The 288,358-nt window shown below is 43.2% G+C and overlaps 1 protein-coding gene across 1 annotated transcript; it reads left to right on the top strand.

The window, feature by feature from the left end:
- The first annotated feature begins 88,873 nt into the window (after positions 1–88,873).
- On the top strand, positions 88,874–221,580 carry LOC124788184 (proton channel OtopLc-like). The gene is made up of 10 exons (XM_047255344.1): positions 88,874–88,949; positions 96,812–96,943; positions 108,951–109,065; positions 129,521–129,719; positions 134,468–134,628; positions 139,156–139,294; positions 164,177–164,300; positions 187,692–187,917; positions 196,949–197,202; positions 216,557–221,580. The coding sequence occupies exons 2-10, from the start codon at positions 96,861–96,863 to the stop codon at positions 217,041–217,043; spliced, it is 1,788 nt and encodes a 595-aa protein (XP_047111300.1). The 5' UTR covers positions 88,874–88,949; positions 96,812–96,860; the 3' UTR covers positions 217,044–221,580.
- Positions 221,581–288,358: the final 66,778 nt, after the last annotated feature.

The following is a 288,358-nucleotide window of genomic DNA, read 5'->3' as shown; positions in this document are numbered from 1 at the left end:
AAGCAGAGCTTGGATGGCGTCTACAGGTACAGCTGCCCATGCAGCTTCAACACGATACGACAGTTCATCAAGAGTAGTGACTGGCGTATTGTGACGAGCCAGTTGCTCGGCCATCACTGACCTGACGTTTTCAGTTGGTGAGGGATCTGGAGAATGTACTGGCCAGGGCAGCAGTCGAACATTTTCTGTATCCAGAAAGGCCGGTGCAGGACCTGCAACATGCGGTCGTGCATTATCCTGCTGAAATGTAGGGTTTCGCAGGAATCGAATGAATGGTAGAGCCACGGGTCGTAACACATTTGAGATGTAACGTCCACTGCGAACAAGATGTGACCGAGACCTGTAACCAATGGCACCCCATACCATCACGCCGGGTGATACGCCAGTATGGCGATGACGAATACACATTTCCAATGTGCGTTCACTGCGATGTCACCAAACACGGATGCGACCATCATGATGCTGTAAACAGAACCTGAATTGATCCGAAAAAATGATGTTTAGCCATTCGTGCACCTAGGTTCGTCGTTGAGTACACCATCGCAGGCGCTCCTGTCTGTGATGCAGCGTCAAGGGTAACCGCAGCCATGGTCTCCGGGCTCATAGTACATGCTGCTGCAAACGTCGTCGAACCGTTCATGCAGATGGTTGTTGTCTTGAAAACGTCCCCATCTGTTGACTCAGGGATTGAGATGTGACTGCACGATCCGTTAGAGCCATTCGGATAAGATGCCTGTCATCTCGACTGCTAGTGATACGAGGCCGTTCGGATCCAGCACGGCGTTCCGTATTACCCTCCTGAACCCACCGATTCCATATTCTGCTAACAGTCATTGGATGTCGACTAATGCGACAGCAATATCGCGATATGATAAACCGCAGTCGCTATAGGCTACAATCCGACCTTTGTCAAAGTCGGAAACATGATGGTACGCGTTTTCCTCCTTACACGAGGCATCACAACAACGTTTCACCAGGCAACGCCGGTCAACTGCTGTTTGTGTATGAGAAATCGGTTGGAAACTTTCCTCATGTCATCACGTTGTAGGTGTCGCCACCGGCGCCAACCTTGTGTGAATCCTCTGAAAAGCTAATCATTTGCAAATCACATAATCTTCTTCCTGTCGGTTAAATTTCGCGTCTGTAGCACGTGACCTTCGTGGTGTAGCAATGTTAATGGGCAGTAGTGTACACTATGTACGAAGAATTCCGTTGAGTACTGTTTTGGAATAACGATTCATAGTGATTAGACGCTTGTGTTGAACGTACAGTAAAAAAACAATTGTTTTGAATGGAATAGTATGTACGAGTAAAATATTCCTAATATTAAATGCGAAAATACTAAACGACAGTCTTTGCAAACATTAATCCATATGTGATTTATGTACTGTAATGTTTTACTGTTTAATGCAGGCTGATAAAATGTGAGAGGACCGGTTATTAGCGTTGGGCCTACGGGCACGCTCACGTCTAGCCCACCACAGCATCGAGATGGACAATTTGAAGATGGAATGGCGGGCAGAAATCTTGCGCTATGAAAGCAGATTCTACCTGCACGCAAGTGAGGTTCGTTGGCGTGTTCAACGTACCATGGTGAACGCTGTCCCGTAGAATGCATTCGTTCAAGACACATTGGCCCCACCCAGGCCTTATGGTCTAGGGTACGATAAGCGACACGCTCGTTCACGTTTGGTATTTCTGGAGGAGACGCTACCCAGCGATCGATACGTGTCGAATCTTGTTAGAGCGTTGTTTTGCCGTTTTTGCAACAGGGAGGTGATGTGTTGTTGGAGCAGGACGTCACTCACCCTCACGCTGCCCGTGAAATCCGTGCAAGACGTGCAACATAGCCCCTAGATATCACGACCTCCGGAAATTTTTCCATTAGAGGACGTATGAGATATGATGGGCACAAGAAGTGACTCGTGCGACTCGTCAGCCACCATCGCTCACAGAACTACTTGAACAGGTCAAGCAGGCATGATGTAGTGTATACCAGAACAATATTCACCATTGTACGATCAACTGGATGCCAGAGTCTGCGCCTGCATTGCTGACTGTAGAGGCTACACCACGTACTAATGCGGGTGTTTCAGCATGGGTCGATACCTGCTACTTCAGAAACGCTCGTGCTTTTGATAAGTACACTACCGGCCATTAAAATTGCTACACCACGAAGATGAGCTACAGATGTGAAATTTAACCGACAGGAAGAAGATGTTGTGATATGCAAATGATTAGCTTTTCAGAGCATTCACACAAAGTTGGCGCCGGTGGTGACACATACAACGTGCTGACATGAGGAAAATTTCCAACCGATTTCTCATACACAAACAGCAGTTGACCGGCGTTGCCTGGTAAACTGTTCTTGTGATGCCTCGTGTAAGGAGGAGAAATGGGTACCATCACGTTTCCGACTTTGATAAAGGTCGCATTGTAGCCTATCGCGATTGCGGTTTATCGTATCGCGACATTGCTGCTCGCATTGGTCGAGATCCACTGACTGTTAGCAGAATATGGAATCGGTGGGTTCAGTTGGTTAATACGGAACGCCATACTGGATCCCAACGGCCTCCTATCACTAGCAGTCGAGATGACAGGCATCTTATCCGCATGGCTGTAACGGATGGATCACTGAGCCATCACATGGAGACGTTTGCAAGACAACAACCATCTGCACGAATAGTTCGGCGACGTTTGCAGCAGCATGGACTGTCAGCTCGGAGACCATGGCTGCGGTTACCCTTGACGCTGCATCACAGACAGGAGCGCCTGCGATGGTGTACTCAACGACGAACCTGGAAGCACGAATGGCAAAGCGTCATTTTTTCGGATGAATCCAAGTTCTGTTTACTGCATCATGATGGTCACATCTGTCTTTGGCGACATCGCGGTGAACGCACATTGGAAGGGTGTATTCGTCAACATACCGGAGTAATGGTATGGGGTGCCATTGGTTACACGTCTCGGTCACCTCTTGTTCGCATTGACGGAACTTTGAGCAGTGGACGTTACACTTCAGATGTGTTACGACCCGTGGCTCTACCCTTCATTCGATCCCCGCGAAACCGTACATTTCAGCAGGATAATGCACGACCCCATGTTACAGGTCCTGTAAGGGCCTTTCTGGATACAGAAAATGTTCGACTGCTGCCCTGGCCAGTACATTCTCCATATCTCTCACGAACTGAAAACGTCTGGTCAATGGTGGCCGAGCAACTGGGTCGTCACAATACGCCAGTCACTACTCTTGATGAACTGTGGTATCATGTTGAAGCTGCATGGGCAGCTTTACCTATACACGCCATCCAAGCTCTGTTTGACCTAATGCCCATGCGTGTCAAGGCCGTTATTACGGCCAGAGGTGGGTGTTCTGCGAACTGATTTGTCAGGATGTATGCACCCGAATTGCGTGAAAATGTAATCACATGTCAGTTCTAGTATAATGTATTTGTCCAATGAATACCCGTTTATCTTCTGCATTTGTTCTTGGTGTTGCAATTTTAATGGCCAGTAGTGACAACATAATCATTTCGCCTATTCCATATACACTCCTGGAAATGGAAAAAAGAACACATTGACACCGGTGTGTCAGACCCACCATACTTGCTCCGGACACTGCGAGAGGGCTGTACAAGCAATGATCACACGCACGGCACAGCGGACACACCACGAACCGCGGTGTTGGCCGTCGAATGGCGCTAGCTGCGCAGCATTTGTGCACCGCCGCCGTCAGTGTCAGCTAGTTTGCCGTGGCATACGGAGCTCCATCGCAGTCTTTAACACTGGTAGCATGCCGCGACAGCGTGGACGTGAACCGTATGTGCAGTTGACGGACTTTGAGCGAGGGCGTATAGTGGGCATGCGGGAGGCCGGGTGGACGTACCGCCGAATTGCTCAACACGTGGGGCGTGAGGTCTCCACAGTACATCGATGTTGTCGCCAGTGGTCGGCGGAAGGTGCACGTGCCCATCGACCTGGGACCGGACCGCAGCAACGCACGGATGCACGCCAAGACCGTAGGATCCTACGCAGTGCCGTAGGGGATCGCACCGCCACTTCCCAGCAAATTAGGGACACTGTTGCTCCTGGGGTATCGGCGAGGACCATTCGCAACCGTCTCCATGAAGCTGGGCTACGGTCCCGCACACCGTTAGGCCGTCTTCCGCTCACGCCCCAACATCGTGCAGCCCGCCTCCAGTGGTGTCGCGACAGGCGTGAATGGAGGGACGAATGGAGACGTGTCGTCTTCAGCGATGAGAGTCGCTTCTGCCTTGGTGCCAATGATGGTCGTATGCGTGTTTGGCGCCGTGCAGGTGAGCTCCACAATCAGGACTGCATACGACCGAGGCACACAGGGCCAACACCCGGCATCATGGTGTGGGGAGCGATCTCCTACACTGGCCGTACACCACTGGTGATCGTCGAGGGGACACTGAATAGTGCACGGCACATCCAAACCGTCATCGAACCCATCGTTCTACCATTCCTAGACCGGAAAGGGAACTTGCTGTTCCAACAGGACAATGCACGTCCGCATGTGTCCCGTGCCACCCAACGTGCTCTAGAAGGTGTAAGTCAACTACCCTGGCCAGCAAGATCTCCGGATCTGTCCCCCATTGAGCATGTTTGGGACTGGATGAAGCGTCGTCTCACGCGGTCTGCACGTCCAGCACAAACGCTGGTCCAACTGAGGCGCCAGGTGGAAATGGCATGGCAAGCCGTTCCACAGGACTACATCCAGCATGTCTAGGATCGTCTCCATGGGAGAATAGCATCCTGCATTGCTGCGAAAGGTGGATATACACTGTACTAGTGCCGACATTGTGCATGCTCTGTTGCCTGTGTCTATGTGCCTGTGGTTCTGTCAGTGTGATCATGTGATGTATCTGACCCCAGGAATGTGTCAATAAAGTTTCCCCTTCCTGGGACAATGAATTCACGGTGTTCTTATTTCAATTTCCAGGAGTGTATGATGTGGCAACAATAAATATTGAATCACCTGGAAACCATGTAATGGTGTACTAATTTTCCCGGTAGTATATTTTTTCTGGATAGGTGGTAAAGTAATCTTCATTCGGGCTACCCAGTTCTACTCTAGTCTGACTACCTACTTTTAGCCCATTCTGAAGTCATTTTTCTGCCCGTGCGGGTGCCTAATGATTTATTGCACGTTATTTTGTTAGATTTAATACATTCAAAACATCAAATTCAACATCTCCTGCGTCGATATTTCGTATTCGCCTTCGTCGAGAACGTCAGATGTAGAATAGTACTGATGGTGAAGTGTTTTCTTCATTGAGAATTACCCTGTAATATTTAAAGTTTACTTGTGTCTCTTTCTGTTGCTTAACATAAAATAATACAACAACGTAGTCGCGGATATTGTATTTGACGGGGAGCTGCGAAGTGAACCTCTAAGGACTGTTGAGTAACGTTCCTCGCTTTGAAGCCTTTCGCCTTCATTTCAGCCAATACTTATGGAGCCACTACCTAAGACATTCCCGGGAAAGTGCAGCTGCCCCCTGATGACATTTTGGTCGGCGTATACGTTTATGATTTGGACAGCTGACATTCTCCTCTCCGTTTCAAGGAGGGCCCAATCACGACAATGAAGTTAACACTCCATTTGGCAGGTGTACTTCTTAATGCTTTCAAAACACATATTAAGAAAAGTCACTAATAATGCTAAGGGAATTTAGCCAGCAAAAATTAGCAGCAGTAATCCTCGAAGATAAAGTCAGGCACAGCAGAATACAGCATTAATCTCAAAATACATCCTGGAGGGTAGAAATGCACAATGGATAATTTTTCGTAGATTTTCCCAGAAAATCCTTGTCATTTGGATAGCTTGTTACCTAGCTAAACGCTTGGAGATTTATATTACGAGTAAAGCCATACCATGATTGAGACGATTTGGTTTCCTGTATCAGCAGTTATTGTAATAGTTAACACAGGATGTGCTAAATACCACGCCCAGGAGGTATTTCATGCACCTTAACATAGGAAACCCAAACTACCTCATCTGCATAAGGTGCACATGATGCTAGCTGGGTTGCCTCTCTTTCGTACAAACAGACCTGGGAAGGACAACGGTACCGACCGACTGTCGTGTCGTCCTCAGCCGAAAGCATCCCTGGACGGTCTTGTCAGTGTTCGTGATCGGAGCCACTTCCCAACGAAGAAGCTCCTTAACTGGCCTGAATGCACTTCGCCCACGAAAAGCGCTTTGCAGACACAGACTGGTAACTCTCTAAGTGCTAGGCGAACCCAGCAGCGTTCAACTTCGGTGATCTGACTGAAACCGGTGTCACCACTGTGGCAAGGCCATTTGCTTGCATCTCCTGAGATGCTTGAAATATTTTCTGGGTGTGTTATTTTTCCCACGTTGAGGAACTTCCATAGTTGTGGGGAAAACTAATGTAACGATGTTGCTGGATGATGGTGGAATGATGAAAGAAGACGTTCTGTAATGAATCAATGAGGAAAAAATGCCTATTTCATATGAATGATTCGAAGACACGGAATGGTTAGGCGCATAATATGGCACGCACCGTTTTTTTAAACTTACGTGAAGGGTAGAGGAAGGAAAGAATTGCAGGGTCAGGTCTAGATATGAATGTGTAAGACAGCTAGACGATTATGTGGATAGTTGCGGAGGTACGTTTGGTATTGAGATTTTTTGAAATTAGCTGAGGAATGACGAGAAATATTGTAACTAGCTCTATGGTTTACTTTTTGAGCTACGATAAAATGAGGGACACTTAGTGTGACAAAACTCATGGGATAGCGCTATGCACATACACTGCTAGTGATAGTATCGCGTACACAAGGTGCAGTATAAAAGAGCAGCGTATTTTATCTGATTCACTAGAAAAAGTTTCCAAAGAGATTAGTCACACGACGGGAATTAATGGACTTTGAACGTGGAATGGTAGTTGGAGCTAGATGCATGGGACATTCCATTTCGGAGATCGTTAAGGAATTCAGTGCTCCAAGATCCGTAGTGTCAAGTGTGTGCCGAAAGTATAACATTGGCATTACCTCTCACCATGGAGAACGCAGTGGCAGACAAACTTCACTTAATGACCGAGAGCAGAGGCGTTTGCCTAGAGTTGTCAGTGTTAACAGCAAGCTACACTGTGTGAAATGATTGCAGAAATCAATGTGAGACGAACGCCAAACGTATCCATGAGGACAGTACGGCGAAATATGGCGTTAATGGGCTACGGCAGCAGGCGATCGACGCGAGTGCCTTTGCTGACAGCACGGTATAGCCTTCGGCGCATCTCCTGGGATCGTGACCATATCAGTTGGACCCTAGACGAGAGGGAAACATTGGCCTGGCCTGGTGAGTCCCGAGTAATTTCTGGAGTGACACTGCGGTATGCATAACCCGGCGGAAAGAAGAGCAGTGGCCATGGATGTCAAATTACCTGCAAAGACTGGATTTCATTCCTAGACTTGCTGCAGGGACAGTCTTGTTTAATCATAATGGCGCTTCGTTATGTGATGAAATTTCAACAAGTTTCAAGTGGTCACTGATCGGAAATCGGATGACAGAACGCCGTTTGTCCCTGATGCATGCGACTAGTGGAGAAGTCATCCTTTCATTGTTGTTGTAGCAGTTCAAAATGGCTCTGAGCACTATGGGACTTAACTGCTGAGGTCATCAGTCCCCTAGAACTTAGAACTACTTAAACCTAACTAGGACATCAGACACATCAATGCCCAAGGCAGGATTAGAACCTGCGTCCGTAGCGGGCGCGCGGTGCCACACTGAAGCGCCTAGAAACGCTCGGCCACACCGGACGGCTGTTGCGCCGGTGTTTGTGCCGCTGCCCGATATTACCTCCTCATGAACATCTGGCACAATGTTAGAAATTTGATTACCAAGTTACTGGAGACACTTTTCGATTTTTGTTTCACATTTACGGTTATCTGTAAACTAGCCCTTTAAAAGATTTCTGGACCAAAAGCGTTCAGTGATTGTCGACAACTGCAGGAGCATTTTTAAGTGATGTATCAAGCGTGAGGAATTTTATTCTTTCCTTCTGCCTTTTATTTCAGAGACCATCACATTTTACGACGCAGTCATAACCGGTTGACGGCGTACTATGGTCAACATTAGATGATCGAAACGTTCATGACATATATTGACACGAATCTGAAGATGGTCGTTCGAACCCGATTCCTCTCCTTCCACAGGAAGGGCGCAACCAATTATGCCACTTCAAAAATTATTCATCTTAATTTTATTTTATTTTATTTCTTTAATGGCCTCCATTCTCCCCTTTCAGCTCTCTCCTCCCTCAGCTATATTTCTTTCACTATATATTACTAACATCTTCTTCCCTCTTTCTGTTCTCCTCATCAGCTTCTTTTGAGAATCTTGGCTCTGTCTCTGAGGTAATTAGACCCATTTAGGCCTCACCGATACTTCACAACAGGCTATCTGCTCTTACAATGTACTGCATAAGTAATTCAATAGTTAAATGCGCAAAAATTATAAAACAAATAACGAACGATTTTCTGCTTCGCTGGTATCAGAAACCTGCTTTTGTCAATTTACATATATTATAAACTAGCTATACGACCGTGTTTCGCAACGGAAGTTAGAGAACGGTCTTTGCATACCGTCATTCGGTGAAAACGGAAACCATATAGGATAACTCTGTCACTAAATTCGTTTTTCATAGCCAAATGACAAATGTAAATGAAACTTGTAAAGAAAACTAAGCCATTTCGTTAAATTTTTAATACAAAAAGCGAAAACAGTAAATAGCTATATCCTAGCTAAGTAAATTCAGTATTTATTTGTATTCGTGAAAATAAGGTTTTGGAGCTTGATTCTGTCACTAACATAAACTTCTGGGATTACTTTTCACCTTTAAAAAAAACTTACAGATCCATCTACTGATTCTTTGACGAAGTACGAAACCGAGAGCGCCACATACTTTTATTTACGCCGTCACAGAGGTAAACATCCGTGCTACTAAACTCAGGAGACTTCCAGAACTTTAAATAACGACACTTTTTTTCTATGGTCTTCTTTTGACGAATGAAGCCTGTATGTTGCCAGTTACCTGTGAAAACCCGTAAAAATTCGTGTAGAAGTATTGAAGATAAATTTGTTCAAACAGACGAACAGACAGACATGACGGTTTTAGATAAAAGTCTAAACCACAATATCTTTTTCTTCGTGATCCGATTTTTATGGAATAAAGCTCTTACGTTGCCCCATGCAACGCTGAAGTTACCTCCGAAAACCGCATGAAGATTTACATAGCAGTTTTGAGCATTAACTGTTCGTCAGACACTTCGAGTTTTTTCCGATGGTTCAATTCCTTTTCACTAGATTTTACTCTATTCTCTCCTTTTATTATTCAGCTTCTGTGTAATATTTCCATATGTTTCTTTGTGGTTGGCGTATCTTTCAATTTTAGGATAGTTATTCGTTAATCATATAGATAATAAAATCGTTTCACTCGTTGTTTATTAGTAATACAGAATACAAGTTCCCTCTGATTACCTTGAAAGAAAGCTACTACACCGATGCTGCTGTATTTCCATACATTTGGAATACATTGATTAAAATTATATCGAAAATCCAACTTACCTAAGGTATTTTAAGTACACACTTCTTTCTATGGTCTTCTTTTGACGAATGAAGCCTGTATGTTGCCAGTTACCTGTGAAAACCCGTAAAAATTCATGTAGAAGTATTGAAGATAAATTTGTTCAAACAGACGAACAGACAGACATGACGGCTTTAGATAAAAGTCTAAACCACAATATCTTTTTCTTCGTGATTCGATTTTTATGGAATAAAGCTCTTACGTTGCCCCATGCAACGCTGAAGTTACCTCCGAAAACCGCATGAAGATTTACATAGCAGTTTTGAGTATTAACTGTTCGTCAGACACTGCAAGTTTTTTCCGATGGTTCAATTCCTTTTCACTAGATTTTACTCTATTCTCTCCCTTTATTATTCAGCTTCTGTGTAATATTTCCATATGTTTCTTTGTGGTTGGCGTATCTTTCAATTTTAGGATAGTTATCCGTTAATCATATAGATAATAAAATCGTTTCACTCGTTGTTTATTAGTAATACAGAATACAAATTCCCTCTGATTACCTTGAAAGAAAGCTACTACACCGATGCTGCAGTATTTCCATACATTTGGAATACGTTGATTAAAATTATATCGAAAATCCAACTTACCTAAGGTATTTTAAGTACACCAAAAAAAATTCCTACACGTAGAGATCGGTACGAAAAGATCATGGATATTACGTGTGTCTATCTTAGAGGAACTTCTCACGTGAATATCAAAACACTTTCCACTTGGAAGACGTGCAGGAGCATCTCTTCGCCATTTTTGGACTCTGAGAAAGTCGAATCATTGGAATGAGAGACAGGGAAGTGTCATACCGACAGGTCGCACAGGGAGCTGCTATAGCACAATGACTGTATAATTACGAGTGACGAGATGGAGTCAGGACAACAGTATGGCAAGATCAGGCACAAGTAATTTCAAAAAGACTGCATCACGAGGCTCTTGACGAATAGACTGTAGACAATAGCTGACATTTGGGTAGAGGTTACAGGTAAAGTTCCACTACGAAATGCCGGAGACAGCTAACTGAAAGCTGGGTTTAGACCACGTTTACCACTGACACCATTTCGCACAGAACACAGACTCGCGTAGCATAGAGTCAGATGGGACACTGGATGGCATTCCTTGGTGTTCAGGGGCGTATCTCCACTTCTGTTCGTGGGGTCAGTACTGCAATGTGTCCATGGACGATTCCGAGAAACTTCACAGGAAGCTACGTTTCACGAGAGCCATACCTCTTCAACTCTGGAAATCATGCTACGAGGAGCTATTGGATTTGTCAACAGCGCTAAATCGGAAACATCTGAAAGTTGGCTCATCCTTTATATGTGTCAAGAACGATAAAACCTCTTGCTATCACGTTATCACCAGGCTAGGTAAGGAATGTTCCAACAGGATAACGCAATGTCCTACGCATAAGTTCACACCAAAAATACATTGAGGAATGAATCGATGGACATTTGACTCACCTGCCCGGTCTCCTGGTTTGTCACCCGAGGGGACATGTCTGGTTTGCGATGAGAAGGTGTATTATTTCTTACACGCATTCAGCCACTAATTTTCATGAATTGACACACTATATGTTTCATGTCAGACAATAAGATCCTTAGAATGGCATTTTGATCCTGTTTGCTTCGATACCAGAACTGGTATAAAGTGTATTTGTTCCACGCGCCACACGTCACACTGCTGGTGATGATGGAAGTTTGATTATTTAATACTCGTTGTGTGAGAAACATTTCCGCAAAGTTTGATAAATATCAGGATAATGATTCATGCTTTAACGCTTCCGGCTTTCGTCAGTGTACGGAGCTGAGATACGATCAACTATAGAAGCAGTATGTGCTCTCATATGGCTGGAAAGTGACATTACGAATCAGCAGTATTTGTATCAAGTGAACTGAAAATCAAATTGGGGGAAAGACATTCAGTTAGTTGATTTTTTCAGAACCTGAACCCCATCAAGAGCGCGCCCCAGTAAAGATGATGTCACCGTAGGATGTAGATTCATCAGTTATCCGGGTCCCAGGCGGAGAGTTGGTACGGTGGTGTGGGGCGAGGTGGCTGTCACGTAGGTAAGGGGGTCACCGTGGGCCGTCCATTAGGCAACGCGGGCCAATTGGGCGGCTAGGAAAGGCGCGCAGCGCGGCACAGGATAGAGACAATTGAACGGCGGCCAAGTAGCGAACCCACGCCGGCCGCGGGGCGCGGGGGCGCCGGTAAACACGGCCTCCCACCCGTCGTAATCGCCGCACTGCGTGATCACTCATTGCAGCACCGTCACCGACCGCGTGATTCACTGCATCTCTTCTTAAAAATTAGCAGCTGTGTCATTCTACTGCTGACATGAATCATGGCAGGCTGTATACACGATCGGATCAGAAGTATCCGGACACCTCCACATAATGAGGAATTAATCATTATATATCACAACAGGTGGACCCGACAGTATAAAAGGAGGCGGGGAGTGTTGTGCTGTCAGTGACATGATCTTGCATTCGATGTCACATGAGTAACTTATCCATGAGGGGCATTTCACCCTTTCTAAAGCTGCCAAAGACTACTGTTGGTGATGTAAGTTAGCTAGTTAGTTGGTTGCGTGTTCCATTGATCAATCGCGTGTTATCTAACATTCTGCGTGGTTTCTGTTTGTTCTGAGTCGTGTCTCCCTACCACTTTCCCGCAAAGACGCTCTGAGCGTGTTTTTTAGGGAATTACTAGTTTGAACCTGGGACCTGTTGCTGGTAAGAAGACGCCAGACCACACATGACATGTAGAGTTCAGAAGAGTTCAGTGAGACTAGCGATGATATAATCAAATACTTAATGATTTCAGCATCAGCTCCACTGCACTCCCTGTAAAAGAATCTTAATACTAACTAAATTTAGTGGAAGGGGTTCAAGGCTTTCCTATTTTTAGTTAGCTGGTAAAATAACGTCGAAAAAGTAGTTAAGTTTACCATTGGAATTTTTACTCTACTCACAAAACATTGTTTACAAATTGCACTATTGATAAAAGGAAATATTTTAATACAGGATGATAAAAACCGACTGCGTTCAACAAAAATGTGAACGAATATTCCCTGAATGGGTTTCCAAGTTCTCCAATGGATCGAAGGATGACCTATGCCATATCACATCTATAATCTAGGTTTAAATTAAGTTTCATAAAAGAGAAAACTATCAAAAATGGTCTACAGTGACCCTCAATTATCTTTAATTACTTATTTAACTTGTCGTAAATAACAGTGGCTGATGTGGCTTCTCAATAATTATATAACAGAAAATCATCGCGTTTCAGATTTTAACTTCAAGTAGCATATGTGAATACGATGAGCTTTAATTGACAATCGACACTAGAATTACGCAAAAAGGGGATGTAACAGATGAGACTTCTGCAGTTCTGAGTGAAGCCTTATGCACTCTTATGCGGCATCGTGTGCGTTCATTACCTTGTCGGTGGTTAGTCAGCATCGGGGGGGGCGGCGGGCGACGCAGCTCCACACGCCTCGCCGTCTCGGAAGCAACCCTCTCTCTAACTTCTGTTTACCACAATTTACCGAAGTTGGTTTAAGAAAAGCTATCTGGCTGTGTTTTCAGCTGACCAATGAGGGTCTCAATGTTAACCTTAAGCTCCGCCTACAAAAATTCTGTCTATCCAATGAGAAACGTTATACTTTTCGTGGTGGGGCAATGTTTTTAATGTTTGATATGTAACAGAGACGTATATACTCTCACGCTAAAACTCGCAGCTGTTGTGGCCCTTTTAGTGTTATAGTAAGATCTATACTGTTCTTCTGCAGGGCTCTATCTTTTAACATGGGCTGGGGGGCGGTCTTGGCGGTCGGCGGGCGATGTGAGTGTGTCTCATCGTAGGGCCTTCTAGCTTACACGACTCTGCTCTCGGCTTCTGTTCTCGTTTCTCCCCTCGGAACTGGGTCTGTTTCACGGTGGGAAGGTATGACATGCATTTAGGCGTTCTTGTGTTAGTCTGTGGTATTCCATTTGCTCACTCGTTGATCGTATTACCTTAGTTAATTTAATGTCAGGATTTATTCGGAGCTATGTGACATACTGCCGGATTTGCTATCATGTCAGGGTTTTCATGGAAGGTGTTGGATTTGCCTGACACCTTACAGGTACAGTAGCCGTTATGATGTGGAATGTGGCAAGTGCACAATATATGCACATATGAAACAACATTTTTAAATATATATATTACAATACAGAGTAATAGATTAATATTTCTATTATTTACCCCATTCCCTTAAATGGCACAGAATGCATATACTATATTTATAGATTCATTTATTCCTATTCAAGAATTCATCTATGTTATAGAAGGAGTTGTCAAGGAGACATGATTTCAATTTATTTTTGAAGCTATTACTGCTGACTGTCGAACGTTTTATTTCATCTGGTAATTTGTCGAAAATTTTTATAGTAGCATATTTTACCCCTTTCTGTGCCAAAGATAGGTTGAGTAAAGAATGGTGTAAGTCTTTCTTTTTTCTGCTATTATAATCATGAATGTCACTGTAGTTTTTAAACTAATCTAAATTGTTGAGAAGAAATTCCAATAGTGAGTAAATGTACTGTGAGGCTGTTGTAAGAATTCCCAATCTTATAAAAAGATGCCAACAAGAAGTGTGATTATGAACCCCACACATTATTCTAACCATTTTCTTTTGAGCGGTGAATACTTTTAGCCTAAATGCTGAGTTACCCCAAAATATTATTCCATATGACATCACAGAGTGAAAGTACACAAATAATGTTAGCCTACTAATTTTTATATCCTCAAAATTGGTAATTATTCTGATTGCAAAAGTTGCTGAACCTATTCGCTTTAGAAGATTCATAATATGAATTTTCCAATTAAGGTTCTCATCTATATATACACCCACAAACTTAGTATACTCTAGCCTGTCTACTGACTTCTGTCGATGTATTATATTTATTGACGGAACTGTACTTTTTGCTGCAGAAAATTGGATGTACTGTGTTTTTTCAAAGTTTAGAGCAAGCCCATATGCAGAAAACCGATTAATGAATTTTCCAAAGACCTTATTTGTATCATTTTCAATTGAAGTTTCTTTTACTGGATGAATAATGATGCTTGTATCATCAGCAGACACTTTCAGTCAACTTCCTGTTTTAGACAGGAAGGGAGGACGTTCACATATATCAAGAATAGATAGGGACCCATGATTGAACCTTGTGGAACACCTAATGCAATTTCACCCCAGATAAATGAAGTGTCACACTTATTTAAACCACTTGACCCATATAAGGAAACTTTTTGCTTCCTGTTCTGTAGATACGACTTAAACCACTCACATGCTGTTCCATTTATACCATAGAATTGTAATTTCTGTAACATAATGTCATGGTTCACACAATCAAATGCTTTGAACAAGTCGCAGAAAATTCCTATTGGTGACGTTTTACTATTTAAAGGCTCTATTACGTGGACAGTGAAATTGTATATGCTGTCTCAGTGGAACAGCATTTTTGAAATCTGAACTGTGATTTACTAAGTATCCCATTACTGTTGAGATTGCTAACCACTCTTGACTACATTACTTTCTCGAAGATTTTTGAAAACGCTGTAAGCAAGGATACTGGGCAATAATTATTGACATCTGTGGTGTCCCCCTATTTGTAGAGAGGCCTGACAATGGCGCATTTTAACCTGTCTGGGAAAATACCTTGAGTTAGTGATACATTACATATGTGACTCAGAACATCAGCTGTAATTGCTCCACATTGTTTTAATATCTTATTAGAGATGTCATCTACTCCAACAGAACATTTATTTTTCAAAGATTTACTAATTTTACTTATTTCACAAGAGGTTGTTAGGTGAAACGAAATCGGACTACATTTTTTAAAAACGGACTCTTCGATGTACCGTCTGGGTTTTTCTTTTGAACTGTTCTCACCAATTTTTTCTCCTACACTTAAGAAATGGTTGTTAAACACATTAGCTACTTTTGTACTGTTGGTTAGGATGGTCTCGTTCTCTTTAATCGTAATACTACCTACCCTAGTGGTTACTTTCACTGTCTCCCTTCTAACAACATTCCATATTGATTTTATTTTATTTCCAGAGTTGTTAATTTCTTATCTAACATACACAGTTACATGGTGTGGAAACGCGAAGGACAGTCACAGCTAAACTAAGAACAGGCGGACTCTATTTGCTTACGTACAGGGACCGTCGAGCATTACGAAGGGGGTTGTGAAAAACGCTTGAAATCATCGGAAGGATTCAATCGCGAGGAGTTCTAAAGTGATCCTGGCGGCCCAGACAGCCCGATGACTGTGCGCAGGAAATTTAAAAGAAAATGGGATACAGTGGTAAACTGCTCCTCATAAGCTACACGTTACCGCAGTCAGTGCTAAGTTGCATTTGACATGATGTAAAGAGCGAATCCAATGGACAGTGGATGACCGGAAACGAGTGGTGTTGTTGAACCACTATTTACCATACCTTGTGGTAATATTAGGGAATGGTTTGGGTTTGGTGAACCCATGGAGAACGTGTCAAGACATTATACAGCATTGTGTATTGCGTACAATAGAGGAACAGTCTGGAATCTATGATTGTATGAGGATGACAGTTCACTGTGTCATAAAGCAGTATCTTTAAAGCAATGTATGTGGAGAGCAGCAGTCCTAAAATGGGCTGGCCTGTACAGAGTTCCCAACTCAACTCAATAGAACACGTTTTGTATGAGCCAGAACGTCAATTTTGCTAGAGACCAGAGTGTTTAACATCACAACCTTCTTCGGTTCCTGAGGCGGAATAGGCTACCATTCAGCCACAGACATTGAGACACCTGATTGAAGGTTTCAGTCTGATGGCGAGGAATGGTGTATGTACTATTTGGCTTCATGGAATCTGTGCAGTAAGACAGATCAACGTGAAGTTGTGACAGAATGGAAGGAAGGAAGTATCTTGTTGGTTGTGCTAGTGAACATACCGTGACAGAAGTTACCTGACTTGTTTGTGTATCGATGCGAGATCTCCAACGTATCTACAGTGAATGCTGTACAGCTCCCAGCCGTGTAATGTGCGGTAAGAACACTCCTCGTAAAAACATCCTAACCGACAGGAGCTGTAGACGAGGTGTCATGGCTTGTCAATGACAATTGGTTCCAAACCAGACAGAAACTGCTGCTGCGTTGAATGCAGGCCCGCCTCAAGCAGTTTTGGAGCAAACGATGTGAAGGGAACTGCACGCAATGGAGATTCCCAGTCAGGTACGTTGTGTAAGGTTCTGTCTCACAGTCGCACATACAGCTTGAAAGGATGCCACTTTCCCCTTTCACTTTCATCCCCTGCAGATAGGGCAGCAAATTGTGATTTTTGCACATAATTTCATTGTATTTCGGAGCAGTGGTACCAGATAGCTATGGAGAAGCGATGGACAAACAGTGTCACTTTATTTTTCAATCCACGTCCCTCGCTAATACTCAAGTGTCCTCATTGACACAATGATTACATTTACTCATTTTTGTTTCCTTCTGGGGACTGGTTTGCGTGACGAGTGGCATGAAGTGCGTCGTCTGTTTAAATGTCAGAGGAAGCTTTCATAGATACTACCTGTGCAGTACCATGCTGTTGCCAACCTGGATTTTCTTCCAAGGATAGCAAAGCAGCAATGAGGGGCCAAAGATGTGTACGGTTCTGCAGGAGTGGCAGACCATAGTTGACAGAAAGCTCATTACTCCGTCAGTTACTGGAAGCGGGAATAGTCTCTGGTGCTACCACGTTAGGCACTCGGACGCTGACGCTGGAGATAGACAGTTGACTTTAGATGTGCTCCGCTAATTTTGCAGCTAAAAAAGTTAGGTGGTAGCAAAATTTTGCCTGGATGAAAAAGATCACATAAATAATATGAGACAATCTTTCTCTTCAGTGACCCAAATAACTCAGAATATGGGCAGTAACTGACTGTGAGCTTGAAGTGTGGTCCAAGAATTCGAAATTTTGTCTTTGTTCAAATGATCCAATGCCTCGAGAACACCGGCGGTCCGACGAGGCGTTTAACCAGGATTGTGTGTAGCGTGTAATTCAGGTCACAGGCAGTTCTGTGTGGTCGTTCTCGTACCACGATTTGGAACCACACGCTCAGGGTGCCGTGAAAATGAATCGGTATATTTATTTCCACGTTTTCGGTGGTCAAATGTTGCATCTTCCTTCACATCTTTATCGACACTCCCGTCCTCCAACAAGACTCGGCTGTGTTCACAGCTTCCTCGTATGACGTAGACTCAGGCCTGTTATGGGATCATGATGAGTCCGCTAAATCAACCAATCCTAAGTCCAAAGAATATGTTTGAGACTATTTGAAATAGCTGGTGAAAAGTAGCAATCTACATTCCTGCAATTTGGTAGCTCTAGAGGGTGACTTATTTTCTGCCCACTATGATTTTAATCAGTTATTCGAGCAACCATATACACCGTAAATCCATCGTATATCTGAGGTAATTTCCACCTATCCACCTATCATTTGTCAAAAGCGCAGATATCACATTTTTTATGACGTTCACTTTTTCGCTGATTATGAAACCCTAAAGACAGGCCTATCATTCTTTGTTAATGAGGTAGCAGTATTTTAATTGCAAATAATCTTAAAATGCTGCTGTTCCCTTCGTATTTTCGTAAAAGGTGAAATCGCCTGGATATCTGCCCTTTTACAAAATACCTCATTCTACCTTAAATTGGAAGGAATACATAGAAAATGTTCTGGGGAAGGCTAACCAAAGATTGCGTTTTATTGGCAGGATACTTAGAAAATGTTACAGATCTGCTGAAGTGACTGCCTACACTGTGCTTGTCCGTCCTCTTTCAGAATACTGCTGCGTAGTGTGCGATCCTTCCCAGATAGGATTGACGGAGTACATCGATAAAGTTCAAAGAAGGGCAGCACGTTTTGTATTATCGCGAAATACGGGAGAAGGTGTCACTAAAATGATACAAGAATTGGGGTGGACATCATTAAAACTAAGGCGGAATCTTCTTACAAAATTTCAGTCACCAACTATCTCCTCTAAACGCGAAAATATTTTATTGACGTCGACTTACTTAGGGAGTAACAATACCATAGTAAAATAAAGGAAATCAGAGCTCGTACGGAAACATAAAGGTGTTCGTTTTTTTCCGCGGGCTATACGAGATTGGACTAACAGAGAATTGTGAAGGTAGTTCGATGAACCCTCTGCCAGGCACTTAAATGTGATTTGTAGAGTATCCATGTAGACATAGATCTAGATGTAGATGTAGATGTTATTGAAGGTATTGGGTTTTGGTGCCTGTTACTGGTGCGCACAAGAATGGATTAAATCTCGTAGTTGACAATAATTGACCGACTTAGTTCCGAGCACTAAAATACATTGTAAAATCAGCATTATTGTGCATAAATTTTACTGTTTTAAAGCACATTCAGCACCATCCAGGCGATAATGAATGTATTCTTGGAGCGAAAAAGAAATCAAACCCACAAAGCTATAAGAGAAAAATAATAAAGCAAGCTACACTGAGAGGAGTATCCTATAAGAAAAATTCTGGAAAGAGTATAGATACCAAAGTAATTGGTACAGAATTCAGGTAATTTCATATAGTTAGTATTTTTGTCTCTCCATTTAAATCAGCTCGACAACAGGACAGCTGCGTCCCTAGAAAAGTCATTCAAACAGAGGAATGAGAGAATTAATTTTAGCGTAAGTTCGCTATATCATTTCATTTATGATTCCAACAACACCGCCTACATTGTGCGATTGCGATTCATCAGTGATCTGATCAAACATGTCTTTAATGTTGGGCTTAGCTAGCATGTTGAACTACCTAGAAATGTAATCTGTTCTATTGGTAAAATACCCATAAAAAAGCAAAAGCTGGAGAACCTTCTCGAAATTATTCGTTACTTGGAAAACAAAAAAAATGGCTCTGAGCACTATGGGACTTAACATCTATGGTCATCAGTCCCCTTGAACTTAGAACTACTTAAACCTAACTAACCTAAGGACAGCACACAACACCCAGTCATCACGAGGCAGAGAAAATTCCTGACCCCGCCAGGAATCGAACCCGGGAACCCGGGCGTGGGAAGCGAGAACGCTACCGCACGACTTGGAAAACAGCTGCAGTGAATTTTTTTTGTGGGCCCTTTGGTGGAAGAAAATACCGAATTAAAGGACTAATATGAAATTATACCACGGTTTTCCTTTTTAATTTCATTTTCAAGCATAATAAAAAGGGGGATCATGTACAAGTATTAAAAAGCCAGTTAAATAGTTAATTTCTTTAATTTACCATATATGTTTCTTAGTTGTTCAAACTTTATTGAAAGGGCACAATTCCGGCGTTTTTGAGGTGTAATAAAATTATCATTCTTCTTAATGTAAGAGATTTCAGATCATCCTCATTAAGATCTGGAATGAAAATTCGGAGAAAACTCATGCTATATGATAATAAATACTGTAAGTCCCTTCCTCATACACGAAAATTTATTATGATGGACATCTTCCCTTTTAACAAATGACTATTCACAAATATTCCATACGTACAGTTCATTTCTAAAGTCTTGCCGTAGTATCCATCTACAGTAGGCGTAGCTTCTTCATCGTACACAAAATATTTTCCAGCCAGAAATTCCTTCACGTGTTGAAACAGATGGAAGTCATTGGATTCCAAATCTGGAGAATAGGGCGAATTGTACTCCGTACGAGGTGAGCTTGATACGAATGTCATGTGACAGGAAACATGATGAGTAACAACGTTTCTTGAACCCAGCTATAGGTAAACGGTTCAAGATGGTCCTAGCTGGTACTCTGGGAGCAACATTTGTGCCGGCCGGTGTGGCCGAGCGGTTCTAGGCTCTTCAGTCTGGAACCGCGCGACCGCTACGGTCGCAGGTTCGAATCCTCCCTCGGGCATGGATGTGTGTGATGTCCTTAGGTTAGTTAGGTTTAAGTAGTTCTAAGTTCTAGGGGACTGATGACCTCAGATGTTAAGTCCCATAGTGCTCAAAGCCATTTGAACCATTAGCAACATTTGTCTTAATTTGTGCTGCGCTCGCCGTGCTATTAGCAACGGACGCTCATGACGACGAACGTGTGCGCCTTCCTGGGACCACCGGCACTACAGTAAGTACACAGATGATTTCACTTTCCGTCTCTTAAGACGTCTTCAGGAGGGCTTTACAGCTCTGTGCGGGTCCACAGTACGCCCCACTGTAGTTCAGATAGTTCCACGAATTGTGATGGTCGATGCCGTGTCATCATGTTTACGATTTTTACTTCTCCCATACAATACACGAAACAAGATTGCTACTGGCTCAGCGATTTCATGTTCAGTACGTAATACCTATTCTTTTCACTGCGCAGTGGTATGAATCGTTGTCTTTCTGTCCTCTGCCCTTTTCACATGTCAATAATGTGTTGTTACATCACGTATTTGCATCATCTGTCGTTTACCATTTGTACATTTCAGTCGCCGGCCGGTGTGACCGAGAGGTTCTAGGCGCTTCAGTCTGGAACCGCGTTGCCGCTACGGTCGCAGGTTCGAATCCTGCCTCGGGCATGGATGTGTGTGATGTCTCCTTAGGTTAGTTAGGTTTAAGTAGTTTCTAAGTCTACGGGACTGATAACCTCAGATGTTAAGTCCCATAGTGCTTAGAGCCATTTGAACCATTTGAACATTTCAGTCTTCTAGGTGATCAGTTTAAACCGCTGTCCCCCCCCCCCCCCCTCCCCCTGCCCCATACCTTTGGAAATGCTTCTTGGTACCTGTAGAACGGAGGCAAAGAAGTTAAGATTATTACGGTATTTCTGTCACATTAATGCAATGGCGACAATCTATTTCTGTAAGTTTCTGCCGCGTTTATCGAATATTAAGCTTTGTGAAATTTGTTATGTCCTTCTCTTCACGTCTGCTTCGTCGTCACAGAATATATTGACTCCTCTCCCCACTCAGACTTCGTGAAGTCGAGCTACTACGTCTACTACCTCATGCGTAAACGTATTTATCACTTCACGCCACTACGTACCTTGTCGATAACTGACACCCCCCCGCCCGCCCCCATCCTCCATCCCAGAAGGACAATGACTGGTACATCGGTCGTCATGCACGGTAGCAGTATGTTCCAAAACGCCGCACGCGGAAATAAGGCTTCCAGGCCGTCATATCTTGGGTTCTATCGATCAGAGATAAGGGGTCAAGTGTTCTGGATAGCTATTGACCTAGAAACCATTCGCATACTTATTGGAAGAGCGGGAATATTGTAGCTATCCCACAGCACAGGGTCAAAATTTAAACTTTACACGTTTCCTCCACCACAGGAAAATTGAGCAAATAGGTTGGTTCTTCTGTATTAGGCAGCTTATAAAAGCAGCATTTATCCCTCGAGGATTCCTGAGAAAACTTCAAAATCCACAATTTTTTGGGTACCAAAAGTACCAGTTGTGTGTTTTCTATTCGTAACAAATCGTTGAAATTTTTGTCATATGTTGTAAAGATGAACTTCTCGGAGGAACATCGGAACTTTGTTCGATACCATCGTCAGTTACGAAGATGCATGGGTTTAAAGTTACTGTAATTACGCAGAGAACAGCAAAAAAGAGTTTTTAGTTGTTTTTGTGCCGTAGCCCATACTTAACTGTACGTTCTTTACACATTTATCAAGAAACGCCGTTTTTCCGATTTCCGAAAATCTTTATCCGCTATCGATCAAGATACGCCTGAAAAACGACGATTTTCGGCTACCAAAGTAACAATTGTGGGAATGGCCACCTCTATAATTTCAGTTCAAGGCAAATAATCGATATTTTTACCATATGTTGTTAAGTTGATGTACTCGGGGAAGCCTGAACTTTTTTTCACTGCCATCATCCGTTGCCGAAATCCAGAGATTCGAAGTTAGAGTACGCATGTATGTAAAAACTGCACGCAATATTCGGTCTGAGGGGTAAATGTAGTGCTAACTAACGCAGTGAACACATGACAAGGGTACCAGGATGACAGCAAGGGGTATGGAACCACCAAACTATGTTTTAATCGAAATTTTTCACCAACAAAGTTTTATAACGAGCTGTCTCTGTATAATCATGTCTATACAGGCTATCTTGACCTGTAAATTATTCCATGATGCCACTTAGTGGCATAAGGACCTTACAAAAAATTAATTTGTCGTACTAGATCTCTGGACTTGCAAATCAAATACCTCATTTTTTGGTACGTTGTGCAAAGTGATTGCGTTGGATGGGAGACGATTTTGTGGTAACCTCATACAGGGTGAGTCACCTAACGTTACCGCTGGATATATTTCGTAAACCACATCAAATACTGACGAATCGATTCCACAGACCGAACGTGAGGAGAAGGGCTAGTGTAATTGTTTAATACAAACCATACAAAAATGCACGGAAGTATGTTTTTTAACACAAACCTACGTTTTTTAAATAGAACCACGTTAGTTTTGCTAGCACATCTGAACATATAAACAAATACATAATCAGTGCCGTTTGTTGCATTGTAAAATGTTAATTACATCCGGAGATATTGTAGCCTAAAGGTGACGCTTGAAACCTCCGACGTTCAGTTGCGTGTTGAAACAAACACGGCCCACGGTCGGCGAGCAGCATCTGCAGGGACATGTTTACGATGACGACCGTGTTTACGAGTGTGGCTGTAGTGCACTGTTGTGGTTTGGTCTAGCTGTCGCAGTGTCCGCATGTAGCGCTTGCTGGTATTGTTATTCTGCATTCGTCTCCGCACGCAGACCAACTGTAGTGCACCGTGTTACCAGACGTCTGTGATAGTGTAGTGTTGCAGGAACTGTGACCATGGTGTATACGAAATCTGAAAAGGCGGAAATGATACTCATCTATGGCGAGTGTCGACGAAATGCAGCTGAAGCTTGCGGGGTGTATGCAGAACGGTACCCGGACAGAGAGCATCCAACGTACCGCACATTGCAAAACATCTACCGCCAACTGTATGCAACAGGTATGGTCGTAGCACGCAAACGGGTCCGTAACAGGCCCGTCACAGGAGAAGCGGGTGCAGTTGATGTGTTAGCTGCTGTTGCCATGAACCCACACATGAGTACACGGGACATTGCGAGAGCCGGTGGACTGAGTCAAAGTAGTGTCATGCGCATACTGCATCGTCGCCGCTCTCACCCGTTTCATGTGTCGCTACATCAGCAATTACATGGTGCTGACTTTAATCATCGAGTGCAATTCTGTCAATGGGCATTAACAGAGAATGCGTTGCAGTTCTACCTGTTTACCGATGAAGCGGGTTTCACAAACCACGGGGCAGTGAATCTACGGAACATGCATTACTGGTCCGTGGACAATCCTCGCTGGCTCAGACAGGTAGAGCGACAGCGACCGTGGACTGTAAATGTATGGTGCGGAATCATTGGCGACCATCTCATTGGTTCTCACTTCATTGCAGGGGCCCAAACAGCTGTAACATACATCGCGTTTCTACAGAATGATCTGCCAACGTTGCTCGAAAATGACCCACTGGAAACGCGTCGACGTATGTGGTATCAGCATGATGGTGCACCTGCACATTCCGCAATTAACACTAGGCTGACCCTTGACAGGATGTTCGACGGGCGTTTCATAGGACGTGGAGGACGCATAAATTGGCCAGCCCGTTCTCCTGATCTTACACCTCTGGACTTCTTTCTGTAGGGTGCGTTAAAGGAGAATGTGTACCGTGATGGGCGTACAACCCCAGAGGATATGAAACAACGTATTGTGGCAGCCTGCGGCGACATTACACCAGATGTACTGCGGCGTGTACGACATTCATTACGCCAGAGATTGCAATTGTGTGCAGCAAATGATGGCCACCACATTGAACATCTATTGGCCTGACATGTCGGGACACACTCTGTTCCACTCCGTTATTGAAAACGGAAACCACGTGTGTACGTGTACCTCACCCCTCATGGTAATGTACATGTGCGTCAGTGAAAAAGACCAATAAAAAGGTGTTAGCATGTGGACGTAATGTGCTGATCCAGTCTCTTCTGTAACTAAGATCCATCACCGTTCCCTTTGGATCCCTACGTAATTCGGTGCTCTCCGACACACACAATCGAACAGCGGAAGAGTGGTACTCAAGTGTCAACTTTGGGTTACAATATCTCCGGATGTAATTAACATTTTACAATACAACAAACGGCACTGATTACGTATTTGTTTATATGGTCAGCTGTGCTAACAAAACTAACGGGGTTCCATTTAAAAAAACGTAGGTTTGTGTTAAAAAACATACTTCCGTGCATTTTTTATGGTTCGTATTAACCAATTACACTAGCCGCTCTCCTCACGTTCGGTCTGTGGAATCGATTCGTCAGTATTTGATGTGGTTTACGAAATACATCCAGCGGTAATGTTAGGTGACTCACCCTGTATTATGCGTACTTACTTGTTATCTATGTGTGTCAAAGAAGTAAATGTGTCGAAGTATATAAATAAACTGTCAAGACTGACATACAAAATTCATTTTTTATAAGCTGTACACCCTATTGTGACGGGGAAGACAAGAGACCTAGCTAAAAAAGGTTCCTGTCGAAACACAGAAAAGGCGAATATGCTCCTCTTTAAAAGACTCTGACAGGCAAGTTCATAACCGGTTGTTTCAACCCTCATTCCGCCTTGATCATCAAAAATAATGGCGTGAGAATATACACGCACTACCTTGTACTGAAAGAGAGTCGCAGACAGATCACTGTCGATGGAAGAGAGACGAGACAGTATGAATGGGAGAAAAAGAGAGAGGCTTGATGGTGGGTGAGAGAAAGCGCCAGCAATAGAGAAAAAGGGATGGACGAAGCAAACAGCAGTTGGAGCCAAAAAGAGAGAAGAACTGACGGTCAGTGAGAGACAGTGGCAGTAAAAGAGAAGGAAAGTGCATGTAGTAACAGTGGGAACGAAAGAGAGAGGAAACAGTGGAAATGAAATAGAGAGATAAGTGAAGACCATACGTAGTTTTTGGAGGTATATAGATCCCCACCCCAACTACCCTACACATCTTCCCCAGTATGGGGTTAAAACTATAGGGGTCAAAACCCCGAGCGAACCACCACCGAGGCAATGTGGGGAGAGCAGACAGTGGTGGTTGAAAAGGAGAATAGTAGACGAGATAGGCCGGAGAAATTGCCAGTAGGAGAAGAAGGAGATAGTGGGAGAGAGACATACAGTGATGGAAAAAAAATCCCGACACCAACAAGGAGTTGCGCGACATAAAAGAAACTTGGTAGGGGTTTTTCTACATCTGAAAGATGATGTCTCTTCAAATTTCGCGCTATGAGGATGTAAAGCAGTTTTGTTTTAAATAGACTCTGTAACAGTCCCGAACGTTTGTTACTTTTGAGATTGGAAGTACTGATGTTACTCAAGAATGCCTTCAGGGCGAAAAAGGCGCCATTATCAACATCTCACTGAGTCTGAAGGAGGTCGAGTAATAGAGGTACGAGAAGCTGGATGTTCATTCTGCGATATTTCAGAAGGACTTGAAAGGGCTGTAGCCACTGTACGTGATTGCTGGCAGCGGTGTTCCCGAGAATGAACGGTCGCAAGAAGTCCGGGATCTACACGGCCAGGTGGCTCTACCGAGAGGGACGACTATCAGATTCGGTGTATGGCTGTGGCGCATCGTACTGCATCTACAGCAGGAATTTTAGCAGAAACTGACGTCACAGTGACACGAAGAACTGTTGCAAATCGGTTACTGCAAGGACAGCTCGGAGCCAATCGCCCCGTAGCGCGTACTCCACTGACCCCAAACCATCTCCATTTGCGACTTCAGTGGCGTCAAGCGAGAGCTCATTGGACGGCACAGTGGAGGTCTGTTGTGTTTTCTGATGTACGCTGATTCTACCTCGATGTCGATGATGACCTTGTGTTGGTTAGAAAGAGGCCAGTTGAGACCCTGCAATCAATGTCTCTACGTGCTAGACACACTGGACCTGCTCCTTGAGCTATGGTCTGGAGTGCGATTTCGTATAACATCAGGAACCCTCTCGTGGTTACCCCACGCACTCTGACAGCAAATTTGTACGTCAGTCTGGTGATTCGACATGTTGTCCTGTCATTCATGACTAGCATTTCAGGGGGTGTTTTCCAACAGGATAATGCTCGCACACATACTGCTTTTGTAACCTAACGTGATCTATAGAGTGATGAAGTGTTGCCTTGGCCTGCTTGATCATCAGATTTGGGTCCAGTCGAGCACATACGGGACATCATCCACAAACAACATTAAGCGTCTCAATATTGACCGACCAAATGCAGCAGGCGAGGAACTCCAACCCACGAAATGCCATCCGGCACCTGTACAACATGATACGTGCACCTTATTACGCTTGCATTCGACATTCTGGCGGTTGCGCCGGTTATTAATCTACTGGTATATCACATTTGCAGTGCCTTATCTCGTGCTTACATTAACGTGTCATCCTGCAGTGTTAATGACTTAAGTAAGTTACCTAGACAAATGTAGTTCCGTAATTCCATTATTCTACACTAATTATTTTTTGCTGCTGCAATTTCTTCGATCAGTTGATATAGACAGTGGCAATGAGAGGGGGATGATCAGTACGAAGGCTTTGCTACGAAGAGAGACTGGGTAAAACGATTTAGAATAATCTGCGTTAAAAGAGCGTGAATATGTTCCCAAGCCAAATTTTTCGGTGAGGAAGGCGAAAGGACTAAGATAGCTGGCTCCTCACTTTTCTATCATTCATTTTTAAGAGGAGCATATTCGCCTTTTCTGTTCTCCTATAGGAGATATTTCAGCTGGTATGAGGACATAAATGTAAAACTAAACAATGCTAGTGAGGAACTCTGTGGGTCCAAGTACTAAATAAATATCCCTGTCGATTTTATTTGTGGAAAAACTGTATCTACATTTGTAATGTGCACGTTACTATGCACGCAATACCAGGGGCTATCTGTTGCTCGTATATTTTAGGGTGTCTTTCCATTCTGTTCATGGTTGAACATATGACTGCTTATATTGCCTTTGTGTATGTTGTCATTACACTAATTTGATCTTCGCATCGTGAAGGAGACTGAAGAATAGTTATAAATTCCATGTCGAAAATCATTTCTTGGAATTTTGGAAATAGGTTTCTATGAGATTCTAAGGGTTATGAGTAAATAGTTACACACTGCCTGGCTCACTTTGCGCTCAAAAGTGGTACTGAACTTTGTGATATTAATGACGTCACAATCCAAGAGAACAATTGAATGTGAAATTTATTTTGATCCGAAATGTATAAATTTCGATGCAGGGCAATAGAACTCTTATTTTGATCGGAAATGTGTAAATTTCGGTGCAGGCAATAGAACTATGAGAAAATTTAATTTTCAACGGAAATACGTGGAGCTCGCGGTAGTCGATACGACAGCCAACTAGCCAGTATATCAAACAAACCGCCTGCGAGAAAGCAATCCGTTTTCAATGAAATTTACAAATGTTATCTGACTGCAAAACAAATAACTCAGATTAAAATGTTCTCTCTGAATATCGCTGATCTTTATCTTTAGCCTTGCAAACAATCACTGTATCAGAACAGTTATTGTAATTAAATGGCAGGTCAGCTTCCACCCTTTTCAAACCAAGTACATAGCGACTGTCCAATACATACTACCACTGTCTTCAAAAGAAGTAACATCTCTGACCAAAGTATACAGGGTGTTACAAAAAGGTATGGCCAAACTTTCAGGAAACATTCCTCACACACAAAGAAAGAAAATATGTTATGTGGACATGTGTCCGGAAACGCTTACTTTCCATGTTAGAGCTCATTTTATTACTTCTCTTCAAATCACTTTAATCATGGAATGGAAACACACAGCAACAGAACGTACCAGCGTGACTTCAAACACTTTGTTACAGGAAATGTTCAAAATGTCCTCCGTTACCGAGGATACATGCATCCACCGTCGCATGGAATCCCTGATGCGCTGCTGCAGCCCTGGAGAGTGGCGTATCGTATCACAGCCGTCCACAATACGAGCACGAAGAGTCTCTACATTTGGTACCGGGCATCCGTAGACTAGAGCTTTCAAATTCCCCCATAAATGAAAGTCAAGAGGGTTGAGGTCAGGAGAGCGTGGAGGCCATGGAATTGGTCCGCCTCTATCAATCCATCGGTCACCGAATCTGTTGTTGAGAATCGTACGAACACTTCGATTGAAATGTGCAGGAGCTCCATCGTGCATGAACCACATGTTGTATCGTACTTGTAAAGGCACATGTTCTAACAGCATAGGTAGAGCATCCCGTATCAAATCATGATAACGTGCTCCATTGAGCTTAGGTGGAAGAACATGGGACCCAATCAAGACATCACCACCAATGCCTGCCCAAACGTTCACAGAAAATCTGTGTTGATGACGTGATTGCAGAATTGCGTGCGGATTCTCGTCATCCCACACGTGTAGATTGTGAAAATTTAGAATTTGATCACGTTGGAATGAAGCCTCATCCGTAAAGAGAACATTTGCACTGAAATGAGAATTGACACATTGTTGGATGAACTATTCGCAGAAGTGTACCCGTGGAGGCCAATCAGCTGCTGATAGTGCCTGCACACGCTGTACATGGTACGGAAACAACTGGTTCTCCCGTAGCACTCTCCATACAGTGACGTGGTCAACGTTACCTTGTACAGCAGCAACTTCTCTGACGCTGACATTAGGGTTATCGTCAACTGCACGAAGAATTGCCTCGTCCATTGCAGAGTCCTCGTCGTTCTAGGTCTTCCCCAGCCGCGAGTCATAGGCTGGAATGTTCCGTGCTCCCTAAGACGCCGATCAATTGCTTCGAATGTCTTCCTGTCGGAACACCTTAGTTCTGGAAATCTGTCTCGATACAAACGCACAGCGCCACGGCTATTGCCCCGTGCCAATCCATACATCAAATGGGCATCTGCCAACTCCGCATTTGTAAACATTGCACTGACTGCAAAACCACGTTCGTGATGAACACTAACCTGTTGATGCTACGTGCTGATGTGCTTGATGCTAGTACTGTAGAGCAATTAGTCGCGTGTCAACACAAGCACCGAAGTCAACATTACCTTCCTTCAATTGGGCCAACTGGCGGTGAATCGAGGAAGTACAGTACATACTGACGAAACTAAAATGAGCTCTAACATGGCAATTAAGCGTTTCCGGACACATGTCCACGTAACATCTTTTCTTTATTTGTGTGTGAGGAATGTTTCCTGAAAGTTTGGCCGTACCTTTTTGTAACACCCTGTATAATATTATAGAGGTTGAGTATCTATATCAAATTCGCAACTTCAGTCACATTTATGGCCAGAGCTTCCTTAAATTCATCAGGGTAAATATGACAGCACCAATTCACAACCACTTTGCAGTCTAAACAATCTTGAACACGTGACATTACAAACAACGACCTCTCAATGAAGTCATAGTCTTCAACATCACAAGCCACGTCCCTTTTTCTATGCGTCAAGTTGGCGGGAAATTCAAAGAGTAATAGCGAAACAGCAATCGGTATACGAGGGTTGTTTGAACAGTGCTCGTAACGGAATAGAAAAAAAGTTCTTACATCAGTGAAAGTTTTTTTATTATTTTTCAATTTAGTTTCCTTGTAGATTAATGCACTTGGTCCAACGATGTTCCAGTGTCTTGATCCCATCTCGAAAATGAGTTTGCTTCAGGCCTGCAAAATAGTAGCCAACGCCGGCTATGAATCGTCGTTTGAAGTGAATCTTCGTCCACCAAGAAAAATTTTCAGTTCTAGGAAGAGATAGAAGTCTGACGGAGCAATATCAGATGAATATGGGGGGGGGGGGGGGGGGGAGGCAACAACTCATACCTTAGTTCGTGTAATTTTGCCATGGCGACGGTACATGTGTGCAGGCGCGCATTGCCTTGATGGAAGATGACTTTCTTCCTTGCTAAACATGGCCCGTTTTCGTGCATCTTTTGTTGTAATTTGTCCAGGAGGCCATCATAGTATTCTCCAGTAATTGTTTGCCCAGTGGGGAGATAATTTTCAAACAGTATCCCCTTCGCATCCCTGTACACTGATGCCATGACCTATCCCGCAGAAGAAATTGTCTTTGCTTTTTTTGGTGCCGAGAATGAGCATGTTTCCACTGCTTTGACAGTTGTTTTGTATGGAAGTGCAGCCAAGTTTCATCTGTGGTCACAAAACAGCGCAAAAAATCACGTTCGTTTCTTCTAAAACGGGCCAAACTTTGTTCCGATATGTCCATTCTCATGCGTTTTTGATCCAAACTGAAGAGTCGCGGCACCCATCTTGCAGAAAATTTTTTTTATTTCTAATTCTTCAATTAAAATGTGATATATCCTTTTAGATGACATTTGGCAAGCTTAAGCAATTTCACGTACTTTTAATCGGCGATCCTCCATGACCATTTTGTGCACTTTTGCAATGATTTCTGGAGTAGTGACACATCTTGGCCGACCACTGAGCGGATCGTCATCTAAGCTCTCCCTACCAAATTTAAATTCATTCACTTGGCAACAGTTGAATATGAAGGAGCAGAGTCCCCCAGTGTACTATGGAAATCGGCATAAATGTCCTTTGCTTTCATACATTTCTTTACACTGCTCGAATCTCGATTTTCTCCATCTTCAAAAATCACTACGCGGGAACAACAACAGAACCACGTCACCGTCGCAGCTCTCTTCCAAGAACACTGACGTGGCACGTGTTTACAGACAGCAGTCTATGAATATCACGTGAACAACTCGTTGCGCTAGCGCTGACCTCTCGTGGTGATGCCGAGAACTTTTCAAAACTCGTGTATCTGCCATGACCAGTCCGAACAGTTAGCATTGGTTTCTAAAAAATATCTAACCTTAACGAGAATTATATAAAACTGTGCCACGTTAAAAGAATATTACCAATACTACAGCATTTCAACTTAAAAAAGTACGCAAGCTTCATCTGAATTATCTAAATTCGCAGAAATGATGGCCAATATTCAGGGTTAGGACAGGAATGGTGATTCGAAACAAAAAAGTCAAGCAAACATGGGGTCTAAAACGTTTACCTGAAGAGATATGAGCAATTCTTTATCTCTGATACTGTGAAACAAATCTCTTCTACTGCAAGTTCTTCGCTTTCCACATTTTGGTATGTGGTAGTATGGACAAAAACAAGAAAAAAATGTCCAGTGTACATGTGGTCCAGAATGCATACCCTAAAAGCTATGAGCGCTTGTTCATCAGAAGAGTTGTGTTTCAAACTAGCGAAGATGAACAAGTGCTCATAGATCTTAAGGTATGCATTTTAGACCACATCTTTACTGGACCTTTTTTGTTGTTTTGGTCCATATTACCACTTTCTAAATTATGAAAAGGATAGAGCTCGCAGTACAAGAGATCAGTTTCACAATATAATATTGCCCATAGCTCTTAAGGAATGCGTTTCAGAGCCCATGTTGACTTGACTTTTTTGTTTTGAATGATCATTCCTATCATAACCCTGAATATTGACCATCGCTCCTCAAACACACTGTATAATACTCTTACGTGCAGTTGGAATGCTGGAAAGAGAGAGAGAGAGAGAGAGAGAGAGAGAGAGAGAGAGAGAGAGAAGTAGCTCTTGTGCAATACCTTGGTTACTGTGAAAAACCCCATCAACTCAGCGGTGGAGTTTTTGGTTTCGTGGCCTAGCTGCTGGCTGCGAGTGATAAGTCGTGTCTCTCACTGGAGAGATTGCTGCACCCTCAGAGAGAGAAATCAGCACAATAATGTTGACAAATGAGTTCTGCTTATTTTTCACTGGTTATTCGTGTCCACAATGTGAAAATATCCAAAAAGACAAAATTCTATGTTCTTGTAAGCAATAGTTCAGAGTTATAAGAAATTCATTGATGTTTAAAACTAAGTTGAGGTCCAATATACGATTAAAGTTACGAGTGTTTAATTATACATTATATTCATGGAGTTATTCATGATGTTAATTGTGATTCCAGTATTACCAGAGAGGATGTAGCTGCATCTGTCGATGTTGAAATGTGCGTTCAATCTGCGTCCCCCACTTCACCCGTCGACGTGACGGTTCCCGTGGGTTCCGTCGTTCCCGCAGAGACGTCGCCTGCTGGCCAGTCTTTTCAGTGTTCTAGTGCAATACCACCAACCCTCCACGCTGAGACGGTCGAGCAACAGGTTTCTACGGGTTCTCTTCCTAATGTTCAGAAGATGTCACCCGACGCCTGTTTCTTCTGTACCTGACGTTGCTGTTGGTCGTTCTGAGTTGTGCTCCCCGATTTCCGATAAGTGCGGTGACGATGCCTCCTCTATCAAATAGGAGCTTGACGTGCCCCCAACGGAGTGGAGCGTTTTCAACCTGCACGCGCGTCGTAAAATGAAAAACGAGGATTCCCCGGCGTCAGGTGGGTAGGACTAGCTTTATACTTTCTTTTCCCCGCCTTCGGACGTTGGGGAGAGACGGACGTGATAGTGCTTATCCTTAATGTTGTTTTATTGACCTTACCTGTGTTAACGGATGCAGGTGTATACATTTCTAACATTAATGTTAATAGGATACGTTCCCAATTACGGCTTGCTGCGTTACGCCAGTTTATTTACGATTCCCAAGCTGATATCGTGTGTTTACTTGACATGTTTTGTCTTCCTGGATATTCTGTTTTTCAATGTCGCACCGAAAAATTCTATAGGTATGGCTTTGCTTTACCGAGATGGAACCCCGCTGATGGACTTCGAATCGCTAGATGATGGTCGCGGTATAGGCTGTAGTTTTTATTACCTCACCTTCATTTTTCTTTACGCTCCGTCTGGATCCGGTCGTTCATCCGATCGCGCGCGGTTTTATAAGTAAGAAGTTGTTTATTTACTCCGACGGAACCCGCGCAAGCCGGCCGGGGTAGCCGAGCGGTACTAGGCGCTACAGTCTGGAACCGCGCGACCGCAACGGTCGCAGGTTCGAATCCTGCCTCGGGCATGGGTGTGTGTGATGTCCTTAGGTTAGTTAGGGAACTGATGACCTCAGAGTTTAAGTCCCATAGTGCTCAGAGCCATTTGAATGCTTTTTTTTTTTTTAACCCGCGCAAGGTTTTGTTAGGGGGCGATTTTAACTGCGTCTGACGCCGTGTAGATCAGACCCCCAATTATTAATTTTGTCGTGAACTTAATGATGTGGTGACGTCCTTGCATCTCCAGGATGCTTGGGCTTGTTGGCATCCTACATTGGTGCGGTTTACGTTTTTTCCAGCTACTTCAAGTAGCCGACTGGACCGCTTTTATTTATCTGCCTCCATATGTGGTCAGCTTCTATCGATTGATGTAATTCCTGCCAGTTTTACTTATCACTGTGCTGTTTCAATGACTTTTAACCATGTCCCGCTGCGGGTCCATCTTTCACGCCCTTTTTGGAAGCTACAGGGTTATTACAAATGATTGAAGCGATTTCACAACTCTACAATAACTTTATTATTTGAGATATTTTCACAATGCTTTACACACACATACAAAAACTCAAAAAGTTTTTTAGGCATTCACAAATGTTCGATATGTGCCCCTTTAGTGATTCGGCAGACATCAAGCCGATAATCAAGTTCCTCCCACACTGGGCGCAGCATGTCCCCATCAATGAGTTCGAAAGCATCGTTGATGCGAGCTCGCAGTTCTGGCACGTTTCTTGGTAGAGGAGGTATAAACACTGAATCTTTCACATAACCCCACAGAAAGAAATCGCATGGGGTTAAGTCGGGAGAGCGTGGAGGTCATGACATGAATTGCTGATCATGATCTCCACCACGACCGATCCATCGGTTTTCCAATCTCCTGTTTAAGAAATGCCGAACATCATGATGGAAGTGCGGTGGAGCACCATCCTGTTGAAAGATGAAGTCGGCGCTGTCGGTCTCCAGTTGTAGCATGAGCCAATTTTCCAGCATGTCCAGATACACGTGTCCTGTAACGTTTTTTTTTTCGCAGAAGAAAAAGGGGCCGTCAACTTTAAACCGTGAGATTGCACAAAACACGTTAACTTTTGCTGAATTGCGAATTTGCTGCACGAATGCGTGAGGATTCTCTATCGCCCAGATTCGCACATTGTGTCTGTTCACTTCACAATTAAGAAAAAATGTTGCTTCATCACTGAAAACAAGTTTCGCACTGAACGCATCCTCTTCCATGAGCTGTTGCAACCGCGCCGAAAATTCAAAGCGTTTGACTTTGTCATCAGGTGTCAAGGCTTGTAGCAATTGTAAACGGTAAGGTTTCTGCTTTAGCCTTTTCCGTAAGATTTTCCAAACCGTCGGCTGTGGTACGTTTAGCTCCCTGCTTGCTTTATTCGTCGACTTCTGCGGGCTACGCGTGAAACTTGCCCGCGCGCGTTCAACCGTTTCTTCCCTCACTGCAGGCCGACCCGTTGATTTCCCCTTACAGAGGCATCCAGAAGCTTTAAACTGCGCATACCATCGCCGAATGGAGTTAGCAGTTGGTGGATCTTTGTTGAACTTCGACCTGAAGTGTCGTTGCACTGTTATGACTGACTGATATGAGTGCATTTCAAGCACGACATACGCTTACTCGGCTCCTGTCGCCATTTTGTCTCACTGCGCTCTCGACCGCTCTGGCGGCAGAAACCTGAAGTGCGGCTTCAGCCGAACAAAACTTTATGAGTTTTTCTACGTATCTGTAGTGTGTCGTGAGCATATGTCAATGAATGGAGCTACAGTGAATTTATGAAATTGCTTCAATCATTTGTAATAGCCCTGTAAATACTCTACATCTCACGGACCCCTCTCTGGAAGGCATCATCGCAGACGTATGGTGGCGGACAACCCAGTCCCAGACGCGTTTTTCCTCACTTCTAGAATAGTGGGTTACCTTTGCTAAACCTCGGATTCGAAATACACTCAAGCTTTTTAGCGCTGAAAAACCGGCTGAAATAAGGCGCACTAGGCAATTTTATTATGCAGTCCTTCGCGATCTTTACGATAACGCTCGTGATGCCCCCTTGAGGGTCGTCGAAGTCCACCATGTGATGGTAAAACTTCTCCAACTCAAACGTAGGCAAATGGATGGTGTCCGACTGCGTTCCCAGCCTCGTTCAATCGTACAGGATGAGTTGATCTCTCTCTATCATCTTCTCCGGATTCACAAGCGATCTCAACGGACGTGTCTTTCTACCATTCGTTCTCCAGATGGGCGTGAGTGGTCCTCCCAATCTGATATCACGCTTGAACTTTACCAGATTCAGACGGTCCACCGTCTGTTGATTTCAACTCCCTCCTTGATCGTGTTGTTACGCCAGCTCTCCAGGAAGAGTTTGCCTTCCATCGCGATGATATGCTTGATATTGTGGCTCGTTCTCCCTCCCACAAATCACCTGGCCACGATGGCCTTCCCAAAGAATTTTATATTCGATTTTGGCCCCTAATAGGAGATACGATAACTTCCATGGTGAATGAAGTGTTCCACGGAGGCCTTTTACCACCCAACTTTAAGGTTGCTAAAATTGTCCTGGTTCCCAAAAAGCCGGGACGTATGCGTGTGTATCACGTCCGCCCAATAACACTCTTCAACTATGATTATAAAATAGTGGCGCGAGCTGTCAATAGCTGACTATCGGTATTGCTGACTGACACCATCGCGAGCCATCAAAGTTGTATTCCGGGTCGTACTCTCCTGACTCCCGTTGCTGAATTGGCAAAAGATTCCGGAATAGTCCCCCATTCGGATCTCCGGGAGGGGACTGCCAAGGGGGAGGATACCGTGAGAAAAAGACTGAATAATCTACGAAAGGATAACGTTCTACGAGTCCGGGCGTGGAATGTCAGAAGCTTCAACTTGGTAGGGAAACTAGAAAATCTGAAAAGGGAAATGCAAAGGCTCAATCTAGATATAGTAGGGGTCAGCGAAGTGAAGTGGAAAGCAAACAAGGATTTCTGGTCAGATGAGTATCGGGTAATATCAACAGCAGCAGAAAATAGTATAACAGGTGCAGGATTCATTATGAATAGGAAGGTAGGGCAGAGGGTGTGTTACTGTGAACTGTTCAGTGACCGGGTTGTTCTAATCAGAATCGACAGCAGACCAACGCCGACAACGACAGTTCAGGTATACATGCCGACGTCGCAAGCGGAAGATGAACAGATAGAGAAAGTGTACGAGGATATTGAAAGGGTAATAGTCATGGGCAATGCAGTTGTAGGGGAAGGAGTAGAAGAAAAGGTTACAGGAGAATATGGGCTTGGGACAAGGAATGAAAAAGGAGAAAGACTAATTGAGTTATGTAACAAGTTTCAGCTAGTAATAGCGAATACCCTGTTCAAGAATCACAAGAGGAGGAGGTATACTTGGAAAAGGCCGGAAGATACGGGAAGATTTCAATTAGATTACATCATGGTCAGACAGAGATTCCGAAACCAGATACTGGACTGTAAGGCGTACCCAGGAGCAGATATAGACTCAGACCACAATATAGTAGTGATGAAGAGTAGGCTGAAGTTCAAGACATTAGTCAGGAAGAATCAATACGCAAAGAAGTGGGATACGGAAATACTAAGGAATGACGAGATACGTTTGAAGTTCTCTAACGCTATAGATACAGCAATAAGGAATAGCGCAGTAGGCAGTACAGTTGAAGAGGAATGGACATCTCTAAAAAGGGCCATCACAGAAGTTGGGAAGGAAAACAAAGGCACAAAGAAAGTAGCTGTGAAGAAACCATGGGTAACAGAAGAAATACTTCAGTTGATTGATGAAAGGAGGAAGTCAGAGGAATACAGAAATACAAGTCGCTGAGGAATGAAATAAATAGGAAGTGCAGGGAAGCTAAGACGAAATGGCTGCAGGAAAAATATGAAGACATCGAAAAAGATATGATTGTCGGAAGGACAGACTCAGCATACAGGAAAGTCAAAACAACCTTTGGTGACATTAAAAGCAACGGTGGTAACATTAAGAGTGCAACGGGAATTCCACTGTTAAATGCAGAGGAGAGAGCAGATAGGTGGAAGATTTGTCTGATGTGATAGAAGAAGAAACAGGAGTCGATTTAGAAGAGATAGAGAATCCAGTATTAGAATCGGAATTTAAAAGAGCTTTGGAGGGCTTACCGTCAAATAAGGCAGAAGGGATTGATAACATTCCATCAGAATTTCTAAAATCATTGGGGGAAATGGCAACAAAACGACTATTCACGTTGGTGTGTAGAATATATGAGTCTGGCGACATGCCATCTGACTTTCGGAAAAGCATCATCCACACAATTCCGAAGAAGGCAAGAGCTGACTAGTGCGAGAATTATCGCACAATCAGCTTAACAGCTCATGCATCGAAGCTGCTTACAAGAATAATATACAGAAGAATGGAAAAGAAAATTGAGAATGCGCTAGGTGACGATCAGTTTGGCTTTAGGAAAAGTAAAGGGACGAGAGAGGCAATTCTGACGTTACGGCTAATAATGGAAGCAAGTCTAAAGAAAAATCAAGACACTTTCATAGGATTTGATGACCTGGAAAAAGCGTTCGACAATATAAAATGGTGCAAGCTGTTCGAGATTCTGAAAAAAGTAGGGGTAAGCTATAGGGAGAGACGGGTCATATACAATATGTTCAACAACCAAGAGGGAATAATAAGAGTGGACGATCAAGAACGAAGTGCTCGTATTAAGAAGGGTGTAAGACAAGGCTGTAGCCTTTCGCCCCTACTCTTCAATCTGTACATCGAGGAAGCAATGATGGAAATAAAAGAAAGGTTCAGGTGTGGAATAAAAATACAAGGTGAAAGGATATCAATGATACGATTCGCTGATGACATTGCTATCCCGAGTGAAAGTGAAGAAGAATTAAATGATCTGCTGAACGGAATGAACAGTCTAATGAATACACAGTATGGTTTGAGAGTAAATCGGAGAAAGACGAAGGTGATGAGAAGTAGTAGAAATGAGAACAGAGGGAAACTTAACATCAGGATTGATGGTCACGAAGTCAATCAAGTTAAGGAATTCTGCTACCTAGGCAGTAAAATAACCAATGACGGACGGAGCATGGGGGACATCAAAAGCAGACTTGCTATGGCAAAAAAGGCATTTCTGACCAAGAGAAGTCTACTAATATCAAATACCGGCCTTAATTTGAGGATGAAATTTCTGAGGATGTACGTCTGGAGTACAGCATTGTATGGTAGTGAAACATGAACTGTGGGAAAACCGGAACAGAAGAGAATCGAAGCATTTGAGATGTGGTGCTATAGACGAATGTTGAAAATTAGGTGGACTGATAAGGTAAGGAATGAAGAGGTTCTACGCAGAATCGGAGAGGAAAGAAATATGTGGAAAACACTGATAAGGAGAAGGGACAGGATGATAGGACATCTGCTAAGACATGAGGGAATGACTTCCATGGTACTAGAGGGAGCTGTAGAGGGCAAAAACTGTAGAGGAAGACAGAGATTGGAATACGTCAAGCAAATAATTGAGGACGTAGGTTGCAAGTGCTACTCTGAGATGAAGAGGTTAGCACAAGAAAGGAATTCGTGGCGGGCCGCATCAAACCAGTCAGTAGACTGATGACAAAAAAAAAAAATGAATTTTTTCTTGAGGTCAGTTATATAGGAGTAAATATCCTTTCCCAAGCGAATCGCTCCCTAAAAATGCTCTTGAGCCGCTGGCGAGTTCCTCATAGTATTACCTCTGTGGAAGCCCTGTCGCCTCAAACGAACTGGAAGATTGTTTGGTCTAACATCAGCCTCCCGATTTTCCCAAATGAAGTGGCGTCCTCGTGGTACCAAGTTGTTCATGATATTGTACCTACCAATGTGCGACTTTTTCGTATTGGTCTCAGTGTAACGGATCACTGCAATCGTTGCCATGAAACTGATACATTATCTCATCGGTTGATTTCCTGTGGCCATGACTATTGGAGATGGCTTCACCGACAAGTGGCTTTTCTCCTCAAGATGTCGGAGGCGGCTATCTCGGGGGAGATTCTCGTGCGTCCCGATTCAACTTTATTTCCTCGATCGAAGAATAATACCATCATGTGGCTTATTGGTCATTATGTCCACTACGTGATGGTGAGTGGATATGATGCAGATCCGGTTGCCTTTTCCCAATATATGGCCACCGCACATTGGACGTGGCTCAGGATGCCCTGTTATCGTGAATTTTTTTTTCTAATATGTTGTATCTTGTTTTTCATCTCCAAAGCGTTGGATGAGTTGCCATGCCCCCCCCCCTTTTTTTTAATTTTTTTTCCTTTCGCGGACACTTCTATGGATTTAGATAATTTACCATGTAGAAGTGAAGGAAGAAAGAATGGGTGGGCACCTTAAAATTGCACCCCATTTCTTCCTATACGTTTTTCTGATTTCACCCTTTTGTTTTTGTCGAAGTGACTTCTTTGGTTCTATTTTAATTGATTGCCTTCAATAAGTACTTTTTTAAAAAGTGAATATTTTCAGTTTTTGAAGGAATACACTGCCATTTGAGTGTATATTTCGGTGTGTTTCCTGTGTCGGAAAAAGAAAATTAAAATTGGTATTGTACTGTGGGGTGAGCAGCGAGCAGTGTAAGGAAAAAAAAGATCGGAATGCCAATGGTTCGCGTCTAGCCACATCTAATTTTTTTTCCTATCATTCGCGTTATAGGTTTTGACGCGGTATTATTAGTTTGATATAAGTAAAATAAGAAAAAAATAGAGAGTCTGCCATATAAAAAAAAAACAAATGAAAAGTTGGTGCAGTGGATAGAGTTTAGAGTTAGCATGGTTAGATCCTGCTTTGAGGCATATGTTTTTTTAAGTGGTAATCGTCCATTCTAATCTTATAGTCGCCTGTTCGCGTCCAACTGTATTTTTGTACCACATTTCGGCCCTCGTCTAAAGTTATGAAAAAGGAAAAAAGTTGTCAGCACTACGGATTGACATACCTAGCGGCTCGCGTTCGATTCCCGGCTGGGACAGATTTTCTCCACTCAGGGACTGGCTGTTGTGTTGTCCTTATCATCATCCTTTGATTCCCATCGACATGCAAGTCGCCGAAGTGGCGTCAACTCAAAAGACTTGCACCAGGCGAACTGATACCCGACGGGAGGCCTTAGCCACACGGCATTTCCATTTCCAATACAAAAATGTGTGCATTTTCACTCCATGTTCGCTTATGCGTTTCGGGAACACATTAAAAGTCATTTCAGGGTTAATACAATCGTTAAATACATGTTTCAACTGACGGTCGTATTGTTTGAGAAAATAATGAAATAGGTGAAATCTGTTTACATCATAATTACGACTCATGCCATCACTGCAGTAAAAGATGAAAATAGTGTTGTTGTACCGTTCTCCCTCGTCATTCAGTGAACCCATACGCGAGATACATATCGGTCAGCTCTTCATTAGTAAACCTGTCTACGTTGCTTTGTATCACTGTTAATGTACGTGGGGTGAAATGTACGTCGGGAAAAAAGCAAACTTAAAGGTAAAGAGTAACGTAACGTATACGTTACACAGTACATATCTTCTTCATTTGCAGATATTTTCACTGTAAGAAATCAAACGAAATGCAAAAGGCTACTGAAATGCATAGGTTTCTTACAAAAACGCATGAAATAACACAAAAATTTTGTTGCGTTTCTTAGATGTAGAGAAATTATAGTGGCTGCAAGAAAAAGTAGTTTTCCACATCAATGAAAACAGCATGATCTTGAAGAGACGAATTAGACGTTTGACCTACTGTTGATGAACTGTGGTATCGTGTTGAAGCTGCATGGGCAGCTGTACCTGTACACGCCCTCCAAGCATTGTTTGACTTAAAGCCCGGGCGTATCAAGGCCATTATTACAGCCAGAGGTGGTTATTCTGGGTACTGATTTCTCAGATTCAATGCACCCAAATTGCGTCAGTTCTAGTATAATATATTTGTCCGATGAATACCTGTTTATCGTCTCCATTTCTTTTTGGTGTAGCAATTTTAATGGCCAGCAGTGTAAAATAGAAAAAAAAATGTGTGCAGCATGCAAAACGGGATTTTCTTGCAAGCTACTGCAATTTACACAATATTTTGTTCTGTTGACATTTAATTTCAAACCAGTTCATCTGAGAGATTCGATTAATTGTGATATGAGAGTTGTAATTTTTAGAACCACGTCATCAGAAGAGAACACCTTCTAATCTGACCATCATTACCCCAAGGGTAATGGCCATCACCCTGCAAACTGACCATAATTGCAACATCCCAGTGGTGACCGGCGGTAATGGTGATGATCCTGTAAACTGATCATCATTGCCCCACCATACAGTATCTTGGGTAATGGAACAGACGGTAGCGACAAAAAATTCCACAACATTTTTCAGATAGTGGCACTCACAGATAGACCATTAAAACGGAACGGAACAGAATGTATTGGAACGGCTTGTTGCACCCACTCGTGCTGTAGTAAAGAAAGCATTTTGTTGTTCCTTTGTCATTTTTACACACTGCAAACCATCCAGGAGGACTAGCATATTTTTGCTACGTATTTTCTTTAACAAAAGAGCTCGAATATCCACATGTGAAAAATGGATTAGGTTTTACAACATCTGGACAAAGAAGAGGCTGCAAATAAAAAAAATAAAATGATAGAAAATTTAGTTCCATTTGGTGAAAAAAATACTGTTGTTTTTGATGTTATTTGGTACTTAGAATGAAAATAACTCAATGGATAAGGTAAAACTGACAGCTGTGTCATTCTTTTCATCTCGGCCGGTATTTATGGTTTTACAAAAACAAAGTACTTTATTCCTTCTCAAAATATCCTCCTTTAAAAGTTATACACTTTTGTGAGCATTAGCACGAGCTCTACAAACTGCTTTAACCTTTTATTTGAAGTTACAGCCATTTTCATGATATGAAATTGAATGCACACATCGCCAGTTCCCTGAAGGCAATGAGCGCTCTTCTGCTGGAAACAGGTAACTGGGCCTGTGGCCGGCGAATGGCATGCGATACCAGTTTCTTGTCAGAATTTGTAAGACCTGGTTATCACATGTGTTGTCATACTCTACCAGGTGGCAATGTTCACTGCAAACGTGTAGTTATACACCAGTTAATGTAACCATGCAGCCTAAAGGTGAGGAGGTGACACATGCTTTTTTCTTCGCTCTCCAACTTCCATGTACTTAATTTTATTTATCTGACAAATCCTACTCTTAGGGCTATATTTGATTTTGACTAATGGAGCTATGGAGATCTTTGTAAAAATGGCAGCGACGTATCACTCCATGTTAATGTAATACTGCTTACTTCTGAAGAAGATAGGTTTATACTTATCGAAACCTAGGTAAAGATTACTTTATCCTTTGCAACGGGTCGGCTGTTTTTAATCTAATCATGTTAATAAGTTAGCTTGAGGTTACTACTGCCTGAAAGCCGTAAAAACCTTGTATGTGATTCGTAGCTGGCTTAACTGAGCTTGTGTGAACAATTGTACAGAATGTGGAGCAGGATGGCTGAAAGTTGAAGAGAGATGGCGAAATAAAAGTGTTAAATAAAGAAAACCTGGTCTATGTTCTTTGTGCTCGGAATACACAAAGGGCTCATCCTGGGGTCAGAGGTAAACGCTGACTGCCAGACTGGGAGTCTGTACAGAGGGTTGAGTGGAATGTGAGTCAGCGGATGTGATGGTTCACATTCGTGTGGGTGATGGCTGGTCCTGGTTAGCAAGGGACAGGACGCACGGTGCGTGCCATCCACTTCGACTGAAGTATGGATCATAAAGAGAGAGACGCAGCTGTGCACAGCACCTCAAGAACTCCCAGCAACCACACACGTCACCCAATTCCCGCATTCCCTATTCCTAAACACGCCTGTGTGGGTAAACAATTTTACTCAGCAGAGACTACTGGCATCTCCTCTCAGTAGGTTTTACTGGAATGAACTGCTTCTGCCCCGATGGGCAGGATGAAAAGGCGTGTAGGCACCGCAAGAACTTACACTGCGAGAAAAAATTTCAAAATAAAGTTTTGTTATGAACTATGAGACAGTCCTTAACTGGCTGGTCGTTGTGTACATCCTTCCCACTTCCGAAAAAAGTAGTGGCGTCAGAGATTCCCTCGGAAAGACGTGTCGGCCAGAAAGGAGCCTAGAAACTCATTTCTACATTTTTAATTGGTATCCTGATAGTATCCAAAGTCATAATATCGGCACATTCCTCCACAGATATCATAATATTCTACCAACATTCGCCTGCTTTCTGAGGTGACTACAGAAACAAATCATCTTTAAAATATTCAATATAAGAGCACTTAGCTCTCTCGTTATTAATCATTTGCATCATTAATCGTGGTACCTCCCATTAAATCATTTAATAATTTGCAACCATATACACCAGGACATCTTTTCCTTACGGGTGTTAAGATAATCAGTTTTACACAGACAGCCATCTCTTGTGAAGCAAACACATAGACAGAAACAAAGTACTCCAGACATAGAAACTGGAAGGGGAGAATGTGATCCTTTAGCAATCTAGTAGGTCAGACGGCATCCTAGAGGTTTCGGCGGCTGCAGATACTAATCGTATTTAACGACTGTGTAGGCACTTGCAGGCCCAAAGTCACCTATTCCCACAAGCAATCTGAGAAACACAATCCAGACCGGGATCCGTAGCCCATATTACTTATCTGTGGAGGTCGAAGGATTGGCTTCTTCCAAAGCAGCAGAATTTGGGCATCAAGGACACAGTTGTTTACCAACAAGATGGAGCTTCCCCTCATTTTACACTTTCTGTTTGTGAGCGCCTGCATGAAATGTTCCCTCGCCGGTGGACACGACGTGATTTTCCAAATTTACCAGCCCTTTATCCTTGCCCATCTCGACTTCCGGACTTTACGACAACAGACAATGTCCTGCGGAGAATCATCGTATCGTCTCTCAAGAAAAAATCGCTATGTTTACAATGCCGCTCTGTGAGCAGGTGCGCATGAAGGCTTCCAGCATGTGTCGCTGCAGCTACTAAACTGGACGATTAAGAGGACGTGGAGATCTATCAAGCTGTACAGGGATAACGGCGGCGCTCATAAGGATGTTTGGGACGCAGAACTGTGTTATTAAAGTTGTGATGAAGTTATTGCATGTGTAAAGGGACTTTCTGGCCACCCTGTAACATACTGCATAGTGAGAAGGTAACAAGTCACCAATTTTCTATTTGTCACGATAAAACGACTTGTTAGTGGTTTGGGTAGAGCAGCATTGCTGCGGGAGTGAGGAGGTAAAACCGTGGTAGCACGAGGTGCTGGAGCTGGAAGAAGTCCAAACAACATGCAGATCGGTAGAACAACCAAAAACTAGAAACGAGACAAATTCATCGTCGGTCATGTCCGTAGTACCAAGAGAGTATTCAGGATGCGTAGTACAAGATAAACAGACAAGGTCCTCGCACGAGATCAGGGGCTTCACGAACAGACGACAACTGACGGTTAGGCGAGCTACACAGTTCTTTAAATCGGCATAGTAGGATACTGTGTTACATACATTAAATTGTAAGACATTTCCAGGGCCAGATGTGGACTATGACCACAATCTATTGGTTATGACCTGTAGATTAAAACTGAAGAAACTGCAAAAAGGTGGGAATTTAAGGAGATGGAACCTGGATAAACTAAAAGAACCAGAGGTTGTACAGAGATTCAGCGAGAGCGTAAGGGAGCAATTGACAGGAATGGGGGAAATAAATACAGTAGAAGAAGAATGGGTAGCTTTGAGGGATGAAGTAGTGAAGGCAGCAGAGGATCAAGTAGGTAAAAAGACGAGGGCTAGTAGAAATCCTTGGGTAACAGAAGAAATATTGAATTTAATTGATGAAAGGAGAAAATATAAAAATGCAGTAAGCGAAGCAGGCAAAAAGGAATACAAACGTCTCAAAAATGAGATAGACAGGAAGTGCAAAATGGCTAAGCAGGGATGGCTAGAGGACAAATGTAAGGATGTAGAGGCCTATCTCACTAGGGGTAAGATAGATACCGCCTACAGGAAAATTAAAGAGACCTTTGGAGATAAGAGAACGACTTGTATGAATATCAAGAGCTCAGATGGAAACCCAGTTCTAAGCAAAGAAGGAAAAGCAGAAAGGTGGAAGGAGTATATAGAGGGTCTATACAAGGGCGATGTACTTGAGGACAATATTATGGAAATGGAAGAGGATGTAGATGAAGATGAAATGGGAGATAAGATACTGTGTGAAGAGTTTGACAGAGCACTGAAAGACCTGAGTCGAAACAAGGCCCCCGGAGTAGACAATATTCCATTGGAACTACTGACGGCTGTGGGAGAGCCAGTCCTGACAAAACTCTGCCATCTGGTGAGCAAGATGTATGAAACAGGCGAAATACCCTCAGACTTCAAGAAGAATATAATAATTCCAATCCCAAAGAAAGCAGGTGTTGACAGATGTGAAAATTACCGAACTATCAGTTTAATAAGTCACAGCTGCAAAATACTAACACGAATTCTTTACAGACGAATGGAAAAACTAGTAGAAGCCAACCTCGGGGAAGATCAGTTTGGATTCCGTAGAAACACTGGAACATGTGAGGCGATACTGACCTTACGACTTATCTTAGAAGAAAGATTAAGGAAAGGCAAACCTACGTTTCTAGCATTTGTAGACTTAGAGAAAGCTTTGGCAACGTTAACTGGAATACTCTCTTTCAAATTCTAAAGGTGGCAGGGGTAAAATACAGGGAGCGAAAGGCTATTTACAATTTGTACAGAAACCAGATGGCAGTTATAAGAGTCGAGGGACATCAAAGGGAAGCAGTGGTTGGGAAGGGAGTAAGACAGGGTTGTAGCCTCTCCCCGATGTTGTTCAATCTGTATATTGAGCAAGCAGTAAAGGAAACAAAAGAAAAATTCGGAGTAGGTATTAAAATTCATGGAGAAGAAATAAAAACTTTGAGGTTCGCCGATGACATTGTAATTCTGTCAGAGACAGCAAAGGACTTGGAAGAGCAGTTGAATGGAATGGACAGTGTCTTCAAAGGAGGATATAAGATGCACATCAACAAAAACAAAACAAGGATAATGGAATGTAGTCTAATTAAGTCGGGTGATGCTGAGGGAATTAAATTAGGAAATGAGGCACTTAAAGTAGTAAAGGAGTTTTGCTATTTGGGGAGCAAAATAACTGATGATGGTCGAAGTAGAGAGGATATAAAATGTAGGCTAGCAATGGCAAGGAAAGCGTTTCTGAAGAAGAGAAATTTGTTAACATCCAGTATTGATTTAAGTGTCAGGAAGTCATTTCTGAAAGTATTCGAATGGAGTGTAGCCATGTATGGAAGTGAAACGTGGACGATAAACAGTTTAGACAAGAAGAGAATAGAAGCTTTCGAAATGTGGTGCTACAGAAGAATGCTGAAGATTAGATGGGTAGATCACACAACTAATGAGGAAGTATTGAATAGGATTGGGGAGAAGAGAAGTTTGTGGCACAACTTGACCAGAAGAAGGGATCGGTTGGTAGGCCATGTTCTGAGGCATCAAGGGATCACCAATTTAGTATTGGAGGGCAGCGTGGAGGGTAAAAATCATAGAGGGAGACCAAGAGATGAATACACTAAGCAGATTCAGAAGGATGTAGGTTGTAGTAGGTACTGGGAGATGAAAAAGCTTGCACAGGATAGAGTAGCATGGAGAGCTGCATCAAACCAGTCTCAGGACTGAAGACCACAACAACAACAACAGGATACTACATAGTACAAGGAGGTGTCAAATGAAATGAGTCAAACGAAAAAAAAGCAAGCTGTTTATTGTTTCAAAAGTAATCGCCGTAACTGTTAATACAGTTATACTACTGTGAGACAAGACGGTTAATGACTTCATGGAAAAGTGTCAGAGGTTGTCAACGGAACCATGATCATACTCAGGAGTGCACCTCTTCATCCGAAGTTTATCGACGGCCACGGATGTCTTTCTTCACCGCTCCTAAAATTGCTTCCCAGCGAAACCTCTGTGACAAAATGACATACTCAAAAGATGCGGGTGGGCCCATGTATAATGTTGATTTTAATACACTGCACAATTTTTGCCATGAAGCCCTTACACATCCTTCACACAGACCCGATCTCTACCCAAGCGATTTCCATATTTTTCGAGCCTTGAAGAAACACATTCGCAGCCGGTGATTTGTTTCAAACGAAGAGGTACGCGCATGGGTACGATCACGGTTCCGCAACTGTAAACCTTTTTCCATGAAGGAAGTGACCGTCTTGACTCACAGCGGGATAAATGTATTTACTGTTATGGCGAATACTTTTAGATTAATGAATAGTTTACTTACTTTTTCCACGTATCTCGTTTGCATTTGACTGCCCCTTGTACTTTAAAGCCGGCCGCGGTGGCCGTGCGGTTCTAGGCACTTCAGTCCGGAACCGCGTGACTGCTACGGTCGCAGGTTCGAATCCTGCCTCGGGCATGGATGTGTATGATGTCCTTAGGTTAGTTAGGTTTAAGTAGTTCTAAGTTCTAGGGGACTGATGACCTCAGATGTTGAGTCCCATAGTGCTCAGAGCCATTTTGTACATTAAAGCTCAGTTTGGAAACGATAAATTCTGGTCGTTAAGTATTTCTTCGCCACTGTCTGCAAAAGAAGCCCAGTGTGTAAGTTGCGAAAATTATTTACTGAGTGTAAGTTTCTTATTAATGAACTTAAGTTCGCTCATGGTGGGGGACAGCATCACTTGAAAGTTCCTTTTGTGGTAAATACCATGTTTTCCTGCAAAACAGTGCTGGATGTGTAAAGGTCACGTTCGGTAATTGTTTCTCCTTGAGATTATTAAATCATACTGCCAACAGCTTGCTATAATTATAATGAAACATATGCAAGAGAAATCACGGTATAAAGAGTTTGAAAAACCATTTGAGATTATTTTACAGTATGAACTAGGAACATTACATATAACTAAAGAATCTTCAGAGGACGGTAACCATAGACAAAACAGACCATAAAAATTCAGCAGTGATTGGGGAGTATACACCTGAAGATCAAAGTATTTATATAACAAAAAATTGTTTCATGAGCATCAGTGGAAAATATATGGATTCCCAGGAATAAAAATAAATAAATAAAAGTCACTGATCCAACATATTACTACGAAGGGTTGTCTTTTAACTAATAGAACTGTTTTTCCAACTGTTATTCAGGAAACATATGTTGTCATTACTGTATATTTTCGAAGGGGTGGACCATAAAAACAACGATGTTTACGTCTCAGGCTTCTAGAAAATTCAGAGCTTTCGCCATTTTTTAAAGGCGTTCCCCACACTTACAATGTTGCGTTTTTGTTCCTCCAGGTGGCCCAAGCTAGAGCACGATGGTTCCAGAACTTGAAAGACTGTGATCACCTTAGCCTGAAATCCACTGCAGTTAGTCGTAATCTTAGTCGTCTCATGAAGACCAAAATCTTCTGCTACAATTATTAATACAATTTTCGACTCAGTGAACGAGGATTCCCTTTACGTCACTTGTGTGTCCTGTGTTCGAAGTTTCTGTCTATCGGGACCAGTTTCATGTGACGCGTTACCCTCTTTTTGCCGCAGTCCTTCAAAACATTAGGCATTAGATATTCTTCTAGGGCTTAATTTCATTATTCTGCTTACGCGACCATTGGAAACCAATTTTAGTGTATGATATGGATTTTCATACATAGTCTGCAGGTCGGAAATCCATTTGCTGAAAATTATGGAGGTGGAGCAGTATTGCTGATCAGTAACTTTTAATTGTCTTGTACCTGTGTTAACAATAGAAATTCTCTTTTATAAGTGTGGATAATTCACTCTTAAATCATAACCTAATCCTCCCATAAAGTATGCTGTTTGACAATTTACACACCTGGCTAGTTGGTTAAAACGATCATGTCACACTTTCCTCGCTATGTCTATGGTTTGGAGAGACCCCGTGGAAAATGCAAATATCGTATTTTTCCATTTTATAAAAACAGATCAAATTACCTCAAAATAGAAAATTGCAATATCTCAATTTCTCATATGCTACAGTACGTGACAAGTGAATCCTATTCACACCAGTGAGTCCAGGGAACATAAGAATGAGAGACGATGAGTACAGTGACGAAGACGTAGAAGACAGAAAAGAATAATATACTCCTGCTGACCCAATATTTTAAGACTCCTACTGTCCATAGAGATAGATAACCACGATTTTCGGCCAAAAGTGTCATGATATGAATGAAATACTGCCTGAGCACAATTATACTAACTGTAACACACGATAAAGAAAGCAAGGGAGTGTGATCATTTATATAAAATATGTTTTAGACTCATTTCAGGAACTGTAGTACATCTTAATACATTATGATAAATGTTTACGACTTTTTCAGAAATAGAAGTTGATGAGTGCATAGTAGAAATTTAGAAAAATACTTGTACTCAAAAATATATGTTCACACCGCAGATACAAGTAGATTTTAAACGATTTTAGATTAACTCCAGTGTGGTCTGTGATTATTTTGCTTCAGTTTATCGCCTCGATAACCACATTGAAATATATAATATGAATTATCCAGAAAACCGCTACTCGTTATCTTACCAATCCTTAATTTCTATTCCATTACACAGTCACAGGTTGAACTCATCCCTCGTTAACGACGTCAGCAAAAGAAACAAACTGTCATACAAGTTCGTGTCTTTTAACATCACTTTTCACTTTCAGATTCGACATTATCAACTCGTCGATGCTTGTTCTTTCTGCAAACTGCTGTTAATTTACAGTGTGATATTAATTAAATTTTCGCCACTTGAGAGAGCTCCCATGAAAAAGAGTGGTCGTTGGACAATGAAACTTTGTGCAAACATTTGTAAGGAAATGCGACAGAGAAATAACGGATAAACTACAGAAAGAAAACATATTTTAATTTCCAAAAGAGAGGGTAACATGTGTTGACAGCACTCCATGTTTACGTTTCAGATTACAAACGGTGCTCAATGTGACGACAGTCTCTATCCACGATAACCTGGAATCGCATTAGAGATACCATTCCGCAGCACTGTTCGTACGGCAAACCATGGAACGTTCAGCTATCGCGATACACCTCGTGCAGTGCTTGAAGATAGCGCATTGCATCCAGCGTTTTCGGCCACGGCAACAGTAACTTCTTCAACAATTTGTGGCGCCATTGTCCGTCGGCCACTCTCAGGAGCATTTCCCAAATCGCCATTTAATTCGAACTTCCGAAACATGTTCCTCAACCCTGGTGTGGAAAGAGGACCTATCCATATTCCTTTAATGCGTTGTTACCAAGCGCAGCAGCACTATCGCTGCGAGTAAAGCCCTGCTCACCTTGTCCAGACCCACTTTGAGTACCTGCGATTGTAATGCACACTGGTGCCTGTGTTTCAACCCTACGTCGCTGGCTGCCCCTGACGACAAGTTATGACACTAATGCTACTAAAAACACAAATACTACAGCCACAGTCTGAACATCATTCCTATGAGGGCTGGTACCCATACTGTAAATACTTTTCCATTTACACTGGTCCAAGTAGCAAATGTTTAATTACAACTAACGTGTATCTCTACCAGTAACGGGGGAGGCGGTGGCGGAGCGGTTCTAGGTGCTTCAGACCGGAACCGCGCAACTGCTACGGTCGCAGGTTCCCATCCTGCCTTGGGCATGAATGTGTGTGATGTCCTTAGGTTAGCTAGGTTTAAGTAGTTCTAAGTTCTAGGGGACTGATGACCTAAGATGTTAAGTCCCATAGTGCTCAGAGCCATTTGAACCATTTGAATACAGTAAGCATACTCAGAAAGATGTATGTTACAGTAGTTATTCGGAGATGAAGAGGCTCGTACGGAATACAGTAACATGGAGAGCTGTATCAACCCAATCAACCCAACCAACAACAGACACTTTGGTTTCTTTCTAAGTGTCAAAATAACATAGATAATGATTTTTATTGTTAAATAGGTCTGAGTTTTCCTGTTCAAATTATTTTCACTAAAGAAGATATATCCATTTACGTTCTCTTTTATTTGTTATGTAGACTATTTCTTTGTCCAGTTGTTATAAAACATAAATAACTTTTTACTTGCAATTATTTTGGCTCTCTTGTGAGGGGACACTAGTAGGAAAAATACCAGGTCCTCGTACAACCTTTTTAATATGCCATGAAAACAAAACGAACAACAAAATGAAGATTCCACTCAATCCATCACTATAATACGAGTGAGTTCGGCGAGATTTCATTGTCTTTCGATGTTAGCAGACAACGCCACAGTCTGTAGCTTACTCAGGATTTTAGAACTACACACTCGTAATCACTGACGTCACTGCTCCAGCCGCGACGTGGTCGCCGGATGATTTACTTGCAAGCAAATGTTACGCACCTGTATCAAGTAGTCGATTTTCGCCACAAACTTGTTTATGTAGAACACTCTCAAGATTCCATCTGTCACAAGAATCAGGTCCCAATTTAAACGTGGCAACGCTGTTTCTGCCACGTCAGCGTCGGGAACGCCGAGTACGAATGTTCCTTCCCGCTCCGACCATATCCTTCGGCCCCCTGCAGAAGATACGGTCGGTCGGTATTCTCGAAGAGTGCTCCTCGGTTAGCAGCGACCCAGACCAAAGCTACGGCACTGCGAAGACGTGCTGCTGTTTGGCTGTGGCGCCAATTGCCGTGTGTTAGCGGCCTCCGGGTAAGCGCTCTAATGAATGAGGCGGGCACGAGTGGCCACGCCATTGTCACCGCAAGCCCGCGCAAATAGCGTGCGCAAACTGCAGCGCGGGGGCCCGCTCCTGGGTGGACGGATAAAGCGACTGCCTTTGTGAGATACACTGAAGAGCCAAAGAAACTGGTACACTTGCCTAATATTGTGTAGGACCCCCACGAGCTCGCAGAAGTGCCGCAACACGACGTGGCATCGACTCGACTAATGTCTGAAGCATTGCTGGAAGGAACTGACACCATCAATCCTGCAGGGCTGTCCATTAATCGGTAATAGTACGAGAGGGTGGTGACTCCTTCTGAAAATCACGTTGCAAGGCATCCCAGATATGCTCAATAATGCTCATGTTTGGAGTGTCTGGTGGCCAGCGAAAGTGTTTAAACTCAGAAGAGTATTCTGGAGTCACTCCAAAGCAATTCTGGACGTGTGGGGTGTCCTATTGTCCTGCTGGAATTACCCGTCGGAATGCACAATTGGCATGAATGGATGCAGGTGATCAGACAGGATGCATACGTACGTGTCAAGTATCAGGGTCGTATCGAGACGTATCAAGGGTCCCATACCATTCCAACTGCACATGGCCCACACCATTACAGAGCCTCCACCAGCTTGAGCATTCCACTGCTCACATGCAGGGTCCATGTATTCATGAGGTTGTCTCCATACTCGTACACGTCCATCCGCTCGATACAATTTGAAATGAGACTCGTCCGACCTCGCAACATATTTCCAATCGTCAACAGTCCAATGTCGGTGCTGACGGGCTCAGGTGAGGCGTAAAGCTTTGTGTCGTCCTGTCATCTGCTGATGGTCTTTTGAACGATCTTTGCGCTGACCCTTGTTGATGGCAGAGCACTGACAACTGCAACAATTTGCGGGAAGTTTTCACTTCTGTCACGCTGAACGATTCTCTTCAGTCGTCGTTGGTCCGTTCTCGCAGGATCTTTTTCCGACCGCAGCGGGGATCTGATGTTTCACCGGATTCCTAATATTCACGGTACACTCGTGAAATGATCGTACAGGAAAATCCCCACTTCATCGCTTCCTCGGAGATGCTGTGTCCCACCGCTCGTGTGCCGACTATAACACCACGTTCAAACTCACTTAAATCTTGATAACCTGTCATTATAGCAGCAGTAACCAATCTGATAACCGCACCAGACATTTGTTGTCTTATATAGGCATTGCCGACCGCACCACGTATTCTGAAGTGTTGTATATCTCCGTACTTGCCTATACAAGTTTCTTTGGCGCTTCAGTGTAAGGCCATCCATGCCTTCAACCAAGACGTTGAAAAATTTGTGTTTTTCAATAGAACTTGATGAAAACGTTGGTGGACACCCAAGAAATAATTTACACAACAGTAGATCTTTTTACATACAAGTCCCGTGTACCTAAGGGCAGCGATACTGTTATTACCAAAAGTGTAACCATGGCCAAACCCGGAAACGGTACGGGTGGGCAGCAGCCCGACCGTCTCTCACATCACTCCATTGCCTCCTTTTCCCCACCACAGAGCACCACCCCCTCATACATATAATGTGAATATCACATTAATGAAACCGACAAACTGGAGGGACTGATTCCTGCCTAGAAATGGAGGGAAAGCGTCCTGTGAACATGTGCCCGCAAATGGATTGTTTGCATGCAACGACAATAAGTCTTCATGGTACACTAAAGAGGGGAATTTCTGCTTGTTTCTGACAGCTTAGTTTAATAATTATGCCCACTTTATTAAGCTACATTGTATGCTGAATAAAAAACACAAATTTACAGTAAAACTAAATATTTCAAGAAAAATGTTTCCACCCTAGCAGCTCTTATCTGAACACTGTACCCCTATTTAGAGCAGACACGATATCGCGAACTCGCCACGCAGATTTGCTAACAGAACGATGAGTGCGGTAAGAGACAACGCGAACATGTGAGGCTATGAATGAATACGTAATAGCATTTGTCATAGATTGAAGATGGCTGTTTGTAAAAATCATGCCAAACCTGTCGGGGAAAACGTAGAAGTTGAAAGACGTCGACTGTCCTAGCCGACTTGTCTCACAAGGTCGCAATTGCATCGCTCCCCAGTCTCTTGGTTTTTGCAAAATATAGATTTTCCAAAATTCTGCACTCCCCATCTGCTGCCGCAGTTATCTCCGTGTATCCGCACACTGGTATGTCCCGCAGAGCTCAAGGACTTGGACTTGCAAGAGTCAATCAGAGGCTTGGCGCGAATTTAATTTAGCGAGAGCACGGTGTGCTGGAACTGACATCACTCTGGGTTACGTTCTGGTACAGTACAGACGCTGACCTGCCGTTTCATCATGCTGCAGCACATAAACGGGTGAGATCTCTTTATGCTCTTGGCTAAAGTACGTTTCTACACTTGTCTCGCTTACCGTTTCCTGTGGCGGGTGTTATTTTAGATTCGTGTTTCTCTCATAGCACGTTTATTTAATATGTTATGGAACACAGTATTCCTTCGTGTTAGTGACGCTCCTTAGCAAGAGGATTCTGTTGATCATCTTATTTCTTTAATTGTGTCGTTAAATTAGGAATTTAAAGGCTTTTGTGTAGAATTCGAGACGGAGTGCAGTCGTTCATTTAGGGCTGCCTCTTGCGTAACCAAATTATTTGGATATTAGATGGTCGTTGCAAAAAGTACCAGCATTCGTCTACGCACTATGTTAGAATTTCTCTTTGGGTGAGCATGAAACCACGTGACTTTGATAATTCACGACTAGTCCCATTTAAGGGCTCTTTTGCTACATTACTTGTAGTTGTACTTTATAGTTACGAAGTATGCTTCATCTTACGTAACTTTTCAGCTCCGCAGTATGAACTGTTGTTGCGGTTTCACACTGAATACAGTTCCGCCACCAACAGCAACTCACATCAGTACTCTACATAATTTCGTCGATAATTTTTAGGGTTGAATATTTCATTTTCTTGTACATTTACGAGGGTAGTTCAATAAGTAATGCAACACATTTTTTTCTCAGCCAATTTTGGTTGAAAAAACCGGAAATTTCTTGTGGAATATTTTCAAACATTCCCGCTTCGTCTCGTATAGTTTCATTGACTTCCGACAGGTGGCAGCGCTGTACGGAGCTGTTAAAATGGCGTCTGTAACGGATGTGCGTTGCAAACAATGGGCAGTGATCGAGTTTCTTTTGGCGGAAAACCAGGGCATCTCAGATATTCATAGGCGCTTGCAGAATGTCTACGGTGATCTGGCAGTGGACAAAAGCACGGTGAGTCGTTGGGCAAAGCGTGTGTCATCATCGCCGCAAGGTCAAGCAAGACTGTCTGATCTCCCGCGTGCGGGCCGGCCGTGCACAGCTGTGACTCCTGCAATGGCGGAGCGTGCGAACACACTCGTTCGAGATGATCGACGGATCACAATCAAACAACTCAGTGCTCAACTTGACATCTCTGTTGGTAGTGCTGTCACAATTGTTCACCAGTTGGGATATTCAAAGGTTTGTTCCCGCTGGGTCCCTCGTTGTCTAACCGAACACCATAAAGAGCAAAGGAGAACCATCTGTGCGGAATTGCTTGCTCGTCATGTGGCTGAGGGTGACAATTTCTTGTCAAAGATTGTTACAGGCGATGAAACATTGGTTCATCACTTCGAACCTGAAACAAAACGGCAATCAATGGAGTGGCGCCACACCCACTCCCCTACCAAGAAAAAGTTTAAAGCCATACCCTCAGCCGGTAAAGTCATGGTTACAGTCTTCTGGGACGCTGAAGGGGTTATTCTGTTCGATGTCCTTCCCCATGGTCAAACGATCAACTCTGAAGTGTATTGTGCTACTCTTCAGAAATTGAAGTAACGACTTCAACGTGTTCGTAGGCACAAAAATCTGAACGAACTTCTCCTTCTTCATGACAACGCAAGACCTCACACAAGTCTTCGCACCCGAGAGGAGCTCACAAAACTTTAGTGGACTGTTCTTCCTCATGCACCCTACAGCCCCAATCTCGCACAGTCGGATTTCCATATGTTTGGCCCAATGAAGGACGCAATCCGTGGGAGGCACTACGCGGATGATGAAGAAGTTATTGATGCAGTACGACGTTGGCTCCGACATCGACCAGTGGAATGGTACCGTGCAGGCATACAGGCCCTCATTTCAAGGTGGCGTAAGGCCGTAGCATTGAATGTAGATTACGTTGAAAAATAGTGTTGTGTAGCTAAAAGATTGGGGAATAACCTGGTGTATTTCAATGCTGAATAAAACAACCCCTGTTTGAGAAAAAAAATGTGTTGCATTACTTATTGAACTGCCCTCATAGATATAGAGATTTGCACTGCACGAGTGTTTTTTTATAAGGTGGAATTCATTACACGAAGCAGCCATTGTCCTTGTAGAATTCCATGCTATGTCTAACTAATCAGTTTCGTTCAGAAACACATCTATGAAACCTCTATTGTGCTTTAGGAAAATTTAACTTTATGTGGCTAAATTGTGTCGCGTCAGGTAGCCATATCACAGGCTTGAGGCTCAAACTTGTTACTTGTTGTTTCAATATTTCAGTTAGCCATTTAAGTAAATTTATACGAGGTGCGACAATAAAGTAATGAGGTTAATGTGACAGAAAATGTTATTTATCGTTTTAGTCAAGTTTAGTGTTGTCTCCTTCAAAGTAGTTCCCTTCTGTGATTTCGTATTAGTTCCCTTCTGATTGCACACATTTTTCCAGCGCTTCTGCCATTGACAGTAACATTTCTGGAACTCATCGTTTGTAATATCCTCCAAGACCCTCGTCACAGCTTTTCGAACATCTTGTGTTGTTTGAAAATGGTGTCCCTTGACAGCGGTTTTGACTCTTTGCTGTGCTGACAGAGCAGTATGGGATGGCGCATTATCGTAATGCAGAATCCAATTACCATCAATGTTGGCACCGACGCGAAGAACTTTTTTACGAAGTCTTTCTAAAATTGCTTTGCAGTAATATTGGTTAACTGTTTGTCCAGGAGGCACCCGCTCTTTATGAAGAATTCCCTTAGAATCAAAGATGCACGCAAGCATGCATTTCACTTCTGATTTTGACATGCGAGCTGTTTTTGGTCTGGGTGATCCCTTTGAGCACCACTGCGAACTTTGGCGTTTTGTCTCTGGATCGTACTGAAAAAAAAAAACTTTCATCACCAGTGATAACACGGCTCAACAATTCTGAATTGATTTCCGTTTGTTCTAACAGATCGGCTGCCACATTTTTCCGTGTTTGTCACTGTTGTGGTGTGAGATTTTTAGGGACCATTTTTGCACAAATCTTTCTAATACCAAGATCTTCAGTTATTATTAGACGAACCGTTTCTCGATTGATGTTCAGTTCTTCTTCAATCATTTTCATGGATAATCTTCAATCAGATCGTACGAGTTCACGCACCCTGGCCAAGTTGACATCCATCCGTGAGGTTGATGGTCGTCCACTGTGGTCTTCATCTTCAACATTCGTTCTGCCTTCACTAAACATTTTATGCCAAGGAAAAACTTGAGCTCTTGACATAACCTTCTCTCCAAAAGCCTTCTGAAGCTTACCATAAGTTGTCGTCGCGTTTTCACCCAATTTAACGCAAAAAGAAATGGCATACCGTTACGCAATATTATGCGGTTCCATTTCCGTGACGAGAGACACAAACACGTGTTAACTCATTACAGCAATACTCACGACTGAGCAGTTGCATCGATGTGCCGCTTGGACTAGAAGCAGCTTATAGACCAAGGCCAAAGATATTGTGCCTACGCAAGCCTGCAGGGTTGTCAAATCTTGCAAAGAATGTCAGTCTCATTACTTTATTGTGGCACCTCATAAGACGATGGCTATCTTTCAACGTTTCGTCGGATATGAACGGACTTTTATTTTACTATCGTCGCAAATAGTAAATGAAGGTACATTCAAAGTGGGTAAATGGTCTTGTTCTATAAATGCAATATTGTGACCTGGAACTATCAGAGCTGGCATATAATTTTACGACAGCAACAGATGAGTCACGTAATATCATCACTAGGTTTAACATATTACAGTGACCGAAAGTCGTAACTATCCTATCTTTACCAACTAATGTCAATATGTTTTGCTACAACCTGCAAAAAGTAATGACTGTCGTTTACTGTAAACTATAAAATCAATATTAGGATACAACTACTCTTAAATGCTCGAGAACAATAAAAATGGCAAGTTTCGTGAATTTTTGATAAAACATTCAGCTTACAAGTAAACTGTCACATTTTCACCTACGTAAAATTTTCGTAACCCCAGTTATAGCCAAATCATTACCAGAGTGTGCAGTGTTTCAAGGAAGTACATAATGCCAGATGGCAGGAGTGTTATGACATGATAACTTCCGTTATAATATTGATGTCAGAGATTCTGTTTACTGATTAATCGACGTTCTCCCACAAAAGAAATTTCGTGTCTACGATCACTAATAGACGAGGCTGTGGACACTAAATTTCAAAGTGACATGTGGTGCCGTATCAGTGATAAAAAAGTTAGTCATTTAATTCTTGTGAAGAATGTAAAACTGACCTTTTCCCATTAGTGTTTTGCTTGTGGGGTTCATCAAAGTTAGTGGTCTATAGTCAAAAATTTAATCTCTCACATTGTGGATATTTGTGCACTTGTTAAAGCAGGAAGAATGCAAAAGCTCGAATTAGCGTGTAAGTGGGTTTCTTCTGTGTTGGCAGGGCCATGTAACGCTTTGCATTGGTTCTCTGACTGCGCTTTCTTTGTAAGAGACTCTGTGACTGGTTGGACGCGTTATTGGAAGTTAATCACCAGTAGTGTTGGGCAGTTGGAAGTTAGACTCCAGCAGTGATGGAAGTACTGTTGGGCAGTTGGAGGTGAACAGCCAGCAGTGATGGATGTTAGATGTGAGAAGTTAGCATTGATGGAGGGTACAGGTCTGAAGTGTTAGCGTAGGCTAACGATGTGTACATGTTCGACTTGGAGACTGAATGTTATTGATGATTATATACCTTTTAATAGGTGTCAATGACGATTTGTATTCGTGTCCGAACTGGATGTCACATTATTAAGGGGAAAAAATACATCATGTGGTTTGCAACAAAATCTTTACTTTGCTAACCATTAGTAGTTAGTGGCTTTAGTAGTTAGAATCTTTTATTTAGCTGGCAGTATTGATGCTCGCTGTATTGCAGTAGTTCACATAATGAAGATTTTTGTGAGGTAAATGTATAGGTTATTGTTAGTATTTCCTTTTAATCACAGCCATTCTTTTGTATTAATTATTTGAAGTCAGGTTATCTTTTTTTTGAACGGTCAGATTGCGTTGTGCTAGGATATTGTCCGTCTAGTCATTCAGCAATTTAAGTACAGCCACACTCATTTAAATAAAGAAGTTTCAAGTGATACATTAATCTAAATGAGCTGTAAACTTGTATTTAGTCAGTTTTTGCACGTTTATACGTTTGTTGTAAAGGATGAATTTGGTATGAAGGGTCAACATTAATAAACTGTCGAATGGAGGGAAAGAAAAGTCTTATGAACATGAGTCCTGAAATGTAAGGTGCACTTGCAAAGACAACAAATCGTCCCAGACCACAGTACGTAGTTGCATTGCGTCCACGTCACAACAGATTTTCAGAGTCGCCTCCATGAGATGCAATGATCAGATAAACGCCCATAAAGGGCTTGAAATGTTGAGTGTGGTACAGCCGTCCTGCCTCCCAACTATATCCATATGATTGGCCATACACAAACACCATCTCGGCTTGTTAACGATGTGAATACAGGACCATTCCCTTGCTTGCAGTATGTTGCGTCAGTCACACAGCCTGAAACACACAAGGAACACATTGCATGTGGTCAAAGAAACTTTCATTCGTCAGCGCCATCTACCGTCGCAACGGTGCATTTCGGGACTCACGTTCATAGGACCTTCTTTCCTCCTTTTCCAATAAAGAATCCGTTCCTGCATTTGGTCGGTTTTATTAATATTCACCCTGTCTATTACTTATCAACACCTTTGATGTTTCCATTTCTTATAATTTCATATATCTGTGTTAAACCAGTAACAGTATGGTATATGTTCAAAAGGTTGAGAGGAGTCCTTAAATGTCTTGAAAGACACTAACATAGGCAAGTCGCTGCCGCGGATCACAGAGTTTGTGGGAAACCGAAATCGGCGCTAAGTTAGTAGCTGAAAATACAATAAAGCGGGAACTTTTTGTTAATAAATAACGTGTCCCAAAATCATTACTGATGAGACAACGCCACAATAGTCCTACACAGAACAACATATCCCAACAGAGCGCCAGATCAAAGGTCAGTACCAGAAAGTGAGGTAACAGTTATTTTCGGGAATCTGCCTGAGTATCATTTCCGTAACGAAATACGAAAAGCTCTTCATCTCACTCACTCTTTCTGCCGACTTTCGTAACGATTGATTTGTCCATAGTATCAGCACTTGGGCTTTAGCTACCACTGACAGGTTCGATGTTGTTATTAGTGTTTGTGGTTGACTTGAGTTTTGGGATTGCTTCCTGGATTTTCATCGGACATGTTCGATTGTCTTGTAAGTGCGGCATGTTGAACAACCGAACGTTTTCGAACGTGGGCGCGGACGAATAAAAGAGCGCCTGCGCAGTTCACCTGCTACTTCCACTTCTTCTGGTAGAGGACAGCTATTAGGTGAAGGGTTTACCGTTAGGCATTTCCTTCCTCTTAAGATTGGGGGGAAATTTGTTATTCTTTATTTTTGTGTGTAATATGGGGCAGTGTGTGGGGCGTTTTTAGGGACTTAATTTATTTGGGTTTCTTGTTTCCTCAGTGCATTATCTTCTTAAGGTTGCGTGCTTTAACGGTCAAGCAGCGCAACGGGTCATTGGTGATGTTCTCGAGGGTGATGTGATGCTCCCAGGTTCCGGATGAAGGGGTTGGTGGCCACACGTGTCTTCTCGTAGAAGCGTCGTGCTATCTTCTGGTGTCGTTGTACAACTTCCAGTTCTTCAGCCGCGGCATGGAGGTATTCATGCGGGAACTGGCAGTGGACATGATATACCCCGCGTAGAAGTATATTTTGGAGCGACTTCAGGCGCTGAATATGCCTCTTCGTGGCTACTCCCCATACTTCGCAAGTTTAATCGAATAGTGGGCGAAGGTACATACGACAGATAAGTAGGCCGTTTGCAATGGACTGTTCTGAGCGCTCGTTGAGGATCGAGAACTATGTTGTGAAGTACTCACTCCCACAATCTGCGTCTTCGTAATGCTGCAGGAGGTCCAGCCATCCATTCCCGCAACACCAGTGTAGTCCGTGGCCCAACGTGTGAATGTTTCCGTTGGTAGATCACGTGCACTGGTCGCAAAAACGCCGCACCATCGCTGCAAGCCAGGGCGGGTCACAGCGCGCCGAACTTCACGTCGACCAACTGTACGGGCCCTGTGCGTGCTATGGCTCTGCCTATCTCGGCTTTGTTCGGTCCTTTCCGGAAGTATTGGGCACAGTGCGGCCATTTCACTTCGTATTACGGTGTAACTATTTTTGGTCAGCACAACTCGCTTGAGTTCGGAATAATCGTGGGGTCAGCGCTGTTTAGCCTTAGCTATTTGTTTGGAGTATGAATAACGTTCACATGTCCAGTGGATGTTTGCAACAGAAAAGAGGCAGTCTCGTGACCTATCCTCACAAACCTTTAAAAGGTAACGGGAATGACAGAAGAGAGGGATGAGGCTTCTCAGTATCTATTATGCAGTGTCATAAACGTTGGGTAATACAAACTTGCTATGAATATACGCTCATGCTCATAAATGAAGGATAATTGCGGAATGTGGTGCCACAGAACGTGGCACCACACCAAACTGGCGCTAATATCATAAGCACATAGGGAACACACACGACACAGATCTGTAAGTCCACGGTATTGGTGATAAGTGTCGTAGGGGTTTGAAGACGTGCACCGTTACGTCGACCGAGAGCATCCCTGACGTGCTCGATGGGGTTTAGGTCTGGAGAACAGGCAGACCACTCCACACTGATATCTTCTGTTTCAAGGTACTCCTCACGAGGGCAGCTCGGTGGGGCCGTGCTTTGTCATCCATCAGGGTGAAGGTGGGACACACTGCGCCCCTGAAAAGGCAGACATACTGGTGCAAAATGATGTCCCAATACACCTGACCTGTTACAGTTCCTCTGCCAAAGACATGCAGGGGTGTACGTGCACCAATCATGATCCCATCCCACACCATCAAACCACGACCTCCATACAGATCCCCTTCATGCACATTAAGGAGTTGGTATCTGGTTCCTGGTTCACGCCAGATGAAAACCCGGCGATAATCACTGTTTAGAATATACCTGGACTCGTCCGTGAACATAACCTGGGAGCACTGCTCCGATGACCATGTACTGTGTTCTTGCAGGCTTTACGGGCTCTCCTGTAACCAGAAGTCAGTGGAATGCACGTTGCAGGTCTCCGGGCGGATAAACCATGTCTTGAGCAGTCGTCTGTAGACTGTGTGTCTGGAGACAACTGTTCCAGTGGCTGCGGTAAGGTCCCAAGCAATGCTACTTGCAGTACTCCGTGACCGTCTGCGGGCACTGATGGTGAGATATCGGTCTTCTTGTGGGTTGTACACTGGGGACGTCCCGTACTGTAGCGCCTGGACACGTTTCCTGTCTGCTGGAATCGTTGCCATAATCTTGAGATAACACTTTGTGGCACACGGAGGGCGCGTGCTACGACCTACTGTGTTTGACCAGCCTCCAGTCGCCCTGGTATTCTACCCCTCATAACGTCATCAATATGTGTTCTTTGAGCCATTTTCAACACAAACTCACCATTAGCACGTCTGAAAACGTCTGCACACTTACTCTCTGCGCCGTACTCTAACATACACCAACACACCTCTGAATATGTGGCCTGCTGCCAGCGGCACCGTGCGACGACCGCAGGTCAAATGCACCGCATGGTCATACCCCGAGGTGATTTAAACCCGCAAACCGCCCACCAGAGCGTTGTTTCACCCTGTATCAGCATTATCATTATTTTATAAGCATGAGTGTATATTACGATGCCATACAGGAAGAATATAATGAATTATTTGATACTGAAAGAGCAAAATATTACGACAATCGAAGACGAGATTCATTTTTCAGTAGATCAAGAATCTGCAGGCATGCAGAACATAGAGAAACTGGTGGTATGAATAGTAAAATTTCTGAAGTCACACACATAGTTCCACTGTCAGTTGTAATAGTTTTCGATGGAGTGGAACGAAGAGTATGTGGGCTTTATATATTACGGCAAAGTACTTTAGTTAAGTCAGGAAGCATGCCTGGAACGCTCTTTCGATTTAATATCCGCTTATGTTGAATTTGTGGAGGAAAATTATATTATCGAGAATGGGTTGAAGACGTCGTATTTTAAGTGAGATTAACGGCACACTGCCCACAGTAAGACATTGCAGGGTGAGAAACAAATTCTTTCTGGTTTGATGTATTGTAGGAGGGACTCACTTTCACAAACACAGTACAATTCCCTAGCTCACTTCCATTAAAGATAACGTGACATTCGAAGAATTCATTGTGGCCATAAAATAATTACCAGGAGAGTTTCCTAACCGTTTTGAAGTCACTGTCAATCTTATGTCTGTTTTCGAGCATTTTTCGAAATTATTTTCCATTTCAACTGAAAGAGCGCCTGCGCGTGTGCAGATGTAACTGATTGACCTGCAAGCGGTTTCCCATTTTAATAATCATGAATACCATAGGAGACCATCTGCGATTAACGAGAGGCATTAGCGTAACCATTTAAGATAGTACTTTGGAAGCGTGCACCTACTATATCAGAATTATGCTTCTCTTTTTTCTGTTCTTTTTTAATCTTCCACCAAACACCTGTATAGCTACAACGATTTATGTATATAGGGAAAGAAACAACAATCGTTGAGATACATTCGAGCTTAGGTAAAAACGAGGTAAAATAAGATATCTTTACGAAATAAACCTTTATTTATCAATAAATTCATGGACGTATCACAGTTTTGGAAATTTGTGGTAAGTTCCTATGGGACCAAAGTGCTGGGGTCATCGCTCCCTTGACTTACACACTACTTAATCTAAGTTAAACTAACTTACGCTAAGGACAACACAAACACCCCTGCCCGAGGGAGGACTCGAACCTCCGACGGCGTATCACAGTAAAGACAACGCAGGACGTAACTGCTTCAAATTACATGCACTTATTTGTGATATACACAGGAGTCTGTCAATAAATAAATGCTCAATTCAACACGATTCATTATTATATTTTGAGTATACCTCGCCACGAATGTACCACAAGTATTATTATCCCTTTCCCAAGAAACACCATTCGTTGTTGTAGGGGTAGAAGTACATGGTGGAAGATTAGTGAACAAAGAAAAAGCATGACACGAGTGCATTATGTAAGCCAGATTCGAGTGCATTGTGTGTGGAGCTTTAGTCTGCCAATTATAGTACAGGATCATCTTGTGTTTTGGAGTGGCTTCTGAGTATTCGTACTGCTGATTTTTTGGTACTAAGTTTGGTATATTTTCGTTATGAGTAAGATTTTGATGTTTTTAATGTCGCTTTCGGCTTTATTTGTAATCTAATGTAGGATCAGACTTAAGTTCCTCAACATTATTTTTTATACTAACTCGATTTAGTCATATGTTCCTATATATTCATGAGTACTACAGATTTACTTATCTCCTCTTTTGTAGCTATTGCCCCTTTTCATGTGGTTTGACTTAATTGTTAGTCCTTCTTTGTTATCTTCCTGTTTTATTTACAAAGGTTTCTTGTGTCTGAGGAAGCTAATTAATTATTTTACTGTCAATTCCTTGATTAGTCCTGTATTAATATCAACATTTTGATTTCTTCCTTCCTGTACTACTAGATGTATTTTATTACAATATCCCTGGTGGCTGTACTTTTTAATTTATTCTTGACAATTTTATACCTAAGACATTTCTTTCTGTAACAGTTATATCGCACATCATCGAATTCATGTGCGGGGGAGAGGTGGATAGTTGGGTGGACGGGGTGGTGTGTGTGTGTGTGTGTGTGTGTGTGTGTGTGTGTGTGTGTGTGTGTGTGTGTGTGCGTCAGGGCGCATGTGCGAGTTCTGCTACAGTTTCCTTCTAATGAGCGCATTTAATTTTTCTTTTCTATTATCTTCTGTTCTGTTGATTTTTTCTTAGCTCTCTGTTCTGGTTCATCTATCACGAACTGTAAGATTGTTGGATTGTTCAGGAAAATCGCTATCTAGACATGCAAATCGTATCGCTTACTTGTTGGTTCAAGCTTTTTCTATACTGTTGCCTAATTTCATTTAACCAAGACCTGTGCGCTCCTAGTTTAGTGTTATGTGCTACTTGAGAATCACTATTTTACATAAATAAATTTGAAGTCAACCAATGATAATTACACTTTTTTATTGAATTTCAAATTGTTACTTGACCTGTGCAGTTGGATGAGGATCTTCTTGTATGCATGGAAATGCTTGAAAGTCAGTAATAATATTGTTAATATCGGAAGCCATTCTTCCTCAATTTCCGCTTCATTACGTTCATCAACTTCTCATCCTCATCCCCTCCCACCGCCACAGCGCAACATTATCTCAACTAGACCTAAAACCAAAATAGAAAATAATAAAAAGTTACATTAGCCAGCCAATGACGTAAATTATATCTTCCTAGTAGAGAACATTATGCGTTATCACCTCCCTCCTAAAGTGGTGTTTGGTGAAGTGTCCATATTCCTGAAAACTTTTTAAAACCCTTAGGTGACGATATTAAGTCCTCTTACCGTTCCTTGAAAATTATAGACAATAACAAATGCTACCCCCAAATTGCAGAAAACACTATCGTCAAACTTTAATTCGTTTTACTTGAAATACTGCAAAACTACAGTTTCTAGTAAGTAAACAAACCGTTTCACATTTTACTCACAAATACCAAGACTGCCTTTCAAATATAGTAAAACAAAACACCCACTAGTTCAACAAACATATTGTGAGGTACATATTGCTCGCAATAGCTATATCTAAAACGCAAAACTCTAGCAAAATCGAGTAATAATACATTTTCAAACTGCTCATAGTATGATGTTGCACCATTTTAGGTCCCTGGGATGCGGTAAACAATTTGACATTAGCAATGGCACAAATATGTCCGGTATCCTACATACATTATACACTTGCAAACAGCACTTGATGAGAGTGATGTTGTGGCCCACTTTCCTTGCCGTAAGAAGCTTTCTAAAGGGCGGTGTTCTTGGCTAAATAATGAGTTGAGAAATTTGATTGAACAGTACATTACTGGGCTGTATTCGGTTAGAAGTTCCCTGATTGGCCTATTTCTAAAAAATCATGGCTTAGAAAACGGCGGGAGGAAGAGAAAGACATGGCTTAGGAAATGGTTGGGAAGGGGTAGAGGGAGGGTAGATCGTGGTTTAGGAATGGGACATCGCTGGGATGGGAGGAAGATGATATTGCCATGTGATTTCCCCTGCACCTGCATCTGGACAACCCTATCTTCAAAGTGAGAACTTGTTCCAGAAGGTCCATTTCATTCTTACCACTATGATTATGTATTTCCTTCAGTAATTTCCATATACGCAACTCTGCTTTAAGAAACACTGTATGTGATAGAGGACTTAAAAATCTACTATAAGTTTTCTTCCTTTCCTTCTTGTTTTGTTTCCATTTTGTTTAAAATCAGCCAGGTAACGAATAAACTAATTTGCTAAACATCATACATCAGTGTACCAAATGAGCCCAGGATCTCCGTAACTGTTTTCAGTTTCGCAAAAGAAAAGCATATGTTAATTTAAATAACAAAACACAAGCCGTGTATGGATTTTAAGATACGGCATTATACTAAAGGAACATATAGAAAAGCTCCTAGAAGTCCTAGAAGGGCTAACAGTTTTTACTGCCTTTCTCGTAAATCCTTTGGAAGAACCATGATAGTGTACTGAGCTGCACGGATTCAAAGCGTAGCAGAAATGGAAGGGATTAACAACTGAACGATAAATTCTCTGACATATACTGTACAGTGTCATGATAAGCATTTGAATTGCTGTTGTCTTCCTTAGGTAATTGTCGTGGGCGATGTTATTCAAAAGGAATATTTCTCGTTGCAACCTGTGGGTTAATAGTTTTCATGGACCTGCTCCTGTAGTTCAACGGGAGTTCTGTCTTGTGAGACAGGGAGATAAACCAGACTAAGATAAAGTCCACGTGCTTGACTCTCCATCATCGACCCCACTAAACACCAAATTTGAATAGCATATATTTGTACCCCTTTGGTTTCTGTGACTTTCCAATTAGAGCTGAAGGTACATGTGAGGGGGACGTGTTTTTCTTCCATTGTTTCCACTCATATTAAGTATTACAATGACTGATTTACGCTGATGGTCAATGATACAAACAGCTGGCAGTGCAAACCGCATACTTAAGCACGACTAGCCGCTGTCGTTTCCTTCTCTATGAGCAAAAGGGATACGGTGCTTCTTTTAGGAACTCAACAAAATAGCAAGCATGATCCTTACTCCGTACAAGCATCAATACACGAGGGTTATTTGTTTATCAAGCTCCGACCGGTCGCGAAATGGAAACCAGAGTGAAAATCAATTTTATTTTTTGTTTGGAACACATGGATACACCTTCCAACTACTTCTCTATATACACTCCTGGAAATGGAAAAAAGAACACATTGACACCGGTGTGTCAGACCCACCATACTTGCTCCGGACACTGCGAGAGGGCTGTACAAGCAATGATCACACGCACGGCACAGCGGACACACCAGGAACCGCGGTGTTGGCCGTCGAATGGCGCTAGCTGCGCAGCATTTGTGCACCGCCGCCGTCAGTGTCAGCCAGTTTGCCGTGGCATACGGAGCTCCATCGCAGTCTTTAACACTGGTAGCATGCCGCGACAGCGTGGACGTGAACCGTATGTGCAGTTGACGGACTTTGAGCGAGGGCGTACAGTGGGCATGCGGGAGGCCGGGTGGACGTACCGCCGAATTGCTCAACACGTGGGGCGTGAGGTCTCCAGAGTACATCGATGTTGTCGCCAGTGGTCGGCGGAAGGTGCACGTGCCGTCGACCTGGGACCGGACCGCAGCGACGCACGGATGCACGCCAAGACCGTAGGATCCTACGCAGTGCCGTAGGGGACCGCACCACCACTTCCCAGCAAATTAGGGACACTGTTACTCCTGGGGTATCGGCGAGGACCATTCGCAACCGTCTCCATGAAGCTGGGCTACGGTCCCGCACACCGTTAGGCCGTCTTCCGCTCACGCCCCAACATCGTGCAGCCCGCCTCCAGTGGTGTCGCGACAGGCGTGAATGGAGGGACGAATGGAGACGTGTCGTCTTCAGCGATGAGAGTCGCTTCTGCCTTGGTGCCAATGATGGTCGTATGCGTGTTTGGCGCCGTGCAGGTGAGCTCCACAATCAGGACTGCATACGACCGAGGCACACAGGGCCAACACCCGGCATCATGGTGTGGGGAGCGATCTCCTACACTGGCCGTACAAAACTGATGATCGTCGAGGGGACACTGAATAGTGCACGGTACATCCAAACCGTCATCGAACCCATCGTTCTACCATTCCTAGACCGGCAAGGGAACTTGCTGTTCCAACAGGACAATGCACGTCCGCATGTATCCCGTGCCACCCAACGTGCTCTACAAGGTGTAAGTCAACTACCCTGGCCAGCAAGATCTCCGGATCTGTCCCCCATTGAGCATGTTTGGGACTGGATGAAGCGTCGTCTCACGCGGTCTGCACGTCCAGCACGAACGCTGGTCCAACTGAGGCGCCAGGTGGAAATGGCATGGCAAGCCGTTCCACAGGACTACATCCAGCATCTCTACGATCGGCTCCATGGGAGAATAGCAGCCTGCATTGCTGCGAAAGGTGGATATACACTGTACTAGTGCCGACATTGTGCATGCTCTGTTGCCTGTGTCTATGTGCCTGTGGTTCTGTCAGTGTGATCATGTGATGTATCTGACCCCAGGAATGTGTCAATAAAGTTTCCCCTTCCTGGGACAATGAATTCACGGTGTTCTTATTTCAATTTCCAGGAGTGTAGTCACAGCTCCGACTTACACATCTATCAAAGCTTCGTACCAACTCGTCATAGAAGGCAGCGGTCAGTTCTTACCGACAACTCACTACTAGAGTTTGCAGCTCGTTGACTGTGCCGGATTATTATTTTCATAGACAGCGGTTCATGTGAGCAGAGATGAAACTCAGAGGGAGTCAACTCATGGCTGTACGGTGGGTGTACACTTTCCATCGAAAAAGCTCCAGCAGTCTACATTGGTCCTGCAGTGTGCTGCCAAGAATTGTCATGAAGAAAGATATGCATGATAGTTACGCTGTGTGGGCTGCATGAATTCGAGCGAAATCTATCACCAGGCACTCGTAGGTGGTGTGAGATATTACTTTGCAGTTATATTTTATGTGTAGGCTGTGCGTTCAGAACTGACAAGAGCGACGTCACGCGATCGTTGGACATCGAAACTTACTCTCCGAATAGCCCTCTCACAAACAGTCATGTCCAGCGACAAACATACTTCTAGACGCCGCTACGTGAGGTAAAGACATCTCAGGTACGCAATTTAGACTTGATGTGATTTTCTTGGGTTTTCTGATATTCACCAAACCGTACGGTATCTCCCTCAGCCAAAGAAAAGGAGTGAAACAAACAGTACAATACGAAAACTCACTAACGAAGTTCAGACGACTCACAGCCATAACGCACAAACTACGTTTTTCTCTGAGTATAAGAACGCGAATCACGTAAGAAAACATAATTACAACTAAAAACAATTTTAAAAATCGTAGTTTGGCGATCGTAGGTCCTTAAATCACAATACGGCCGGGGCAAATGCTGAATACATTATCGTAAAGATTTCTGTCGTTCACGGTGTGTTTCACGTAACAGTCCTTCACTCTGCTCCACTTATACTGTTTTTTGAATTACTGTTTCAGTAACCTGAGTATTCTGTAATAAATAGAATCATCTCCAAGATGTACCTTCATTGTTTGTCAACATAAACTTAAGCACCTCTCAATATAAACATTCCCAAACTGTCTTAACCTACTGGGCGACGTCCCTATGGCACTGAACTAGCATTCGAAAGAAACATGTTCAATTCCCCATCTGTCTATCAAGATTTCGTTCCCCTACATGTTCAAGCTCGACCTTGCGCTGTACCTACGATAACCTCGTCATCGATGGAAAGTTACAAAATAGCTCTCTTTCTTTTGACTTCTCTCGATGCTTTTTTTTTTTTTTTTGGTCATCAGTCTACTAACTGGTTTGATGCGACCCGCCACGAATTCCTTTCCTGTGCTAACCTCTTCATCTCAGAGTAGCACTTGCATCCTACGTCCTCAATTATTTGCTTGACGTATTCCAGTCTCTGTCATCCTCTACAGTTTTTGCCCTCTACAGCTCCCTCTAGTACCATGGAAGTCATTCCCTCATGTCTTAGCAGATGTCCTATCATCCTGTCCCTTCTCCTTATCAGTGTTTTCCACATATTCCTTTCCTCTCCGATTCTGCGTAGAACCTCCTCATTCCTTATCTTATCAGTCCACCTAATTTTCAACATTCGTCTATAGCACCACATCTCAAATGCTTCGATTCTCTTCTGTTCCGGTTTTCCCACAGTCCATGTTTCACTACCATACAATGCTGTACTCCAGACGTACATCCTCAGAAATGTCTTCCTCAAATTAAGGCCGCTATTTGGTATTAGTAGACATCTCTTGGCCAGAAATGCCTTTTTTGCCATAGCGAGTCTGCTTTTGATGTCCTCCTTGCTCCGTCCGTCATTGGTTATTTTACTGCCTAGGTAGCAGAATTCCTTAACTTCATTGAGTTCGTGACCATCAATCCTGATGTTAAGTTTCCCGCTGTTCTCATTTCTACTACTTCTCATTACCTTCGTCTTTCTCCCATTTACTCTCAAACCGTACTGTGTACTCATTAGACTGTTCATTCCATTCAGCAGATCATTTAATTCTTCTTCACTTCCACTCAGGATAGCAATGTCATCAGCGAATCGTATCATTGATATCCTTTCACCTTGTATTTTAATTCCACTCCTGAACCTTTCTTTTATTTCCATCATTGCTTCCTCGATGTACAGATTGAAGAGTAGCGGCGAAAGGCTACAGCCTTGTCTTACACCCTTCTTAATACGAGCACTTCGTTCTTGATCGTCCACTCTTATTATTCCCTCTTGGTTGTTGAACATATTGTATATGACCCGTCTCTCCCTATAGCTTACCCCTACTTTTTTCAGAATCTCGAACAGCTTGCACCATTTTATATTGTCGAACGCTTTTTCCAGGTCGACAAATCCTATGAACGTGTCTTGATTTTTCTTTAGTCTTGCTTCCATTATTAGCCGTAACGTCAGAATTGCCTCTCTCGTCCCTTTACTTTTCCTAAAGCCAAACTGATCGTCACCTAGCGCATTCTCAACTTTCTTTTCCATTCTTCTGTACATTATTCTTGTAAGCAGCTTCGATGCATGAGCTGTTAAGCTGATTGTGCGATACTTCTCGCACTTGTCAGCTCTTGCCTTCTTCGGAATTGTGTGGATGATGCTTTTCCGAAAGTCAGATGGTATGTCGCCAGACTCATATATTCTACACACCAACGGTGAATAGTCGTTTTGTTGCCACTTCCCCCAATGATTTTAGAAATTCTGATGGAATGTTATCTATCCCTTCTGCCTTATTTGACCGTAAGCCCTCCAAAGCTATTTTAAATACCGATTCTAATACTGGATCCCCTATCTCTTCTAAATCGACTCCTGTTTCTTCTTCTATCACATCAGACAAATCTTCAACCTCATAGAGGCTTTCAACGTATTCTTTCCACCTATCTGCTCTCTCCTTTGCATTTAACAGTGGAATTCCCGTTGCACTTTTAATGTTACCACCGTTGCTTTTAATGTCACCAAAGGTTGTTTTGACTTTCCTGTATGCTGAGTCTGTCCTTCCGACAATCATATCTTTATCGATGTCTTCACATTTTTCCTGCAGCCATTTCGTCTTAGCTTCCCTGCACTTCCTATTTATTTCATTCCTCAGCGACTTGTATTTCTGTATTCCTGATTTTCCCGGAACATGTTTGTACTTCCTCCTTTCATCAATCAACTGAAGTATTTCTTCTGTTACCCATGGTTTCTTCGCAGCCTTTCCAACTTCTGTGATGGCCCTTTTTAGAGATGTCCATTCCTCTTCAACTGTACTGCCTACTGCGCTATTCGTTTTTGCTGTATCTATAGCGTTAGAGAACTTCAAACGTATCTCGTCATTCCTTAGTACTTCCGTATCCCACTTCTTTGCGCATTGATTCTTCCTGACTAATGTCTTGAACTTCAGCCTACTCTGCATCACTACTATATTGTGATCTGAGTCTATATCTGCTCCTGGGTACGCCTTACAGTCCAGTATCTGATTTCGGAATCTCTGTCTGACCATGATGTAATCTAATTGAAATCTTCCCGTATCTCCTGGCCTTTTCCAAGTATACCTCCTCCTCTTGTGATTCTTGAACAGGGTATTCGCTATTACTAGCTGAAACTTGTTACAGAACTCATTTAGTCTTTCTCCTCTTTCATTCCTTGTCCCAAGCCCATATTCTCCTGTAAACTTTTCTTCTACTCCTTCCCCTACAACTGCATTGCAGTCGCCCATGACTATTAGATTTTCGTCCCCCGTTACATACTGCATTACCCTTTCAATATCCTCATACACTTTCTCTATCTGTTCATCTTCAGCTTGCGACGTCGGCACGTATACCTGAACTATCGTTGTCGGTGTTGGTCTGCTGTCGATTCTGATTAGAACAACCCGGTCACTGAACTGTTCACAGTAACACACCCTCTGCCCTAGCTTCCTATTCATAACGAATCCTACACCTGTTATACCATTTTCTGCTGCTGTTGATATTACCCGATACTCATCTGACCAGAAATCCTTGTCTTCCTTCCACTTCACTGACCCCTACTATATCTAGATTGAGCCTTTGCATTTCCCTTTTCAGATTTTCTAGTTTCCCTACTACGTTCAAGCTTCTGACATTCCACGCCCCGACTCGTAGAACGTTATCCTTTCTTTGATTATTCAATCTTTTTCTCATGGTAACCACCCCCTTGGCAGTCCCCTCCCGGAGATCCGAATGGGGGACTATTCCGGAATCTTTTGCCAATGGAGAGATCATCATGACACTTCTCCAATTACAGGCCCCATGTCCTGTGGATACACGTTACGTGTCTTTAATGCAGTGGTTTCCATTGCCTTCTACATCCTCATGTCGTTGATCATTGCTGATTCTTCCGCCTTTAGGGCCAATTTCCCACCCCTAGGACAAGAGAGTGCCCTGAACCTCTATCCGCTCCTCCGGCCTCTTTGACAAGGCCGTTGGCAGAATGAGGCTGACTTCTTATGCTGGAAGTCTTCGGCCGCCAATGCTGATTAATTATCAAAATTTAGACAGTGACGGGGATCGAACCCGGGACCGAAGACGTTTTGATTATGAATCAAAGACGCTACCCCTAGACAACTGGTAGCAATGCTACAACATTTGTATCACATTACTGATGTGGTCTTTTGGGTTACAACGACGCAAGGTGCAGCACAAGTAGGTGTGGAGTGGAGGGCTGAACTATGAAACCATGCAGCATTCATAGTTACGTGAACTGACTTTATTTAAATCGGAATACAATTAACACAACCTTTCCAGTTTATTAGAAAGGAACTGTAAACAGCAAAAAATCTTTTTCCGCCTCCAAGACGATGAAATCTCGTCAGCAGATATAGAGGCTCAAAATAATTAATAGCAGGGTAATTAGGCAGTCAGCCCTTTTAAAAGGCCAAAGGTTATCACCGCAGCAAGTAGGTAATAATTTATCCCACAGCAACAAATAACAAACCTTATTAACAACATTAGGTTTAAAATAATTAAAAAAATTATTCTCAGAACAATAATAATGCACTTAAGCAGTGGAGTTCAAACAATTGATAATTTTACCCCATTCAATAGCGTCGAAAGCTTAGGCAAATCAGCTTTTAAATAGCAAAAACAAAAAACAAGAAAAAAACAACAAAATTATCCCAGAACAATAATAATAACTAAGCTGAACTTAAGCAGCAGGGCTCAAATAATTAATAATCTTACCCCACACAATAATGACAAAAAATTATGCAAATGAGATCTTAAATAAATACTGAAACAGTAAACCAGGTGATAGTGGTATATTAGAACACGTGAATGTAAATACAGTCTACAGTCTGGCCAAAAGGAACACCAAGGCCCTCGCCTCGGGACGGGATACAGTGCCACTAAACAAGATACAATAGAACCACATCAGCGGTAGCCACTAGCCGCTCCCCAGGAATCACTCGGACAGGGCACACCAGACATCCACGGTACGGCCAAAGCGACTCGAGCGAGCTAGCGACCCCACTGTGGCTCTAGTTGTCACCGTAGCCAACCCACGCTGTTCACGTCCGTTCCTCACCCATTGCGACCTGGAGCCACTCCTCTCAGCTGCGTAAACAGGCAAACAGTCGGCACTGCGGCCCAAGACACGTGCGCAACGGAAAGATAGTATATAAAGTACCCACATCGAGATATCGCAAGCGGTCCACACTGCTGATCCTCCTCCACAGAAAACCGAAAGATCACTCCCTCCCCCTTTTTTCTCCCAGAAAGAAGGAAACTTGTCCCTCCCCCCCCCCCCCTCCCCTTTCTTGACATGAGATACATGTGACCTAGAGGTTTCAACTGCGCGGTCATCAGCGCCCGTACAAAGTCCTAATTTTTACACAGTCCTATCTAGCCACTGTCACGTTTAATGATTAAACGATGGGGACAACACAAATACCCAGCCCTCAACCAGAGAAAGTCTCCAACCCGGCCGGGAATCGAATCAGGGACCCCGTGATCCTGTGGCAGCAACGCTAGCCACTAGACCAAGAGCTAGAGGTTTCTGAGATCCATATACTCTGAACCAACAGAATGACCGGATGTGGGCACGTTTCCAATTTTTCTTTATGACCTGGAACGTTACCTTACCAGGAAGAAATTAATAGACTACAAATTATCCAGTTAAGGGGCTATCAAATAATAGTCTGACTGGCCTCACGGTGAGCGGAATTGAAACCTAACGAATTCAGTGAAGTGCCCCATTTTCTCTGAGAATACTAATGACACACAATGAGAGCGGACTTGAGGTTGCGAGTGACCTTTTCTGCAAATAATAATAGGGTATGGTGGTAGAATGAAGAACAGCATCCTGAAACAGAACCTGCTAACTTGCCGCGACACGAACGCCTGGGCATTACCAGTACCCAGTTCCCTCGGAGGACCCAAGATGGCCGCAAGGAGTGGCCGCATGGTTAGAGGTGCCAAGTCACGGATTAAGCGGCAACTGTCGACGGAGGTTCGAATCCTCCCTCGGTCAGAGGTGTGTGTGTTATTCTTAGCATAAGTTAGTTTACGTAGTATTTTTTTTTTTTACCCAAGATAGCATATATGTCGGTGTCCGCCCCGATAACTGAGTGGTCAGCGTAACTGATTGCCGTCCATAAGATCTGCACCATGGCGGCCGGACCTGCACCATAAGAGACCTCCCGGCCGATGACGGCAAACGCTCCTTTCCATTTCCATATAAGTTAGCCGCCATATAGTTAAATCAGTCGTGACCTGCTACTTGGAACAAGCCACATGACACGCAAGAAGTCATCCACAATAACCAAAATGTAACGGTTTCCATACGGCATCCTAGCTGGCAGACAAATGTAAATGATGAATTTGTCCATTGGACCATTCTCCGTTGTGGATCGAAACAACCTTTTTCAAGGGTTAGGGTTATGGTTGGCTGTCTTACATCCGTGGCATTCATCCCCTGACTTCCGAACATCCTTGTGCAAGGTGCGCTATGTGAGGTTTTCTCTAATCTGAGAAATAATTTTAGCGTCTCCCAAATAAACCGCCTACTACAGAATTGTGAAAGTAATGCCGAATACACTACTGGTCATTAAAATTTCTACAACCTGAAGATGACGTCCTACAGACACGAAATTAACCGACAGGAAGTAGATGCTGTGATATGCAAATGATTAGCTTTTCAGAGTATTGTGGCGACACCTACAACGTGCTGACATGAGGAAAGTTTCCAATCGATTTCTCATACACAAACAGCAGTTGACCGGTGTTGCCTGGTGAAACGTTCTTGTGATGCCTCGTGTAACGAGGTGAAATGCGTACCATCACACTTCCGACTTTGATAAAGATCGGATTGCAGCCTATCGCGATCGCGGTTAATCATATCGCGATGTTGTTGCTCGCGTTGGTCGAAACCCAATGACTGTTAGCAATACATGGAATCGGTGGGTTCAGGAAGGTAATACGGAACGCCGTGCTGGATCCCAACGGCATCGTATCACTAGCAGTCGAGATAATAGGATTCTGATCCCCATAGCTGTAACGGATCGTGCAGCCACGTCTGGATCCCTGAGTCAACAGATGAGGACGTTTGCAAGACAACAAACATCTGCACGAACAGTTCGACGACGTTTGCAACAGCATGGACTATCAGCTCGGAGACCGGTTACCCTTGACACTGCATCACAGACAGGAGCGCCTACGATGGTGTACTCAACGACGAACCTGGGTGCACGAATGGCAAAACTTCATTTTTTCGGATGAATCCAGGTACTGTTTACATCATCATGATGGTCGCATCCGTGATTGGCGACATCGCTATGAACGCACATTGGAAGCGTGTATTCGTCATCGCCTTACTCGTGTATCACCCGGCGTGATGCTATGGGGGGCCATGGTTACACGTCTCGGTCCCCTCTTGTTCGCATTGATGGCACTTTCAACAGTGGACGATACATTTGAGATGTGTTACGACCCGTGGCTCTACCCTTCATTCGATCCCTGCGAAACCCTACATTTCAGCATGATCATGCACGACCGCATGTTGCAGGTTCTGTACGGGCCTTTCTGGATACAGAAAATGTTCGACTGCTGCCCTGGAAAGCATATTCTCCAGATGTATCACCGATTGTAAACGTCTGCTCAATGGTGGCCGAGCAACCGGTTCGTCACAATACGCCAGTCACTACTCTTGATGAACTGTGGTATCGTGTTGAAGCTGCATAGGCAGCTGTACCCGTACACGCCATGCAAGCTATGTTTGACTCAATGCCCAGGCGTATCAAGGTCGTTATTACGACCAAGGGTTGTTGTTCTGCGTACTGATTCCTCAGGATCTATGCACCCAAATTGCGTGAAAATGTAATCACATGTCAGTTCTAGTATAATATATTTGTCCAATGAATACACGTTTACCATCTGCATTTCTTCTTGGTGTAGCAATTTTAATGTCCAGTAGTGTATCCGAAATTAGCTCATTTGGAGCTCGAGCGCTGAAGTGTTTATTGTTACTAGATTCGTAGTACAGGATGAATATGAAAAAAGTTAATTAGTTACAAACTACGGCGTCACAATCTTTATTCAATATGTAAACTTCACTACAGATATTCGGATTTATGTTTGATATGCCTGCCATCATCAACAATGATGTGGCGCAGACGAATAGCGAAATTCTACATAACCTGCTTAAGTGTCGAACCATCAATGCTGTCGATGACCTCCTGAATCGCTGTTTTCAGCTCAGCAGTGGTTTTGGGGTTATTGCTCTACACCTTGTCTTTGATACAGCCCCACAAAGAGGAGTCGTATGTGTTCAGATCTGGCCAACCGGTGCCCATACCAGTGGTCTCTGGGTATCCTAAGGCCAGAATGCGGTCTCCAAAGTGCTCCTCAAGAACATCACTCTCCTGCTTCGATGAGGTCGAGCTCCGTCTTGTCGAAATCGGAGTCACTCTGGATAATGGGCATGAAATCATCTTTCGAAACCTTCATGTACCGTTCGGTAGTCACCGTGCCATCAAGGAATATCGCACCGATTATTCAGTGACTGGACATTGCAGACACACCTGTCGAGGGGGAAGAGACTTATCGATCGCGAAATGCGGATTCTCAGTCCGCCAAATGCGCCAATTTTGCTTATTGACAAACCCATCCAAATAAAAGTGGGCTTCGTCGCTAAGCCAAGCCATACTAATTCCCATCACACACCGCGGCCAACCATGCAGTTTTAACGTCCTATAGCAAACCGTTCAGAAGTTATGGCGCTTTTAGTGTACACACTTCAATAATTACCACCCTGTAACTGATGCCTTTCTTCATACTGTCACCCAGCACCTGTTTACCGTCCAGAAAATGCTGTTTAACCTCTTTCAGGGAGCGGTCCTGGTTCTGCTTTTCGCTCAAATTAATAAGCAGCTCAGGTATCTCTCAGAGAACCCTCATTACCCAGCTAAAATTCTCTGTGTGGCAGCTGTCCTGATCATTCAGCTTACTCTCATTAAACATCCGACTTAAAGCATCAGCTACCCAATTACCGGTGCCCCTTATGTGTTTCAAGGTGAAAGGCTGATATGTGGACTGTCCAATGGACAATGTGTGTGGTCTCCCTGAGCCGGACCAGGACCCAACGGAAATCATGGTTTTCGGTTTCCAGAGCAAAATGCTGATGCTCAAGATAAGAAGTGTTATGCTGCTGCTTCAAAACCAAAGTTATATTTTGGTGAGAATAGGTTTACTGAATGTCGAATTAAACATGTTGTTAGGAAAGTTGTTCCAATAGTTACATGAAGTCCAGGGAATCCTGTTGCAACAAAGAATTTTGATCCAGGAATCACTCCAGGACGAACATCATGGCCAAGGCCTCCCAATCATACATGGAATATTTTAATTCAACTGGAGAGAGTGTTCTAGACGCATAAGCTATACGGCGCCGCTCACCTTCATCTTCCTGAAGCAACATGGCAGCCATGCCCGAACTAGAAGCATCTGTCAGCACAATAAAAGTTTTTAAAAATCACGGACATCCAGAACTTGTGGGTAACCAAAGTCGTTTTAATGGCGTCAAAGGCTGACAGTTGAGATTTTTTCAATGGAGCCTCCAGTTGAGCGAAACGGGGTACTAATTTCCTAAAAAAAAAATTGACCATGGCAATGAACGAAGTGACTCACTTCTTGCTCTTAGGTGGTGGAAACTTATGTAAATCCTTTGTCCTTCCTTGATCGATCTTTACCCAGTCTCCTGACACTAAATAGCCCAGAAAGGAAAATTCCTTGTGTGCCAGACTTATGGATGACTTAACAGTGGATCTGGTACCTCAAAAACGGAGAAACTCCTGCGTAACATTCTGAAGGTGTTCTTCAAACATGGCGCTATAAACTACCCAATTTATATTTCAGATCGCCCAAGACATTATCCAGCAACCGGGAAACAACAGATGCTCCCATGGACAGGCCAAATGGAATTCGGTTAAATTCATACAGATTCCCATCGGTCCAGAAAGCATTCACTGGCTTGGGCTCTTCAGTGAGAGGTGCTCAATAATAGGCCTGGTTAAGATCCTGGATCGTGAAATTTTAGCACCAAACAATCCAGCTAAAACAACGATGGAAATCTGGCAATGAAACAGGTTACAAAATCACCTTCAGGTTTTACTGGCTATAGTCCATGACCAGACGAAATCTTAATTCCCATTTAGGGATTATAATCATGGAAGCGTCATAGGAAGAAGAAGACAGTCTGATAACTCCCTCATCCGAATATTGTCCACTATTCATCATAGCGCCTCCATCTTGGGTGGTTAAAGCTAATAGAGAGGTTGCCAGACATCATTACTAAACCATATTTTATAATGGATTATAATGGTAACTCCTCATTTATTAGCGAAAACATCTGGAAACTGATTAAGAACTTTCAACAGGGCCTCCGTCTCTGTCTCGATAAATTACAAATATTTGGTTTGGGAGCTTAGCAAAAGATTCTGCAATGAGGTGACTTACTACCGACCTCCCTTCCAAAAGTTAGTCATGCCCCTGTTCTGGTGCTAAAATGCCTCAACCTACTACGGCACTTTCCACTTGCAACCCTTCTTCTTCTTCTTGCGTTACGGCCTCTGTAGCACCACGGGTAGCCCCTTCGTGGACTGCATTTTCCTCTTCTTCTCCCAGAACCTCTTCATTCTTTGTTTTCTCCTCTCCCACTCTTCTTCCGAGATCTTCAGTTTCCGTTTCTCCTGGCGGCTCCACCGGTGACATTCTAATCTTTTCCTGTATTCTTCTCTGTCATTGATCTCCGGCATATTTGTCGGTGTATATTTGTTCCTCCAATTTTCCTTTCCTTCGACCTTGATCCCCAATTCCAACCAGTCCTTCCGAAGTTCAACAATCCACTTGGTTCCTGTCTTTCCCCTGCTCCATTAAGAACTATTTGCAAATCTATCGCTTGCTGAAGCAACTCTTAATGGTCGTATTTTGGTCGGAAGAGATCTCTATCTGCGATAAATCATGCAGTCTACAAACCTAGTGGTTACGGTTGGCTTGAACTCTACGAATTTGGTATGGGAGGGATTACTATTGCGAATAAATTCAGGCATCAGAAAGAGACACACCACATAAAGCTAGTGCAGCACCTACTGCATCCAGTGCATTTGTGGCAATGGGGAACAGTGGCCAGTGCAAGATACCCGGCAAGTGCTTACTAACCTCCATCACGATATCATCAGTTACCGCCCGCTTACTAACCTCCATCACGATATCATCAGTTACCGCCCCTCTAATATTTAGTATTTAATTCTTCTAAGGTGGTTCGAGTCAAGACACCCCCTGGGATTGAAAAGGCTAGTTCTATTCTTTTGTAACATAACTGAGCAAAAGTCTATTTACAAAAAATTAATAAACCTTAAACTAGATAAATTAAACTGTTAATGTTGCTGCTACAACTAACATTGGATGCCAGAACATAACCATGCTCTCCTACCAGAAAGATGCGTCTCTTTGGGTTAAAACGACGCGAGGTGCAGCACAAGTCGTTGCGAAGTGGAAGACTGAACCAGAAAAACATGCAAGGGCAGCAACTTTCATAGTTCCATACACTGACTTTATTTAAATCAGATTACAATTAGCAAACAACTTTTCCAGTTGATTAGAAATCAGCTGTAAACAGTAAAAATGTCTTTTTCATCTCCAAGACAACGAAATTCCGACTACAGGTATACAACCTCAGAATAATTAATAACTAGGTACTCAGGCAATAAGCCCTTTTAAATAGCCACAGAAAGCAATTAGTAAGTCTATCTCACAACGTAAATTACAGTCATTATTCAGAACATTAAATATTAATCACTTAAAAAATTCATCCCAGAACAATACAAAAAAGCTGCACTTAAGCAGCAGGGGCTCAAATAATTGATAATTTTACCGCACACGATAATAATGACAAAATCTTATAAAAAATCAGTTTTCAAATAGTTAGAAATGTTTTATCCCTGAGCGATAATAATAACAAAGCTGCACTTACACAGCAGGGTTCAATTAATTTATGATCTTACCATACACAATAATAATGACAAAAGCTTATGGAAATCAGTTCTTAAATGTCCGCCCCGATAGCTGAATGGTCAGCGTGACGGACTGCCGTCGTAATGGGCCCGGGTTCGATTCCCGGCTGGGTCGGAGATTTTCTCCGCTCAGGGGCTGGGTGTTGTGTTGTCTTCATCATCATTTCATCCTCATCCGGGCGCAGGTCGCCCAATGTGGCATCGAATGTAATAAGACCTGCACAAAGGCGGCCGGACCTGCCCCGTAAGGGGCCTCCCGGCCAATGACGCCAAACGCTCAGTAGACCAGTTAATAGCGGCATATTACAACTGGTGAATGTAAGTACAAGCTGTGACCCTGACAAAAGGCACACCAAGGCCTTCACTTCTACACCAGATGGAGGTCACAGCGCCGCTAAGCAATCCACTTGCTGAAAATCCCAATGGAACGACATCAGCAGATCACACTAGCCACTCCCCAGGAAACACTCGGATGGTTCATGCCGGATGTCCACGGCACAGCCCGAGCAACTCAGCTACGCAGCAGCCCCACTCCGGCTCTAGTGGTCCCCGTAGTCATCCCATGCATAATCGACAGCCGGCGGCGTCTGGAAGAAGGATGCGTCCGCTGCCCACTGGTGTCCGTTCCTCACTTCTTTCGATCCAGAGCCACTCCTCCCAGCTGAACAAGAGCGCAAGAAGATGGCGCTGCGGCAACGCAAGGGCGCAGCGGAAAGATAGCACAAAGTGCCTGCATCGAAATATTGCACTGAAGCGACATGTATTTGCTCAGTGAACATGATACTGAACAAAATTACTATCACCCTCCAGATATATATTTAATTCTAGGCAACTTTGTTTCGGCAGAAAGAATTCAATAAGAAATAGTAAATATAAATCCTCTTACGAGATTTATCCGGTTACTAAATTTCGTAACCAAACTAATTAGTACTGTCACACCGTTTCCTGATTTCTCATGGCAAAGTAGTAGAGGCATTGGACACGCATACGGGAGGCATGGTGTTCCAGTTCGGTTAAACCAACGAGAATCTGGTTATATGTTATTTCCCTAAATCTCTTGAAGGAAACTCCTGGTTAGTTTCTTGAAAAGCATACCTTGAATTTTGGAATACACTGGTGTGCAGAACTTAGGACAAAAGTAACATTCGTCCGCAGCTCGTGGTCGTGCGGTAGCGTTCTCGCTTCCCACGCCCGGGTTCCCGGGTTCGATTCCCGGCGGGGTCAGGGATTTTCTCTGCCTCGTGATGACTGGGCGTTGTGTGATGTCCTTAGGTTAGTTAGGTTTAAGTAGTTCTAAGTTCAAGGGGACTGATGACCATAGATGATAAGTCCCATAGTGCTCAGAGCCATTTGAGCCAAAAGTAACATTCGCATGATGTGTCAATGCCAAGTAAATTAGCTCAATGAAACTTGGACCATAGGGAGAAAGCTCTGTTGTACTACTGCACAGAAGGTAACTGAAAGAAATACGCAATGAAATGACATTTTTATTCTAAAATAAAAATTACAATGAAGTCACAGTGATTCACAATGGGATCCTGGACATTACAAACAGAGGGGCGTTTCTTAATACGATGGGCGTTTGATAAGTCCGTGCAAAGTCCGAGAGATGGAAAGTCTGCAAAATAGCTATTAGTTGCTGCAATCACCTCCGCGTTTGAATAAAATCTTTGTCCCACCATCCATTTCTTCAAATTGGGGAACAAATAGTAGTCCGAGAGAGCCAAGTCTGGAAAATAGGGAGGGATGTGAAACTAGCTGGAATCCTATTTCCATTATAATTTTGCGACCACAACTGCTGAGGTGTGTGCTGGTGCATTGTCGTGATGGAAAAGGACTTTTTTGAGGTACAATGGCCGGCGTTTTTCTTGCAGCTCGGTTTTAAAACGGTCCAATAACGATGAATAGTATGCAACTGTAATAGTTTTACCCTTTCCGAGATAGTCGATGAGGATTATCCCTTGGGAATCCCAAAAGACAGTCGCCATAACCTTTCCGGCCGAAGGAATGGTATTCGCCTTTTTTGGTGCAGATTCTCCCTTGGTAACCCATTGTTTAGATTGTTGTTTGGTCTCAGGAGTATAGTAACGTATCCATGTTTCATCCACAGTGACGAAACGACGCTTGAAGTCCTGCAGATTCTGCCTGAACAGCTGCAAACCATACTTGCAACACTTCACACGATCCCGTTTTTGGTCAAGCGTGGGCAATCGCGGAACCCATCTTGCGGGTAGCTATCTCATGTCCAAATGTTTATGCAAAATATTATGTACCCGTTCACTCGAAATGCCCACAGCACTAGCCATGTCACGCACCTTAACTCTTCTGTCATCCATCACCATATCATGGATTTTATCAATGATTTCTGGAGTCGTAACCTCCACAGCGCATCCAGAACGTTCAGCATCACTTGTGCCCATATGGCCACTCCTAAAATTTTTAAATCACTTATAAACTGTTCTAATCGAAGGTGCAGAGTCACTGCAATGTTTATCAAGCTTCTCTTTAGTCTCCTGGGGCGAGTTGCTTTTCATAAAGTAATGTTTAATCACCACACGAAATCCTTTTTCGTCCATTTGATGACAATCACTCGACTTCCTTGATTCACACGAATGCCAAACACAAAGAAATTGACCAATATGGCTGAAACTTGTTGTGCGTTCTTTCCAAAGATGCTACTAACTAAACATGACCTCGATACGCGCCGGTGGTGCCGTTTCCTCGTAATGTGTAGGACGCGGGGAAGAGAAATAATGCAGAATCAATTAAATTGAAACACTTTTAATGTGATACTACGGTACATCATAACATTCCATCCTGGTACCACTAGTGCTACAAAAGGGCATCACTGTCCAGAAGTGTCTGAAAGCGCAGGATTGCATTCTGCATAGCACAACGAAGCATGTCCGTAGGTATTCTAGCAACCTCTCTTGGTATGCTGCGCTTCAAAGCAGCACATGTGTGGATGTTCCCTTGGTAAATCCTGTCCTTCAGCTGGTCGTATCGGCCATGCGTTTGGAAACGATCGACTGATAATTCGATCGTTTCCAGATGTATTTCGGAGAAGTTGAACTTCACAAGCGATGCACGGTGAGGATCCATCTTGCACTGAAACTGTTGAGTTCTCTGTCACGTAGGATGGGTATGACAAGCTGGCGAATGATATCTCAGTAACGCTGGCCAGTCACACTGCACATCTTTGGTTCTTGAGCACCAACCTGTTCAAAAAGGAATGGCCCAATGATGAACGTAGTCGTGAAGCCACACCATACAGTGACACGTTCACCCAACAGAAGAACTTCATACACAGTGGCCGGAGGTGAAGATCCCCACGCTCGGCAATTCTGTGTGTTCAACTCACCTCACAGAGAAAAATGTGATTCGTCTCTCCATAGGATGGTCCAGGGCCAGCCCTCGTCAATTCTTGCTAGAAAGTGTAGAGAGAAGTCAACATGTCGTTGTGCGTCCTGTAGTGCAAGCTGCTGTACAATACGGATCTTGTACGAATACCATTTGAAGAATGGTTCGAAGATATTGGTCGAGAAAGAGGATCCTTCCGTAATCCTTACAGCCGGCGATATTCTGGAAGTGTAGCTGTTGTTTCGATAAAAGAGCTCCACCAATAATGCCCTGCTCCTTTTGCCCTGTCTCATGTTGACACTTCAAGAAGTGCACTGTATGAAAGTTACTGGCTGATTAAAACTGTGTGCCGGACCGAGACTCGAATTCGGGACCTTTGCCTTCCGCGGGCAAGTGTTCTACCATCTGAGCTACCCAAGCACGACTCACGACCCGTCCTCACAGCTTCACTTCTGCCTGTACTTCGTCTCCTACCTTCCAAATTGTACAGAAGCTCTCCTGCGAACCTTGCAGAACTAGCACTCCTGAAAGAAAGGATATTACGGAGACATGGCTTAGCCACAGCCTAGGGGATGTTTCCAGAATGAGATTTTCACTCTGCAGCGGAGTGTGCGCTGATATGAAACGACGAGGTACTGGCAGAAGTAAAGCTGTGAGGAGGGATCGTGAGTCGCGCTTGGGTAGCTGAGTTGGTAGAGCACTTGCCCCCGAAAGGCAAAGGTCCCAAGTTCGAGTCTCGGTCCGGCACACAGTTTTAATCAGCCAGGAAGTTTCATATCAGCGCACACTCCGCTGCAGAGTGAAAATCTCATTCTGGAAGTGTACTGTGACTGGTCAGATGTGCGAGACTATGAATCCCGATGACTGAACACGGGACTTGGTGGCCGTAGTTGGAACTGTATGTTGGCGCTGTTCAAAAATGTTCAAATGTGTGTGAAATCCTATGGGACTTAACTGCTAAGGTCATCAGTCCCTAAGCTTACACACTAATTAACCTAAATTATCCTAAGGACAAACACACACACCCGTGCCCGAGGGAGGACTCGAACCGCCGCCGGGACCAGCCGTACAGCGCACTGCAACGCCCAAGACCGCTCGGCTAATCCCGAACGGCTGTTGCGCTGCGATGCATGGAAATCATACATCTCATACTCTGGACATTAGTGCCACCAAGTTTGGTACTCGTAATTAGTTTCCGTGTTATGACGTCTTATATAGTCAAAGTTTAATTGGTAAATGATAAACTAAATGCTTCAACAGGATTTTCGAATAGCCCCAGACTAGTGCGTACTTTCACTAAAAATGATGCTTCGCAGACTCAACTTTCTTAATGACAGAGATCTAAAACTGCGAAAGACGTTGGGCCCGAGATGCAAGTTTCTACAAAAGAGCCTAAAGCCGTCGGCACATCCGAACGTTGAGCATGCACAGTTTCTGACGTCATAGCGTGGAATAGCACGTTCGGGAGTCTTTCCGAATGTGCAGAGCAATATCTGGCATGTCAGATATTCTGAGCGTGTGTTTGAGCGTTGACCAATGAGATGGCACAACGTCACCTACGTCACACGCACGCCGTCACTCTTCAGTATAGAGTTGTGAGGCGCCATATAGGAATATATTTCATGTCTATATGTGTATATGCCGTTTCCGATCACCAGCAAATTGAGAATCACTGGAAAACCCTGAAAAGTCACACTGGAAAACCCGTTGTTAACTATGTGATTCGTTCCAATACAATAATGAGAAAAATCATATTCGTGGCAAAAGAATTATTGTAACTTGCGCATTATGAGAGTAGGCTATTTGAAGGCAGCGACACACTGAAGATCAATCCAAAACGCATTGTTCTTGGTACAGTTTGTTATAATTATATTGCAATTAGTAACATATCTACGATTAAGGGTTTCAGCAAGGGTTAATATACTATGATTAGATACACCGGATTTGTTGCTGGTTCGGTGTAATGCGTAGCGTCACTGTCCTGAGTTAAGTTATTTATTGGGGCGGTGGTTCGCGTCATGACACTTCCGAGTTTTTTTTTTTTTTTTTTTTATTTTTTTTAAGGGGTGACTGTGCCGGCCGGAGTGGTCGTGCGGTTCTAGGCGCTACAGTCTGGAGCCGAGCGACCGCTACGGTCGCAGGTTCGAATCCTGCCTCGGGCATCGATGTGTGTGATGTCCTTAGGTTAGTTAGATTTAATTAGTTCTAAGTTCTAGGCGACTGATGACCTCAGTTAAGTCTCATAGTGCTCAGAGCCATTTGAACCGTTTGTTTTGGTAACTGTGACTTAATCCACTGGACAGCTTGCGCTACTTGTATAAAGATATTTTGCTTATTTTTCTTTTACCCTTCGTAATTCACATGTTGCAAAGATTCTGCTACTGGGAAGGAACAATCAAGTAAGACTGACCTTGGGGTTTTACTAAAATGTAGGAACGATGAAATAATGTTTATCTTATGCGGAGAAGTATTCCAAATTTGTACCGCACTATTTGTAATGGCACTTTTATAAGCCCGTGTCGTTATTGATTGGACGTAGTACTTTCCTTTTCGTGGACGATGGAGGAAATGTGCGTTTTAATAGAGCTAACGTGGGAATCTCCAAGCGCTGCAAAACATTTGCTATCGATGGATCACAGGAGCTCCATGGTGGACAAGAAACGTCGACATCCGCGCCGCACTCCACGAGACCACTATACAAGAGAAGGTCCATGACAAGGCTCTACAAGTTTTCGACAAGATCGAAGCCCTTAGGGACGAAGTTCGACAATTAGAATCGGTAGGAACGGTCAACCCTGCAAGATGGCACAAGTATCGAGTACCGAAGTCAATAACGTTTCATCCCCCATAGGCAATCTGTCATAACACGAGGAAGCAAGCAGTCACACATAACAGCCTTGACACATTTCACCCTCCACAGGAGACAGACATCACCAAGGCCAGCAGGCTAAAGGACCCATTGCCTGCCCAAGCCTAACTGAATGTGTAATAAATAAAGTGTTTTCCTTTTACCCTTACATCCCATTCTAGAAGCATAAGTCATCAAGGATTATCTCTTCAGTCGACACTACATACTAAAAAAAAAAAGTGGGAATTACACGCGCGCCCGATGGGTAAACAGTGTGATTTACGAACTAGAAACATCCCGCAACTGCCGCTGGAGTGCGTTGCGTTCGCGTATACCACGTTGGGGCCCACGTACCGTATGCACGTCGCATCGTTCCTGAGCGTTCAGCAGCACGTTGAACCTGGCACGCTCAACGTTAACGTTCGACAGCACGGTGCGTGTGCCGACGGCTTAACGCTAAAAATGGTCGCGACGCCGTAGCAGCGAAAGGGCTGCCTGCTGGCGGTTGATTTATCGGGCGGCGCCGTTTGTTGCAGGCGGTGTCTGAGGCCCGGTTGCCCGATATGCGGCGACCAGCAGCACAGCTTCCGCGAGGAAGAGGAGGAGGAGGAAGAAGAGGAGGAGGAGGAGGAGGAGGAGGAGGAAGAAGAAGGGCTGGAGGGGGCGACGGCCGCGGACGCGGCGTCCCGGCTGCGCGGCCGCAGCGGCAGCGGCAGCGGCTCAGCGGGCGGCAGCGGCGCGCGCCTGTCCGAGATGGCGCTCGTGCCGTCCGACAAGCGCCTCACAGCCTCACCGCGCAGCCCGAGCCGCCGCCGGGCGCACTTCGCCATAGGACCGCAGTGAGTGACACCGCGCCCACACTACAGCACACCGCGCCTCCCACTGGCTGACCACCTTTAGTCTCACGTAAACTACCAGCAACGTTAAATATGTAATGCAACACACTTTTTTCTCAGCCAGTTTCGCTTGAAATCAAGCCGACTTTGTTACCGGTCATCGTGCAATACACTACTGGCCATTAAAATTAGTACACCAAGAAGAAATGCAGATGATAAACGGGTATTCATTGGACAAATATATTATACTAGAACTGACATCTGATTTTCACGCAATTTGGGTGCATACATCCTGAGAAATCAGTACCCGGAACAACCACCTCTGGCAGTAATAACGGCCTTGATACGCCTGGGCATTGAGTCAAACAGACCTTGGGTGGGGTGTACAGGTACAGCTGCCCATGCAGCTTCAACACGATACCACAGTTCATCAACAGTAGTGACTGGCGTATTGTGACGAGCCAGTTGCTCGGCCACCATTGACCAGACGTTTTCAGTTGGTGACAGATCTGGAGAATGTACTGGCCAGGGCAGCAGTCGAACATATTCTGTATCCAGAAAGGCCCGTACAGGACCTGCAACATGCGGTCGTGCATTATCATGCTGAAATGTAGGGTTTCGCAGGGATCGAATGAAGGGTAGAGCCACGGGTCGCAACACATCTGAAATGTCACGTCCACTGTTCAAAGTGCCGTCAATGCGAACAAGAGGTGACCGAGACGTGTAACCAACGGTACAACATAAAATCACGCCGGGTGATACGCCAGTATGGCGATGACGAATACACGCTTCTAATATGCGTTCACCGCGAAGTCGCCAAACATGGATACGACCATCATGTTGCTGTAAACAGGACCTGTATTTATCCGAAAAAATGACGTTTGGCCATTCGTGCACCCAGGTTCGTCGTTGAGTACACCATCGCAGGCGCTCCCGTCTGTGATGCAGCGTCAAAGGTAACCGCAGCCATGGTCTCCGAGCTGATAGACCCGCTGCTGCAAACGTAGTCGAACTGTTCGTGCAGATGATTGTTGTCTTGCAAACGTCCGCATTAGTGGACTCAGGGATCGAGACGTGGCTGCACCATCCGTTACAGCCATGTGAATAAGATGCCTGTCATCTCGACTGCTAGTGATACGATGCCGTTGTGATCCAGCACGGCGTTCCGTATTACCTTCCTGAACCCACCGATTCCATATACTGCTAACAGTCATTGGGTTTCGACCAACGCGAGCAACAACATCGCGATATGATTAACCGCGATCGCGATAGGCTACAATGCGATCTTTATCAAAGTCGGAAGTGTGATGGTACGCATTTCACCTCCTTACACGAGGCATCACAAGAACGTTTCACCACGCAACGCCGGTCAACTGCTGTTTGTGTATGAGAAATCGATTGGAATCTTTCCTCATACCAGCACGTTGTAGGTGTCGCCACCGGTGCGAAATTTGTGTGAATGCTCTGAAAATGCCTATCACAGCATCTTCTTCCTGTCAGGTAAATTTCGCATCTGTAGCACGCCATCTTCGTGGTGTAGCAATTTTAATGTCCAGTAGTGTATTTCCGCTTCAGCCTCTATGGTTTCATGAAAATCCGATTGGTCGCAGAGCTATACGTAGCCTTCAAAATAGCAGAGAACTGTCAATGAGTTTCTTTTGCCGAAAAATCATATCATGGCAGATATCTACACGCGCTTAGAGAACGTCTACAGAGAACTGGTAATGAACAAACGCCGTTGAGCGAGAGGTCTGTCATCATCGCAACGAGATCTCGCAAAACCTGTCCGACCTTCCGCGCACCGGCTGGCAGCACACAATCGTGACTCCTGCAATGTTGGAAAGTGCTGACACTCTCGTTCGAGGTGATCGAAGGATAAATATCAAACATCTCGCTGCTCAACTGGAATTTATCCCTAAACATCAGGGAGAGACAAAAAGTGGTATTTCTTAACCCGTAGTGGGGATCGATACATTTCCTGACTGGCCATGGCCCTTACGCTACGTATCTGTACAAAATGAGAAGGCAGATGAATGATAATTGCGCCAGCGACAGTATGGGCACACCAGAATACGCACTGTGGAACTGCGCGCTGAACGAAGATTCGGCAGGTAATGGCTGTCGGGCATTAAAGTTGTTGGATCCCAAAACAGAAATAAGGACCGAGTCAGTCTGCCGCATCTTGGACGTTACTGCAGCTGCAGTATCCAGGACGGCCGAGGAAGAATTCAAGAGGCACTCTACAGCACATCTGCATGCTGCCATCCCGGCTAGGCGAATACTATCCACATGCATAAAGACAGGTCGGCGACCACGGAATGAAATAGCTTCTCAAGAATCTACATTGCGTTGATGCCAGTGATCATGGAAGGGTGGACACTCAGATGTAACAGTGATTGGTGGAATTGCTTCTAATAATGGAAACGTGGCTGACGTGCTGTCCAAAGTCCAAGGAGACAACGGCTGCTAACCAGGGTAGTATGAGGACAGATCCAGTAGCGGGAACAACCATATACAGGCTAAATACACCAAAATAAATAAAAGAACACCGATCAGATTCTATAGTACTCACAGTAGTACTGGTAGCTGGATGTCTAGTTAATGGCTTTATTGAGACTTTGCAGTAGTAGTAGTTGTTGTTGTTGCTGTTATATTAAAAAATCAGAAATAAATAGTTAATGTATAAATTTATTATTATCCAACGAAATGTGATCTGTATGGCCTATTTTAGCTTTTCAGATAACGGGCTGTAATCGTGAAGAATAAATTAATTAATTAAAAATGCTGAGCTGGACGTGTCTGTCGACCACCATTCGGGGCACTCAAAGATGTGTGCCCGCTGCGTTCCTCGACACTTAACAGAGGACCGTAAAGAGCAACTAAAACCATCTGCGCAGAATTTCTTACGCCTGCGAAGCTGATCGCGACGATTTTTTGTCGGACATCTTCACAGGGGATTAAACATGTGTTCATCACTTCGAACCGGAAACAAAACAGCAACGCAAAGGGTGGCTCCACACCACTTCCCCTCCGAAGCAAAAGTTCGAAGGCGCATGCTCAGCTGGTAAGCTAACGGCGACGGTCTTCGGGACTCTGAAGGGGTTATCCCGTTTGATGTCGTCCCTCATGATGGAACGATCAGCTCTGAAGTGTAATGTGCTAGCCTCAGGATATTGAAGAAACGATTGAGCGTTTTCATCACCATAAAAGTGCAAACGAAATTCTCCTTAACCATGACAATGCAGGGCCTCACGCGAGTCTGAGCACCTGAGAAGAGCTCATAAAACTAGCCTGCAGTCCGGATCTCGCATCTACCGACTTCTATCTGAAGGCTGCGCTCCGCAGGAAGCAGTGCGTGCATGATGGGGAGGTTACTGATGCAGCAAGACATTGGCTCCGACGTCAACCAGTAGAGTGGTACCATGTGGGTATGCAGGTACTTCCAGTAAGGTGGTGTAAGGCCGGAGACTGTGTTGAAACATAGGCTTTGTAGCCAAAAGAGTGGGAGTAATATAGTGTACTAATCCCGAATAAAACCAACCAGTTTTCAGAAAAGGAATGTGACATTAGTTATTGAATGAGGCTCGGACAGTAGGGTGATGGTGGTTGCGAGTGTTACTAAACACCTAACAGGCAGCAATGACAACGCAGGATCGTAGACAAGGCAGCAGGTACGAGGAGCCAGTTCCACAATCGCCGTTTGGCCATATTTTGCATTTTGACCGTAATTTATTGGTTACAAAGTGGAGAGGAAACCTGAGTAAATTGCAGAAAGGTAGAAAATTAAGGAATGGGCCCTGAATAAATTGAAACAGAAAAAAGCAGAGGTTCTTCAGAGTCTAATAGAGAGCATTAAGCAACGATAGAGTGGAACAGGGTAAAGGAATACGATAGAAGAGTGATAGGTATACTTGAGATATGAAATAGTGAACATAGCATAAGATCAAACAGGTAAGAGGAAAAGACACTGTACAAAAACTGAAGTAACACACGGTGTATCTAATTTAACTGACATAAGGAGAAAGTATAGACATGCAGCAAATGAAGCAGGTGAAGTGTAATGGAGACATCTGAAGGATAGTTCGGACAGGAAGTGCAAGATGGTTAAGCAGTTAGCCTAGAGGACAAGTGTACTCACGAATAGGGGAAAAATCGATGCTCCTTATGGGAAAATTAAAGATATCTTTGGAGGAAAGACAAGTAGATGTATGAATAGAAGTCAGATAGCCAGCCAGTACAAAGCAAAGAAGGGAAAACTGAAAGATAGAAGGAATATCGAGGAGGGCTATACAAAAGAAACCGAACAGGAAGTAAATGAAAAAATGAGGTGGGAGACATGACACTGCGAGAAGAGTTTGAGAGAGAGCACTGAACCATGTAAGTCAAAATGAAACCCCTGAAATAGACGACATTCCCTCAGAAACATTGAGGCCATTTGGGGAGCCAGCAACGTCAAAACTATGCCACTTCATGTGCATGATATATGAGACAGGTGAAATATCCTGGAACTTGAAGAACAATGTAAGAATTTCAGTTTCACAGAAGGCAAGTGCTGTCTAGTGTAATGAGTTTACCGAATCATTCCAAAATACGGACAAAAACTTCAAGACTGAAACTGCCGCGACAGAGATTTGTTCGTGAAGGTCTAACTTTTCTTCTTGCATTAAACGGTCTCTGAAGCGATGAATTTATCAATTCAGCGGAGTTGAAACCTACGTGATTTTGGCCCCACGGAGCTGTGTCACTGGATTCATTTTTGCACCACCTAGATTATCTTCATTCAAGCATCAAGTTCACGATGGAGATGGACAAAAACGGCGAACTACCGTTCCTGGATGTGTAGGTGTGGAGAAAAGAGGATGGCAGCTTGAGACACACTGTGTACCGTAAACCTACACACATGGACTTATACCTACAGGCCACCAACCGTCACAATCCTGCACAACGAATTGGCGTGCTTAGGGCGTTGGTCCACAGAGCTCGATTCATATCAGATTCTGACGGCTTGTCTGAAGAGCTATGCCATATGCGTACCGTATTTTTGGAGAATGGATATTCTGAACGAGAGAAAGTGAGGAGCTGGAAGACAGGGATGAACAAAGAGGAACGGTCGTTTTGTCATACGTCGGCGTTGTTTCTTCGAAAATAGGAAGATTATTGGAGAAACATAAAGTTAAATGCGTGTTTCGTCCGCCCACGAAGCTCAGAGCTCTTTTAGGATCGGTCAAGGATGATCTTGGTTGAGAAGATCTGCTGTTTATAAGATTATCTGTACCTGCCGTACTTCATACAATGAACAGCCTTGTCACACTGTGCAGGACACATATGCCGACCATCGACGACCAGGCAGAGAAATCTGCAGTGGCCGAACATTGCCTCCGTGCAGTCCATTGTATGGAATACAAAAACACCGAAATTCTGTCGTCCACTTCTTTGTAGTGGGACAGCATTACCAAAGAAGCAGTGGAAATTCGCAGCTGACTAATTTACTTAACAGGGACACAGGATGCCATCTCAGCACGGCATAGGATCCAGCGGTGGGCATGTTAAAATCAAAGTGAACACAAAAAATAACTGTTGGTCGTACGAGAGATGACGCTGCGGTGGCGTCACAGATATATGATTGACAACGGCGAGGACGGGCGCACGCCAGCTCGGTCGGACACGTATTTCGGCAGGCAGCTCCCGACAGAGGGCGCTGGGGCGGCGACGGCAGCGCACAGTATGATTGACAGCCTATGCGCGTGCCTTCACTATCCGACAGTTGGCTTAGCTGTTTTTCTCGCTACCGATCTCCATATCTGCTCTATTGATCACCGAAATTTGTCGTGTTCACGTCTGTGCATTTTCTTTTCTGATTGTTATAAACAGGAGGTTTCGGTCACGGTATGAGCAGCGTGTTCGTCACACCTGAAGATTCGATCGGATTGCCGACGAAACATTGTGGAAGTTCACAATGACATCTGACGTCTCGTCCGAGAACGATATTTACAGTATAGAATTTTTTTCCTAGCTAGTATGTGAGTGGCTAGCATGACTGAGATAACTGGCAACAACAGAGCGCCAGAGTGTCAGTAATAACGGTTCCCTATGGTCCTTGATGACACAATAGGTGGCTGGATGCTGTTTGGTCGGCCAACACTGCCAGAAGTTGGCGTCGATCTTGACGTACGTCTGTACTACGCAGACGTCTAGGATCTGGTCTACGTGTGTGGGAATGTTTCGCAGAGGACTGTTGAAAGGAGTGATACGCCACTGATACATTCTGCCCATCACGTACAGCAATCCGTCGATACGCCCGTCGAGCTGCCCCCACGCCCACAGTGTGAACCCGTTCTAATGACTGAAGCTGTCAACAGTTGTGTATACTTGTCGTGAGGCATGGTTGTACTCTAGACTGATTATTGCGAACACTGTTCACCCGAAACTCAGCACAGTTACTGCCTGCAGATACAAAACAGAGGATGCGCAGACAAGCCTCCTTTGCGCCATCTGATCGCCGATAAGCATGACATATGAGTCATCAACACTGTAAATACTCAGAATGTACTGTTATACCCTAGTGTCACCAAAAAAAAATTGAAATTTGTCGCATTTCTCTGTTGTAACCTCATCAAAATATTTCAAATAGATTTAAAAACTTCAAACAAATAAGACTAAAATAAAGCACTCCGTCTTCAGGCCACGAGTGGCCTACCGGGACCATCCGACCGCCGTGTCATCCTCAGTGGAGGATCCGAATAGGAGGGGCGTGGGGTCAGCACACCGCTCTCCCGGTCATAATGATGGTAGTCTTGACCGAAGTCGCTACTATTCGGTCGAGTAGCTCCTCAATTGGCATCACGAGTCTGAGTGCACCCCCAAAAATGGCAACAGCGCATGGCGGCCTGGATGGTCACCCATCCAAGTGCCGACCACGCCCGGCAGCGCTTACCTTCAGTGATTTCACGGGAACCGGTCAAGCCACTGCGGCAAGGCCGTTGCCCCAAATAAGACTAAAATGCAGAAAATAATTATTTAAATAGAAATGAATTTTTAATATTTCACGTTTCTAATTCGGGTTAAGTAGTATAAAATATGTTCGTCTCGTCGCAAACAGATTTCTGAACTCCTAGTCCAGAAAATCTGTGATTTTGAATTTTTAATCGCTATGAAAATAGTTGTAAGATTTGAAAGGAAAACGTGGTCTGTATGCAATACATAATAGACGAATGTATATCTCACCTACTATCACACTACTTACCAACTAATAGTTCACCTCGTTATTATTATCTATTACAAACACTCCACAAGAATTTTAAACATTAGAAGTATTTTTAAGCTGTTAAGGATTCGCAATTGATGACTATCTGTAAGGGACTAGGAAGCTGAATCAGGCTAGGAGAAAATGCTTAAAAAGTTTTAGGGGTATTTAAAAACGTAGAATACTAAAAATTTATTTCTGTTAAACAATTATTATTTGATCTATTGATGCTTCGTCCTTTTCGACTACTTTTGGGATACAGACCCTTCTCAAGCAATCATTCTAGCCATTGGCCAAGCTGTGAGGCTAGCATCACCACTGGTCAAGCTTGGACTTTCAGTGTGACCATTGGTGGTGATGGATTCCATCTTGATAACTCGGCCAATGGTGGTAAAGACCGCTCGAGAGTGGGGCTGTACCTCAAAATTACTGGCAAAGAATGAAAGATCAACAAATAAAATAAGTGAAGCTCTGTAATGTCTATATCCATAACAAAAAGCATTTTTTTTCACCTTTACAGTCACTAATTTTTTAGAGAACATTTCTGTTGTCACGATCATTCTCGTATCGTGCACAAACTGGTTGACGTTTAGGTACACACTGTCGGGCGGCTGTGTTGCAGGCGCTCCGGGTCGACGTCGTCGCTGGTGAAGGCGGCCCTCTACCAGTCCATGCACGGACGGTCGCAGTCTCTGCCCTTCATACAGAGGCCCGCCCAGCGCGCCGCCAACAAAGAGATCAACCGCCTGCGCGTGTGAGTACTGCGCCTAGCCTCTGCAAGCATCACCGCTGTTGTGTACATAGTTCCGCGTAGTCAGCGCGTACACAACTTTCCCACTAGAGCGCGCCCCGCTAAGCACAACAGCGCAGGCGCAGCGCTCGTCCGTCTCCGCACTACGAGATGGCGCTGCCATAGAGACGCACCAAATTCTGCTTCCGCCGATCCGGTTATTAACATGTAACGCAGCCAATGAGATTGCTGCTAATGTAGAACCTTTTTTCCTCGCGGATCACACTCGCGCAGTGATACCTGAACGCGCGAGGTATTATAAAGGGTGTACAGATCTCCGATTAGTCAGTCTACATTTATCTGCACCCGTCTGCATTAGTCTGTACCAGTCTGTACGAGTTCTCCATTTGTCTGTACCAGTCTATAGTGAAGTTTCAGTCTGCGCCTATTAAGGTTACTATATTCCTGTGCATAGCCATGAAGATAAATGTATAGACACTTTCGTCAAGTATCAGAGATGTATGTGAGAATAAGATGAACGTACCAATACTAAAGGAACTTCAGATTGTCAATTGTAATTAGCATCCGGAACCAAGTTAAGTAATTTTTGTGTTTGTTATTATTTTAATAAATGTGTGTGATAATTAATCAAGTTCTGTTTAAAGTTGGTCACCGTCAATCTGCTACTCTAAGCGTGCAAGTGGCATTTCTATCGTCTGACCTAACGGCAGAAGATAAACACGCCACGATAAGACCACGAGACATATTGCTGACACTAGCCTACTTCGTTAGAGCGACAAGTCAAGTAATCTGATGGTGTGTGTACTGAAGGTCTTACAGTACGCACACACCACAACCGCCAAATAGAGATCAAAAACGGAGCGAGCGCGAGTCTAGTATGGTGTGTTGCATACTTCACAAATCAAGGAGCGGCTTTTACTTCAGTGCTAACTGGCTTCCTTCGATGTAGTTCTGCAAGTATGAAAAGTTTGATAACTGTGGCGCTGCGGTCACGTTATACTAGTAGACTCTTTCTCTCTTGTTGAAGCGTGCAGCAATTCAAAACTAGTCGTGACTCACTGTTAGTACGGAAAATGAGTACACAATCGTGCTGCTGTAAAGTAACACTTTACAAGGCGAAATGTCCAATTGTCGGTATCAGATAGTCTTATGGCGATGCTATGTTTTTTTTTTTCTGTGGATCGTGTGAGACAAAAAGTATTTGGGGCAAGGTACAGAACTGCAAACGTCTTCCTTTAGACGAGGAGTGATATCTGGTTTAAGAACCACGCTGTAGTCTGCGCTTCAGATGAAAAACATACACATTTCGTCCAATCCTAAGAAAAAACCAGTTACGTTCTTGTTTATTCCATTTCCACCACCAAAAAACATACGTGCCGCGTCAAACAAAACTGGGCACTGCGCAACGGCACTGATGTACCCCTGCGATAAAAAAGCTTTACGGGCTAAGAGCGAGTTGCGTAGCTTGTCATTAATTTATGTAATTTATTTTAATAATCCCATTTAGAGATTACACTTCATCTTCATCTCATGTTTTCTGGTACTGTCGCTACAGATTTGATAACGCCTTGTAAGTGTGTAAATGTCAAAGAAGTTGTTGGACATTCTCTGAATAAAGTATCAAAACTAATTTACAGCAGTCTTCGAAAAACTTTTTCTTCTATAAATACATGTATAAACAGAACAATATTCACTGCTAACCAATCAGGCGCTGTTTTGGTACACAACTTGCTTCTGTCATTTAGGCAGGTCGAACATCTTGTGACATTCAAACTACACTTCAAAGTACCCATAAAGTGAAATCATGATTGTGTGAAATAAATGACTAGTAATTCACAGTGTAATGGAGCAAATTTATCTCAAAACGGGAACGCACGAGTTCCCAGTTATATTTTAGAAACAGTATACTCGCTCTCCTTTCTGAGCGAGTCGATTGCATTTGTGTCCGACAACAGACTCAGATGACTAGTGGGCTGCACAGAGGACTCCCGGGTCGAGTCTGCAGGCAGAGGGGGACGGCGGGTTCGCAGATGACGTCACAGGACTCGCTGGCGAGGCCCACGAGAAAGACAAGCCGCGGCGCTTACGTCGCGCAGGTAGGCCTGAACTCGCTCGCTCGTTCAGCTCAGCAGACAAACTACGTTTCTACACCCGTTGCATCTGGGCGTGTGCGTATTAACGAAAATTGCATCTTCTACTGGAATCTGCTATTATGAAGTCTTGCTGATTAACAGTACTACAACAAAATTTAAGGTCAATACACGATATAAATGATATAACACCTTGTTTATAGCAATTAGTCTCTTCTGCTTGACAGTCCTCATTACGTACAAGAAGTGGTGCCTTATGCAACTGATAATCATTTTGGGACGAATTTAATTTTATTGTACCCCAGTGCAGCCTTAACAAATTACAAGTAAGCCTGTTGACTTCCGAAAATTACAGGACTAATAGCAATAACACTCCTGTATAGCGGGTTCCAGTGGAAGATTCAGTTTTCGTTTGTACGTACTCACTTAGCTACAAGTTAACAGGTGTAGAAACGTAGTTTGCTGAGTTGAGCGAGCTAGCGAGCGAGCGCAGGACTACCTTCGGGACGTACTCGCCGCGGCATTTCTTTCTAGTAGGCTTCGACTCGCTGGCGTGTCTAAAGCGAGTGTACGGAGCTCATTTCGGATCTCCTCACACTGCTACCTACATGGGCCCAAGCGAGGGCGTACCCCCGAGTTGAGCTGCTTTCCTACACTGCTTTCCCTCAAAATTATTCTTCAAACCGAACTTCAGTCGATGAACAGTTTACGGTCCTGATGCACATGACATGGCGACTGCAATACAACTAGAAATCAGTGAACATTAATAATAGAAAACGGCAAAAACATTTTTCCAAATTTTATGACACTTAGCAGGTACTGTTTCTCCCAGTCTTTATAGTCCTTTCACAGATGACGCTAGAAAATTAATCGTCCTTTCTACTCTTAAATGAAAAAGAAACGATACACGGAACCTTTACACACATATAACTTATGCGAAACTTTACGAACTATGTAACATTAACTACCACCAAGGCAAACTTTAATCTCAATGACATTAGTACACTTCTTTTACCACTGCACAAAACGTAAGGACGGAGGTAGCTCTTGTGGTGTCACCGCCAGACACCACACTTGCTAGGTGGTGGCCTTTAAATCGGCCGCGGTCTGTTAGTATACGTCGGACCCGCGTGTCACCACTATCAGTGATTGCAGACCGAGCGCCGCCATACGGCAGGTCTAGAGAGATTTCCTAGCACTCGCCCCAGTTGTACAGCCGACTTTGCTAGCAATGGTTCACTGCCAAAATACGCTCTCATTTGCCGAGACGATAGTTAGCATAGCCTTCAGCTACGTCATTTGCTACGACCTAGCAAGACGCCATTACCAGTTACTATTGATGCTGTAAAACATGTACCGTCAAGAGCGATGTTCACCAATTATGGATTAAAGTTAAGTGTTCCAGCAACTACGTACGTTTTTTGTTAGTCTCATTTCCTTGACGTGTTCCAGACCTCACGCCAGCCTGCGTGAGCTAAAACGCGTGCCTTTCGGCTTCCTCTCATAGTGGGTTTGCTCTCTTGCCAATCCACAACAGCTCTCGTACCACGTATCACTGACAAGTAATGTAAAAAACAAACGCCTTCCGAATAGGGCTTGAAGGCGATACCGACCGTCCGCCGTGTCATCCTCACCCCTTAGGCGTCGCCGGATGCAGATACGGAGTGGCATGTGGTCGGCACACCGCTCTCCTGGCCGTTGTCAGTTTTAGTGACCGGTGCCGCTACCTCTCAATCAGTTAGCTCCTCAATTGGTCTGACAAGAGGTGAGTGCACCTCGCTTACCAACAGCACTCGACAGACCTGGACCGTGACCCATCCAAGTTTTAGCCCATCACGACAGCGCTTAACTTCGGTGATCTGACGGGCAACGGCGTTACCATTGCGCTAAGGCCGTTGGCCTGCCAAGTAATATAGCTCGATCAAACTTGGACCTTATACAGGGTGTTACAAAAAGGTACGGCCAAACTTTCAGGAAACATTCCTCACACACAAAGAAAGAAAATATGTTATGTGGACATGTGTCCGGAAACGCTTACTTTCCGTGTTAGAGCTCATTTTATTACTTCTCTTCAAATCACATTAATCATGGAATGGAAACACACAGAAACAGAACGTACCAGCGTGACTTCACTTTGTACAGGAAATGTTCAAAATGTCCTCCTTTAGCGAGGATACATGCATCCACCCTCCGTCGCATGGAATCCCTGATGCGCTGATGCAGCCCTGGAGAATGGCGTATTGTATCACAGCCGTCCACAATACCAGCACGAGGAGTTTCTACATTTGGTACCGGGGTTGCGTAGACAAGAGCTTTCAAATGCCCCCATAAATGAAAGTCAAGAGGGTTGAGGTCAGGAGAGCGTGGAGGCCATGGAATTGGTCCGCCTCTACCAATCCATCGGTCACCGAATCTGTTGTTAAAAAGCGTACGAACACTTCGATTGAAATGTGCAGGAGCTCCATCATGCATGAACCACATGTTGTGTAGTACTTGTCAAGGCACATGTTCTAGCAGCACAGGTAGAGTATCCCGTTTGAAATCACAATAACGTGCTCCATTGAGCGTAGGTGGAAGAACATGGCGCCCAATCAAGACATCACCAACAATGCCTGCACAAACGTTCACAGAAAATCTGTGTTGATGACGTGATTGCACAATTGCGTGCGGATTCTCGTCAGCCCATACATGTTGGTTGTGAAAATTTACAATTTGATCTCTTTGGAATGAAGCCATACTGACGAAACTAAAATGAGCTCTAACATGGAAATTAAGCGTTTCTGGACACATGTCCACATAACATCTCTTCTTTATTTGTGTGTGAGGAATGTTTCCTGAAAGTTTGGCCGTACCTTTTTGTAACACCCTGTATAGAGAAAACTGTTATATCATAGTACAAAAGATAAGTAAAAGAAATAAGGAATGAGAAAAAAGAAATGACACTTTCATTCATAGATAATAATTACGTGGAACAATCTGAGATTTATAATGGGCCCTGAACGATGTTCTTAATAGTGAGTGCGGGGACAACAGACAAAATACATGGTCTGCAACGAGCGCCCAAGCTTGTCACAATGTTGGTAAGGAGTTCTTGCGGTAGGGCGTTCCATTCTTCCACCATCTCAGGTGACAATTGCTGGATGGTGAGTGTTCCATGTGAACATGCTGCAATGCCTCAATCCAACACAACCCACATGTGCGCCACAACATTTAAAGCGGAGCAACGGGTAGGCCAGCCTTTTTGCAGTATGTCCTTTCAATCCAAGAGCTCCTCCACTTGTGCTGTGTGATGTTCTGACGCATTGTCATCGTAACACTTGAAACGATCATCTTCGACAGTGCTGGTGGTATCCTCATATGGCAAGAGGTCAGAACACGTAATTCACCTAGAGACAAACAAGATAGTATTGGTGGTCTAGGTGTTATAGTGTGAGAGGTCACAATATAGCATGGACATATTTACCTCCATTTCTTTGAATAAAGAAAACTCACAGGTCAATGTTGTTGTGACATTGTATTCCTTCGCCATGCGCTGCTTCTCAGGTATACATTCGGCGATGGCTTCATTTTTATTAATGATAATGCGCGACCGCATCAAATAGCACAGATGGAGAAATTCTTGGAATGAGAGTAAATTCGGGTTGGCCTGCCCATTCCCCTGACTGAACACATCGAGAACGAGTAGAATACAACATGTTCATAGGCACCAACGTCCGTCCAACAGTTCTTAACTGCGCTGGTGGAGGAATGCAACAGAAACTCCTCACCAAGTGTGTGACCGCCAAGGGAGCACGTTGCATAGCGTACACTGCTGTTGGTGGTGCTCACACAGTCTATTAAATACCTTGTTCTGCCTTTTGTAGTCTCCAGGCGAACATCCTAACTCGCTACTCCTCCTCCTCCTCCTCCTACTACTACTACTACGTGATCAGGCCCCGTGGACCACACGCTTCTACAAGTTTCCTCCTCCACTGTATTCTGTCCATTGCTGCTATCTGCCACCCGTCCACATCTGTTGACACTTGGTTTAAATCTTCATGGAGGCCATCCCTCCAACGCTTCTTGGGTCTCCCTGGGGGTCACTTTCCTGTAGGTGTGAAATCCAGGAGCTTCCGAGGCCATCTGTGATCCTCCATCCGGGCCACATGGCCGGCCCACGGCATTCGTTTGGCTTTGACAGTTCCTTCTATGTTTGGCTGCTGATATAGTTCCTCAAGCTCTTGGTTGTATCTGATCCCCCATTCCCCTGTATCTGCATCCAGAACCGGACCGAAGATCTTCAGAAGCACTTTTCTCTCAAAAACGAGCTTATGGAAGTCTCACAGCCATGTAGAACAACAGGCTGGATCAGGATTTTGTACAGTCGAAACTTGAAGTATCTGGAGAGATATCTGGACCAAAGCAGTTGTGCTAGGCTGTGGTAAGATCGGTTTCCTGCTTGTATTCTGATACTAATCTCTGCTTCACATGACGAGTTCTTAGTGAAAAGTGCCCCAAGGTATTTGAATTCATGCACTCTCTTGTAAGACTGGTCCCCAACCTGCAGTGATTGTAGATGGCCAGCAGTCTGACAATGACCACTCGAAGTGAATAAAATTGTCACTTCCGTTCGTATCATTGCGTATTTCTTTCGGTTACCTTCTGGGCTATGGTGTAGCAGATCTTCCCACGTATGATCCAAGTTTCTTCGATTTATGTTACTTGGCAGTAACACATCATCAGAAAGTTATTCACCCTTAATTGTTTCACACCAGTCGACTTAAGGAACGCCATACTTCATTTTCATTTTATTACTTTCAGTGCCCTATCCCCTAAGGATAGAGCAGGCTATTCGAGTAATGACCCCCTAAAAATTCAGGGACTTTTCTGCAAACATCAGGCGAGCTAGTATTGGGGCAGAGGAAATCGCAGTTGTGAACATTTGGGACGGTGTCTCCAGTTCCAGATTTTCCTTGCATCCAAGGAAAGCCACCAGAAAACTTTCGTCAGTAGTAGAGGACAGAAACCATTTTAATTTATTTCTAGGACGATATGTCACACTTAATAACTACAAGGCCAAGCGTATGTGAAAGAATATTTGTTCATATCAATACTGAGTAAAGTCCATGAACTATGTAAAGTGTACCTGAGATGAGGGGTGACGATTGTTTCAAGGAACACTATGCACTACGTGACCCAGTTCCGTTAAGACTGCTTGTGTGAGTCCCACATTTCAATGCTATCTCGTGCTTGATTGCGGAGTTACGATCCTTCAAGTTTCAACAACAGCCCCACAGAAGGTCAAAGTTCTAACATCGCTGCAGCAGGTGTCCTGGCCGCAAATGTAACAGAGTGTGTCCGTCGCTCGTAGGGAAATGAAGGTGGAGCGGCGAGGTAACATCACGTTTTTTGAGTCCTCTATTGTTTGAGGCGAGAATACGTCGAATTGGAGCCGCACACCGAGAAACAGGTTCCTACTCGCTCCTTGTCGACAACGCCCTAGGCCTCAAAGCAAAGATCATGCCCAAGCTTTTGGCCAGCAATTGGGTCGTCCTGGACCAGCTGCCGTATTCGCTGTATATTGCCCCTGCCGACTTCTGGTTGTTCTCCAAATTGACGTTGGCAATGAAAGAACGCAGTTACGACGAAATTAAGGACGTAAGAGAAGACTGTATGGCAGAACTAAATGAAATTATAAAAAAAGACTACACAGAGTGTCTCAAATCACTATTAAAACGATTTCACTCTGTATGGATTCCGTAGGAGTCTATTTTGAATAACTACAGTGATTTTGCGAAAGCATAACACTGAGCTGTCTGTAGTAATGTTATATTATTTTGCTACCGGTTTCGGTTCTGAACCATTCAACAGCAACATAAGGTGGTTATGTGACAACCCCAAACGAAATCAGAAAAACAGAAATTACGTAAAATCTATCAAAATAACCACAAAACTATAACAGATGTATGACGTGCAATAACACTGTGCTGTCTGTAATAATGTTATTTTATTTTGCTACCGGTTTCGGTTCTGAACCATTCAACAGCAACATAAGGTGGTTATGTGATAACCCCAAACGAAATCAGAAAAACAGAAATTACGTAAAATTTATCAAAATAACCACAAAACTATAACAGATGTATGCTGTAATATAAGTTACCACAGGAAACCATAATATTGACAAGATAATCTAAAATTAAAAATTGTGACGGAGTAAAAATATGATAGCTGAATGACACAAGTACAACAAATGATGTACAGCATTACAAGTCAAAAAACTTCAAGGTCAAAGATGACAGTCTTGAGCGAATTCTAAGAAGTTACTATTGAACAATTATGTGATAATCAGACTACAACACTGCAGCATAAATAGTTCTACACTTGATTGAGATTACATAAAAACGCCAATAAGCAATATTGATGAATGTAAGAATATAAAATATTTTACAACCTATTCAAAACAATGTAAGCATGTGAAATACAAGCAACAGATCAATCCATGAAATGAAAATCAGTCAATATGTATCAGACGAAAATAAATATTTAATTAAATTAATACAAGGAAAATATAATTTTTAGGAGTGAAGGAAAATATGAAAGGAATATCGAATATGTAGACACAATACATCTGAAATTTCATGCATAATGACAAATGTAACTAAAAATTATTATGAAGAAAAATGGTATGCATCTAAATTTTACAGATTGGTTAGAGAAATAGTTCACTGGAATGACTACACAATCACAAAATGAAATTAAAATTTGATTTATCATACAGATAAAAATTAATTACAAGACACAGTACGAACCTACATTTTAACACATTGGTTAAAAAATATATCATCAGTGTTACTACATAGCCATAAGACAAAATGAAAGAAAACTATTTAGCATACAGATAAAAATTAATAAAGGAAGACAATACTCAGCTATAAAATCAAAATACAGCGATGTGCTCATATATATATATATATATATATATATATATATATATATATATATATATATATGGGAGGTTGTAGTCATTTGGATGAAATAGTTTATAAGAACGGTCAGAAAACTATTTCATCCAAATGTCTGCACAGTCACAAAATGGAATTAAAGTTTTATTTATTATTTATCATATATACGTCCATAAATCCGTAGGAGTACGAGGGGTTGGAGATCTTTTCTGAATAGCACATTGAAAGGCATCCTAGATATGTCCGATAATTTTCACGTCTAGGGAATTTGGTGGATAGCAGAAGTGTTCAAAGTCAGTAGGATTCATGGTGTTGGAGCACTTCTGCGTGCTTGCGGAGGCCCTATACGATACTAGGCAGGTGTACCAGTTTCTTTGGCTCTTCAGTATACTTCTCAGAGCCACAGTCCTAACGGAACTTGGACACAAGTGTACTTTTTGTCCCGACTTTCATAGCTGACGTCGCTTATGGACGCCCTTAGGTGGTGGTCGACTCTGTCGTAAGCCTGCTCGAATCTCGGTGGTGGAAATATTTCACCACCATTAACTGGATGACAAGGCGGGATGAGGTTGTGGCATAAAGTTCCTAATCGCCAGTATTCGCGCTAACGTTCTGGATTAAGTTCCAAACTCCTTGGTAGTGTCTCATCAAAGTGAGAGCAAGCAACATCGTTGATGGTGATCCATCCGGCTGATGGGGACGTTAACTGCGGCAGCCTGTAGCGTTTTTCGCGGTGCCGATCTCCACTCTCTTCTTCCCCTTCTTCTATAACAACACACACGTAACACTACAGACTACACTGTATACACACTTCACAGTCATCCACACGTAACATTACACATTTGACAAATCGTGACAAATCGGAGGAAGGTAACAGCAAAACATCTCCACCAGGCCTTTGCCTGCAAAGGTGAGGTGGCATAATCACCTGCGCTCATTTTCTGTGTATGGGAATACTTTGACTAGAGACTTTTAATACACAATTCATGGTTCAAATGGCTCTGACCACTATGGGACTCAACTGCTGAGGTTATTAGTCCCCTAGAACTTAGAACTAGTTAAACCTAACTAACCTAAGGACATCGCAAACATCCATGCCCGAGGCAGGATGCGAACCTGCGACCGTAGCGGTCTTGCGGTTCCAGACTGCAGCGCCTTTAACCGCACGGCCACTTCGGCCGGCACAATTCATGTACATGCTTGGTAATAACAAATGCGAAGAAAAGAGAGAGTGACAGAGATATGTACACTGAGGTTAAAAAAGACGGGATACCCCCTAATAGGCCCGCATCTCGTGGTCGTGCGGTAGCGTTCTCGCTTCCCACGCCCGGGTTCCCGGGTTCGATTCCCGGCGGGGTCAGGGATTTTCTCTGCCTCGTGATGGCTGGGTGTTGTGTGATGTCCTTAGGTTAGTTAGGTTTAAGTAGTTCTAAGTTCTAGGGGACTGATGACCATAGATGTTAAGTCCCATAGTGCTCAGAGCCATTTGAACCATACCCCCTAATACGTTTCAAATCGGACCTGCTTTTGGCTGACATAGTGCAGCAACTCGATGTAGCATGGACTCAACAAGTCGTTCAAAGTATCCTACAGAAATATGTTGCCTCTACAGCTGTCCATAACTGTGAAAGTGTTGCCCATGCAGGACTTTGTAGACGAAATGACCTCTCGAATATGTCCCATAGATGTTCTTCGGGATTCATGTCGGGCGATTTGCATGGTGAAATACTTCATTGGAGTTGTCCACATGTTCTTCAAACCAGTCGCGAACAATAGTGGGGCGGTGACAATTCCGTCTTTGTTTTGGAACGTGAAGTCCAAGAATGGCTGCAAATGATCTCCCAGTAGCCGAACATAACCACTTCCAGTCAATGGTCGGTTCCGTTTGACCAGAAAATTCATCCCATTCCATGTAAACACAGCCCAGGCCATTATGGAGCCACAACCAGCTTGCACGGAGCCTTGTTGACAACTTGGGTTCATGGCTTGGTGACGGCGGCGCCACACTCGAACCCTACCATCTACTCTTAACAACTAAAATCGGGACTCATCCGACCAGGCCACGGTTTTACAGTAGTCTGGGATCCAACCGATACAGTTACGAGCCTAGGAGAGGCACTGCAGGCGATATCGTGCTGTTAGCAAAGGAAGTCTTGTCGGTCGTTTGCTGCCATAGCCTATTAACGCTAAGTATCGCCGCACTGTCCTAACGAAGACGTTCATCGTACTCCAACACTGATTTCTCTGGTTACTTCATGTCCTGTTACTTGTCTGTTAGCACTGACAACTCTACGAAAACGCTGCTGCTCTCGGTCGTTAAATGAAGGCCGTCGTCCAGTGCGTTTTCCATGTTGAGAGGTAATGTCTGAAATTTCGTATTCTCAGCACACTCTTGAAACGGTGGATTTCGGAATACTGAATTCCCAAACGAAATCCGAAGTGGAAGCTCCCATGCGTCTAGCTCCCACTACTATCACGAGTTCAACGTCCTTTAACCCTGTAGTGCTGCCATAATCACTTCGGAAACCCTTTCATATAAATCATGTGAATATAAATGACAGTTCCGCCAATGCACTGCCCTTTTATACACTGTGTACGCGACACCACCTCCATGTGTACGTGTATGTATCGCTATCCCATGACTTTTGACACCGCACTGTATATTAGCGGGACTGTACGTCAAATGTCATAGATTAACTTACTTTTTAACATAAAATTGTTTGTCTAATGGATGAGAGAAACTGGTCCATCACACATGCAGAGTTACAGATACTACCATTGCCAGTATCATAAACTTGACACATACTGTATTATGGCGTCACCATTTGATTAAGTTTATAACAATAAGGTGGCAAAGGAGCTGCGCAGCTTGAACGGTAACAACAGTGTATACTTTCGACAGCTTTGCATGGTACAGTATTTCAATGACTTACGTGTCTAACTGTAACGTGACTATGAAAATAGGATGTTATATTTCAGGGACGCGTTGACGACTATTCTGTCCGGATTGTACGCCAAGCTGCTCGTGGTGCTTGGCGTCGCATTTCCTATGGCCGAGACTATATCGGCGCATGTTCCTGCTTCCTTCTACGAGGTAAGATGCGGTCGCCACGGATAAACATTGCATGCCTCTGGTTATAGGATTACTACTTAAAAAAATTTCTATTTGCACTGATTTTTATTTAAACCGCTACTTAGTTTGCAAAAGTAAGTACTACAATCATTGAGGCACGTGTTGAACTCACAGTCACTGTTAATCGGAAGCGGTGCTTACCAACTGGTCATTGCATAGACCTACCGCAGGGAAGCTGCTGTCAGAATGTTCTGGAAGTATAAAAGTGACTCTCGACTTTATTTTAAATATTGTCATCTGTCTTGCTGTCCCATTGATGTGTTCAAAATGGGCCTCCTTCCCCCCCCCCCCCCCCACACACACACACACATACACGCAAAAAACAATGTAATTAGCGCAAAGTAGATGTAGGCTAAATTTAATAGAATTCTTTTCATCTATCAATCTTAAAACATAATTCTGCCTGCTCATTGAACATGCTCTTCTATAATATTGTTCCGTTTCCTATAATGAACGAAAGAGAAGAGTGTGTTTTATTTACAGAATTACAAAAGACCCGGTGGGAATAAATCAGTAACAAAATTGTTAGTGACGATGTTCTTGCAGTCGCTTGTGAGAATTTCAGTCTTGTATGATAGTGTAAATGATTTACCAAGGTGGTGATGGTGACTGCAGCCTGAAGAGATGACAGTTATGGTGAGTGAAAATTACATAAATCCTGAGGTATTGTACAGGTGGCTAGAAAGGTACTGAATGGTTAGTAGTGATGCTGTTGGGCATCGTTCTTAAGTATGTGTGTTTGGCATAATATACGCCCTAACCTCAGAAGTTTTTAGATCACCGATTTCACGTGTAACCATTTTTTATAATAAAAAGACACTTTGTGAACATTATGAGCCAAATCAAATAACAAATACTTAGACTATTTCTGATGATTTGAGTACATATCTGGATACATTTATAATACAACATTAATAATTTTATGATTTAGAAAATTGGAATAGAGATCAACATAAACATCATTTCCGCCCTTTTTATTGCTCATGAAAACCACACATTGCATGTTATACCACCATACAGCGAGAGCTTCAGAGGTGGTGATCCAGACTGCTGTACACTCCGGTACCTCTAATACCCAGCACCGCGTCCTCTTGCATGGATGGATGCCTGTATTCGCCGTGGTATACTATCCACAAGTGCATCAAGGCACTTTTGGTACAGATTGTCCCACTCCTCAACGGCAATTCGACGTGGATCCCTCAGCGTGGCTGGTGGATCACGTCGTCCATAAACAGCACTTTTCAATCTTTCCCAGGCATGTTCGATAGTGTTCATGTCTGGAGAACATGCTGGCCACTCTAGTCGCGCGATTTCGTTATAACCGCGCGGGATTAGCCGAGCGGTCTGGGGCGCTGCAGTCATGGATTGTGCGGCTGGTCCCGGCGGAGGTTCGAGTCCTCCCTCGGATATGGGTGTGTGTGTTTGTCCTTAGGGTAATTTAGGTTAAGTAGTGCGTAAGCTTAGGGACCGATGACCTTAGCAGTTAAGTCCCATAAGATTTCACACACATTTGCACATTTTTGATGTCGTTATCCCCAAGGAAGTCATTCACAAGATGTGTACGATAGGGTCACGAATTGTCGTCCATGAAGACGAATGCCTCGCCAATATGCTGCCGATATGGTTGCACAATCGGTCGGAGGCTGGTATTCACGTGCCGTACAGCCGTTACGGCGCCTTCCATTACTACCAGCGGTGTATGTCGGCCCACATAATGCCACCCCAAAACGGCAGGGAATCTCCACGGTTCTGCACTCGCTGGACAGTGCGTCTAAGGCGTTCAGCCTCACCGCGTTGCCTCCAAACACGTCTCCGACGATTGTCTGGTTGAAGGCATATGCGACACTCATGGGTGAAGAGAACGCGATGCCAATCCTGAGCGGTCCATTCGGCATGTTGCTGGGCCCGTCTGCACCGCGCTGAATGGCCTCGTGGTGACAAAGATGGAACTCGCCATGGACGTCGGGAGTAAAGTTGCGCATCATGCACACGACGTCCTGTGGCTGCACAAAAAGCATTATTCAACATGGTGTCGTTGCTGTCAGGGTTCCTCCGAGTCATAACCCGTAGGTAGCGGTCATCCACTGCAGTAGTAGTCTTGAGCGAGGCATGTCATCGACAGTTCCTGTCCCTCTGTATCTCCTCCATGTCCGAACAATATCGCTTTGGTTCACTCCGAGACGCCTGGACACTTCCCTTTTTGAGACCCTTTCCTGGCACAAAGTAACACTACGGACGCGGTCGAACCGCGGTATTGACCGTCTAGGCATGGTTGAACTACGGGTAACACGAGCCATGTAACTCAAAAAAATGAATGGTTCAAATGGCTCTGAGTACTATGGGACTGAACATCTGAGGTCATTAGTCCCCTAGAACTTAGAACTACTTAAACGTAACTAACCTAAGGACATCACACAACATCCATGCCCGAGGCAGGATTCGAACCTGCGGCCGTAGCAGTCGTGCGGTTCCAGACTGAAGCGCCTATAACCGCTCGGCCACCGCGGCCGGCGAGGTGTGTAAATCCTTCCTGGTGGAATGACTGGAACTGATCGGTTGTCGGCCCCCTTCCGTCTAATAGGCGCTGCTCATACATGGTCGTCTACACCTCTGGGCGGATTTAGTGACTTTTCTGAACAGTCAAAGGGACTGTATCAGTGATAAAATATCCACAGTCAACGTCTATCTTCAGGAGTTCTGGAAACCGTGGTGGTGAAAAACTTTTTGATGTGTGTATGTAACACATGTATTTTAATACATGATGCAAATAAAACAAGCTTTACCATTTTTTTTGACAAGATATTACTGTTACGGCTAAATACAAGATGGCAGGAGTTCCACATTCAGTTTCTTTTTTACTTTGTTCAGTGACTGGTAGACAGTGTATCCATTCACGTTCACATGCATCTGATTTTCGATTGGAAAGTATGAAGTGCATAAATCAGAAAATAAAATGAAAACTGTGTGTATGCAGATGGAAGAGGGCAGTTATATCAGATTGGATTGAAACTGTAAAGGGAGCGCAAGGCTTGAATACACATCGCAAGTCCAGATGGATGTAGTTGCAGTTATGCGTTTCGCTAACAGAAGTGCTAGGAATAACTAAGGATTCAACGTTCATTATTCGTGGAGGACTTAAGTCGTGCGCAATGGTGGAGAATATGTCCACCCACAGCGGGACCGTATACGCTATTCTCTGCGTTCGTTCTTGGCGTAGTTTCTTACTTTCTGCCTAGAACGGCAGTTCACTACAAGGGAGAACCGAGACTTAGTTTATCAGGAGCAGTGACGGTCAATGTGCGGCCTTCCGCTCGCATGCGGCCTGTATCATAAATTTGTGCGTTCGCCGTCCTCAGCCGTATTTTATAATAATATGAGTGTTGCAACTAATAACGGAATACAAAAACATCACCTAATTTTAAACGCTTCTTCAAAGTGTATGTTTCCGCACAGTAACAACCAAAAATACTTCAGAGAAAGAAATATTTTAAGATGTAGTTAATTTTAATTGACGTCGGTGTAATCGGCTGTGAGACACCCGCCACCTGTGTCAGATGCAATGACGGATCTAGTTGGAACCGTCCTCTACCAGCCAACTGTCCCAGCTTCATCGCTGATGAGAACTGTTGTAGCCGTACAGCAGTATTATTCACTACTAGAGAACACGAGAATGCTTTGCAATTGTTAACTATGTATCGAAATCGGATATACGTCCTAATCTCACACATTTGAACGTAGCTTCAGGCGTAGCGTAATTTTATACGACTGTTCTGTTTTCATTACTTACATGCATTATTTTTCTCTTGGATAATGTTGTACGCTCAGCGTGGCTCTTAGCGGAGGGTGTCGTCTTATAGACAAAAGTTGCAACTCTAGTAAACAGTAATGAAATGCTGGTAGATCCGGAGGTGACCGTCCCTTTGTGCACGACTGAAGGCGTCTCATTAACAATCGTGAAGAAGAAGGCAACTCAAATACCTTTCGTGCCTTTAAAGCGTATTTCTCTTTCTTTTACCATGACGCAATAGTTGAGTAGATTGAGAATATCCAATTAAGCGTTTCTACTCCAGAGACACTCGATGATTAGCATTATGAATGACAGAGAGGTCATCTGATACAGGTCCGTGGACACGAACTCCAAGAGAAGTTAAACATCAAATTATTTCATTCCCTGAACGTTTTCCAAAATGACCATAACGGAAAAATTATAGGGATTCTGACACACACGACAGTCGTTCATTCCGCGTTACCTTACATTTGGCGAAAGAAGTCGAAAAGGGAGGACATTTGACTGTACTCAATGTAACCGTAATTTTGCTTGCGTAACATAGATGTGGACGATGTGTTGCCTGTAACACTGTCACGTTTTTTTTCTTAGTACCTCACAGACCACGGTGTTTCACAATTTCTATTGCAAGCCTCTTAGGGTTGTAGGAGGAACTTGATAAATCCATATCAAAAAACCACAGACGAAAAATGTACGATTTGAATTTCCGTTCACAGATCGGATCATTTCAAATCTCCCCTATCCGTCTGAGCCGTCTAGGACACAGAGAACACCGCGACTGCAGGGGCTTAGCTCTGGCACGCTCCCTGTGAGACCCACATTTCCTACTTACTGTCGACACACTACATTTGTAGTGCCCTGCCCACTATACTCTTTACTCGCGGCAGTCAATCTACCGATTCCCGTAAGGGTTCGGGCAATGTAAGTGCATCCGCACTGAAGAAGATCATTGCGAAGTAAGCCTTACCTATATCAAGGTGGTATCTGTTCTTTCTTATCGTCCTCTGTGTCCTCGGTGGCTCAGACGGATAGGGCGTCTGCCCTGTAAGCAGGAGATCCCGGGTTCAAATTCCCGTCGATGCACAAATTTTCAACTGTACCCGCTGATATTTATCAACGCCTGTAAGCAGCTAAAGGCCTGGATTTCATTGCAATTTCATTCTTAGAGAGCTGCAAGATCACCAATGGTATCTATTCTTTCAGACATGTCTGAAAAACCAGATACCATCTTCGTATACTATCGAGAATGTGTTGCGCCGGACGAAAAAGCATTCGTTGGCATTGTGGTGGGTTCTTATATTTTCGTCTAGAAGAGACCAAGTGGATGCTGCAACAGATGAAAATATTATATAATTATAACTTAAAGAGGGTGAAATACTTAACTTCGAAACAATCCACAGTATATTTGTTGCTGTCCGTGAACACTGACTAATCACTTGAAACGGTACAGATTAGCAGTTTCTTCTTTCAATGTACAAATGACTATACACTGAAGTCACAGAGATTGTGGGATAACGTTATGCACGTATGCAGATGGCGGTAGTATCGCGTACAGAAGGTATAAAAGGACTAGATTTGAAGAGCTGTCATTTGTACTTGGATGTTTCATGTGAAAATGTTTGCGATGTGATTATGGTCGCACGGCGAGACTTAAGAGACTTTGAATGCGGATTGATAGTTGAAGCTAGGCGCATGGGCATTCCATTTCGGAAATTGTTACGGAATTCAATATTCCGAGATGCACAGTGACAAGTGTGTGCCGAGATGACCAAATTTCAGGTAATTTATTTATCAACACGGACAACGCAGTCGCCGACGGACTTCACTTAATCACCTAGAGCAACGGCGTTTGCGAGTGCTAAGACGCAAGCAACGGTGCGTGAATAACCGCAGAAATCAATGTGAGCCTGCGGCGGACGTATCCGTTACGACAGTGCGGCGTAATTTGACGTTAATGGGCTATGCCGGCAGACCACCGACGCGAGTGCTGCAGCGCCTCTTCTGAGTTCGTGACTGTATCGGTTGGATCTTAGAAGGATGGAAAACCGTGGCCTGGTCAGGTGAGTTCAGATTTCAGTTGGTAAAAAGCTGATGGTATGGCTCGACTGTGGCGCAGACCCCACGAAGCGAGGACCAAGTTGTCAACAGGGCAGTGTGCAAGTTGGTGGTGTCTCCACAGTAGTGTGGGCTATGTCTGGTCCAGCTGAACCTATGGTTATGTAGGGCTACTTGGAGACAATTTGCAGCCATTCATGGACTTCAGGTTGCCAAACAACGATGTAATTTTTGTGGATGACAATGCGGCACGTCACCGGGCCACAATTGTTCGTGGTTGGTTTCAAGAACATTCTGGACAAATCGAGTGAATGATTACGCTACCCATGTTACCCGACATGAGTCCCATCCAACATTTGTAGGACACAAGCGAGAGATCAGTTCGTTCACAAAATCCTGCTCGGGAAACACTTCAGCAATTATGTACGGCTATAGAGGGAGCATGGCTGAATATTTCTGCAGTGGAGTTCCAAAGATTTGATGAGTGCATGCCACGTAGATTTGCTGCACTATTATCGGCACGACTAAAGGAGGTCCGACACGATATTAGGAGGTAGGCCGGCCGCTGTGGCCGAGCGGTTCTAGGCGCTTCAGTCCGGAACCGCGCCGCTGCTACGGTCGCAATTTCGAATACTGCCTCGGCCATGGATATGTGTGATGTCCTTAGGTTAGTTAGGTTTAAGTAGTTCTATGAGACTGATGACCTCAGGTGTTAAGTCCCATAGTGCTCAGAGCCATTAGGAGGTGTTCCATGACTTTTGTCTTCTCGGTGTAAGCTTTGCTACATGGTTCCGCCTGATGTTATTCTCGCTCGGCTAGCTCTGTAGTGAGACGATGCTGTCGTCTTCGGCGATGACTACAGAGAGCTGAGTGACACTCTGCTCTAAGTCTCCAGCAGCGGCGGCGTATCGAAACTCCTACGTCTGTCCTTCATCACTGCGTATGGCAGCCACTTGTGGTTCCGTCGTGAGGCACCAACTTCGTCAACTTTGGTCGATATCACACGATATTTTCCTGATTGCCTCAATTCCATCGCATAGCATTTTAATCCGTCCACAACAACGGCTGCGAGAGACTGGTAGGTAGGCAACTAGGAGTGTTAACTGTGGTGCTCCACTGTTGCGCACCACGGTTTATCGACGTGTATGAAATCACGCGTCGCAGATCCACCTTGTGCAACGATCAGCAGGGTCCCCACGTGGAGCAGCCCCTGTAGACTGCGAACCGTGGATATTTGAGGGTGACCCGATCTTCAACCTCATTTTACATCCAAACGGAACATTTCCGGACATGGATTCCTTACCAAAACTACGTCCTCTCTAAACCCCCCTGAAACCTGTACAGGATTTACGAAACACTTTGTAGCGTATTATTTATCGCGCTTCAGCGAAGCAATAGGACATTTTTTGTGTGGCAAAGATACACAGGGTGATCAAAAAGTCAGTATAAATTTGAAAACTTAATAAACCACGGAATAATGTAGATGGAGAGGTAAAAATTGGCACACATGCTTGGAATGACATGGGGTTTTATTAGAAACAAAAAAATACAAAAGTTCAAAAAATTATATTGCTAGACGCGTGAAAGATCTCTTGCGCGCGTCGTTTGGTGATGATCGTGTGCTCAGCCGCCACTTTCGTCATGCTTGGCCTCCCAGGTTCCCAGACCTCATTCCGTGCGATTATTGGCTTTGAGGCTACCTGAAGTCGCAAGTGTATCGTGATCGACCGACTTTCTAGGGATTCTGAAAGACAACATCCGACGCCAATGCCTCGCCATAACTCCGGACATGCTTTACAGTGCTGTTCACAACATTATTCCTCGACTACAGCTATTGTTGAGGAATGATGGTGAAGATATTGGGAATTTCCTGTAAAGAACATCATCTTGACTTTGTCTTACTTTGTTATGCTAATTATTGCTATTCTGATCAGATGAAGCGCCATCTGTCGGACATTTTTTGAACTTTTGTATTTTTTTGGTTCTAATAAAACCCCATTTCATTCCAAACATGTGTGTCAATGTGCACCTCTCTATCTACATTATTACTTGATTTATTGAGTTTTCAAATTTGTACTGACTTTTTGATCACCCGGTATTTTAGCAGGAAAAGCTATTCTTCCCACAGGAAAACGACTCACCTGGCTCATGTAGCTATTCCGTTACAACAGTGTCGACAGATGAAGCAGTTTGTCTCCACCCGTGTCACACGAATGGGGGAGAAATTCATACTGTTGGCGTGCCAGTCTTATCGCCGTAAGCAGCCATCTGTCAGTTTCCTCACTTCTGACAAGTACTGGTTATCAACAACTGACACGTGCAGTAACATCAGTATTTCAGATAGATGCCCCTAACTAAATTCTTCACAGATAAGAATGCTCCACATAGCCACTTCTATACCTTATCTAACGCTGTCAGCATGAAAATTGCTGCCACATCAGCATCGTTGCGTGGTGTGCACTACTTACTCTCACACAAAATGCTGACATTCATGATTATCGTTAACACGAAGCTCTTCACGAGTAAGAATATCTGCAAGTTTATCTACCTGTCTGGTTAGGCTGCGGAAAAGCTGCATCATGAAGTATTGTTTCCATTACTCACTTGTAAGCAACTATGGCACAAAAAAGGGTATACACAACTTAGTAGTGTGCCTATTCGAAGTGTACCGAAAATGAAACGACAAGCAGATAACAGCGAATGGATTCGAAAAGTTATGTACCACTTTTCACAGAAATCAGTATTTACGGAGCTGCTACAGTTTTTCTGTAGCACACACATGACAAGCCGGAAGAATATAAAAAGAACTAATTCATACACGAAATAATCATATTACAACATCGAACTGGTGTCAAATAGAAAGACTTCCAGTAAGTTACTGAACAACCCGTGACTGGGTCTCCCGGCGATAGTAATATACGGTCTCTTCATGGAAGAAATGTGGCATATTTTGACTCTTGCCTTTCGGCCGTGTATTACTAAATGATCCAGGAGGTCTCCTGCATGGCTGTTTGTTTCAACATGCATTCGCTGTTGCCCGTTCCGGTAAAAGGAGACTACCGAGAATCATTTCTATGAACGGTAATCTCTGACGTAAAGTGTTGGCTAAAGAAGCGAGAAAAGTGAAACAGGACAGCAGATTATGTGTATTTGCCGCAGCCGACGTTTCCGTACGCATGGATAAGTCACCCTGAATATTGCCTTTCAAATTGGAAAAGCTCTGGAGTAGAAAACTTCCAAGCTACAGTGCGGTACAGATACGCGGTGGACATCTCTGGCGTGTGGAATCGTAGTGAGGACTACCTCAAACACCTGAACAACCTTGATCCCAGCATTTAATCTCAAGGTAGAAGAGAGGCACCAACAAATCCACGTCGTGGACATGTTAGTCACTGTTTTTTCTTATCCTCAGCCTTCGACTGGTTTGATTCGGCCCAGCAGGCCACAGATCCCTTCCTTGTTCCAACCTCTTAATCTCAGAGTAGCAAATCACCCGATATCCTCTATAATTTTTGGATGTATTCCAGCCTCTGTCTTCACCTAGCGTTTTCATCTTCCACAGCTCTCTCTAGTAGAAGGCAACTTATTTCCTAATGTCTTAACCCATGCTCTATCATCTTATCTCTTCCTCTTTCATTGTTTCCCATATGTTCTTATTCTTCACCGATTCTGAAGAGAACCTCTACGTTCTCTATCTCACTAGTGTACTTAATTTTCACCATCTTCTATAGAATCACATGTCAAAAGCTTCGATTCTCTTCGTTTCCGATTTTCCCATAGACCACGATAAACTCCCATACAATGCTATGCTCCCAATGTACATTCTAGAAGTTTATTCTTCAAATTAACCCTATTTCGGATGCTGGTAGCCTTCTCTTCCTCACGAATGCCCTCTTTGCCTGTGATAGTATACTTTTTATGTCCTCCTTGCTTTGTCCGTAATATGTTGTTTTGTTTTCAAGGTAGCAGAATCCCTAAACTTTGTCTGCTTCGTGCTCCTCAATTTAAATGTTGAGTTCATGGCTAAACATGTTTCATCTGTTTCTCATCACCCTCGTCTTTCTTCGAATTACCCTCAGCCATTATTCTGTACTCACTAGACTGTACATTCAATTAAACACATCTCGTAATTCTTCTTCAATTCACAGAATGTCACCAGCAAATCTTATTCTTGGTGTTCTTTCATCCTGAATATTAAGCTCAGTCTTGAACCCGGCAGGGTCGCCCAGAGCGCTAACGCGCTGTTTCCTGGTCTCGGGTAGGCGCGCAGACCCCGGATCGAATCCGCCCGGCCTGGATGTGGTTTTTAGGTGGTTGTCCACATCCCGCTAGGTGAATACTGGACTGGTCCCCACGTTCCACCTCAGTTAACCGCGTCGCAGACATTTGAAACATGTTCACACTATTTCACGCTTTACACTAGCCACACACAGTTGGGGTACACTAATTCCGTCCTGGGGGGTATGGGGTGGCGGCAGGAAGGGCATCCATAAAACTAACATTGCCAAATCCGTTGTAACCACGCCGACCCTGCGATCGCTGCGGGACACTGGCGAAAGCGAAAGAAAGAATTAATCTCAGTCTTGAGTCTTTCTTTTATTTGCATCATTGCTTCTTCGACGTATAAATTGAACAGTTGGGGCAAAAGACTACCTGGTTTACATCCTTTTGAATTCGAGTACTTCGGTTTTGGTCATCCACTCATAATGTTCCTTCTTAATTGTTTTCCATAACGTATATTACACGTCATTTCCTATAGCTTACTCATAATTTTTTCAGAATTTCGACCATCTTGCACCATTTTATATTGGCTAATGCTTTCTCTATTTCGGCTATGACCGTAATCTAATCATTCCTAAATCTTGCTCCCTTTATCAAGTGTAGCTTCAGATCTGAGTCTCTGGTTCCTTTATCTGTTCATCTGCCAAACTATATTCAACTAACAGACCCTCAATTTTCGATTTTATTTCTCTATATATTGTTATTGTTAGTAACTTCGATGCATGACCCATTACACTGACTGTGCGATAGTTCTTGTACTCATTGTCTTTGCTATCTACGGGACTGTGTGGATTATATTGTGTCAAAAGTCTGATGGTGTGTCTGCAAACTCCTATATTCTACGCACTGACTTGAATAGTCTTTTGGTTCCACTCTAGAAACTCCGAAGGAATATTATACATCCCTTCAGCGTTAATTGATCGCAAGTTTACCAAAGCTCTGTTAAACTCTGACTAATAATGGATGCCCTAGGTCTGCCGCAGCGACTCACGTTCTTCTTCTATCGGTCAGTTCCTCCCTATCGTAGAGGCCTTCAGTGTACTCTTTCTCCTATTTGTTCTCACTTACGTGTTTATCCTGGAATTCACATTGCACTCTTAAAGCCGACGCTGTCGTTTTTAATTTCATCGGAAGTTGTTTTCGCTTTTTTATGTAATGAATCAGTTCTTCCGATGACCATTTCTTTCTCGATTTCTTCACTTTCTTCTTTCAGCCATTTCGCCTTGGCTTTCCTGAATTTCCCATTCTTCAGTGACACATATTGCTGTATTCCGTCTTTTCCCGAAAACTTTTATACCTCCTTCTGCTGCCGAACAAGTGAAGAATATCTTCTGCTAACCGAGGTTTCTTCTCAGTGATACCCCTTGTAGCTCTGCTTCTCTGTCGAAACTCATTAATTGTTCTTTATAGACATGTTCATTTCTGTTCTACTGAACTGCGTATAGTGGAGTTCATTATCGCAGTATCTACCTCCGTAGAGAACGTCACACGCCTTTCATTATTCCTCAGTACTTCAGTGTCCCACTTCCTTTCACACTAATTCTTTCCGGCGATTCCCTAAAACTTTCGTCTAATTTTCGGCATTACTAAATTGTGATCTACGTCTATTTTTGCTCCTGGGTACGCTTTATAATCCACTACCTGATTTCGGAATCTCTGTCCCACCATGATGTAATATGGTTGGAATTTTGAGAAGTCTTTGGGTCATTTCCAAGTAACACCCCTCTTCTTGTGATTTTTTAATTTTGCGGATTACGTGATGGAATTTTTTGCAGAACTGAGATAATCTTTCTCGTCTGTCTTATCTCTGTTACGGGGCTTCTACAGTCTTTTAACACTTTCTTCTATTCCTTCGCGTACTAAAATGTTCCAGACCACCATGATAGTAGATTATGATCTCCGTATACGTACCCGTTCAGTATTCTCCTATACTTCATCTACGTCTTCTTGTTGTGACGTGAGCAGGTGTACCTGAACGATTGTTGTTGACGTTTGTTTTCTGTCTATTCTATTGAGAACAATCCTATCACTGAACTGTTCACGGTAACTCACTCTATGCCTTACATTCCTACTCATAACGAATCCTATTCCAGTTATACCATTTTCTGTTGATATTACAGTTTATTAATCTGACTAGAACTCTCCATCTTCTTTCCATTTCACATAATTGACACTCACTAAATCTAGACTGAGCCTTTGCATTTTCATTTTCAGATTGTCTACCGTCTCTAACACGTTCAATCTTCTGACACTCCACGATCCAACTCATGAAATGTCACCCCTTCGTTTATTACTCAATCTTTCTCTCATGGTTACCTCCCCTTTGGAAATATGCTCCCTCGCATCCGAATGGTAAACTGATCCGGAATTTTTTACCAGTTGAGCGATCATCATAACAATATTCCAATTACGGGTCACATGTTCTGTGGACACACAGTGCGCCGTCTCTAATGGCTCCAATATTGACGGGTGTTGAAATCTAAACTTCCTCCCTTCCCGATACTAATTGCGTATCTTCAATGCAGTGTTCCCATTTCCTCATGCATCCTCAACCCTAATAATTTCTGCTTCTTTCGTTTTTTTAGGGGATATTTCCCACCACAGGCCCGTAACAGAGATAACATAGAATGACAGACGAGAAAGATTACCTCAGTTCTGCAAAAAATTCCATCACGTAATCCGCAATATTAAAAAATCACAAGAAGAGGGGTGTTACTTGGAAATGACCCACAGACTTCTCAAAATTCCAACTATATTACATCATGGTGAGACAGAGATTCCGAAATCAGGTAGTGGATTATAAAGCGCAAGAGGGTGTTCTCAATGCTGCTCTCTTTGACAAAGCCCTTGGCAGAATGAGGGTGACTCCATATGATGGAAGTCTTCGGCAGCCATTACTGATGTTACTAAATTTAGGCAGTGATTTGCTTCGAACCCAAGAGCCAGTAAGTTCTGATTAGTTGTCAAAGTAATGGTAACCTGAACCATTACACGAGAAAAAAGCTGACATAGCTGAATCAATCTTTACTCAAACTCTCTAATCTTTGTACGAGTCAGACTAGGGACATGATCGATAGTCAATCGCAAAGAGTGGCTCCCAGAATCTCGACCCAATCTAAGGAACAACAATAGTAATATTGCTATCCAAAGTAACATCGAGGTAAGTCATACACGATTAGAAAAAAAGAGTCGTGAAAAATTATATAGTCGTAAATCTGTAGGTTGAATGACAGATCATTAGATAAGAATGGCGTAAAGATATTACACTAATCAATGAAAATGCTCAGTGACTACCACAGAGCAGCGAGGACTATTTCCACAGTCCAGGACTTCGGGAATATGCTGTTTAACATGTACCTGAGGATAGGTTTTTGCAGTAGGAAAAGCTATTAAAACCAGGATCTCGGAATATGAATCACGTTGTAGGTTAGAACTCATGGAAAAATTTAGTTTTCTGCGGGAGGGGTGGGGGAGGGGAGGTGTTCAACTCTGCATTTTGCAAAACAGGACGTATTTCTTTTTCTATTGACATTTGTCACCTTTATGGGTTTCGATTTATTTCTGTAAGTTGTCATGCAAAGCACATTAAGAGACGCTCTGGTAAAGCAGTAAATTTTAGTGTCAAGTTAGCATTTGCTGCGAAAAGGAACTGAAACACATTTATTCAAGTCTGAGAAGACCAGCTGTCACTTCACGAAAACCTGTGCCTAGTACCTTGCAGAATCTGGAAGCTGTACAATAAGCCAACAATGCCGGTCCAGTGTCCAGATGGGGAATGCGGCTAGGATTGTCACACCTATAAGTCTTGCTTCTAATCTCTTATTTCGAAGAGAGCTCAGTTTCCCACACAAGAATTTTGAGGTCACAAAGCGTCGAAGACATTCTAGGAAGCCGGCGCTCAGTCACAATATCCCCCAAACTAGATTCCATTGACATTCTGATTGTCATGATTCTAAACTTTTAAGCGAAAATCGGTTCAGAGAGACTCAGAGTACCACTTAACACCAAACATCGTCAATTATTTGTTGGATATTTCCAGTCTCTTTCTTCTACGCATTATTTTGCTCCCAAGGTAACAAAATTCCTTCACCTTTATATTACTTCGTCACCAATTTAATTCATCACTAATCTCATTTCTGGTAATCTTTATTATTTTCGTGTTTCTGAGGTTTTCTCTCAGTCCACATTCTGTATGATTAGACTGCTCTTCTCACTTACTAATCCTATAACTCTTCCTCACTTCACTGACGATAGCTATGCCATCAGAAAATCTTATAAACAATATCCTTCCACCATGAATGTTAATTCCCCACCTGCAACATTCTTTATTTCCAGCATTACTTCATCATGGACAGTTCGAACACTAGGGGAGCAAGAGTGAATCCTTGCTTTAAGACATTTTTAATCTGAGAATTTTTTCTTGGGCGCCCATTCTTATTTGGTCATAATGGCTTGCTGAGAACACATATTCAAGTGCGCGTACGTTCGGGACAGGGTGCCCGGAGAGGCAGATGCTCTAGTGCTCATTGCGAAAACATGTAACGTTGTGAAAAGGTCGCTTGGAGATATTTCGTCGATATAGTGAAGCGATATCTCCGTAGTTACCGTTGCACATTCGCCCTAGTCACCATTGATAATAACGATGGTCCTCATGAAACCATACCGCTGAAGCTGTGGGGGGATGACGGCAACGATGCCTGTTTATTAGGTGGACGTGAATGGCTCAGAGCACTCGAGAACCCACGCCGGCAGTCTTCTCACTTAAACGATGGCGTCACTTCAATACAGTCGAGAACTGCACCTAACATTGCACAAGTGTAGAGACAATGTACCTGTAGAAGATCTCAGTGTTCTTGTAAACAATGTCGCAACTCGATGCTGGTGGCGTGCTGCTGCACGTCACCGGAAACATACTATGGCATCCATCTAGGAGTGACAGTTCTTGTCGCTGTACGACACCAGTTTTCGTCTTCAATGAAAAATTTCAGCCGCATTTTATAAATAAAGTCGGCGTGATGTCTAGATGCTCATTTTATCCTTTTCTACAGTACAATACTTGGTAATTCCATAGCACAGTTCCATCTTTACATTACCTTTTCCAGAAGAGTGCTCCCTGCCCCCCTCTTTTAACCTACCTGAAAAGCAGAACCAGTCTCGCTGAGATATACGTAAGTGTTAGGACTGTGCGAAAGGCTACCATATACTCGAGGACGGTCAGCTTCATCTATCCGTCTCTACTCTCCAGAGTTATTTCCATATGATTACTTTTTGGTGTATAATGTTATCCCCAATCAGCAGTTCCTCATATCCTCAACTCCTGTGAATATACTTACCCAATAAGTTTCGCCTAGGGTTGCACAAACAAGGCTCCATATTGTGTCTGAGATGACTTTAAAATAGCTAATAACCATCAGAAAGTGTATGCCATTTTTGTTTATAATATTATTAACCTCCAGCAAAAAATAAAAACATATTTCTGTTTCATGGCAATATGACCGAAAGCGACGTTGGTACAATACCGTCAATCACAAAAGAACTTCGGCTGTTGCATCAGAAACCGTCACATCAAGCCACCATTTGTTCCACTCTGCTAGTAATGCCACAACTGGCTGTAGGTGCCCACCTTCAGTTAGGGAAACTTATTTTATAATGGTGGTTTGTGGTGTCACTCTTATGGCACTAACCAAACCCTACATCGCAAATACACAATGTCTTTTGAATCTATTTACCATTTATATAAATTCAAATGACGCTGAAGGCTAGTTTTAAGCGTCATTCATGCATCAAAATAGAATTCTGTGACCCTGCGAGTTCTGTTTGCGTCCAAGTTATGTTTGTAATACAGTTACCGAACCGGATTCAAGTGAGGAAGGAAACCGCTATAAAACAGCCAACGTAAAAACTGAACGCAATGTGACTGTTTGTATATCAAAAGATTGCACTTCTCTAGTACATTAAACAAATCTTGAATTGGATTTTAACTGGCAAATTCTCTTCAAATAAATCGATGCATGTTCCAATTAGTTACTAATAACTAAAACATTCTCATTTAGATGAAACAAGTTACCTATATCGAGGTTTTTTGACCTCGTATTTCGACTAAGATACCTCAGATTATTTTTAAAGTATCCAAAAAATAAGTTATTAATATCACATAAGGTTTGGTGCCGTTAGGTCCCCAGAATCGACCCTCACAAAACCTGCTACGTCACTGAGAATAAGAGATAGCTCAGAAAATATTCGTAATATTGACCATAATTTCTAAAATGGAAACTAAATCGAAATCATAAGCTGAAAGCTAATAAAGTAAAAATAATTTTTAAATATTGATGGTAGGAAGGTTGGATAATTTCAAACAATTTTAAGTTGTAGCCCTAAGTGTCAGTTATGTTAAATCAAAACAAACTTTTGTTACACGATAAACAGAGAGCGTTCTGTCAGAAGCAATAAATTAGATATAGATACAACTAGCAACTGATATTAGATTAACAAAAATAGCTGAAAATTCGGTAGAATAACTTTACAACCCGGTGTAACTGTTTACGATGGAAGTACGCGTGGGCGGCAGCGAATTATCACAGTACATCAGTGATACCGGGACTAATAAGAAAACCGAACGACAGTTGGTAAAACGTACAAATTTATGTAGATTCAATAGCAACAGACGAATTACGTACAGCTATGTCAGTACTAACAATGGGACCTTAAGGACTGACCATTTTCGATTTTCCTCACTCTTATTTGAGTTTAAGATGTAGTCTACAGACATTAACGTCCTGAAGCAGTATTATCCCGTTCTCAAAAAACTTGACTTGTTAAGTATAAAAAGGTTCCATCCCAATCAACCGAATCGTCCATATGTGGATAACGTTCTAATCTCGTAATGATGCGGCCACAGGTTCATTAGAAGCATATTTACCCATTAATATCTCAATTCAGTATTTAATATGAAACTGAGATGTGAAATAACAATTATTGACTTGAATTACAATTTCTTAATCAAAATAACATTTTCATCTTTAATTATTAATCAGATGAGAAAGAGACTGTTGATAACAAACTAAAATTTTCTACATGTATGGGATAGATCAAATATAAAATAAAACATTTCTTATATGTTAAAATGCAAACATAACATAAAAACAAAAATATTGTGTTACCAAAAATATTTATTCATTATAAATACTTGTATTTTCAAGCAATTAATATTTTAAAAAACGTTATTTTGATGAAATAATTATGATTCACGTTGTTGTTTAACATTTCAATATCACTATCAATATTGAATTTAAATAAAAATTCGTATACGTATAACGGAAACTGAACCAATGACCTAGTCACACGAGATTAGATCGCTACGTACTCGCCTAAGGGCGATTGCGACACCGAAATCGAAATTTTTTGTGTTTAACAGCACTCTCAATCTTCAAAATTTTAACCTCGATTTTTTTTTAGCGTATTCGAAAATAACATCGTATTGCTTTAACAGATTGACTTCTGCACACTGTAGGGAGAAAACCGAAGGGGGCCAGTCCGCAGGCGCCCTAGAGAGAAATAAAGAGGCATGGGGATGTGTTGACATTAATATTGAGTACTACTCTTGACGCAATATCCTTTGAATATATAGTAATACTACAGAAAATTACTGATTACGGTATATACAATTAATCTGGTCGGACAGAACATGATCCACAATAATGAGCATCACTTGTCTGTGGAAGCAGCAATCGAGTACAATCAAAAATCTCGACATCAGAAACAAAGGTGATATCATTTGTAGAACGTAAATTAGTTAAGACTAAAATTTTCATTACTAAGGAAGCAGTCGAGCAAGTGCCAAAAATTTTTTGTCTTCGGTATGGTATAATTTGGACATCTAATGATGATGTGACTACAATGTTACAGTAAGTTATGTATCATTGTGGCAAAATCAAATGGCGTTCTAAAAACAGCTAAAGACATATTATTATTAAATTGTTTAAGTTAATGGCACTATCAATGTTTTTGAATGAATGTCAGTCCTGAGCACTTGTTAAATGACAGATCAAAAGAATCTAAAGTGAAGTCGTGAAATTTCTGAGAGCAGTAGCTAAGTACACATTGCTTGATAAGAAGATAAATGAAGATATCAGGGACGAATTAAAAGTATTTATTCCGAATGAAGAAATAGTGATGTATAGGTACGTATGACGAGAATGCAAGAAGCCAAAAGGACTAAGTCACTGCTGAAATACAAGCCGAAACAAGCAAAAAAGGAAAATCAGCCCACCAAAGAAAACTTGGCTAGCATAAAATACATAAGGAGGAAACAAACCAGAAGCGGTTTAATGCATGATGATGACGATCATGATGATAATTTGCCCGCGGTAGTGGGTCTGGAGAAATATCCACAGATCTGACGGGATGTTGGCACTGTCACCTTGCTTTGCATTCTACAGCATGATGTGACAGACAGGGCAGATTGCTACCCTTCATTTATGTAACATGTATTGCTCTCATCCCCTCAGAAGCTAAGAATACTGAGTAACCTCGAGGAACCTGGGCTCAACAGGTTTGCCCAACTTGGAATTTTTGGCTCGTCATAAATTTAGGATATTTGGGTGCCACCATCACTGAGTGATTTGCCACGTGCAGTGCTCTTCAGTCTTATAACTGCCGGCTGATAGCTGGAGACACTCGTCTCAGGAGTATATACTGATATGGTGTCTGTTCTTTCGGACATGTCCGAAAGAACAGACACCATTGATGACCTGCAGCCGTCTAGAACGAAATTAGAATTATATTAATACCGTCAGCTGCTCACAGGCGTTGATATATATTAACGAAGACAGGTGAAAATGTGTGCCCCGACCGGGACTCGAACCCGGGATCTCCTGCTTACATGGCAGATGCTCTATCCATCTGAGCCACTGAGGGCACAGAGGATAACGTGACTGCAGGGACTATCTCGCGCACGCCTCCCGTGAGACCCACATGCTCACCTTGTATGTAGTGTGTGGACATACAAGGTGAGAATGTGTGTCTTGCTGGAGGCGTGCTCGAGATAGTCCCTGCAGTCACACTATCCTCTGTGCCCTCAGTGGCTCAGATGGATAGAGCATCTGCCATGTAAGCAGGAGACCGCGGTCGGGGCGCACATTTTCACCTGTCCCCGTTGATATATATCAACGCCCTTGAGCAGCTGACGATATTAATGTAATTCTAATTTCGTTAGGAGTGTTCATTCGTCCTTAGGAGGATAATTTTTGCGAATTACAAGTCGTGATGTCTGTGTTTGCAACCAGATATTGGATCGATCAGACTAGAGTTGCTGATTACCTTTGGATAAACGTGACGATTATTATGGTATGTTGGTTTGGAGCCATGACATTTCTTTATAGCCCCTAAAAACTACACATACATACAGAAACACACACACACACGCACACACACTAAACTCACGTTCGCTGTATTAAATTATTCCATAAAAAAAGATAAATTTACTGAAATAGTGTATAATAATATAGCAGATAAATGTAGATGGCCAATCCCCAGACTGTAGAAGAATGAGCGAGCCCCTATGAAATACACTATAATAAACAAAGACCTTAGTATAAAACTGATTAGGCTTTCGTGGCCACATCTTAACGTATTTCCCGTTGTTGCTAGCCTCGGTATTTTCGACTGACAGCCGTTCATAGTGGTTTTGCCAACGTTTCGACAGCACGAGTGAAAATCATTGAAGGCTGAATCCTTAACACTAGTAACCTTTTTTGTTACTGTAACCCCAGAAATGGCAGTAAGTGACTGTCGACCAAAGATACCAAGACGAGTACTTTAAGCTGGAATCTAGACATTGTCCTAAATTGTAAAAGTTATACCTCACTCATTCCATTGTCAGCAAAAATAGGTAACATGTACCAACTTAAGTGTGATTCTGACCTCTCACCAAAACATAAAAATGTGGTGTCTAATGATTTGTTAGTCACAGGTATCACAGACTTGGATGGGTTGGGCAACCTACAAAGCGATGCATTAGAGGTAGCGTCCAATTAGGATGTGGTCAGGGCTTCCTTCACCATGCTGAAATGAACGGTAACTGGCTTCACCACCAACAGGTTTCCAGTCTTCTCTGGAAGCCACTCATCTCGCAGTTGCATGGATCTCTAATTCAACAACGAGATGCCAGCCTTCAGAGGACTTTTGTATACAGTTGATGGTGGTCACATGACGCTCGATTGAAGTTTGAATCAGTATTACGCATTACTCCTACAGACTGCTGGCTGCTGATGTTGCGTGTCGGTGTGTCGGCAGGGCTTCTACGTGTTCCTGTACGCGGGCAGCATGCTGTTCCTGCTGCTGCTGTACTGCTGCCTGCTCAAGGAGCGGGCCCTCGACTCGGTGGTGCAGAACCACCAGGCCGAGAGCGGCGGCCGCCGCCGCAAGATCTCCGCCACCGCGTCGGCGCCGCGCTCCCGCTACGGCAGCTTCTATCTGCGCATGGGCGCCGTCGGTCAGTAGTCTAACTTCTCTGCAGCTCTTACTGCCTACCTGCACACTAGCACCATCAGTCAGTATCCTAATCTCTGTATGCCTCTTACCGTCTAGCTGTACATGGGCACCATTGTTTAGTAGCCTGGCCTCTCCGTGGTTCTTACTGCCTAGCTGCACAAGGATATCGTGGTCAGCAACCTAACGTCTCTACAGCTTTTACTGCCTCTCTGGACATGGGCACCGTCGTTAAGCAGTTAATCTCTCTTTTGGTCTTACTGCTTACCAGCAGATCGGCACTTAGCCTCTCTCCACTTCTTACTGCCTGTGCATGGGAACTGTTTGTCTGTAGCTTAAGCTCTCAAAAGCTCTTAGTCATGGAACAGCATATGAGTGGTTTAAGTCATATCTACGGAACAGATGCTTCAAGTGATTGAAAGGAGTTTGCCACGTCATCTAACTGGGGTGAAATTACATTAGGTGTTCCACAAGGTTCGATCATGGGTCCCCTCATGTTCTTGATATATGTGAATGACCTCCCTTCTTATGTGAAACAAGATGTTGAACTGACACTGTTTGCTGATGATACAAGCATAATTATTAATCCAGTAAAAGAAAGTCCGATAGAAAATGATACAAATAAGGTCTTTGAAAAAGTCATTAATTGATTTTCTGCGAATGGGATTGGTCTGAACTTTGAAAAACACAGTACATCCAATTTTCTGCTGCAAAAAGTATAATTCCTTCAATAAATATGACACATCAAAAGAAGTCAGTAGCCAGGGTAGAGCATACTAAGATTTTGGGTGTACGTATAGATGAGAATCTTAATTGGAAAAGTCATACTTTGGGTCTCCTAAAGCGACTAGGTTCAGCAACTCTTGCAATCAGAACAACTGCCAATTCTGAGGATGTAGAACTTAGTAAACTAACATACTTTGCATACTTCCACTCTCTGATGTCATACGGAATAATATTCTGGGCCAACTCAACACTTAGGCAACAGGTATTCACTGCTCAAAAGAAAGTAGTTGGAGTAATGTGTGGGGTTCATAGTCGGACATCTTGCAGGCATCTGTTTAAAAGGTTAGGAATTCTTACAACAGTTCACAGTACATTTACTCAGTAACGAAATTTTTCCTCAACAGCATGCACCAGTTTAAAATCAACAGCGACATTCATGATTACAATACCAGAAAAAAGAAAGAGCTGCCCTATCCTTTACTGAACCTATCTTTGGCACAGAAAGGAATAAAATATGCTGCTATAAAATATTTTAATAAATTACCAGATGAAATAAAATGTCTGACAGACTGCAGTAATAGTTTCAAAAACAAATTGAAATCATATCTCCTTGACAACACCTTCTACACCATAGATGAATTCTTGAATATGAGTAAATAAATCTTCACATTTCTTGCTCATTTGACACATACCACATCATAACGGTTTTTCCATGCTATTGATCAATGGAACACCTAACTAACTAACCTGCGTATGGACACCATCAGTCACTAGCCTACACTCTCTACGGCTATAGCTGCCTCCCTGTGCATGGTTGTCATTGGGCAGTAACCTAACCTCTCTAAAGGCTCCTGCTGCCAACAGATTGGAAATAATTTTGAATAAACCTTCAGACATATATAGCTGTAGTACAACTTTCGGATCTCATGAAGAAACCAGTGCTATTGACAGGGGATGTCAAATTGATCCCATATTTTTAGATTTACAGAAGGCTTTCGACACCGTTCCTCACAAGCGTCTTCTAACCAAACTGCGTGCCTACGGAGTATCGCCTCAGTTGTGCGACTGGATTCGTGATTTCCTGTTAGAAAGGTCACAGTTCGTAGTAATAGACAGAAAGTCATCGAGTAAAACAGAAGTAATATCCGGCGTTCCCCAAGGAAGTGTTATAGGCCCTCTATTGTTCCTGATCTATATTAACGACATAGGATACAATCTGAGTTGCCGTCAGATGATCAAAACGACTTGCATGATGATTTAGATAAGATATCTGTATGGTGCAAAAAGTGGTAGTTGACCCTGAATAAGGAAACGTGTGAAGTTATTCACATGAGTACTAAAAGAAATCGGCTAAATTTCGATTACGGGATAAGGCACACAAATCAGAAGGCTATAAACTCAACTGAATGCTTAGGAATTACAATTACAAATAACCTATATTGGAACGATCATATGGATAATATTGTGGGTAGAGCAAACCAAAGACTGCCATTCATTGACAGAACACTTAAAAGGTACAACAGGTCTACTAAAGAGACTGCCTACACCACGCTTGTCCACCCTATTCTGGACTATTGCTGTGCGGTGTGGGATCCACATCAGGTGGGACAGACGGATGACACTGAAAAAGTAGAAAAAAGGGCAGCTCGTGTGGTATTATCGCGAAATAGGGGAGATAGTGTCACAGACATGATACGTGAATTGGAGTGGCAATCAAAACAAGGGCGTTTATCGTTGCGATGGGATCTTCTCATGAAATTTCAATCAACAGTTTTCTCCTCCGATTGCGAAAACATTCTGTTAGCACCCAACTACATAGGGAGAAATGATCATCACGATAAAATAAGAGAAATCAGGGCTCGCACAGAAAAATTTAAGTGCTCATTTTTCCCGCGTGCCGTTCGAGACTGCAACGGTAGAAAGAGAGCTTGAAGGTGGTTAATTGAACCCTCTGCCAGGCACTTTAATGTGAATAGCAGAGCAATCACGTAGACGTAGATGTAGATCTGAATTATGCAAATAGTAGATGAGCCAACGCACAGTATTTTGTAGTGAGGGACTAATTGTCAGAGAGAAATAATCACTTTTTATTCGCATAAACAACTTACACCGTACACAACAGTAATCATTCTTTAATTTCTTTAAAGGTTCGACAGCAGCCAGGTTTGCATAAGTAACTGTGGCACGGGAGGGGCCACGCAATCAGTGGCATGGCGCCTGAAGCCGCACGGCCACTCCGCACGAAATTTAAACTAGGAAAACACATTTCGTAACTGCTAAAACAACCTGGTTCAGCCACATTTGGACTTAGAATAATTGCAAATCTTGGGGACAGATAAATCAGCATGTTGACATTTTGCATGTTTTTATTAATTAATGCCATGCAGGATAATATTGTTTAAGAACTGTTATAGATTTGGGCTTTCTAACTAGTGGTTCAGAGTTTATTTATTCTTTAATGAAGTTCGTTGTAAATAGTCCACGACAATTCAAAAACGACTATGATGTACGTTACTTAATTACAATATCAGAAGGTAAATAACATTCATTACTCCATAGTAAGGTCCCGATTAGCACAAAAAGTGGTGCACTGCGCGACTAAAATTTTTGATCACTTTCCCAGTGATGTAAAATGTTTGCCAGATATCAAAGTAAAATTTGGAAATCAACAGAAAAAATTTCTCCTTGATAACCCTTTCCATTCCGTAGAAGAAATTCTTTTATTGTCATGTTAAAATAATAATAATAAAAAAATTAATATACTTATCAGTGTTTAACATGTAGCCATATTTACAAATTGATTTTCAGTTTGAATGTAGAAATTACTCATTTCATATCATTATAATTTATGGTACAAATTATTCACATAACATGGAACTACCTAACAAATAGCTAAAACAATAAAATATGCGAAAACCTGTCTCCCAAACATTACCCATAAATAAGCCTCCTGTGTTCACGTTTTTACAACTGGAAATACATACACCAGTACAATTATTATATCAAATCAATTGTTGAAACATTAAAAAACAAAATTATTTTAAAATTTACTGGTATAATTGATGAGAACAGTGGTGGTATACTTAATAAGAGGACGCCTAGCAGATGCTAGGAGAATTTTAAATGTTTCTGCGCTTTATTGCGACTGAATAAGTATAGTTGTATACTATATACATTGTGAATTGACTTAACGTACTTCAAGATAGTTGATGCTTAGCTTTAAAAGCAAATATGTTCTTCTTCATACCACAAAATACCCATTTCACGCCAGAATTCTTAACGGTCTGTGGAAGTGGTTACGTTACAACAGCTAGATACAAACTAATGCGCATTCTGTCCAACAGGCAGCGTAACCATGGACATAGTTTGCTAGATATTTTGGTCATATAATTTAGAAAGCGGTATAGTTTATAAGACTTTACATCTGTGTGGGTTAAAATATATTAATTATATTCAAAACAATGTATTGTATGTGTTTCATATTGTTTTAACAATATTTCACGATTATGCAGTCTAATATCATAATGTTAATATATGAATAAATGTGTACACCATATTAGGTTTTCAGATATCGACACATTTGATCTACAGAGTTTCCGATTTTGTAGAAAGTACGAGTCCCTCTTTATCCTCCTTTTTTCCAACATCTTAGAATTCGTAATCAATAATTTGTGTACGAGAATGTCTGTAATTGTTTCCAGTTGCTCAATCAAAAAGAGAAAGTTTTTTATCTGGAATGAAATTCTTGAATGAAATACGCCTTAGACCAATCCTACAACTATTTATTTCTGCACGCACGCAAAGTGTATTTGTTATAAACGATTCAAATTTATCTAGAAAAACTGGACGAGGATATATAGCAGTTAAATGAATAGCCTCAAAACTGGGCATGAGTGCCTCATATTCTTTTCCCATCAGGCTTTAATTTTGCAATAGATACCGCATTCTAACGCCACTAGAATGAATTTTTGTTGTTTAATTATTTCTCTAATATGGTTAAAAACATTCTTAGTGTTCTTACCGCAGCTTTTGGAATCGGTAGCATGATATACTCCGGGCTGGAGTTTGGCCAGTTCTTCGAGTTGGAGAAGAACCCCAAATGCTACAACGTGATGCTGTCTGTGACGCCCATCGCCCGGATGATCTTCATCATCATGCAGATGCAGTTCATATTCCTCAGCAATAAGGTACACTACCAGACATTAGCTACTCCAGTTAGTTTTATCCATCGGTTAAATTGCCACCGTTTCGTGTAGATCAAACACTATACGGTTGCCTAATTTCGAGCCACATTCAGGTAAAATAAAAAAAAAACTATTTTATGTTGTAGCTAACAAAAAGCGGAAACAGACCATCTTCTGTCATTAATTTCCTTATTTATTAACAATTAAGTGCACTTGTATTTATGTATTTCAAACTCTGTTGTGATATATTCATGTATAGTTAGGTTTTTCTCTGATTTTGTTTCCTGTCGTAGTTGCGTTCACACTCAGATTTATTAGTAACTAGTTCTGAACACAGTGTCCATTTGCGGCTCAATACCTGTAGACAAGAACTATGTCATTAGGCTCAAAATATAAAATAAAAACAATAAAAAACGAGATAACCTCTTTAGCAATCTGTACGTTCAAATTTACAATTCTTTTCACTGTGGAAATTACGTAATTGTTCGTATGAACTGTCTGAATCGCCCTACAGCCTTTTTATCATTATGTAGAACAATTGTGAGAAACTATCATTTATACATTTCATAAACAGGGTATAACGGTTATGAATGCAGATATTTTTGCATGTGGTAGCTTAATATGTACACACATGAATGTGTTGGTAGCTTTTTCTGTGTCGAACTGTTTTCTCACAAACACGTCACAATTTTTACTACCTGATGATTTCTGCTCTGTCATAACAACACCGCTAACTGTCAGTATAGACTAACCATTTTGTGTCCATGCGTTGACACTTAAGCATTATCAACCCAGGGGAAAATAAGCATTAATAGCTTTCTCTTGCCACATGTACTTAGAGGTACTAACCAAACTAAAAAACAAACTGGTAAAGCTATGATTATTAGTCTCCAAATGAAGTAAATAGTGGTGTAATGTTATTAAGGACACTGTCCTCAGTCACAAATATAAATACCTCCTTTTCTACCCTCTGTTTGGCTTTATGATCTGCTCTGCACTCAACCATCTACCAACAGCTCGAAGATCGATGTATCTAACTGGCGCAGGATGTTTTCGCAGGATGTTAGTGCGTGTTCTTCAGTGATTCGTGTAGATCTTCTGTATAGAGGGGGGCTTTCAATGAGTAATGCAATACATTTCTTTTCTACGCCAATTTCGGTTGAAAAAATGCCGAATTTGTTGTGGGACATCGTGGAATATTCCCCCTTTAGCTCTTATAATTTCACGAAATTTCATGGGGTGGTTGCCTTGATGATGGCGTCTGTAACAGAACTGTGTTCCAAGCAGTGAGCTGACACCAAATTTTGAGCCGCGCTGGGTAGCAGAGAGGTCTGAGGAGCCATGGCTCGGCTCGCGCGGCTCCCCCCGTCGGAGATTGGAGTCCTCCCTCGGGCGTGTGTGTGTGTGTGTGTGTTGTCCTCTGAGTAAGTTACTTTAAGTTACATTAAGTAGTGTGTAAGCCCAGGGACCGATGATCTCAGCAGTTTGGTCCAATAGGAACTAACCACCAATTTTCAATTCCAATCACCACCAAATTTTGTTTTGACGGAGAACCAGAGCATCGCAGATATTCATAGACGCTTACAGAATGTTAGAAAGTCCTTGGAAGTGAACAAAAGCTTGGTGAGACGCTGGGCGAGTTAGAATGTAGTTCACGGGTAAACAGCCGAATGTCAGTGTCCAATGTGTATAATACACTCCTGGAAATGGAAAAAAGAACACATTGACACCGGTGTGTCAGACCCACCATACTTGCTCTGGACACTGCGAGAGGGCTGTACAAGCAATGATCACACGCACGGCACAGCGGACACAACAGGAACCGCGGTGTTGGCTGTCGAATGACGCTAGCTGCGCAGCATTTGTGCACCGCCGCCGTCAGTGTCAGCCAGTTTGCCGTGGCATACGGAGCTCCATCGCAGTCTTTAACACTGGTAGCATGCCGCGACAGCGTGGACGTGAACCGTATGTGCAGTTGACGGACTTTGAGCGAGGGCGTATAGTGGGCATGCGGGAGGCCGGGTGGACGTACCGCCGAATTGCTCAACACGTGGGGCGTGAGGTCTCCACAGTACATCGATGTTGTCGCCAGTGGTCGGCGGAAGGTGCACGTGCCCGTCGACCTGGGACCGGACCGCAGCGACGCACGGATGCACGCCAAGACCGTAGGATCCTACGCAGTGCCGTAGGGGACCGCACCGCCACTTCCCAGCAAATTAGGGACACTCTTGCTCCTGGGGTATCGGCGAGGACCATTCGAAACCGTCTCCATGAAGCTGGGCTACGGTCCCGCACACCGTTAGGCCGTCTTCCGCTCACGCCCCAACATCGTGCAGCCCGCCTCCAGTGGCGTCGCGACAGGCGTGAACGGAGGGACGAATGGAGACGTGTCGTCTTCAGCGATGAGAGTCGCTTCTGCCTTGGTGCCAATGATGGTCGTATGCGTGTTTGGCGCCGTGCAGGTGAGCGCCACAATCAGGACTGCACACGACCGAGGCACACAGGGCCAACACCTGGCATCATGGTGTGGGGAGCGATCTCCTACACTGGCCGTACACCACTGGTGATCGTCGAGGGGACACTGAATAGTGCACGGTACATCCAAACCGTCATCGAACCCATCGTTCTACCATTCCTAGACCAGCAAGGGAACTTGCTGTTCCAACAGGACAATGCACGTCCGCATGTATCCCGTGCCACCCAACGTGCTCTAGAAGCTGCAAGTCAACTACCCTGGCCAGCAAGATCTCCGGGTCTGTCCCCCATTGAGCATGTTTGGGACTGGATGAAGCGTCGTCTCACGCGGTCTGCACGTCCAGCACGAACGCTGGTCCAACTGAGGCGCCAGGTGGAAATGGTATGGCAAGCCGTTCCACAGGACTACATCCAGCATCTCTACGATCGTCTCCATGGGAGAATAGCAGCCTGCATTGCTGCGAAAGGTGGATATACACTGTACTAGTGCCGACATTGTGCATGCTCTGTTGCCTGTGTCTATGTGCCTGTGGTTCTGTCAGTGTGATCATGTGATGTATCTGACCCCAGTAATGTGTCAATAAAGTTTCCCCTTCCTGGGACAATGAATTCACGGTGTTCTTATTTCAATTTCCAGGAGTGTATTTCGGCAAGCGACCACGTTACCATAATCTGATACGATGGTGAAGTGACTGCACAAGAGCTGTAATGGTGTTTTCATGTCCCTCCTTCCATCCTGCCGCTCGTTCGTCACTTCGTGCCCAGATGAGGGTGCATAGCAAGTATCTCCTTCTCCCCTTTCGCCAACTTGTCGCTCTGTCTATTGTCCGTGCCAACCAACACGTATTGGCAGCGTCTCTGTGTTGCTCTTCCTGACTCCAAAGTCGGTTTGCTGTAGGATATCTCGCTCCTATTCCAAATCAGGCTACGAGTATCTCTCCAGGTCTTACTAGCTATGTTGTTATTGTCTCGATTGATCAGATGTTTACTCGAATCTCGATGGGTTATTTAACGACGGAGTCCAGAAGTTAGATATCTGTGTCAAAGCCTCAGTATGGTCTAAATCTGGCGCACGTAATTCTGAAGGTGCAAATTCCACGACTGCCGACTTGTTAGGTTTCTCCAGCTTGGTGTGTCGTTGGTCGTCAGAGCAACCATCTACGACAGTATCCGCTGTCTTACCTATGCATCTCATGCCACTTTGGGATTTGATAGACTCCTGCCCTCAGCAGTCAGAAGCCGTCCTTGACCTTAGTAAGCCGTGCCCGCTTTTTAGCTGGTGGGCAGAAATGAGTCTCCATTCCGTATTTTTGAGAATTGTTCCTAACTTTGCAGGTAATGCACCACAAGACGGAATAAATGCTATGGCCGTATCCTCTTCAGTTAGTTCCTTTGTTTTGTTAGCTTTGTTTCGATAGGGAAACATTTGTACTCAGCGACTGTATGAATTTCAAGTAGTAAAGGGTACAGCAATCAGTAGCAAATGCTATTTATTCCACATTTATATTTCGGTCATTGTTTGGTCATCTTCAGCACAGTAAATATAAGCTAAAACATTAAAACCACTTGCATATGCACATAGGCCCAACTGGAGTATTCACATCAGAGGTCAGGTATTAGAACTAGCCGGGCGCCTGGGCTCGCACCCGAGCACGTGAATCACTGACGGGGCGGCTGGTCAGTGAAAGGTGGAGGGGCAGGAGGAGACGAATGCAGCACTCCAGGTTCTAGGCAATCATTCCTCAGTACATCTAACGATGACAACGTGGTTATTTGTTGAAATATTGTGTCTGTTGATGCTGAAAGTCAGTTGATCACCCGGGATTACATTTGTGGAATAATCTGTATTCATACGGAAGAGATAGAGGTTCCTCTAAATAGCTTTCCTGCCTTCATTGACACCGTCAGCGCTTCTGCTACACTTCCCTTTAATTTCTGGCGTACACTTGCGAACATACTATCTCCTACAATTGTTTTGTGTATTTTAACTCATCAACCCAATACGCGGTGACGATTTAGTGGTAATGCGAAGCTGTTGGTTTGTCTATGTTTCAGCAACTTAAAGTTCGCACCTACCATGTGCCCATGAGGTTCGGGCTGATGCACATGATTGCATGCAACGTCTGCGTCTGGCTCAATGTTCTCATTCAGGAGACCAAGCACGAGATCATCGCACTCTACTCGACGAGTTCAGGTACTTTCTTCTACTTCCATCTCTAGTATATAAAGGCCATAATTATGTCTGCCACCAGTTTTGAAACGAATTATTTGAATAGCAAAACTTCAGACTCCAAATATCAGGAATTTTTTATGTCACGTTCAGTGTTCATTCAAAAATTTCACGTTCGTTTGTTTCACAGTTAGTTTATGCATTCCACGGAAATTTAAAACCGTCTTCACATTATGAAATACACTGAAGACCCACAGAATCTGTTACACTGCCTAATATCATTTAAGGCGCCCGCGAGCACGCAGAAGTGCCGCAACACGTCGTGGCATGGCCTCGACTAATGGCTAAAGTAGTGCTGGAGGGAACTGACACCATGAATCCTGTAGGACTGTCCATAAATCCGTAAATCCGAAAGAGTACGAGGAGGTGGAGATATCTTCTGAACAGCACGTTGCAAGGCATCCCAGATATGCTCAATAATGTTCTTGTCTGGGGAGTTTGGTGGCCAGCGGAAGTGATTAAACTCAGAAGAATGTTCCTGGAGCCACTCTGTAGCAATTCCGGACGTGTCGGGAGTCGTATTGTCCTGCTGGAACTGCCCAAGTCCGTCGGAATGTACAATGGACATGAATGGATAGAGGTGATCTGACAGAATTCTTACGTACGTGTCACGTGGCAGAGTCGTATCTAGACGTATCAGGAGTCTCACATCACTCCAAGTGCATACGCCCCAAACTATTACAGCGTTTCCACCAGTATGGTCTACTGACATGCAGGGTCCATGGATTCTTGAGGTTGTTTCCATATCTGTACACGTCCATCCGCTCGATACTATTTGAAACGGGACTCGTCCGACCAGGCTAAATGTTTCCAGTCATCAATAGTCCAATGTTGGTGTTAACGGACCCAGGAGAGGCCTAAAGCTTTGTGTCGTGCTGTCATCAAGGGCATACGAGCGAACCTTTGGCTCCGAAACCCCATACCGATGATGTTTCGTTGAATCGTTCACACGCTGGCCCTTTTCGATGACCTAGCACTGAAATCTGCACCGATCTAACAACTGCGCCAGACACTTGCTGTCTTTTATAGTCGTTGCCGACCGCAGTCTGGAAGAACGTCCTCTCAACAACATGCCAATTGAAATAACACTTGGAACTAAAAGCGGCGGAAGTTATTCAGAAGTCGCCGAAGTGGTGTCACATCGAATGGTTTACACTATTGTAGACGGCCAGGTGGTTGGTCTCTGTAGTGGAAGGTTTGAGCTTAGATGGTGTCTTGTCCTCGGCATGTTGATTTGCTGTGGCTCAAGAAAGCATCACGAACAGTCACACATGTTGTTATAAAACAAACTACAGCATTCGTAGCGTCGTTCCGTATGGTAACGCCCCCTTGGCGTGTGCTGACAGCGACGAGGCTTTCGTGAATGGTGAGACAGGAATGCTGCAGCACGTGCACCGTCTTGGCACGACTCTACAACTCAGGGCAGGGCGTGTCGGCAGACGCGAAAGCCCGCCGTGATTCTTGTACACCAGTGGTAGTCAAAGCGCTCTCTACTACCAACTAATGGGCTTTCCAGTTTTCAAGGCGAATGTTTGGCAGTCGGTAAGGATTTTAAGAACATTTTCATTATACCTCCATAAAAAGTTTACAGAGTATTGATACACGTGGGTCCGTGGGTTCAAGGTCAACATCGATATCGCGGAGCAACACCATCTATCAGTAAAATGTGCTTGCGGCTCTCGTTGTTGCTATAAACCGAATGTAATGGATCTGTGTGACTTGAGCAGACGTGCAGATTGCCTCGCAGACGTATCAATGATTTTGAAAGAGGACGCGTAATTAGAGTGCTCTTGTGATGCATCCATCCGGGAAATTACTGCTGTTATGGGACGGGGGTGTTTCGGCAGTGCAACGGGTGTGAAAAGAATGGTTCATGGAAGGCAATAGAACACGACGAGATGGGTCAGGTGGCACCACACAGACCATCCCCCGAGAAGATCGACACCACATCCGAATGGCATTGCAGGATGGATCTGCGCCCTCCTCTGCTTCTGCGCAACAGTGGAACAGTGTAACACATCGTACACTAGCAGGGGTGACAGTTCGACGCCTTTTATTACTGCATGGATTACGTGTGCGTCGTCCACTTCTCCGCCTACCTTTGGCGAATGTGCAAAAACGTGCTAGAGGACAATAGTGTATGAAACGACGTCACTGGGGACAGGAATGGCATCTGTTAGTGTCTTCGGACGAATCCAGGTTCTGTTTGTTTGAAAATGAAGGCCGCATTTTGGTTCACCGCAGACAAGGGGAGCGGCATGGCCGTGACTGCATTCGCACAAGACATACAGCACTACCTCAAGGCCTTATGGTGTGGTGTGCTATTACGTACCACCACACATCACAGCAGGTGTGTGTCCAGGGCACTGTGACCTGTGTGACCTACGTGAATGTCATCCTTCGACCCATAGCCATACCTTTTTTGCACAGCACCTCAGACGCCATGTTTGAGCAAGTCACTGCACTACCGCATGTTACTGTCCGCACACATGCCATTTTGGAGTAATAGGATGTCAGCCTTTTGTCCTCTCCCGCAAGCTCACCAGAATTGTCACCAATGGAAAATGTGTGGGACGTGGTGAAACGACATGTGCAGGGCTGTGACGCAATGTCAACCACCACAGATGAACTTTGGAAAAAGGTAAATGCAGCGTGGATTGCTATGTCACAGAACGTCATTCACGTCTTATACGTGTCCGTGTTGTCACGCATGGAGCAAGTTATTAAGGCCCATGGTGGACCCTGTGCCTATTAGGCAATGGGACACATGTTGATCCCTGGCTACTGAAATGCTAATCATTTCTGCAGAACTTACTAATGCACATGTCCTGTGAATGTGAACGTCCTATCTCTAGTCGTTCAAGGTGTTTTTTTTTCTGAATATCAGTGTATTATGATATGCTTTAACCTTACTTTCCCACTTTATAAATAACCGTTAGTGTGAAACAGGTGGCCACTTGGAAAATTTTAGTACTAACAGAGATACAGAAGTGGGCCACAGGTAAAAAGAGTTGACTACTGGCGCTGTTGTAGACGAAGACAGTCTCCAGCAATGATGCCCTCTCTTGAGAGGAGAGTCGTCCACTGTTAGTTTGCCTGCACAAGCGCAGACGGTGGAATGCCTACACAACCCAAGTCATGAATGGCTGCCCTCCAGAGCAGAAGGCTAAATGCAGTTGAAGTGAGCCCGAAAGTGGCCCACGAGCTGGATGTTGCCATGTCCACAGCATTGGACTTAGAACCATTAGTAGGCTCGTCAGTGGTGGAGCCACAGTCTTGTAGTGACCGCTTGCAGAGCTGTGTCGCCCCATCGCCTGGTGTAGTCCTCCACTCATAGATGGTGCTGCAAGACTGCAACGCCTTTGACTTTTTTTTCCTTTATTGTATTTCAATTCCCCATCGGGGCGGGCTGGCAGCAGTATATGCACTGCTCTTCAGCCGAAAGACATAGAAAAAACAATAGAAGACATTTAAAAATAACAAAGGAGAAAGCATGGTGAACATAGATATAAAAAAGGGGGAGCATCATGGAAGAGAATAGACAAAAAAGGGGCTACTGTAAAATGGAGATAAAAACTGTAAAAAAGTAGCGCACGTAAAAAACCACATGGACAATTAAAAGAACATGAGGCGCAATATGACCAGAGCACAAAAGTAGCGATGGATGGCGTAGCACATAACAAACACTGACAGTAACACTAAGTACAAGGCCAGCACACAATTAAAATCACACCTCTCGATGCACAGGAGAAACAGCACTAAACACGACATGGCACACTGACGATAATCAAAACAGAGGAGCTGCCATGTGCAAGGAGATGAGGGAGAAGGGAAGAAGGGTTGGAGGGGAAGAGAGGGGGGAGATGGGTGGGGGGGGGGCGCGCCGAAGAGGGCCAGGTTGGGACATGGGAGGGAAAGAGGCAAGGATGGGGTGCAGGGTCTCAGGGGGGGAGGAAGAAAATCCGCTCTGGGAGAAGGAGGGGAGAGGAAAAAGGGGGCCCTGTGGAGGGGGGAACAAGGCCAGATTGGAAGGAAGGGTGGATGTCATGGCGAAGTTCATCATCCGGGAGGGGGAGGCGATGGAAATTGCCCTGATGAAGGTGATGGAGAGTGTGGAGGTGGAGAGAGGGAGGGATACAGCGATAGATGGTTCAAATGGCTCTGAGCACTATGGGACATAACGTCTGAGGTCATCAGTCCCCTAGAACGTAGAACTACTTAAACCTAACTAACCTAAGGGCATCACACACATCCATGCCCGAGGCAGGATTCGAACCTGCGACCATAGCGGTCGCGCGGTTCCAGACTGTGGCGCCTACAACCACTCTGCTTACAGCGATAGAGGCGCAGCAACGGGCAGGGGGTGGAGAGGAAGGAGGAAACCAGGAGGTGGGGGCGATCAAGGATGCGAACAGTGTAAAGGATGCGGAGATGTTGGAGGAACAGGAGGAGTTGGGGGAAGGGGATGAGTTCATACAGGAGCCGTGTGGGGGAAGGAAGGCAGATACAGAAGGCAAGGCTTTCGAGGATTTGGAGGGCCTTGTAAAAGTGGGTGGGTGCAGAGATCCAGACAACGCTGGCATAACAGAGGATAGGACAGATGAGGAATTTGCAAGTGTGGAGGATGGTGGAAGGATGTAATCACCATGTCCGGCCAGACAGAAGTTTCAAGAGGTGGAGGTGGGAATGGGCTTTCTGCTAGATGGAGGTGAGGGGTCGAGGTGAGGTGACGGTCGACGGTGAGGCCAAGGTATCTCAGGCTGGGGGTGAGTTGGATGGGATGACCATAAAGGGTGAGGTAGAAATCATGGAGGCAGAATGACCAGTGATGCGGCTTGGGTTTTGGAAGGGTTGAGACGGAGGAACCACTGGTTACACCAAGTGGTGAATTGATTAAGGTGGCTTTGGGGGGTGCATTGGGACAGTTGAAGGGTAAAATAGAGAGCCAGGAAGGCGGTGTCATCAGCATACTGGGGAAGGTGGACAGGTGGGGGTGGCTTGGGCATATCGGCTGTATACAAGAGATAAAGGAGAGGGGAGACGCTAGCAGTGGGATAAAAGATATGGGAGTTGGTGTTGTGGAGGGTGACATAGAAAGGACAGCGCGAGAGGAAGGAAGCGACCAGACGGACAAAATTGATAGGCAGGGTGTAGGTTTGGAGTTTAAAGAGGGGACCGCCTTTGACTAAACTTGATGGGTATTTATGCATTTTCGGTGCCTACTTTCGGTATCACCACTTCCTCCAACGTGCACAAAAACAAAGCGATGACTGGAAGTACAGCATTTGGCCTGCCATTTCCGTGGGCGTCCTGACTTTCTGCTGTGTCGTCGGTGTTGCGGGCACTTGCTCCCGGACGGCAGTGTGGAAAGAGGCCGGTGGTGTCACTACATATGACGTGAACGTGCATTTGCTTGCCTTCCACAGCCCTTTCGCAACAGCCGTGGCAGCGCTGCTCTTTCACTCCGTAGCGCTGAAAAGTAGTGGAAGAGTTTATACTATGCTCGATGACATACGACGTTTATTTTATAGCAGCAAAATCATAGGTAGCTATTTCTTTAAGTTAGAGAGCGAGATGCTTGACGTATTACAAAGGCCGATCTTATTGTTTGCAAGATTCGACACCACGTCTATTGTATTTAAGTCTAGATGGTATGACAAGAGTAGGAGGGGAATTACCTTCTTGCAAAATTTTGTCAGTTGAATAGACAAGAGATGGTTGGTGCCCATTAATTAATGCCGAAAGTTCTGCTTCCCTTGTCCCCAGGTATTTTTGATTTATTCTATCCGTTTGCGTACGATAGTCCAAAGTTTCTTTTCCTATAATCATAAGCGATAATTTTACACTAAACGAAATACAACTCATTGTCTACATGCAGAATAATGAACACTGTCACTGTTATTTGATAATACTCTTCGAACACTGCTACTTACTGACACTAATCATTCACAAAGCAATATGTGAAAAACTACGGTTAGTATAAATAAACGACTTCCCGTTTTCTTTCTGATTGTTCATTTTTTCGTAAAAAAATGTAATGCAGTATTGTATTTTCTCAGATATGTTACACATAATGACTCGTATACTGTGGCATCTTTTAAAATCGAATTCCATATATGGAATAGTTTCTCTCAGAGTATCTCTGTCAGCATGGAAGTGCTGAGAGCCAAAAGCTGTGAAATATTTGTTAAGAAGGTGGCTTCATTCTGTTGTCCACAATCAGCCAGATATAACTTTCTAGCTACGTATTTATCTGCATCATCAATGAAATATTTATTGCGTGCATTTTCAATATTCTGCTTTGAGGGTGATATATGAATCTTGCTCCACTCGTCACCGTGTCCGTAATATGCACACCATTGAATTACTTAGCTTTTGCTTGTCTACCTTACTGTAGGTAGTCAAGTGACGAAGGTTGTCCACGCTGTGACCGACTCAACAATTTGCCTTGGCGAGTAATACACGTTCTTAACAGAAATACACCAAGCACACAACACAGACATCGCGAAACGATTGTACCAGTTCGGACAAAGGCAGATCTCATTTCTGCTTCATCAGCTGAACAAGCTTATATCATTTCATTATATGTTAGAGTATGACTATACACGACTACAACACAGAAGTCAAGACGAAAATGTAATAGCTTACAAATATGGGAAGTATATGTCTATTACTTTTGTATTTTTATGATAGTAACGTCATATCTGGAATCAAATGTCAGAGTTACCTTAAAATTTGAAGAATACGCAGCATTCGTAATTAAGCAAACAATCACGACGACGCTGTATACTCTGGAAACCATTTGTATTGAGCGCAAAAAGGATAAATGTACACTATATTGTGTCAAGAAAAATTAAATAAAAGAATTTGATAAAGTTTTCAGCTTACAAATATAAGGATGTAAGTAGCATACTAATGGGTGTTTTGGCACACTTTTTGAGCCGTACATACGCACCCAAGCTTAGCACCGTCCCCTATATACGTAACTATGACGTCACACTCCAGTGTGGCAGCCTGACAGCTGCTTGACAGCAGCCCGGCACGGCTATGCACACACAAACACACTCACAGACACACACACACACTCATACACATACACCTAAATCAGCATATGTAAGACCTAACTCAACGTATATTGCGGATAATTTTACAAATTAATCCAGCTGTTGTGTGCATTGCTGAATCCAAGACACTTTATCAGAGCTTTGCTTCGTTTCTTACGTAAGATTTTCTCAACAATATATGTTGACGGAGATTTAGTTTTTTAAGCTCTTCAGCATAGAAAGCTACCGCTATAGGCTGAGAATTGTACTCTTCTAAGAGATATGTCCTCGGATTGCCTTCTTGCACTTAACATATTTTGAAAATTTCGTGGACCATTTTGCAGTGTATTCTTAGTCAAAGACTGTAGTCTGTTTACGTGTACTAATTCTGACATAATCACCAGTTTCGAAATTAGACCGACGTGGATCAACCGTTTTGATTTTGTTACACACGGTAGATACAGGGTGACAATTATTGAACTCCGTGAAGAAAAAAATGAAAACGTGAATTAGTTACAAACTACAGCGTCCACACACTTTATTCAGCATGTAAACGTCACTACATACGTTCGGATTTAGGTTACGATATATTCAATACGCCTGCCATCATTGGCAATGATTTGAAGCACATGAATAGCGAAATTCTCCGTTGCCCGCTAATGTGTCGGAACATCGATGTTGTCGATAACCTCCTGAATGGCTGTTTCCAGCTCAACAATGGTTTTGGGATTATTGCTGTACATCTTGTTTTTAATACAGCGCCGGGAAAAGGAGTCGCATGTATTCAGATCCGGAGAATATGGCGACCAATCGAGGGCCATGCCAGTGGCCTCTGGGTACCCCAGTGCCAGAATGCCGCCCCCAAAGTGCTCCTCCAGGACATCACTCTCCTAATTCGATAGGATCGAACACGAACAATATCTTGTCGAAATCAGGGTCACTTTGGATAATGGGAATGAAATCATCTTCCAAAATCTTCAAGTATCATTCGGTAGTCATCGTGCCATCAAGGAATATCGCACCGATTATTCTGTGGACTGGTCATTGCACACCAGTCATCCGTCGAGGGTGAAGAGAATTCTCGATCTGTTACGTCGACTGGCCACATTTTAATCGTTCTGTGTTTCATGTGATTATACTGTGTGACCATATCTTGTATAGTGTTAATCCATTTGTAGGTGCCCCGAGCGGTAGATTTCCCGAACATAAGACTTTTGAGAGTTCTGTTAAAGCTGTCAAATTTCAAAAAGTGGAGTAATGATTAATTCTGAGATGCTGCAGTAACTTTATAAAAGTGCAGGATTCTTTTCCTGGATCAGTTTTTAAATGCATTGGGAAACGCTTGCATTTTGTGTATATATTTTTAAGTGCGTCTGCATTTGCGACACCAGTTTTAGTCTTCAGAGCGGCAGCTCATGCGCATTTGTAATAAAAGTCAATTACTGTTAATAAATATTTACCTTCAGAATTCCATTCTAAATATGCAGTCATGTCAGCTAAGTATATCTGATGAAGATCATCAAGTCCTTTTGTAATAACTGCTCTCCTAGGACAAATCTGGCGAGCAGGACGATGAACCTCTTGAGCAATGGCAGTTTGCATCACGCTTTCTTCTTAACACGTTCCTCATGGAAGACAATATACCTCTGAAATGACAGAACTTTTATAAACTGTTTGCTTCTATGGAGTGGAGTGAGGCGAAAAGAAAAGGAGGAGAAGAAAATGAAAGTACATTCATATAGTCTAACAGAAATTTTTATATATTCTCAAAGCACCATCTTATAATACGTTAATCTCTGTCATACGTCGATCTTCAGGAATATTGAAAGATTTTTTTCAAAGTTTTCAGTGAGGGACAGTCGAAAGATTGCATGTAGACTACTCTAGCACAATGCACACCAAGTAAAGCAGATTTCCATTCTACTTTTTCTTGACTCATGTTGTTTTTGTGGTCCAGAGACTGGTTTGATGCAGCTCTCCGTACTACTCTATCCTGTGCAAGCCTCTTCATCTCCGAATAAATAGTGCAACCTACATCCTTCTGAATCTGCATAGTGTATTTTCATCTCTTGGTCTCCCCCTACAATTTTTACCCTCCATGCTTCAATCCAGTGCTTTGGTGATCCCTTGACCCATCACCATAATAAAATCGCTGCATTTGCACAACTCCCACAAAGTGTTCCTCGCAGTAACGACACACCACTGCTCGTGGTGATGATTACGTGTTAGCCACGGATTTATCTTCTGAGTAATTTCTAATAGACTGGTAAAGGCTACAACTTGAGTGATAGTGACGTATTCATCTGCAATAACATACCTTACATCTACGAAGATAGCAACTACTTGTTTAGGCACAAAATTATTTGCATCATCTTTCAATCCTTGCAGATCTACGAATGCTGTCTTTATTCATGGAAAGAAAGAAAGAAAGAAAGAAAGAAAGAAAGAAAAGTCAGCGGTGAAATCATGTAATCTTCTTATTTACTGCTGCCGTGGCTGGTATCATTGTACAGTTCTAAATAAGACGCTTGATATTGTATGTGTATGTGACAAGAAAATTCTGTTCCTGATGGGTGACAAGAAGATTTGCTTCTACAGCGACGACAATAACGAAAAGCTTCTCAGCACAGCAATGTCGACTGACAGCAGTTCTCTAAAAAGCATCTTGTTTTAAGTGTTATGTGTGAGTGTAATTTTTTTCCTCGTTATATCACAGCCATCCTGCTGCTGCAAAAGTGCTAACTAGTTGCATCGAAACAGGGAAGAAGTCGAAGAAGAAAATTTTTTTAGAGGAGCCACTGTACAATGCAGAAAACAGTATTCTTCTTCCTCTCGAACTTCTCCAGAAGCTACACTGTGTGTAAGCACGTGATGTATGTGGAGGAAACCAGCAGATATTCATAGTAATAGCAATGACAACGCCAGCAGGAGGACAGCTGATATAACAACACTTGTACGCGTGCCAGCTGTGTTTTGTGTATACGCTGAAGGTGGTGAGTGCCACGGTCAATCTTTTCTCCCTCTACCACACCACATAACTATCACATTAGTATCTATACTGCCAGCATCATTCTCGAAGGCGAGGAGGAGGAAGGAAAACATAACGAAGCATTTGTATGCGTGCAAAAGTGTGGTAGCATTTTTTTTCTGTTTAGTGTATGCCGAAAACAACAACCTGCAGTGCTTCAGTACGTGCGGGATCGTTGCCAATGTCCCTCCTTTAAACACCACGCGTGTGCAGAGCGACATATGTGGAGTTGCAAGACGCACAGCAGAGGGCGAAAAGTGCACTGAGGTGTTCTCGTCAGCAGCTGACTGTTTCTCTCTTGGTTCATCGACCCGAGAGTCTGCAACGTATGTTTCTTTTACAGCAAGAACAACAAAAACAATAGCAGTAGGAAGTGGTGTTAGGTGGGTCCTCTCCCACTTTCTTTCGCTCTCTCTCTCACTCCGAGAATGTTCTGGAAAGGGATATTCTGCTTTTTTTGGAAGCGACAGAGGTTTTATTTCAGAATCAACATCGCCTTTCCCGCGGGCGGCGTCTGTCATTGTCGCCATTGTCATCATCATCGTCATCGTCTGACATCGTCTTTTCTATGGGAAAGCAACACACAGACAACTCTCCAGAAAATGTAAGTTCAACATATATTATTTACTGCTAATTGTCAAACATTTTTTCATCCATAGTAACTGCTTGTTGTGTAACTAAAGAGGACAGGGACGCTTCTCATTCTGTTTTACAGAACTTAAAATGCCTAGGTGAGGGAGGCAATACAAACCGCGCTTGACGGCTGTCGGCGCTAGAACAAGAAGGAAAGTACTCGATTGTCAGCGGCAGGCGTACAACCACCAAGTTTGGAGCAGCAGTTGTCGTCTACTTAAAAGGACTGCAAAATATGCCAGAGTGGCTCTCTGCTGTCACCGGAGACGAATTCCAATTTTTGAACTCAGGGCAAGTCCTTACGATATATCGCGGTAGGCTGAACAGCATGGACATCGTTGACTTTGAAACAGTTTCACAAACGCTAACGTTTCTGTTTCGCAAAGCGAAAAGCTGATTCTCCCTCGAGGCTTAAAATTATCTGTTTATTTTGGCTAAAGGGCCATTGACAATGTCAGCCATTGCATAGACGCCTGTATATAAGAAGGGTAGAAGGACGCATCCTCAAAATTACAGACCAATATCCGTAACTTCGGTTTGTTGTAGGATTCTCGAACATATTCTCAGTTCGAATATCATGAATTTCCTTGAGACGGAGAACTTGCTGTCCATGCCTTAGCACGGCTTTAGAAAGCATCGCTCCTGCGAAACGCAACTCGCCCTTTTTTCACATGATACCTTGCGAACCATGGATAAAGGGTATCAGACGGATGCCATATTTCTTGATTTCCGGAAAGCGTTTGTCTCAGTGTCCCACTGCAGACTCCTAACTAACGTACGAGCATATGGGATTGGTTCCCAAGTATGTGAGTGGCTCGAAGACTTCTTAAGTAACAGAACCCAGTACGTTGTCGTCGATGGTGAGTGTTCATCGGAGGTGAGGGTATCATCTGGAGTGCCCCAGGGAAGTGTGGTAGGTCCGCCGTTGTTTTCTATCTACATAAATGATCGTTTGGATAGGGTGGATAGCAATGTGCGGCTGTTTGCTGATGATGCTGTGGTGTACGGGAAGGTGTCGTCGTTGAGTGACTGTAGGAGGATACAAGATGACTTGGACAGGATTTGTGATTTGTGTAAAGAATGGCAGCTAACTCTGAATATAGGTAAATGTAAATTAACGCAGATGAATAGGAAAAACAATCCTGTAATGTTTGAATACTCCATTAGTAGTGTAGCGCTTGACACAGTCATGTCGATTAAATATTTGGGCGTAACATTGCAGAGCGATATGTAGTGGGACAAGCATGTAATGGCAGTTATGGGGAAGGCGGATAGTCGTCTTAGGTTCATTGGTAGCATTTTGGGAAGATATGGCTCATCTGTAAAGGAGACCGCTTGTAAAACACTAATACGACCTATTCTTGAGCACTGTTGGAGCGTTTGGGATCCCTATCAGGTCGGATTGCGGGAGGACATAGAAGCAGTTCAGAGGAGGGCTGCTAGATTTGTTACTGGTAGGTTTGATCATCACGCGAGTGTAACGGAAATGCCTCAGGAACTCGGGTGGGAGTCTCTAGAGGAAAGGAGGCGTTCTTTTCGTGAGTCGCTATTGAGGAAATTTGGAGAAGCAGCATTTGAGGCTGACTGCAGTACAATTTTACTGCCACCAACTTATATTTCGCGGAAAGACCACAAAGATAAGATAAGAGAGATTAGGGCTCGTTCAGAGGCATATAAACAGTCATTTTTCCCTCGTTCTGTTTGAGAGTGGAACAGACAGAGAAGATGCTAGTTGTGGTACGAGGCACCCTCCGCCACGCACCGTATGGTGGATTGAGGAGTATGTATGTAGATGTAGATGTAGATAGAGCTGTTGGGTAAATCATTCCATGCAATCACGACCTCTGTACAGTTTAAACGCTGAATATTCATCGTTGTAGCTACAGTGAATATAATTGGCTATACTGAATGGAGTATGTAAATGGTGTGCATTATTACTACGCCTACAAGTAGCGACTGGTTCTAGCATGCGTTCCGTGTCAGCATAAATTATAAAAGGCACCCTTAGCTTGTTGCTGAAGTTGATAAATTTTACATACTGTTTTTTGCCACTAGGCATATACTGCTGAGGCGTAATACTGCTGACTGGCTTAACCCCTTCGCATTCGGTCAAATGTGCCTCTAACTTTTCTTTGGAACTAAAATAACACAGGCAGCGATGACATATCGCTATAGACTTAGTACGAGCAGTAATGCTATAATCTACTAGCCTCGACAAGTTTTTTATATAGTAGAAATGGCAAATACTGCGTTTCCGACCTGTAACGGTAATAGATTTACGTGTTTCTCATGATGGTACTTCGTAACATGCAGGAGAACAGCTTGGAATTTTTTAATTTTTTTCCCCTATCTTTTCCTCTTCTTCTCATCATCTTCGTCTCAGTCACTGACGACCATTCACTCATAATCAGAGTACTAGATATCATAAATGTTAACAGAGACGTTTTAGTCTGTTTTTCGAATATGTGCATATGTTTCAACTCTGTAGGAAAAGGTATGTTGTGAAAGTTTAATTTATTTGCATGTGACACGTATACAAAAGCACGCTGTGCATTCTTATTTGCAGGGTACAAACCAGCTAAAGCTGCCCACTTAAAAGAGGCATCGTCTTTTGAGCGAACGTTAATTACTGCATGTTTATTTGCTATCACTTTTGACTGTTTTCTGTATTGCCCTGCATGAAACCCTCGATTTTCGTTAACATTAATTCGCTATTTAACTATGTCTCGTAGTGCCCAACCGGAATCTCTCATTTGGAAAGCCTCCAGTTTCTATAACTGTCTTTAAAAATAACTGAGTACCAAGCATTGTTAATTTCGGAAGGTAATAAATCAACACTATTTGCATTCATACCCATCTTTTTACTTCATCTGACTTAGGCAGGACAAAGTTGCAGACAAGTAAAAAATTAATTGCAAGAGCCCTTTTGATATTTCGCAGTCTGTTGTCAATGACGGGGAAACAGGCATGGAAGAAGTATCTGGTAGCCTTGAAATGAACCGGATTTGTTATTTCACTCGTATATATTCGATTCTTGAAAACAAATTCTACAGAAACCCATTCCAGATCACTGTTTTCCTGCTGATCCAAATTTAATTTGATGCGCTTTGGAGACTGTACACTCATAGTTCTCTTCCAGCACTTGCCGAAGTGTCGTCTATTGCAGACAACAGATTGTTACAATTAGAATAAATAGCCATGTTTTGAAACAAGTAGCGCCGTTAACAAAATCAAACTGACACTAAAATGCATTATGAGAGGGTACTCCGTAGAGTACAAATAGAATGTCTTTGATATAGCAGTCAGCTACATTGTTAAACTTGCTCACAAATAATTCTGTGTAGTAGATGCACTCTTATTTATCATATACTTCAAAGACAGTAAAATGTTCCCCTTCCTTAAAGCAGTCCTTCTTACGTGGCTGCACTATTTTTGCATTCACTTCAGAAATTGCATTCGCATCTTCAACAATACCTGATACTTTTGCTGTAAACACTAACGTATCTCGCGAGACAAATTCTGTGCCACATTTACGTTCTTTTAGAGAGCGCAGATCAGTTTCCTTAATATTTCACTGCAGTGAGACTTTACAAATTGTAATGGACATTGTTAGTGAGATAACATACAAATATTTGCATAATAACCCTTTCAGAAAGGTGTCGGTAAGCACCGAGACCAGTGTTATTTCCCAGATGTGTACAGAGGTGCGGCACATGCTGGCTGCAACATAAAATATAGACCCCTTTTTACAGTGCCTGTAGTGTTCCACAATCTGACAAATTAGAACTACCATTTTTTGATAACAAGCATTTTCGTAAAAAATGGTGCTAGTTGATGACAATGATGATGAAGAAATTATGTTAAAACCAGGCCCTGTTTCTATTCTACTATTCAATATGGAGACGTACAAAACATTAACGAAAAGTATTCCAGTAATGCACAGTAATGTGATGTAGTATAAATTTCCGATTAATAGACACGTTAAACTTTTTGACATGTTGGCTCAAAAAGCGTGCCTCATACTTGAAATCGAAGGAACTCAAGATAATTAAGAAATACTTTTCTGGTGATAACGAGTTTAATTTAATCAGTCAAAAAGGTATATTCCCACATGAGTATGTGAGCAACGAATCTGTTTTCGTGGAGGACCACTTACCTCTGATTGAAAATTTTAAAAGATTGTTAACATGTGGTAGAATGGTCACAGAATCTGATTACCAAAGCGCATGCGATGTATGGCATTTATTCAAACCCAAGACTCTATGGGAGTACTCTGATTTGTATTTGAAAATTGAAGTGCTGCAGTTATCTGACGTCTCTTTAGTAATTTTCACTACTTGTGCATTAAAACACATGAGTGAGACCCAGCTCATCACGTTACTTCTCCTGGCTTGGAATGGGTCGCTTGACTTAAAACTAGCGAAACATAACTGCAGCTCATCACTAACATTGAACAACTTATGTTTGTAGAGGGAGGTATTAGAGGTGGAATTGTTCATTGCTCTTGTCGGCATGCTGTTGCAAACAATAGGTTTATGGCTAATAATAATGAATCGTCCTTTATATAATTATCTCGATGTTAACAGCCTCTACAGTTGCACAATGATGCAACACTTTCCTATCTCAGACTTCGCTAGAGTTGCCTTGAAAACATTTGATATTTTTGATGTGAAGACGTACGAGATGATTCCAATGTGGGATACATTTTAGAAATAGATCTTTGACATCCCGAATATATCCATGATCTACATTCCGATCTACCATTGTACCCTGCTCTAGTGCTCCAAACAAATTAATTTGTGCTTTGTGAGATAAGAAAAATTATGTAATACATTACAGGAGTTTAAAACATTGCCTACAAGTATTCACGGAATACTATCACTAAAGCAAGTGCCATGGATGAAACCATACATTGTCACTAACGCATAGGAAAGTATGAGTACAAGCAATGATTTTGAAAAAAAAATTCTTCAAACTTATGAATAACAGTGTTTTCGGCTAAACAAAGCAAAATGCAAGAAAGCTGGTAGATACAAAACTAGCGAAACGGTGGAGCGATAAATTTGGAGCGGCTGCACTGATTGCTAAACCTAATTTTAAAGGGCGTGTAATATTTAACGAAAATTTAGTTGGTATTGAACTAAATAAAGTTAATTTTCTGTTTGATAAACCAATAGCAGTAGAAATGGCTGTTTTAGATATATGAAAGACTCTTCTCATAGAGTTTTGTTATAACTAAATACTAAACAAGTTTCCAGCAAAGCATCTGAAACTGTGTTACACTGAAACCGACAGCTCAGTTTATGGTCTTAAAACTTCCAATAATTATGAAGATATCAAGAATGATGTTCATAAATGGTTTGACACTTCAGGCTACCCTGTAGATAACAAATATAATATTCCACTTCTGAATAAGAAGATGGCAGGATTATTGAATGATGAATTAAATGGAGATCCCATAACAGAATTTATCAGTCTGTCAGCTAAGCTGTACGCTCTCGAGCCTGAGTCACAACGTGTAATGCGTAGGGCGAAAGGTGTCAAGGAGTCTTCCATTAAAAAGTTGACCTTGATGGTTACAGAAACTGAGTACTAAATTCAGATGTTAAATCTACCACACGGTATGTTATGCAATCGAAAAGCCGTGTAGTACACACTATTGAACAACACAGACTTGCCAGTTCAGTATGATACACGATCTGCACTTGCAGTTAAAAGTAGTACTTTTTTGAGGTCACTACCGCCTAAAAAAAGATACTGATGATGATAACGTCTGATTTCTTACTGTTTGAAAACATTATATGTGCTTTGTAACTGATTTATTATGATTTTGACTGAATTAATGTGTGACAACAAAAAAATACGTTTTGTAACTGATTTATGTATATAATACATTGTATATTCTTTGTAACTAAGTGAGAAAGAAAACAAAATAAACATAAGATGTGATTTGGAACTAATTTATTGTGTGAAAATAAATATACATATTACATTAATTCTGTTTTGTTTCATCAGAAAGTTCGTTTCTGTCACCTCTACAGTTCATTTTAGTAGGAGGTGGACCATCAATCTGACAACGTGCATTTACGTTCTAATGCTTATAACAATACTGATACTTAGAAATAAGAACATCGTTCTTAAGAACTTGTGTCCATCTGTGAAAGTTATGTAAAATGTCACATATAGAGGGTAACAGTGTGTAGGAAACAAATAACAGTCCACTGCCCTCACATGCTGACACTCGAAAAGTTTCTTATAAATTTCAAAAAGTAGCTAACAAACTTTTTTCGATTTCATCCGTACGAATAAGAAGTTAGCGTCAGCATCAGCCACAACAGTAGTAACTCCATCTTTCTTTCTAGCGCAACAGTCGAATCGATAGTTTTCCAGTAGGAGCTTTTCGATATCTTCAGGAATAATTTGTTGCAGGATACTTAGGACGAATGGGCACAGTACGTTTTGTGAAAACAGTAGCGCTTTACAGTCATTGTTCTATTTTAGTAGTGATTGAACGAAAGAGTTCAGTGCACTGAAAGAGGCTTCTGTGTCCGTAACTTGTAGTACACATTCACTTCCAGCACTTAAATTTACGACTTACACTCCCACTGATTGATCGTCTGAATTGGAATTAATTATCATAAGTTTGTTCATGACCTTCTGTTTTTCCCCTCTCCTTTAGCGATAAAGAACGGTAATGATGAAATGATTATAGCACTTCTTTTTATATCTGTGTACGCTTTGCAGCCTGATTGGTTGATGGAGTTATTACTGAAACATGAATGACCAAGCAGTAAGCTATTGTATTTTCTACAAATGCTTGTTTTTGTTGCTGTTTCGATCTCCGTGCTAACGATGGAAAATTTCAGTGTTTCGTCCTGGTGTGAACAGTCAATGAAAAAAATGGGACAGTACTGGAACTCGGTACAGTTCATGAATCGGTTTCCTCGTCTTCTTAAACCACTCTCTCCATAATACAGTGACTGAAAATATACATACATTTCAAATGCTTGAGCAGTGTTCTTCGTGTCAAAATCGACAGAAAAATTCTTCTCTGGGAATTTAGATGAATTTAAATACACCTTCAAGTCTGATATGTTTATTTTGTCGAATAAACGAGAGTTGGTAGTAATCGAATTTCGGTCTGAATGAAAAACCAATGTCATATAACTTGCTGTTTCAAGAGCTGTATTAAATTTAATTTGCCATGTCCATGAGCTGGTTTATGGCGCAATTCTTTCAATTCGACCACAGCGAGGAAAAGCTAGACTCAGACTGATATCACTTTTTAAGATGTTCCACAGCGATATTTGTTGCTTGTCATAAACTTGAACACGTGAAATTTTCCAGACTATTTTCTCCAATTCCATTTTTTTATTTGGTATCTGCTTTATCTGAACCAATACAGTTACTATCTTGTCAACTAAGATTCAGTATCAGTTCAAGACAAGCGTCTAAAATAATCTTTTTGCTAACCTTGCAAAGCTTGAGTTCATTTTAAGCGGAATGCAAAAATCAAAATGTCCATCGTCATCGACTAACTCTTTCATTTTGCTTCTTGTCCCACATCTGGCATTTTGTAATGCGTTTGCTTCACTTGGTGTAAAAGATGCATATCCTTTCATTAACGTTGCAGTTTCTGGATTAAGTACATGGTCGATAATTTAGTTATTGACACGGTACTGAATACCCGAAAATAGATAAAGTGCAGAGTTTTTTGTTAATTCAATATCAGTATCTTTCCCCTTCCCTTCTGTGTTGACAAATCGTCCTTCTATACGCAGTTGACTCTCAGAGGGCAGCAGGTAAATGTTTTCATTTTGTATAACAATTGATATGAAATCGTTCTGAGCAAAAGCCTGTTGACCAAAAGCTTTATGCATATGATACTGGAGACGGGAACAGAGTTTTCGACGGGAATTTTTTCTCTTACATTCGTCATTTTTTCTCTCTCTTCTTCTTAGTTTCCTCCTGTTTGATCAATGAAAGTCGAAAGACTCGATTGAGAGCTTGCAGGGGAAGGTCTCAGTATTTATACTACTCTATATCCCAGTGATGACAGTATTTATTTATTGCATAGAGTCTCCTCTTGTTTGCTTTTCTTATTGTTGTTACTGCTAACATTGCCAAGGCATCTGGTGACTTTGTTTATGCAGGCAACCTGTTTGTATGCGATACCCATTCCTTTTCTTTTTTTATCATATTCTCCTCCAATGCAATCGAAAAGTTATTTCTTCTCTGTCAAAATCCACAGGATTTCCGTCTTGATCTCTAATTGCTACACTGAATTCTAAAACATATATTGCAACTAGTGGCACGTAAATGGACGAATTTGGCGTTTCCACAATCTTATATCATGGTGGTACAGCCGGTGCAAACTGATGTAATGTGCATATAGATTCCACATTATGAAATGAGCCACTGGAGATGTTACAATCAACAAGGAAGACATTAACACTTTGAATGTTAACTGCATGTTCAACCCACTTCAAAACGTTTTTATGAACTACAGTATCTGAAAAACCTAAAACTGAGCCTATGTTGTCAGGGAGATGAAAATCTATACTCATATTACTCCTAATCTGGCATCGACTCGGAATTTTTTTTATTGCAGATAATGTGTAAATGTACTTGATAATTTTTCTTACTCGTCGAGCTATCACTGTCAACTTTCAAATTGTATGCATCAATTTTTCTTAATAACGTTGAAAAAATATCACGCAGTTCATATGTTCCATGTTTGACGATGACTTTATCCAAAATTTTTAGATCACCTATATAGTTGCAGAGGTAGAAATTATATTTACCGATGTAATATTTGGGATGTAATTATATGTGAAAAGGTTCAGTAGAGCAATTTCGTTAACATGTGAGGATAAATTTAACACAGCATTGAAGACAGCAGTTGGAAGTGAATTTTTACCCATCAGACTTAACATTACGCCGTGCTCGATGTTCACTTTTTGATTACAACACTGTCCAACAAGACTGGCTGCTCTATTTATAATTCAGAAACTTTAAACATAAATGACCACCTTTCTGGCTGTTAAGTGACTGAAACGTATTGTAGTTATATTTTATCACACAGTTTTTCAGATATCTTACTATTTGTGGAGGAGATGGTAAAGTTTCAAAGCTATCGAAATTGTAGACAATATTACCCTTTTTTTTGTAAGTTACCAAGTGTGATCCTGGTTCCTCATTGGTATTGAGATTAATAACTGCACTCTCACAGATTTTAGGCCTTTAAGGTGAAGTATCTCTCATAAAGACACCTCGAAAGCTTTTTATTGTAGTGATGTAAGTCGATTTTGGTAAGTGGTCTTGATTGTTTATGGAGAATTACTTTTCTCGTTCCATTTCTACCTGTTAAGTGCAGACCGAATCCATTTTTCCTGTATGGATCTAAGTATAGACCTTCCCCTTAAAGCAAAGCAAATGCCTCAAGTACACGATGATGCCTCTACACTGTAGCTAACTGCTTTCGATCACTTTTCACGTCATTAAAAGCCTTAGCAATTCCAACAGCACCTCCCGTTAGTCCTCTGAGTGTCGATAAATCGGAAAATATTGGAATTAGAGACATTATTCCACCTTTTTTTAGAAGTGGGTATTATTCGCTCTCTATCGAGTAATTTCTCCATGGCTTTCGTCGGTGCAATTTGTGAAACAGTTTCACGAGCGGCTTTCAAAACTGTCATCTGGTTACTGCCTGGCTTCGCATACTTAAGACCAGTTCGAACTTTTTTAATTATATTATTCAGTACACCACCGGCTGTTTTAAACCTTTTTTGAATGACCATCCTCGTTTTAAATTTGGCTTTCATTGCACCGGTCATTGCTGAAGCAGCTAACTACTCCTTCAATGCAGTATCTTTTTCTTTTACTCTGCCCCACGCTTTTGTAGCCAGAATTGGGTCTGTTTGATGTCTGTCAGGCAAACTGTCTGGGTGAGCAACGTACGCTATGTCACGTTCTCTACACGCTTCATTTGATGGATTCATCCCAATGTCACCTCTTTTGAGCCGTTCCTCTTTGTCCCTGGACCATTGTACGAGAAACCAGGCAAATGAAGTTCGACAGGTAACTTATTAATAATGCGGTTAAGAAGAAGCTACCATGCTTTTTCTTCTTCCTCTTCTTTTTCTTTTTCTTGTTGTTGTTGTGACACTTCTTCGTTGCTAACTAAAGACTGGTCTTTTAAATTAGAAATCTCTCTTACATTAGCAATTGTAAGACTTCTTAGTATGACTGAAGATGGATTTCAGGAAGCATACACTTCGACTTCCCATCAGTCCTATTACTGAACGCAGAGATGGACTGCAAGGGCAAGATCGTAGACGTAGTGATCTATTTCCTGATACGATTAGATGTGTACTAACAGGCACCTCCAACTGTTGAAAAACAAATGAAGTTGTTAATGTTCTAATTCACGAAAACGGTCTCAAACTTAAAAACGTCTATGTGTTTTTCAAATCTCTGCAATAATACGAGTAAAAATTTCTCGAAGAAGTTTTAAAGACCCTAAGTGATATTGTGTATTTTACAGTTACCATTTAGGAAGATGTAACAGCGCCATATCAAGCATGCCCGCTTTCAGTTTTTATCGTTGATGAAATTTATTGTGACAAACAAGATCACACGAAACCTCACTTTTCCATGGGTCCTCATTATGGTGTAGACAGCTTCTATTTATGTAAAATAAACAGTAAAATTCCGAAGCAGTTAATCAGAGATAATACTAATGTTATTTCCCTCTTCAAGCAAGATGAGCGTAATTTAAAGCACATATTCAGTGATCATGTTAATCCCGATATAACATTCAATTAATTCCTTGACATGTGTAGGCGAGCATGGAGTGAGAGCACCTATGATTTTCTCATTACTAGCAAAGATGATGATTTAAACAATGGTAGTTAATTTTGACAATTATACTTGTATTTAACTCGGTAGCTTTAACCAGTACAGAGTGTTATCGCTATAGCTTCTGCAAATGCAATATCATCGAACATCAGCGGCAGCAGCAACAGCAACAGCAACACTCTGTTACTGGTGCTAGATCCTCATTACAGCAATGACATTGCTAATAAAACGTATGTGGATTCAAAATTACACTCATTTTCCGACGTTATTACAGGTCTTGTCGATAAAGTACATCGGTTATGTCAGAAATAATGGACACGAATGGTGAAGGCCTGCCGCCTAGAGGAAAAGTAAATCAGAATTCTGAAAGAAAATCTTATACTGATACTCCCTTGGCAAAATTACTGCCGCATATGGCTTCTTTCTTTTGTACCACATATGCCACTGATACAGAAGTGTATTTCAATAATAAACGTTTAAGTGTTTTTCGTGATCCTACTGAGAATCATGACACTTGCACAAAAGCTTATGTAGACAAAGCGGTGTAAAAAGAAACACATTAGATGTAACTGAAGGTTCACTTAAGGTCAAGAAACGTAAAAATATCGGTAAATTAGGAGATCCCGCAACTAATCACGATGCAGCTTCGAAAAAATATGTGGATGACACTCGAAGAAGAATTGAAAATTCTGTGCAGCGTGTGAGAGAAAAGTCGATTCTGAGTTGGCAAAGCCGCAAAGGAGTGACACAGTAATAAAAAATTATGTTGATCTTTGTTCCAAAAACTGCAAAATCAACTTAGCAGCTTCAGTGAGCTAAAAAGCAATATACGTGTCTCTAGGGCTGTAAAGGTAGAAGAGTTTTCTGACCTGCTTAATGTAACAGAACGAGTTTTAGACGCTCAGAGCAAACCTACCACAAATGTACGTGAGCCGATTTTAGACTCAGATGTGAAAACGAAAGGATATTTTGAAAAGCAGGTAAACTTGAGGTTTTCTTTCATTCCTAGAACTGACAGCATTCCTCCCGGAAATCCCAAGAAACTGGCTTACGTTTTACACAATGGTCAATACATGTATATATTACCCTACGTTGGTGAAGTCATTTTGTGCTCTATTAGCCCAGATACTGAAACAATTGTCTTTGACCTGAATGGGAGCATCCACTAACTTTCGATGAACACAGAAACTGTTGTGCGCAAGGGAGTCAGATTCAAGTTCAGCTGAATCGATCGCGTAATTGGAAGTAGTTCACTTCAGAATTCGACTACCGGATTATATAAATTGAGGCAGTTACGTAAGTTCAATTCAGACGGTGACTGACCAGTTGACATTCGAAGAAAACTATTAGCTCTTCACAAAAGAGAAGCTCAAATCAAGTCTTTTCTAGAGAAGACATTTAGACCCGTTTCACAGCCACAAAGAGAACTGATTTGTCTTAATAAAGGACGATTTCCGAAAAAAGAAAACAATAGCACTACCGCTCCTGCTGCTGCTGTTGATGCTGCTGCATGGGACGGCAACATCAATAAGTGCGACGTTAAAGGATAAAGAAGTGAAAACACACGAAACACACCCGTAGTAGAGATTTCAGCAGGTCGACTGCTAGCTTCATATTTTAATAAACCAATAGACAGAACCCCTTTCATTGTGTGTGGCATCAGATTCTATCCGTCAGAAGGTAGATGGATGACTGAAAACTCACCAGTGGAATGTGGTGGATATGATTTAAATGAATTTAAAGATATCCGGGAACTAGGGGATTAAACAATTGACTGTTCAAAATCAGGCCTATGTATTATACCACCCGTGATCTCCAAAAACTAAGCCAGAATCCTCAAAGCAATCAATGAGGCAACAATACCTGCCCTTCAAACCTGTAAGTGCAGACAGTGGGTACGATACACGCATCATATAGCCGTTGATTGCCATACTTCAGTTTCCAAAACATGACACCTCCCTGGCATCTTCTACAGCAAACGACGACGACGACTACGACGGTAACGACGAAGAAGAAGTACACACTAGAGACAATGACGAAGATGAAAAATACAAAGGTGAAAAAGCAGCGAAAATCGAAAGTGAAATACGTGCGGGAAAAGAAATGTGCTATGTATCTGGAAAAAAGGAAGATACAGAAGAACGAGAAAAAAATTGGCGTTAAGGACGGAAGAGCTACTCCAATAAATAACGTGTTGATTACATTCACCGGAATAATCCAAACGAAATTGTCTAACGTTTAATTTTCCAGCTTGCTTCAAAAACAGCCGGCAACAACTCTCATGAGAATGAAATTATTTCAATAGAGGAAGAACTTCGAGAAGCCGCTATTATTGCTTAACATATGAAAATAAGTAGTCTACAAGCTCTTCATTTCATGTATGTTTGTAGAAATTTATTTGTACTCTACTTCTTCAATAAAAAATTTCTCGCTTTAAAAATCCTTGCTTTTATTTTACTTTATTTTATTTTATCTCTTTTATTGTTTTCCTTTTCCCTTCGTTTAAAGAGACGAATTGAAGGATGTCCTCCATAAAATACTACTGCAACATCTGGCGCACGATAATATTCATCTGTGTGTGTGTGTGTGTGTGTGTGTGTGTGTGTGTGTGTGTGTGTGTGTGTGTGTGTGCATGCGTGCGTGCGTGCGCCGCACGTGTGTAGCTGCGTTGGGCTGCTACCAAGCTACTCGAAGGCTGCCAGACTGGGGTGTGACGTCATAGGTACGTATATATGGGACGATGCTAAGCTCACGTACGCATATACGGCTCGAAAAGTGTGCAAAACACCCGTTACTATACTATTTATTTAGTGTACAATTTATTCTCACGTACCTGGTTCATGATTAAGACAATTTTAAATGTTTCTTGATTCTTCCTGCTATTATCAGAGAGGACACGAGGGCCTCTGTGGTCATAGAACTTCGCTGTACTAATATTTTCGATCACCTCTCTTCGTGGCGAACACTGTTTCAGTTTGTCATGCCGAACCATCCAGTGCACAGTAGATCGTAGGCCTACGTGTCATGCCTTTAGAGTCACGATGTAAAAGAGCTCGTACGGCAAACTGAATAGGTTTTTCTGCTTAATCAGTCTCCCTCAGAGCAAATAATTACAAGCTCGAAGAAATCTCCGAAACAGCAGAAGTACAAATTTTGAAGAGCATGCTCCTCTTTCCAGGTGCACGCAGTGAATATGATAAGTGTCCTTTGTGTGTACGCTCGTACTCCCTTATGAGACATTATACACATGTTCTGAATCAACAATGCTTGATTCCTTTCCAGAGTTGAACTCAGTTGGAGGAGAGATCAACGCCACAATCACAACCACGGAGGCGACTCTAGCTGCGCTGAACACCACGACACAAAATACAACCCTACTGAATGCGACACACTCGAATGTCGGGAGGTTAGTACATGGAGAAGGTAACAGTCCCTATTATTATCCTACTCTCTCGCCTTAGCACATTTCCTATTTGCAAGTGCATCGATGCCTTTGCCTATGTTCGTGTGTCTTGAGTGTATCCCATTGCTATCATAAATGCTATGCTCGCCCCTACTGCCACACCAGTTTCCTTTCTTACATTAGTAGAACGTAAGAGTTCACGGTCCTGCAGATCACCTTTCTCCACCTGTTTGATATTTAAAGCTGAAAGCACCGCCTTATTGTGAGTATCTGTTATGTCAAAAGCTTTTTCTTTACGCTTGAAGATAGACTTTAAATATCCAGAATAAAAATACTTAAAAAGCTCCAAGAGCTGTCATTAAGCCAGGAATATAGGAATTTAATACGGACGCCTATGTATCGTTCCAGTAGGGACCGCGAAACAAAGATTACGCCAATTAAGAGGCGCTTTTACTAGGTGTAGAAGTATGAAACCGTAATTTCCCTGTAGCTGGTGCTAACCATAAGTAATGGGCCCTTGGGACCGCGTTTCCAGCGTCATCTGCTTCCTGTGAGGGCCGACGACGAATGTCAACAAACAGTAAACGAAGTTCCATACATCGGTATATGTTTCAGTCCCGTAAACATGTCGAATTTTGTGCTTGTTGTTGTTGTGGTCTTCAGTCCTGAGACTGGTTTGATGCAGCTCTCCATGCTACTCTATCCTGTGCAAGCTTCTTCATCTCCCAGTACCTACTGCAACCGACAACCTTCTGAATCTGCTTAGTGTATTCATCTCTTGGTCTCCCTCTACGATTTTTACCCTCCACGCAGCCCTCCAATACTAAATTGGCGATCCCTTGATGCCTCAGAACATGTCCTACCAACCGATCCCTTCTTCTGGTCAAGTTGTGCCACAAACTTCTCTTCTCCCCAATCCTATTCAATACTTCCTCATTAGTTATGTGATCTACCCATCTAATCTTCAGCATTCTTCTGTAGCACCACATTTCGAAAGCTTCTATTCTCTTCTTGTCCAAACTATTTATCGTCCATGTTTCACTTCCATAAATGGCTACACTCCATACAAATATTTTCAGAAATGACTTCCTGACTCTTAAATCTATATTCGATGTTAACAAATTTCTCTTCTTCAGAAACGCTTTCCTTGCCATTGCCAGTCTCCATTTTATATCCTCTCTACTTCGACCATCATCAGTTATTTTGCTCCCCAAATAGTAAAACTCCTTTACTACTTTGTCTCATTTCCTAATGTAATTCCCTCAGCATCACCCGACTTAATTCGACTACATTCCATTATCCTCGTTTTGCTTTTGTTGATGTTCATCTTATATCCTCCTTTCAAGACACTGTCCATTCCATTCAACTGCTCTTCCAAGTCCTTTGCTGTCTCTGACAGAATTACAATGTCATCGGCGAACCTCAAAGTTTTTATTTCTTCTCCATGGATTTTAGTACCTACTCCGAATTTTTCTTTTGTTTCCTTTACTGCTTGCTCAATATACAGATTGAACAACATCGGGGAGAGGCTACAACCCTGTCTTACTCCCTTCCCAACCACTGCTTCCCTTTCATGTCCCTCGACTGTTATAACTGCCATCTGCTTTCTGTACAAATTGTAAATAGCCTTTCGCTCCCTGTATTTTACCCCTGCCACCTTTAGAATTTGAAAGAGAGTATTCCAGTCAACATTGTCAAAAGCTTTCTCCAAGTCTACAAATGCTAGAAACGTAGGTTTGCCTTTCCTTAATCTTTCTTCTAAGATAAGTCGTAAGGTCAGTATTGCCTCACGTGTTCCAGTGTTTCTACGGAATCCAAACTGATCTTCCCTGAGGTTGGCTTCTACTAGTTTTTCCATTCGTCTGTAAAGACGAACTACGATTTGCTGACATCATTGCTTTTTAGTCGTCATTTGAACAAAACTGCTGCAGAATCGCATCGACTGCTTGTCGAAGCTTTCGACGAAGATGCTCTTGGGAAAACACAGTGTTCTGAGTGGTTCAAAAATGTCAAAAGTGGTGATTTTGACGTGAGAATCTACGAACAGGGGAAACCACCGATAAACTTCGAAGACAACGGACTGCAGACCTTATTGGAAGAAGATGATACTCAAACTCAACAGTAACTCGTGTAACAATTGAATGTGACGGAGAGAGCCGTTTCTCTTTGGCTAAAAGCTATGGGAAATGTGCAGAATGGTGGAAAATGGCTTCCGCATGAACTGAATGAAAGACATCAAGCAAATCGAAAGACCACTTGTGAGATACTGCTCGCGAAACACAATAGAAAGTCGTTTCTCCATCGAATAGTGACAGGTGATGAATAATGGATATACACTCCTGGAAATTAAAATAAGAACACCGTGAATTCATTGTCCCAGGAAGGGGAAACTTTATTGACACATTCCTGGGGTCAGATACATCACATGACCACACTGACAGAACCACAGGCACATAGACACAGGCAACAGAGCATGCACAATGTCGGCACTAGTACAGTGTATATCCACCTTTCGCAGCAATGCAGGCTGCTATTCTCCCATGGAGACGATCGTAGAGATGCTGGATGTAGTCCTGTGGAACGGCTTGCCATGCCATTTCCACCTGGCGCCTCAGTTGGACCAGCGTTCGTGCTGGACGTGCAGACCGCGTGAGACGACGCTTCATCCAGTCCCAAACATGCTCAATGGGGGACAGATCCGGAGATCTTGCTGGCCAGGGTAGTTGACGTACACCTTCTAGAGCACGTTGGGTGGCACGGGATACATGCGGACGTGCATTGTCCTGTTGGAACAGCAAGTTCCCTTGCCGGTCTAGGAATGGTAGAACGATGGGTTCGATGACGGTTTGGATGTACCGTGCACTATTCAGTGTCCCCTCGACGATCACCAGTGGTGTACGGCCAGTGTAGGAGATCGCTCCCCACACCATGATGCCAGGTGTTGGCCCTGTGTGCCTCGGTCGTATGCAGTCCTGATTGTGGCGCTCACCTGCACGGCGCCAAACACGCATACGACCATCATTGGCACCAAGGCAGAAGCGACTCTCATCGCTGAAGACGACACGTCTCCATTCGTCCCTCCATTCACGCCTGTCGCGACACCACTGGAGGCGGGCTGCACGATGTTGGGGCGTGAGCGGAAGACGGCCTAACGGTGTGCGGGACCGTAGCCCAGCTTCATGGAAACGGTTGCGAATGGTCCTCGCCGATACCCCAGGAGCAACAGTGTTCCTAATTTGCTGGGAAGTGGTGGTGCGGTCCCCTACGGCACTGCGTAGGATCCTACGGTCTTGGCGTGCATCCGTGCGTCGCTGCGGTCCGGTCCCAGGTCGACGGGCACGTGCACCATCCGCCGACCACTGGCGACAACATCGATGTACTGTGGAGACCTCACGCCCCACGTGTTGAGCAATTCGGCGGTACGTCCACCCGGCCTCCCGCATGCCCACTATACGCCCTCGCTCAAAGTCCGTCAACTGCACATACGGTTCACGTCCACGCTGTCGCGGCATGCTACCAGTGTTAAAGACTGCGATGGAGCTCCGTATGCCACGGCAAACTGGCTGACACCGACGGCGGCGGTGCACAAATGCTGCGCAGCTAGCGCCATTCGACGGCCAACACCGCGGTTCCTGGTGTGTCCGCTGTGCCGTGCGTGTGATCATTGCTTGTACAGCCCTCTCGCAGTGTCCGGAGCAAGTATGGTGGGTCTGACACACCGGTGTCAATGTGTTCTTTTTTCCATTTCCAGGAGTGTATATGGTCTCTGAGGAATTCCACGACCAATGTACCGAACTCCTTTTCACTCCATACGTACAGTCATTGTGACAGTTGTACTGCTTTTAGCACTTTGTAACTGACGAGTGGTTCCTTCCGCTGATGCCATGCGACTTTTTACTGCCACTCACCGTAATGCTGGACGGTTCTTGACAATGAGTATATGAGGTCTCATTGTTCCTGGTTTAGCTATGGTTGTTCCTCCTTGTTTCCACTTCCCAATCATGTCACCAACTTGGTCAGCTGACCGACCTATTTGTTGTTGCTGCTTCTGTACCAGCAACACAATACTCTTCGCCACCTATTATAATGACCGTACACCTCTCTCAGCGTTTCACATTACACAGGTGTGTCCGAAAACTTTTGATTGGGTAGTGTATCTTAAATGCATTAGTTCGGGCAAAGGATGGCCCTGGCCGTAGCCGTCTGTGTTAAGGTGTTCGAGATAGCTCCCTTTCGGACGGGATGATAGAACAGAAATCGGTGTACATTGACTGTCCATACGCACATAGCACATACAGTTCTCTCCCGTTCGACTAGTAGTTCCAACGAACGAAGCTTCCACATCTCTCCATCTGAACGGTATATTTGGAGACGATACTGCTTATGTGATTCAAAAATTGCTGCAATGCTGTTTCTACGTGATGCCATACGTTGAGAGCATGTTCAAAATGGTTCAAATGGCTCTGAGCACTATGGGACTTAACATCTGAGGTCATCGGTCCCCTAGAACTTAGAACTACTTAAACCTAACTAACCTAAGGACATCACACAGATCCATGCCCGAGGCAGGATTCGAACACGCGACCATAGCGGTCGCGCGGTTCCAGACTGAAGCGCCTAGATCCGCTCGACCACAGTGGCCGGCTGAGAAATTGTTCCTCGAAATTCCCTGTGAAGAACCTTTCCATCGACACTGGGGATCTCATCATATTATTCATTGCGGCATGGGATGACACAACCTGCCATGTGAATGCACTCTCGTAAATAGCGACATCTCATCGAAACTGAGACGTATGTGATTGTTCCGTATCACTCTGTGCTGAAATTCTAGGATAGCGTGCAGTAGAAATTAAATTCCAGGACTGGGTCACCTACTATGTACACTTAGCCTTTATTAGAAAATCGTCACTGACCATCCACCACATACAACATGTTTTATTTTATTGTCTATAGAGTCTATGAACAACACGGAGCAACTTTCAAGTCTTGTATCGATTTAATGTCCATCATAAATGTTTAAGTACCATTAAAATTTACGACTATTCCTGCACCCTTATTCAGCATTGAATAGTTGTATATAACAGTGAAATAATAGAAAAATACTTAAGTATGCAAGAGTTTCTTACATAATTTTCCATGGATTAAGATTACAGCAGTGTCCTTCACACGTCCTATCACCATTTTTTACTTTGGTGATCATGTAGTTCAGACATTTTCTCCTGATACTAGCGACTCTCTATTTCTTCTTAATTATTCGCATATGGAGAAGATGCCACAGAACTTATCTCACTTCCTGAAAACTGAGAAAGTTCTGAACCCCAACCATTTACGCGTCTCACTCTCTCTCTCTCTCTCCCTCTCTCTCTCTCTCTCAGTCTCTCTCTTTCTCTCTCTTTCACTATTATGTTCTACTGTTTGTAGCAGTACGCCATTCCCCTCTTCTGGCTGCCTTTCTCTCCCTCCCCATGCATGCAGTGCATCCCACATCATACATAATCTGCTCCAGCTTCGTCGCCCATTGCAATTCTTTCCGTCAGTAGCTTCTTCTGCTATTGTTTCATACTTTAAATAAAAGTGTTTTTAGGCATGTAAGTTATATTTCTCACTCCTTTCCTCTAACTTAAAACAATAATGATTTTTATCTAATTAGAAATGTCTCCAGATTACACATTACGGTCATAAATGTAAAATACTATAAATCTGCTCTTGTTTCATTTAGTGCTTAGATTCTCACGCTTGATATTCAATGAGATACGTTTATTTAATTATTGTCTCATTACTCCCGTACCTGATATTATTGCAATGTTATGCAACCCAGTTTCATAAACACTGTTTCGCAGTCGCTGCCTTTGTCGTTTTAAAACGGCCATAACTACTACTTTATCTGTCTGCCCACACTAACTGTCAGGACTGCTACTGGTTTGTTTAAGACAATTTTTATAGAACTTTGTGAAGTTTGTAAATCGTTGATGTGCTCTACGATATCTTCGGCTTGAATCAACAAGTATGACCGTAATCAGTATTCTGCGCACGCTCTATATAATGCTCTGATAGGAAGAGTTCAGTATAATGTCACCCATACTAAATATCCTACTATATAACGTGGTCTGCACAACACGTTGGTGACCAAAATCAGTTCGAACTACAACGCCTCTTTGGCAGATTCGGATTAACACAAAATGCTTCTAATCCAACTAGATAAATCTCCGAAATCGTCTTATGGTTACCCTTCCCATTATTCCTAACTGAAATGATGAAATGAGTAACAAGATACATTCTCACATTAGCATTTATTCTTATAAAACAATGTACACAACTAAATATATACGCCGAAATAAATACAAAAATGCTAGAAAAATCTGCTTTAATAACAATTACTGATTATTGTATGTGAATATGTGGACAAGTATCTCAGTTACGTTTTTGATATGGCTGTTATGCAAAGAGTGAACAGAAATGCTTTCCTGGTGTGTGTTAACAGATCGATGAAGCGTTAACTATTGTAAATGTCGGTTGCTTACAACTGCGTGAATTGTAGCCAGAGTTAATTTATTGTGACAGAGTTTAGTACTTAAATGCAACAAATGACATTGTCGATTCTGTAGGAATTCGGAATTCAACGTTTGTGTCAGCTACATGTAAGCTTTCCTTATATTTCACAAGTCTAACCTTTGATTTCATATGTATAAGCAGAAGTTAATGTTGCCTTTAATATCATTTATCACTTCCTCGAAAGTATTTAACAAATTTGTTTCAGCAATGGGAAGCTGCTCTAAAATAGTGGAAAAAAATAATACTCTTTGCACACACTCTAATGCTAACGGAGTGGAACTTGAAATAACACTTTGTGGCTGCTCCAGCGTGCAGTGTAGTAGTAAAATGCACTGTAGATAAATTGTTTAATTGTTTCCAAGTAGTATGCACACAGCGTATGTTGGGTTAGTAAATTCTGGAGATACAGATTTTGCCCTTACAACAATGACGTCTGCATGTAACTGGCAGATTGTCTGTTTATTAATTCACTTAAAACCAAAGAACTGGAAGATTAGGCCCTCATCCTAACGGTGCTGCTGAATGATTGGTCAGGACTTTCAAGTCACAGATGTTGAAGTCAAAAGAGTCGAATTCTCGGGAGGGCGCGTTATTGCTCTTTTTGTCCTCGTACTTTAAAAACAAATTACACTGCGATGGCCAGAATAAATTCTGGTCGATTTCCAAATTCTTAGATCCGCAGTACAGTAAAATTCACGGTGTCTCTCTTGTCTTAACTACCACAGAAAACAGTTCGGTTTGCTGTTCGAATAAAGCATGGTGTAACAGCAGTCTCCTATGTGGTTGTTTCGGATTACTGAGTGTCTGGCGTATTTCAGCTTCTTCTTGTTCTTCTGAAGTCTTCTGCGAGTATCTTGAAATACTTACCTCTTGGTGTCTTTTCCAGGTTCGCATCACTTGCACTTCCTCTTCTGCGTTTACTGTCAAAATCAATCATCTCCTCAAAGTGTTAGTAATTATAGCAACAAATGTGCAGCAATCTCTTTCAAACTGTATAAAGCTCTACTCGCTTCTGTAAATTTATAGTGATTCACGTTTCATAAAACTGTCCCTGATCACTTGCAATCTTCTCCTCCTTTTACTAAAAATGAAACTATCTGATTTCCACAAAGTACTTAAATTTTCACAAATTTACTTCACTCATGTGCCCAACCGTCTTACTACTTCCGAGTCCTGCAAATAGACTTTTCACTTATCAGCCATCACTTCCTCACTTACAGTTATTTGATACACAGATAATGTTCCCTTAATGGGGCGAAGCTTCTAGAAATACGCAGAGTGTATACGTAGAATGACACTGGACATAATAATATTACTGACTTACATAACAATTTCTCATTATGTGGTCACACAAATGAAACCATAATATAAATAAATAAAATTTAAAAAGATAGACGAAACACGAAAAAAACATACAATTTTACAATGAATCTCTAAAGAATATTAAATTGGTAGGGTGGCTTTTGCTTAGTCGTTGAAGGAGCTATAAATTATGTCCGTCAGAGCTTGCTCTGAGGGCCCACGTTGCCGTACGAGTATATTCATCATACGCTAAAGAGTTTTTGTGATGTTTCTAATGTAACACTATTTAAATGTTTGATTTACATGTATGTGGTTCTGCAGGATTGAATTACAAGTTTACTTAAGAACAAATTAAGGACAACGTACCAACCAACAAACAGGTGTAAATGGATCTCAAAGAGGTCTAATATGGTCTTGGGTAAATCAGTGTTGTACTTATGATGATCTCAATTCCCGCCCCAGATTTCTTTCATTTTGCGTTTAACGAGCTACCATCACAACATGTTATCAAGTGTTAAGTCTGATACCCGAATGATTGTGGTGGAAACATTACAGTTGAAAGGTGGTCCTCAAAAATCTCTGTTGGTCAGAGGTGTGCATTATCATGCTGGTATACTGAATAAAGTTGTCCAGGATATGAAATGGATTCCTCGCAAACCACACCATCGTAAACGCGCCGCCGGCCGGGGTGGCCGAGCGGTTCTAGGCGCTACAGTCAGGAACCGCGCGACCGCTACGGCCGCAGGTTCGAATCCTCCCTCGGGCATGGATGTGTGTGATGTCCTTAGGTTAGTTAGGTTTAAGTAGTTCTAAGTACTAGGGGACTGATGACCTCAGCAGTTAAGTCCCATAGTGCTCAGAGCCAATTGAACCATTTTTTTGTAAACGCGCCCTAGTTTGGAATAGGGAGTCCAAACAGTTTTCGGCCCCGACCCATGTAATGACGTCTAACACATCGATGACATGCTTTTCAATAGCAGCGCAAGGAAGATGGTGCAACGTGTAGGTGGCTAGAATCGTCTTCAGGAGAAACATAGTTCAAAACTCTCACTTTTCTTGATTTAGACGAATACTTTTTGCAGGAAGACCACGAACACTTGCTTTCACTTCCGACACAAAAACACACAGATAGACAGCTTGCATGTCGACACGAAATAAATGACCTCAAGTTTTTCCACTACCCACGAGTGCTCCACGCTTGCAGTGCTTCATTATGCGCAGGACAGGTGTTGTGGTTGGCAAGAGAGCCAACACCGTTTTACTAAAGGAGGCTGAAAGGCACACGTTTTAGCTCACGCAGGCTATCGTGAGGTCTGGAACATGACAAGGAAATTAGAATTTAGAAAAACGGACGTAGCTGGTGGAATACGTAACTTTAATCCATTAATGATGAACGTCGGTCTTGACAGTACATGATTCACAATATCAATAGTAACTGATAATGATACCTTGCTAGGTCGTAGCAAATGACGTAGCTGAAGGCTATGTTAAACTATCGTCTCGGCAAATGAGAACGTAAGTAGGCAGTGAACCATCGCTAGCCAAGTCGGCTGTACAACTGGGGCGAGTGCTAGGAAGTCTCTCTAGACCTGCAGTGTGGCGGCGCTCGGTCTGCAATCACTGATAGTGGCGACACGCGGGTCCGACGTATACTAACGGACCGCGGCCGATTTAAAGGCTACCACCTAGCAAGTGTGGTGTCTGGCGGTGACACCACACTCCTCCCCCGCAAATCGGCGTGGGGAGGACCCCATATTAACGTATGCGACGACGTGGGGAGCCTAACAACAGGCGAGGCTGTACCACCCGCACCCTGCCATTCGGACCACGGGGAGCTAGGAAACGCCTGAAAACCTGTTCCAGGGTGCACGCCAACATGCGGTATATATGCCCGCAGAGAGACTGGAGGGACCGAAGGGTGGACTTCCATCAGGCCTGGGCACCCGACGGGCGAAGACGACATATGGTCCGGAGCGGGCAAGAGTTCCATGTCGGAGCACAACTGATCATGGGAAGCGATCGGCGGTGCGTGACCCAGGGAGGCGCCCGGCGGTTGCAGCGGCACGTCCACTGCGGGCGTCGCCGGCGGGAGAACAGGCGGCGGCGTTGGTGGCGGCGGTGCGTCGCCATGGGGCAAAATGGAAGGCAGGGTCGGTAACACCTGTGGCTGAGGCGAGCCAGTAGATGGGTCCTCAGGGCGCTGACCGGACGGCACCGTCGCTGAAAGCAGACGGCGAGTGGCAGATTCCGTGCGACGACAGAGGCGCAGCTGGTTGAGATGCCGGCGCACCTCACCAGAGGCCCCCAAAACCAGATACATAGCGCGTCCGAGGCAGCGAAGAATGCGCCCTTCGAGCCAACGCCGTGAACTTCGGTAGTGGCGGTAGTAGACAATGTCGCCTGGGGCAAAAGCAGGTATCTGCCGCTGCACAGGAACCTGATGCGGCGGATTTAACAAAGACATCAAGGTTCGATGAGGGCGACCGTGGAGCAACTCAGCTGGCAAGCGACCGTCTCGGGGCTGAGAGCGATACGAGGACAAAAAGAGCAATAACGCGCCCTCCCGAGAATTCGACTCTTTTGACTTCAACATCTGTGACTTGAAAGTCCTGACCAATCATTCAGCAGCACCGTTTGACTGTGGCGAAAACGGCGCGGACGTCAGATGTTGAATACCATTGGCCTTGCAGAATGACTGAAATTCTGCGGACATGAATTGTGGGCCATTGTCGGAAACAATAGTCTGTGGAAGACCTTCAATGCAAAAGATAGCAGATAACGCTTGGATGGTGGCAGATGACGTCGTGGAAGACATCCGGACAACAAAAGGAAAATTACTGAATGAATCTACCACAACCAACCATCGAGCATTCCAGAATGGACCAGCACAATCGATGTGTAAGCGTTGCCAAGGGGAAGTGGCTTTTGGCCATGCAAAGAATTTCCGCGGTGGTGCTGATTGTTGTTCAGCACACACCATGCAAGAAGAGCACATATTCGTAATCGCGGCATCGATTCCGAACCAAGTACATAATAATTGCTGATGAGCAAGTTGTTTCGTTCTCACTGTAACGAACGTGGGACCACGATCCTGGACTGATCATTATCAGAACGCAACAGCAAAACACCACGTCGAACAAAAAGTCTCTCCTTGTGAGAAAAAAACCGGCGAACCAACGGGTCCCCGATCCGTGACTTTGACAAGGGCCATTTCGTAGCACCAAAAAACGCAGAACGGTAGCAAGGACAGGGTCGGCAGCTGTGGCTGTAGCTACACGACGAAAATCAATCGGAAACGATTCGACCACGTCATCAGTTTCCGCATCAATGAACATGCAAGCAAGTTCGGAGGAATCGAATGCCCTATCCTCAGCAACAGGCAAGCGTGACAACGCATCGGCGTTTCCGTGCTTAGCAGCGGACCGATACAAGATCGTAGCGGTACTGCGAGAGGAAAATAGACCAGAGAATGAAATTCTGCGCTGTACGTGGAGGTACAGGCTTGGTCGGATGAAAAAGCGATGTCAAAGGTTTGTGGTCTGTGATTATGGTAAAGTGACGACCATACAAGAAATCATGAAACTTTGTAACACCAAACACGAGAGCCAATGCTTCTTTCTCGATCTGTGAATAATTTCTTTGCGCAGACGAGAGCAATTTGGACGCAAAGGCAATAGGGCGATCGTGCGATCCATCTTTGTGCGCAAGCACAGCACCGATTCCGAAATCCGATGCATCCACCATCAACAAAAGGGGCTTCTGGGGATCGAATGGCGTAAGCAAGTATTGGAAAGCAATGCCGATTTCAACTGGCGAAAGGTGTAAGCGATGAAGCGGAGCTGAAATGGAATAGGCATGTGGCACATATCTGTTATAGTAATTTATTTTTCCCAGCACTCTCTGTAGCTGCTTCAAATTCTGCGGCAAAGGCAAGTCTTGTGTGGCACGAAGGTGCGTGGGACTGGGATGTATGCCTTGGGCATTGAGTACATGTCACAGGTATGGCAAATCACGAGCAAAAACACATATTTGTCCTTCCGCAAGCGAAGACCATTTTGTCGCAAAACCTGAAATAATGTTCTGAGATTGGCCAAATGTTCTTCTTCTGTCTTTCCGGAGATCACAGTCTCGTCCATATAATTTGCTGCAGTAGGAACCGACGCACAAACAGTTTGTAGATATTGCTGAAACAATGCAGGGGCGGATGCACACCCGAATGGCAGTCGTTTTAATTGATACAACCCAAGATGCGTATTAACCACCAAAACGCGCTGGGATTCTTCGTCCACCGGTATTTGCAAGTACGCATCTGCGAGGTCCAACTTCGAAAAATATTTACCCGGGCACAGTTTGTCAAAAAGATCTTCCGGGTGGGGTAAAGGAAAAGTTGCAATCACTAGTTGTGGATTCACCGTTGCGTTGAAGTCCACACAAAGTCTCAGTTTTCCGGAAGGTTTTGGCAAAATAACTAAGGGTGATGCCCAGAGAGAAGCCTGCACACGTTCAATTACACCTTGTGATTCCAAATCGTTTAATGTTTTTGCGACCTCATCACGCAATGCGTGGGGAACATTGCGCGCTCTGAAAAATTTTGGTTGCGCGTTTACTTTCAATTCCAAATGTGTTTTATAGTTCTTAGTGCAACCGAGGCCCAGTGCAAAAATGTCTGCAAATTCTTCACATAGACGAGAAACACTGTTTGAAGGCACAGTCTGGTTCACTGATTTACTATAGACAAGCTAAACAACTGAAATAAATCGAAACCAAACAACTTCACTGCAGAAGAAGAATGAAGGACGTAAAATGACAAATTTTCTTTGTCCTTTGTATGCTGCAAGAAGGCTGCACTGTCCTAACACAGGGATCTCTTGACCTGAATAGCTAGTTAACATTTGCAGCACGCAACGGAGGTGTGCCCTGCTGTTTGTACGTGTCTTGATTGATCAGTGAAACTGCAGCTCCGATATCGAGCTGGAATGGTATCACTTTGCCGTTAATGTCCAAGTCCACAAAAAGTTTATTGTCCTGCTGACGACAAGAGCTACTGTCTCGTGCAACGTGAACTGACACTGGTACATAATCACTTGCGACTTGACGGGATTTCCGGCGATGTCGATGCACACTATTTGTGGGATGAACACAGTCACTGTTAGAGAGAGTGGCACTGAGCGGAGTGGAATGAACTACATGAATTTCCATGGGCGAAGTTTCGCGAGCCTCAGTATCCTTGGTACGATTCCGATTCCGGCGCAAAGCAAAGGGCCTGGAATAGTTGTGAGTTTCTGATCTGAGCTTTTTATGGCAAACACTCTGAACATGTCCTTTTTTATTACAATAAAAGCAAATAGCGTGGTGTGACGGGTAATTCTCACGCGAATGTCTAGTAGCGCACTGCGGGCATGATTTTAGCACTGCATTTGCTTGCTGGCACGGCACACGTGGCTGAGAGCCTGGCGGCAGCGGCGCAGCCGGGCGCGAGGGCTGTTTACTGCTCTGTGCAGCTCGCCCGGTGTGCCAGTTAACCTGACACACGGCTGCTGAAGTTTCAAATGATTCCTGAGCAAAGTCAAGTGTGTCCTGACGATCCAATATGTACATCACTTGTTGAAGGGAAGGATTGACTAGTTTCAAAATCTGTTCCCTTATACGAACATCAGAAAAATTCTCTGCAATTGCATCATGTACCATAGTATCTGAATAAGGGAGTCCACATTGACACTCAAAAGAACAATACCTAGTAGGGCCTTGCAAGGTTGCAACCCACTCCTGATTAGTCTGACCTGCCATACGTTTTGTACGACAGAAGGTATACCTTTTCACAACTACATTGACTGACTCTTTGAAATATGCATCTAATGCAGACAAAATTTCTTCGTAGGACAGAGTTGCTACGTCACATCGGGGAAATAATTTGACTATCACACGGTACGTTTGTACGCCGACCGATGATAAGAGATAAGGCTGCCGCTCGTTACCTTGAATTCTGTGGGCGCCGAGATGGAATCCAAATTGGCGTGACCACTCCGTCCAGCTTTCCAGTGCAGCATCAAAAGGTCGAAAAGTTGGTGCAACAGCGTGTTGTGGCTGCATTAGCAGTGGAGCGGCGGCTGCCGCATCGTTTTGCATTGCACCATGACCCTGGATGAGCTGTCCAAGGGCATCCAGTAATGCCTGCGTCTGCTGATTCTGTAAGCGATAAAATTCGGACAGTATATCTGGAGATGGTGGCGAAGCCATTACACAAGTAAATCAGGGCAGTTTAGAGAAGAACGCGGTTTTGCCTCGTCGCTAATGTTGTGGTTGGCAGGAGAGTCAACACCGTGTTACTAGAGGAGGCCAAAATGCATGCGTTTTAGCTCACGCAGGCTGGCGTGAGGTCTGGAACATGACAAGGAAATTAGAATTTAGAAAAACGGACGTAGCTGGTGGAATACTTAACTTTAATCAATTAATGATGAACGTCAGTCTTGACGGTGCATGATTCACAATATCAATAGTAACTGATGATAGCACCTTGCTAGGTCGTAGCAAATGACGTAGCTGAAGGCTGTGCTAAACTATCGTCTCGGCAAATGAGAACGTAAGTAGGCAGTGAACCATCGCTAGCAAAGTCGGCTGTACAACTGGGGCGAGTGCTAGGAAGTCTCTCTAGACCCGCCGTGTGGCGGCGCTCGGTCTGCAATCACTGATAGTGGCGACACGGGGTCCGACGTATACTAATGGACCATGGCCAATTTAAAGGCTACCACCTAGCAAGTGTGGTGTCTGGTGGTGAACCACAACAGGCAAAACTTGAGTTACCTCTACAAGGATTTGCAGTATGTGTTAAATACCAGCTCTATTTCACTTTATGAGTTCTGACATATTCAACGTCATTTATTGCCACTCATGCAACACTAAATGTGCAGGGGACTAACCCGGTACCTCGTATTTCTCCATACAGGCTTCATACCATTTTTTAAATCAGTTGTCTGTTGGTTCACATATCCGAAAAGTACTGCGTGTCACGATCCAACTGTGGGAATGGAACTATTTCGGGTTTCCAGTGCGTCTATTGTACCTCTAAGCTTTAAATAATTATTTCAACAAGCACTGTCTTCCATCACTTATTTATTTCTACCTATAACCATCACACAGTTTAAACAATGCCATGAAAATCAGTACAGATAACTACACCATAATGGAGACAGAAAAGCTGAAGCTGCGAGGAAACAAACCACTACCAGTACTGCGTATTAGCTGGTCAATAATATCCTAACAAGGGCCAAGTATTTTGATGAAAGAGCAATTCTCATTCAACCCACCCATTCTACAGGGAGTCTGACTACCATACGCCCAGGCTGTAAAGTAAGCATACCAACCCTCTGAGTTTTTCGAGAGTTCTGGACTAGCAGTGAAACTGCAATTTCACAACTTTCCCTCTAATTCTTACCATCTCCCCTTTGTAATGTGATCCTTCCCACACACAGAGCTCGTCCACGGTTACTAAACCACACAGTAGTTATCACGGGGAATGTGCGAAAGACAAAACCACGACACTGACGTCACAGGCTACCCTACGACCGTCCGGTAGCCAGGCACTGCCATAACCCCTTGCGTTGTGTTTTTGAGTGTATACAAGGTTGTTTACTTAAGTATGAGTCGTTTTTGGGTGGTGATGATTAAATGCAAAGATACGTTACACTATCAGTTATTGAGACGTCTTGAGAGAGCGTGTTGAATTGTTGTCAGTGAAAAATAATAGTTTGCCATATAATCATGAGTCCTAACAACCGCTACACATAACTAAAAAACTTAATAATTAATTTTCATTTATTTCTTAAAAATAATAAGACGAAAAATACTAAATATGCAGATTCATTTTCAGTTACTAATGTTGATCATGGCCGCATCTGAACTATGGAAGTTTGTGTCACAGAAACGGAATTAGGATACACATAAACAGAAACTCAAAATATAAGTTATGGAGAAATCTATTAAGAAAATTTCAAGATCCAGCTATAAAAGATGACTCTAGCAATATACTACAAGCCCCTACATATCATACCGGTAAGGATAGTGAGGACGAGAGTAGATTAATTACAGTACGCACAGAGACACTTGAATAGAAACGCAAAATATCTAGAGAAACCTACTAAAAAAGTTTCAAGAACCAGCTTCAGACGATGATGTAGCAATATGCTACAAACCCTATACATATCAAATCCGTAGGGATAGTGAGGACAAGAGTAGATTAATTAAAGTTCGCACAGAGGCATTTCAAGAGTCGTTCGTGTCACGCTTCATACGTGAGTGGAACGAGAAGAAACGCTAGTAAGTGGTACAATCGGAAGTACCCACTGCCCCGCACTTAACAGTGGTTTTCGGTGTGTGGGTGTAGATGTAGATGCCTGAGTGTGCTCAGCTCATTTTTCTGATTCGGATTATGAAAGGAATTTGAAAAGTGAACTCTTGAATCTTCCTTCTGATGTTGCTGCAGCTCTACGGGTACCAACCATCCTCTAGAGCTGATTTATGGGGCAGTGCTGAGCTTAAAAATTCTGGGCACAAGAACAATGGTACTGCAAAGAAGTAAGAGAGATTTCACAGATCAACAAATTAAATGCAACAGTGCGCATTTCTGTCAACAATGAGAAGCAATGGGAGAGGAACTTTGACAAGAGAATACAGATTTTCAGGATCGCCTCTGTCGCTGTAATCCTGAGTTGCTTCAAGTAAAACAAAGTCACAAGATGACTGAGGGTTACTTTTCTGATTTCAATAACCAGTAATTAGTAAAAAATAGTGTACTAACTGGCCATCTGAGAATATTGCTTAGGCTGCACCTTTACGTTACATACCATATAAAAATATAAAACGTTATATTTTGTCAGGGCTGTATGAAATATACTCTTCCTAGTGCCGTCACTATTAAAAGAAGAATCACACAGTTTATCATAGCACAAGAAGTTGTACAAGTATTTCACGCACCGCAGAGAAACATAGGCTAGATAAATTTTATAAGAGAAACAATCTTTTAGACATTTCTTAAACGCATTTTCGTGCAGAGAACTACTTCTAAATAAGAAAAAAATTATTTGTATAGTTAAGTAATAGATTGGTTAAGAATAAGACATTCTTCACCATAAAAAAATTCCAGTTACATTGTTCACCATTACATGTTCTAAAATCCTCAGTGATGTTCATTGTAATCTACGTTAGAAACTTTGTATGTATTCAAATACTGGGGAAAATAAAACATTTGCAATCCCCATTAAGAATAATGAATACATATTATATATATATATATATATATATATATATATATATATATATATATAAAATTCTTTTACTGACAATTACACTAAAGGCTGAAAATGGACATTTGTCAAAAACAGTACACCTTCGTCATGAAAGATTATAGTGAATAAAACAATAGCAGAGGATAAAAGGAGGGATTTTTAATAAAATAACATTACTTCATGATTAGAAAAGTGGGGCCAAGGGTGTTAATCAGATAGATAAAGATTTTTTGACTAACGTGTGGCCAAAACTTAACGCTAAATTTCATATTTCGTTTACGTTAATGTCCATATTTTATGTATAGCTTAAATCGGGAATCAGCTGCTGTTCTCATCAAAATAATTTAAGTAAGTGATGTAGTAAGGAACCTGATACCAATTTCCTGTAAAATATTTTACTACAAAAATTGGTTCAAATGGCTCTGAGCACTATGGGACTTAACTACTGTGGTTATCAGTCCCCTAGAACTTAGAACTACTTAAACCTAACTAACCTAAGGACATCACACACATCCTGCCCGAGGCAGGATTCGAACCTGCGACCGTAGCGGTCGCGCGGTTCCGGATTGTAGCGCCTAGAACCGCTCGGCCACTTCGACCGGCTATTTAACTACACCATTTTGTCAGACTAGTTGGGTAAGACAGGACAGTTCGAACTTCCCTTGTGATTCATCTTTCGAAGTTATGTACTTAAGTAAAAATAACAGATAATCGATTTATTATGGCATAGATATATTATGCAGCACTGAAATTATGATATATGCAACAATACAAGAAAAGTGGCACACGGTACTATGCACCACGCACTATAGGGTGGCTTGCAGAGTGTGTATGTGGATTTAGATGTAGATGCAGAGTACAAACTTAAATAACTGAACGCTATTAAAAAAAATCACACCCAAACTCTTCAGTCATCTTGTTCAACAGGACTGCAAGTTTCATTAGCCCAGCCATCACATTTAGAGCATTTAATCTACCCTCCCAGAGATTTTCAGTTAGAGGATAAGTCATTGCAGTAGATAAATGAGGCATCGTTATCCTCCTCCTCTGAATTGCTGTCGACTTGACCAGAATTTCTTGATCTGGATGCCTTTGCTTATTGCCATTTTCCCAAGGAATTTTCAGTGTTTCCTATTTCTAATGACCTTGTGAATTTCTTTCGTTAGCTGCTACTGCATCAGTCAGTTGTTGTTTGTAAGGGGAACAAGACAGCATTGCTGTTTTGTCCTGTCTTTGTCATTTAGGTTTCACTACCTCTGATTTTAGGTAACCTTTTGAACGTTCTTCAAAGATGCAATGCATGTTAACTTTGAGGCACTCGGTTTACCCAACTGACGTCTGTGATCACGCTCATAGGGTTTCACTCTGTTAGTACTAAATTGGTGGTATCAGGTGCGGTTGGAGACATCCGTGTTGGTTGCTGCACAGGTGATTAACTGGTATGTCAGTAGTATAGGCTGGAGCATAAATCCAATGGACAAAATTTGGGTTGAAAGGAAAAATTCCTATGCCACAGAATCCGTTTATGGTTGCTTCAAAAGTGTCGGCCGTGATTAATGCTGCGCCATACAATTTCCCATCTTGGTTAATAATGACAGCACGACCTGGATGATTCAGAATCCAACTGCTTCAGCAAAATAGTATATGCTTACAGGGACCATGAAACTGGCTGCAAGCGATGTGCTGCGGGAAGCTCGGCAATATGACATTACTCTTCCGTGTCAAATCAATTACTTCCAGACTCTTTGTGTGTCTTGCATGACCGTCCAACAAGAGAAGAACAGGCTTTTCTCTTGATGGTCTGGAAGAATCAATAAATGACTGGAACCATCTAACGAAAATTACCTTCCGCGTCCACCCAGATGAACTTTAGCCAGCAGTATTTTCAGGTGGTGCCTTGTCCCAGAGTTCTGACAGTGCCATTTCTCTAAGGAAAACAAACATTATCGGCAATAAAGAAGCATCAACAACACTCATGCAAGTTTCTCCAGTGGCCAGAACCCCTCGTTCAGCCGAGGAATCTAACTTGTCTCTCTCCTCTAAGTGCCAAATATTTGAATGTTTTCTTGGGCTTATTTATAGTTTCCGTTTCATTTACATTGTAGATTCTGTCAGGAGTTAGGTCGTTCTTATCACGAATCTGCTTTAATAGCGAAAATGACTTGAGCACAGCAGGCCGATATGGAACGATCTATAGACGTGGGTCCTGGAGACCGCAAACTCAAACGTGAATATCGTTTTAGAAATGCTTTAAGCCATAGTTTACCAGCCATCTCTTTCTGTTTGCTGAAAGTGTGAGGAAGGTTATTTCTCTTGCCTGATTCATAGGCTAGCCCGCACGTTTCATTAAGGCTTAGGCCAAACAACCTATTTTCGACAGAAATGACATGGTCAATTAGTTCTTCCTATTGTGGAAGAGAATGTGTTGCCTTACATTGACCCAAACCATTACTTGCGCACCTCCGCACAGATGCTCTTGCTTCTAGAGCACTACCCGGAGCTCCATATTCCTTGGATGCCTTCAGGTAGTCCCTCTTGCCTTCTAAAACAGCCTTAAGTGCATGATTCATACATTCCATACTCCATGATTGTATTCTGTGGTTCTCGTATATTTCCCAATTTTACCAGTTAATCTGAAAAATTAATAAAAACATTATTTTCATTGTGTAGGACTAATCTCAGTGAAGATGAATAAAAAAGAGATAATTAGTTGGTTATGTGGCTGACAGCCTACGTTCTTATTTCTTTACGGATCAATCTGAATAGAATATAAAACATTCCATTCGTAGCCTATAAAGAAATAGTTACATGTACTGTCACGTTTTTCCCTTGAATTTAAATTTTTAACACAAGAAATCAATTTTTGGTCTGTTTAAATAATGATACACTTCTTCATTTCTTTACGAACGAGTGACAAAATGAGAAAAAAACAATAATTTTCATGACATATGCAGTAATGAACTTTTTCTATTTCTTTACCTTCCAACAGAAATAAAAATAAATAAAATCACAACTACCGTATATGTAAATAATAGTTATATCGTTCTTTTTTTCATTTTCATACTCCAAATGGAATAAAAAATAACAAACAAGAAGTTGTGCAAATTATGGAGTTTCAATTAAATTGGCCCATTAATGCGATTAACATCAATTCTATATGGAACAGATAACTTTCTTTAGAAGAAGGACTTTATGTGAGGGCACTTGCAATGACCTGAGATGCATTGCAGTTATTAATTTCGTGTTCTGTTCTCAATACTCGTTACATCATTGGAACATGTTAAATTACGAGAAGGGACTAATGTTGAATTTATACCAGATATTAATAAAAGATGGACCGTCAATGATCACAGAGCATGGTCATTTATTTTTTCCCAAGACTTACAGTTACCATCGATCTTCACAAAAAGGCAAATAAGAACTGTTGTTATGCAAATGAAACACAGATAACGATAATAATGATACAGTCTTAACAGAAATTCGTGAACATGGGAGGTGCTGCTACAGATGTAGTTTGCCTTATGTGCACTGTGAGTAGAAAGGGTGTTATGGGACAAAAGCAACGAAAATAATACACTGAAAGTCTCTAAAATTAGCATATGGTAGATATACTAGAAATCTGTGGGTCTTGATCTATTGTAATCATATCAGCAGGGGGAGCACAAGAATGGTAGGTACTGAACTGATGAGAAACACCATGAATTCTATAAATATATGATGAGGAGAAATTTGTCACATATGTCAGTACTCATTCGACCCATAATTTTATGCTCAACAATATGAACGATAATCATGTTCACTGGATGCAAGATAAACCAGACGGGATACGTTCGGCCTATTACAGCTACGTTCACCATTGAGTGGAAATATCTTAACCCAGCTAACATATTCCCAAAGAGACGGGTGCGAGGTAACTAAATAAGATAGTTGGTGATGGTATTTTCATTTATATAACTCAGAGCGAGCTTCGTCTGACTAAAGCACTACTTGGCTTGGCTACCGACAAAGAATCAAGAATGAAACGTGATTGAACACATTTCTTCACACAAATTCCGAAAGAAAGCGCTTTAAAAATTTCATGAACAAACACGAATTTAATTTAAGAATAGGCCAATGTACGAAACATTAAACTGGCAGATTCATATACCAAACGGGGTGGCGGAGTGGTTGGCACACTTTACTCACTTTCGGACGGACCACGGTTCAAATTTCTGTTCGTTCATCGAGATTTGTGTCTCCCGTGATTTCCCTAGATCTCTCCAGGCAAATGTCGAGATTGTTCCTTTGAAAATAGGCACGGCTAATTATTCTGTCCATCCTATCGTAACATCTCAGACTGAGATTCATTGGAAAGTTGATCAGGATATGTAGACCACCAACAAAGGAAGTGCGTTACAAAACACTTGTTCGACGGATACTTGAATATTGCTTTATGGTTGAAATTCCGAGAGCATACGTTTCTACAAGGGTCAATTAATATATTGCTTCCTTCTACGTGTATCTCACGAAAATATCTTGAAGACAAAACTGGAGAGTATCTAGCCCACACAGAGATTTACCGGCAATCGTTCTTCCCACTAGCTATTCATGGCTTGGACAGGAAAGGGCTGAGGTGACAGCGGTGTACAAAGTATCTTGCACCACACACCGCAAGAGGGCTTGCGGGTATAAATGTAGACATAGAGTTTCTGATCCATCTCTAATGACCGCTCTTCAGTGGAACGTCACACTCTAATCTTCCAACTTTTCCTTTTCCACTGATCTACAAGCATACGTGTGGCATCTTCTCCCCTGCCCCTCCCCCTCCCCCTAACGGCGCTCTACACGTGAAAACATTTTAAATACAACTATAAATGTGACTGCAGAGCACTTAACTGAATTTTAGTTCTGATTGGACATCTACCGAAAGCTGTTACATGATGACACACTGGCTCAGTGCTTAACTCTAACCCGTATCAGTAAGCTTAAGGAAGATACCGAGCTGTACTTCCGAGACACCAACCAAAAATAAAGTGGCTGCCCTTTGGCGTACTTCCGATGGGCAGTCCTCGCCAAGTGGTGGGGTGAATTAGTTCTGTCACTCACTGCTGACTGCTAGACACGGAGGGTGAAAAGAAACGAAACACTGCTGACACACTCTGTGTTTACCATTAGCCCCACAACTACCCGAATGCTGTAACGGTGGCTTAGCTCATGCTACAGATGTTGACTTCTTGATTCGCTGGTTAACCGCGGAACTCGAGAAAGCTTGCAGGGTGGTAGTTGGACCAAAAAGATATTATATAATAATAAATTCATACATTCCCTGGATAATCGTTCGTCCAGAGGCTTCTAGTAGCAGTAAAGGAGAGAGATTCAATTTGAGTCACATATTAATACTGTGCTTGGAGACACCAAACAACGAATCTTACGAAACGGAATTGACAGTACCGTTTCAAAAGTAAAATGTATTTCTGCACATCCCGTGTTCGCTAATATCGTTCCTTTGGCCTAGGAATATTGTATATAAGAAACTGGGAAGCTATATCTTCTTTTCATTGTATCTTTAAAACGCAAAGTGACAGTAGACGTATCCCATCTACACGAGCAGCAGTCAGTGGTTGAAATATTAGGAGAGTGCGGTGGAGCGAGTGTCATGAGGGGGTGAGAGGAGGGAGGGGAAGAGCCAAAACCACCAGCAAGTGTGGCTGTCCTGTGCAATATGAGCGTCAACTGCGACACGGCAGTATTCGAGCATCAGGGGTTTAAGTTCTCTTGTTCTTTGGATCTTCACAGAGAGATTGTCTGCCACTTCGTTCTTCGTTATTCGAACTTGTTTGATCACACTGGAAGAGTGCGTCAGCTAAATACAGTGTGATACGGCTTTGGAAATGCACTGCAACAGTGCGCCAACTCATCATAGGTTGTATCAGCGTTGTCACCCTTCAAATGCAGAAAATGATTTTTCGCACGATACTCCACTTTATTACAGAGCTGAGCCGTTTCGTTTATCCGCTTCCAGTGAAGTACTATGAAACTGCAGTGTGAGGATTTCATTGTTTAATAGATGTGTAGATATTCATCACTAAACAAAAAATAAAAAAGAAGTTTATTTTTTTCGATTTCATAATTATAACTTCCTATCTAGACTCGTACAGCCATGCCACTGATTTCTCATTCTTGGTGTAGCCGCATTTTCTAGTTCATATAGGTGTAGCAGTGCCAGCCAGTTAATTGTATACCATGTACTCTCACGTACGGTGGCCGCACTGTGTTGCAGCGAATTCGGGCGACTGAAGGGTCTTCAAGACCTGCGCGAGTGTCGGCGCTCCAACATCATGGGCTCGCTGGTGCAGAACGCGTCGCCCTTCCTGTTCCCGTGCACCATCGAGTACTCCCTCATCTGCGCCGTCATCCTCTACGCCATGTGGAAGGACGTCAACGCCTACTCCAGGGGCCGACAGAGCTACTCTGGTGCCTACGGCAACAAGATCAGCACTACCAAGGTATACTGCTGTCCCATCCATCTACTAACTACACTTCATAATGATACTTCTTGCTAGTCTTCTGTGCCGTCTTTGGAGGGGGGGGGGGGGGGGGTAGGCTGTCAGGGAACATAATTCTGCTCTTCAGCCAAGAGCTTTTAAAAAATATAACAAAGGTGAAAACGAATATTACTAAAATGTGAGATATTTACAGACACTTTTAAAATATGAGACGAAAAACAAAAACATATACATTTTTAAAAACATATCTCAGAAAGGTGAGATTCTTCTAAAGAACAGCACTGCACTTACATTTAAAAGCTGAAGGACCTGCACTGAGAAAAACGATCTGGGGAGAAGAAAATGTGTTCTATAGAATTGAGGGATGTGAGTAGAATAATACAGCTGTCCATTAGGTACGAAAACTGTGGAGACGAAGGTAGGTGTTGGGATGCAGAAAGACAGGAGATGAGAAGTTTGGTGTGTGATCCGGGTAGTGGGATCAAGAGGTAATGGATGGGATGTATGGAGAAGGAAAAGGGGAGGTGAGCCATGACGTAGAGTGTGGTAGATGGAGAAGAGTTATTGGTAGGCCAGATAAATATCTGGGCGAGACTCATTGTCTGGAAGAGGTAGTCCGTTGAAGGTGCAGTGGGATAGGCTGTGACGCACGTGTAGGTGTAGGGAAGATAGGATATGTTTGTAAAGGCGTGGCAGCATACCGGGATTGGTGATCAAAGGGAAAACGATACGAGTATCGGAATGTAGTTAGTAGATAGTGTAGAATTTGCGGAGGTGTTCGATGCAGGTGAGGAGGGGTGGGATTTGATGAAATGGTAGTTGATCCACGTGGGGTAAGATAAAAACAGATGCGCAAAGGGAGGCGAAATACAGGACGTTCAAGGAGTTGTCGGGATTATAGAACTTAGATAGGGCGGATATCGATGCAATGTATGAATAGGAGAGGATGAACCGGATCAAGCTTTTGAAGGAGCTGAGGATAGTGAAGGATTGTAATCCCTAAGCTCGGCTAGTTAGTAGTTTTGGCAGTTTTAGTGTGTTGTGGGCTTTCTGTTGGATGGTAAATAGGTGGGTTTTCCGTGTTAGTTGCCGGTCTAGGACTAGACGAAGTACTTTAGTGTATATTTTAGTGTATTAGTTAACTGGATATGGCAGTCATAAGTGGTAAGGTAAAAGTCATTGAGACAGAAGATGCCATTCAAGGACTCCTTAAGGTATTTTTGTGTATTAGTTAACTAGATATGAAGTCATAAATGGTAAGGTAAAGTCATGGAGACGCAAAATGCGGCTGGTCCCTCCTACAATTATTGTTTGTGTTTCGGAGGGGTTGATCTTGAGGAGCCACTGGTTGCACCTGGAGGTAAACTGAATGAGATGCATTTTGAGGGGTCGATGGGTTTTCTGAAGTATTGGGTAGTAGGGATGGAAAGAAGTGTTATTAGCACATTGAAGTACATATACTGACGGAGGTGATTTGCGCATATCGGCAGTGTAGAGGAGATAAAGGAGAGGAGAGACGATGGAGCCTTGGTGCATACCTGCAGTGGGATGGAAAGTATTGGAATTGGTATTGTTAATAGTGACAAAGGATGGGTGATCAGACGAGAAGCATAAAATAAGACGAACATCATTCATAGTGCATAAGCTTGAAATTTGAATAGGAGACAAGAATGCCATGTGTGGTAATAGGTTTTCTCTACCTCGAGGGAGACAAAAATAGCGGATTGCGAATTTTTGAGCTGGTGGGATAAGAGATGGTCACCAGAGGAGATGTTGGGACGGAAGTCATATTGATTAAAGAAAAGGAACTGTTGTTGATTTGGGTGTTCATGAATTCGTCGGGAGTGAGTGGATTCGAATACCTTGCTAAACACTAAGGTGAGGATGTTGGGACGGCAAAAGAAGGTATCAGGAGGCAGCTTGTGCAGCCTGAGGAAAAGTGGGATTTTTGAAGATTTCCACAGCGCAGGATAGTAACCTGTAAAAAGAAGAGTGTTGTAAAGGGTTGAAAGGGTGACTAGAATAGGGAGGGAGATTTCATTGAAGTGCCGATAGGTAATGCGGTGGTGGCCAAGGGAAATGTCGACATTAGCTCCATGAACTTAGTACTAAACACATTTTGTATTAATGGAAAATTGCTAATACAAGGGTGATACTTTCTGTTACAATTACGGGAGTCCAACAAATAAAAACTGTGCCCTATCAACTAAAAGTTAGTCAAACAAACACTAAATGCACTGACGGAAAAAAATAGCAACACCAGGAAGTAGTTGTGTGACGTGAACGAAAGTTGGTAGGCGACTTTCTGTATGTGAATGATATTGTCTAGTCAAATCTCGCAGCCACTCGCGTAAGAGTGGCATTAGTAGAGCCACTATGTGTTCTGGCGCAACCACAAGCGGTGGCACGAAGACGAAGAACGCAAGAGCAGAGAAGGCGGTGAGATGACGTCAGCCAATAGCTCGCTGACTAATACCGCACCACGACAGGAGCAGCCTCTACAAGAAGAAAACATAAACACCGTTTCTGCCAGCCGCAGCCGCAGAATACTAGACCTGCCCTAGCGGAGAGCGCTACGATGGCAGTTATTAGTGATCTATATCCATTGCTTGTATGGACACAGTGTATAGAGAAATACACTGACTGTTTGCTTGTCGCCCATCACTTGAGACACGTTCTTGTAATACAAAGTATAGTCTACCTTCTTTATTGTAACAAAAACTATTAATGTGGTTTTGTTGAATTGTTGTATAGCATTCCGAAAACCCAGCATCCTTTAGGCACGATATACGAGAGGAGTGGGCAGGATCCCACACTATGAGGTTGCAAAGCAAGTTTGTTTTAAATACACGCTGTAACGGTCGTGACCGTTAGTTGCCTTTGAGACTGAACGTCGTTAGTTGACGTTAGGCAAGAGCTCCTTTTATGCGACAGAGACGGTATTATCAGTACCTCACAGAGTATAAACGAGGTCGTATAATAGGACTATGAGAAGCTGGATGTTGCTTCTGCGATAATGCAGAAACACTTGGCAAGAATGCAGCCTCCATACATGACTGATGGCATTGGTGGTCACGTGAACGTATGGTCGCAAGAAGACTGGACACCGGACGGTCACATGGCACCCCATGAGGGAAGACCACTGTATTCGGGTTTTCTGGAGCACAGTATTACATCTACAGCCACAACTTCACCAGACGTTGGCACCAGAGTGACACAAATGACTGTTATAATTCGGTTACTTCAAGGAGAGTCCGCGGCTCGTGGTCTTGCAGTAGCGTTCTCGCTTCGGGGTCCCGGGTTCGATTCCCGGCGGGGTCAGGGATTTTCTCTGCCTAGAGATGACTGGGTGTTGTGTATCTTTCATCATCGTTTAATCCTCATTCACTCGCAGGTCGCCGTAGTGGCGTTAAAGAACTTGTGGAGCGGCTGCCGAACCGCCCCGCGAGGGGTCTCCCGGCCACCAATGCCATACGCTCATTATTATTACTTCGAGGAGAGCTCCGAGCCAGACGCTCTGAAGGGTGCATCCCACTGACCCCAAACATTACCGTTTATGACTTCAGTGGTGTCAAGCGAGAGCTCATTGGACGGCAGGCAGGAGACCTGTTGTGTTTTCTGATGAAATCTGGTACTGCTTGGGTGCCATTGGTTGTCGTATGTTGATTAGAAGGACGTCAGTTGAGGGCCTGGAACCAGTCTGTCTGCATGCTAGACGCACTGGACCTAAATCTGGGCTTATGGTCTGAAATACAATTTCGTATGACAGCAGGAGTGCTCTCGTTGCTATCCGACGCACCCTGGCTGCGAATTTGTACGCCAGTATGGTGATTCGACCTGTAATGCTCCCATTCATTAACAGCAGTCCAAGAGATGTTTTCCAGCAGGATAACGCTCGCCCACATGTTGCTATTGTAGCCCAACATGCTGTACAGTGTGTCGACATGTTGCCTTGCCCCGCTCGATCACCTGTCTCCAGTCGAACACATACATGACATTATTGGACGACAACCAAGTGTCATCCACAAACAGCATTTACTGACTGAGCTCAACAGGCATGGAACTCCATACCACAAACTGTCATCAGACAACTGTACAACACAATGCATGCGCATTTGAATGCTTGCATTCAACATTCTGGTGGCTACACCGGTTATTAATGTACCAGCATTTTACATTTGTAATGTCTTTTCTCTTGCTTACACTAACCACTTACATAGGTTACCTAGACAAATGTATTCACTAAATTTCATTACTCTACATTACTTATTTTTTGGTGTTCCGATTTTTTCTGCCAATATATGTGAACTAGTAAAGCAGTTTATAAACAAATTAAACAATTTGATTATTAAATTCAAATATTTTGGAAGGCAGGCCCATCTTGCTTCCTGAGGCAAGTCGTTTGCCGCGCAACCAGCGAGAGCTCCGCTGGCCCAACACAAGAAGCAGTGTGATACACAAGGAATTGTTTTAGGGATCCGGATTTTTTCATCCAGAGTGATCTTGGAGTCATACAGGAAATTTGTCTACTTATCAATATCTTGAGGATGAATTGTAAAAAGAAATTAAGATTGGGGTTTGATGTGCTATAGAAGACGAGGTCACCAGAAGTGAGACAAGGAGGGCGCAAGAAACGAATAGTGAAATTTTAAAAGGAAACATTCCAGCATCGGTATAACATACATTGTTTTCTGTCTAACAGACCTCTGTCACTTTAGCCTCACATTTCAATCTCCTCCCCTCAATCTCCTCTCAAAATACTTCTCAGGTTTTGAGTGGTTCAAATGGCTCCGATTACTATGGGACGTTCGCACCACAGTGACACAAATGACTGTTATAAATCGGTTACTTCAAGGAGAGTCCGCGGCTCGTTGTCTTGCAGTAGCGTTCTCGCTATCTGAGGTCATCAGTCCCCTAGACTTAGAAGTACTTAAACCTAAGTAACGTAATGATATCATACGCAACCATGCCCGAGGCAGGACTCGATCCTGTGACCGTAACAGCAGCGCGGTTCCGGACTGAAGCGCCTAGAACCGCTCGGCCACAGCGGCCGGCGGTTTTGAGTGCCCCAGTGCTTTTTCATAGAAGAATATCACCGCGTTGCAATTGTGATTTTTAAATTTTATATTTTTTAGTCCCTTTAGCTTTCCGTCCTTAATCTTTTTAATGTAAAAGCGATACATAGTCCTGATTATTTTCTCTGATCTTTGTTATACACTCCTGGAAATTGAAATAAGAACACCGTCAATTCATTGTCCCAGGAAGGGGAAACTTTATTGACACATTCCTGGGGTCAGATACATCACATGATCACACTGACAGAACCACAGGCACATAGACACAGGCAACAGAGCATGCACAATGTCGGCACTAGTACAGTGTATATCCACCTTTCGCAGCAATGCAGGCTGCTATTCTCCCATGGAGACGATCGTAGAGATGCTGGATGTAGTCTTGTGGAACGGCTTGCCATGCCATTTCCACCTGGCGCCTCAGTTGGACCAGCGTTCGTGCTGGACGTGCAGACCGCGTGAGACGACGCTTCATCCAATTCCAAAAATGCTCAATGGGGGACAGATCCGGAGATCTTGCTGGCCAGGGTAGTTGACTTACACCTTCTAGAGCACGTTGGGTGGCACGGGATACATGCGGACGTGCATTGTCCTGTTGGAACAGCAAGTTCCCTTGCCGGTCTAGGAATGGTAGAACGATGGGTTCGATGACGGTTTGGATGTACCGTGCACCATTCAGTGTCCCCTCGACGATCACCAGTGGTGTACGGCCAGTGTAGGAGATCGCTCCCCACACCATGATGCCGGGTGTTGGCCCTGTGTGCCTCGGTCGTATGCAGTCCTGATTGTGGCGCTCACCTGCACGGCGCCAAACACGCATACGACCATCATTGGCACCAAGGCAGAAGCGACTCTCATCGCTGAAGACGACACGTCTGCATTCGTCCCTCCATTCACGCCTGTCGCGACACCACTGGAGGCGGGCTGCACGATGTTGGGGCGTGAGCGGAAGACGGCCTAACGGTGTGCGGGACCGTAGCCCAGCTTCATGGAGACGGTTGCGAATGGTCCTCGCCGATACCCCAGGAGCAACAGCGTCCCTAATTTGCTGGGAAGTGGCGGTGCGGTCCCCTACGGCACTGCGTAGGATCCTACGGTCTTGGCGTGCATCCGTGCGTCGCTGCGGTCCGGTCCCAGGTCGACGGGCACGTGCACCTTCGGCCGACCACTGGCGACAACATCGATGTACTGTGGAGACCTCACGCCCCACGTGTTGAGCAATTCGGCGGTACGTCCACCCGGCCTCCCGCATGCCCACTATACGTCCTCGCTCAAAGTCCGTCAACTGCACATACGGTTCACGTCCACGCTGTCGCGGCATGCTACCAGTGTTAAAGACTGCGATGGAGCTCCGTATGCCACGGCAAACTGGCTGACACTGACGGCGGCGGTGCACAAATGCTGCGCAGCTAGCGCCATTCGACGGCCAACACCGCGGTTCCTGGTGTGTCCGCTGTGCCGTGCGTGTGATCATCGCTTGTACAGACAGCCCTCTCGCAGTGTCCGGAGCAAGTATGGTGGGTCTGACACACCGGTGTCAATGTGTTCTTTTTTCCATTTCCAGGAGTGTATTTCTAAGAATGCTCTTGGCTGAAGAGCGGGGTATTGTACCGCTGACTGCTCGCCCGTCAACTTATATTGGACGAGGGGATGCAATAATAACAAAGAAAAATAAATTATCCGTATAAGTGAAGTAGGAAAACTTCTACATCTGTTTGGCTGCATTACGATTTGAAACCCGATGCTATCGAACACGAATTCAGTGAACTGCGCCTTATCGTTCGAAGCGGTCATTGTAATTGGAGTACAGGATGGCTGTTAGGAGAAATAAAATAACAGCACCATCAGCGCTTTTATTTTAGAGCATCACGTACGGTTTCGGCTACTAGGGTCTTTTTCAAGTGGTTGATTTCACGAAATGAGAGGCAAGTATTTGACTGAAAGAGCCCCGATTAATGGAAGGCAAACGATTGCAAGGAAGTATCCATGATGGAAGATGTAAGTTTCTACAAAGGTTCAGGGAGTCGGTTGACTTTATTTTGGAAAGGGACTCTAAGTTTGTTGAGGTGAGTGATGTAGGACTTGATAGAGACAAAGCGTATGTTTTGTTACGGTGATAACAGAAACATGTGCATTATTGTTTTTTTAGGTGCATGTAAGTAAGGGATTTTTCAGAGATCTAGGTATCTGAGGAGATTTAGAAATCTAATTAGCGATAAAGATGATTGTTGAAGAGAATAGGAGAATCCAAAAACGACAGGCAGAGAATCACGTTCAAAAATATGAAACGATTTTTCAGAGACCGTCGCCAGTCACAACATGAAGTAACATGTTTCGAGTTACAAATCTTATCTTCAAGCTACAATCACAATGTAAAAAACATCTTACAAAAGCACATGTCTATATCAAAGTCCTTTCAGTTTGGGATGTGATGTGGTCACCTTTGTTCATATGAAATGGCACTCTTCTTATGGTGTTTTCAGCTATCTCCATTGGTATAGCTTCTTGTACCTTGTTAGCCACTGTGCATAAAATTGCATAGGGCAGTTAAAACACGTCGTCACAGTCAACTCTACTGTGCGCGGCGGTCAAAACAAAGCTTATTCCAATTTAAGTATCGATTTTAATTTGTAATTCATCAAAATAACTTTTATACTGTTGTTTTTATTATGAAATGGTCCCAGTCCCTGTTATTATAATATACTTCTTGGACCATCTTCAGAGATGCGATAACAAGATGTGCAGAAGTCATTGCAAATGATAAATAACACCATAGTCGACAACTCAATAGTTAAATCGAAACAATCTTTGTTTTAAACACCATCGTGGTTTTACGGCCTAGTAGTAACTGTCCTCTGCAGGTTCATGTGCAGTCTTTAACAAGATGTGAGGAGCTACAGCAACAGAGGTAACTGAACACACAGCCTTTTCGCATGAACAAAGACGACCAGAGCGCAGTAAAGTACTTTAATATCTATGTGTACTTTTCTAAAGTGTTTTCTTGAATTGCCATGAAGCTGATGCGTCCAAGTTGCTGACAAGAATAATATACAGAAGAATGGAAAATAAAATTGAGGATATGTTAGATGACGATCAGTTTGGTTTAAGGAAAGGTAGAGGCACCATACAGGCAGTTCTGAACGTTCCTATTGAAATGGAAGCAACTTTGAAGAAAAATCAGTCCATGTTCGTAGGATATTTCAATCTGGAAAAAGCGTTCGACAGATGTTGAAATCAGTCCATGTTCGTAGGATATTTCAATCTGGAAAAAGCGTTCGAAAGATGTTGGAAATTCAGTGAATAATAAAGGTGAACTACAGGGAAACTCGTGGTCTCGCGGTAGCATTCTCGCTTTACGAGCACAGGGTCCCGGGTTCGATTCCTGGCGGGATCACGGATTTTCACCTATCTCGAGATGACTGGGTGCTGTTGTGTCGTCAGGCCGGCCGCGGTGTCCGAGCGGTTCTAGGCGCTACAGTCTGGAACCGCGCGACTGCTACGGTCGTAGGTTCGAATCCTGCCTCGGGCATGGATGTGTGTGATGTCCGTAGGTTAGTTAGGTTTAAGTAGTTCTAAGTTCTAGGGGACTGATGACCTCAGATGTTAAGTCCCATAGTGGTCAGAGCCATTTGAACCTTTTTTTTTGTTGTGTCGTCTTCAAGGCAATGGCAAACCACCTCCGCTAGGACCTTGCCTAGTACAGCGATGCGGGTCTCCCGCATCGTCCCCTACGCTCTGTCAAGGAGTATGGGACTTCATCATCATCATAGGGAAAGACGGGTGGTATACAATATCTATGAACCAAGAGGGCGCAATAAGACTGGAAGACCAAGAACGAAGCTCTCTAGTTTTCTCATCTGTTTATCTGTATGTTCTGCTGTTGCAACATTATTTCAGTGTATTTCTGCACCTGCCTCTGTGGTCGGCACAACAAGTGAATCTGTGTGTTTGTGTGGCAGGCGCCGTCGGCGCTGCAGCCGGCGCTGTACCCCGGCGGGCAGTCTGGGCAGCAGATCTCGGTGGACTGCGCGAGCGCGCACAAGGGCCTGTTCGCCGGCGTGCTGGTGCTCGTGCTCACCATCCTGTCGCTCATCCTGTTCTGCGTGCTGAGCCGCGACCGCGCGCTGCTCCAGATCAACGCCTGCGAGCTCACGCTCTACTCGGCCGCCGTCATCGCCACGCTGCTCAGCATGTGGCGCATGCGCCACCTAGAGTTAGTAGCACTTGTTACACCTAATCTACACTCATGCTGCCGCGCGGGATTAGCCGCGCGGTTTAGGGCGCTGCAGTCATGGACTGTGCGGCTGGTCCCGCCGGAGGTTCGAGTCCTCCCTCGGGCATCGATCTGTGTGTTTGTCCTTTAGGTTAAGTAGTATGTAAGCTTAGGGACTGATGACCTTAGCAGTTGTCCCATAAGATTTCACACATATTCATTTAAACATTTTTACACTCATGCTCATAAATTACGGATAATGCTGATAAATGGTAAAACCACGCTCTGGTGGGCGGTTTGCGGGTTTCAATCACCTCGTGGTATGACCAATCGGCGCATTTGACCTGTGTCGTCGCACGGTGGCGCTGGCAGCAGTCCACATTCGCACAGGTGTGTTGGTGAATGTCAGAGTACGGTACAGCGAGTAGGTGTGCAGACGTTTTCAGACGTGCTGATGGTGACTGTGTGTTGAAAACGGCTCAAAGAACAAATAATTCTGACGTTATGAGGGGTGGAATACTAAGGCGACTGGAGGCTGGCCAAACACAGCACGTCGTAATACGGGCCCTCTGTGTGCCACATAGTATGATCTCAAGATTATGCCAACGATTCCACCAGACCGGAAACGTGTCCAGGCACTAGCGTATCGGATGCCCACAGCGTACAACACCACAGAAGACCGATATCTCACCATCTGTGCCCGCAGACGGCCACGTAGTACTGCAGGTTGCCTTGCTCGGGAACTTACCGCAGCCACTGGAACAGTTGTCTCCAGGCACACAGTCTACAGACGACTGAACAGACATGGTTTATTCGCCTGGAGACCTGCAAGGTGCATTGCACTGACCCCTGCTTACAGGAAAGCCCATAAAGCCTGGTGTCAACAACACAGTACATGGTCATTGGAACAGTGGTCCCAGGTTATGTTCACAGACGAGTCCAGGTATAGTCTGAACAGTGATTCTCGCCGGTTTTTTCTCTGGCGTGAACCAGGAAACCAGATACCAACCGTTTAATGTCCTTGAAAGGGACCTATATGGAGGTCGTGGTTTGATGGCGTGGGGTTGGATTATGATTGGTGCACGTACACCCCTGCATGTCTTTGACAGAGGAACTGTAACAGGTCAGGTGTATCGGGACGCCATTTTGCACCAGTATGTCCGCCTTTCCATGGGTGCAGTGGGTCCCACCTTCATCCCGATATATGATAACGAACGGCCCCACCGAGCTGCCATCGTGGATGAGTACCTTGAAACAGAAGATATCAAGCGATTGGAATGGCCTGCCTGTTCTCCAAACCTAAACCCCATCGAGCACGACTGGGATGCTCTCGGTCGACGTAATGCTACACGTCTTCAAACCCCTACGACACTTCAGCAGCTCGGACAGGCACTGGTGCAAGAATGGGAGGCTATACCCCAGCAGCTGCTCGACCACCTGATCCAGAGTATGCCAACCCGTTGTGCGGCTTGTGTACGTGTGCATGGTGATCATATCCCATATTAATATCGGGGTACATGTGGAGTAAACTGTGGCGTTTTGTAGCACATGTGTTTCGGGACGGTTTTCTCAACTTATCACGAATACCGTGGACTTACAGATCTGTGTCGTGTGTGTTCCCAATGTGCCTATGCTATTAGCGCCAGTTTTGCGTAGTGCCACGTTTTGTGGCACCACATTCTGCAGTTATCCTTAATTTATGAGCATGAGTGTTTATTCAACAAGCCACACTATGGTACATGCCCCAGAGCACTTTGTGTACCACTCACAGTTTCCCGCTTTTCTATCCCAGTCACGAATTTCGCACGAGTGAACTGGTAACCCTGAAGGAAGATCTCGAATCACTAGTACACTCCTGGAAATGGGAAAAAGAACACATTGACACCGGTGTGTCAGACCCACCATACTTGCTCCGGACACTGCGAGAGGGCTGTACAAGCAATGATCACACGCACGGCACAGTGGACACACCAGGAACCGCGGTGTTGGCCGTCGAATGGCGCTAGCTGCGCAGCATTTGTGCACCGCCGCCGTCAGTGTCAGCCAGTTTGCCGTGGCATACGGAGCTCCATCGCAGTCTTTAACACTGGTAGCATGCCGCGACAGCGTGGACGTGAACCGTATGTGCAGTTGACGGACTTTGAGCGAGGGCGTATAGTGGGCATGCGGGAGGCCGGGTGGACGTACCGCCGAATTACTCAACACGTGGGGCGTGAGGTCTCCACAGTACATCGATGTTGTCGCCAGTGGTCGGCGGAAGGTGCACGTGCCCGTCGACCTGGGACCGGACCGCAGCGACGCACGGATGCAACCCAAGACCGTAGGATCCTACGCAGTGCCGTAGGGGACCGCACCGCCACTTCCCAGCAAATTAGGGACACTGTTGCTCCTGGGGTATCGGCGAGGACCATTCGCAACCGTCTCCATGAAGCTGGGCTACGGTCCCGCACACCGTTAGGCCGTCTTCCGCTCACGCCCCAACATCGTGCAGCCCGCCTCCAGTGGTGTCGCGACAGGCGCGAATGGAGGGACGAATGGAGACGTGTCGTCTTCAGCGATGAGAGTCGCTTCTACCTTGGTGCCAATGATGGTGGTATGCGTGTTTGGCGCCGTGCAGGTGAGCGCCACAATCAGGACTGCATACGACCGAGGCACACAGGGCCAACACCCGGCATCATGGTGTGGGGAGCGATCTCCTACACTGGCCGTACACCACTGGTGATCGTCGAGGGGACACTGAATAGTGCACGGTACATCCAAACCGTCATCGAACCCATCGTTCTACCATTCCTAGACCGGCAAGGGAACATGCTGTTCCAACAGGACAATGCACGTCCGCATGTATCCCGTGCCACCCAACGTGCTCTAGAAGGTGTAAGTCAATTACCCTGGCCAACAAGGTCTCCGGATCTGTCCCCCATTGAGCATGTTTGGGACTGGATGAAGCGTCGTCTCACGCGGTCTGCACGTCCAGCACGAACGCTGGTCCAACTGAGGCGCCAGGTGGAAATGGCATGGCAAGCCGTTCCACAGGACTACATCCAGCATCTCTATGATCGACTCCACGGGAGAATAGCAGCCTGCATTGCTGCGAAAGGTGGATATACACTGTACTAGTGCCGACATTGTGCATGCTCTGTTGCCTGTGTCTATGTGCCTGTGGTTCTGTCAGTGTGATCATGTGATGTATCTGACCCCAGGAATGTGTCAATAAAGTTTCCCCTTCCTAGGACAATGAATTGACGGTGTTCTTATTTCAATTTCCAGGAGTGTATTTTCTCCATGCTCATATCATGGGATACAGTTCCTGACAAAAAAGTTAAGCACCCAGAGGACATGATCAGATGTTAATGTGCAAGGGACGTTCAATAAGTAATATAACACTTTCTCGGTCAATTTCGGTCGAAAAAATGGGAAATTTGTCGAGGGATATCGTGGAACATTCCCACTTAAGCCCTGACAGTTTTATGATGTTCCGATACTTGGCGGCGCTGTACGTAACCTCTGCGTCTGCCACGGAGGGGCGTTCCAACAGAGAACTGTCATTGAGTTTCTTCTGACGGAAAGCCAGAGCATCGCTGATATTTATATTAGCTTGCAGAATGTCTACAGAGACCTGACTGTGAGGAAAAGCACGATGAGTTGTTGTTCGAGGCGTCTGTCAGCATTGCAACAAGATTGAGCAGGGCCCCCGCGTGACGACTGGCCGCACATAGCTGTGATTCCTGTAGTGTTGGAACGTGCGGACACTCTCCTTCGGATCACAATCAAAACTTCGCTGCACAACTGGACGTCTATGTTGGTAGAGCTGACACACTCGTCCACCAGCTTGGATACTCAAAGCTGTGCGCCCGTTGGGTTGTACTACCATCAATAAATTGAAGATTCTACTTCAGCGTGTTTGTTGCCACGAAAATGGAAATGAACTTATTCGTGACAACGCAATGCGTCACACGAGCCTACGCAGCCGAGAGGTGCTATTCAAACTTCACTGGACTCTTCTTCCTCACCCACCCTACAGTCCGCGTTTCGGACCTTCTGACTTCCATCTATTTGGCCCAATGAAAGATGCAGTCCGCAGGATACTGTACGTGGATGATGGGGAAGTTATTGATACAGCAAGATGCTGGCTCCGAATAGCGGCCAGTCGAGTGGTACCATGTGGGCTTACAGGCCCTCTCGGTAAGGTGGCGTAAGGCTGCAGCATTGAACGGTGATGATATTCAAAATAGGGTTTTGTAGCCAAAAGAGTGGGAAATACGACCTCTGTTTTTTAAGTAAGGTCCGTCTGAACGTAAGCACACAAGGAAAGGATATTTCAAACAAGTAAATTTATTTTCAGAAAGTACATACTCCACGCTGTTTTTCGACATAGTTGCCAAGTGTGTTGAAAGACTTTTATACCTCTCAACCAATTTTAAAATACCCTCTTCATAAAGATTTGTCGCCTGCTCCGATAACCAAAGTTCACTGCTGTTTTCACGTCGTCATAGTCATTGTAACGGTTGTCACTGAGGTGTTATTTGAGGTGGAGGAACAGATGGTAATCGCTCGGCGCAAGATCAGGACTGTAGGGTAGGTGGTCTAAAACTTCCCAGCCAAACCTGTCCAATAAATCGCGGGTCTGACCTGCAGTGTGAGGGCTTGCATTGTCATGGAGAAGGACAATTCCATTTTTAAATCGCTCTGCGTAGCTGTCTCAGGGTTTGGCAGTATGCTTCTGCATTGATAGTGGTTCCCCGTTGCATGAAGTCGACCAACAAAACACCATGCCTATCCCAAAACACCGACGCCATTACTTTGAGCTGGGACAGAGTCTGTTTGGCCTTCACCTTTACAGGCGAGTGTGTGTGTCTCCATTCCATGCTCTGTTGCTTCGATTCAGGAGTAATATGCGAAACCCATGTTTCGTCTCTAGTTACGATCTGACTCAAGAAGTTCAAATGTTCAAATGTGTGTGAAATCCTATGGGACTTAACTGCTAAGGTCATCAGTCGTTAAGCTTACACACTACTTAACCTAAATTATCCTAAGGACAAACACACACACCCATGCCCGAGGGAGGACTCGAACCTCCGCCGAGACCAGCCGCACAGTCCATGACTCAAGAAGCCGTCACCTTCTTCGTGATAACGAGTCAGGAACTTCAAATCTTTGGTTTTTGTGGTCCTCTGTTAGGAGTTTCGGGACCCAACGGGAGCACAGTTTCCTAAACTTTAGGTGTTCAGAGCCAATGTTGTAAAGCACTGATCTCAACACGTCAGGAAATTCGTTTGAAAGACCTGTTATGTGAAGCTCCTGTTCTCACGAATCCTCGCTCCAACAGAAGCCACCAAATCGTCTGTAATCAAAGAAGGGCGACCAGAGCGGACATCATGGACGCTGTCACTGCCATCTTTGAATTTTCGTACCCACTTATGCACTTTGCTTTCACCCATAACAGTATCACCGTACACTTCGCAAATCTGCCGATGAATTTCTGCAGCAGGCAGGTTCCTCGCTGACGAAAACCGTATCACTAGCGAACTTCACACGCGGCGGGCGAGTTTATAGTCTTAAACATTTTGAAAACACGGACCAGAACCGTACCGGTTACCTACAGAGCTGAAACTGAGCACTGTTTTCCCGAGGCATGCCGGTACACGACGCACGCGCTCGTTGCTGTATGCGCGCGAACTACTAGTGTCTACAACAAAACTGACCTTACTTAAAACACACGCCTCGTAATATGGAATATTAGAATCCGGAATGAAACCAACATGCTTTCAGAAAAAATATTGCATTACTTATTGGAAGCCCCTCGTAGCTTCGTACATGTGCACACTGTCAGCGGATATGTCAACTGTTAAACTTACATACCAGACTATGTTATGTTTTTCTTATTTAGTCTAGTTGTCAGTCCTGGTGGGGTATGTAAGAGATTTGAATGACGTCAGATGTTGAGTGACATTGTGTAGGACACGATTATGCAGGATCTTCGTGTGAGACCATGTAATCAGCACCTGAAACAATGAAAAGAGGGGCCTTATCGCGGCCTCCTTTTGGCCGGCTGGTCGAATAGTGCGATATCTATATTTGTCCGATTTTGGTCTGCACGGGGATGTGAGGGCAGGCATACTCGTTAAGGTTCCAGTAGACTCCGTTTCATCACCACGAGAAAAGGATCGCATGTTGTACAGCGCACCCATCATAATCCCTTCCAACCTGCAGCCGACATCCGAGAACAGGTAATGTACTCCCCATTAGATTCTAAGCCATCACACACCATTGGTCGGAAACTAGCTGGAATAGACAGTTAACCGTCGCTACATAGACAGTCGTTAACACCACAACAAAATCGACTGCGTTTATCGTGATACCGTGACCGTGAGAAACGGTGATCGATGGCGTTCCGTTGTGTTCAGCAGTGAATTGCATTTCTGCTGGCCGGCCGGGGTGGCCGAGCGGTTGTAGGCGCTACAGTCTGGAACCGCGCGACCACTACGGTCGCAGGTTCGAATTCTGCCTCGGGCATGGATGTGTGTGATGTCCTTAGGTTAGTTAGGTTTAAGTAGTTGTAAGTTCTAGGGGACTGATGACCTCAGAAGTTGAGTCCCATAGTGCTCAGAGCCACTTTTTTGCATTTCTGCTCTACCCTAATAACAATAGTCAGTGAGTATGCCAGTGATCTCGAGAGAGGTCCCATTATTCCACTGTTTTGGATAAGCACAGCTGTGTTTCCTCTGGAGCTATGCTGCAGGGGACCGTAGGATATCAGTTTAGACTGGTATACTGACTTAGGAAACTCTGACGGCACAACGGTATGTCCCAGACATCATGCATCACTATGTGTTATCTCTCATGCGACACAATGTCGGTGTCATTTTTCAACAGGGTAGTATTTAGAAGAATGAGATTTTCACTCTTCAGCGGAGTGTGCGCTGATATGAAACTTCCTGGCCGATTAAAACTGTGTGCCGGACCGAGACTCGACCTCGGGACCTTTGCCTTTCGCGGGCAAGTGCTCTACCAACTGAGCTACCCAAGCACGACTCATGCCTCGTCCTCACAGCTTCACTTCTGCCAGTATCTCGTCTCCTACCTACCAGTTTGAATCTGCAAGGAAGTTTCATATCAACGCACACTCCGCAGCAGAGTGAAAATCTCATTCTGGAAACATCCCCCAGGCTGTGGCTAAGCCATGTCTCCGCAGTATCCTTTCTTTCAGGAGTGCTAGTTCTGCAGGGTTCGCAGGAGAGCTTCTGTAAAGTTGGAAGTAGGAGACGAGATACTGGCAGAAGTGAAGCTGTGAGGACGGGACGTGTGCTTGGGTAGCTCAGTTGGTAGAGCACTTGCCCGCGAAAGACAATTGTCCCGAGTTCGAGTCTCGGTCCGTCACACAGTTTCAATCTGCCAGGAAGTTTCAGGGTAGTATTTGTCGAAACATGCTACTTCATGCACTGTCTGCATGATGTTGAAGTATTCCCGTGGCCAGAAAGACCACCAGATCAGTCTCTGATTGGTTTCCGGTGTGTCCGAGCGGTTCTAGACGCTACAGTCTGGAACCGCGCGACCGCTACGTCGAAGGTTTGAATCCTGCCTCGGGCATGGATGTGTGTGATGTCCTTAGGTTAGTAAGGTTTAAGTAGTTCCAAGTTCTAGGGTACTGATGACCTCAAATATTAAGTCCCATAGTGCTCAGAGCCATTTCATCCCAAATATTACATCGGTAAATATAATTTCTACCTCTACAACTATATAGGTGATCTAGAAATTTTGAATAAAGTTATCCTGAAACATGGAACTTAGAACTTAGAACTACTTAAACCTGACTAACCTAAGGACATCACACACATCCACGCCCGAGGCATGATACGAACCTGCGACCGTAGCGGTCCTGCGGTTCCAGACTGTAGCGCCCAGAACCGCTCTGCAACAACGGCCGGCTTGTGATTGACAGACGCAGCGCTAACTGCCGAGTCGTTATGCGTCTGTCCTCGCAAATGACATCCACTCGCTGCAGCATGTCAGGTGTGATAGCTGTGGATAGCCTCTTGACCGCTATAAATCGCGGAGCTCCGCCGAACCGCCTTCTGATGACCTCACCCTCCGTGCCCAGCGACTAACTGCACTTTTGTCGACAGCAGATGCTCCATAGACTTTGCACAAGCGTTGGTCAATATTCCCCACAGTTTCTTTCTCTGCAGTGAAGTTCAATGACTTCACTTTGCTTGTACCGTACATCACCCACAAACGCCATTTTGAAACGATCCTGCAGCTACGCTATCTTTCGGAAGTTTCCACACTCCTAAACATCCCTAGGTCCATTGTTTCCGATGTGATAGTGAAGTGGAAGCGTGCAGGGCACGTACAGCACAAAAGCGTATAGCCCGACCACGTCTGTTGACTGACAGAAACCGACGACCGCTGAAGAGGGTAGAAATGTGTAATAGGCAGACATCTACCCAGACAATCACACAGGAATTCCAAACTACATCAGGATCTACTGCAATTACCATGACCGTTAGGCGGGAGGTGAGAAAACTTGGATTTCATGGTCGAGCGGCTGCTCATAAGCCACACATCACGCCGGTAAATGCCAAACGATGCCTCGCTTGTTGTACAGAGCGTAAACATTGGGCGATTCAAGAGTGGAAAAACGTTGTGTGGAGTAACGAATCACGGTACACAATGTGGCGATCCGGTGGAAGGGTGTGGTTATGGCGAATGCCCGGTGAATGTCATCTGCTGGCGTGTCTGGTGCCAATAGCAAAATTCGGAGGCGGTGGCGTTATGGTGTGGTCATGTTTTTCATTGAGGGCGCTTGGACCCTTGTTGTTTTCCGTGGCACTATCACAGCACAGACGTACATTCATGTTTTAAGCACCTTCCTGCTTCACACTGCTGAAGAGCAATTCGGCGACGACGATTGCATCGTTCAACACAATCGAGCACCTGTTCATAATGCACAGCCTGTGGCGGAGTGGTTCGCAATAACATCACTGTGATGGACTGGCCTATACAGGGTCCTGTCCTGGATCTTATAGAACACCTGTGGGTTGTTTTGGAACGCAGACTTCGTGCCAGGCCTCACCGACCGACATCGATACCTCTCTTCAATGCAGCACTCCGTGAAGAATTGGCTGCCATTCCCCAAGAAACCTTCCAGCACGTCATCGAACGTATGCGCGCGAGAGTGGAAGCTGTCATCAAGGCTAAGGGTGGGTCAACACCATACTGAATTTCAGCATTACCGATGGAGGGCGACATGAATTTGTAAGTCATTTTCAGCCAGGCGTCCGGATACTTTTGATCACTTAGTGTATTAGCCTCTGCAGAATATACTCGTGGACAAAAATCTCTCGTGTCGAGCTTTGTTCCTACTCGTCCTCACCTCCCCTTCTCGTCCCCTTCGATTCCTCGCCGTGAGCTTGCCGATTCCTCACAGTAGAGTCGTGACCGCAAACCAGCTCGCACGAGCAGATGGGAATACAGGTCTGCTTTAACGTACCGCCTACGTCGAGATAATTAAACACGGAATATCAGATTAGTCGGAAAAGTATAGGGAAACTTCCTCTTTACGAAAACTACAAGAGGCATAAATAATTTGGAAGGATGGGGACTATAACTCCGCTCCTAACCGATTATGCGTTAGTGATTACGCCCCCCCCCCCCCCCCCCTGTTCGGCGAACTTGAGAAATATTTCTTTCTAAGTGAAACAATCGTTTTGTTGTATTTCTCAGGCAGACCACAGTTCACATGTATGATATCAATAAAACTGATCACTTGCTTTACCTGCTTCATCAGATACTGAACAAGCAAGTAAGAAAGGAAACTTAGAGGTAATTACTGCATGGTGAAAGAGCTAGTTAAATATTTGACCAGATTTAAACATTCCTGCCCTGAAGAAATAAAGATATAGGAGTAGAAGGAAATGGTTTGACTGTGCAGCCAAACAACTGTCAATGCAGTAAGAGTGAGACAACTTCAAACTAATTTTTCCTCTCCTATCAACAGCAGTAACATCTTGGACTTAGTAAACTACTGTACTATGTATCTGTGTCAGTAACAAGTTTTTTATTTGGCAGTCTCGGATCGCAAATAATACAGAAACTTGGCGATAAAAACTTGCTAGAAACCGAATGCTTTTATCACGGTGACACAGTTGCGTAATGTCTACTATAGTGTCTGAATATAGCACAGAAACATTGAGTGCTCCGAGTACGTGACTCGAGATAGCACTAACAGGCTGTAATGTTGTTAACCGCATACTTCGAGTTCATAGCAACGCGTAGTTTTGCCAAATCCCAATATTGTCCGATCGTAATTAATGCCAACGGCGGCAAGATTGGAAATGAAGCAAACACCGCCATTACAAACACCTCGGCAATAACTCGGCAGCCATTCCCACTTGGCGTCGCTACAGAATTCCGTTCACGTATGGAATTTACTCACACGCTTTCCCGCCAAGTGTTCGCGTTCCCGCAATGCAGTAATTGCAATCGACGCCGATTCTCCAAACTGAACTACAATTTGGTAAATTTCGCTTGCTTCCACACCTACTGTACAGTGGCAAAACAAATTCATTTTCACACCTTTCCGTTCTGTAAATTGATTGTTCCCATATTTAATACTTTATGTGAAAACAGCACTATGAAGCTGTTTAACGGCGGTCCATTATGTTTTCCGTAATTCGTCTACGATATTACTAGTTAAGTGAAACGAAGTTAAAGTGAAGAAAACAATTTTTTCCGATTGGCCGTTTACGGTCGAGACCATTAAGTAGCCAAATTAAAAGAAATTCTTGAGCAACAAAAAATTTCTTTATTGGCATGTTAGGTCAAATGCGAGGTGTCTTAAGGAAGTAACGAGATTGATTTTTTATCGACGAAAGTTTTTATTTTTTTCGGACAACAATATTGTCTTCTTCAAAGTAGTTCCCTTCGGCAGTTATGCACCGGTGGACTCGTCAGTCCCTGTCTTGGTAGCAGCGCTGAAAGGTGTCATCTGGTAGGGCCTTTAACATGTCGGTCACATACTTTTGAACGTTCTGTAGAGTCCCAAAATGACATCTTTTTAAGATATTTTTCAATTTAGGGAAAAGAAAACAGTCACAAGAACTCAGATAATGTGAATAGAGGGGCTGTGAAACAAGAGGAATGCCTTTAGAGGTCAAAAATTCAGTGATGGAAGTGGCCGTGTAACATCGAGCGTTGTCATGATGCAACATCCACATAGGTCGCCCATTTCCTTATTTTTAAACGTGGGCCTGATCTCACAAAAGCACGCACGCGTTCGACGATTTCGACGGTTTTTCAAGTTGAAGATCTCCCTCAGTGAAGTTCATCTCCAAAGTGTTCTCGACCTTCCAAAAATGATTTGTGCCAGCGAAAAGCCTGTGCCCTTGATGAGAAATGTTCCCGACAGGTCTGTTTGAACTTGGTCACACTCGTGGACTCACCATGTTTCACACAAAAATTGGTGGCATAACGTTGCTCTGAATTCCACTGTTATACACTCCCGGAAATGGGAAAAAAACACATTGACACAGGTGTGTCAGACCCACCATACTTGCTCCGGACACTGCGAGAGGGCTGTACAAGCAATGATCACACGCACGGCACAGCGGACACACCAGGAACCGCGGTGTTGGCCGTCGAATGGCGCTAGCTGCGCAGCATTTGTGCACCGCCGCCGTCAGTGTCAGCCAGTTTGCCGTGGCATACGGAGCTCCATCGCAGTCTTTAACACTGGTAGCATGCCGCGACAGCGTGGACGTGAACCGTATGTGCAGTTGACGGACTTTGAGCGAGGGCGTATAGTGGGCATGCGGGAGGCCGGGTGGACGTACCGCCGAATTGCTCAACACGTGGGGCGTGAGGTCTCCACAGTACATCGATGTTGTCGCCAGTGGTCGGCGGAAGGTGCACGTGCCCGTTGACCTGGGACCGGACCGCAGCGACGCACGGATGCACGCCAAGACCGTAGGATCCTACGCAGTGCCGTAGCGGACCGCACCGCCACTTCCCAGCAAATTAGGGACACTGTTGCTCCTGGGGTATCGGCGAGGACCATTCGCAACCGTCTCCATGAAGCTGGGCTACGGTCCCGCACACCGTTAGGCCGTCTTCCGCTCACGCCCCAACATCGTGCAGCCCGCCTCCAGTGGTGTCGCGACAGGCGCGAATGGAGGGACGAATGGAGACGTGTCGTCTTCAGCGATGAGAGTCGCTTCTGCCTTGGTGCCAATGATGGTCGTATGCGTGTTTGGCGCCGTGCAGGTGAGCGCCACAATCAGGACTGCATACGACCGAGGCACACAGGGCCAACACCCGGCATCATGGTGTGGGGAGCGATCTCCTACACTGGCCGTACACCACTGGTGATCGTCGAGGGGACACTGAATAGTGCACGGTACATCCAAACCGTCATCGAACCCATCGTTCTACCATTCCTAGACCGGCAAGGGAACTTGCTGTTCCAACAGGACAATGCACGTCCGCATGTATCCCGTGCCACCCAACGTGCTCTAGAAGGTGTAAGTCAACTACCCTGGCCAGCTAGATCTCCGGATCTGTCCCCCATTGAGCATGTTTGGGACTGGATGAAGCGTCGTCTCACGCGGTCTGCACGTCCAGCACGAACGCTGGTCCAACTGAGGCGCTAGGTGGAAATGGCATGGCAAGCCGTTCCACAGGACTACATCCAGCATCTCTACGATCGTCTCCATGGGAGAATAGCAGCCTGCATTGCTGCGAAAGGTGGATATACACTGTACTAGTGCCGACATTGTGCATCCTCTGTTGCCTGTGTCTATGTGCCTGTGGTTCTGTCAGTGTGATCATGTGATGTATCTGACCCCAGGAATGTCAATAAAGTTTCTCCTTCCTGGGACAATGAATTCACGGTGTTCTTATTTCAATTTCCAGGAGTGTATTTTCGTAAGACATAACAAAAACACAACTTCACTGATGGCGCTCTCAAAAATCACGTGATGGCTGTACGAAGTTGAAACTCGTACTGAGCATCTAGAGGGGATGGACACACCAGTCTATATAAGTAGAGCCATGCAGCGATGCCAGATCGCTCGCTGCGTTGTCAGTCTCGTTACTTACCTCATACACCTCGTAGTGCCTCTACTATGGTATGAATTCGAAAAGGGAAGATGATAGTGATGATGATAGTATTGAGAGCACTCGGCATCATTGTTTTCATGCTCATGGTAAAACACACTGACGGAAATGGAACGTGTTACACCATGAAGCATCAGTCAGATGTTTACAGGCTTCGAGAAGATGTTCATCACATAACGGGTATTCAATGATTAAAACGGATAAACTCTTCTTTGCTTTGTGACAGGAAAGCAAATGCCCTCAAAATGTCATCCTGAGTATTTCCTTACAATGCCTGAATCGCATACTGTGTCAGTTCACAGATTGATGGCTGGAGCCTGGTATGAAGATAAACATCTTCCCATCGCATCCTAGACATATTGACAAATCAGGGGACTGGGTGGGCCAGTCAAGAATCCGTACATTCCTCAAGGCGTTTTTTGTGTGAACGGTAATGTGGGATCACGCATTGCCCTGTTGGAATACGCTCTCTTGTGATGAAAGGTGTGAAAACAGGATTTACCATTCTAGCCATATAGTGGCGTGCGTTCAGCATGCCTTCAACAAGTAACAAACAAGCACTCTTTCCCCAGCCATTGTAGACACAGAAGGACGTCCAGGGTTCTGGATGACTTCACTATTGCTCACAAGTGTAGCATCGGTTGGAGGTCGCTCAGGGAGTCGGAGCACACGAAGAGTTTTTCTGCTGGAATACATCTCATGTTTCCATAGGCGTACGATCGCGTGTTACTCTGCAGGATACCGTGCTCTCCGCACCGTGACTCAAGAAACTGTAGTGGTATGGGTTTCGAGAATCGCTGCTTGTTGTGACCTTTCACCAGGTTGTCTACAGTCACTTTGGTGGCGACCTGACGCCCACAAACAGGAAAGAGACTCACCGCTGAAGAGCACAGAATACCACCCAATGTCCCTGTGGTCTCGCTCTACACCATGTAAGTCTCTGCTGTCTGTGACACGATTTCATATGTTTCTGTTTCATAATGCTGATACAATTTAGCCCCCAGCTGCTATAACAAGCTTTAACCGAGAGAACTAGGTAATGTTTACTTAAGATTCTTTTTCTTTAGCCTTTCGTATTTCAGTACTAAAACTGAAAAGTAGTGTTGCTTGTTTTTATCCATCCTGGGTATTCATCCCACAAGCATCGTCCATACCTAGCAATCGTTTCCCCGTCTGGCGCCTTGAGAGGTGGCCGTTGGGCAACAGGCAACACCATATACGTCAGCAATAAATAAATGAATGAAAAATTAGATGTTATGTTACTTATTCGATTGTAATTTTAAGTCAGGGAACCACTCTGGTGCTTCTGAAAGTAAAGCTATGTTTTGGTACATTATTTCACCCTTTCATTTCCCTCAGTTATGTCACTGTCTACACATACGGAATAACGCTCTATCTGTTCTCTAGGAACGGTTATTGCGCAGTTACTCACCACTGTCATCTCATGAAGAATCCAAACGGTAGAATTTGGATGCAGAATGGTACCTGGCCATATTTAGTGATCTCGCAGACTAGAATATGTGTATTTGTATGTGGATGGGCAAGTCTGCTCAACTGTGGAGTTATTAGCCCTCTTCCTAAAATAGAGACGAAAGAGGTTAAAACGCCTACTACTTGAAAAAAAAAATTAAATCCCATGCCCTAACTTCCATTCTCGCTCACATCAACCCTCACATTCACACTATTACTCAAAGTGTGAAAGTCGGTAGTTTTATTATTGTACGATTTAAAACTGTTGGAAAACAAGACAATAAGAAACTTAAAATAAGGAAGTGGTAATATGTGACTGACTGATCACTAGAAAAAAAGTTGGATGAGTCAGCTACCCTGTCAACACATTAGAAACTCCTTCCCGATATTACATAGACCAAATCTAACATTTCACCGAACCCTGAATCCCTTGATGTCTGATGAAATAGAGGATAGCTCAGCAGGTGTTTTAGCCATTGCTTTCTTGTCTAAATATAACATAAAGTCAATCATCAGACTGTGTTCTATACACTGTCTGATCAAAAGTGACCAAACTCCTTGATGTAATACAGAATTGACCATTAGATGTCACGAGAGGCGCAAACCCGTCTATAAAAGGAGGCGGTGAGTATTGTGTTGTGAATAGAGAAGTAATAACAGGAGACTAGGTGCGTCAGGAAAGAAGAGTGACTTCCTACGTGGACTAGTCATTGGATGTCAACTGAGTAAAAGACACAACACGGAGATTTCAACCTTTCTAAAGCTTCCCAAGTCGGCTGTTGGTGATGACATTGTGAACTGGAAATGTGAACAAACAACCATAGCTAAGCCAAGCCCACTCAGACCTCATGTATTGACGGACAAGTTAGCACAATGACTGTGCATGGAGAGTTATAGAGGATGGGGAACAATGACCAAACAGCTCCTCATAAGCCACAAATCTTTGTAGCCAGTGATAAGTGACACTTGAGGTGGTGTACAAATCAGCGCCACAGAACGGTGGATGACTGGCAAAGAGTGGTTCCAGAGGTGAATCACTCTACAGCCTGTGATAATTCGATGGGAGGATTAGCGTGCATGGGGAAAGTTATCTGCCATTACGTGTAGTGCCAACAGCAGTGCATGAAAAAACTGGTGTTGTGGTAGTGGAGTGTATTTCGTTGTTAGGACTTGGTCTGCAAATTGTGCTTAACAAAACCCTAAACGCGGAAAAGTTTGAACACATTTTACAGAACTGTGTTGTGTACAGTAGAGCAGCTCAGAGGCTATAATTGTTTGTATCAGCCTATAAGTGCAACTTCTCATAAAGCACCATCTGCGAGGCGATGGTTTGTGGACAATAACTCTCCTGAAATGGACTTGCCTACCCAGTCTCCGGACTTGACCCAGCGGAATATACCTCTGGGATGAGTGAGGACGTCGATTCCGAATTTCTCCCAACATCCAATGACCTTACCTTCTATCATTCCTGCTGTTGAGGAAGAATGGGCTGCCATTATTTGACAGATATTCAGATATATCATTGAAAGTGTCCACAGCAGAGTTCACTCCATCATAAAGGTGAAGAGTCGACACATCTTCTATTAATGACCACTAATAGCTGTCAAATCACATTTAATCGGACAGTGTATTTAGTCGGGAGAAGATGATTGCATCTCGCCTGTGTGACCAGAAGAAGGTACGCCACAGATGATTTGTTGATTTTATTATCTACATTTTAACATGAATTACTTACAGCAACTCTTGTTTGCTTCTACACATGACTCTTTACCTCGCCAAAGAGGTGATAGCATATGAGGGGACCACAAATTGAACCACTAGATTATCAGTACATGCCTCCTTAGGTGCTACATCTGCTAATTAGAGTCTCTGAATTCCCAAGTATTCTAGCATCCAGCAGAGTGCCCCCCATCTTCCCCAGCCATTGAAGGCATAGAAGTACGTCTTAGATTTTCTTAATCTGGGCGCAGTTGATGTATATGCTGAAGAACATTCAAGGAATCGAAGCAGACGAAGAGTTTTGTGACCTGAATACATCTCATCTTCTTCCGCGCCTCAGGTTCTACTCTATCAATTGATCGCTTCTGTTAGTCACGTTGCGCCATAAATTAAGACATAACCCTCAATGATTATGTCAGCTAGGGGAACACCTTAATTACAGACGTTGCAAAGGAAATACCAGAGAAGGCATGAAGAAGATTCTACCAATAGGATATTAAATACACATAACTGCCACAGAAGCAACCCAATGACTTTCTGTGGCTGCATGAGTGACACACGGACGTCCACATCATGTAGTCACTCATTGTGCTGCACACAATGCAGTCACAGTTGGTGGAGTCTGCCAGCCTGCTGGTTGTTGTCTTGTAGAATTCATGTAGAAGATTAATCGCCTTCTATCTGAGCCGAGACGAGGACAACAGTGCCCTCTATATCATCCAGATGGCTTGCCAGGCAGCGCCGCCACAAAATTCATACCGACTTGTGCCGTGCCAATCACAGCACAAATGGTACCAAGCCAATCATGACACATTTCCAAACGTGAAGATTAATCGCCTTCTATCTGAGCCGAGACGAGGACAACAGTGCCCTCTATATCATCCAGATGGCTTGCCAGGCAGCGCCGCCATAAAATTCATACCGACTTGTGCCCTGCCAATCACAGCACAAATGGTACCAAGCCAATCATGACACATTTCCAAACGTGTAAATAGTTGCACAGAACTATCAGCAGTATTGCACAAAAATACATCAAGTTGCCTCCACAAAGCCATACATAGCTATTGACAGTCTTATTTGAGTCAGGTCACTGCCAATATTAACATGTGTTATCAGGACCTCACTTTCGCCATGGCTACATGATCGCAAAATTACTGCACAGCTTCGAGCAGCTACTGGCTAATGTCATATATATATAATATGTATATACATACAGGGTGGTCCATTGATCGTGACCGGGCCAAATATCTCACGAAATAAGCGTCAAACGAAAAAACTACAAAGAACGAAACTTGTCTAGCTTGAAGGGGGAAACCAGATGGCGCTATGGTTGGCCCGCTAGATGGCGCTGCCATAGGTCAAACGGATATCAACTGCGTTTTTTTAAAAAGGAACCCCCATTTTTATTACATATTCGTGTAGTAGGTAAAGAAATATGAATGTTTTAGTTTGACTACTTTCTTCACTTTGTGATAGATGGCGCTGTAATAGTCACAAACATATGGCTCACAATGTTAGACGAACAGTTGTTAACAGGTAGGTTTTTTAAATTAAAATACAGAACGTAGGTACGTTTGAACATTTTATTTCGGTGATTAAAATGTGATACATGTACCTTTGTGAACTTATCATTTCTGAGAACGCATGCTCTTACAGCGTGATTATCTGTAAATACCACATTCACGCAATAAATGCTCAAAATGATGTCTGTCAACCTCAATGCATTTGGCAATACATGTAACGACATTCCTGTCAACAGCGAGTAGTTCGCCTTCCGTAATGTTCGCAAACGCATTGACAATGCGCTGACACATATTGTCAGGCGTTTTCGGTAGATCACGATAGTAAATATCCTTCAACTTTCCCCACAGAAAGAAATTCTGGGACGTCAGATCCGGTGAATGTGCGAGCCATCCACCCGTCATGCAATATGCTATTCAATACCGCTTCAGCCGCACGTGAGCTATGTGGCGGACATTCCATCATGTTGGAAGTACATCGCCATTCTGTCATGGCGGACAAATTATCCTTCCTCCCATAATGCCGCACCATACGTTAACTCACCAAGGTCGCTGATGTTCCACTTGTCGTAGCCATCGTGGATTTTCTGTTGCCCAATAGTGCATATTATGCCGGTTTACGTTACCGCTGTTGGTGAATGACGCTTCGTCGCTAAATAGAACGCGTGCAAAAAATCTGTCATCGTCCCTTAATTTCTCTTGTGCCCAGTGGCAGAACTGTACACGACGTTCAAAGTCGTCGCCATGCAATTCCCAGTGCATAGAAATGTGGCACGGGTGCAATCGATGTTGATGTAGCATTCTCAACACCGACGTTTTTGAGATTCCCGATTCTCGCGCAGTTTGTCTGCTAGTGATGTGCCGATTAGCCGCGACAGGAGCTAAGACACCTACTTGATCATCATTTGTTGCAGGTCGTGGTTGATGTTTCACATGTGGCTGAACACTTCCTGTTTCCTTAAATAACGTAACTACCCGGCGAACAGTCCGGACACTTGGATGATGTCGTCCAGGATACCGAGCAGCATACATAGCACACGCCCGTTCGGCATTTTGATCACAATAGCCATACATCAACACGATATCGACCTTTTTCGCAATTGGTAAACGGTCCATTTTAACATGGGTAATGTATCACGAAGAAAATGCCGTCCGCACTTGTGGAATGTTACGTGAAACCACGTACTTATACGTTTGTAGCTATTACATCGCCATCTATCACAAAGCGAAAAAAGTGGTCCAACTAAAACATTCATATTTCTTTACGTACTACACGCATATGTAATAAAAATGGGGGTTCCTATTTAAAAAAACACAGTTGATATCCGCTTGATCTATGGCATCGCCACCTAGCGGACCAACCATAGCGCCATCTGATTTCCCCCTTCAAACTGGACAAGTTTCGTTCTTTGCAGTTTTTTCGTTTGACGCTTATTTCGTGAGATATTTGGCCCGGTCGTGATCAATGGACCACCATATATATAACTATATAGCCACTGTTCCATGTGACGGGACTGTTTGCTCGTGGCCAGATACGACACGTGCCGGCGCTTCGAGCTGGACAACATGCTGCTGGTGACGGCGCAGACGGGCCTGTACGTGTACACGCTCTTCTCCATCATCGCGGGCTACTTCTCGGCCGGCACGGGCGCTGACGCGGCGCCCGGCGTGGTGGTGATGTCGGTGAGCGCGCTGCTGCAGACCACGCTGCAGACGGTGTTCATCCTGGACGCGTGGTGGCGGCGGTGCGGCAACCCCGCGCAGGCGCGCGCCAAGCCCGGCCGCCAGCTCGTCACCTTCCTGCTGGTGACCAACATGGCGCTCTGGGCCGTGTCGCGCCTCCAGAACTCGCGCGCCGACTTCCACCCCGTCGAGCTGCGCTTCTACGGCTTCTGGGTGTGGACCATCATCACGCACGTCGCCATGCCACTGGCCGTCTTCTATCGCTTCCATTCTACCGTCTGCCTCTGCGAGATCTGGAAGAGCGCCTACAAGATGAGGCTGCCGGTCAGAAAGTAATGGCAGATCCGGACTCGGCTCGGTCCTCGTCATCGTTTGATCTGCCTCGGGTATTTGGTCCTGGAGGTGGTACACCATGGTTCAACGAAGAGAAAACCGGATCTAATGGTCCTAAACGAACGAAGCCTTGAATTAGGTTTTTGATTGTTCATATCAGCCATTATTGTTTTGTGATCCTGAGTCTGAAGACTGCCAGGGTGCAGTTTCCATACTAGTCTACCCTGTGATAACCTCTTCATCTTTACATAACTATTATAACCTACATCGATTTGCACCTGCTTACTGCATTCAAGCCTTGGTCTAACTCTGTAATTTTTACCGTCCACACGTTCTTCCATTGCCAAATTATCATGTCCTTAATATCTCAGACTGTGCCCTATCAACTAAAGTATTCTTTTAATAAACTTCTTACACCCAAAATTTCCTTGCAGCACATCTCAGTTCTGTGCCTGCTCAGACATATCACCTCAGTTTATAAGTGAGATGTATTCCGAATTCAGTATTAATGGTTCTGAACGATAAAAAAGTTTCGAAATTTGATGTGCAATGTAGGCTGCTCATATTGTAGGCGTTTAGTCTAAATTTAAAGTCGTTTAAGTATCCATTTACGATAATATATTAACGATGAAATATTAGTTCGAACATGATCTCAAATTCACAGTATGAGATCCACAAAATGTCCAATAAAACTTGACGTCAGGAGTAGAAGACTACGACGAACAAACTTGTCAAATCACTAACATTACTTAACAAAAGTAATTCCTTCTTGATGTGGCTCATTCTGTTAATAATGATCATATATGACTCCACATACAATATCAGTATATATCTGACATGGTTCGGGACAAAAATGCTCTCCTTCAGATACACCACCTCGACAAAACAATTTTGAAAGCTAGGAAAACTCAGTGTAATCTCTAAACAAACATATATGAAAATGCGATGTACTACGTTCATACACTATCCTTAAATGGTGAAAGGAAAATACGTCATTCCGATATCTAGCAAGCGCCTACACAGCTAAACAGAAAAGGAACTACTATATGAATTTTGGAACACATTAGTCTCTAGAACACCGAAAGGATTATCATAACGTTCAGGTCATTTATAAAGGATCACCCAGTCCAGTTTCGCATACGGATCTGATGTTTGGCATCATCGTATAAACTGACTTAGACTAGTGAAAGCTTTTACGGAAGACATGGTCAATGTAGGAAGTTGGTGCAGACGAAACCTAGCCAAGACACACAATAGATTTCAGTCACCTTATGCAAGTCGCTATAAGAAACGTTTTGTACTGTTAACGGCTAATTTGAAAATTCCGTACATTTTTATTGGTGGATGATTGTATTATCTTACTAACGCTTACACACTATTGTGCAAGGAAGACATCGGATTCAATTAAGAAATCGTAAATATATGCTTGAGTTAAAAACAGATTCGTAGTCGTGCGACGTCCATGGACAGATTCACACTTGTACCAGTTAACTTCCATTGTACACTAAACGAAATTCCCATCTGAACCGTCTCGACTTCCGTTTGCTGCAACCCGACGTTTGCCATGCAAAACTTCTTCGAAATAATGTTTACGAAGTATTCTAATGGTACATATTGGTGCTCTTTCATAATGGTGGAATCTGAAACATCAATCGATCGTGGTATCGCTATCAAACAACATGCTAAGTCGAGTTAAAATTTTGGTCCCATGCTTCGAATGTATTTGTATGATAAAGCAGAATACGCAAAAAGCATACACTAGTTTGAAAAAGATGCTGTGTGGAATTTCATGAGAGATAATTCAAAGAAGCGACGTACAACGAAAAGAATGTTCTAAGAGAAGAGTGTATTCTAATTTCACGGAAATAATAGTTATGCAAAATAATTTTTAACTGCCACATTTCTACTTTAGTTTTCAGTACGAATGTTTCACAGTTTAACTGCAGTTCTTATGGAGTGCGGTACGAAATAGTGTTTATAGAGTCTGAATTTTGCGTTAACAAGACAAATCTGTTTGCATGACATGCATGCATACAACTGATATGCATATTAAGTCATTATAACAAAATTATCAGCACACTTATTAGCTGTTAGGTGACATGTTCTGATACTGTCATATCACACAAATAGTTAAAGGGATTTCGCGGATAGTTCTAAGGATGATACCTCCTTGTGAAATGGAATACTTCCTTTCAGGAAAATGTTACAACAATTATGTTACTTTGGATTCATTTATTTGTAAGTATTTACAATCATTTAATTGTCAATGGAAGCTAAAGACATAGATCAGTCGTAAGTACAAAATGGAACTGTCATTGCGACTCTATTATCACAGTTTCTATACCACTATAGGTTTTGACACTTCCTCAGTACATGTGACATAGTAATTATCTACTTCTCATGTCAGACATCATCCTTAATTCTTTTATGCTTCAAATGTGATACTAATTTACATTACATTTGTTTCAAAGCTGTGCGGACGGACATTTTGCTGTTGACTATAACAAATACGACTCTTGCAGAAGAAAAAACACAACATTCCCTCCCACGTAACTGCTAAACTAATTCCATTATGTAGTTGATAATTTCTACTTCTTTTGCACATAAATAAACCTATAGCCTATAAGGCGATAATGTCAAAGGAGTAATTTTTACTACGTTTCTTAACTTCCAACTGCGATTACCGTTAGTTTTCGATCTTTCTTCTGTTGTACAGATTAACAGAAAATAAAGTCCACCATAATTCCAAATGGAAGGCAACAACTTTGCGGCACGGGTCCAAGTTTCGAGTGATAACAGTAAGAAATATTAATTTCGTACTATTGCTCTCAGTTGTGCCGTGGCAATGTTGGAAAGGAAAACAGACTTGTTTGAGTTTAACGTCTCTGTTATTAGAGACGGAGCAGTAATTCAATTGTAAAGGAATGGGATAATGACTCGGCTATGAAGTATCTATTACAGTATTCATGAGAAATAGTTTAGGACATCTACGAGGAAATCAAATCAGACCAGCTGCTCAAGGATAAAAGGTCATTTGCACGACCACTGTATCACACCAATGGCGACGCTAAATGTAATATTTGACGAATACGGTTAATTCAATGAGCTGTTAAGAATACAGCATATTTTTTTAAACGTGTGGGATAATGAGTCTATTTCGACAGATAACTGCAAAATTGAACAAGATCAGTATAATAATAATAACTGTTAATAATTAAATAAATAATTAATTAAAAAGATGTCTACTAAATGAAAAGTAAAATTATCCTAAATATTTCACAAACACACACACACGCCACTTTCTTAGTCTCTATAACAAAAATTATTTTTTGATCAAAAATTCACACGATATTATCGACTATGTAAAAAAAAATCACTTCACTCCTTACTTAATTCTACTCTTTTTTACCATTTGTATTGTTTGAAGTGAAGGTCGATAGCCTCGTGGCGTGCTGAGAAACGTTTAATTTGGGTTTCTATAATCTCAGCGAAATTACTGTCTTCTCGCCTCGCGAGAAAATTGAGAATAGTTTAACTTAACAAAATAAGAAAAAATGTAGTACAGCAAAATCTGTAACATTTATAAATTGGGGATTGATGATGGGTACTATGAAATGAAAGCAGAAATGCCAAATTAAATAATTATTATTTAACGAAAGAAGCTTTTTATACAGACGTCTGACATCTCGTGCATTAATCTCACAGTTCTTGACATAACGAAGAATTTTTGCCGTATTCCGGCGAAATACGTAAAAATTACAATAATCTTAGCCTGACTCTGGAGCGAAAGAAAAATGTATTCATAGTTAAGTCATATAAGTAATCGCAATTGGCGATAATAATGGCACAATTAAATAAACTCCTAACAGGAATACAATTTCAGTTCATTTGAATAAAATGGAAGGAAATAAGGATCTGATAGAGTAAGATGCTCCCGGAAAGGCGCGCGACTATAGAAGAGAGAGAAAAGACGAGCGCGCATTCTTATCTAGAGCAAAATACAGACGATAATGCTACGCCGCTCTCATTATCCTAGGCGTACATATTCGCTGACTTGCAGGGCAGTTCATTGACTCAGTGGTTAAATTATATCTTTAACTCTTGATCTTTAGATATGAAAGGAACGTAGTACACTATTATGTCGCAAGCAGGGCACATTATTACATCAGCCATTGCGTTATAATGCACATGATGTGCTGAATCTGTGAAGTCTCATATTAGTCTCTCTCTCCACCTGTTGGAGACATCCCAGTAATTTATTTTATGTACTCGTTTCCACTCGGCTAGTAATGCAGACATAAATTCCTGAACACTTGAAGCAATCAGTTTTCTGTTTTATTTCGGAAGCATATTTCCATAAAAGCAAAAGATTTCATGGTATTCGTTGTTTTAGTGTTGATGGAACAGTTGGGTGTATTTAACTAACTGACGTTGTTCCACATCTTTTCTACACTGTCGTGTCACAGTAGCAGCCGTTGCTCCTACAATCATCAATCATGAATATGTATAAAATGTCTGATTTGTAAATATTTCTTACTCAGCTCAGTGAATAAATTATTGTTTACAGTAACATTCCGTATGTGTACAGATGCTTTTATAAATGGATGTATGCCTGATTTGTTATACACCGTCCCTGTCATTCTCCAGCGTTTATTACTACTTAGCATTGACGTAAGTACAACAAATGGGACATTTATCTATGGATACCGTAAACTCTGTTTTGTTTGTTTTCAAATTTGCAATGTATGCGTATTACGCACCCGAAACGGAAATGTAAATCCAACCAGTTACCTCCTGAAACTAAGAAAACTGGAAAGAGGCAAGAGATCATTCATCTGCTGTATTTAAGGATGTTAAACCATCGATGTGCAGCGTTTAAACGGTATGGAGTTGGTAAATTTTAATGTGGCACCTAGCACAAGTTTCCACGTTTTTGACGTATTCTCTGCAGAGAATTTCCTCAGAGAGTCTAATAAATTATCTATATTTAACTACTGAAGAATGAATGTAAATGTACGTACTACAGCTAACAAAGTTTGTCATATCAAGTGATCCTATCTACCACAAATCCGACTACCACATAAGTTCTGTACGTCTTGATCAAGGCCAACCTTCGCTCTTATTGATTGGATATGGTTTTACTGTTAACGTCCTTTGAAATTGTTCATCTGTGAACTTCAGGCAATCTCTGTAAGGTGACTACGTGGGAAGGTAATGTACGCAATCAAGAGTTGTTGGGTAGAAAATACGAAGTAATAATTTTGTCCAAGAACTTTCACAGGAGTCGAAAAAAGTTGGTGAGATCTAATCTTAGGCTAGAGGAACAAAATCTACGGCAACTACGGAATCAAGACGAGATATAGGCTGTATGACATACAGATTACCGTAGCGTTGTGAGTAGTTGCTATTCAGAAAAGAGCAGAAGAAAAAAGAGGATTGTGACAAACTAATCGACAGATTCTTGAGAACAGAAAAAAATTAGAATTCTTTCCTAGTACATACTGTTAAGTAAGTTCAGTCTGGTGATCGTCAATGAGCTACGGTGCATCAGCAGATGCATGAAGGGCGACAAACAAAACACACACTGTCTGAATAATATTTTCAATCTGCTCTACTATTACCTGCTACATTCATTCTACACTTTTTGTGATTCGTGTTCATAAACATTCGCCTTGCAATGGTTTACACAGGACGAGGAAAATTGCCCGCCCCTTCTTCTTCATGGTACTGTTTACAGGTCTAGTATTCCACTGAAGAGATATGTCGTTAAAAGCAGTTTGCGTTCGCTATGTGCTCTGTTTCGACTTTTGTGCTATTTGTGTCAGGATCGAAGATCAAAGTCTGCACTACTTAGGGAACGCCGTCAAACTAACATGGCATAGCTTTTCTAGTACATGTACAGTCAACACAAACCAAGGAATCTTCCACATCGCTGGTTGCTCCGACATCTGTGAGGAATTGCCGGTTCCATCTCTAGCCGGTTTCAGAAGATTGTTCCTTGAAACGAAAAACTTAGACGTTAATTGTTAACAAAACCATGGCCAAACGAATGGAAGACGAATTTTCGTTTCCAAAGCCTCTGTACTTTTCTGTACACTACGTAGAAATTATAACTGCTGATTACTTTATCAGTTAAAAGGTTTTATTAACACTCGCAAATTTATAAATAAGTTTCTGTTTATTGACAGTTTGAAATAGAGACTACGTTTCATCAAATATTACATTAGAGCACATGCGAAACGGATACTTCAGTGAATGACGATTTCATTAACGAAGGAGAGAAGGACAGGTATGTTGAAAGGAGGTTACGTGCCTTTAACAGACTTACATCTTTATCTTCAGTCGACGTGTCTTGACAAACTCCCTTATCAAAGGGAGAACGCAACAAAATTGTGTTTGTAATTGCTTATGAGCCAACACTAAACCGAATATTTGGCGTTCTGAAAATTATGTGGTCCGTAAGGTACAGCTCTTTTTACAGACTTGGTTTTGAAAGTTTCAATATATTAGTAGCTGAGGTTACCACTGTCTTTGACATTTGGCACTCGATGTCTGTGAAGGATTAAGTAAAGGCAAACCTACGTTTATAGCATTTGTAGACTTGGAGAACGTTTATGACTGTGTTGATAGGAATACTCTCTTTCAAATTATAAAGCTGGCAGGGTAAAATACAGGGAGCGAAAGGTTAATAAGTTTGTATAGAAACCAGATGGAAGGCATAAGAGTCGATGGGCATGAAAGGCAAGAAGTGGTTGAGAAAGGAGTGAGACTGTGTGTAAAGGGCAAGCAGTAAAGGAAACAAAAGAAAACTTTGGAGTAGGAATTAAAGTCCATGGATAATAAATAAAAACTTTGAGGCTTGCCAATGACATTGTAATTCTGTTAGAGACGGCAAACGACTTGGAAGAGCAGTTAACGGAATGGACAGTGTACTGAAAGGAGGATATAAGATGAACATCAACAAATGCGAAACTAGGATAATGGAATGGAGTCTAATGAAATCAGGGAATGCCGAGGGAATTAGATTAGGAAATGACACACTTAACGTAGTAGATGACATTTGCTATCTGGGCAGCAAAATAACCGATAATAGTCAAAGTAGGGAGGATATAAAATGCAGACTGGTATTGGCAAGAAAAACATTTCTGAAGAAGGGAAATTTGTTAACATCGATTATAGATTTGAATGTCAGAAAGTCCTTTGTGAAGTATATGTATGGAGTGTAGCCATGTATGGAAGTGAAACATGGACGTTAAACAGTTTAGACAAGAAGAGATTAGAAGTATTTGAAATGTGGTGCTACAGATGAATGTGGAAGATTAGATGGGTAGATCACGTAACTAACGAGAAGGTACTGAATAGAATGGAGGATAAGAGAAATTTGTGGTACAGTTTACTTATTTATTTACACAACAAGCTCCGTAGGACCAAATAGAAGAGCAAATCTCCAAGGTCGTGTAACATGTCAGTAGATGAAATTACAACGTAGAAGTAGTAACAGATAAAAATAAAATATTTATGAACCCAAAAAGTCAAGCCATATGTTTAAGTAAACGCAATCAACAATACAACATAAGAATCAGCTTAATTTTTCAAGGAACTCCTCGACAGAATAGAAGGAGTGACCCATGAGGAAACTGTTCAGTTTCGATTCGAAAGCGCGTGGATTACTGCCAACATTTTTGAATTCTTGTGGTAGCTTATTGAAAATGGATGCAGCAGTATGCTGCACACATTTCTGCACAAGAGTTAAGGAAGTGCGATCCAAATGCAGGCTGGATTTCTCCCGAGTATTAACGGAGAGAAAGCTGCTTATTCTTGTCAATAAGCTGACATTGTTAACAAGAAACGACAGTAAAGAATATATATATATTGTAACCTCCCCACCGTAATTTAAGAGGCAATGACAGTACTTAATAGAAATGGTAATGGAGTGTAACCTCCCCACAAAAATTTGAAAGAAAGAAATATGACAATATTTAATTATGAATGCTAATGGACATTGCGCTAAGCGTAACCTGCCCACAATGAAATGTACTGACAATGGCAACAAAAATGTGAAATTCGCAATCTGACTCAAATATAAATTCTTCACCAAAAAATTAAAGTCCATTCAGTGATAAGAAAATTCAATTAAACCGAAATATCGGTCTTTGGCCCTGTATAAAACAATCAGAATTAAAGTCTTACCTCAGAATAACTGGATGTCAAATTTCTGCTCTTATCTTTGCGCACGGCTTGGAGGAACTGCATTGCAAATAATAATATTCCTTTTTTCTGTAATTTTACTGAAAATTTTCTTTAAAAGAAGTGGAATGACATGGGAAGTGCAACGAAATCTTTAGTTCAATAAAAAATAAAATTTTTTGAAAACTGCTTTTGAAATCAAATTATTATTGGGGGACTTGTTGGAGATTGATTACAATAAATAAATTTTACATTATCTAATGATTATATTAATTAACAGTATACCTCATTCAGCATCTTGACCAGTGTTGCCGACCGCCTACATCACAAAACCGCACTGGGCTGCTACTACTGACCGACCGCTCTGCATGACGACTACTAGCGTACTGCACTACATGACGACTAGTAGCGAACTGCACTGCACGACTACTACTGACCGACAGCTCGCAACTAAATCGAGCTACAGACTGAGAACCGCTCGCAACACTCGCGCGGTCAAGCGCAGACCCTCTGGTCAGAGACGCTGCAATGCCTCGCCATCGCTGCTGCGTTACATACGTGTTTCAATATTAAGAGGCCAATGTCATAATACCCAGACTAGTGAACAGGGGTCGCGAACTTACACCACTTATTGCCCGAACCGCCCGTTTCTGAACCAAAAATATCATTTTAGAATGGGAAGAGTTACCCCAGAATATAACACCAAACGACATAAGCGAATGAAAATAAGAAAAGTAGGCTAATTTTCGTGTCAAACGATCGCTTATTTCAGATACCGTTCGAATAGTAAAAATTGCAGCATTAAGTCTTTGAACGTGGGCTTTCCACGACAATTTACTATCTACCTGAATACCTAGAAATTTGAATTGTTTAGTTTCCCTAGTCATATGCCCTTCTGTGAAATTAAAACGTCGGATTTTGTCGAATTGTGTGTCAGAAACTGTAAAAATTGAGTCTTACTGTGATGTAGCATTAGTTTATTTTCTACAAGTCGTGAACTTATGTCATGAATTGCACTATTTGAAATCGAGCCAATGTTGCACACAACGTCCTTTACTACCAAGCTAGTGCCATCGGCAAACAAAAATATTTTAGAGTTATCTGTATTACTAGTGGGCGTATCATTCATATAAATAAGGAACAGGATTGGTCCCAACACCGATCCATGGGGCATCCCCCATCTAACCGTAGCCCACTCAGACCCCACATCACAGCCATTCTCAGCACTGTGAATAATGACCGTTTGCTGTCTGTTGCTAAAATAAGAGGTGAACCAGTTGTGAGCTACTCCACATATTCCGTAATGGACCAACTTCTGGAGCAATTTTTGTGAGTGATCAACACAATCAAACGCATTAGTTAAATCAAAAATTATGCCTAGCTATCGAAACCTTTTGTTTAACACATCCAGTACCTCACAGAGAAAAGAGAATACAGCATTTTCAAAATTTAAACGACTTCTAAAGCCGAGCTGTACATCATCATCATCATTTAAGACTGCTTATGCCTTTCAGCGTTCAGTCTGGAGCATAGCCCCGCTTATAAAATTCCTCCATGATCCCCTATTCAGTGCTAACATTGGTGCTTCTTCTGATGTTAAAGCTATTACTCCAAAATCATTCTTAACCGAATCCAGGTACCTTCTCCTTGGTCTGCCCCGACTCCTCCTACCCTCTACTGTTGAACGCATGAGTCTCTTGGGTAACCTTGCTTCTCCCATGCGTGTAACATGACCCCGTCATCTAAGCCTGTTCGCCCTGACTGCTGCATCTATAGAGTTCATTCCCAGTTTTTCTTTGATTTCCTCATTGTGCACACCCTCCTGCCATTGTTCCCATCAACTAGTACCTGCAACCATCCTAGCTACTTTCATATCCGTAACCTCAACCTTGTTGATAAGGTAACCTGAATCCACCCAGCTTTCGCTCCCATACAACAAAGTTGGTCGAAAGATTGAACGGTGCACACATAGCTTAGTCTTGGTACTGACTTCCTTCTTGCAGAAGAGAGTAGATCGTAGCTGAGCGCTCACTGCATTAGCTTTGCTACACCTCGCTTCCAGTTCTTTCACCATGTTGCCATCCTGTGAGAATATGCATCCCAAGTACTTGAAACCGTCCACCTGTTCTAACTTTGTTCCTCCTATTTGGCACTCAGTCCGTTTATATCTCTTTCCCACTGACATTACTTTCGTTTTGGAGATGCTAATCTTCATACCATAGTCCTTAAATTTCTGATCTAGCTCTGAAATATTACTTTGCAAACTTTCAATCGAATCTGCTATCACAACTAAGTCATCCGCATATGCAAGACTGCTTATTTTGTGTTCACATATCTTAATCTCACCCAGCCAGTCTATTGTTTTCAACATATGATCCATAAATAATAAGAACAACAGTGGAGACAGGTTGCAGCCTTGTCTTACCCCTGAAACTACTCTGAACCATGAACTCATTTTACCGTCAACTCTAACTGCTGCCCCTCCATGTAAAGACCTTTAATTGCTTGCAAAAGTTTGCCTCCTATTCCATAATCTCGTAGAACAGACAATAACTTCCTCCTAGGAACCCGGTCATATGCCTTTTCTAGATCTATAAAGCATAGATACAATGCCGAACTGTACATTTGATAGCAAATTGTGTGATATAAAATGATCAATTATGCATAATACACAGCCTTTTCAATAACTTTAGCAAACACTGATGGAATAGAAATAGGTCTAAAATTGTCTACATTATCCCTTTCTCCATTTCTATAGAGTGGCTTTACTACTGAGTACTGTAATCGCTCAGGAAACCTGATCATTCCTAAAGGAAAAATTACAAATTTGGCTAAGTATAGGGCTAACACGTGCTGCATGGCACTTTAATATTCTGCTAGGCGCTCCACCATATCCATGAGGGTACTTAGTTTTCAGTGATTTAATTATTGGCTCAATATCCCCCTTGTCTGTTCAAATGGCTCTGAGCACTATGGGACTTAACATCTGTGGTCATCAGTCCCCTAGAACTTAGAACTACTTAAACCTAACTAACCTAAGGACATCACACACATCCATGCCCGAGGCAGGATTCGAACCTGCGACCGTAGCAGTCGCGCGGTTCCGGATTGAGCGCCTAGAACCGCTAGACCACCGCGGCCGGCCCCCTTGTCTGTTTTATAGATGTGTATTTCAAGCATTAATCTGGAAAGACATTTGCCAAGAGACTTATATGATTCCCTGTGGAAACTAAATTTTTATTCAATTCACCAGCAATGTTCAGAAAGTGATTGTTAAATATTGTACATATATCTGATTTATCAGTAACAGTAATATTTTTACTAAAAACTGACTTTATATCGTAGACCTTATGCTGCTGACCAGACGCTTCCTTCACAACTGACCATATGGTTTTAATTTCATCCTGTGAATTAGCTAATCCATTTGCATACCACATATTCTTTGCCTTCCTAATAATATTTTTAAGCAACTTACAGTATTGTTTGTAAGGGGCTTGATAGTGAGTACTTCTAACATTTTGATGTAATTCGCGCTTTGTTCTACATGCTTTGCTTATCCTACTAGTCAGCCACCCAGGCTGCCTTTTACTGCTAGTACCCCGTTTAGAACGTTCTAATGGAAAGCAACACTCAAAGAGCATGAGAAATGTGTTAAGGAAAGCATTATAATTGCCATCTATGTTATCTGCACTATAAACATAGTGCCACTCTTGTTCCTTGACGAGGCTTAAAAAACTGTCTATTGCCGTTGGATTAGCTTTCCTACATAGTTTGTAACTATATGTGACATTTGTTTTAGTACAAAAGCGTTTTGCTGTTAAAATTTTTGCACCATGGTCTGAAAGGCCATTCACCCTTATATTAACAGAATTCCCCTCTAGTAACGAAGAATGAATGAAAATATTGTTTGTGGCCGTACTACTGTTTCCTGCACCCTAGTTGGAAAAAACACACTCTGCATCAGATCATACGAATTTAGGAGATCTACCAACATTCTTTTTCTTGCACAATCATATATAAAATTCATAGTGAGGTCACCACAAATAACTAATTTTTCGTACTTCCTATAAAGTGAATCAAGAATCCTCTGACAAGGGGAAGGAATCGGCTGGTAGGACACATTCTGAAGCAACAAGGGATCACCAATTTATTACTGGAGGGAAGCGTGGAGTGTAAAAATTGTAGAGGGGGACCAAGAGATGAATATGGTAAACAGATTTAGAAGAATGTAGGATGCAGTAGTTACTCAGACATGAAGAGGCTTACACATAGTAGAGTAGCATGGGGAGCTGCATCAAACCAGTTTCTGGACTGAAGACCACAACAACAACATCAGTGAATGATGTCTGACATCACTACAAGCAAATACAAGAACATGACGCCATCTGTTGCCAAATGACGCTACGTAAGCCTATCGCAAGACTATGCAATTGGGCCACGTGCACCACTATAGAGCGTCGGGCTCAGGATTCGAGTCTTGCTATTTTCAGAAAGCATTTTCTTTATTGCGTTAAACAATTATATGTTTACATTGAGGTGAAACGTATTGTTTTAATTACCCGTCTCGTGGTCTCCGCTGGTTTACTGCAAAGTACAGTACAACAGAAACCTACCATATTGCGTCTCTAGTAAATGAGTATAAGCTTCTGTACTGGGTCGCAACCAGCAACTGATCTACGTTTTCTTTACTAAATAACGTCCGTAAACTAAAAATAAGTGACAAATGGAAAGAAAAACAAAGTAATAACAACTTTTGCTCGGTTACATCGAGGACAATAATTTTGTAATTTCCACATTTATAACAGATCACGTTTACAAAAGGTGTTCGAAACTTGCATCGTTCGCTTGAATGCAACTAAGCAATGTGTAGCACTGCCCCTGTCAGTGAGGATTGGCTCGACAACCACAACCGCTGCACGTGCAACAAAAAATGGTCCAAATGGCTCTGAGCACTATGGGACTTAATATCTGAGATCATCAGTCCCCTAGAACTTAGAACTACTGAAACCTAACTAACCTAAGGACAACACACACATCCATGCCCGAGGCAGGATTCGAACCCGCGACCGTAGCGGTCGCGTGCTTCCAGACTGAAGCGCCTAGAACCGCTAGGCCACACCGGTCGCCCACGTGCGACACGGTACGTCATTTAGTGACGTCACATGTTCAACATTTGTCATCCAATTTTAGGGTATTTCTCGGCATTTGCGGCCTCATATTTCCTACATTAAATTATTTGTCTCAGCATTATCCACGTCGCTTCGGTGGTTTTTAAAGGTTGTATGTGACGGTTGATGTCTCGATGAATTAATGACAGAACTGTGATAGGAAAGCCTTTTAAATTCTATAGATATTTCCTACCGACAATATATGTACACAAATTGACAGAACTTGAGTAAATCAATAGTAGGAGACGCTTTGTTTCGTTAACCCAGATTAATTCAATTAGATCGTTCTACACACATAAAGATGTACATCATAATGGTTGTAACAACATATACAAGATGATTTTGCTAGGTGGAAAAAATTTGTAGGAAATAGTCATTGAGAGAATAAGGAGCAAAAAAGGTCATACGCACATGTTTCCAGAAATGGGTTTCGAGGAAGGTACACCCAATTAAGTAACCAGATTCAGCGATCTATCAATCATGATAATATAACAAAATACTCTGAAATTTACTGAGACGGAGTGCGTCCACAGGACACAAGGTTCAATGCATAAATTCCGCATGGGGAATATGGCATATTACATAAGACAATAACGCAGGTGAACGGGAAAATAACAATTACTGTCCTTTATTAAATGACTATTACAATCAACACCGAATCAATTTGGACCTGTTGAAACCTCCCCTTTGAATGTAAAGAACGACTGTGCTGGTAAACTTCTACGTTGATACTGAAACAGCTCAGTAAAATTGAACGTACTCAGACAGTTTTCCCTTTACTTATTGTGATCATTTCTAAACTGACACACAATATTTTAGAGCAGCGCAATCTGACTCTTAATAATACCTACAAAAAAATAGCCCTGACTTACAATAACCTATCCTTCATGAATCACTTACCTCACCAAAATCTTTGTTACTCGAACTACTGGAATTCTAACTACTGAATGCAGGTTAGCAAACGAAAGATTTTGATAGAGAACAATGTATTAACTTAATAGTGTTCAAAAGTCATTATATATATATATATATATATATATTTATATACACTCCTGGAAATTGAAATGAGAACACCGTGAATTCATTGTCCCAGGAAGGGGAAACTTTATTGACACATTCCTGGGGTCAGATACATCACATGATCACACTGACAGAACCACAGGCACATAGACACAGGCAACAGAGCATGCACAATGTCGGCACTAGTACAGTGTATATCCACCTTTCGCAGCAATTCAGGCTGCTATTCTCCCATGGAGACGATCGTAGAGATGCTGGATGTAGTCCTGTGGAACGGCTTGCCATGCCATTTCCACCTGGCGCCTCAGTTGGACCAGCGTTCGTGCTGGACGTGAAGACCGCGTGAGACGACGCTTCATCCAGTTCCAAACACGCTCAATGGGGGACAGATCCGGAGATCTTGCCCGGCCAGGGTAGTTGACGTACACCTTCTAGAGCACGTTGGGTGGCACGGGATACATGCGGACGTGCATTGTCCTGTTGGAACAGCAAGTTCCCTTGCCGGTCTAGGAATGGTAGAACGATGGGTTCGATGACGGTTTGGATGTACCGTGCACTATTCAGTGTCCTCTCGACGATCACCAGTGGTGTACGGCCAGTGTAGGAGATCGCTCCCCACACCATGATGCCAGGTGTTGGCCCTGTGTGCCTCGGTCGTGTGCAGTCCTGATTGTGGCGCTCACCTGCACGGCGCCAAACACGCATACGACCATCATTGGCACCAAGGCAAAAGCGACTCTCATCGCTGAAGACGACACGTCTCCATTCGTCCCTCCATTCACGCCTGTCGCGACACCACTGGAGGCGGGCTGCACGATGTTGGGGCGTGAGCGGAAGACGGCCTAACGGTGTGCGGGACCGTAGCCCAGCTTCATGGAGACGGTTGCGAATGGTCCTCGCCGATACCCCAGGAGCAACAGTGTCCCTAATTTGCTGGGAAGTGGCGGTGCGGTCCCCTACGGCACTGCGTAGGATCCTACGGTCCTGGCGTGCATCCGTGCGTCGCTGCTGTCCGGTCCCAGGTCGACGGGCACGTGCACTTTCCGCCGACCACTGGCGACAACATCGATGTACTGTGGAGACCTCACGCCCCACGTGTTGAGCAATTCGGCGGTACGTCCACCCGGCCTCCCGCATGCCCACTATACGCCCTCGCTCAAAGTCCGTCAACTGCACATACGGTTCACGTCCACGCTGTCGCGGCATGCTACCAGTGTTAAAGACTGCGATGGAGCTCCGTATGCCACGGCAAACTGGCTGACACTGACGGCGGCGGTGCACAAATGCTGCGCAGCTAGCGCCATTCGACGGCCAACACCGCGGTTCCTGGTGTGTCCGCTGTGCCGTGCGTGTGATCATTGCTTGTACAGCCCTCTCGCAGTGTCCGGAGCAAGCATGGTGGGTCTGACACACCGGTGTCAATATATATATATATATATATCGTGACATCCAGTTTGAAAAATTTCCTTTTTCTGACGGTCACAGGTCCAGATCGTCCGCTGATATTAACATCTCAAAACTCTGGCATCTCTCTCCCCCACAACCACCACTGCTGGCGCGTCACCTCCAACTGCCCACTGGCTGTTCATATACAATTGCCCAACACTACACTGACGAACAAGCCAACAATGAGTCCAACCAACCACAGTCTGCACACAGTGCAGTCAGCGATTTTAATACAGAGCACTACGTGGCGTCACCAATATAAAAAGCGAAACAGCCTAATTACACTGTGCCTGCTAAGAACACGCAGTGACATTAGTTATAATAACCCAGTGCCACTCGAAATTACTTTTAATTTCAGAGCAAGAAAGTTTCCAACATGGTTCTCAGAACTATCATTTTGTACAACAAACTGTGCCAACTCGCACTGGGCAAGTTAAACTTCTAATAACCCAGAGAACTAAATAATTTAAAATTATACCCCACGAAGTTATTGACCAGCAGAATTCCACTTATCTGCAAAATACCTCGGGAACCCAATAAAAGAAATCACAGTATTCAAAACAGTTTTTTTTTTTTTTTTTTTTTTTTGTCGTCAGTCTACTGACTGGTTGGATGCGGCCCGCCACGAATTCCTTTCCTGTGCCAACCTCTTCATCTCAGAGTAGCACTTGCAACCTACGTCCTCAATTATTTGCTTGACGTATTCCAATCTTTGTCTTCCTCTACAGTTTTTGCCCTCTACAGCTCCCTCTAGTACCATGCAAGTCATTCCCTCATGTCTTAGCAGATGTCCTATCATCCTGCCCCTTCTCCTTATCAGTGTTTTCCACATATTCCTTTCCTCTCCGATTCCTCATAGAACCTCCTCATTGCTTACCCTATCAGTCCACCTAATTTTCAACATTCGTCTATAGCACCACATCTCAAATGCTTCGATTCTCTTCTGTTCCGGTTTTCCCACAGTCCTTGTTTCACTACCATACAATGCTGTACTCCAGACGTACATCCTCAGAAATTTCTTCCTCAAATTGAGGCCGGTATTTGATATTAGTAGACTTTTTAAAATACAATCATGAGTGACCACACTAACATCAGAATTAAACTTATGTAGGTTAATTTCTTTATTAGACTTGACGTCTTATACATTAATGCCAACTACAGACGGTGGCGAGATGTTTATAAATACAAGATTCAATGTGTAAGTAACTACTACCACTGTTAAAATTGAGGCGCCGCCTGTGAATTCTGTAACCATAACTTTTTAACCGAAAGGTAGAGTTGGCCATGTAAGTTCAAATGCAGTTAACGAAGTCCCAGACTACGCAAGACAGCACCCGATTACAATTTAGCTAAGTCAAGCAAGTCTCAAGGAGAGCACACCGATAAATTTAAAGTTTATTGTACTGCCATGACTCCATAAAGGCACAATTCGCCTCCTGAAAGTTCAGCTATGTCAAACTAATCCAGTGCGGTAGCGTAGTTAGTTCCATTTGTCAGACTGGTCGGCAGTGACGACTCCGATACCAGTGCTGCTCAACTGTCCAGTCCCGGGACCGTACGCAGGACTGAGTATGACCATAATACACTTGCAATAGCTGCCGCGGCTAATCCAGGCCCACCTTGCTAGTGCTTGCGGAACCACCGGCTCACAGTGCATTGCCACCTCCACAGGAAACTATTGGGTGCGCTTCCTCAACAGCCTATGGGTCGCGACGCCGTCACGAGGCAAAGACCCTCACCGTACATCTAATGCATCGATAATCGACACAGCTTCCAATCACTGAAACCTGCACTGTCAAAGATCGCTTACCTCCACCATCAAGTGGGCTCACCTCCGTTGGAACCCATTTTCGGCCATATGTCCGTATGACATTTTCCACTCATTCCTTTGTGGGATCGTTTCCTGCAGTTTGCTCCCATTTCTCAAAACCACGAATAGATGCAAGATTTTGCAAGACATTGGCAAGTAAACAGAAGAGCCTTTTATTAGCTCAATAACTGTTATTCCAGTAATCTCAAACGTACTAATAAACTTAACTGGAAAGTCAGTACCAGAAAGATAAGAAATTAAATAGTGGCAATTAAGGATACGATAAAATTTTTTTGAATCTCACAGATGTCATGTATTGATGGCGTATTGACCTGCACATTGTTATGCTTAAGGCTGTTGGAAGCCAGCAAGGGTTTTCCAAGACAGCAAATCAGAAAAGCAATGTAGAGAGGAGACAAATGCGTTAGCGTTTAAGTTACAACGGGTAAACGGTAATGGGAGACGCTTGCGAATGCCAAACGCTCTGGGCAGTCCCAGAGTAAAGTTTCACTTCAGTGAATTACGTGGTAACTCCATCCACGACGTAGACACTGTTGTAAAGCGTCACAGTAGATGGACGCAAACAGGCACGTCTTAGCATAGGCAGCAAACTTCCTAATTGCTTCTGAGAATCGCAACGTCAGTGCGTTTACACAGGTTAGAGTGAGATGAGAAAAGGGTTAAACTATTGCAACAGTGATCCCCTTTCTCGAGAGCCCTCAGGGTGGGGTCGTGTGACGTAGAACGCCGTTGACGCTAGCCATAATAGGAAGGGCAGTGGTGTTTAGCTCTCAGCTCAGCACCGTTGCTACCAAAGCTGGCAAACGAGGTCTATTCAAAAAATTTTGAAATTTTGTCCACAAAATTTTTCCACGCTTACCTTTTACTTGTCGGGCATGGTCTCCTTCGAAATACTCTCCCCCACAACTGGCACGCCTCTGCCAACGACGTTTCCACTTCGGAAGCAATCTTGGTACACGTCTTGCTGAATCGCGCGAAGCAGAGTGAGCAAACTTTCTTTTTCCTCGTCTGTTGTTGCAATTCTTCGTCCTAACAACTGCGCTTACAACTGTGCAATTAAAAAAAAAAATCCGCAGGGGCCAGGTCTGGTGAGTATAGAGAATGAGGGAGTACAGTGATTCGTATGTTGTGCAATATTCACGCAGCAAAAGGAATGAATGTATTGGTGCGTTATCTTGATGCAAGAGCCATGAATTTTCACGCCACATTTCACATTTCAAGCGGTTTCTTTCTCACATTTTCTCGCAAGCGTCGCAAGACGTCCCGATAGTACCATAAAAAATGGTTCTAAGCACTATGGGACTTAACATCTGAGGTAATCAGTCTCCTAGACATAGAACTACTTAAATCTAACTAACCTAAGGACATCACACACATTCATGCCCGAGGTAGGATTAAACCTGCGACCGTAGCAGCAGCGCGGTTCCGGACTGAAGTGCCTAGAACCGCTCGACCACAGCGGCCGGCGATAGTACCATCGATTAATAGTTTGTCCCTGTGGCACGAATTCATGAAGAAGTAATCCTTCAGTGTCAAAGAAAACTGTCAGCATGGCTTTGACATTTGATCTGGTGTGACGAGCTTTTCTTGGTCTTGGAAAACCTTCCTCGACCCGTCGTGAAGATTCAATCTTAGTCTCAACAACATAACCGTAGACCCACGTCGCATCACAAGTTACCATTCTCTTAAGGAACATCTCGTTCTCATTTGCGCGATCCAAAAGCCCTTCACAGATTACGAGTCGAAAGTCTTTCTGGTCTTGACTCATGAGCTGTGAGACGAACTTGGCGGCTGTACGATGCATTCCGTGATCCAACTCAAATGTTACACTCTTTTTCAATCTCTCGGACAGTCAGTCATCGCTGGCTGCTCAATTTCGTTGACTTTCCTAACACGAGCGTCGTCCGTAGATGTCGAAGAGTGTCATGAACGAGTGTTATCTTCCGTCCGGCCATTTTTAAACCATGTGAACCATAACACAGGGTTCGGCTTAAGCACCCATCACCGTAGGCTTTCTGCATCATTTGTTGTGTCTCTGTAAAGGTCTTCTTGAGTTCCACGGGAAATTTAATGCAGACGCGTTGCTCCTTTAACTCTTCCATATGAAAATTCACAAACTGTGTGATACAACTTTCTACTAAATACAGCACTGAACAATAACTAACAGACGTACAACAATGAAACTACCGGCAGTTACACATTACACACCGGCATGTTCAGGGATGTCAACCGCATTTCGATTCGGCACATCATTGTCAAGAAATTAAGAATGTTCAGAAATTTTTTGAACAGGTTTCGTATGTTAATGCAAAGGCCAGAAACTTTCCCATCCAGAGAGTTGGAGGAGGGAAAGGACCCAAACGTTGTCTGCCAGTGGCATCATCGAGGTGGAGAGCCCCACGTCAGTTTGGCCAATTCCTGTAAAGTGCCGGTAGATTGGAGGGCCAATTACGGGCAGGGAGAAATAGTGCGCTGCTATAAAAACATATATTTGTTAGATTCAGAAGGGTTGTCAGTCAGATCGTTGGGACGCCAACTCCGTGTCGCTAGCCTCCTGTAAGCTCCGACGACTCTTTTTTTCTCGCTTGGAGTGCTGCTCTCGAAGTTTGTTCTTTTCAGTCTTGCTACTGATTGCTACTTCCGTTAGCTCTCACCCCAGGGAATCCCTCGAGTGTGAGGTAGCAAAAGGCCAACGATGTTTTCGGCTTTTAAAGCCCCACATATTGTCGACCATGCAGCTACAATATTGGTTGCTAATGGCAATAGGGGGCGGTACTCAAGTATCCAATGGCGAGCAGAGCACGGGGCTTCGGAGTGTAGATGAACTGCTTACTCGACGAGTAACTTCAACAGTACTATAGCGCTATTGGTGCTGATGCAAAGCGGAGCAATGGCAACAATAAACGAAGCAAACATTGCATTATATCTACAACAACAGTTGCCGATGTTGACATTTCGTTAGAAAGGAACCCAAGGAATTTCGCAAAGTGAGACAGAAGTGGTAAATGAAACATTAGCGTATCTGAAAGATGAGTCAGTGGAATGTGTGGAGTCGTATGTGCACTTCGGTGCAGACAATCAACATGAGGAGCACAATGATCACAATACGTGCTTAAGACGTGAAAGTGATACTGATACAGGTGTCGAACCATGTAGTTTATCATCCTCGTCGGACATGGAGCCGCAAATCCCGTCTCTACTGAAGCCTATTAAACGACAATCGCTGTCCAAGGAGCGGGCACTAAATATAATTATTTACATGGAAGATCATCCTCAGCCTAGTAAAAAATCGATTATGAACAGATTTCGATTAAGTCCGCAGCAAAATCATTTTGCAGTGCACAAGAAAACTACAGATATGTAGTGCATAAGCAAACTACAGATATTCAAGGAAGGACCAGGCGCAATTTTTACAAAATCTGCTGTTTACTCGTTTCAACGATGCTTGACAGAATTCACAGGTTGTGCTTGATAGTGACCTACTACGTCATGCACATCAAATTGCGCACGACATTGATTGGAGTGATTTTAAGGGAAGCAGTGGTTGGTTGCCTATCTTAAAACAGTGCTATAGAATCCGAAGATGAAAGACAACGAGACTTCTGTAAAGTTTGGAAGGTAGGAGACGTGATACTGGCAGAAGTAAATCTGTGAAGACAAAGGCGTGTGTCGTGCTAGGGTACCTCAGATGGTAGAGCACTTCCCCGCGAAAGCCAAAGGCCCCGAGTTCCAGTCTCGGTCCGGTACACAGTTTTAATCTGCCAGGAAGTTTCATATCAGCGCACACTCCGCTGCAGAGTGAAAATCTCATTCTGGAAACATCCCCCAGGCTGTGGCTAAGCCATGTCTCCGCAATATCCTTTCTTTCAGGAGTGCTAGTTCTGCAAGGTTCGCAGGAGAGCTTCTGTAAAGTTTGGAAGGTAGGAGACGAGATACTGGCGATAGTAAAGCTGTAAGGACGGGGCGTGAGTCGTGCTTGGGTAGCTCAGATGGTAGAGCACTTGACCGCGAAAGACAAAGGTCTCGAGTTCGAGTCTCGGTCCGGCACACAGTTTTAATCTGCCAGTAAGTTTCATATCAGCGCACACTCCGCTGCAGAGTGAAAATCTCATTCTGGTAACGTATCGCATGGTTCAGTAAGATTTGTTTTCAACTCCGACCAACAGGGATTTGAAGAGAAAACGCATATGAAAGGAACACTGGGAATTAGAGATGTAAGGAGATATGCATCAAGATCAACTAACATCAAAGCCTTAACAGATTCGTATACAATTATGCCAACTGCTAATCTTGAAGGCAAATTTTCTGGAAAGTTATTTATTGTGCTGCGCTACGGTTCTTTCTCACGAGCTTGATCTTGCAATGGCAGTAAAGAATATTTACATCACAGCACGAGTGGGAAAATTGTCTTAAAAGAACGGCAACTATGGCATGAGAACTACTTTTGGCCATTAGTTGGTCAAAATAAATTGCCTTTGCTTGATTCCTTGTCTGTGTATAAAAACCGTTTTTTAGAGAAAACTATGCCTCCTGAAAAGTGAGTAACATACCACCTGGAATCACAGGACAAATTCAGCCTCTAGATGTCTGTTTTTTCCGTGCCTATAAAACATATTATCGCACTATCTGTAGCTACGCCTTAAAGGACAGCCAGTTTCACGATAAGCTCCAAGACAGAATGTTTCGCATTTGGTTGCAAGTCGTCACATTACGTTAGTTCTTATCGCCGCGTTACACCAGTACGATTCTCTATGCGATAATTAAGAGAGGATATCTAGCTGAACGCCCAGCACAGTTTGTAACTCCCAGGATGTTCGCCTTCGATCTCGATGGTGCGAACCTTCGTGATCACTGTGGCGCGCCATTTTTCGTTCAGTGTTCGTGGTGCAAGTTAATGGTTTGTTTTGAACATTTCTTGAATGTCGGCGATGCCCATTTTGTGAAGTGTAATACATGCACCCCACAGAAGGTTGATCTCTGCACCTCGCAGACACTCATTCTGTGTCGCCTTGTTCTCCGGAGTGGCCGAGCGGTTCTAGGCGCTACAGTCTGGAGCCGCGCGACCGCTACGGTTGCAGGTTCGCATCCTACCTCAGGCATGAATGTGTGTGATGTCCCTAAGTTAGTTAGGTTTAAATAGTTCTAAGTTATAGGGGACTGATGACCTCAGAAGTTAAGTCCCATAGTGCTCAGAGCCATTTGAATTTTTGAATCTGTCGCCTTCCTAATGCACGTGGTGAGTCGTTAGCAGCTGATATTTTTCCTGTCTGATTGTTAACAAACAGTTTCAAATGAGCCGTACTAAAGACTTAACGAGCCATTTCGCACTCAAGAGCTTCCTTGGCAGATACTGATCTCTCTTGCGCGATCATTTGCGTTCTTTACTTTTTCTGTTTAGAATTAGCCTTTAGTGTAGCAGTTAGACTGAATGCAAAAATATAATGTTATTCATGTCGCTGAGTTCCTTGAGTCTCGTGCTACGAGTATCCCATCGAGTTTCCACAATCCGCGCCTTTCGTAGGTTTCGATACTGTATCTTTGAATTTGAGCCATATCTGGTCAACACATAATTAGCTTGGAAGAAATAGAGATTCTCTCTTAGAAAGGCATCAAGCGAATTCTTATGTGCTGTTTTAAATAGATATATTTGGTTTGAGGCCATGATAAACACTCACGCTGGGTATAGGCGTTGTTGAACCTCTCAGAGTGCAATAAAAAACATCCAGGATAACGGAATAATGGTAGGTCGGCCTTGTTTTAGACGTCTGTCAGAAATATCAGCTCTTTTTATATAAGCGATCGAAGATGTGATAATGTTTTGATGTGCACTTAATATTTGAAAGATAAAGGTACCCTGAAGAACCAAACAAACACAACACGACATGGTGTGGACTCGACTTATGTCTGAATTAGGACTGCAGGCAATTGTCACCATGAATCGCGCCGGGCTTTCCATAAGGAAGGGTGAAGATCTCTTCCGAACAGCACGTTGTAAGGTATCCCAGATATGCTCAATAATGTTCATGTCTGGGGAGTTTGGTGGACAGCGGAAGTGTTTAAACTCAGAATAATGTTCCTGGAGCCACTCTGTAGCAATTCTGTACGTGTGGGGTGTCGCATTGTTCTGCTGGAATTGCCCAAGTCTGTCGGAATGCACAATGGACATGAACGGATGCAGGTGATCAGACATGGTACTGAAGTACGTATCATCTGTCAGATTCTTATCTAGGATAATCAGAGATCTTATATCACTTCAACCGCACACGCCCTACACCATTACAGAGCCTCCACCAGCTTGAACAGTCCCCTGCTGACATGTGGAGTCCATGGATTCATGAGGTTGTCTCCATACCCGTACACGTGCATCCGCTCGATACAATCTGAAATGAGACTCATGCTACCAGGCAACATTTTTTTAGTAATCAACAGTCCAATGTCGGTGTTGGCAAGACCAGGCTAGGCCTAAAGGTTTGTGTCGTGCAGTCATCGAGGGTACACGTGTGGGACTTCGGCTCCGAAAGCCCATATCGATGATGTTTCGTTGAATGGTTCGCACGCTGACACTTGTTGACGGCCCAGCATTCAAATCTGCAGCAATTTGCGGAAGTGTTGCACTTCTGTCATGTTGAACAATTATCTTCAGTCGTCGTTGGTTCCGTTATTGCAGGATCTTTTTCCGGCCATAGCGATGTCGGAGATTTAATGTTTTACCGAATTCGTGATATTCATGGAACACTCGTGAAATGATGTACGCGAAAATCCCCACTGCATCGCTGCCTCCGAGATGCTGTGTCCCATCGCTCGCTCGCACCGTTCAAACACTTACATCTTGATAACTTGCCATTGTAACAGCAGTAACCGATCTAACAATTGCGCAAGACACTTGTTCTCTTATTTAGGTTTTGCCGACCACAGCACCGTATTCTGCCTGTTTACATATCTCTGTATTTTAAAATGCATGCCTATACCAGTTTCTTTGGTGCTTCAGTGTATAATTTGATAATATACTCAGAGCTCAATAATTACTCAGTAGGGTATTGCAGACGCATGTCTTCCTAATTCTTTTGAGCAGTGAATTTCACTCCAGGTACACCCACAAATCAGCTACAAATTTAGTAATGTATTATTCTAACTATACTGCATATGCACAATAAGTAAAATTTCGCTCTTTGGTCTCCACCCAAGCTCTGTAATTTAAATGCACAACTTTTACGAAAATTCCATTTCAGAATTACGTATATCATCGTTCAGTATACCGACAGCAAAACTGAAAACGTTTCATTTATAACTTTCAACCTAATCGTTGACCGCGGTTGCTTACCTCAAATTAGTATATTCGCCCTGTTTCATTATCCCTGGAAGTTCGTGTCGTCATCAAAGGCACGCCCTACATAAAAGCGAATAGCGCGCGTGCTCGACGCGTGCTGGACACGCAGCGTATTGGCGTCGCAGTGCAGGCGTGCACGCACGCCACCGGTAAATATAGCGCTTATTGGCCTACAGGCTTTCAAATGGCGGGCTAACGTCATTCCCCGAACCCAATAATCTTCATTCCGGTAGCGATGGCCGTATAAACGTTTTTAAAAGCCGGGATGGCGCAGCGCGGCTACAGATTAATTGTTTGAGAGCGCTCCTGTTTAGGCAAGTTATACGGCGCCGGCCTCTGCTGATGCCGTTGCACTTATTAAGCTGAAATAGAAACAGGTTATTCGGTCAAGCACTCTGCTCCGTGAACAAAACTGTTATCGCCGCTAAACTGGTTGACAGGGATTTCAAACAACTTTTTCTCAGAGCCAGCGGAAATTAGATCCCTGCAATGTCAGGCGTACTATTTTGATGCTGAGTACAACAAGCTGAACAACGTTTACTTTCTGCAGATTTTTCTTCCCAGTTTTGTAATAGGATCAAATTTTCAGGGAATCTCACACAACCTCCTGAAGGTCGCTTCCGATTTCTATAATTAGTATTTGTCATTCTCTGCCGTGCTGCAGAATCTGATGTTCAGTTTTCATAAACGCTTTTGTGGATTTAAATTTTTTGCGTTGGCAATTGTAGACTTTCTTTATTTCGATTATATTCATTTCTCTTTGCTTGTTCGTCAGTGTATTATTAGGTTTACTTATTTATTTATTTCACCAGGGAACATTATGGCCTTCAGGCTCTCTCCTATCTCGAACCTAAAATCCTTAATAACGTAAAAATGCAGTATACTTAGTATGTGAGCAGTATATACCAATAACAATACTACCACTAATACCTCTACTAACAAAAATAATAACAGTAACAAAAATAATAATAACTGTTCCACTGACAATTATGGAGAAAAAGAAAGACATTGCCACTCCAGCAGATGGCATAATCGGCGAGAAACAACTGGAAAAACTTTCCAGATACGTGCACTGGAAAATCGAACTACGTCAAACGTCGATGTTCCGTAAGTAGGGAAAAAAATACTCTGTTACGAAATTGTTGATGATGAATTTGTATTTCTTCGTCAGGACAAACCAACATGTAATTGGTTTCTGAATAGGACGGAAACATCAGTGCGGAAAACTAGTTCCAAAATTATTGTTACAATAAGCGGAAAGATTGTTTAGTACTAAACTTGTTTTGTAGCAATATTTCCGGTTCCGGTCATAGTCTTGATAACGTCTAGGAAATGGTTAGGTTTTGGGTTTGATTGTTAGAGAAGGTCCTTATTCACAGTTTTAATACATCGCGGTTTCGGGAAGTATTTTGCATTCCATTAGGCTGTCTGGTAAGCAACAATAAGTAGAATGTCTCAATTGAAAACAGTCTTGGTTGCAATTTATTCTTTTATTAACAACGTATTTTACCTCTGTGACGCATCTTCAGATAGTCTTAAATTTTTCCACAGTTTTTAAAACACTGTAAAAGGAAAAGTTTCAAATAATCTGAAGACGCCTTATAAAGATGAAACGCTTTGTTAATAAAAGAATTAATTGCAACCAAGACTTTTTTTAATCAAACATCGTGGTTTTTTATCCCCTTCTCACATCGCAAACAATCAACTTCATGTTTAAGCATTTTTCACTTTGCTAAAGAGAGCCTTTCAAATCACAAAATTTTAAATAATTTCAGATGTGTATGCAATTAAAAGTCACAGTTTTAAAATAAAAAGACATACTGTACATGTCACCCATTTAATTTACAGAATCCAGACCAAACATTCTACCTAAGTCTAAAAACGTAGACTGTTCTGCCCCAGTTCCAATCAAAAACTTGCATACTACAGTTGAAAACCAACACAGGCCTATTTCAAAGCAAATCAAAGACTGTCCTACCCTTTCACAACAAGAAAATCTTGATATTTCTAGAACCAACTGTTAAGGAAATTAAATCTTGTTCATACTGTATCAGCATACTTGAGTTAACATATACCAAAAAGCACGACGATATAAACAAAATTTATAGAAAGAAAATAACTATGTATTATTGAACGTAATTTTGAAATGAAATTTTCGTAAACGTTTATGAAGCTTGTCGTATGCCTAAAATAATCAATGCTTTGTATTTTCTCCCACGTGAGTTGTTTTTATAAAAGATTATAAAAGTTCTTTATATAATGAAGAGTGAAATGTTATGAGAGGTATTCATACTGCAAAACGCGACATAATTGCCGTTTATGATCAACTGAAATAAATGGAATTTTATGGGACAGTTAATTTTTTTAGGTTCAGACATAAAAAATTGAGTTCCAAAATATTACAGGAAATATGAAGAAAACTAAGAAGGCTCCAGATTAGAACATTAGATTTGCAATTTTAGGTCAGTCGAAACTGAAAAACAGTGGAATAGCAAACTTCGTCAGTAAGGATAGGTATAGGTATGGAAGGAAGCATCCTTTAACAAAAGTTCGTTGTAGCCCACTGTGGTGCAAACCAGTGAATATATTCCTGGTGGGTCTCAATACATAGGGAACAATACTACAAACTCAAAGCTATTAGCAATAACAAAATATCTATTTGCCAAATACAAAATGTCACTTTACTAGGTTCTACGCAAAATATTAGCCAGTACATCACGCAGTCGGCGCTTGGGAACTATCCGACCAGCGATAGATCCTAAATGCATTGTAGTGATTTCATTTGCAGTATTTACAATTACGATGATAAAATAATAATAATAATGTTTATATTTGTCATAGTACATATTCATTACTTGTAATAGTAATAATAATAATAATAATCGTGATTATCATCATAGTTTATAATTTTTCCCGAGGGCATGCAGCTTTACTGTATGGTTAAATGATGATGGCGTCTTCTTGGGTAAAATATTCCGGAGGTACAATAGTCCCCCATGCGGATCTCCGGGCGGGGACTACTCAGGAGGACGTCGTTATCAGGAGAAAGCAAACTGGCGTTCTACGGATCGGAGCGTGGAATGTCAAATCCCTTAGTCGGGCAGGCAGGTTAGAAAATTAAAAAAGGGAAATAGATAGGTTAAAGTTACATATAGTGGGAATTAGTGAAGTTTGGTGGCAGGAGGAACAAGACTTTTGGTCAGGTGAATACAGGGCTATAAATACAAAATCAAATAGGGGTAATGAAGGAGTAGGTTTAATAACGAATAAAAAAATACGAGTGCGGGTAAGGTACTACAAACAGCATAGTGAACGCATTATTGTGGCCAAGATAGACACGAAGCCCATGCCTACTACAGTACTACAAGTTTATATGCCAACCAGCTCTACAGATGATGAAGAAATTGATGAAATGTATGATGACATAAAAGAAATTATTCAGGTAGTGAAGGGAGACGAGAATTTAATACTCACGGGTGACTGTAATTCGAGAGTAGGAAAAGGGTGAGAAGGAAACATAGTGGGTGAATATGGACTGGGGGAGAGAAATGAAAGAGGAAGCCGTCTGGTAGAATTTTGCACAGAGCATAACTTAATCATAGCTAACACTTGGTTCAAGAATCATAAAAGAAGATTGTATACGTGGAAGAATCCTAGAGATACTAGTAGGTATCAGATAGATTATATAATGGTAAGACAGAGATTTAGGAACCAGGTTTTAAATTGTAAGTCATTTCCAGGGGCAGATGTGGACTCTGACCACAATCTATTGGATATGAACTGTAGATTAAAACTGAAGAAACTGCAAAAAGGTGGGAATTTAAGGAGATGGGACCTGGATAAACTGACTAAACCAGAGGTTGTACAGAGTTTCAGGGAGAGCATAAGGGAACAATTGACAGGAATGGGGGAAAGAAATACAGTAGAAGAAGAATGGGTAGCTCTGAGGGATGAAGTAGGGAAGGCAGCAGAGGATCAAGTAGGTAAAAAGACCAGGGCTTGTAGAAATCCTTGGGTAACAGAAGAAATATTGAATTTAATTGATGAAAGGGGAAAATATAAAAACGCAGTAAATGAAGCAAGCAAAAAGGAATACAATCGTCTCAAAAATGAGATCGACAGGAACTGCAAAATGGCTAAGCAGGGATGGCTAGAGGACAAATGCAACGATGTAGAGGCATATCTCATTAGGGGGAAGATAGATACTACCGACAGGAAAATTAAAGGGACCTTTGGAGAAAAGAGGACCACTTGCTCACATGGAAACCCAGTTATAAGCAAAGAAGAGAAAGCAGAAAGGTGAAAGGAGTGTATAGAGGGTCTGTACAATGGTGATACACTTGAGGACTATATTATGGAAATGGAAGAGGATGTAGATGAAGATGAAATTGGAGATACGATACTGCGTGAAGAGTTTGACAGAGCACTGAAGGACCTGAGTCGAAACAAGGCCACGGTAGTAGACAACATTCCATTGGAACTACTGACGGCCTTGGAAGAGCCAGCCCTGACAAAACTCTACCATCTGATGAGCAAGATGTATGAGACAGGCGAAATACCATCAGACTTCAAGATGAAAATAATAATTCTAATCCCAAAGAAAGCAGGTGTTGACAGATGTGAAAATTACCGAACAATCAGTTTAATAAGCCACAGCTGCAAAATACTAACACGAATTCTTTACAGAAGAATGGGGAAAGTGGTAGAAGCCGACCTCGGGGAAGATCAGTTTGGATTCCGCAGAAATGTTCGAACACGTGAGGCAATACTGACCCTACGACATATCTTAGAAAATAGATTAAGGAAAGGCAAACCTACGTTTCTAGCATTTGTAGACTTAGAGAAAGCTTTTGACAATGTTGACTGGAATACTCTATTTCAAATTATAAAGGAGGCAGGGGTAAAATACAGCGAGAGAAAGGCTATTTACAATTTGTACAGAAACCAGAAGGTAGTTATAAGAGTCGAGGGGCATGAAAGGGATGCAGCGGTTGGGAAGGGAGTGAGACAGGGTTGTAGCCTGCCCCGATGTTATTCAATATGTATATTGAGCTGGCAGTAAAGGAAACAAAAGAAAAATTCGGAGTAGGAATTAAAATCCATGGAGAAGAAATAAAAACGTTGAGGTTCGCCGATGACATTGTAATTCTGTCAGAAACAGCAAAGGACTTCCAAGAGCAGTTGAACGGAATGGATAGTGTCCTGAAAGGAGGATATAAGATGAACATCAACAAAAGCAAAACGAGGATAATGGAATGTAGTCGAATTAAGTCGGGTGATGCTGAGCTAATTAGATTAGGAAATGAAACACTTAAAGTAGTAAAGGAGTTTTGCTATTTGGGGAGTAAAATAACTGATGATGGTCGAAGTAGAGAGGATATGAAATGTAGACTGGCAATGGCAAGGAAAGCGTTTCTGAAGAAGAGAAATTTGTTAACATTGAGTATAGATTTAAGTGTCAGGAATTCGTTTCCGAAAGTATTTGTATGAAGTGTAGCCATGCGTGGAAGTGAAACGCGGATGAGTTTGGACAGGAAGAGAATAGAAGCTCTCGAAATGTGGTGCTACAGAAGAATTCTGAAGATTAGATGGGTGGATCACATAACTAACGATGTGGTATTGAATAGAATTGGGGAGAAGAGGAGTTTGTGGCACAACTGGACAAGAAGAAGGGACCGGTTGGTAGGACATGTTCTGAGGCATCAAGGGATCACCAATTTAGTATTGGAGGGCAGTGTGGAGGGTAAAACTCATAGAGGGAGACCAAGAGATGAATACACTAAGCAGATTCAGAAGGATGTAGGTTGCAGTAAGTACTGGGAGATGAAGCTTGCACAGGATAGAGCAGCATGGAGAGCTGCATGAAACCAGTCTCAGGACTGAAGACGACAACAACATCGTCATATTGTCAAGAATGAAAATATATATATTTCAGAAATTTTAAAGAAGTTAACACTGTTTTACAAAAATTTCTTCGTTATGTTTTCGAAATTAAATGACGACATTTAATAGTAATGTATTACACCGTAGAAAGCTGGCTACGCGGGAGAAAAGAGCAAGAAATAGTTGGATGAGGATATCAGATGAGATGCAAGGAATCCGACAGAAACAGTTAGAGGTATAACTAAAAGAGGAGGAATTATTCTTAATTTTGACTTCGAATTACTTACGATTATCGTCTGTTCACAATACGCCTGCCTGTCCTCCCAAACCTTAAGCCAATCATCATACGCACTACTGTCTTACCTTCCAAAGCAAAAAGTAGCCATACAATAAAGAAGATAATCCAGTGAAGACAAAACAAAAAATTTAATAGCAACTCGTGCATCATTACGAATGGCAATGGCTGAAGATTGCAGTTAATCCACTGTCAGATCCTATCGAAAGATCTACCTGTAAATCCCAGGAAGTCGTCGTCACCTCGTAAAATCAAGGAATGGATCTAAACCGTCCACACAAACCCTGCTGGATCTGTCTCGTGCTGAAACTGAAGCCAGCATTATCAACTCTAAAGATTAAAACTCCCCCACTGAAAAATCTATTCGTGCGTGAAGATATTACTGCACCAATTTTCGACCCTCGCACACACTCGCAACTTAGAGTTCTCGAAATGAGCAGCCTTGAGAAGTATATAGATTAATATCACTACCGTCCATCGGTTACAGGATTTATTTTTGGTTGAAATACACTGGTGTACAAAATCCAAGGACGAAAGTAACTTTCGTATGATGTCTCACTGACAAGTAACACAGCTCGATGAAACTAGGACCATACAGAGAAAGAAACGCTACAGTACAGTACAGAAGGTCAACTGACAGAAATGCGCAACAAGACGAACAGTAATGACGGTGAGCGAGAGAGATACTATCGGCAATAAAATACACCACGTTACCTCAGCGGTGACATGGAGCAGCCAGTGGTAATAATGCGATATTAGTTACGAGTTGCCATCGTAATTCCGGATTATCTGATTGTCGCAATCAGTGACTAGCCGGGAATCTTTTATCGACTATTCTGGCGTCTGTGACATTCAGTTAAAGTGGTTAAACATGGCTCCTAAAAGGTGGTATCATGTTGTCTGCAGACTGTAGCAGTCACGGAAGCGTGTCTTGATGGCAGAATAATTCCTTTCCCAGTGGGAGGAACGCCGGCTGTGGGGGTTATTAAACACCTCGAATTTCGAAGAAAACGGCCGATCACGCAAAGCGCACTACTTTTCTTACTCAAATTAACTACGCTTATCTGCACTGTATTGGGCAGGTTGCTCAGTTGGGTTAGCTCGCCAGACACTCACTGCTTCTGATGACCAAAACAGATTCTGTGACATCTCTCTAGTGCATTCCAGCGTGAAAGAGCATTCAAGCACAAGAGGCTTACGACGGAAAATGCTACACTGGTGAAAATTATCAACTGCTAAATCATCTGCAGTTGATACTAGCAAAAGTTATTAACCGCTAAATCAACTGCAGTTACTACTAACAATAATTATTGGGCTAATCTCGCAAAATACACAAAATCACGAATAAAATTATAGTCATAATCAATTCATATGGTTATTAGTTTCAAGGATTTGTTTATCTCTAATTAAATGTGATCTAGCAGAAACACGTTGCTACCTTTGGCGAGTGTGGTATCACAAGACGTCCCTGTATTCACCTGAATTCATCTACGGGCAAAAAAACTAAGATAACAGAACTTGGACCTGATGTATGCTTCAGTTTTCCACTGATATCAATACAAGAAATCAAGATTTTATGACAGATTGTGGTTAGCTGTAAACACCAATGCAGTTACCTATAGTGACAAGCATTTATTTTAAGTGTTCAGCCATCTTTTTTTAGTTACCTAAAGACATAGAAGACAGTTTTTCGGCGCTCTTATAGCATTAGTTCTGGCATTGATTCGAGTAAAGTATTCTTCACGAAAAAAATCGGTCTCTCTGCGAACTGTTTTTGTTAGAAATCTGATATTTTTGTATGGCATCGACTCTAACAATTTTAGTATGCACTTACGTAGTAATAATTAGGAAAACATAACTAGACTCCTTAATTTACAGAAACATAGCTGTGCGTATAACATAGACAGGAAAAATTTACAGATGGTGCCTTAATAAATTAGTACACTACCATATCTATTCTGTAAGGTATATTTGACATCATTTTGCTGCACCTGTTGACACTTGTTGATGGCAATTAACTTTTCTGTTCATCGAGCCAGTAACTTACGAAAGACGGTAATGGTCTCATAAAGATGTAATTTTTCTCGTAGCTTCTGTAAAGTTTGGAAGCTCGGACACGAGGTACTGGCAGAAGTGAAGCTGTGAGGAGAGGGCGTGAGTCGTGCTTGGGTAGCTCAGTTGGTACAGCACTTGCCCGTGAAAGGCAAAGGTCCCTAGTTAGAGTCTCGATCTGGCACACAGTTTTAATCAGCCAGTAAGTTTCATATCAGCGCACACTCCGCTGCAGAGTGAAAATACTACTCTGGAAACATCCCCAAGGCTGTGAATAAGCCATGTCTCCGCAATATCCTTTCTTTCAGGAGTGCTAGTTCTGTGAGTTTCGCAGGAGAAAAAAAATTGTGTGAAATCTTATTGGACTTAACTGCTAAGGTCATCAGTCCCTAAGCGTGCACACTACTTAACCTAAATTATCCTAGGGACAAACACACACACCCATGCCCGAGGGAGGACTCGAACCTCCGCCGGGACCAGCCGCACAGTCCACGACTGCAGCGCCTTAAACCGCGCGGCTAATCCTGCGCGGCGTTCGGAGGAGGGCTTCTGTAAAGTTTGGAAGGTAGGAGACGAGGGACTGGCAAAAGTGAAGCTGTGAGGACGGGGCGTGAGTCGTGCTTGGGTAGCTCAGTTGGTAGAGCACTTGCCCGCGAAAGGCAGAGATCCCGGCACTCAGTTTTAATCTGCCAGGAAGTTTCATATCAGCGCACACTCCGCTGCAGAGTGAAAATCTCACTCAGGATATCTATTGTCCACGAGCTCATGTGTGAAAACATAAAAGTGTGTTGGTGTTCCGCTGTTTTAAAACTACACATTATCATGGATAACAAAAGAGGTATAGTGACCAACAAAACTGGCAGTACGTCTCATATTAAAACTAGTTAATGTAAGTCAATCAGAAGGGTGCTAGGGGATGAGGTCCTATTAATGACCTTGGACATTTCAGTCCCCAAGTTGCCAACAAAAACATTACTGCTGAGGACAGCGTTACTAACGAATTAATTTTAACCATTGAAGACCCAGTTATGGCAGCAGCTGAAAGCTCCGTTACGTGTGAAACGCTAAATACCGAAGGACATTGTATGGTACTGTAGTGCATTGCTAGAGGCTCGATTTGGTCCTAGAACTTGCACTTATATAAGGTACGATTATAATTGCTGCTTATCTAGTCATCTTCGCACATTATCCTTTGAAGTGTACATTTCGCAGGAAACATGACGATTTGTAACCGATGGGTCTTTTCCACAAACCATACAAAGAAATTTTCTCAATTGCCCTTCACTTCATACAATTTTCCCACTCGCTTTTGCCGTAGTGTCAGAGAGAGTCAGAAACTATGGCACGGATAAATTCCCAAACGTCAGCCATCTACAAGTCTCGACTTGGCTCTGGCCTAGTTCCTCGCCTCGTATCGCAATGACTCCAAGCAACGCTGCGGTTTGCTGCCTCGTTGTTGCTTCACGCAAAGCAAATCGAGCGCACAATACCGCCGTCGCAGTACTGCTGTCGCGAGTGCCATGTTTGCATTACCTGACGTACTAGCTGTCGCCTGTTACAACACTGCCAGCGTCCCCAGATTCCATCATCCATCCGCGCCTTCATTGACTTTCAATAAAATTTATTTCCTACGACTAAGACTAATAGTAGCACAGCAGCATGCACACATTTCCGACTCATAGTCTCTTAAATTTCTGTACGATGTACTCGTAATATATTTTTATTATATGAGGCGATCAAAACGTTACCGTTAGACAGCCACACTAACCCCTTGTCTGCATGTCGGTGCTTATATGCCTGCATAGGAGTCGCCCTGGATTACATATACGCTGCATGAAGGTCCTCGAATGGAAGCTTTTTGATCACCCCTGATACTATTAATCTAGTACTTTCCTTTGTACATGATGAACCTTTTAAAATATCGGAACACCGCCTACATAGGAAAGCGTCGAGCTACCTACGAATCAGGCATAACATAGTTAGGTTTGTATTCCAGAGAGCGTGAACCCGACATGAACTACAGTTCTACGTAACACAACCACCTTACGTCAGATAAATGGCTCCCAAGGTTACATCCATCTACCAAAGGTGGATATATGTAAACATATAGATCCACTCAGCAGATAGTACCTCAAGACAACTGTTAGATAGTAGCAGGACAGTGTTTCGGAACGCATCTACAGTCGCCGCCAACAATACCCAAACTAGACATTATACAAGACAGTTTAGTCGTCGTTCACTAGATTTAGGTCTGCAGCGTGATTCCGCGATGATGTTACAAACTTTCAGGGACGTAGAAGAAGGGTAAGTGTATCAATTTAAGCTAAGGGACGCAGGTGCGGACACGACCGAGCGAAGGGTGTAAGCGAAAATCGTTCTAATACCTCTGACAGTGGAATATACACTGAACAGCCAGGATATTATGTCCAGCAACCTAATATGTAGCAGCGTTGCCTGGCGAGGAATGACTGCTAGTCAGACACACGCACGGTGCATGCACTATCAGAATGGGGAATGGGGAAGACTCGAATTCTATCTGAGTTTGACCGAGGACAGGTTGTGATGCCCTGGAAGCTCGGCACGAACATTCTGGAAACTGCACGAATCGTAGTGTGTTCTAGATGTCCTGTGGTGAGTGGCTTGGCGAAACCAAGGTGAAACCACGTCCAGATGTCGTGTGGATGGGCGGCCACTCCTCATTACACATGTCGGACGTCGTAGGCTGGGCAGACTGGTAAAACGTTACAGGCGGCGAATTGCGGCGGAACTAAGATCAGACTTTAATGCTGGGCTGAGTACAGGTGTGTCTGAACACACAAAGCACCGAACACTCCTAACTATAGGTTTCCGCAGTCCACGACCCATGTATGTGCCAATGTTAACACCATGACATCGGCAACTGAAATGGGCATTTGACCATTGGTACTGGACGTTGGCGCTGTGGCATGGTGTGATGAATCTCAATACCTTCTTCATCATACCGACGGGAAGGCGCGAGTCCGTCGTCTTCCTGGGAAACAGCTCTTTGACACTTGTACTGTGGGAAGGAGACAAGTTGGCGACGGCTACATTATGATTTGGGGAACATTCACGTGGGCATCAATGAGTTCAGTGGAGCTAGCGCGAGGCACCAAGACGGCCAAACTGGTTGCAGACCACGTACACCCCTCCACGACGGGTATGTTTTCCTACTGCAGTGGCATTTTTCAGCAAGATAATGCTCTGTGGTACAAGGCCAGGAGTATGATGGAGTGGTTCGAGAAACACAGTGGTGAGTTCCAATTGATGTCCTGGTCTCCCAATTCACCGAGTACGAACCCTATCGAACACATCTGGGATGTTTTTGAACATGGCGTCAGAGCTCATCGCCCCCCTCCCAGGAATTCACGGTAATTAGGTGACTTGTGTCTGCAGATGTGGTGCCAGTTCCCTCCAGCGACCTACCAAGTCCTCATTGCTTCCATGCCACTGCGCGTAGCCGCTGTTAGTGGTGGCAAAGGTGGACATACTGACTGTTACGTCATAATGTTCTGGCTGATCAGTGTATTTAAGGGTACTATTATTGCTACGATTGTGGGGCAGGAAACTTTCAGAGGCGGTATGTGGACCACAACAAGGGCGAAATGTCCAGTAAACGCGTTGCTTCACCTGCGAGATATGCTTCACACTATCGAAAATGAACAAGTGCTCATAGCTCCGAAGGACAGCATTTTAGAGGTCATGTTTACTAGGCAATTTCTCTTGCTTTGGTCAGTACAAAAAAATGGTTCAGATGGCTGTGAGCACTATGGGACTTAACATCTGAGGTCATCAGTCCCCTAGACTTAGAACTACTTAAACCTAACTAACCTAAGGACATCACACACATCCATGCCCGAGGCAGGATTCGAACCTGCAACCGTAGCGGTCGCGCAGTTCCAGACTGAAGCGCCTAGAATCGCTAGGCCACACCGGCTGGCTTGGTCAGTACAACCACGTCTGAAAGTTGCCTACCCTACATTCTTAGCAACAAAAGTGCCGTACGTGTTTCTACTGTGACAGATATCAGAATTATTTTCGCTTATAACTGTCGACTCTCTCATTTCTGGACCTGGATCCGTTACCTCAAGCTGATACATTTTCCTCTCTTCATTACTGCTGGAAGTTCGTTACGTCATGGCCGAGTCACCCTGTTTATGAGTGTTTAAAGACAGATCAGTTCACGTAATCAGTGACCTATATTGCCATGCATAATATTCTTTCCACAATAAGTTTGGTAAAACTTCTATTAATAAATCATTGTAAATTGTTGCTAATCTATTTTTGCCGCAGCTGTTGCCTAACTCTATTTGATACTGTGACAAATCTGTATAATTACTGCATGCAAGGAAGAAACCTCGTAAGAACAACTACTTAGATTGGGGTGGGGGGGGGGAGGGGCGGTTTCACTTCTTGACACTTGTATGTTCGATACCAGCTGTATTTAATGAAAACGAAAATACGTTCATTTCACTTTCCGGACACCACATTTTGTTACACCACGTATGAAAGCCACGTCTGCAAATATTATAGTGAGCTTTACCACCGCACCTGCAACGTCACGCGTGAACTGTAAATGCTGTAGATATTACAGACGAAATGGTACTGTTATGAAAGCCTGCTTCACTAACGTCGATGTAGCAATGGGTTATTATGTTAAAACAAAGAAAGCCGTTTAAAAACAGGATTCACACAAATATTACTCATTCGAGAGCTTCTCATACATTTTATGAATATAGTATTCTTATGTCAATGGGTCCTCTATGACCTGTATAGTTTGATGCCAAAGGGTTGCAAGATATTGTATATTATTAGTCTTTCAACTAGTTTGATACCATCTCTTCAGTATAAAAATCTTCATCCACCCCTAATTTTTCTTCCTCTATCTGTACAAAGTTGAGTGTTTTTAGACGTCTGAATCGACATCTACGTGCATATTCCGGAAGCAACTATACCGTGCGTGGTGGAGGAAACCCTGTACCACGACAAGTCATTCACTTTCCTGTTCCAGGTGGAAATGAAGCGAGGGAAGAGCGACTGTCTATACACCTTTGTAGGAGCCCTAATTTCTCTAATTTTATATTCGCGTCCTTAGGAAAAATGCAGTTTGACGTCAATAGAAGGGCTCTGCAGTCAGTCGCGAATGCCAGTTCTCTATATTTTCTCATCAGTGTTTCACGAAAATAGCGTTGTCTTCCCTCTAGAGACTCCCTTTTCAGTACACGAAGCATCCCTGTAACACTCGCATACCGATCGAACTTGCCCCTAACAGATCCACCAACATGCCTCTGAATTGCTTCGATGTATGCATTATAGTGCAACGTTGGTAGCAAACAGGAAAGTTGTCTTTATGGTTTATTGTTTTATGATTAGTATACTAGTGCAGAACCTGCATTTGCACTAACAATAGACAACGCTCAAGGTCATAGAGAGGGGGAAGAGGAGATAAATAGAGGGTGGGAGGAAATGGACATAGAATGAGAAGGAGGAAATGAGATACGGGGCAGGAAGAGATGGAGAGAGAGGGGGAGGAGGGGGAGGAGATGGACAGAGAATGGGGGAGGAGCTGATGGACTGTGACAGTGGGAGAGAGAGGGGGCAGAAAGAGATGAAGAAAGAGAAGGGGGAAGGAGAATACAGGGTGTTACAAAAAGGTACGGCCAAACTTTTAGGAAACATTCCTCACACACAAATAAAGAAAAGATGTTACGTGGACATGTGTCCGGAAACGCTTAATTTCCATGTTAGAGCTCATTTTAGTTTCGTCAGTATGTTCTGTACTTCCTCGATTCACCGCCAGTTGGCCCAATTGAAGGTAGTTAATGTTGACTTCGGTGCTTGTGTTGGCCCAATTGAAGGTAGTTAATGTTAACTTCGGTGCTTGTGTTGAGATGCGACTCATTGCTCTACAGTACTAGCATCAAGCACATCAGTACGTAGCATCAACAGGTTAGTGTTCATCACGAACGTAGTTTTACAGTCAGTGCAATGTTTACAAATGCGGAGTTGGCAGATGCCCATTTGATGTATGGATTAGGACGGGGCAATAGCAGTGGCGCGGTACGTTTGTATCGAGACAGATTTCCAGAACGAAGGTGTCCCGACAGGAAGACTTTCGAAGCAATTGATCGGCGTCTTAGGGAGCACGGAATATTCCAGCCTATGTCTCGCGACTGGGGAAGACCTAGAACGGCGAGGACACCTGCAATGGACGACGCAATTCTTCGTGCAGTTGACGATAACCCTAATGTCAGCGTCAGAGAAGTTGCTGCTTCACAAGGTAACGTTGACCACGTCACTGTATGGAGAGTGCTACGGGAGAACAAGTTGTTTCCGTACCATGTACAGCGTGTGCAGGCACTATCGGCAGCTGATTGGCCTCCACGGGTACACTTCTGCGAATGGTTCATCCAACAATGTGTCAATCCTCATTTCAGTGCAAATGTTCTCTTTACGGATGAGGCTTCATTCCAACTTGATCAAACTGTAAATTTTCACAATCAACATGTGTGGGCTGACGAGAATCCGCACGCAATTGTGCAATCACGTCATCAACACAGATTTTCTGTGAACGTTTGGGCAGGCATTGTTGGTGATGTCTTGATTGGGGCCCATGTTCTTCCACGTACGCTCAATGGAGCACGTTATCATGATTTCATACGGGACACTCTACCTGTGTTGCTAGAACATGTGCCTTTACAAGTACGACACAACATGTGGTTTATGCACGATGGAGCTCCTGCACATTTCAGTCCAAGTGTTCGTACGCTTCTCAACAACAGATTCGGTGACCGATGGATTGGTAGAGGCGGACCAAGTCCATGGCCTCCACGCTCTCCAGCTCCTGCACATTTCAGTCCAAGTGTTCGTACGCTTCTCAACAACAGATTCGTTGACCGATGGATTGGTAGAGGCGGACCAAGTCCATGGCCTCCACGCTCTCCTCAACCCTCTTGACTTTCATTTATGGGGGCATTTGAAAGCTCTTGTCTACGCAACCCCGGTACCAAATGTAGAGACTCTTCGTGCTCGTATTGTGGACGGCTGTGATACAATACGCCATTCTCCTGGGCTGCATCAGCTCATCAGGGATTCCATGCGACGGAGGGTGGATGCATGTATCCTCGCTAACGGAGGACATTTTGAACATTTCCTGTAAGAAAGTGTTTGAAGTCACGCTGGTACGTTCTGTTTCTATGTGTTTCCATTCCATGATTAATGTGATTTGAAGAGAAGTAATAAAATGAGCTCTAACATGGAAAGTAATCGTTTCCGTACATATGTCCTCATAACATATTTTCTTTATTTGTGTGTGAGGAATGTTTCCTGAAAGTTTGGCCGTACTTTTTTGTAACACCCTGTATAGAGGGAGGAGAAGATAGACGGAGGAAAGGGAAAGAGCTGATGGACTGTGAGAGGGGGAGAGAGAGGGGGCGGAAGGAGAAAGAGAGAGAGAAGGAGGTAGCAGAAAATGCACAAACAAAGGGGGAGGAGCTGATGGATTGTGTGAGGGGGAGAGAGGGGGGGGGGCAGCAAGGGATGGAGAGAGAGGGGGGGAGATAAGATGGTCAGAGAAAGGGGGAGGAGGTGATGGCTATTGAGAGGGGAAAGGAGGAGGAGATGATCAAAGAAAGGAGAAGGAGGAGATACAGGGGAGAGAAGGAGATGAGGACGTGTACCCAATTCCCATACATATTACAAGGGTGTGCTTTCACATTTCTTTCTTTTCCATGTAAGTAGGCTGAGCCACATCAAAGAGTGGCCAGGTAAGCTATTGGATAATAATATTGGTAAATAAGCAGCCCTAGGTGCCACCCAACAAAATATAGGCTCTTCAGCAAAAAAGTTTGACGGCTTTTGCTGTAACCAGTCTTGTCTCCTAATAATCATTTGTTGTAAACAAATTGCTTCTGTTTTCGTTCTTTACCTCAGAAAACTGCATACATTGCCGATTATTTCGCTTAATAATGGAAGCGCTATTCGCCGATCGGGTGTTTCGTGTGCAAGTGGTCTATGGCCGAATGCAGAAGCAGGTGAAGTGTCTGCGGCGGGCCCGGAGTGGCTTCCTGGCGCTCCCCGCCCCCCGCCCCCGGCACCATTTCCTGGCGCCATTTCCTGGCAGGAGCGCCGCCCCCGGCCAGCCGAGCGCCGCTAACTCGATTCACTCACGCACCCCCGCCGCTGGAACGCCGCGAGCTGCGCGCCACGCGACCGCCTCCCCGCCCCCCCCCCCCCCCGCCCCGCCAACCCCTTACGTCCGGCGCGCGGATGCCGTATTATTCCCCAGAATAAAAAGTACCGCCGACTGCCGCGTCCTCCCCGAGGCAATTCTCCAGCCGTTGCTCAGGAAACGTCTTCGAACCTATGACGATATCGGACGGTGTGCGGAAGGTAGCGAGCGGAAGGTACCGCCACGACTTGGTATTTCACGCATCGTCGCACATTTGTGATTCGACGTTCGCTACTCGTTTACGTAAGCCAAGAAATGGGAGGCTACGAATATCTGTTAACTTCTGATTAATTAGTTAAAAATCAGCCCACAGACAAATAAAAAGATATTACTGCTTAACCCTTTACGGACTAGTTCGATAAATGTAATACTTGTAGTACATTGCTGTATTTATATAGCAATCAGCGTGCGTAGCAGATTCGTAACGCTTCTTACTAAAAGCACTTGCGCTGCACTGCGAGAATTTATTCAACTACAGTAAAACCTGGAATGTTCCAACTCTCCGCTCAGTTCGACCGTTCCATCTCCGGTGCTTGTCTACCTACACGGACCGCTGCTACAGTCAGGACTGAAGTCATCGTTGGCTCATCGTCTGCGATGTGAATCAGTAGATATTTGAGCGTTGCTAGGTGCGACATTTCGATCACTTTTAGTGTGAAATAAATTATTTCTAACTCGATCAGCAAGTGTTATTGGGCGCACTTTTTTATATATAAATTAGAGACTATGTTCTCATTACATCTTAAGGTGTGTAAAACAAAATTATGACTCAAATAAACATTAACACGTGTTGCTGTCTTTACAAGCTGATGTTGGGTACAGTGACGTGAGTGAGTAGATCAGAACAGCCGATGTTGATTGTACAATGGAAAGAGAATTAACTGACGACCATCTCATTGACGCTGTAACTCGAACAACCAGTGAGAACGAGAAAGTTGATGACGACAACGAAGACAATGAATTCCACGGCTCGAGTATCACATAACGAAGTTGAAAATGCATGTGATATTGGTCTTAGGTACATCGAAAAAAGCTCTAAGTCTGCCCCAATAGACATTTTGTGGATTAGGAAATGGGGGAAAATAGCGGCAAAGTTGTCGTTTGCTAAGCAAAAGGACAATACTGACTTCCTTCGTGATCCACACCAAACCATTAAATGAGTTTCTTTTGAAATTATACTAACTAAATTATTACGTTTACCAATGAATATAATTATTATGTATTTGAATTACAAGATATTAGATTATCCTTCGATTAACTATAATTCGAATCCACTAATGACTTTTTATGTTCTTAAAATACAGAAAGTAAACTAAGAATCAGTTTTGTAGCGATCGCTGAAGATATTCATCGATTTTGTTTTTTAGTTTTGTTGTGTCCTTTGACACATTACGAGGCGTTGTCAAACTTTAATCGATCAGTCCAAATTACCTTCAGCAGTATCATATAACACGATATTTCAAAGTCCTCTAATCGTTTCTTTTCCGTATTACCCGTTGTCCAGGTTTCACTTTCACGCAAATACGCTATTTCATGAAAGCATCCGGAAACGTATTAGAACACATTAATTTTGAGGCGTGGTTTGAACTCTTCTGGTGAGGCTTTCAAAGAGGTGTCAATGTCAGTGGAGGAATGGTAGCACATTCCTCCTCAAGAGCCGAAACCAGAGAAGGTAGAGATGTTGACTGCTGAGTCTGGAAATAAGGCGACGTTCTGCCTCATCCCAAAGGTATTCCGTTAGATTCAAATGGTTCGAAGGGCTCTACGCACTATGGGACTGAGGTCATCGGTCCCCTAGGCTTAGAACTACTTAAACCCACATAACCTATCACACACATCAATGCCCAAGGCAGGATTCGAACCTGCGACTGTAGCACCAGCACGGTTCCGGACTGAAGCGCCTAGAACCACTCGGCCTCAGCGGCCGGCATTCCGTTAGGTCTAGGTTGGGGCTCTGTACAGCCCAGTCCACTTCAGGAATGTTATTGTCCCCAAAGCACTGTGTCGCAGGTGCTGGTTTATACAGGGTGCATTGTCATGCTGATACAAGCAATCATCTCTGAAGTATTATTCTACTAGACGCAGTAAACAATGCTGTAAAATGTTTTGAGAATTAAAACATGGCCCAAGTAGGCTGCATACTGTTTATTTTCTATGCAGTTGGCAAACTTCAACAGTGGGTCATTTTCGAGGACATATTTGAGCTTCACGCATCATATCACATTCTAATACATCGGTGGTAAATCTCGGCAAGTGCACCAGGTATGTATTAGAATGTGGAATGAAGCGTGAAGCTTAAAATATGTGATTCAAAATGACCAGGGTTGAAATTGGCCAATTGCACAGAAATAAACAGAATACAGCCTACCTGGACCATATTTTCATTCTCAAAACCCATTGAGGCTGTGTACCCGGACGAAAATAAAAGGTGTAAAATTTGTTCATTTCATTCTACATTTAGCGTTTTTTTAAGCGCAAGTGGACCACACTCCAACCAAAAAAAAAAAAATACTCCCATACCGTAACACCACATTCTCTGCACTTCACTATCGGCATTGTAAATAATGGCAGGCATTTTCCAAACACAAACCCTGCCATCGGATTACCACAGGCTACAAGTATAACGTCATTCATCACTCCAAACCACTCATTTCCAGTCATCCGCCTTTCAGTGGCGTCGTTCCTTACGTCACTTCAAACGTGTCTTAACACCACCTACGAAATTATGTGACTTATGAGGAGCTGCTTTACAATTGTTTTTACTCCCAACGTACAGTCACTGTGCTAGCTGGACTGCTGGCAGCATTTCGGAACTCGCGAGTGATTCCTTAGGCTGATATCGTGAGTTTCTTACAACCACCCTCCGCAATGCTCCAGGTCCTATCCGTCTATACATCAAGTCCGCCTACTCTTTTCTTCTCGTTTCCACTTCACAGTCACACCAGCAACAGTCAACTTGAGCAGCTGTAGAACAACTGAAGCATCCCTGATGAATCTGATACTCAGCTGCAATTCTATGAGTTGGAAGTAACTGAGCTCTCCTCAGCAACCGATTCTGCTGTTACTGTTTCTCTACTGGCAACGCACCATCCCCCGCCTCCTTTCATAATGGTGAGTTTGTCTCTCAAGACATCTAGTGATCCATTCCGTATTACGTAGAGGTGCATGGACACTTTCGATCACATAGTATATTAAGTATTTGTTGTATTTAGAAAATGATAAAAAGGAAACTTAATAATCGTGTGATGGTGGTGAGAAAGTGCACTGCTGTGTCCATTTCATTTACAGTAATATATTCTTTTGCTAGTGGATTTTTTTATTACGTGTGATCACTGAAAGACAGTGCCACAGGTTGTCCAGGAAATCGAACAGGGCATCTATTCTCGTTACTTTAAAGTAGCTAATGGGAAATGCTTGACTGTACTGTACGCTTAGTGTATTGATAAATAAAACTGACTGATTGCAGTTGTTCGTGTATTTCAGTTGATAAATATTCTGTATTTCCCCGTAAGAACAAAAACTAGACGATGGACAAAAATGCTACTGATGGAAGTGTCACGCTTCCCAACTAAGCACTCTTTTTTGTAATAAGACTGCTTTAATTCATCTGTTAAATATTACGAAAATTGTGTGGAGTTCTAACCGTACACTATGCATAGAAAATGAACCCAAAAATATAAATTAATTGTTAAGAAATGTTGAAGGAAGTAAATATAATTAACGATAGCTGTTATCCGGCATAAAATATATCTTTATTATTTACACACGATCTCTCAAGACTAGTGAAGCCATGACATTGTATGCTACTTATCTTTATCAACTTCTTATAGTTTGTGTGTGTGTGTGTGTTTGTAACATCGATGCATCTACCACGCAACTTGAATTTTAGATTATCAAATGCCTTTGCCTACATCAAGATTCGTCATATATTTGGGTCTGATGAAACTCTAATGCCGGTACGTTCTACAGGATACCCCAATTATATTTGAAAAACGACACTGGAGTTTCTGTTGGCCCAATCAAGAAAATGAAGGCAATTTGAGGGTGAGTATCGCACACCGTAACGAATCAATGCCGTGCCCTACAGAGATACACAAAATCTCCGGACAGAGAAAAATGTAATACGGAATACAAATTTGACAGTATCATATGTGGCTTTCTCGTGACGACTGACGACAGAGTTGCCCTGAATCCTGGGAATATATGACGACATAATGCTTACCATATGATGACAAATCGGTTTTTATGAGAACGTATTAACTTCGTCAGAAATTAGTGTCGAAATCGTCACATTAACGTATTCATATCGTTAAACTATACCATCAACTATCATTGCTTTCTACCTTTTACACATGATGTTCAGATTGGAACAGCATAGGAAGCTTTACTATCAATGTAAACATGAAATATAAACATGGTAGTCACGGCACGCAGATTAAATTGCGGAATTACCACATATAACTCATGGTAGACGCGCCACGTGCGACGAAAAGGAAGTACCGAAAGAGAATGTACGTAAGGTTTATTGGCAGGTTCTTCATTTAATAATTTCCTTTTATACTTAATTTTGACAGTAAATATACATGTCTCCTTGTCGCCGAGTAAGCACAACTGATATTGGCGACAGTCTCAACATAAACACTGAAGACCAATCAATACACGATGTGGAGAAAATTTGCTGCCTTGGAAACAACGACAGACCAAGCAAGGAGCATATGAGAAGCAGACGGCACAGACCAAGAGGACATATCTCGCGAAAATAAATCTGTATGGATCAAACATACGCTTTAACTTAAAAAAGAAATAAAGAAATGTCTGAGGATTTACGTTTAAAACATTGTTTTGTATGGAACTGAATCATGGTCTGAGGGAAAACCGGAAAATAACAGGATCGAAGCATTTGAGGTGTAGTGTTCAAGACCAACGATGAAAATTAAGTTGACTGATGAAACAAGAAAAGAGGAGTTTCTCCGCAGAATTTCGAAAAAAAATGAATATGTGAAAAACACTGAACAGGAGGAGGAAGGATGACGAAAGATTTTCGTCTAACGTTATTAGAGGCAGAGCACAATCTTGGATTAATGAGGGATGGGGAAGGAAATAGGTCATGCGCTTTCAAAGGAACCATACCGACATTTTTCTTAAGCAATTTAAGGAAATCACATAAAACGTAAATCACAATGGCCAGATGGAGATTTGAACCGAGTAGAAGAAGGGATAGAGTGAAGGGATATAAGCTAAGACATATGATAAACTTTTTACGACTTCTAAATTAAGTGTTGCACGATGACGGTGGGTATGTTCATGGATGCTGAAGGATGATACTATTGTGGATAGAAGAGTAGATGCGTGTGAAAAAGTGCAGGAAGACCTGAAGATGATCACCTCTTGGTGCAGTGATCGACACTTGATCCTCAACATAAATAAATGTCAAATTTTGGAAAGCATTCTGGGGCACAGCGATCGGTGGAAATGATAAAAATCAGATGAAAACCGTCTCGATAGTTTTCTCAGATTTTTTGTTTACTAGCAACCTTACTGAGAAAAGGGCTGAAACCGGTTGCTAACAAATAAAAGATCTTCAAACGCGATCGAGACTGTTTTTATCTGATTTTTGTGATTAAGTGTAATGTATTGCACTCAAGCGTAAATATCCATTATTCTTTCTTTACAGTGCTGGAGATACAGCAGTAGAAACTGTAAAGCCCGCAAAACAGTTCAGATTGTGAATTGTTCGGAGTGACCGAAAGTAGAATTACAGCATAATACTAAATCTACCAGAAGCAGATTCTAGAGTGAGATTGTTTCGAGCGATTCTAAAGTACGTAATGTACTCACAGCATTGGTAGCTGACAAGAAATCTAGTTTGACCAAACGTGCTTATCAGTGTCGGTTTTCTACAAGGTAGGATTAGTAGAGGATATAGAGAAAGTCTGACGTTGATCGTCGTGTTTCGTCACAAGTTCCTTCAGTGAGCGAGGGAGCGATACGTTGACGGTCATCACACTGCTGTGGCAGAAGCTACGGACGAGGCGCTGCGCACTTCGGGAAAGGCTGCTGTTAGAATATCGAGAGCGTTCGTTCAGATAAGGGTCAATCTACATGTTACTTCCTCCCGAGGACGACTCGCGAAGTGATCACGACCAGCGAATTAGAGAAATTCGAGGTCAAACGATAAGATTCCGACAGTTGTTTTCCCCGAGGACCATGGTGTAGTTGAACAGGAGAGGGGTCATAATGACACCAGAAACACCACTGACAAAAATTTTAATATGGCTGTAAGAGCATGCATATTGATGCAGATGGAAATTCGGGACGGGGTGATATGATAAATATTTTACTTTTTGTGTTCTGTGTGGCATAAAACCTTTCCGGCTGCAAATGTGTAATAGTTCCGCTTTGTTTCTGGGTATGCAAGTGGTCATACTAAACTGCAAAATGTCGCTGCTCTGGTACTGACAAAGAGACTGAAAGCAGAGGTGATGTTCTCCACAGTGCACGCTATGTACAACGTACGCTCACCTTCAAATTTTTGTCCGGTGCAGTGGAAATAACCTGATGAGCTCTGTTTATTATCTTGACATAAAGCGACGTTATCATTCATTCAGTCTATTCGACATCTGAGTGTCTTATTGGTGGCATGTGAATGCATTTTGTTGATGAGCACATTTTTTTATGTACGTCAACATCTGGATCTACATCTATGTGACTACCCTGGAATTGACACTGACTTCACCCAATTTAAAATGTTCGCATTTGTAATCCCTAGTTATCTAGTTGAAATGACAGTCTCTAAATTTGTGTGATTTATCGTGTAACCAAAATTTAAGGGTTTCCTTTTACTACTCGTGTGGATGACCTCACACTTTTCATTGTTTACAGTCACTGCCACTTTTTGGACCATACATGTATCATTTCTAAATCATTTTACAATTGGTTTTGATCTTATCATGACCTACCTAGACGGTAAACGACAATTTAATCTGGAAACAGAGACCCGTTCAGATTGTCTCCTAAATCTTTTAATCTTTTGTATAGATTTTGGGGCAGCAGAGGGCCTAAAACAGTCACTTGGGAATGGCAGATATCACTTCTTTTTCACTCGATGACTATCCGTCAGTTACCGCGAGCCGTGACCCTTCTGTCAGGAAATCATGAGTCCTGTCGCACACTGTGGCGATAATTCGTTGGCTGGCAATATGATTAGAAACTGTTTGCGAGTAATGGTGTCAAAAACCTTTTGGAAAGCTAGTAATACGGAATTAATTACAGATCCCCTATCGATAACAGTCATTACTTCGTCCGAATAAAGGGGCTGATGTTCATCACAAGAATGATATTTTCTGATGCTTGCAGACTGTGTGTCAATATCCTTTCTTTGAGACATTTCTTAAAGTTCAGACACTTTTTGCATAACTCGTAATTTCACAATACATATATGCATGACAGGATTACCTCCGACGGACTCCGTACTTCTACGCAGTACTCACAGAACTTTTTTACCATTTAATTTTCTTAGCTTTTCTAGTTCCTTTTCTTATGCAGTCATTTTTGATTTTATATTATCTGATGCAGCATTTTACTGAAGTGAAAACATAGATTTGAGACATTTGTTTTTGGTTAAGGTTTCTTTTGTGCGATCCAATACCCTGACCCGTATAATAACTAACGATATGGTATTTGCTTGCAGACTTTAATCTGTGCTTCGCTCCTTGCGTCCTTTTCAGTGTTCTTGCAATAGTGGTGCGAGAAAAATAAAGCAAACCAAATAAAGATCTTAGGTTGTTACACATGTTCCGGTTGTGGGCTCAAGGCGGGAAGTCCTTAAGTAAATAATATTACTAATCAACGTTATCGTGTTATGTTTCCAAATTAACCTTCTATGGCCAGAATTATGAAGCAGTAAAGACAAAACTTCTAAATAATATATTATTGTTACTTAAGGGTCACGATACACATATAGTGATAAAAAACACACTAAGTCATATTTTGTAGCGTTACTTATTTGTTACATTAGGTATTCAAGGGTACAGATGAATTAAATATTGGCTAGTGAATAATTAAATATGTACTCTTTATTCTTAATGAAAGTCCAGAAAACAGTTCCTTTTTTTCTCGATGTACAAATTAACATTACACTTCTGGTATATAAGTGATGGGCTTCCTTCGCAGTTGGGCGTCTTGCATTTGCCTGTCTTCTCAGACACGACGACCGATGCCTAATATTGTCCTGGCGAACAACCTGTAGAGGAATTGGCTTTGATGCATGCCCTATTTTCTGCTTCTTTGTGTACACCTTAAGAAGGTCTGCTTCTCTTTCTTCCACTTACGTCCTTACCGTTAGGGTTAAAACTCAATGGGATCGCGGGCAAGTAAGGCTAGCAACCTGCTTTCCTGGTACTTTAAATATGATGCTGGCAACAATCAGAGCAAAATTCCTTGGACCTTTGGAGGTGACAGAGTCCCACCTCTAATTGACAAACCAGGGACTCCTAAGATGCGACTCCGAAAACGAATGGTAATGAGATGGGGAGCTATTAATATCAATGGAGGCTACTCTGGGAAGAAGGTAGAGCTGGCAGAGGCTGCAAGTAAGATGGGGTTGGACGTTTTAGCTGTTAGTGACATTCGGGTAAGGGGTGAGAAAGAAGAGGGAGAATACAAGGTCTACCTGTCAGGAGCCAAAGCAGGAATAGCACAATGGGGTGTAGGGTTTTACATCAGGAAAGAAATGGAACCCAGCGTAGTTGCAATAAGGTATGTAAACGAACGACTGATGTGGATAGATTTGACAGTGTCTAGCAAGAAAATTAGGTGTCAGTATGTTCGCATTGTGAAGGGATAGATCAAAATGAGATGGATAGTTTTTATGATGCACTCAGTGATGTAGTTGTTAGAGTAAAGGACAAAGACAGTGTTCTGCTCATGGGTGATTTTAATGCCAGGATTGGAAATCGAACAGAAGGGTATGAAAAGGTTATGGGTAAATTTGGAGAGGATATGGAGGCCAACAGGAATGGGAAACAACTCTTGGATTTCTGTGCCAGTATGGGCTTAGTAATCACAAACTCCTTTTTTTAAACATAAGAACATTCACCGGTATACTTGGGAAGGCAGGGGAACGAGATCTGTCATTGACTACATAATAACAGATCAGGAATTCAGGAAGGCTGTGAGGGACACACGTGTATTCAGGGGATTCTTTGATGACATTGATCACTATTTAATCTGCAGTGAAATTGGTATTGTGAGGCCGAAAGTGCAGGAGGTCAGGTCCATATGTAGGAGGATAAGAGTGGAGAAACTTCAGGATAAGGAAATCAGGCACAAGTACATAACAGTGATCTCAGAAAGGGACCATTTAGTTGAATGTAGTCAATTACAGTCATTGGAAAAATAATGGACAAAGTACAGGGACACAGTACTAGAAGCGGCTAAATAATGTCTTGGAACAGTAGTGTGTAAAGGTAGGATGAAGCAAACAACTTGGTGGAATGACACAGTCAAGGCAGCCTGTAGAAGAAAAAAGAAGGCGTATCAAAAATGGCTACGTACTAGAACTCAGGTACACAGAGAAAGTTATGTCGAAGAAAGAAACAAAGCCAAATACATAATTGCAGCATCCAAGAAGAAATCTTGGGAAGACTTTGGAAACAGGTTGGAGACTTTGGGTCAAGCTGCTGGAAAACTATTCTGGAGTGTAATTAGCAGTCTTAGAAAGGGAGGTAAGAAGGTAATGACAAGTATTTTGGACAGGTCAGGAAAACTGCTGGTGAATCCTGTTGATGCCTTGGGCAGATGGGGGGAATATTTGGAAGAGTTGCTCAATGTAGGTGAAAATACGATCAGTAATGTTTCAGATTTCGATGTACAATGGGATAGGAATGATGATGGAAATAGGATCCCATTTGAGGAAGTGGAGAAAATGATCAATAGATTGCAGTGCAATAAAGCGGCTGGAGTGGACGAAATTAAGTCGGAACTCATCAAATACAGTGGAATGTCAGGTCTTAAATGGCTACACAGGATAACTGAAATGGCGTGGGAGTCGGGAGAGGTTCCATCAGACTGGACGAAAGCAGTAATCACACCAATCTTTAAACGTGGAAACAGAAAAGATTGTAACAACTATCTCCTTAATCAGCGTTGTGGGTAAAATCTTCTCAGGTATTGTTGAAAGGAACGTGCGAGTATTAGTTGAGGACAAATTGCACGAAAGTCAGTGTGGGTAAGGCCTCTTAGAGGTTGTCAGGACCAGATCTTTAGCTTACGGCAAATAACGGAGAAGTGTTACGAGTGGAACAGGGAATTGTATCTATGCTTTATAGATCTAGAAATGGCATATGACCGGTTTCCTAGGAGGAAGTTATTGTCTGTTCTACGAGATTATGGAATAGGAGGCAAACTTTTGCAAGCAATTAAAGGTCTTTACATAGATAGTCAGGCAGCAGTTAGAGTTGACGGTAAATTGAGTTCATAGTTCAGAGTAGTTTCAGGGGTAAGACAAGGCTGCAACCTGTCTCCACTGTTGCTCACATTATTTATGGATCATATGTTGAAAACAATAGACTGGCTGGGTGATATTAAGATATGTGAACACAAAATAAGCAGTCTCGCATATGCGGATGACTTAGTTGTGATGGCAGATTCGATTGAAAGTTTGCAGAGTAATATTTCAGAGCAAGATCAGAAATGTAAGGACTATGGTGTGAAGATTAGCATCTCCAAAACGAAAGTAATGTTAGTGGGAAAGAGATATAAACGGATTGAGTGCCAAATAGGAGGAACAAAGTTAGAACAGGTGGACGGTTTCAAGTACTTAGGATGCATATTCTCACAGGATGGCAACATAGTGAAAGAACTGGAAGCGAGGTGTGGCAAAGCTAATGCAGTGAGCGCTCAGCTACGATCATCTACTCTCTTCTGCAAGAAGGAATTCAGTACCAAGACTAAGCTATGTGTGCACCGTTCAATCTTTCGACCAACTTTGTTGTATGGGAGCGAAAGCTGGGTGGATTCAGGTTACCTTATCAATAAGGTTGAGGGTACGGATATGAAAGTAGCTAGGATGATTGGAAGTACTAGTAGATGGGAACAATGGCAGGAGGGTGTCCACAGTGAGAAAATCATAGAAAAACTGGGAATGAACTCTATAGATGTAGCAGTCAGGGCGAACAGGCTTAGATGGTGGGGTCATGTTACACGCATGGGAGAAGCAAGGTTGCCCAAGAGACTCATGCGTTCAGCAGTAGAGGGTAGGAGGAGTCGGAGTAGACCAAGGAGAAGGTACCTGGATTCGGTTAAGAATGATTTTGAAGTAATAGGCTTAACATCAGAAGAGGCTCCAATGTCAGTACTGAATAGGGGATCTTGGAGGAATTTTTTAAGGGGGACTATGCTCCAGACTGAACGCTGAAAGGCATAATCAGTCTTAAATGGTGATAATGATGATGATGATGATATGTGATTAGGATTACAATGAAAGTTGCGAATCATAGGAAGACTCATATGTCCACACTGTTAAAAGGAATGTTAATTTCAGAACAAATTTCAAAAATAATTTGAGCAAAATTTCAAACAGAATCAATCTCCCCAGTAGAACATGAAAGTGATCCATGCTTGGGAGTGTTCTCTTAACAGTTTTGATGAGAAATGCTATTTTGCCACCAACACTTTTGCGTGTTTCGATTCATTTGGCTGCACTGAAGTGGAAACATTAGACAAAGTAAATATTCTGAGAACCAATTGATTTCAATAAAGATTAAAAATATGTCATATTGGAACTGGCAACAATTTCTTCATATAATGTTTTCACAGGTGGATTCACTTAAGGTAAGAAGTATGAGTTGCTGTTCCAGTTATGTACTGGCATTGCAAATTTGATGGAAGTACTGAACAGATGTCGACAGAGACGGAAAAAAAGCTCGTATTCATCAGGAATGCGACAGGAAATATATGTGAAGTATTCCATAAACCATCCCATCATTTATATCAAGGGATATAGGGTAACCACAGAAAAATCAAGATAGCTCATAAAGTTTTACATCCCCCGCGCTGCTTATGCAAATTTTCAAGGGAGTGTATTAGGTACAACATATTTCACCTAAACGGCTTTCAAAGCCTCATTTAGGAGTTAACTAACCACTTGTAGCTTCCTTTTCCCTGTCAGTTTTCTTGAGGAAGTGTTGTTGCATTCATGACATATCCATATTACGATGTACTATTTATATGCATTAATACCGCCTCAAACTTAATGCTCAGCGTAAAATTGCTCCACATTTTTGTAATAATATGCTTTGGTTAGCCTTTTCGTAGTGTGCTCTCAATTCTGGATTTCTTAAATCAATCATTCTTCAGAGATTATCACTGTCAGTCATGTAGTGCTCTGCACTTGAATGCCATCCTTTAAAACACTAACGTTCTACCAAGTAGTATACTTACATATTAATACAGACTGCTCTGATAACACAGTAGTTAGTAATATTAATTTAGGTAGCTTCTGCCAACATGAGCTCTGTGTGTGTGTGTGTGTGTGTGTGTGTGTGTGTGTGTGTGTGTGTGTGTGTGTCTGTGTATTCCGATGGTTTTTGTTGACTATGCTTAAATAGGTACTGAAAGTTAAAAGAGTAGACTATTCCATCTCCCGAAAGAGTCGTCATTTTATACAGCGGAATTTGAGCCATTGAGAGGACAGTAAGATACAGTATGACGATCCGAGCTGACCCTATCGTAAAATACATCTCCATCACTCTCCGTGTTGCATGTGCTAGCATCAGTTAGTAAGAACAAGGGGCGCTGCCATTTGCCTTACAAAGGAACTGCTGTGTATGGACCAAAGAGTATGCTGGGATTGTGGAGAATGATGATGTCAATCAACCAGCAAAATGTGCAGGAAAGAATAGAGTATTCCAAGAGAGAGGCATTCCAACTTGGGTTCAAACTGCTTGAAGCGAATGGAACATGGAGTGGGAGACAGAAGATTTGCAAAAGCACACCTGATACAGACAAGTCTACCATCAAATGTCGAACCCACAATGGGACATTTGACAAGTGGGATTCGAAACGTAGTTCCACTGGCAAATGTAACAAGAAGCTGTTCGTAATGGCAACAGCCAGGCTGAAATTTAATCAAGGCTACTACCCACAACTTTGCAGGAGCTCATGTCACACAATCACCACACTGGAAGTACGGGGAAAGCCATGACGTCAACCAAATACGCTCTGATTACTCTAGCGACAGAAAGAAATCAGACTGCTTACGAAGCTGACACATGTGAAACAAGAAGTTCCCCCGAATGTTTTAATACTCTTGGCAACAGTGAATGAAAGCTTTTATAAATTGGTCGAGGAATTGTTGGCATTTATTTAGAAACACGTTTTTTGACCTAAAACAGAAACATTTTTTCTTCACTGTATTTATTTACATGCTATCGATAATATAAACGAAACATATGTTTTATATTACTTAGAACTTTGCCGAAAGACAGTCCTGAAAGTCCGAACTGGCTGTACTGGTGTAGCCAAAGACCAACAAAACAAAATAAATGAAAATAAAATACACTCGTGCTCGCAAATTAAGGATAATTGCAGAATGTGGTGCCACACAACGTGGCACTACACAAAACTGGCGCTAATAGCATAGGCACATAGGGAACACACACGACACAGATCTGTAACTCCACGGTATTGGTGGTAAGTTGAGAAAACCGTCCCGAAACACATGTGCTACAAAACGCCACTGTTTCCTGCGCATGTACCTCGACATCAACATGGAATATGATCATCACCCATACGTACGTACCCAGGCCGCACAACGGGTTGGCATACTCTGGATCAAGTGGTCGAGCAGCTGCTGGGTATAGCCTCCCATTCTTGGACCAGTGCCTGTCGGAGCTCCTGAATTGTCGTAGGGGTTTGAAGACGTGCAGCGATACGTCGACCGAGAGCATCCCAGACGTGCTCGATGGGGTTTAAGTCTGGAGAACAAGCAGGCCACTCCATTTGCCTGATATCTTCTGTTTCAAGGTACTCCTCCAAGATGGGAGCTCGGTGGAGCCGTGCGTTATCATCCATCAGGAGGAAGGTGGGACCCACTGCACCCCTGCAAAGGAGGACATACTGGTGCAAAATGATGTCCCGGTACACCTGACCTTTTACAGTTCCTCTGTCAAAGACATGTAGAGGTGTATCTGCACCAATCATGATCCCACCCCACACCATCAAAACACGAGCTCCATACAGGTCCCTTTCAAGGACATTAAGGGGTTGGTATCTGGTTCCTGGTTCACGCCATATGAGAACCCGGCGAGAATCACTGTTCACGCTATAGCTGGACTCGTCCGTGAACGTAACCTGGGACTATTGTTCCTATGAGCATTTACTGTGTTCTTGACACCAGGTTTTACGAGCTCTCCTGTGATCAGAGGTCAGTGGAATGCACCTTGCAGGTCTCCGGGCAAATAAACAATGTCTGTTCAGTCGTCTGTAGACTGTGTGTCTGGAGACAACTGTTCCAGTGGCTGCGGTAACGTTCCGAGCAAGGCTACCTGCAGTACTCCCTAGATGTCTGCGTACACTGATGGTGAGATATAGGTCTTCTTGTGGTGTTGTACACTGTGTACGTCCCGCACTGTAGCACCTGAATACGTTTCCTGTCTGCTGGAATCGTTGCCATAATCTTGAGATCACACTCTGTGGCACACGGAGGGCCCGTGCTACGACCTGTTGTGTTTGACCAGCCTCCAGTCACCCTAGTATTGTACCCCTCATAACATCAATATGTGTTCTTTGAGCCATTTTCAACACAAACTCACCATTAGCACGTCTGAAAACGCCTGCTCACCTACTCGCTGCACCGTTCTCTGACATGCACCAACACACCTTTGCGTATGTGGACAGCTGCCAGCTCCACCGTGCGACGACCGCAGGTCAAGTGCACCGCATGGTCACACCCCGAGGTGATTAAATCCGCAAACCACCCGCCAGAGTGTTGTTTCACCATGTATCAGCATTATCCTTAATTTATGAGCACGAGCGTATATTCTTTGAGCTGTCGGACAGAGTCCCTATTTGAACTAAATACTGTTTACCTTGTAACTAAGACCAACTATTGCACGTCCTTTGCAGCATAATTTTCATCAGTTCCTATACATTAGTTTCACTCATCTTTGTTACAAGGCTGGCAGTACTGAGCTATAACGATGATCCAAAATCTTATGCCCACCTGCTTAAGACCTTTGGTAAGCAATACAGCAGCGATTCTGCGTGATATGAATTCAAGTCACTGGTAAGTTTTCAGAGGTACGTGGCACAATATGTCTACGCACAGGTTACGCAATTTGCGTAAATTATGGGTCGATGGTTTCCGCTGGCTTCGGATCAGGTGAACCTGGTGGCCAACACGTGAACGTTAATTCACATCATACTCCTCAGACCACTATAGCACGATTTCTCCCATGTAACATGGACATTTATCCAGCTGGAGGATGGCATCTCCGTCGGTGATGACATCTACAGTTACTGTACATACACAGTGACTATTACTGAACTACATGAAATAAAATCGTTATAGCTTGTGCAAGGTTTGCATTAGAACGTTCAAACTGCGCGGTTGGCCGCGCGGCATGATGGAAATTGGTATGCGCTGTTTGGTTTGTTGTAGCGACGAAGCCCACTTTCATTTGGATGGGTTCGTCAATAAACAAAACTGGCGCTTCTGGCCGACTGAGAATCCGCATTCGGTCATCGAGAAGTCTCTTCACCTTCAACCTGTGACTGTATGCTGTGCAATGTCCAGCCACGGAATAATCCATGCGATATTCCCTGATGGCACGGTGACTACGAAACTGTACGTGAAGGTTTTGGGAGATGATTTCATCTCCATTATCCGAAGTGACCCTGGTTTCGACAGGATGTGGTTCATGCAAAACGGAACTCGACCCCATCGAAGCAGGAGAGTGTTAAATGTTCTGGAGGAGCACTTTGTGGACCGCATTCTGGTTCTGGGGTACTTAAAGGCCACTGGTATGGGGCTCGATTGGCTGCCATGTTCTCCGGATCCGAACACATGCGACTCCTCTTCGTGGGGCTATATTAAAGGAAAGGTGTGCAACAATAACCCCAAACCATTGCTAAGCCGAAAACAGCCATTCAGGAGGTCATCGGCAGCATCGATGTTCCGACACTTCTGCAGATAATGCAGAATTTTGCTATTCGTCTGCGCCACATCATCGCCAATGGTGGCACGCATATCGAACATGTCCTAGCCTAAATACAAATAACTGTACTGACTTTTACGTGTTGAATAAAGTGTATTCACGCAGTAGTTTGTAACTAATTTACGTTTTTTTTCATATAGTTCAATAATTGTCAACCTGTAGATACTCCGAAAGCCACCGTACAGCGCATGGAGAAGGGTACCCTTGTACCACTGCTAGTCATTTCCCTTCCTCTTCCATTCACAAATAGAGCGGGGTGGAAACGACTGTATCTGCGCCTCCGTATGTACCCTAATTTCCAGTATCTTATCTTCGTCGTCCTTATGTGCGATGTATGTTGGCGGCAGCAGAATCGTTCGGCAGTTAGCTTCAAATGCCGTTTTTCTAAATTTTCTCAATAGTGTTTCTCGAAAAGAACATCACCTCGAGTTCCTAAAGCATATCCGTAACACTTACTTGTTGTTCGAATCGCCGGTAACAAATCTAGCAGCCCACCTCTCAATTGATTCGATGTCTTCTTTTAATACGACCTAATACGGATCCGAAACACTCGGTCAATACTCAAGAATTTTTTCTAAAATTCTCCCAATGAACCGAAGTCAACCATTCTCCTTCCAGAGTTCTCACATACTCGTACCATTTCACATCACTTTGCAGTGGTACTCCCACATGTTTAAATAACTTGACTGTGTCAAGTAGGACACTAGTAATACTGAATCACACCAACTGGAAGTATTGTCTAAGTCGTCTTGCATCTTCCCACAGTCACTCAACTCCGACACCTTACTGTACACAACATCATCATCAGCATCGAGAACGAAGCGATGCAGGAGGTCCACGTAGTCCATAGCTGTCACTGTGTCTAGGATTATTACCACGGGTCCCACGGAAGTCAATGTGAATGTTCCTTACTGCGTTAGTACTATCTTCATCGGCGTACGTTCGTCGAGCGGTGAATGTTTCAAGCAGCCGTTCACCTTGATGGTGACGTGTCCGAACACGGCCATAGACCTGAAGTAACAATGCAAGTGATTTATTCGGGCAGACGGCGCGTTGCTATTGATTCACGATCCAATATCGATGATCCCGTGCCCTCTGCAATTTTAAAAGCCTATGTCATTGTGTCAAAATGGGAATACATAGTGGTCGTCTGCTGGGTTCGCTATGTTCAACAATGCATGCTGAACAGTCTGCTCCACAACACTTCTGCCTGGACCAGCATTGCACTCTGTAGTCAGGATCTGCCACAGACCGCAGTCTGTCGTACTTTACAGGGCAGGCAAGTCTTAGACCTCACGTTCTGTGATGAGGCTTGGACGTCCAACACCTCACTTACTCGTGGTTTCACTGTGATTCAACGACAATCACACGACCCCGCGAACGACCGACCAGGTTCGTCGTTTCCGAAATACTCGTTCGCAGGCAATGACACCCTTTATCAAATTCTCCAGTCTCTGCTCCGACTACATACTTTTAGGTGTCACGTACTCACAACGTCGCCAGACGTCGTTCGGTCTCGCAGTGGGAGGTGGCCATCGTCTTCCAGCTAATTACTGTATAAGCCTTGACCTGGCCGACTTTACAAAAGTCACATTATTATGGGCTGCCCAAATTCAACAAAGAAAAGGCGAAAATTATTTACTTACACTGAAGCGCTAAATAAATTGGTATTGACATACAGAGATATGTAAACAGGCAGAATACGGCGCTGTGGTCTCCAACGCATATATAACACAACAAGTGTTTGGCGCAATTGTTAGATGCAATGGCACAGCATCTCCGAGGCAGCGATGAAGTGGGGATTTCCCCGTACCACCATTTCACGAGTGTACAGTGAATATCAGGAATCCGGTAAAACATTTAATTTCCGACATCACTGCGGCTGCAAAAACGTCCTGCAAGAACGGGACCAACGACGACTGAAGAGAATCGTTCAACGCGACAGTTGTGCAACCCTTCCGCAAATTGCTGCAGATTTCAATGCCACTATCAGAGCCCTCCAACCTTGTTCCACTAGCGAACAGTGCGTGGGAAGGATGATTGTCGGTAAGCCTCTGTATTGTCTCTAATTTCTCGAATTTTACATCTACATCTACATCCATACCCCGCAAGTCACCTAACGGTGTGTGGCGGAGGGTATCCTGAGTACCTCTATCGGTTCTCCCTTCTATTCCAGTCTCGTATTGTTCGTGGAAACAATTGTCGGTATGCTTCTGTGTGGGTTCTAATCTCTCTGAATTTATCCTCATGGTCTCTTCGCGAGATATACGTAGGAGGGAGCAATATACTGCTTGACTCTTCGATGAAGGTATGTTCTCGAAACTTTAACAAAAGCCCGTACCGAGCTACTGAGCGTCTCTCCTGCAGAGTCTTCCACTGGAGTTTATCTGTCATCTCCGTAACGCTTTCGCGATTACTAAATGATCCTGTAACGAAGCGCGCTGCTCTCCGTTGGATCTTCTCTATCTCTTCTATCAACCCTATCTGGTACGGATCCCACACTGCTGAGCACTATTCAAGCAGTGGGCGAACAAGCGTACTGTAACCTACTTCCTTTGTTTTCGGATTGCATTTCCTCCAATGAGTCTCAGTCTGGCATCTGCTTTACCGACGATCAACTTTACATGATCATTCCATTTTAAATCACTCCTAATGCGTACTCCCAGATAATTTATGGAATTAACTGCTTCCAGTTGCTGACCTGCTATTTTGTAGCTAAATGATAAGGGATCTATCTTTCTATGTATTCGCAGCACATTACACTTGTCTACATTGAGATTCAATTGCCATTCCCTGCAACATGCGTCAATTCGCTGCAGATCCTCCTGCATTTCAGTCCGATTTTCCATTGTTACAACCTCTCGATACACCACAGCATCATCTGCAAAAAGCCTCAGTGAACTTCCGATGTCATCCACAAGGTCATTTATATATATTGTGAATAGCAACGGTCCTATGACACTCCCTTGCGGCACACCTGAAATCACTCTTACTTCGGAAAACTTCTCTCTATTGAGAGTGACATGCTGCGTTCTGTTGTCTAGGAACTCTTCAATCCAATCACACAATTGGTCTGATAGTCCATATGCTCTTACTTTGTTCATTAAACGACTGTGGGGAACTGTATCGAACGCCTAGCGGAAGTCAAGAAACACGGAATCTACCTGTGAACCCGTGTCTATGGCCCTCTGAGTCTCGTGGACGAATAGCGTGAGTTGGGTTTCACACGACCGTCTTTTTCGAAACCCATGCTGATTCCTACAGAGTAGAGTTCTAGTCTCCATAAAAGTCATTATACTCGAACATAATACGTGTTCCAAAATTCTACAACTGATCGACGTTAGAGATATAGGTCTATAGTTCTGCACATCTGTTCGACGTCCCTTCTTGAAAACGGGGATGACCTGTGCCCTTTTCCAATCCTTTGGAACGCTACGCTCTTCTAGAGACCTACGGTACACCGCTGCAAGAAGGGGGGCAAGTTCCTTCGCGTCCTCTGTGTAAAATCGAGCTGGTATCCCATCAGGTCCAGCGGCCTTTCCTCTTTTGAGCGATTTTAATTGTTTCTCTATCCCTCTGTCGTCTATTTCGATTTCTACCATTTTGTCATCTGTGCGACAATCTAGAGAAGGAACTACAGGGCAGTCTTCCTCTGTGAAATAGCTTTGCAAAAAGACATTTAGTATTTCGGCCTTTAGTTTGTCATCCTCTGTTTCAGTACCATTTTGGTCACAGAGTGTCTGGACTTTTTGTTTTGATTCACCTACCGCTTTGACATAAGACCAAAATTTCTTAGGATTTTCTGCCAAGTCAGTACATAGAACTTTACTTTCGAATTATTGAACGCCTCTCGCATAGTCCTCCTCACACTACATTTCGCACACTACAATACGCGAGATGTATGTGGGAGGAAATAATATGTTGTCTGACGCCTCCTGAAAAGAGCTATCCCGAAATTTCAATAGTAAATCTCTCCGTGATGCACAACGTCTCTCTCGTAACGTCTGCCAGTGGAGTTTGTGTAGCATCTCCGTAACGCTCTGTCACCAGCTAAACGATTTCCACGACGAAACGCGTCGCTCTTCGTTGGATCTTCTCTATCTCCTCAATCAGTCCTACCTGGCAGGGATCCCAGACAGATGAACAAGAATCAGGCGAACAAGCGCCTTTTAAGCCACTTGTTTCATGGATGAGTTACATTTCCTTAAGATTCTTCCGAAGAATCTGAGTCTTGTGTCTGCTTTTCGCCGGCAGTTGTGGCCGAGCGGTTGTAGGTGCTTCAGTCCAGAACCGCGCTGCTGCTACGGTCACAGGTTCGAATGCTACCTTGGCCATGGATGTGTGTGCAGTCCTTAGGTTATTTAGGTTTGAGTAGTTCTAAGTCTAGGGACTGATGACCTCAGATGTTAAGTCCCATAGTGCTCAGATACATTTGAACCATTCTTTGGTCCGCTTTTTCCATTATCTGTTTTATATAGTCATTCCACTTAAGGTCTCTCTGGACGGTTACGCCTAGATATTTTACGGCAGACACAGTCTCCAGCTGTTTGTCATCAATAGTGTAGCTGTACAGTAGTGGATTTCTTTTCCTATGTATGCGCAATATGTCACGTTTATTTACGTTTAGGGTCAGCTGCCAGAGTCTGCACCATTCATCCATTCTCTGCAGGTCGTTCTACAAATTCTTACTATCTTCTGGTGCTGCTACTTTGGTATAAAGAATTGCATCATCTGGGAATAGCTTTAAAGAGCATCCAACGCTTTCTACTAGATCATTTATATACAGGGTGAGTCACCTAACGTTACCGCTGGATATATTTCGTAAACCACATCAAATACTGACGAACCGATTCCACAGACCGAACGTGAGTAGAGGGACTAGTGTAATTGTTTAATACAAACCATACAAAAATGCACGGAAGTATGTTTTTTAACACAAACTTACGTTTTTTTTAATGGAACCACGTTAGTTTTGTTAGCACATCTGAACATATAAACAAATACGTAATCAGTGCCGTTTGTTGCATTGTAAAATGTTAATTACATCCGGAGATATTGTAACCTAAAGTTGACGCTTGAGTACCACTCCTCCGCTGTTCGATCGTGTGTATCGGAGAGCACCGAATTACATAGAGATCCAAAGGGAACGGTGATGGACCTTAGGTACAGAAGAGACTGGAACAGCACATTACGTCCACATGCTAACACCTTTTTATTGGTCTTTTTCACCGACGCACATGTACATTACCATGACATGAAGGACGCATAAATTGGCCAGCCCGTTCTCCTAATCTTACACCTCTGGACTTCTTTCTGTGGGGTACGTTAAAGGATAATGTGTACCGTGATGTGCCTACAACCCCAGAGGATATGAAACAACGTATTGTGGCAGCCTGCGGCGACATTACACCAGATGTACTGCGGCGTGTACGACATTCATTACGCCAGAGATTGCAATTGTGTGCAGCAAATGATGGCCACCACATTGAACATCTATTGGCCTGACATGTCGGGACACACTCTATTCCACTCCGTAATTGAAAACGGAAACCACGTGTGTACGTGTACCTCACCCCTCATGGTAATGTACATGTGCGTCAGTGAAAAAGACCAATTAAAAGGTGTTAGCATGTGGACGTAATGTGCTGTTCCAGTCTCTTCCGTACCTTAGGTCCATCACCGTTCCCTTTGGATCCCTACGTAATTCGGTGCTCTCCGATACATACGATCGAACAGCGGAGGAGTGGTACTCAAGCGTCAACTTTAGGTTACAATATCTCCGGATGTAATTAACATTTTACAATGCAACAAACGGCACTGATTACGTATTTGTTTATATGTTCAGATGTGCTAACAGAACTAACGTGGTTCCATTTTAAAAAACGTAGGTTTGTGTTAGAAATCATACTTCCGTACATTTTTTTATGGTTTGTATTAACCAATTACACTAGCCCCTCTCCTCACGTTCGGTCTGTGGAATCGATTCGTCAGTATTTGATGTGGTTTACGAAATATGTCCAGCGGTAATGTTAGGTGACTCACCCTGTATATTGTGAACAGCAACGGTCCTATCACACTTCCCTGTGGTACTCCGGATATTACCTTTACCTCTGTCGATTTTGTTCCCTTAAGAGCGAGGTGCTCAGTTCTTAATCCAATCGCAAGTCTGCTCCAATACTCCGTAACCTCCTATTTCTTTCATTATACGGCAACGCGGGACGCTGTCAAATGCCTTACTGAAGTCAAGGAACACAGCATCAGCCTGAGCGCCGTTGTCCACTGCGCTGTGGATCTCATGGAGGAACAGAGCGAGATGAGTTTCGCAGGATCTCTGTTGGCGGAATCCAGGTTGATTTTTATAGAGAAGCTGTTCATTTTCCAAAACCTTTATAATTCTTGAGCATAAAACATGTTCCATTTTTCCACAACAAACTGACGTCAGCGATGTAGGTCTATAATTGCGTGGATCTGTCCTATGGCCTTTCTTAAAAACGGGAATGACCTGCGCTTTTTTCCAGTCTTTGAGTACCTTTCGTTGCTCAAGCGACCTACGATAAATTACTGTTAGAAAGGGAGCAAGTTCTTTCGCATAATCTTAATAGATATCTATATCTCATCTGGTCCTGAAGCTTTTACACTACTAAGCGATTGTAGCTGCATTTCATTTCCGCGATCGGTTATCTCAGAATGTGCCATTTCGACATTCCCATGACAACTGAAATGTGGGACAGTGTTACGATCTTCCGCGATGAAACAACTTCGGAAGACCGAATTCAGTAATTCGGCCTTCTCTCTGTTATCTCCCGTTTCGGTGCCGGTGTGGTCGCTGAGAGAATGAATTGATGATTTTGACCCACTTACTGATTTTACATACGACTAAAATCTCTTAGGGTTTTTACTCAGGTCGGTTGACAACGCTATTGAATGCTTCTCTCATTGCCCTCCTCACACTCATTTTCCCTTCGTTCAGCTTTTATTTGTCAGTTAGGTTTTTGCTTCTCTTGAATCTTACATGAAGTGCTCTTCGTTCACGTAGCGTTTTTCTAACACGGCTATTAAACAATGGTGGATCTCTCACATCCCTTAAAACCTTACTCGGAACATACTTGTCTAGGGCACTTGAATGATGACTTTGAATTTTTTTCCATTTGTTCTCCACATTTTCGTCCTCATCAACGAATATTTAATGCTGACTGCGGAGATATTCTGAAATTTGTATCCTGTCAGCCCCGCTGAGCAAATATATCTTCCTACCTTTCTCAAGATTTCTTGTAGGACCCGTCGTCATAGATGCTGTCACAGCCTTATGATCATTGATACCTTCCTTTACGTGAACTGATTTGATAAGTTCAGGTCTGTTTGTTGCCAGGAGGTCTAAGACCCTCAGTAGCTGGTTCTCTATCAGCTCAAGGTAATTTTTGGACAAGACATCCATAACAATGCCCCACGATTCCCTGTCTCTGCCACAAGTTTTCATGGCATAACACTCCCAATCTATACCTGGCAAATTGAAGTCACCCCCTATTACAACGACATGATCAGGAAAATTACTAATGATTTTCTGCAAGCTCTGTCTGAAGAGCTCTACAGCTACATATCCTGACCCAGGTGGTCTATAAAAGCATCCGATCACCATTTTTTACCCTTCTTTGATACTCAATTTCACCCAGATTAATTCACATTCGGAATCCGTGATAACATCGCTAGATTTTATCGAATTTGTTGCTGCAATAAACACGCCGCCACCATTGGCGACTATCCTATCCTTACGATAAACATTCCAGTCTGAACTTAGGATTTCGTTGTCATCAACGTCTGGCTACAACCAGCTTTCTGTTCCCAGTACTATCTGTGCATTATAACCTTCAATAAGCGATACTGATTCTGGGACCATTCTTTGGATGCTCCTGCAGTTTACTAAAATCATATTAATTTTTTCTATCTCTTAATATATAATAATGACTTGAAGAATTCACGACTTCCAGATACTGACTGCTCCAGTATGCCAATATCGATACGATTGAGTGTCCGCACATGAGGTGCATATGGGACCTGAAGATGGCATATGGAATTGCCGAAACTGGTTCTGGAAATAAAATAAAATAAATTCTCAGACAGCACGGCTGTTTGGCGATTTTCCTTGTTAGATATCTCTCGGTGTAATACTGTATCCTCCCGTCATCCGTCACTGTGTGTACGTCTCAGGGTGGCTCTGTGTCTTACCAGGCAGTGAGCCCAAGAACTTGGTTCAAAGCCCACAACGGCATTTAGGATTGCATGAAGTGCTTTCGCAGTTTCGGATAAGAATAGCCATCAGCTCTATAACAGAATGACAGCAATGAAAATTTGTGCCGGATCGGGACTCGAACCTGGATTTCCTCTTCAAGCGAGATGCCTCCTTGACAGCTTTGACTATCCCTGCACGACTCACAGCCAGACCCAAACATTAAAATGTCGCCGTTCCTGCACACATCTTGTAATTGCGTATAGGGTAGGATATTTTAATAGAAAGTAGCTGGCTGGTACATACACATGTGATCAAAAGTATTCGGACACCCCCAAAAACATACGTTTTTCATATTAGGTGCATTTTACTGCCACCTACTGCCAGGTACTAGATGTCAGCGACCTCAGTAGTCATTAGACATCGTGAGAGAGCAGAATGAGGCGCTCCGCGGGTCTCACGGACTTCAAACGTGGTCAGGTGACTGGTTGTCACTGGTGTGATACGTCTGTACACGAAATTTCCACACTCCTAAACACCCCTAGGTCCACTGTTTCCCAGGTGATAGCGAAGCGTAAATGTGAAGGGACACGTTCAGCACAAAAGCGTATAGGCCGACTTCGTCTGTTGGCTGATCCACTGCAGGGACTATGACAGTTAGGTGGGAGGTGAGAAAACTTGGATTTCATGGTCGAGTGCCTGCTCATAAGCCAAATATCACGCCAGTAGATGCCAAACGACGCCTCGACTGGTATGAGGAGCGTAAGCATTGGACGATTGAACAGTGGGAAAACATTGTGTGGAGTGACGAATCACGGTATACAATGTTGCGATCCGATGGCAGGGTGTGGGTATGGCGAATGACCGGTGAACGTCGTCTGCCAGCATGTGTAGGGCCAGCAGTAAAAGTCGGAGGCGGTGGTGTTATGGTGTGGTTGTGGTTTTCATGGAGGGGGCTTGCACCCCTTGTTGTTTTGCATGACACTAACACAGCACAGGCTTACATTGATGTTTTAAGAACCTTCTTGATTCCCAATGTTGAGTAGCAATTCGGAGATGGGGGTTGCATCTTTCAACACCATAGAGCACCTGTTCTTAATGCACGGCCTGTGGCGAAGTGGCTGCACGACAATAACATCCCTGTAATTGACTGGCCTGCACAGAGTCCTGATATGAATCCTATAGAACACCTATGGGATGCTTTGGAACGCCGACTTCGTGCCAGGCCTCACCGACCGATATCAGTACCTCTCTTCAGTGCAGCACTCCGTGAAGAATGGGCTGCCATTCCCCAAGAAACCTTCCAGCACGTGATTGAACGCATGCCTGCGAGAGTGGAAGCTGTCATCAAGACCAAGGATCTGTAAACACCATATTGAATTACAGCATTACCGATGGAGGGCACCATAAACTTGTAAGTCATTTTCAGCCATGTGTCCGGATACTTTAGATCAGATAGAGTATGAGTGCATGATTGCAGGTTGTGATGCTGGAATGACTACATGTGGAATCTGGCGCTGGCTGTGGGTCGTGTGCGGATCGCCAAAGCGCTTAAGGCGGCCGATCGGGTACAGCGGGATGTTCGGTTTCTAGCCCTCCCCCCACCCCCTCCCCCAAAAACTTTCATTCTCGTCATTCCCTTGAACAGCTAAGGGTTGTGGGTGTTCGAAACTGTGAACATGGCTTGTAGTCGTCGCAGGGCCTGTTCCTCCGGACTCGCAAGCGTGTCCGAAGTAAACTGCATGGCATCTTAACAACATAGTCGCGCGGGATTAGCCGAGCGGTCTAGGGCGCTGCAGTCATGGTTTGTACGGCTGGTCCCGGCGAAGGTTCGAGTCCTCCCTCGGGCATGGGTGTGTGTGTTTGTCCTTAGGATAATTTCGGTTAAGTTGTGTGTAAGCTTAGGAACTGATGACCTTAGCAGTTAAGTCCCACAAGATTTCACACACATTTGAACATTTTTTTCTTAACAACATAGGCACTGCAATATCGTAATTAGCATTGCAATGTGGTACAGTCTTACAGCCTCCAGTGATAAGTTGGTAGTCCTGGGCCTGTCAGTTTCGCGTGCTATTTTGCCCTCTGCACCCAGTCTTCTTGTTGCACGAAATCACTCTTGTATGTCTTTTCAAGGTAGACGTTAAACGGCGTACGCTAATGGCAACATCCTAGAACTTCGTTAGTTTCCCACCAACTCTGATCTGGCTTTCTCTTTAAAACATATCACCTTAATCATTTTTCTTCCTATCTAGCTGATGCCGTGTTTCCTTAGGATGAGTCATGAGTCTATCCCACTTCCGTCTATAATGACCATGCTGTTGACAGGACGTTAAACTTCTTTGCTCCTCCTTCCTTCTGTCCTGCCTCACAAATACTAATGAAATATCGGAGTAATGCAACAACTCTTTTATGGTGCGAAGGCAAGTGTTATCTTTCTTATGCATAATCAAGACTCCTAAGGCTACTGCGAGAAGAGAATGGGAGGCTGTTTAGGCGTCAGGGCGTGGAGGAGGACACAGACCAGCAGGACAGACAAACAGCGGGGACGGTCGATGGGAACTTAGGAGTCTGCGCCCGCCCCGCGCAATCCAGTTAGCACCAACTTCAGACTCGCCGCGGGTAATCCAATTGCGACTGCAAGCGAAGGAATCGCAGTTTCCCTCAACTGGAAAGATACACCCGCTTCAGCGATTCATTCTGCAGATTCCATTTCGTTTTCAATACCTTCTCGCAAAGAAGTAGCTAGGTCTCGTTCACATCGCACACATCCACGTCTGGACTCCGCATGCCACCTTAATGTGTTTGGCGAAGGGTACTTTGTGTTTCACTCTCCCTTTCTTCTTTCCTGTTCGATTCGCATAACCCCAATAAACAGGGTGTCCCAGGAGAAATGGTCAATATTGAGGGATATGACAGGTACGATAGTTCCAAGCCAAAAAGTCCAGTAAACATGGGCTCTAAAATGCGTAGCACTTGTTCAATAGAAGAGATGTCCTTCACATTATGGAAGACGAACAAGTGCTCTTAAGGTACGCACTGTAGAGACAAAGTTTACTGGGCATTTTTTTTTTCCTTCCTTCCCTCCTCCTGGGGCACCTTGTATATAATTGGACTCGAATGTTTCCAGTGATTGTTTGTCAGTCCGTCTTTTTATGGCCAACATGTTACATTTGTGCTGAGTGTTAACTGTAAATCCCTGTAGCAACGTTGATGCTACGCAGTCTCCCTGGATTTCGGTACAGTTTTGTAGCGTTGCGAAATTTTCTGTGTACAACAACAAAATTTGCGACCAGCCTCGTAGAGCTAATAGCTTCATCCATCAGGTTATTTAGTTCTCAATATTTCTCTACCTTTATTACCAGTACATGTTAGGTGGGAACTCTTAAATCCAGTCACAAAGTTGGTCTAATAGCCCGTCCGCGCATAATGCGATGCAGTGCGCAACCGTAATAAACGCCTTCCTCAATCACAGTATGCGGCATATTATTAAAGACCTTCGCATCGTTCGGATAAACATTCCCTATTCGTATCCAAGTATTTCTACATGCTTGTTGGTGACAAAAGTTCACAACTCTGCATCGTAAACGACTTTTATTTTTGGCTATACATCAGTTCACTCTCAAGCAAGTTGACAGCGATTAACGTTCATCAGTACATCATCATCCGCAATATGTAACACCTCCAAACGACACATATTCGAAATATCGGCATATCTAGCCTTCAAGAAAGAAATTCAACTAATATTAAAATTCTTCATGTACTACAGGAAATTTATTATCTGTGACGTAGGCTTTGACGAAGAGGGATATAAGTTCCGTTTCACTCATTGCACATTTCTCCTGTCTAACCTCCGTACTCCTAGCCACTCTTTGAAGCGCTGAATTAAGTGCTACTGCGATCCACAAGCGACGGTGTTCCGGTTTACGCCTCATTCCCCCCCTCCCCCCCCCCCCCTCTCTCTCTCTCTCTCTCTCTCTCTCTCTTTCTCTCTTTCTCTCACTTTATGAATATCAGAAATCATATTTTGCGCAATAAGAGGAATTTATTTTACATTTGGTAGGGTATATGTTGTGTCACCCAGCGGGATGACGCAGAGGTTAAGGCACATTCGGGAGAAATAGAATTCAAATCCTCACACGGCCACCAAGATTTACGCTTTCTGTGATTTCCCTGAATCGATTCAAGAAAGTGCAAGGACGGTTCCTTTGAAACGGACACGATTCATACCATTCCCTAGGCCTGTCTTATTCGATCTTATGCATCGTCCCCAATGACGTAGTCGCTCAACATCCCTCCACGTATATGCTGTGTAGATTACTTGTTGAAATTTATGTCGAATATGAAGGTAATTCCTCAGAGGGTAATGAAATAATATGACTCTGTTTTCAATCTTTAAGTATCTAATTATTGGGCTTCAAAAATTTTTGATTAATCTCGAGTTTGAGATTTCCAGTTACGTCGTAAATGAAATTAACTAGTGTTTTCTAGGGAAATTAATAACAGAAGATGAATCACTGGCAGCATGTTGGAAGCTTCTGTTACAGTTTGAGCAAACAGGGTACACATTTGATAGCCTTATCCACTGGATGGTTGCAATCTCTCTTTCGGTAATGTTACGTTTATATACTATACAACTAATTTATAATGTAGCTTTATAGATCTCTCATTTAACTGGATAACAGACAAACTTCTAAGGTAACATTAACTGTTAGTCCCACGGAAAAGTACGCAAAACTCGAGTTGGGCGTTGTGTAGTTGCATACAAAGATTTTTGTACTATTTTCTTCCTTAATTCAAAATGAATTTAACACTTGCAATTTTTTGTCTGCCAAGACCCCTGTACGACAATGAGTACTTTTAAGTGGAACTTCTTTTCAAGGCTGTCGGGAGCCATTGAAATAACAAAATTTTATCATACTTTTCACAAAAAAGTATGAATATGCTAAATATTAAATATAATCGTCTGCACTATTAACACAGCATTGTTATTTCTGTTTTCAAATCAAAAAATTTGATGGTACAAGCACTCTAATCGCAATTTTGGCCTCCAAATTTCCACATTTCCCAAGTTTTTTACAGTCGTTACACTGCAAACATTAGTAAAGGTCAAATTATGATTATTATATTTTCAAAAGGTCTTGAAAGCCATATAAAGCTAAGTGATTGATCACATTTGCTTAAATACGTGAGTAGATCAAAATGTTAAGAATTTTAGCTATTCAGAAATATACTTCCCGGCTTGCTATATACAAGCTGTCTAAAATACTGGTTTCGGTTTCCTGTATCGTCTCAAAAATAATCAGTTTGTCCGTCTTACATGGGGAGTCTCCAAATACATTTCGTATGTCAAGAGAAAAACGTAGAAAGATTAGCGAATTTTCCTTTTGTGAGAGTAATACTACATACTCGTATGTCACACG

Source organism: Schistocerca piceifrons, chromosome 3 (genome assembly GCF_021461385.2).
Source record: "Schistocerca piceifrons isolate TAMUIC-IGC-003096 chromosome 3, iqSchPice1.1, whole genome shotgun sequence".
Taxonomy (NCBI): Eukaryota; Metazoa; Arthropoda; class Insecta; order Orthoptera; family Acrididae; genus Schistocerca; species Schistocerca piceifrons.
This window is presented reverse-complemented; position numbering and strand designations above follow the sequence as displayed.

Coding starts and splice junctions, on each gene's coding strand:
- LOC124788184 (XM_047255344.1), top strand. CDS start 96,861: ATGCACGGACGGTCGCAGTCTCTGCCCTTCATACAGAGGCCCGCCCAG. Junction 164,301..187,691: donor ACACACTCGAATGTCGGGAG/GTTAGTACATGG, acceptor ACTGTGTTGCAG/CGAATTCGGGCGACTGAAGG. Junction 187,918..196,948: donor ACAAGATCAGCACTACCAAG/GTATACTGCTGT, acceptor TTTGTGTGGCAG/GCGCCGTCGGCGCTGCAGCC.